Source organism: Peromyscus leucopus, chromosome 19 (genome assembly GCF_004664715.2).
Source record: "Peromyscus leucopus breed LL Stock chromosome 19, UCI_PerLeu_2.1, whole genome shotgun sequence".
In the NCBI taxonomy this organism is placed as follows: Eukaryota; Metazoa; Chordata; class Mammalia; order Rodentia; family Cricetidae; genus Peromyscus; species Peromyscus leucopus.
In genome coordinates this window covers 21,094,402-21,336,539 of record NC_051079.1, presented here as the reverse complement: position 1 = coordinate 21,336,539, position 242,138 = coordinate 21,094,402, and the positions used below count along the sequence as shown (strand labels likewise).

The following is a 242,138-nucleotide window of genomic DNA, read 5'->3' as shown; positions in this document are numbered from 1 at the left end:
GAGGAGGAGGAGGAGGAGGAGGAGGAAGAAGAAGAAGAAGAAGAAGAAGAAGAAGAAGAAGAAGAAGAAGAAGAAGAAGAAGAAGAAAAGAAATACAAATTATACAAATTCTCCCCCAACAACTGTATGGTACTGTTCCTTGGTGTGCACACATACACAAAAAAGATATTATAATTAATAACAAGGGATGCAGATTTTGCTCAGTTGGTCAAGTGTTTACCTAGGATGTAGGAGGCCCAGGGTTCTTTCTGTAGCACAGGTTTTGATGGCCTGTGAAGTGGAGGCAGGAGGGTCAGAAGTTCAAAGGCATCCTTGAATACACAAATTCAAGGTGTTAGAAAAGACTAATCTTTGTATCCACAAAAAGAAACACAGAAACAATGGGAAAATAACTTTGCAAGGTAATTTCTTTTTATAAAAAAGGTGTGCCACGCCAGGCGGTGGTGGCACAGGCCTTTAATCCTAGCACTCCGGAGTCAGAGCCAGGAGGATCTCTGTGAGTTCGAGGCCAGCCTGGGCTACAGAGCGAGATCCAGGAAAGGAGCAAAGCTACACAGAGAAACCCTGTCTCGAAAAACAAAACAAACAAACAAAAAAAGGGTGTGCCACACCCCTAACCTTTGCTAGCAGGAGCAGCTTACATGGCTTAGATGGCCTGGGTCTTTTATCCCTAAAGCAAGAACCAAATTGTGAGCAAAGCCCTTAACCTTAAGTTACTTTGTACATTTAATGAAAGCATGGAAGGGCTGGAGTGATGGCTCAGGGGTTTAGAGTGTATGTTTTTGTAGAGGACTTGAATCTCCCTTCATAACCCTGACCAGCTTGGAATTCAGTATGTAGAACAAGTTGGCCTCAAACTCAGAGAACCACCTACCTCTGCCTCCCAAGTGTTGGGATTAAAGACATGCTCTACCATACCCATCCTTAAATGGTTTTGTGTGTGAAGAAAATATATGAGGCAGAAAAAAATTGAGGAACACACCTTTTACCTTTATCCTACACACACACACACAGGAACACAGAAGACAGGACAGAAAGGGTAAGCTCCCCAAAGCCTAACATACTACAGAAAGTTTGCAGCTGTCCAAGTTATTTTCACGTGACTAATGGAATTGCTTCCTGTTTTCCCACACTTGTCCTTTTCAGTCTTGTACCGGAGAGAATACATGTCAAGTTAGAATCATTTAAGAATATCAATTGAGGGGGTTGGAGAGATGACTCAGAGGTTAAGAGATCTGGCTGCTCTTCCAGAGGTCCTGAGTTCAATTCCCAGCACCCACATGGTGGCTCATGACCATCTATAATAAGATCTGATGCCCTCTTCTGGTGTGCAGGTATACAAGCAGAGCACTCATATATAAAATATAAATAAATAAAAATTAAAAAAAAAAAAGAATATCAATTGAGAAAATGCCCCTACCAGATGGGCCTATAGGCAGCTTGTGGTGCGTTTTTGCATTTTCTTTCTTTTTTTTTTTTTTTTTTTTGGTTTTTTGAGACAGGGTTTCTCTGTGTAGCTTTGGAGCTTGTCCTGGAACTCACTCTATAGCCCAGGCTGGCCTCGAACTCACAGAGATCCACCTGCCTCTGCCTCCCGAGTGCTGGGATTAAAGACGTGCGCCACCACCGCCCTTGTGGTGCATTTTCTTGACTAATGATTGATGTGGGAGGGCCCAGCTCATTGTGGGCAGTGTCAGTCCGGGCTCATGGTCCTGGGTGCTATAAGAAAAAGGCTACAGAGAGCACGCCAGTAAGTAGAACTCCTCTGGGGCTTCTGCATTAATTCCTTTCTCCAGGTTCCTGTCTTGCATTCCTGCTCTGCCTTCTCTCAGGACATGAGGGACTGTTATCTGGAAATGTAAGCAAAATAAACCCTTTCCTACTCAAATGCTTTTGGACATGGTATTTTACCACAGCAATAGAAACCCTAAGGAAGACACCATGGGTCTCAGGCATTGGCTCCCCTGACATAGCTGTGCTTGTCAACAAACACACATTCACTCATGACTTCATCTGCTACCCACACCACATAAATCACTCATGGTGGGACATGCCTCCAATACCAGCACCTGGGATGTGGAGAGGCAGGAGGAGGGGAGTTCAAGGCAATCCTTGGCTACCTAGGCTGTTGGAGGCTATTGTCGGGTATATGAGGTTTGGTGCTCCCTGGGATTCTGAATCTAGGTCCAAAGATAGCCTGAGACATCCCTCAGTTGACAGATGTAAAAAAAGAAGGAGAATTAGAAGCCAATAGGCTTTAGTATATGGACAGCCATGGAGGAGTGATGCTGGTGAAGGAAGGCTACAAAAGAACCTGTGCACAGCTCTTGAATGCCTGGTTTCAGCTGTTTCTGCACCCTGGTTAGCCCCAAGGTGTGGAAGTTCATGCTTTTCTAAGTGAATTTGGTACTGTGGTCACCTTATGACAAAATACTTGAGAAGTATATTTAATTTTTAAATTCTTAAAGACTGTTTTGAATTATGAGTGTCTGTATGGGTGTGTGTGTGTGTGTGTGTGCATATATGTGTGTGTGTATAGGTATATATATATATATATATATATATATATATATATATGCAGGTGTATATATTGTGCAGGTGTGCTTAGAAGCCAAAAGTGTCAGATCCCCTGGAGCTGGTGTTACTGGAAGGTATGAGCCACTCCACATGGGTCCTGGGAACTAAACTAGAGTCCTCCACAAGAGCAGGATGCACTCTTAGCTACTGAGCCATCTCTCTAGCCCTTTATTTAAAATTATATATTTTTTATTTGTGTGTGTGTGTACATGTATGTAACATGTATGTCATGGCACTCAGATGGATCAGAGGGACCAAGACTATGTCTGAAACTAGCAGCTGAACGTGGTAATATGTAAGCATCTCCCACATGGTATTGGTTTTGAAGGCTTGAAGGGCTTATGGAGAGCATCAGAGACTTAGCGTCATATAACAAGGCTGGAGTCCCTACAGAAGGCAGAAGGCCATTGGTGAGGGTGCAGCCTCAGTTACAATGGAGACTTGCGTATTGAAGGTCTCAGAGGAAGAAGCTGAGGCTTTGTGCATGTGGCGGGGTCAGTCCCTGAAGAAGCCAAGAGAGTCAATTGGTGAAGATGCAACCTCAAACGCAATGAAGATGCCAGCATACTAGTGATGCCAGTACCCTGGGATGATAGACAAGGACAGCAGCAGGTGTGGGATGGAGCTGGCTTGATGCTACAAGACAAGCGGTGTGGATTGTGGATGGCAGATTAGTAGAGTTGAAGCTTCACGACGCCTTTGCAGTCCAGACTGGGATTGAATGCCAGGTAGAGATCACTGAGCTACAGGGTTTGATTTACACTGCTGGATGTTGATTCTACTTTGATTTGATTGTAACTGTGTCCTGGTTCTTACCTCTTGATGTAAGTTTTTATGTGTGTGACTGTGTTTGCCTGCATGAATGTCTGTGCACCATTGGCATGCCTGCTGCCCAAAGAGGGCAGAAGAGGGCACTGGGTTTCCTGGAACTGAAGTTTCAGGCACTCTGAGCTGCTGTGTGCGTGCTGGGAATTTAATCCAGGTCCTCTGCAAGAGCAGCAAGTGCTCTTATTTTGTCTCCCTCCCCCTACCCCAAGCTGAGGACCGAACCCAGGACCTACTGAGCTAAATCCCCAACCCTACAGCAGCAAGTGCTCTTAACCACTGGGCCATCTCTCCAAACCCCTCCCATTTTGTCCTTTGCAAAAACAAAAAGTGCTATTGGCCGAGTCCTCTCTACAGCCCCAACTGAAGGACTTTTATTTATTTGCCTACTTGGTTTGGTTTCTTTGGGCTTTGGGGACAGGTGTGTTTGAGACAAGGTCTCATTGTAGCCCTAACTGTTCTAGAGCTCCCTTTGTAGAACAGGCAGGCATTGAACTCACAGAGATCCGCCTGCCTCTGCCTCCCGAGTGCTGGGACTAAAGGCCTGTGTCACCAAACTGTATTTATATTGTGATCTTGTTATTAACATGATAGTGACAGTTGTGATAAACAAGGAAGGGTTTTGTCTTTGTTTTTTGTTTTTTCTTAGACAGGGTCTGTGGATTTCTGACTGTCCTGGAACTCACTGTAGAACACCCTGTCCTCAAACTTACAGAAATCTGTCTACCTCTGCATCTTAAATTCTGGGATTAAAGGCTTTAAAGATTTTTGTTTTATGTGTGGGTGTTTTGCCTGCTGTCTGTGTGCCACGTGCATGCAGTGCCCATAGAGACCAGGAGGGGTGTCTGATCCTTGAAACTGGAGTTATGAGTGGTTGTTAGCCAGCATGTGGGTGCTGGGAATCAAACCCAGATCCCCTGGAAGCAGCAGCTAGTGTTCTTAACTGTTCTTAACAACTCAGGTTGTTAGTTCATGTGTCTAGTTGACAAGGGGTAATTTGTGCTATTTAGTTGTTGGTTTTGTTTGTTTGTTTGTTTTTTGTCAACTTTGCAAATTAGTCATTTAGGAAGAAGGAACCACAATTGGGAAAAATGCCTCCATTAGATTGGCTGGTAGGCAAGTCTGTGGAGGCCTTTTCATGACTAATGATTGATGTGGAAGAGCCCAGTCCACTCTGGGCAGTGCCACTCCTGGGCAGGTAGTCCTTGCTTATATATATATCAAGCTGAGTGTAAAGCAAGTCAGTAAGCAGTATTCTTCCTTGGCCTCTGCTTCAGTTCCTGCCTCCTGATTCCTGACCTGGCTTCTCTCAGTGATAGTCTGGGACCTGGGATGTATAAACCAAATAAACCCTTTCCTACCACAAGTTATATTGGTTAATACTTTTTTTCAAAGTCACTGAAAACCAAATTAAGACATCTAGCATTCAGGAAGCCCTGAATTGGGTTTGAAGCCCAATAACATATAAACAAGGTCTGGTGATAGAAGCCTATAATCCCAGCACTTGGTAGGTAGAGGCTGGGGGGTCAGTTCAGTCAACCTTGGCTCTATGAACATAGCATTCTGAGGCCAGCCTGGGCTACAGGAGACCCTGACTAAAAGAAAAAAAAATGAATAAAGGAAGATTGATTTAACACACAGTTCCAGAGGTTACAATCCACGGTTGGCTGGTTCTGTGGCTTTATGACTGTGTTGGGTGGAACATCATGGTCACAGAAGCAGGTGCCAGACAAAGCTGCTCAATTCATGATGGCTAGGAAGCGAAGAGAAAGACGACAGGAGGAAGGAACCAAGGATAACCTCCAGTGACCAATTCCCTTCACTTAGGTCCTGCCTCTCCTAAGTGTTCATCACACTTGATAGCATATCAAATCATCATGATATAGTCACTTTCCCAAAGCCTCAACTTTGAGTTGGGAACCGAGCCTTACATATGATATGATCTTTGCAGAGCTCATATTTCAGATCCAAATCATTAACCTCCCCTTCGTACTGTTTTTAGTGGAGAGGTACTTTTTAAGGCAGAGTCTCATTTTGTAGCTCTGGCTCATCTGGAACTCACAGAAATCCACCTGCCTTTGCTTTCCAAGTGCTACCTTTGTGCCTTTATTGCACATCTCACACTTAAAGATTCAGATTAAGTAGCCCTATAGCTTTCCAGGCTATCTGACCATATTTCCCTTTCATTTATCCTGGGGGAGAGGGCTTTTCCTTTGAGACAGCGTCTCATGTAGCCCAGACTTGCTTTTTTTTTTTTTTTTTTTTTTTTTTTTTTTTTTTTTTTTTGGTTTTTCGAGACAGGGTTTCTCTGTGTAGCTTTGTGCCTTTCCTGGAACTCACTTGGTAGCCCAGGCTGGCCAGACTTGCTTTTAATTTGCTATGTAGCCAAGGATGCCTGAGCTCCTGATCCTTTTACACCTACTTCCCAAGTGCTGAGATTACAAATGACTATTTCATGGCTGGGCTGTATGTAGCTCAGTTGGCAGAACATTTACCTAGCATGCAAGAGACCCTGGGTTCAATCTCCAGTACTGCAGAAAACCAGGAATGGGGGCACAAACCTGTAATCTCAGCAGTCTAGAGTTGGAGGAAGAAGGGTTAGAAGTTAGAGGCCCACCTGACCATGTCTCAAAAAGGGAAAAGACTATTTCTTTTTTTTTTAAACAGATCTTTTTTTTCTTAATATTTATTTATTATGTATACAGTGTTCTGCTTGCACGCATCCCTGCAGGCCAGAGAGGACACCAGATCTCATTACAGATGGTTGTGAGCCACCATGTGGTTGCTGGGAATTGAACTCGGGACCTCTGGAAGAGCAGCCAGTGCTTTGAACCTGTGAGCCACCTCTCCAGTCCCGGAAAAAGACTATTTCATACTCTCTTCCATCACATCACTTTCTGGTAATGATCTTGTTATCATAACAGCGCTGTAAGATTATGAATGTTTGGCCAAGTAAGTGATTTTATAATCCCAACACTCAGGAAGTAGGCAGATTGATAATAATTCCAGACCAGCCTGGGTAGAGTGAGACCTTGTCTCAAACAAATAACCCAAAAAGGTATGTTCTATGCTCAAACTTAAAGATACAGATATCTGGGCCAGCAAGATGGCTCAGCAGGTAAGGGTGCTTGCCACCAAACCTAACAACCCAGGACCCATGTGGTGCAAAAAGAACCTATTTCCACTAGTTGTCCTCTGACCAAGACATGTTCATCCCCACCCACACATATTTAAGATGAGAATTTTAATATGCAAAAAGACACAAATGTTTTATTTCTGAATACAAAGTATTCTTTGGTGGACAGTCAAGTAGGTGTCCAGGACATGTAAATAAACCTTATGATATTTGTCTAAAAAAAGGGCTGTGTAAGGGGGGTGGGCTAGGGGGAAGAGGAGGGGGTGGGAAGGGGGAGAACAGGGGAACCCGTGGCTGATATGTAGAACTGAATGGTATTGTAAAATAAAATAAAAGGGAAAAAAATTGAAAAAACAAAAAAAGGGCTGTGTATAAAAAGAACTCAGTCTGTCTACTGTCTACATGCATGCACCCTCTCCACCTCCCTTGCATTCTTTCCTGTTCCTGCCAACCTTCCCAGCTGCCCACTAGACCCCATCTCTTCTTAACACTCCCGAAAGTGAATTTCTCCCATGGTCTGCACCATTTTTCTAGCACAGACAAGCACTCTACAGCTCTGCGCCATGGCTGCTCCCACAGGGCATCTTCCAGCTCCTCTCTATATAGCTCCATGCTGACCCTAGACTCAATCTTCTGATGTAGCCACTGCAGCCTTGGGATTTTTGCATCCTGTGCTTTTTTTTTTTCTGCACCTTTTGTAAGCAGCTTCCTTGACTCCACAGGTCTCGTCACTCCTCCACAAAGCAGCCTAACCGACCTGAGCTCATCACCAATGGAAAACACTTAGCTTGTTTCCTTCAAGCTGCCTATGAGTACCACCATCTTAAATCAGAGCAGCCTGTGACCACTTATAGGACTTGATGAGATCTGGCCTGTTAACAGCCCCTTATGAAAGAAACAGGGAGGCTCGCAGGGCTCATGAGCTCTCTACTTCCAAGGTTTTTCTTTTTTCATTTTTCCCCCTCACTTTATTCCCCCCAGACAGGGTCTCTTTATGTAGGCTGTCCTGGAACTTGCTACCAATAACATCAGGCTAACTTCAAACTCAAGAGATCTGCCTGCCTCTGCTTCCTCCAGAGTACTAGGATTTAAGACATGAGGACACCAGGTGTGGTGGTTTGAATGTAACTGACCCCTAGAATCTCACAGGGAGTGGCCCTATTAGATGTGGCTTTGTTGAAGTGGGTATGGCTTTGTTATAGGAAGTGTGTCACTGTGAGGGCGGGCTTTGAGGTTTCCTATGCCCAGGATACCATCCAGTGTCTTAGTCGACCTCCTGTTGCCTGGAAGATGAAAGACTCTCAGCTACTCCTCCAGCACGATGTCTCTTTACACACAGCCATGCTCCTAACCATGATTATAATGGACTGATCCTCTGACACTGTAAGCCACCACCCTCATTAAATGTTTTTCTTTATAAGAGTTGCGGTAGGCTGGAGAGATGGCTCAGAGGTTAAGAGCACTGACTGCTCTTCCAGAGGTCCTGAGTTCAATTCCCAGCAACCACATGGATGGTGGCTCACAACCATCTGTAATGAGATCTGGTGCATGCAGTCATATATGCTGTATACATATAAATAAATAAATAAATAAATAAATAAATAAATAAATAAATAAATAATCTTGGAAAAAAAAAACCTGAAACAGACATCTAGGGCTGGGGATTTAGCAAGGCCCTGGGTTCAATCCTCAGCTCAAAAAAAAAACCCTTGAAAAAAAAGAGTTGCTGTAGCCAGTCAGCAGTGGCGCATGCCTCTAGTCCCAGCACTCAGGAGTCAGAGCCAGATGGATCTCTGTGAATTCCAGCCCAGCCTGGTCTACAGAGTGAGATCCAGGACAGGCACCAAAACTACATGGAGAAACCCCATCTTGAAAAAAAACAAAAACAAAAACAAACAAAAAAGAGTTGCTGTGTTCATGGTGTCTCTTCACAGCAATGGAAACCCTAAGACAACAGGCATAGTGGTCCTGATCTCCAGCACAGAAAAAGGAACACAATCATTCCTTCCACATCACCTCTATGACAGAATAAAAGTACTAAGTATCTAACCAGGTTTGGATTAGACATCTCATGAGAAGACTTTAGTGTTCAGTCTTCAAATACATCCTATGAAGGAAAGATCTTCATTTGAGAGTGACAATATACATCCTTCAAGGCTACTCCAAATACACATTCTTCAAGAAATCCCCTTACCCCCAAGATGAAGTACATCTACCACAGGCTAAGGAACCTAGGGGTAATTGCTTCCCACAGTGTGCTTCCTTCCAGTCTCCAGGTTAGGCACAGCGATGCCAAAGTTCTTTCAATGAACTGTGCTCCCATTCTTTTAACACTTCAGGGTGGCTCAGTGAATACGAGCACTTGCTGTGCAAGCATGAAGATCTGAGTGTGCATCATTAGCACTAAAATTAGTGAAAAGACTGGTGTGGTGAGATTCTATTTGTGCTGAAATGTGATTTTATTTGTATGTTAATAAAGTTGCCTAGGGGTCAGAACTAGTAGCAAGCCATTTAGCAGAAGTCTGGCAGTGGTAGCACACGCCCTTATTCTGATCATTTGGCAGGCAGAGTCTGTGTGTTCAAGGACATAGCCAGCTTGGTGACATATGCCTTTAATCCAAGTACTAACCATAGAAGACCTGGAGGTCTGTATAGACAGGCAGTGACGAAGAAGTCATGTGGTTGTTTAGAACCAATGAGAAGGCAGAACAGAAAGTCAATAAAAATACACACAGGAAGTAGGTCTCTTGCTCAGGGGAAGGATGACAGCAACAAGGGGTTAGAAGGTGGTCTTAGCTCTTGGCTGCTGCTCGATCTCTGGGCTTTTAACTCTGCATTTGGCTCTGTTTCTCATTTAGTAAGACCATTCAGAATTACATCTACAGACTGGCGTGTTGCACCTGTACATGCCTCTAACCCTAATGCTGAAGGTCATCAAGGGAGTGGAAACAGTTGTTGAGGCTTTTTGGCTACCCAGCTGAGTTCCTAGTTCGGTGAGAGAGACCCCATCTCAAAGGACAGAAATATAGGTGTGGTGGTCTGAATGTAACTGGCCCTATAATCTCATGAGGAGTAGCATTATTAGGAGGTGTAGCTTTGATGGAGTGTGTCACTGTGGGGGCAAGCTTTGAGGTCTTTTGCTTAAGCTTTGCTCAGTGTCAGTCAGTTGATTTCCTGTTGCCTGTAAGATGTAGCAGTCTCAGCTCCAGCACCGTGTCTGTCTGCACACCACAATGCTCCCCGCCATGATGAACTTTTGAAACTGTGAGTGAGCCACCCCAATTAAAGGTTTCCCTTATAAGCATGGCCATGATCATGGTGCCTCTTCAGAGCAATAAAAACCCTAAGACAATAGTTATACACCCAAATGTGCTCTGCTAGTCTCCTTACATGGGCACACACACTTGCACATGCATGGAGACAACACATAAACAGAAACAAAGGAAATTTCAGTGATAGAATGTTCCTCAAGGTACAGCACTTGTCTAGCATGTACAAGGCTTTGGGTGTGATCTTTAAAGTTGCAAAAAACGAATAAGTAAATAAAATAAAAATAATTCAGGGACCAACAAGATGGTCCAGTGAGTAACAGCACTTATCACCAAGCCTGATGGCTTAAGTTAAATCCTGAAAAAAACACAGTGGACAGAACTGATTTCTGCAAGTTGTTCTCTGACCTCCACACATGTGCCATGGATCATGTACCCCCTCCCCATAAATAAATAAGTAACATTCTTAAAAAAAAAAAGTCAAACAGTGACAGTGTTTTGGTTTATCTCTCCCTTTGCAACTAGGTAAGAACATTCTTCCCCAGTCAAGTTTTTTATATAATAGTTTAATTTGAAAAACTACAAACAATATTTATATTAAAAATTGAAATGTCAAGAACAAATAACACAGGGTCCAAAAAATCAAGATAAGAGGTAGTGAACATATCACTCTACCTCACCAGTCCAGATTTGCAGCACACTTGACCATAATAGTCCTTATAAGGCTGTAACAGGAAGACACAATAATTATGGTCTAATAGTCACTGTGGAGACAGCAACCTAGACCATCACCAAGCCAGCCTCTCCCCTCCAAAAGCCAAGCCTTGAGCATTGGCTCACACTTGTAATCCCAGCACTTGGGAGGCTGAGGCAGGAGGTCTGTCATGAGTTTGAGGACTACAGAGTGACTCTGTATCTCAAAAGCAGTCCGAATGTCCGTCACTCCTGTGTGATGTCCATCACTCCTGTGTGATGCTGATGGAGATGTGGTGCTGTTCTGGAGCTGTCTCAGGACCAGGGGTCTGGACATTAGTACTGGAAGCTGCGCTTGGTCTGGATATCATCGAGAATCTGCTGCAGTTCCTCATCTTCAAAACGCCCTTCCAGGCTGCAAGAAGACCAATAAACTTAAGTGATCTAGCACCTGCCAGTTTTCTCACGCTGTCTTTTAAAGAGAGGTCATCTCTGAGTGCAGCTCACTTAGCTCTACCACTTTCAAGCTTAAGCTAAATTTCTTTTCAACATTCCCTTATAGAAACACTAAAAAGTACAAATATATAAAAGATTTTTAAAAGCCTTAACAGTCACACATGATTTAAATTTTTGCTTTGTTTATTTTAGTTTGGCTTGTTTTTGAGATAGGGTCTCTTTATACAACCCCAGCTGGCCTGGAACTCACAGAGAAGGGCCTGCCTTTGCTAGGATTAAAAGCACAAACTACCAAGCCCTGCAATGATTCCCTTTTTAGTCGTTCACTTGTTGACTGACTTAATGATTGTGTCTAATATCTGTTAGCCCCAATACCACAGAAGTGAATACTGGACATAGACAATTGGTCTACTACTACCTGCAGTGTAGGAGAATTCTGGTTGTTTCCTGTGCTCCTTTGTGAGGTTTGGGGAGAGAAACTCAGAGACCCTCACACACACATGATAAGCAAGAGCTCTACCACCCTGTTCCATATCCTTCCTGTCAGTGTGGTATCAAACCATCGTTCTCAGGCTGGCAAGATGGATCAGCTGATAAAGGTGGCTTGCCACCAAATCTAACACCCTGAGCTTGATCCTGGGAGCTTACATGGTAAAAGGAGAGAATTAACTACCCTAAATTGTCCACTGACCTTCACATGCTTAATATGACAAACATGTGTACACCCATGTGTACACATACATAAATAAAAAAAAACTCAAACTATTGCTCACATCTGTAATCCCAGCTTTTGACAAGTGGAAGCAGGACAATCAAGAGCTCAAGGAAAGCCTTGCCCACAAAACCAACCCCCAAATCATCTCTCCCAACACAATAAATTGCATTCTTATTCAGTGCTGGCATGTCATCAACCCAAAAGTTAAATGCACACAATGTTTAGATCTAGCAATCTGACTAAAAGAAATCTGTATAATGCAGACAAAACTTGTCCCATCCAGTACTAACCTTGGAATCAGAGCTTTGGACTCCTCAGCAGTCTCTGGACAAAGATTGGCTAAACAGGCCAACTCAAATTTATGTAGCTTTTTCTGGAGAAGCAAGCTGATTGTAGGGAAAATAAAAATACAGAAAGACAAACAATACAGTGTGAGTGAAACAAGAGCAGTAATGGGGAGAAATGAATATGATCAAAATAAATTCTACACCTGTATAAAAATGTCAGTGTCACCCCCCACCCCCACCCCCCAGACAAGGTTTCTCTGTGTAGCCCTGGCTGTCTAGGAACTCAATAGATAAGGCTGGGCACAAATTCAGAGTGCTTGCCTCTGCCTCCTGAGTGTTGGGATTAAAAAGCTTCCCACCACCACCTGGCTAGGAACCACTTTTTACCCACTGAGGCATTTCACAGGCTCCATTTTTGTTTGTGTTTTTGTTTTGTTTTGTTTTGTTTTTTGAGACAGATTTCATGGTTAGCTTTGCAGCCTGTCCTAGAATTAGCTCTGTAGACGAGGCTGGCCTCAAACTCAGGGATCTTCCTGCCTCTGCCTCCCAAGTGTTGGGATTAAAGGTGTGCATCACCTTTGTTTGTGTTTTTAAGACAGGGTCTCAAGGACTCAAAGTTTTGAACCCACTATGCAGCTAAGGATGACCTTGAACTCCCTGATCCTACTGCCTCTACCTCTCATAAGAATCTATAATAATAAAACTTTAGGTAGGGCTGGAGAGATGTCTCAGCAGTTAAGAGCACTGGCTGCTCTTCCAGAGGACCTGAGTTCTGAGTCCCAGCACCTACACGGTGGCTCACAAACTGCCTGTAATTCCAGTCCTGGGATCTGATAACCACTTCTGGCCTCTGTGGGCAGTGCATGGTGCAAGACATACAAGTCATAGTACTGAGCTGGGTGTTATGTGATAGCCCACCTTTGATCCCATTACTTGGGAGGCAGAGGCAGGCAGATCTCTGAGTTGAAGGCCAGTCTGTTAGACAAAGGATAGCCACGGTTGTTACAAAGAGAAACTTTGTCTCAAAAAACAAAACAAACAACAAAAACCCACCCCATAACACATACATACATGATTAAATTTTGTCTTTTAACTTATTTAGTACTCACCTACGAACACTGGCAATGGTCTCTCTGTTTTTGAAACGACTGAAACGGGCTGTATAGTTTAGAGTTTTCATGAAAACCTCTGAAAGTTCCTGCTCATCTTCTGCACTCTCATTCTGTTGCTTTCGATGCTCCAGAAGCATGTGAACTTCAGAGTTTAGGAGTGTCTCAGCTGTTTCAAACTCTGCAAGAAGAGCAAGTATAAACTCTTAGAAAGTGTGAATTCTTAAAAAGCATGCCTTTGCCAATTCCAGCACTTGGGAGGCAGAGGCAGGTTGATCTCTGAGTTTGAGGCCAGCCTGGTCTACATTAGTGAGCTGCAGGAAAAAATACACAGAGACTCAAAAACAAACAGCTGTAAACAGGTGTAGCTTTTTGTCCCGTCTGCCTGGTCCCAAATACCTGGTAGCTGCTGCCCAAATTTTCCCAAATTACCACACAGAGGCATATATTACTAATTACTTCTTATATTTAAATTAATCCGTTTCCATTAATCTATTTGCTGTCACATGATCTGTGGCTTACTGGTTCTCTGGCATCTTGCTCCCAGTCAAGGGTGCTTACTAGACAAGTAGGACGAGGTGTTTGTCTCTCTCTCTCTCTCCCTCTCTCCCCCCCCCTCTCTCTCTCACACACACACAAATACACTAAAGTTATCATGAAACAAAAAAAGGAAAATAAAAAGATTAGGGACTGGCGGTGGTGGGGCATGGCTTTAATCCCAGCACTCAGGAGGCAGAGGCAGGCAGATCTCTGTGAGTTCGAGGCCAGCCTGGGCTACCAAGTGAGTTCCAGGAAAGGCACAAAGCTACACAGAGAAACCCTGTCTTGAAAAACCAAAACCAAAACAAAATGTATTGCTCTTTGTTCCTAAAGAAGGAAAAACTCATTGTTTAATACCCCATCTGGTCATTTTTCTGTAGATACTTGGTTACAGATAACAGTAAGATTTTATAACAACAGTGGCTTGTTCTGGGACTGAGGATATAGCTCAGTTGATAGAGTGTTTGTCTAACATGCACAAAACCTAGGTTGAATTCCTAGCACTGTGGAAGCAGAGGCAGGAGGATGGGAAGTTCAAGGTCATTCTTGCCTACTTATCTAGTTTCAGGCCAGTCTGGGATACGTTGAGACCCTGTCTCAAAACAAAACTCACAAAAAGCACTGATTGAATCTTGGGGTCTTACTATAATGCCCAGGATAGCCTTGAACTCTTGGGCTTATACTATTCACCTACCACAGGCTCCAAGTAGCAGGAGAAGGGTACTATGCCCACCTGCTGGCACACATTTATCCACCCAACAGCAGGCACAACACCATCCCAGACTGGAATCCATCTTGCTCCCAACTGTTCTTTCTAACTCGAAAATATAAAAGGCGGGCCCAGAAACCACTGACAACAGCATCTCTGCTCAGAGACAGTGGTAAGAATATGCACGCTCCTGCCCTACAGACTTTGAACCGCTTTTGACTAGCACTATCACGGGGCCATAGCTCAGCTTCTGTCAGCTGCCAATTTAGAAATAAGACCTCTGCTCCAGATCTGTCTTTTGCATGCCAGAAAAGGGACATAAACACCCCTAATGCCAAGAGTGATGGCACAGGAATGTGACAAGTTGGAGGCCAGCCTAAGATACATAAAGAAAACACTCAAAAAACAAAACCGCCGGTGTGGTGACGCTCGCCTTGGATTTGAGGTCACAAGGCAGAGGCTGGCTGATCTCAGTGAGTTCAGGGCCAGCCTGGTATACAATATAAATTGTAGGCCAGCCAGGGCTACACGTGAGACACTGTTTCAAACAATAAACAACAACCAAACGATAACCAGTGGCACTACAAGCGTAGGGTATATGGATGTCCACGATTCCAAACACCCGAGCGTGGAATCTATGCAGAAGGCCCTTCCTCCAAGGAATTAACTAAACCCGCGCAAGGGTTCATTTGTGCCATGCTGACCAATCAATCCCCTGCGCGTGTCAGGGCCAGGGTTAACCAGGGAGCGAATAACGACTCTAACTCAAGGACCATGCCACCTCCGAGGCGAGCTGTCCCGGGTCTCACCTTTGGGAAAGATGAGCTGAGAGGCGTCTTCTTCCACGTCGCCAGCCCGCGGATCGCTGCCGCCCGCCGCCATTGCTCTGCGAAGGACTGCCACAGACGCCGCCGGATAAAGGAAGCCGAGAGGGCGGGCCAGGAAAGGAACCAATCAGGTTCGGGGGCGGGGCCGGGTGGAAGGGGCGGGGCCTGAGGGAGCTGCGTAGACCCGGAGGGGAAACACAGGGAGGGACCCACGAGACTGTCTTCGCCGCGCGAGGAGGTCTCAGGTCGCAGTCCTGCTGGCTCCCCGGTCGTTAGCGGGGGTTCTCACCTGCCCGGCTTGGAGATAAACTTATTTTCTGCATTACGCTCTTGCCGTGGGACCTGGGACTTTCCATAAGCCTTTTCGGGAGAAAAGGATTAAGTGAAGTTCAGGAATGAACTAAGTGAGTGTCTGACCCAAGGAATGGCCTAGGGTGGGAAGCTGGGGAGGTGACTACAGAAACATACTGGAATGTCTTTCAATGATTTGATTATGTAAAGAGAAAATTTATTAACCCCGATGTATTAGTCATGTCGTAAACTACTGGGCAAGAGGATAAGGAGTTGGAGAGCTGTGTGTAGCGGCAGATGCCTTTAATTCCAGCAGTTAGGAGGCACAGGCAAGAGGATCTTTGAGTTCAAGGACAGCCTCATTTACATAGTGATAGTTCCAGAACAGCCAGGGCTACAGAGTGAGATCCTGTCTCAAACAAAACAAAACAAGCAAACAAAGTTCAAGAAGAGCCTTAGTTATAGAGCAAACTCCATGATTCCATGCCAACTTAGGTTACATACCGCCCTGTTGCAAAACTGGGTGGGGTTAGGGTTAAATTGTTTCTAGTGGCGGCAGTGGGGCACGCCTTTAATCCCAGCACTCGGGAGGCAGAGCCAGGCCGATCTCTGTGAGTTCGAGGCCAGCCTGGTCTACAGAGTGAGTTCAAGGAAAGGCGCAAAGCTACACAGAGAAACCCTGTCTCGAGAAAAAAAAAAAAAAAAAAAACAAGAAAAAAAAAACCCTCCCTTAAAAAAAAAAAAAAAAAAAAAAAAACCACCAAAACAACAACAACAAATATGGATTGAAGTTTTACCGGTCAAATATACATTTATTAGTCAGGGCCATACATACCAAGGCACACAGGAGGTTAGAGGATAATTGTGTGGAGCTGGTTCAGTTCTTCCACCTTTACATGGGTTCTGGGGGTTGAACTTGGGTCATCAGGATTGAACATCAAGTGCCTTTATCTGCTGCATCATCTCGTTGGCCCAAGAATAGGTTGACTTTTGATTTGTAAGTAAAGTCAGTTTTACAAAATTGCTATGTATCTATATTTGTAGAAGGAATGCATTGGTTAGAATAGATGGTTATATAGTATTGACAGAGCTTTTTAACCATTTCACAGTGCTTTCCTGAACAGTATATAAGAACTTCACAACAGAGGCTGGAGAAATGGCTGTGGTTAAGAGCATTGGATATGGTTTAAATGTATTCCCTAAAGGTTCATGTATTGTTAGTTTGATCCCCTACACTTGGAAGTCAGAGCTGGTGGGAACCTTTAAGAGGTGGGAACTGGGGGCTGGAGAAATGGCTCAGAGGTTAAGAGCACTGGTTGCTCTTCCAGACATCCTGAGTTCAATTCCCAGCAACCACATGGTGGCTCACAACCATCTGTAATGAAATTTTGTGCCACCTTCTGGTGTGCAGGCATGCAGGCAGAGCACTAAATACATAAATAAATACATCTTGCCGGGCGGTAGTGGTGCATGCCTTTAATCCGAGCACTCGGGAGGCAGAGCAAGATCCAGGATAGGCTCCAAAACTACACAGAGAAACCCTGTCTTGAAAAAAGCAAGCAAGCAAACAAACAAACAAATAAATAAATCTTTTCAAAAAAAAAAAAAAGTGGGAACTGGAATTGGGCAGATGGTTAGTCACTGAAGTGTTTGCCTTGCAAGCATGATGACCCAAATTCCATCTGAAAGAGTTTAGTAGCCGGCGGTGGTGGCACACACCTTTAATCCCAGCGCTGGGGAGGCAGAGCCAGGTGAATCTCTGTGAGTTTGAGGGCTACAGAGTGAGTTCCAGGAAAGGCGCCAAAGCTATGCAGATAAACCCTGGTTTTGTTTTGTTTTGTTTTTTTTCTCTCTCGTTTGTTTTTTTTGAGACAGGGTTTCTCTGTGTAGCTTTGGGCCTTTCCTGGAACTCACTTGGTAGTCCATCCAGGCTGGCCTCGAACTCACAGAGATCTGCCTGACTCTGCCTCCCGAGTGCTGGGATTAAAAGTGTGGGCCACCATCGCCCGGTGAAACCCTGTCTTGAAAAACAAAACAAAACAAAATTCCCAGGATCTGGTGTCATCTGTATTTTAGGTCTTCTGAGCCTGTGTATCCTCTGACTCATCAACAGTAGATGGCAGCTCTCTGATAAGGTTTGCATAAATTCTGCTGTAGACTTACAGCCACATAAAATAGGATCTTGATGCTGAGGATATAGCTCAGTAGGGTGCTTGCCTGTCATGCATGAATCCCTGAGTTCTGACCTGAGCACCCCATAAAAGTGGGATGGTGTGTGCACACCTGTAATCCCAGCAGATTTTAGCTATACAGTGATTTCAAGGTCGGTTTAGGATACATGAGAACTTGCCACCCCTCAAAAGCACGGGGGTGGGGGTGGGGCAAAGAACTTTAAGGGTAGTGTTGGCACTTTTCAGTGGTATAACTGTTTATGAGTTGGCCATACTCCAGTCAGTAACCCTAGTAATATTACTTGGCCAAGCTAGACTTATTTGCTCTGTCTGCAACTTCAGGAAGCTTACCTTGACTTGAAACACAAGCCTCCCTCTACATGTCCAGGTTCAAAAACAGTGGTTCTCCACCTATGTATGGGTCACACCCCTTCGACAAACATCTGTCTCCAAAAGTTTTTACATTGTGATTCATGATTCATAACAGTAACAAAATTATAGTTATGAATAGCAACAAAAATACTTTTATGGTTGGTAGGTGTCCCTACAACAAGGAACTATATTAAAGGGTTGAAGAGCCGGGCGGTGGTGGCGCATGCCTTTAATCCCAGCACTCGGAGGCAGAGGCAGGAGGATCTCCAAGAGTTCGAGGCCAGCCTGGTCTCCAAAGCAACTTCCAGGAAAGGCACAAAGCTACACAGAGAAACCCTGTCTTGAAAAACTAAAAATAAATAAATAAAAAGGGTCACAGCATTGGGAAGGTTGAGAACCACTGTTCTAAAGGGTTTGACACTTGCCCATAATCCCATCTTTTATAAAGCTCTGATGACAATTCAGATGGTTAGAGAGCCATCCAGCAATAGCACTGTGTACTGGAACTTCCAACAGGCTAGGGCTCAAGAGACGGTTAAGAACCCTTGCTACACAATAAGCCTAGAGTTTGAATCCCACTTAACAAGCCAGGAGACAGGGTCTTATGGCATAGCCCTGGCTGACTCTCCAGCTAGGCTGGCCTTGAACTCAAAAAGATCTGCCTGTCTCTGCCCTTCTGAGTGTCAGGATTACAAGCATGGGACACCATGCCCCTCAAATCCTGGGTGTTTTGCCTGCATGTACATGTCTGTGTGTTATGTGTGCACACAGTATCTAAGGAAGCTAGGAGAGTGGGTCACATCCCTTGGAACTGGAGTTACAGATAGTTGTTAGCGGTCATGTGGGTGTTGTAAACCAAATCCAGATCCTCTGAAAACATGTGCTCTTATCCATTGAGCCATTTCTCTAGCCCAGACTTTTGTTGTTTTGCTTTACTCTGTAGCCTAGGCTTGCCTGGAACTCACCATGTTGTCTTGACTAGCTCTAAATTCACAGCGATCATTCTGCCTCCTGAGATTATAGAGGCATATGTCACTATATCAAAGTTGTGTGTGTGTGTGTGTGTGTGTGTGTGTGTGTGTGTGTGTGTGTGTGTGTGTAACAGAGGCTGTCCTGGAACTCTTTGTAGACCAGGCTGGCCTCGAACTCACAAGAGATCTGCCTGCCTCTGCTTCCAAATGATGGGATTAAAGATGTGTGCCACCAACCTAGATTGTTCTTTTTTCAGATTTATTATGTATGCAGTGTTCTGACTGCATGTTTACTTGCAGGTCAGAAGAGGGCACCAGATCTCATCCCGGATGGTTGTGAGCCACCATGTGGTTACTAGGAATTGAACTCATGACCTCTGGAAGGGCAGTCAGTGTTCTTAACCTCTGAGCCACCTCTCCAGCCCCTGTTCTTGAGCTAAGATTTCATTCTGTAGTCTACCCTTGCTTTCAACTCTTGGCTATCTTCCTATACTCTCCCAAATGCTGGGATTACAGGCATGAGCTACCTACCATGCCTAGTTTTGGAAAGAGCTTTAAAGTATCTTATCACCCCTATTCTCAGCAAGAATTAGCACCATTGACCTCACCAAGAGAATGATGGCCAGCTTTATATCACACATTTAAGCACCTCTAATCCCAAATAATAGAAATCTTTAGATCACTTACTTTTATGTGCATGTATGTGCACCAGGCACATGTGTAAAGGCAGAGGACAGTTTGCTACAGCTCTCTCCTTCAACTGCATTATATCCCAGGGGTAGAACTCAGGTCACGTTTGGTGGCAAGCACCTTCATCTGCTGACGCATCCACCTCATCTATGGGTTTTTTTTTTTCCCCTTAAAGAGGCAGGGCCTTTCAGTGTGTAGTCCCCTAGAGTGTTGGGATTGAAGGATGGCTCTGCCACACCCAGCTCATAGGGACCTTTTTACTAGGTAATAATCTCACTCAGTATGGTAGTGCACTTTTAACTCCAGCTCTTGGGAGGCGGGCAGATCTCTTATGAGGACCACCAACAAAGAAACAAGGTAACTGCTACTCAATTTCAAATTTCAAGTCACCTGGTTACAAAGAGGCAGAAGACAAATTGTATCCATTATGATTTATTCTCTACAATACTTCATTCAAGACTTTGATGACTTGTACTCAGAAGTTATATAGCCAAGAGGCAACCAAGTGTAATACAAATAATTGGTCTGAAGTCTTTGCAGTGAAGGCCATACAGTCTCTTGCTTTGAGGAAACAAAATAAAAATAAAACATAAAGAACACAGTTTTCTAGGCTTCAGAAATCTCAATAGAAAGTAACACCAAGTTAGTGAAACTGTAGATGTTAACATAGCGTGGAAAACAGATCTTGTGCAAAATATTAAAATTAACACCCAAGACTTCTTCTGTATAGATGATTTTTATTATAAACAGTAAAATATATGTAACGTCTCAACTACAAACCTTTCCTGTAGAAAGGGTTTCTAACATGAGTTATTTTAACATTATGAAGCAAAAACGTTTTAAGAACCTCACAGTGGAAACAACCCAACACTGACAAACTCTAGTGATCAAAGACATTCGCTTTTAGCTCAGGAAAACAAGGACAATTCATAATTACAGAGTGTGTCCTAGCTGTGGGTATGATGAGACAAGCCAACTTCCCAGACCAAAAGGCACTCACAGCTAGGGATGAAACAAATTCCAAACCAAGCCAGCAGAGTTGGGCTGGTTCTTCGGTAACAGTGGGGACCTCTGTTAGTTTGAGCAGCTGAAGTCAAAGGAGACACTGGGCAGGAAATGGTCCCTTTCCTCAGTCATCACTACGGGCCCCATACTGGCCACCCTCACCACTGCTTTGGTCAACATGTAGAAGGCAGCTCAGTTCGAGTTCCGAGCTCTACCTCCCAATGCAAAGCCCCCATGTGGCCGATCCACACTTGCTATTGTTCCCTCAGTCGTCTGCCACACACTCCTATGAAGTGACCATGACTGCACTTCCCAGACTTCTTCCTGAATAGGCTCTGGTCAGGACAGAAACCAATAGAGCCCATTTCTTCTGAGCCAAATAGTTTCCTTGCCTGCCTCCCTAGTCCTCTTGACAAGGCGAGAGGAACCTGAACATTTCCACTGTTGGCCTTGTGTGGGAACATGAGGGGATGTGCAGGGAGTAAGGCTTCTTCACTCTGAGAGCACTGAGCCCACAGCATGGTGAGGCTGGGCTTGGGCCAGCCCCTTTCATGTTCATTATCCCCCACCCCCACCTTCTTGGATCTTAAAATTTTCTGTTCATTTTCTTAAATGGCAGGTATTCTACCCCACCCTCGATAAAATAAAATACATACTATACACTGGGGAAGACAGATAGGGCAACATTTCTACAAGAAAAACAGGCTTGAGGAGCATGGCACTGTAGATGCTTACATGACCAGTCTCACTGTGAGTGCTCAGGGGTGAAGTTTAGCACCATTTTTTTTTTTTTTTTTTTTGCATTTTGCTTTAAATCTTTAGAAATTAAACACAACTCTGAACATAGAACGCCTGAACAGTAATGAGTGTAGCCCTATGTATCAATACTGTAGTACAGATTGGAGGAGGGTGGCTCAGTCCAGAACTGGCCACCCTGGCATCACTATCAATCCATGGCACCTGAGAGCACCTGCTGTCACACTTGTCTATGGCATCACCTTCATTACCCTCAGCAGCAAGAAACCATGAGACCCCTGCATCTTTATGTCTGTGAAGGAACCAAACCTAGCAGTAAGGGGCATATATCCTGGGCATTCCAGTGTAATCAGCACCTCCCTCATTCTTTCCTTGATCATTCCTGGCACAACCGCCCTGCCCTGTTTTTTTAAAAAAAAAAAAAAAAAAAAAAAAAAAAATCCCAGGAACTTGAGGGTGATGCCTAGAATCACACAAGTACTCCTACTTCCCTTCCTCCAGTCCTGGCAGAAGAAACTCTTTTGACTTGAATATTTGCCCATTTTGGAAAGCCACACCATCACATCAATTCTGAAAAAGAAATCAAAACATGTATTCACTGACTCGAGGCCTGATCTGCCTCATGAATTGAGTTGCTGAAAGACATCCCGCCATCCTCAGGAGCCTTGCTTCCAGCTGGCCGTCTCTTCCTTCAAGTTGCCTGAGCAATGCCTTTGAGACAGCTTTCAGAGCGCCTCCCTAGTCTCCTAGTACTATACATTGCCACCAGTGAGTGAAAATTTGCTGACTGCTATTTTGGAATGAGTAAAGATGGACAAAGGAATGTGAAGGGTTTCAATGAGCAACACGAGCAATTGACATTTACACTGGTGAGGTGAAGAGTCCCAGTGTGGTAGGCAAGTTAAAGGTTCACATGTTTTATTACACAGCTTTGTTCTAGAGTCCTACTGAGGACTGATATATCAAGTCTTCCCACTTCTGCAGGCAAATCAGAAAAAAAGAACCCCCCTACTTAAAGGTTCCTCAGGATGATTGCCTGTGAAGAAAACCAGCTCAGAGACCCTGGAAACTCTCCTGTAACAGTATGTCCCAAAGCCCGCCCAACCACCTGTTCGCATGTCTGTGCTTCTGAGAACCTAGATGCAGCTACATAGGCACTGCTACCAGAAGAGGCTGAGGTAGCCGGTGGTGAGGAAGAGATCGCTCCTTTCACACCTGCTTATGACGATGACATCAGGACCTCTATGGGCATCTCCATTCCACTCCTCAGCAGGCTATGCCACAGAGCTCTGTTCAACACCAGGAGATTCAATGCAGGAAGAGTACCAGAAAGTCCAGCTGAGAGCCAGGTGAGCATGAAAACCTCCACAGCTTACTGCACAATGCAAAGCCATCCAACAGGACTTCTGATCTTGGTGCAGTTCTCCTGTCCAGGACTCAAAGGGGCTCATGGCACCCACATTCAACCCTAACATGGTGTTCATTTATGAAGCATGGAGGTTGTGATCAACTCTTGGTACACAATAAACTGGAAGTTTAAAAAAAGGAATTTAAAACAACCTATAAGTGGTTCATGTTGGTCTCCGTTGCCCAGACTGCCAGAGGAGTACACCTAATTGGTCTGGTGGGCTGTGGGGGATTGCGGAGGAAGCCTCCAAGGATCATCAATTCCAGTTTTCAGTGTGCAGCCACCACACATGTGGGAAATCACCAGACAACGGTCTTCTGAACCCACACAGCCATTCTCACTGGTTATTAGGGAGCCCTGATCCAACAGAACCCCAGATTGAGGAAAGGCTGATATAAGGCTTGGGCCCCTCGTGTTCTGTTGCATTCAGTGTAACCCCACACCCTCCAGTCAGCAGGAGGCAGACTTGGCAACGGAAGCTAGCATCATAAAATGGTGCAGTAATAGAAGTAACTGGACCAGGAAGAGGAGGCATCTGCTCCAATGATGTCATAGCCATTGGTGGCCACAGGGGGGTGGGACTGGTCATGTAGCCGTGTGTCAGGAGTAATGATTGTAGAGGGGCGGGGCATGAAGAGTGCCATTCTGGAAACAGTGTTGTCGAGAAGCAATATACTCTGCATAACTGATTGTCACCTTCTCACTTCGATACCTGTATGAGGAAACAGGCAAAGGTATTAGGAACCCCAAATATCTCAGTGTGAAGAGTCACTAGTAGAGAAAACCAAAAGCTTATCCCACAGTTTCAAAGAATACAATGGAAGACCAGGAGCGATCTTACTTACAGAAAATGAAAAGACGGCACAAGAAAATGATGCTGTTATTACAAATGAACAAGATGAAAAAGCACAATCACAGTTCACCCCTGAGAATGTATCTCAGCACATCCCACCTCAAAACGCTACATATGCTTATCAACAGGCTGCTGGTAAGCAATCTGCTACCAGGATCTGGATGAGGAATTTCCAAGTCAAATTACACGGGTGGCAGATTGGAAGATGGCTGCACCAAAACCCAGTGTAAACTGCGTTATCTACGTTCAGGATAAAATGAGATAAATTTGACAGAAATGCAACCTCAATTGGTAGAAGAGCAACAAACAAGTTATAACTAAAAGGGGCATAGATACCTAATTCTGGGTCAAATTCTGATGAAGCAGGTTAATGGATCCTTGGCTATAGGAAGGTCTCAATCCCCAGATGAATATGCCATATCACAGGGTCATCAGAACAGAATTCATAGCACTTTGGCTTTGCTCTGGAAAGAGCCATGAGTCAGGATGCAAAGCATGGGTGTTACAAACCTATGGAGCCTACTACAGAGCACAGGAGCTGGGTGACAATCCTTACCCAGAGCCATCTCTTTCCCACTGTAATCACTCCTCCACTGCAAGGTGGGTATTCCTGAATTTTGACAGGGAAATGGCTGTTCAAATAAATTGTAATAGTAATAATGCTTTGTATTTGCAGTGTTTTTATTTTTAACTATTATTTTATTTATTATTTATTTTTAAAATTTTTGGTGCTAGAGATGGAACCTAGGGCCTTAAGCATGCTATGTATTAAGCTCTACTACTGAGCTGCAGTCCTAGCCCCTTGATTTTTTGAACTGAGTGCATTAAAAAAACACTGGGTTCTCTTCCAAACAGACCTGTGAGGCTAGCATACGATGACTCAGCATTTTGTAGATGAGGGTCCTAGCAAAGGCCCACCAAAGCTAACTTTCCTTTGTTCCCAGCATCAGCAGGAAGGGGTAGAACACTGACATTCACTGAACATCTCCAGTGTGTTGCCCTGGCTCTTGCCTGGAAACTCTACATCTTACCTTACCACATCTTAAAGCCTGAAGGAATTACGACTCACACCTTAGAGACAGGAAACAGTTCTGGGAGATGGACTAACTGGCCCAGGTATATAGCTCATAAATAATTGAGCCTGAGATACAGACCCACGTCACTTTGTGTTCCGTACAACTAGCCAGCTTCCTGCAGAAGTACCCAAATAGGATCCTTAGTTCCTTGTAGATGTCTTGGATATCCTTTATTCCCTGCCATCTGACTGTGGTGACCAGGAGGAAGCAGCTCAAATGACCCTGGATTTACATTCCTGGAACCCTTACCTCTCAACCCCAACCTCCTCCCCCTTAACCTTAAGTCCACATGGGGCTGACAGGCCGAATCTTGCTTCAACCCTGTTACACTGACTGGAGAGACAAAGAACAGCTGGGGAATCTCCACTTCTGCAGCCATTGCTTCCTCAGAGCTCATATCTCCCACAAACTTCTTTGGCTTAGGGGTATAAACAATTTTCTTCCCCTTTCCCACCAGATACCCTGTATTCAACCCCATTAAAGAAAAGCTAACAAGAAGAGCAGGACAGCTGCTTACCTGGTGAGTTTGATTGATTTTCTGAATTCACTGGTAATTGGAGCCTTAAAGCCACCTTTCCTGAGCAAGGAGTCTATTGTCTGGATCTGATCCCAGTCTGAGGAGAACAGAAGCCACGATGAGGTCAGCACACAGTCAAAGCAGGGCAGCATGCTCCAGTATGATCAGTGTAGAAGACAAATGGGATTCAAGAGACAGCAGAGTGTGCCGGGGCAAAGGAAGCCCTGGGCCATGGTCCCACATACTGGAAGCCAATCAGCCTCCCCAACAGTCCAGCAAAGACCCTGAGACGTGACATTATAACTCAGTGTGCCATGATGCTGTCCCCAACTTTCCTGCTCTTTCATAAAAGAGCAGGAAAAATCCTACAAGGTATTTCCAAGTATATTTCTGAAGCTCAGGCTGCTCTATAGGAAGACAGGGTAGAAAGACAGGGTCTCACTATATTGCCTAGGTTGGTTTTTTGGTTTTTGTTTTTAAAGGTATTGTTTTACTTTGTATTTGTGTTAGGTGTATGTTGGGGGCAGTACGCACATATGAGGCCAGAAGATGGTGCTGAAGCCCCTGAAACTGAGTTACAGGTAGTTGTGATGGGTGCTCCCATGGGTGATGGGAACCAAACCTAGGTCTTCTGCAAGAGCAATAAGAAGCACTCTTTGTTTGGAGATGGGGTCTCTTTGTGTAACAGCCCTGGTTATCCCAGAGCTCACTATGAACCCAGAGACAGATCTGCTCTGCCTCCCAGGTGTTGGGATTAAAGGTGTATATCACCATTGCCTGGATTTTTTTTTTGTTGTTATTTAATTTATTATTTTTTAATGTGCATTAGTGTTTTGCCTGCATATATGTCTGTGTGAGGGTGCCAGATCCCCTGGAACTGAAGTTACAGGAAGTTGTGAGCTGCCATATGGGTGCTGGAAATTGAACCCAGATTCTCTGAAAGAGCAGCTAAAGCTCTTAACCACTGAGCCATCTCTCCAGGCCCAGTAAGGAATTTTCTTAACTTTGAGTCATCTCTCTAACCCCAGCCTAGGCTGACCTTGAACTAAGAGCCTCAAGTAATTTCTCAGCCTCCTATGGAGATGGGACTATAGGCATGTGTCACTATAAAAAGAGGGGAATTTCCTTTACACTTTTTAAATTTGTTTGTGTGTGTGTGTGTGTGTGTGTGTGTGTGTGTGTGTGTGTGTGTGTGTCTATATGCACCTGAATGAAGATGCCCCAGAGGCCAGAAGCAAAGGATCCCTTGAAGCTGAAGTTGTAGGCAGACATCAGTATTTCTTCCAGATTGGTATGACAGAGAACTGATAACAGTAAGGAAATCATCTCCTTAGTAAAGACATAAAAGTTCTTCACCTCTGTACTGTTGATTCTCTTGTCGGTACTTTTTTCTTTTTTGATACATGGTCTTATTATGTATATATATATACATATGTCCCAGCTTAGGCTCAAAATCAAGAGGCAATCCTTTTACTTCAGCCTCATGAGTGTCAGGATTGGAGTGCCCCACGTGGCCCACCTCACACAAATACAGGTGCCCCTGGAGCCAGAGTTAATGGCAACTGTGAGCTACCCAAGGTGATTGCTAGGAACCAAACTTTGGTCCTCTGCAAGAGCAGTACACATTCGTAACAACCAGCGACTGTACATCAAGTTGTACCCCCTCCTTCCAATTACCATAAGAGAAGCTCCCCAAGTTTCAAGTTTCTCAACTTTAAAACAGGAGAAACATGGGGCTGGAGAGATGGCTCAGTGCTTAAGAGCACTGGCTGCTCTGCCAGGGGTCCTGAGTTCAATTCCCAGCAACCACGTGGTGGCTCACAACCATGTATAATGGGATCTGATGCCCTCTTCTGGCCTGCAGGCATACATGCAAAATAGAGCACTCATATGCATAAATAAATAAATCTTTAAAATGGGAGAAACAGTTTGATTATTTAACCAACTATAATAATTCACATCCAACTACTAAAAACTATGCTTGGTGTTCTTTAAACAGGAGCATGTTAGATTTATGGCCTGACCAAAACGATCTTAAGAAATTTACACTCGCTGGGCGGCAGTGGCGCACGCCTTTAATCCCAGCACTCAGGAGGCAGAGCCAGGCGGATCTCTGAGTTTAAGGACAGCCTGGTCTACATAGCGAAATCTAGGACAGGCACCAAAACTACACAGAGAAACCCTGTCTCGAAAAAAAAAAAAAAAAAAAAAAAAAAAACGGGAAAAAAAGAAAATTTATCCTTTTTATGCTACATACACATTGCTTTTTGGACAAGTTTAAAACACAACCACAATGAAAACCAACAAGGTGATCGCTTTCCACATAAGTAGTTCATTAATATACTTAACTGGATATTTTTCTCTATTCCAGGTTCACACCCAACAATTACTGTGTTTCACTTATTATTTTCAAAACCAGACTAATTCCAAGAAAGAAAGAAAATGGGGTTACATATCACAGAAAGAACAAGAAACAGTTAAAGGAATTCTAGGTACTCTTTCAAAGAGAAAACATGCCCAACCCACTTCCTACCTTCACTGTCCCCATTATAAGAACTCATTCACTACTGAGCTCTTTTTTTGTTTGTTGGAGTCTCTCTATGTAGCCCTGGATGGCCTGACAGTCCTACATAGACCAACCTGGCCTTGAATTCACAGAAATCCACCTGTCTCTCTCTGCCTTCCAGGTGCTAGGATTAAAGGCATGTGCCATCATATCTGACAACTACTGAGCTCTTTAAAAAGCAGTAGGGGAAGATGTTTGTCCTTTACCAAATAGAACACCATGTACAGATTTCACAGTTAAAGTATAAGACGTTCCTTAATAACCAAAGAGAAAACATGCTCAAGCTAGTTGCTGTGATAATCCCTGAATCTTAAGGGGGCAAAGAAATAGAACAGTTATTCATTGGAAGAAAACATCTGAAACCACAAGCAAGTAAGAAAGTTATCCCTTAGTCCCCAGCCCCCAGTTTCTAATGTCTATGTCAGTTTGCCTTTACTCTACAGGAGTCTGACAGGAGTAGAGGAAGAGGCATTTTGCACTTGGTGTACGTGGGGGCAGTCGAGCTGACACTCCTCTCCTGCCCTTTAACCGGCATGGCTGTGAGTAGTACAGTTCTGAGTGCCCATCCGTCTAACTCACCTTGTTCCTTAGCAACCTCAGGTAAATATGTGGCTGTTCGTTTGATGCCCTTTTCATTGATGAATTCAATTCGAATCCCGTGGACCCCTACCTACAAAAAAATACAACCAAGTACATGGCATTTTCTGATTCTAACAATACTTTAATCACCCACATATAAATCAACATTGTCTCCTGAGCTACTTGACCCGGGTCTGGGAAAAGAAGAATTTTGTTTTGTTTTGTTTCTGAGACAAGATTTCTCTGTCCATCCCTCCTGGCTACCCTGGCTATCACTCTGTAGACCAGGCTGGCCTCGAAGAACTCAGAGATCCCCCTGTCTCCGCCTCCCAAATGCTGGGATTAAAGGCCTGCACCACCACCACCACCACCACCCGGATAAAAGAATTTATGTGAATTTATTTCTAAAGTACAGAAATCAAAGAAAGTTGTTTTAGAAAAAGGTCAAACATATGTGTAGTTGCACCTCTGAGACTATGAAGCTTGTAGAAAGAAGTTCTTGACATAGGATACCCAATAGTTTAAATATTTTACTTCTAGCCTAATTCTACTACATGAACATGTCAAACTGTTCCTGTAAGTACATGGTTCTTCAAATTGGTTCCCTTTGGTTTTTTTCTCTTTGTTTGTTTGTTTGTTTTTAATTATCTTACTATACAGCCCAAACTGGTCTGGAACTTGCAATCCCCCTCCTTCTACCTCCTGATTGCTGGTATTATAGGCATGTGCCACCATGCACAGATTCACACCTGATTTCTAAAAAAAAACTTTTCTCCAAGGGTTTGTCAAGAGGCATCTGGGGTGTTCTGTTATCTTTTTTTGGGAGACAGGGTTTCTCTGTGTAGCTTTGCGCCTTTCCTGGAACTCACTTTGTAGCCTAGGCTGGCCTCAAACTCAAGAGATCCACCTGCCTCTGTCTCCCGAGTGCTGGGATGAAAGGCGTGCGCCACCACTGCCCTGGCGGTTATCTCATTATTTGATTAGACATGGAAAAAGGATCTTACTGAATCTAGAATAGAATGGGCTAGGAAGAAATTGGACAGGTTTTTTTCTGGGGCTGAGGGCAGACAGTGACTCATTATGTAGTCCTGGCTGACTTGACCAGGCTGGTAAACTCACAGAGATCTACTTGAGTGCTGGGATTAAAGGCATGTATCACCACACCTGGCCCATAGTTCAGAGTACTGATTTTCCATTTCTTTTCTATTCCTAGTAGAGAAGTACCTTTTTTTCTGTCACTCTCACATTCTTAGACCCTCTCTCAATGAAGGAGATACATTACCATGTACTAACCCGAACCCAAATGCAACGAGAGATGCAGAGATCCAAATGCAGCTGTTCTCACCTCCCAGTCCAGGTAATCACTGGCATCTTCAAAGTTAGTAAGGAGGGAGACAGAACAGAAAAGTTTGGGCAGCTCCTCTCGGGTCAGGGGGGGGAATCGGCTGTCCTTAAGTGCACTAGAGGGGACAGAAAATAAATGTGAGGCTGCCTCCAGTTAGGAGACAACATTGCATTCATAGAGCCCACACAGCTGAGTCCCGAGGTCCTCTGACAGCATCTGCTAGTATCTAACACTAATGTCAGTATTAACTGTCTTTGCAGGAACAGATGGGTAACTCACCAGGATATAGTTCTTACATTTCTTGACTACAAAAAGAACTGCTCAAACTCTACCAAACATTTGGAAGAAATGAGGCTAGAAAGCTATTTCCAGTTCTAGTTAATTCATATCTATTTTCTAACGTCTGTGTCATTACCTGGTTAACGTGTATTCCCTGAGTCCTGAATGAAGATTCATGGCTGAGAAGGTCCCAATGCAGCCACGAAGCCGCTTGTCTCGCCCTGTCTTCCAGGTCACAAAGAGAGGACTAAAAAAAGCAAAACATAAAATGTTCTCCAGCCCTAAATTAATTATGCATTTATTTCTACTCATTTCTGTTATTGCCCAAAGGGTTTTCTGAATTGCCAGCTACCCGAAGAACTCTGCCTTTCTAGAGGTTGCTCAGCCCTGGCTAAAAACCCAGAAAGTATGAGACAACAGGAGACGCTCTGTGTGAGTGTAGCCTTTCCTATGCTCTGTCCTCACAACTTCCCTTCACTTAGATGTCACATGTCTAAGCTCTCTTCCTCTTCCTCGCCTTGAATTCAGCATTTCCTTTACTTCTCTTTTTCTTTTTTCTTTTTTCGTTTGTTTTTTGAACAGGGTTTCTCTGTGTAGTTTTGCGCCTTTCTTAGAACTCACTCTGTGGACCAGGCTGGCCTTGAACTCACAGAGATCCTCCCCCCAGTGCTGGGATTAAAGGCGTGGGCCACCACCACCCGGCCCCTTTACTTTTCTAAGATTGTACCACTCGAAGTCACCCAGGTAGCCTGACTGACTGAGTTGTCCTTGCTTCCACTCTCAAAGTGCTCGACAACACTTTGATTCCTCAACACCCATTCATCTCCCTCTTTCCAACTTTCCATACCCTCCCCTCCTTTACTGTTTCGGTGAGTTCCCACGTGGCTTGTTCCATCATTCATGGTGACAAACCTTGCCCACACTCCCCTCCCCTTAGCTGACAGGCAATCCCTGCAGGACTTCATTATTCTCACAATTGTAGCTACTGGCAAACTACAAACAGTGCCTGCTCACTGACTTTCAGAAGAGAGAAACAACTTCTTGGGAAAGCTTTATATTAACAACAGAAATTGCCATTTCTGCCCTTAGCCAAAGTCACATTTCCCTGGCCGGACCAGATGGAAAACAGTTACAGAGCTGCCCCTCCTTGTGGAGATCCCTCCACATTCCCAATGCCCTTACCTTTGAGATTCCAGAGTCCTCACTTCTCAAAGGCAAAGTAAATAGTTAACCTAGACCCCTCCACTCCCATCTCCAAGACAGCTCTCACTAAAGTCCTCAAACACAAAGATTCTCCTGCCTCTGCTGGGACTGAAGGTATGTGTCACCATATCTGGCTTTTTTTTTTTTTTTAATTTATTCTTATTTTATGTGCATTGGTGTTTTGTCTACATGTATGTCTGTGTGAGAGTGTCAGGTCCCCTAGAGCTGGATCAGAGAGTTGTAAACTGTTACGTAGGTGCTGGGAATTGAACCCAGGTCCTCTGGAAGAACAGTCAGTGCTCAACTGCTGAGCCAACTCTCTAGCCCCTCACACCTGGCTGCTTATAGTATGCTTAAAGGAAAAAAACATCTTGTGTGCCTGCATGTAATGCAGGGTGCACATATGCCAAGGCATGCATGTGGAGGTCAAAGGACAACCACTGTTTCAAACAGGAATAGTCTCTTGTTCTTTGCTGCATGCTCCAGACCTCATGTTCCACAAGTACCTGTGGATTCTTGTCTTCACATCCCATCTCACTGTAGTACTGGGAATACAGATATGCAACACCATGTCTGATTGTATGTGGGTTCTGAGGATTTGAACTCAGACCCTCACACTGTATGGCAGGCACTGAGCTGTCTTCCCAGCCCTTACTTTATTGATTTTTCACCATCCCAGCAGATGGATCTCCTGTCCACTCTCATTTCCTTCCAATAACATATTTGTTCCATACAAGTGAAAGCCACTGTGCCAAACCTACTCAAAAACTCAAGATCTACCACCCACTTAAAAATACAAGGCCCTGAATACAATGATCTTTAATATGTAACTTATCCAGGCTTGAATCTCACCTGCTCAGTTATGAGTTTCTGATCACAGCACCCCACATCAAGAATTCCCTGAAAACCAGGTGTGGTGGTGCATGCCTTTAATCCTAGCACTGGGAGGCAGAGGCAGGCAGCTGTAACTTTAAGGCCAGCCTGGTCTACAGAGTGAGTTTCTCAGACAGCCAGGGCTACATGGTGAGACCCTGTCTCAAAATAAAATAAAACAATTCCCTAAAAAGTGAACATATTTTTCTCTGCCTTTCCTCCCAACACACACTCAGGGTAGCTTTCTTTACACTAGAATTAATTCTGTGGGGGCTGGAGAGATGGCTCGGTGGTTGGGAGCAATGGCTGCTCTTCCAGAGGATCCAGGTTCAATTCCCAGCACTCACATGGCAGCTCACAACTGTCTATAACTCCAGTTCCAAAAGATCTAACACTTTCACACCAATGCACATAAAATAAAGTTCAATAAATTACAGTTTAAAAAAAAAAGAATTAATTCGGTGTATGTGTGTGGTTGCCAACTCAAATGAGTCTCCCAAAGCAAGGACCTTTGCTTTCTACTCCTCAACTTTGCTCAGTGTTCTGCAAAGCACCAACAGCTGGGGAATAACCTTAGATTAATGAAGCCACAGAAGCATCCCCTGAAAACAAACATCCGAAAACAGAAGTGCTTTTTTCTTTTGGTTTTTCCAGACAGGGTTTCTCTGTGTGTCCCTGGCTATCCTGGAAGGAACTCAAGAGGTCCGCCTGCCTGTCTCCCTGTGCTGGGATTAAAGGTGTGTGCCACCACCCGCCAGAAGCAGAAGTGCCTTTTAAAGCTGGTACAGAGCTGCCTCCAATTTTGAGGAAGAAAACACTGGCATTGTCTTTCTTCATTTTTTCTTATACTGCTTAAACACGCTAGAGAGATGGCTCAGTGGTTAAAAGAGTTTTGCTGTACAAGTGTGAGGACTAGAAACCAGATTCTCAGAACCCATATAAATGCCAGTGGGTTTGGTAGCCCTAGATCCCTGGCCAAGCTGGCTAGTTGAGACTAGCCATAACCCACCAGTTCTGGGTTAGACTAAGATCAACCCTGATACAATGAAACAAAGCAGAAGAACATTGATGATTCCCAAACATCAACCTTGAGCCTCCACTGAACAAACACATGCCTGACCCCCACTCCATACATGTACATACACCTACACACATGCATGAAAATGGATCTTTAGATATCTTAGGACAACAAACAGAATCTTTGTTAAAAGCATCAGCTCCCAATGAATGTGAGCACCTAAGTCTCTAGCTTGGCCCTCAGACACTTCCAATTCACATTCACTTGGATGTCAACACTACTGAGGTCTCCAGTGGTATGATAGTGTGACTTCTCTACCTACCCTAAGCCATGTGAACCACCACCAACAAAAATGTCTGTTTCCATAACTCTGTAGTCAGACCCTGTTAAGAGAGTAACCTCAAAAAGATGTTACCACGCCCTCCACGTTGTCCCATGTCTAGTACTCACTAGGGGTCATTGGTGAATCTAGGGAGCCGTGGCTGTGGGAAGCCATAGAGGTGACAGTAGAGTACATCAAAGCAGTAGCAGCACATTTCTGCAGTCACCACAAGATTCTTAGTGGTATTGGCAGTTCCATTGGGCCGAGGGAGAGGGCTCAGGGCTCCAGATGCAGGATTCATTCGTGTGATAGGTGAGTTTCCAGGTCCCAGAGTTAAGTCCGATACATTTTCCCGACCACTGCTGCTGTCCACATGCTGGTGGTTTTGAAGAGGTCCTGAACTAGAGCCAGGAACAGTTGTGGACTGGTTCCCGTGACTGTGTGTTCCACTTCCAGATAGTTTGGGCTTCTTGACCCCACAACAGCCTGCTGCCAACTTGGGCTCAAGGGGAGGAACACAACGTCTTTTTCCCATCCTGATTTGGTGTTCGTGATCTGGAATGCTGCAGAACCCTAATCCAAAAGAGAGAAGGTAAGTACCATTGGAATGATTCAACAAAGAACAAAAACCAAACGTGTTTGCACGGATCAGTTACAAGCCGTCAGAGACTGTCAAGGAGGACGGTGAGATGGCTCAGTGGGTAAAGGCTTTTGCTGTCTGTCAATCCTGATGACGCACATGGTGGAAGGACAGAACTGACTGCAGCAAGTCATCTTCTGACCTTGACACACACAATAGCCCCTGACCTCCCCCCACATGAATAAACCGCAATTAAAAGACTTTAATTCTTTCCTACCAAAACCTCCAGGTGACACGGTCAAGAAGAAAAAAGTCAGAAACCCCAAGTTCTAGACCAGAAAGCGCTAATCTTTTCCTAATAGGTTTCTATAAAGTCTATAGCCACCATGGAGAGAGGCAAGCAATAAGAAAATCTTCTATCCCAAGACACCATCAAGGCCAAAGGGGACAGGATGCAACTAGTTAGACATTTCAGTACCCTCTTTACAAGTTAGGCATGGTGGTGTATGCCTTTAATTCCAGTACCTGGGAGGCAGAGGCAGGCGGATCTCTGACTTTGAGACCAGCCTGGTCTACATAATGAGTTATAGGACAGCCAGAGCTACATAGTGAGACCCTTGTCTCAATAACCAAAATAAATGAGCCTTTATTGTAAAGAATTTGCAAATAAAAAACATTACTCAGCAAGATTAGCCAGGCCCGTAGTATATACATTTCAACAGACCTCTATATGCTCAGAATAGCCATCCCAAACTGTGGAGCTTCACATTGATTTTTTCACTTTTTTGTTTGCTTGTTTTTTGAGATAGGGTCTCTATATAATCCTGGCTGTCCCGGAACTTTTTACGCAGATTTGATGGCCTCTGTCTCCAGAGTGCTGCGAGTTAGAGACGTGTGAAATCCACACTTGGCTCATCATTGAGTCATGGTTTCTCTATGTAGCCCTGGCTGTCCTGAAACTCATTCTGTAGACCAGGCTGGCTTCAAACTCAGTTGTCTGCCTCTCCCTCCCAAGTGCTGCAATAAAAGGTGTGTGTCACCACCACCTGGCTTCATTAATTTAATTTTTTTTTTTGTTGTTGTTGTTGTTTTGTTTTTTCAAGACAGGGTTTCTCTGTGTAGCTTTGGAGCCTGTCCTGGATCTCGCTCTGTAGACCAGGCTGGCCTCGAACTCACAGAGATCAGCCTGCCTCTGCCTCCGGAGTGCTGGGATTAAAGGGGTGTGCCGCCACCACCCAGTTCATAAATATTTTTAAGAACTTACCTACCACAAAAGGGGGGGGGGCGTGTGGAGGGGGGTAAGGGGGGAATCCATGACAGAATCAAAACTAGAAAAACAATTAGCTTTACATCCTTTTTTCCTAACTCAGGTGTCAACCACCTTCCATTCCATCCTTCATCATTACCTAATATTTACCCTTTGTCTGTCTCCTTTCTACAAGTTATACTAGACTCACATAAACATTTGTCTACATACACACAAAGTAAGTCTGCAGCTATTCTTTCTGAACTGTGTAACCTTGCTTAATTAATATTAACTAATTCTACATTCATCCATTTTTCTGAAATTTTGTGATTTTATTTTTTCTTTAGAGCTAAATATCCTATTTTATAATATGCACTGGATACCCATTATCCATTCATTTGCTGATGGACAACTAAGTTGGTCCCATTTCCTTGCTAGAGTGAATAAAGCAGTAGTAAACACAAAAGTGCAAATATCTCTATGAAAAGGTATGAGAGTTCTCTAGGTAAAAGCCCAGGAGTTATATTTTTAATTTTTTGAGGAATCTCCAAACTGACTTCTATAATGGTTATATTAAACTACACCCGAGCAACAGTAAATTTAAATGTGTACGCACGTGTATGCACACATGAGGAGAACAGAGGACAACCTCTGGTGTCATTCTCAGTCTTCCACTGGCCTAGAGCTCACAAGTTAGGCTAGACTGCTGGCCAGTCTGCCCCAGGAATCCCTGTTTCTGCCTCCCTAATGCTCAGATTATAACTGTATGACCATGCCTGTTTCACTTAGGGACTGAATTTAGACCTTTGTTTGCAAGGCACACGTTACCAATAGAAACTATCCTTTTTGTTTTTATTTTGTTTTTTCCAGACAGGGTTTCTCTGTAATAACAGCCCTGGCTGTCCTACAACTTGCTCTGTAGACCAGGCTGGTGCTCACAGATATCCAGATATCCTCACAGATATCCAGATATCCTCACAGATATGCAGATATCCTCACAGATATCCAGATATCCGCCTGCCTCTGCTTCTCCAGTGCTGAGATTAAAGGCGTACGCCACCACACCCGGTGAGACCATCCTATTTTTAAGGTGCTCCAGGGGAGCTTTCAGACTTCTCCATTAACCACACCCTTCCAGCACTCCCCTCAGCACCAAGGTAAGTCTCCCTGTGTAACTTTGGCTGTTTCAGGAGAGAAGCAGTCTAAAGATGGGTGTATCCTCTAACATGAGGCTCCTGCCTGTCTTCTCTAACCCTTTCCTCCTTTTCTCTGGTTTTCCTCTGAACTCCATTAAAGCCCAAGATACAGGACTGGAGTGACAGCTTCGTGGTTAAGAGCACTGAAGCTCACAACTGTCTGTAATTCTAGTTCCAGGAGATCTAATACCCTCTTTTGGCTTCCATGGCACCAGGAATGTATGTGATACACACACAAAAATCACCCATATGCATTAAATTAAAATTAACATACACAGCAAGTTCCAAGCCAGCCAGGGCTATATAGTGAGACCTTGCCTCAAAACCAGGGCTGGGATGTGATTCCATCAGCAGAATGCTTGCCTTGCACATGGTTTTGGGTTTCATTTCCAGCACTGCATAAACTAGCACCCCCAGCACTCTGGAAGCAGAGGCAGGAGGACCATGAGTTCAAAGTCACCCCTGGTGATATATAAAGCAAGTTCCAGGCCAAGCTGAGCTATGTCAGTCAGACTCTGTCAGACACATAAAAACTACCTAAAAGTGGTAGCTCATTCCTGTGATCACAGCATTCATGAGGCAGAGGCAGGTAGATCTATCTGAGTTTGATACCCGCCTGTTCTACACAGGGAGTTGGCCAATTTAGCTACCAAGCAAGATCCTATCTCAAACCAAACCAAACCAAGAGGACTACTGAGTTCAAATTCTGGTTTGTCCAAGACCAATCTCTGTTCGATTGAGTTTCCTCCAAACTAGAGCAACAACAGTAGTTGCTCTCTGGAGTTACTGGGAGAGTTAAATGAATCCAATAGTCACAAGGGCCTTAAATAAAACACTACATTTAGCTGCTCTTCCTCCCATTTGGGCTCTTAATCCACTGCTTCCTTCTAGAGGGCAACCTAAGGATGGCCTAGACATGTTCTCTGAATTCAGGATGCTTCACATTCAGGACTTTACTCAATTCACCACCCTTTGGCAAGGCAGACAGTCAGCAGCATTTCAAAGAGAATGGACCTCAGAATTAATTAGCATGGGAATCCTCCAAAGCCACACTTAAGCTGCAGAGCCAGGACCTGGACCATAATCTCCCTGTCAGGCTCCAAGAGCTGGACCTTCTCACCAAGCCACGTGGCAGAGCAAAATCTGCCAATAATACCCACTGGATTTAGTTCCTTCTCTAAGAACATAAGAAAACACATTGCAACCTAGGACACAATAAAAACAGTTTAAATAAGTTTGTCAACAAAAGGGGAATAGAAAATTAAGACCTCAGGCTCAAAGCCAACACACCTGAACCATAACCCAGGCAATTTTAGGCTCTCTCTTCTCACCACCATGCTTGTCCTAATCCACAATGGATGCTGCTATGCCGAGTTCTCCCTGTATTCTACTTAGCAAAAGATATGTGGCAGATGAAACATTATCTCTAGATAATCATAACCATCCAAAATCCCATTTCAGAGAAGTCAATGCCATCTTCTGGCCTTCATGGGCACTGCATGCATGTGGTACACATATATGCAGGCAAAACACCCATACATGTAAAATAAAAACAGATAAATAAAAATTTCCAAGCAGAGTGACTGAGCCAGGCATGAGCTTCTAAAACCTCAAAGTCCATCTCCAACAAGGCCAGACCTCCCCGTCCTTCTAATTCTTTCCAACAGCTCTACTCCCTAGTGAATAAACAATCAAAATGAGTCTATGGGGCCATTCTTACCAGCGCTTGGGAATCAGTTAAGGGTTCTGATAAATAAATAGAAAGACCAGTATACTGAAACCAATTCCTAACTTTAACAGTTTTATATTGTTTTGGTTCTGTTGTTCTTTCCCCCCAAAGATTTATTTTATTTTTAACTGTGTTATTAGGGGAAAGCAGTACAGCTGAGTTCAGGTGTTTAGAGGTCAGAAGAGGGCATCAGATGCCCTATGTGGTAATTTGAGTGAAAATGGCCCCATAGGCTCTTAGGGTCTGGCACTATTGGAGGTGTGGCCTTGTTGAAGTAGGTGTGGCTTAGTTGTAGTAGGTGTGTCACTAGGGTGCAGGCTTTGAGGTCTCAGATGCTCAAACAAGGCACAGTGTGGCATTCTCTTTCTGCTGCCTGCCCATCCTGATGTAGAGCTCTCAGCTCCTTCTCCAGCACCATGTCTACCTACATGCCACCATGCTTCCTGCCATGATACGGACTAAACCTCTGAAACTGTAAGCCAGCCCCAATTAAATGTTTTCCTTTATAAGAGTTGCCATGGAAGTGCACCATGACCACCCAGCTTGTTCTGTCTTGTTTAATACAAGGTTTTAGTTTGCCCAATCTGGCCTTGAACTCCTGGTCCTCTTGCCTCAAACTCCCATGCTGGAATTATAGACATGTACCCCCATAAAATCAGTTTGTTTCACTTAAGCTTAAAATGTATTGCTTACTCCTCTCTTACTGAACAATTCTGAAGGAGTCTAATACTTATCTCCCAAAATAAAAAAAAAACCATTAAACTAAAAGTTAAAAATGTAAAATGAACCATGGTATACTGATAGAAAATGTCAGCCATCAACTGTTATCAACATCAATACAAACAACATTAATAATTACCCTGCCAATTGTATCAAAACTTTCTGTTTAGGGACTGTAGGGATAGCTCAGTAGCTAATAGAACTAGTTGGTCTTTCATAGAACTCAAGTTTGAGTTCTAGCACTCACACCAGGTGGCTTAAATTCAACTCCAGTAGATCTAACTCCTCTTCTGCTTTTGAAGGTGCCGCGCACACATAGAGCACACAACACACTGTGATGGTTTAAATGAGAGCCCATAGGCTCGTATTTGAATGCTTGGTCCACAGTTAGTGGAACTGTTTGGGAGGGATTAGGATTAGAAGGTGTGGCCTTGTTGGAGGAGGTATGTCACTGCAGGGGTGTGTGTGGGAAGGGTGGGCTTTGAGGTTTCAAAAGCCCTTGCTGGGCTCAGTGTCCTTCTCTTTCTGCCTCCTGTCTATGGATCAGGATGTAAAACTCTCAGCTACTATTATTCCTGTGCCATGCCTGTCTTCCTGCACTGCGATCATCATGGATTAACCCTCTAAAACTGTAAGCAAGCCCCCAATCAAATAACTTTCTTTTAGAAGAGTTGTCTTTGGCCAGGCATGATGGTTCATACCTTTCATCCCAGCACTCGGAAGGCACAGAGGCAGGTGGATCTCTGAATTTAAGGCCAGCCTGGTCTCTACAAAGAGAGTTCCAGGGCAGCCAGTGCTGTTACACAAAGAAACTCTGCCTCGAGATCCTCCTTCCCCACAAAAAAAAAAAGCTTCCTTGGTCATGATGTCTCCACACAATAATAGAACAGCAACTAAGACACACACCTTCAAAAGCAATAAATAGCAACCCCCTCCCCTTCTGTTTAGAATGTAATTCTAAGCATACTCTACACCAAAGCAGGCACCTCAGAGTCCACAATGATCAAGAGACATCAGTACTCTTGAAGCTTAGTTAGGGATCCTAAGTACAGCTTAAGACCCTTCAGAGTACTAGAGGGACCCGGGAGGGGACCTAAGTCCACTGCAGTGTGCCTGCCTGTCATGTCCAAGACTCTGGAGTTCACAGAACCACAAAAACAAGAGAACCCCCCAAACAAATCCTTTATTAAATGACATGTTCTGCTACCTCTTCTAAAACTGTGAATCTGTTCTTCCCAAACCTCAGAACTATCAATGTTGTGCCCTCGGTATGTGGTCTTGGGCACAGAAACGTTCCTTTGACCAAAGCATGTAACCCTGACCCAGAGACCTTGGCTGGTGCCTTGCAAAAGTTCCTGGGCAAAGTTCTAGAGTCAGCAGCAGTAATCATACACACCCTTCACGATCAACATGAACACAGTAGTTAACACTGAAATCCACTAGATGGAGACACTGCCCACGCTTCAACATGAAGCTAAGGGAAGCAGTAGTAGTAGGCAATTTATGATTTCAGGAATTAATATAAATTTCTCATAGATCTCATCTCAAGATCACTTAGCCTTGCAAATGTCAAATAGTTAGGCCTGCTCTCAGTGTTCAATGACCAAGCCCCTTCCCCCGCGGGCCGCTGAGGCCTCAGTTCCCTGTCTAATGGGCACACTCTCCTCTTTACCAGATGTGTGACAAATGTGCACATATATAAATAAACAAGTTTAAAAACACTAATTTACACTCAACTAGAGAACTGAGTCAACTAGAGTCCTCAGGAATATACACGCTTACAGCTTGAGTTTCTCCCCAGACCCTAAACAGTTTTCTAAAGCAAAAAACAAAACAAACAAACAATAAGTAACACACACACACACTCACATGCACGCACACGTTTAAGGCAGAGTCAGGGAGATCCCTGCAAGTTCCGTCCAGTGTGGGGTGGGGCCATGTCTGGAAACACCCCAGGACTGGATAGACGATGTTTCGGTAGGCTGGCTGCTGCACAAGTACAGCAGACCTAGCAGCACAATCTTGAGTGCTCATGTCAGAACACGAACGAACGAACACGAACGAACACACACACACACACACACACACACACACACACAAAGTGGTGGGGTGCCTGTAACCCCAGTATGGGTGGGCAGGTGGAGACTCCCAGAACTTGCTAGCCTGCCAGCATAGCTTCAAGGTGAATGAGTGATCTTGTTTAAAAAAGATCGAGTCTCCTGACACTGCACATGCTCAAACCTGCAATGCTTACACAGACAAAACAAGAGTGAAAACAAAAAAGAGCACCATTTGGACACTTTAACAATTAGGTTAATTATCATGGAAATTCTCATCTGGACCCAATTTATCCTGGAAACTCACTATATAGTAGTGACCACTCAACTCAGTCCTGGACTTGGCCACAGGTACCATTTAACATGAGATGACGCAAAGGCTTACTCTGTGTAGAAGAAACAACTTGACTTTAAAAAAGAAAAAGCCGGCTGGGCAGTGGTGGTGCACGCCTTTAATCCCAGCACTTGGGAGGCAGAGCCAGGCGGATCTCTGTGAGTTCAAGGCCAGCCTGGTCTACAGAGACCCAGGACAGGTACCAAAACTACACAGAGAAACTCGGTCTCAAAACAAACAAACAAACAAACAAAGCTTTAGCTTTCTCTTTTAGCCTTTACTCCAGTGGTCTTGACTCAAAAACCCCCTAAACAGCCTGGAGAAATGGCCCAACAATTAAGAACACAGGTCCAGACTGGTGGTGATGATGCACGCCTTTAGTCCAGCACTCATCCCAGTTATCTGAAGATGTTTTCAGTGGTAAGGTCCCTTGGCGCTTGTTTATCTTACGTTAAAATAAACCTGATGTAAAGCCGGGTGTGGTAGTGCACACCTTTAATCCCTGCACTCTAAGAAGCAAAGGCAGGTGGCTTTACAAAGGCCAGCCGGGTTTACAGATGAGTTCCAGGATAGCCAGAGCAACATAGAGAAATCTGCCTCAAATACAAACACAACAACAGAAAGAAAAACAAAAAAGAAATACAATGTTTTAAATGATGGTGGGACTTTTAGTGATCCATTACAGTGTTTACTTGCCTGGGTGGCAATTTATCATTCCAGGAATTAATATAATTTCTCATAGATTGCTAACATTCATTATTTAGTGTCTAGGCCAGTATTAGCACAAGAACATAAAAGGCTGCCCTAACTGACACAGCTGAGAAGCAAAACAGCTTCCCTTCTCCCTGTGTGTCTCTCTGAAAAGTCCATCTCACAACAGCCAGAGAAGCCCCCACTTTCTGACAACAGAACTTTGGCTTTGAGGTAACAATCTAGCTGCCAACTCTGGCTCAGATCCCAACCATGAGGTCCAAAGTCTGACTGCAAACTCAATAGCACAAGCTATAACATCTTCGTGAACCTGCCATCACACAGGGCTATTTGTTTATTTTTTTGTGTTTGTTTTGACAGGGTCTCTCTACATAGCCCTAACTGTCCTGGAACTCAGTATGTAGAGTATTCTCAATGGCTGGCATGGTGGCACACACTTTTAATCCCAGCACCCAGGATGAAGAGACAGGCGGATCTGAGTTTGAGGCCAGCCATACATACATATAATTCATTAGAGTAGCTTATAGGCTTTAGTCTGGGTAGTCAACAATGGCTTGACAGAAAGACCAAGAATCTGGTCATCATTCAATCTATGAGACTGCATGCCTCAGCAGTCTCAATCTGCTATAGGGTACTGGGAATTCCTAGAGAGCTGCTGGTGTTCAGTCTACAGTCGAGTACAGTACAGTATTGCCAGGAAGGAATGCCTCAGCAACGGGACGGGAAACTAGCTGGTGAGAATGAGGGCAAGCAGACAAAAGGCAAAAAGCTTCCTTCTTCCATGTCCTTTTATGTAGGATGCCATCAAAAGATTTGGCCTTGAACTCAAGAGATCTTCCTTCCTCTGCCTCCCAAGTGCTGGGATTAAAGGTATGTATCACCACAGCAGCCACATAGGACTATCTGATAGAAAGACACGAAAGGAACCTGGCAGTCCTCAGGCACATAACTACTATTAATATGATTCTATATCAGCTACCTTGTAGTCTAAAAGACCTTGATACTTTTCTTCTTTTGAAAGTAATGGCCTCTAATAAATCATTCATGTTTTCTTTTCATTCTGTGATGGCAGAAACCATAAAGAACACTGGAGGCCTCCCAGCACCGAGGAGGAAGAGGCAGAAGGACCTTGAAGTCAGTTACAAAGGGAGACCCTGTCTTAAGAAACAACGAAGCCAGGTGTGAGTGAATATTGCACACCTTTACTCCTAGCACTCAGGAGGCAGAGGCAGGAAGAGCTGAGTCCAGGGCTGGCCTGGTCTCCACAAAGAGCTACACAGCAGCCAGGGCTCCATAGATCCCCTGCTCCCTCCCCCCAAAAAAGAAAGAATGGAGATTATTCTACTCATGTAACTTTGTAGAAATACACCAAAAAAGCACCCAGAACGTTTAAAAAAAATTTACTTGTTAAATATGCTATTATCAGAAACATCCTGATACAAGAGAGTCTGTCAAAGGGTTCCATTTCAAATGGTAATCACAGTGAAATGTCTACAAGTATAAAAAAGTTCTATTTATTTCTGAAGACAAACCTTACAATAACTTCTCAGAGGACATGACCTTATAAAGATTTGGGAGGTGGGGGAAAGCTGATGCTATTTAGTGTCCATATGTGTCCTCAAATGAAGCCTTCCTCAGATGGGCAGGCTAGGGTTTCTCTTGTGACACTGAAGAGGTGAAGTGAAATTCAATGTAATAATTATATCATGAGTACTGGTGTGGTGCCCGAGCTGTAACCCTGGCCCATTTATGGATTGTTCCAGGAAAGAGTCAGATGAGAGATGCTACATTCTGGTAACCATTCCAATTATTTCTGTTTTTAAAACGATCAAGTTTGAAAGTGGTGGTACATGCCTATTATCCCAAAACTCAGGAGACAGGATCAGGAGCTCATGGACACTCTCAACTAGGCCAGTATGGGCTCCATGAGACTGTCTCAGCTCCCCTGCCAAAAGAAGGCAGCTGCCATATACATACAGAGAGCACTTGATACATATACAATTTCCTCACAAAATACAAAACAACAAATAAGTAACAAAATGCTCAGAGTCCCAGGTAGGCATGTGGCTCACTGTAATCTCAGCACCAGAGGGGATGGGGTATGGTATATAAAGTAGGATTGCTATGAGCTGGCCAGCCTGGGCTATACAGAGAGACCTTGTCTCAAAAACAAGAAAACAAAACCCACAGGGCTTGATGGCACACACCTTTACCCTCAGCATTCTCCTGGAAGAGGCAGGTGATTTCTGAATTCCAGACCAGCCTGGTTTACATGGCAAGTTCTAGGGCAGCCAGGGCTACATAGTGAAACCCTGTCTTAATAAAAGCCAAACAACAATAAAAAAACAAACAAAACCAAAAGTCTACATTCTTGTATCAGTTTAAAGAAAATAATGAGTTTTGAGACTGGGTTTCTATGTAACAGCAGTCAGATCTGTCTCATTCTCCTGAGTGCTGGGATTAAAGGTGTGTGCCAACACTCCCAGATGATATTTTTGGGTTTTGCTCCTGACCACCCCACCCCAACTTCCCTTTCTATGTGACCTATAGCATGAGGTTGTATCTTTCTGGGCCTCAGTTTTGTTTTGTCTTCCTTTTCTTTTTTTCTTTTTGTTGTTTAACAAGGTTTCTCTGTGTAGCCCTGACTGCCCTGGAACTCTATAGACCAGGCTGGCCTCAAACTCAGAGATGCACCCACCTCTGCCTCCCCAGTGCTGGGATTAAAAGTGTGAGCCACCACCTCCCAGCTAGTTTTTGCATTTATGAAATGAAGACATTTCCTCTCCCGTCTCCCTCACAAAAGGATGGGCGGCTCGAACAAGCTCACAGCGAAGTAGGACGGTTTTGGTGTTGTGCAATGGAGATCCAGCACAAGTCCCTGAGCAGCCGACACTTGGCTATAGCTTTAACCCAAGCACGCTACCCCTAATAAACTCAAAGAAGCACTAACTTTTACCCAAGAACTATATTCAAGGCTTACATACAGAATTATAATTATTTTTAAATCTGTGATACGATTTAATAAAATATCACCACAATAGATTTAGGTCAAAATGATCCAAAAGTAGCTGAAGATCAAAACCATATGAATTAGAACTGTTCAGGAAAGATATTAACTTCTGAATTAGTTAATTTTTCTGCTCAGGCTCATTATGTAGCCCAAGATGACCTTAAATTTCCTATCTTCCAGATTCTGTTTCCCAAGTGATGAGATTACACTCATGTACTACCTCAGGTTTTAGGTGGAGCTGGGGATAGAACCCAGGTCCTCACACATGCATACAAGGCTGAACACTCTACCAACTGAGCTACATTCCTAACTCCATTTATCAATTAACCTAAGACCAAGGGGGTGGAGGGGTTATTGCACGAATCCTAATTGGTCTTGTAATAAAAACCCAGAGCCAGATACTGGGGTAAATGCTGAAAGATCAGAGAAAACAAGCCACAGCCACTTCTCACCTTGCCAAATCCTCTGCAGAAAAAGGAAGATCCTGTCTCCACGAATCATCAGACTGAATGCTCTGGAGTCCTCAGTCGAAGAGGCTGACTGAGTTCCTGTCTCCTCCTGCCTTATATTCCTTCTCTGCCTAGCCACATCACTTCCTGCCTCAACCTTCCTAGTTCAGAGATTAAAGGCGTGTGACTCCCAGGTACTGGGATTAAAGGTGTGTGCCACCACTGCCTTGCCTCTATGTTTAATCTAGTGGCTGGCTTTGTTCTCTGATCTTCAGGCAAATTTTATTTGTTGGGTACAAACAAAATATCACCACAGGGGGACTTATTTGGTTGTCTTTAAATAGTGAATAATTGCAGGCTGGGAGCAGTGGCGCATGCCTTTAATCCTGGCACTTTGAGAGGCAGACGCAGGTGGATCTCTAGTTCCAGGCCAGCCTGGTTTACTGAATGAGTTCCAAGACAGCCAGGGCTACACAGAGAAATCCCTTGGAAAATAATAATAAATAAATAAAACACACATACACAGTAAGAAGACGCACAGGGCCAGCAGGATGGCTCAGTAGATAAAGGCACTTGCCACCAAGCCTGAAGACCTGAGTTTGCTCGCCACCCAGGACCCACATGGAGAGAACTGACTCTCTCTGACTTCAGCACACACATGGTGGTGGTATCCACATACATGTGCACATACACACTACGTCGTAAAAGTAATTTTAAAACATATAAAAGCTTCAACAACATTCGGACCGCCCCACTGAATCTGAGAGAAACATGAATGAGGTACACTTACAAACCTTAAATCCAGACACAAGCCAAAAACCAAAAAATGCAACAAAAATCCCACTTCAAGTATGCCCAAGGCAATACTCACTGAAAGCAGAAAGTTTATACTCCCAGAGGAAACAACTACAACAGGAAGGGGAAGCTATTCTGTCTCTGGAGTGAATCTTCTTTCTTCCAATTCCATTCCTTCTTCCAGTACCTAAGACAGAAATGCAAGTGCAGTGAACAGAGTCTGGGGAGTGGACAGGTTTTTGGAGAACTTACAAAATTTGTGTTTGGTTTTTTTCAGACAGGGTTTCTCTGTGTAGCCCTGTCTGTCTTGGAACTCACTCTGTAGACCAGGCTGGCCTCAAACTCTGAAATCCTCTTGCCTCTGCCTCTTGAGTGCTGGGATTAAAGGTATGCACCACCACACCCGGCTTTACATCAGGTCTAACTTAAGACAAACAAGCACCAAGAGACCTTACCACTGAAAACATCTTCAAATCTCTGGGATGAGTGCCGAGATTAAAGGCGTGCACCACCACTGCCAAGCTCAAAAGTTACAATTTAACAGCAATTTCTGACACAAACAAAACCAGCTGGAGAATAAGCTCTCCTTACTTCAAAACATGTCTAATGCTAAAATGAGACAAGGAACGGAAGTCCCATGGAGGATCAAAGGCTATATTCTACTTGAATGAGAACATGCACTGTTAACCCCCAACCCCCCCCCCCCCATTGAGGTGAAAACTTGCTCTCCAACCAGGACCTATCACTTTGAGCTCTCCACAGGTTACAGTATACAAACACACTCCCGAGTCTTGAAAATTACCTGCCAACATGCTAGGCCCCTGAGAACAAGGCATCGTGTGCCAGGAAGAGGTGGTAAGTGTTGGTGGAGCCATTCATCTTTACTCAGTCTTGCATAAATCTCTTCACAATTTCTTCCACCTTCCCCACTTCCCCAGTACTAGAGAATTTATGCAAAGCAGACTCCAGGCCCCACCCACTCAATCCAAAGAGAGGGCCAAGAAAGCAGATAGGCCCAGAGGAATAAGTGAGCAAAGAGGAGTCAGATCAGGGCAAGGAACGAAGGACAAAACACACAGCTCCGAGAGGAAGGGCATAAACCCCCTAAAGATGGAGGGATGGTAGTAGGCAAGGGAGTCTACAAGTAGATGTGGAAGATGGAGCGGGAGGAAAAAAGAAGAGGAGAAAGTGGGAGAGTGAAGAGTTAAGCAAGAAAAGGATGAGACAAGAGGGAAAGAAGAGGCCGGAGCCGGGAGGGGTAGAACAGGCAGACGGAAAAGGTGAAAGGGAGGATGTGGGACAGGAGAGTACAGGGCGCTGGGGGAGTTGGGGAAACGACAGGGCGACGGGTAGAGCAACTGGGTCCGGGCCGCGGGGGTGGAATCCAGACGCCGAGCGGGGGAGGGGACGCCGGGTGGGGGGCCACCAGGCGGCGCAGGAGACCACCAAACTTTCCACCGACTGTTTTCCTGGAGGGAGTTCAGGCACCGGGGCTACAGCTGCCGCCTCGCCTCCTTGGCCGGGGGACGACCGCGGCCACCCAGACCCCGGGCACACGGCCTCCCGGTCCCGTGGGTCCTCGGCGGGGACGCGCAGCCCGAGGAGGCCTGGCCCACCCGCGGTGGCCGCCTCGGCGAGCCCCTCCCCCATGGCGCCCCGGGACCCCCTCGCCTTTGCACCTCGGGACCCCCAATCTCCAGGATACTGTCCGCTCGGAGCTCGAGCAGGGCCTCGAGCAGGCCCGGCAGGAGAAAGCACGGCAGAGCCTCCGGCTCCCCCCCCCCTCCCCCTAGAATTTCCCACCTTTTCTCCTGACCCAGACGCGGCCGGGGCGGACGGGACCTCTCGCGCTCTACCTTCTTCTCTTCCTCCTGCTTCATGGAGCCATGCGCCTGGGTGGTGGCTCCCGAGAAAAAGCAGAGTCCCGAGGCGGGTGAGGACGCCCGAAGGAGGCCGGCGGGAGGGCAGAGGAGGAAGCGGCGGGGCGGCGGCGGCGGCGGCCGGGGAGAACTAGAGGTATTCCCGGGGCGGGTGGAGGACTGAGTCGAGTCGGGACCCGAGTCCGCCTCTATCCCAGCAGCCACCGGAGGCAGTGAGGTAATGGAGGAAGAATGTAGGGAGTCCTCCAGTGGACCAAACGTCCTCTAGCGAGTCGGTGAGAACCATAGAGATCCCGAAGCTCTGGGAGTACCGCCCCGCTAGTCACGTGGCCTTAGTCCGCACATTTTTGTGATTGGCGCTGCTTAGCGTATGGGCAGCCGCCTTTCGTTTGCGGGGGCCGAGTCTCAGGCAGGTGGCAGTGAGAGAGAGAGACTCTTCGGGAAGACCTGGAACCTACTTGGTTCCCCTCATGGGCGTCGAGCCCACCCAGTGCGGCTCACCGATGTCAGGCCAGCCGGCGCAGTGTTTGCCAGGCCATCCCGGCCAGGCCGCGGCGCAGGGCACGCCGGGAGTTGTAGTTCTGGTCGCGCGACAGCATTGTCCGGGAGGCTGCAGGTGGCACTTCGACCTGCAGGCAGCCTAGGGAGCTCCGGGCCTTACCCGAGCAGTCGCCCACGTTAGCGACGCAATTCAGAGCTGTCAACGGCTTTTCTCCCCCCCCCCCATGCGCCCACGCCTGGAAGTGGGCAGCTTAGATCAAGCCAAAGATTGCCAGAACCAGGCCCACCGGGAGTGTGTGCCAGGCTGAATGTCAGACTTGGCACCTGGCCTCCTTAGCTTCCAGTTGCGTTGGAGAAGGGTACACTGACTCAGCTTTAGGGGCGGCCCAGGCAGCATCTACTCACGTCTGCAGTTCATCATCACCAGAAGCCCCAGATGACATCAGCAAAATATCCATGTACAGGATTAGGCTAGGACGACTGAGCAACTCCAGAGGCTGAAGAGGCTGAGCAGGATGGGTTCCCAGCACCCACAGGACAGCTTACAACTGCCTGTACCTCCAGTTCCAAGAGATCACACACTCTCTTCTGCCCTCCCAGGCATTGCACACATGGGTTGCACATAAACACAAGCAGACACATGCATACACATAAATGTCTGTTTTCAAAAAGAAGTGGCCCAGGCACGTTTTGCTTTTCTGTTCATGTATGAAGGCATGCTTAATATGTTTGTCTTCAAAGGACCAAAGAAAAGTTTTTTAAAAAAGTAAATCTTATCTAATAGTGCAGCTTTCCAGCAAAACCCTTCTGCTCTAGAATGCATGGTATATGAAAGCATACAGTGCCTACTAATACATAATTACATGTAGGAAACAAAACCTAAGGAAACTGAACGTTCAATGCTTTTTGGACCGAAGCTTTTTAGGGAAAATCCAGCAAAAGATGTCAGGAAAGAAGAAAGACACCCCTATGCTTTATGGAAAGGGAGGTAACTGTTTTTTAAAAATGTGGTCTCTACAGCAGTCTATAATTCCTGTCACAGACTTGAAGTGCTTATTGCTGTTGAGGCCAAGTTTGGCTGTATCTGACTTTCCCTGTCTGCCTGAAAAACTGAAAACTGTGATCATGTGACTTAGATCCAGAAATTCAGGAAGCAGGAAACCAGAGGGTTTTTGTTGTTGTTGTTTGTTTTTGAGACAGGGTTTCTCTGTGTAGCCCTGGCTGTCCTAGAACTCACTCTGTAGACCAGGCTGGCCTCGAACTCACAGAGATTCACCTGCATCTGCCTCCCGAGTGCTGGGATCAAAGGCATGCACCAGTGTGCCACCACTGCTCAGCCCCAGAGATCAGTTTTTTGTGCTTTTCTTTTTTTCCCCTTCTTAATAAGAAGGCAAAGTCCAACTGTAATCAAAATAAATTTCACACAGTGAAGGTCTTTTCTAGCTGACTGTTTTAAAACATGACATCTGGGAAAAGGCCTCCGTCTATTGCTCCCAGGGTGGTACTCTACAGTCATTAAACAGCCCAGAGCTAGGGGACATATTGCTCCCTGGTTATCAAGCTGCCAGGAGGTAAATATTAGAACTAAGCTGGACTTGAAATGCTCTCAAATTAAAACACAGACCGTTGTCGCTTTGAGCTGGTCAAAGGCATTTCATTGAGAAGTAGGGCCCAGATGCTGCCTCTGTCTTTAACTGGTGCTGAAAGGCAGAGGAACAGAATTTAGAAAAAAAAAAAAAATCAATGTCATGTCATCTGCAAGCAAGGGTCAGAACTGAGGAAAACAGAAACAAAACGGGGTGGGGCTGTGCTCTGTAGCTCTGTGCAGTTCAGCACTTGCCTGGCATGCGTGTGGTACAAAGTTCAGACTCCACTGGTGCCATGGGAAAAAGAAAAACAGGATGGAACTATGACCAGGGGGAAGAAACTGGAGACAATGGATGTCTTCAGCGTGGCAAGGGTTATGGCGTTTCTTGTTTTCTGTGTGTAATACAGAAACCCCACCTCCCCCACACAGGGTTTCTCCTGCAACTCTGTAGACCAGGCTGGCCTTCCACTCCGATCTGCCTGCCTCTTCTTCCCAAGTGCTGGCATTAAAGGTGTATACCAACACTTCCGGTAATGTCATACAGAAATCCAATCTAATCTAAATCCAATCTAATGGACAAGGGGAAGTGCCCAAAAGCTAAGCCATACCAATGTTCTGCCTGATCCTGACATGGTGCCCTCATCTGCTGTGACATGGCTGTACTACTTACCAGAAAAACCATCCCCTGTGGTACATACCACACAGATGTCTGGCTTTCCATCATTTCGTACCTTGAATGTTAAGACAGTGCTGTCATGGTTAAGCGAGTTCACTCTGGAATCAGACGTCATGAACTGAACTTCCAGCCCTGACTCTGAATTGTCTGTGAACATGCTCTTAGGTTATTGAGTCAGGCTTACATTTGTAAAACAGACCGTAGCAGTACCTACCTCAAGGGATTATTATGAGATGCCCGTTTGGTTTTTCTTGTGGTTTTACAACCTGTCATAGAGCCCAGGTTGGCCTCACACTACATACGTAGTCAAGAATGACTTTGAACTCCTGATTGCCTGGCCTCCACCTCTTCCGTGCGGGGGTTACAGCTGTGCAACACATGTGCAGTCTTTCATGGGGTGCTGAGGACTGTCCCCAGGGCTCTGAGCGTGCTCAGCTAGCACTCCGACAGCTGAGCTACATCCCCATCCCTCGTGTTTTCTTATTGGTTTACTTTAGTTTTTATTACTTATTTGGCTTTTAAAAACATTTTTACAGTTTTGTTTTTTTTTCAGAGCTGAGGACCGAACCCAGCCAGGGCCTTGCGCTTGCTAGGCAAGCGCTCTACCACTGAGCTAAATCCCCAACCCCTTACATTATTTTCATTTCGTGTGTATGAGTGTTTTATCTGCATGTGTATCTATGCACCATGTGCATGCGGTGCCCACAGCGGCCAGAAGAGAACATCAGATCCCCTTAGAACTGGAGCTAGAGACAGCAATTAGCTGCCGTGTGGGTTCTGGGAATCAAACCTGGCTCCTCTGGAAGGGCAGTCATTGCTCTTAACTGCTAAGCTATCTCTCCAGCCACTCGTATTTGTTTTTTATTTTATTTTTTGCAATAAGGTCTTACTTTGTATTCTTAGCTGGCTTGGAACTTACCGTGTATATTAGGCTAGCCTGAAACTCATAGAGGTCTTCTTGCCTCTTTCTACAGAATACTGGGGTTAAAGACAAACACCACCAGGCCTAGGTTGTTTGTTTCTTGAGACAGGGCTACAGTGTCTCAAACTAAAGCTCAGGCTGACCTGCAATTTACTGTTCCAAACTGAAGGAGGCAGACCTCCTACCTCAGCTTTCTGAGTGCTGGGATTATATAAATTAGTACCTTAGGCCCACTTGTTATGAAAACTTAAAACCTCTATATAAAGATATTATGGAGGATTAGTATGTGTGGTGGTTTGAATGAAAATGGCCCTGATAGGCTTACATATTTGGATATTTGGTCCCTAGTTCATGGAACTGTTTGGGAAGGATTAGGAGGTGTGACCTTGTCAGAGCAGGTGTCACTGGAGGCAGGCTTTGAGATTTCAAAAGCCCCCATCATTCCCAGTTAGATCTCTCTCTTTCTCTGCCTCCTACTTGCAGATCAGTATGTAAGCTCTCAGCTACTGCTCCAGCACCATGCCTACCTGATGCCATGCACCCGGCCATGATGGTCAGGTACCGATCCTCTAAAACTGTAAGCCTGCCATAAACTTTCTCCTGTGAGTTGTCTTTGTTGTGGTGTTTTGTCATGGCAGTAGAATAGAGTGATAGAGAAAGACATCAGAAGTTGACCTCTGGTCTCCACACAAATGTACACATACATGTACACCTTTCCACAGGTGAACACACACACACCACATATGTGTACCTGCACACACACCCAGAAAAAAAGTTTGAGGCCAGTCAGAGCTGCCTACAAATACCCTGCCTCAACCTCTACCCCATTCCTAAGTAAATAAATAAAACAAAAGCAACAGATAAATAAATGAAAATCAAGAAAGCAATGAACAACCATTGAATCTCTAGATTTGGAAAAGGGAATAAGGCTGCTATAAAGGAATGCTGGATAGCCAAATGCAATGGCAGAGGCCAGTGACTAGCTATTTGGAAGGTTGAGGTAGGAGGATGGAACTTGAGGTAAGCCTAGGCAACATAGTGAGGCCCTATTTATGAAAGGGGGACAGATTAGAGGTGGGGGGAGTGAGGGAATTTGAGCCCACACAAGTTAGCAAAGCAAGGCTGAATAAACATTTTGCCATGTTCATTTCATATGTATAAAATAATAATCAGTTAATTGTATGCTGATTGGTATAGTACCCTATGTAGCAAACACAAAGGATAACCTATACCTTCAGACAACCAAATGGGTGAGTCATTTATTTTTATTATGATTATGATTATTATTGTTGTTGTTGTGTTTTTCTTTGAGACAGGTTGGCCTCAAGTTTGAGATCCTTTTGTCTCCAGCTCCTAAGTGTTAGCATTATAAGCACACAACACCATGCCCAGCCAAAGGAATGAGTTTATTAGACACTGTTGAACAGTAACAACCACGCCAGGAGGTGGTGGCACACGCCTTTAATCCCAGCAGATTAAAGGCAGAGGCAGGAGAATCTCTGTGAGTTCGAAGCCAGCCTGGTCTACAGAGCGAGATCCAGGAAAAGCGCAAAGCTACACAGAGAAACCCTGTCTCAAAAAAACAAAAAAAAAGAAAGAAAGAAAAAGAAAATCAGATGTAGCTTGCCTTGGGTGGGGGTGGGGTGGGCTGAGACTGGCAGATTGGGAGTTCAAGGTCAGCCTGTGCAACAAAATAAACTAGAGAGGCTGAGAGTGAGCTCAGTGCTAGAGGGTCTCTTTAGTGTGGAGGCCCTGGGTTTGATCACTAGCACTCCAAAACAAAGCATAAGGAAACCAAAACACCAAATGCCAAAATGTGTTCTGGGTGTGTGTGTGTAGGGAGGGGGGTGTCTCAGTATTGGAGCTCCTACTTAACAAGTATGAGACCTTTTGTTTAATTCCCAGGATAGGATATGGGTTGGTGGTGATCGGATAGGTTTTAAAAGATGGAATGAACCCTAATTCTGGTATCAACTTAGGGTATCTTAGAAAAGAACATTCTTGGTGTTGCACAAAGAAACACTTGAACAAACCTCATGAGACTTTAAAAAAAAAAAAAAAAGCACTACGGCCGGGCGGCGGCGGCGGCGGCGGCGGCGGCGGCGGCGGCGGCGGCAGCAGCAGCAGCAGCAGCAGCAGCAGCAGCAGCAGCAGCAGCGGCGCACGCCTTTAATCCCAGCACTCGGGAGGCAGAGGCAGGTGGATCTTTGTGAGTTCAAGGCCAGCCTGGGCTACAGAGCAAGATCCAGGAAAGGCGCAAAGCTACACAGAGAAACCCTGTCTCGAAAAACAAAAAAGAAAAAAAAAAAAAAGAAAGAAAAAAAGCACTACAGGTACCAAGCTGGCTAGTACAAATACATGACCAAAATAACCTCTGTCTTCTATCCCTAACGCAGCGGGTAGCTAGGCTGCCCCTAATTGGCTCAAGTTAAACCTCACGGTGTCCTTTTTATGGGCTAATTCAGAAAGGGGCACTAAGGAAGTGAAGGGGAAGGGAAAGAGGTCAGCTACTCTGCAACGGGGCCTTTTCTTAAACAGAAGTTTTGGTGGTTGGGAGAGTTTAAAATGTTTTTAAGGCTCGGTGGTGGTGGTCCATGCCTATAGTCCCAACACTTGAGAGGCAGATACAAGCAGGTCTCTGTGAGTTCGAGACTAGCCTGGTCCATACAGCAAGTTCTAGAACAGCCAGGGGTGTTACACGGAGAGACCCTGTCTCAAAAAACAAACAACCAAATGTTTGCATAAAAGTTTTTCAAGATGGGGGAGTCCTAGGGGCTAGACACCATGACAGGAAAAGTTCCCCACAAAGTAATGGCAAAATAAACTACTTTCGAGTAAAAAGGAATTTTAGTTCCAGGAATTGGTCACAGAGATGCGAAGAATCTGAAAGAGTTGACTGGAAAGATGGTTCGGTAATTAAGAACCTTGTTGCTCTTGCAGAGGATCCAGGATCAGTTTCTAGCACCCGCATGGTGGCTCCAGGGGACCTGAGGTCTGATTGCCTCTGGCACCAGGCACACAGGTGATATACATATATACGTGCATATATATGTATGTGCACATACACATGCAGGCAAACTCCTGTGCACATAAAATAATCTTTTGAAAAAAGTATTTAAGGGGCTGGAGAGATGGCTCAGTGGGTAAGAACACTGAGTGCTCTTCCAGAGGACCCAGGTTCAATTCCCAGCACCCACATGGCAACTAACTGTCTCTAACTCCAAGATCTGACACCCTCACACAGACATACATGCAGTAAAATACTAATGCAAATTAAAAAAAAAAGTATTCGAAAGAACAAAGTCGGGGAAGTGACGATGTAGCCCAGCTGGTGGAGTGCTTGTCTACTATAGATGAGGCCCCAGGTTCTAACCCCAGGACTGAATAAACCAGAAGTGGTGATACACTCCTTTAACCTGAGCAATCAGGAGCTGAAAGGAGGAAGATCAGAAGTTCAAGGTCATTCTTGGCCACATATTGAGTTTGAGACTGTCCTGGAACGCATGAGACCCTGTCTCAAAAATCCTATCAGGCCAGCTGTGGTGGCACATGCCTTTAATTCCAGCACTTGGGAGGCAGAGGCAGGCAGATCTCTGTGAGTTCGAGGCCAGCCTAGTCTACAGAGCGAGTTTCAGGATAGGCTCCAAAAGCTGCACAGAGAAACCCTGTCTCAGAAAACAAACAAACAAACAAACAAACAAACAAAAAACAACCAAACCAAACAAAACAAAAACCATCAGATGGGCTGGAGAGATGGCTCAGCCGTTAAGAGTACTTGCTGCTCTTGCAGAGGACCTGGGTTCGGTTCCTAGCACCTACATGGCAGCTCTCAACTGTCTGTAACTCCAGTTCTAGCGAATCCAACACCCTTATACAGACATACATACAGGGAAAACACAAATGCACATAAAAAATTAAAATAAAATTTAAAAAAACCATCAGGGGAATGTAAAAGCATAAAGTAGATGTGGAGGTAACTTGTGGGGTATCCACCAGCAAAGTCTGCTCTGACAGGGGTTTAAGCCATTAAGAAGTCTTGCCGGGCGGTGGTGGCTCACGCCTTTAATCCCAGCTCTCAGGAGGCAGAGGCAGGCGGATCTCTGTGAGTTCGAGGCCAGCCTGGTCTACCAAGTGAGTTCCAGGAAAGGAACAAAGCTACACAAACAAACCCTGTCTTGAAAAAACAAACAAACAAACAAACAAACAAACAAAAACAAAAAAAAGAAGAAGAAGTCTTTATTAGCTGGCCAGCAAGTATACTGGGTGTTCAGGACCTCAGAGCAGCCCCAAGCCTTCCTCAGGGTGAGCTTTTAAGCCTAAAAACCATATCCTGGGGTGACACACTTAGATTAACAAGAAAAGTTAGCCAAAAGTATAATTATAGAAGCCAAAAAAGCCAAGTTAGAATATTTAGAGACTTTCCCAGAACTCTGGACTTTGATGGAAGAGGTCTTTGTTTTCATTTTTGGCAAGTGGTGCTGTCTAAATGCTGAGTTTTATGGCCTGAATGGTACTTCCGTCATGGAGTCAGTTGTGCTAAGGTCTGGGGGCCTATTACAGTAACCTTTTCAAATGAGCAACTGGAGTAAACAACCATGGGTCAGGTGCCGAGACCCCTTGGGGAGTGCCTGGTCCTCATGATGTGTGTGTGTGTGTGTGTGTGTGTGTGTGTGTGTGTGTGTGTGTGTTCCAGAAGAGAGGCTGTCCCTGCTGGTTGTCACGGCACCATCACCACAGAAAACAGGAAGAGATGCCCTGTTTCTCTCTTCCCACCCTCTACTCTTTCCTTAGCATTAGCAGACCCCGAAAGGCAATGGGATGATGGGAGGGACATCTTGGGATGTGCAGCTGTGGGTTCTTTCCCAGTCATCCAGTGCCAAGTGGAGAAAGCTGGACTTGGCCTGCGTGGACAGGTAAATAAGGGCATAGCCATAACTGAATGGTCTAAGGTGAGCTTGCCTCTGCTCTGCTGGAGCAGGCTAGGCACAGTTCCTTCTGGACCTGGGAGAAACCTTAGAAGTTCTGGGCTTTCTCCCAAGAATACTGAAAGCTGTCGTCATTCCTGAACTGCCTGGCAGCTTGGTGCTTACCGAGCTTCTGGCTTTCTGGTTCCTAGTGCTGTAGCCATCCAGTCATGCCAGGGGAAGAAAAGATCTGGGGTCAGCTAATTTTTTCCTTGGCCTCTCTGAGATTGGCGGGCTACAGGCCAAGAGTTAATGCTTCACAGCTGTTGCAAGGACACTCAGGACAGCGAGGTTACATTTCTCAGAGAGGACAGCCCAAGGGAACAAACTAGTAGTGTGTGTGTCCCCCCTCCAATCCCCCCGCCACTGTTCTTCTAGATGTTGGCTGGCAAAGAAGATGGATCAGCTGTGAAGCTAAGCGAACAACTGACCTCTACCCACATGCCGTCTCCACAAGTGGCGTGTTTCCCTACACCTAGCAACAACCTAGTTTTGCCTAATTCCATTCAAGGCAAACTCTTTCCTTCAAGTGAATTTTTAGGGAGAATTCCCTATTTAGCATCTTATGTCTACATATTTGGGTATGCGTATGATTTAAATCAGATGCATTTTTGAGAAGGGACATGCACAATAAGAAAAATAAATACACAATCTAATTTATCGATCAAAATAAAGAACCACCTCCATTATGCCCCTTAGTAATAAGGAACCCCATAAAAGGAGGCCTCGAACAATAATGAGGGCCCCCTGAGTACTCTTACTTAGGTTGCCCATTGTCAGTCTTGATAGTGTTTCCTCTTTAGTTAGTAGGATCACCTGGCTCCAAATAAAGTTATCTTGCTGCTTTTGAAAATCTGTGTGAATGCTCCTTTCCAGTTCTTTCGATAAGAGGCCAAGAAACCTGGAAAGAGTTGGTGCAGATCCCAGCCAGGGTAACAGGGTTGGCTTCCCACAGCCAGAAGGAAGCAGCTTGAATGGCTATCACCAAACAGATGCTAAGCAACAGGAGTGATCAGACCTGAGGTGACATCAAGGCAAAGAAAAGAGTTTGCCGGACAGCAGCAGGACTCCCTGCAAAACAGCTTCACAGCCTCACCTTACCACCCCTCCCCACCCCCCCACCCCCCCGGAACAATGCAGCTAACGTGTAGAACAGGCCAGTGGGAAAGCTATAGCTCTGGCCATACAGAACTTTCACCCAAAGAGAAAATGGTGTGAGCACATAGCACGGTACCCCGGTGGGTACTATAGTTTCACTTACTCAGGAGGCTGAGTGGGAGGGTCATTTGAGACCTGTTCAAGACCAACATGGTAACATTAGAGACCCTATCTGAAAAAAAAAAAAAAAAAAAACCAGATGGGATAGGTGTCAGGTCCAAAGGATTCTACTTCTGTTGTCTTATTGGCGTGTGTGTGTGTGTGTGTGTGTGTGTGTGTGTGTGTGTGTGTGTGTGTTGGGTTGTTTTGCCTGCATGCCATGTCTACATATCATTTGTGTGCCTGGTCTCCTGTGGCATCAGATCCCCTGGAACTGGAGTTACAGCAGTTTTGAGATGTCCTGTGGGTGCTGGGGATTGAACCCTGGTCCTTTGGAATTGCAGCCTGTGCTCAGGTAACATTGCAGAGGAGGGGAGTGGAAAGGATGTAAGAGCTGGAGGATGAGGAAGAGAGCCGTGAAATGCTGCGCGGGGTGATCCTCACATTCATGCACTCGGAAGCCATAGTGCCCTACACAAGATCGAGTGGACAAGATCAGAAAGAGTCACAATAGACAGCCCTAACTGGACTCGGGGTTGTAAACAGAAGACGACATGAAGTGCGAAGAAGATGTACTGGGGAATGTAGAGTGGGCACTAGGTTCTTATGTTCACAGCTAAGCACTAGGGAAACCAGGAATGTGAACAGCCAGTCTTGTCTCCTCAGTGAAGGGGATGTTTACTTGTTTCTGCCTGGAAAGCTTTGACTGGATGTAGTAACAACCTGGTGATCTGTGCTATCTGTAGGGCCAGGCCACATCTGAATCCCCCAGACCGTTATCTCAGACTCTTATTCCCTAGACCTTTATCCTGAGCATCGTTTCTCAGTCAATCTCCATTCTTATGGGAGAGGTCACATTTACTTTGCAAAAGAGTTTGATATAGTCATGTCTTCATCATCAGAAAACTTTTCCCCCCCAAAGTTGTACTGTATTTAAATATGTCAAAAATGAACTCCCTGGCACTGACTCTAGACATTTGAACCAACACCAGCTAACTAACTTCCCGTTGATCTGGATTTACTTCCTGCCTCACACAAATCATTGCTCTGCCAACTGTGGCATTTGCAGAGACCCCCCCAGAGGGAGGTGTATGGAAAAGTGTACTGAAAAGGGAGTTGGCTGTGGCTATGATCAATGTATACATGAATGAAATTATCAAAGAATATTTTTAAAAGGAGGCTGAATAAATGGCTCAGTGTTTTAAGATTGTATATTGCTCTTCCAGTGCTTAAAATTGTTACTGCTCTTGTAGAGAACCCAAGTTCAATTCCCAGCATCACATTGGGCAACTCAAAACACTGTAACTCCATCTCTAGGACAGTCCTTCATGTCTAGCTTCTTAGGGCATCTACATTCACATACCAGAACACAGACTATTGCTAAAATTCCTTCCTAGGAGCCAGGCAAGGTGGCACATGCCTTTAATCCCAGCACTGGGAAGCAGAAGCAGGTGGATCTCTGTGAGTTCGAGGCCAGCCTGGGCTCCAAGGTAAATTCCAGAACAGCCAGGAGGGCTGCTCTTACAAACCCTCAAACCAAAAAAAAAAAAAAAAAAAAAAAAAAAAAAAAAAAAAAAAAGAAAGAAAGAAAAAAGAAAAAGAAAGAAAATCCTTCCTAGGAGCAGACATAAGCCATACTTAACTATTCTAAGGACCCAATAACAAACCAAGGTATAATTCCATTGAAGTTCACTCTGGAGAACCAATAAGTTTATTGGCTTCCTTACAGAACATAGTTGAGGGATTTCTAGGGGTGCTGACCTTCCCCCAACTTGCCACACCTGAAAAGCCTTAATCAGCAGGTTTGAAGGTTGCCCAATAGCCACATATATGGCACTCCCCTCTAGTCTTCCCTGACATATATATACACACATATATATGTATATATACATATATATTATATATTTATAGTATATACTATATTGTGTATAGTATATACACACACACACTTAATACATATGTATTCTAGCCCCTTCCCCAGGCCATGTACAGAGTTGCCAATTGGTAGGGAGAGGTTGGATTTGGGGAGGCTGTGGGGAGTGTAAACTGTCAAACCCAGCTTGGATGATCATTTGCAGGTGGGGAGGGAGAAGGTGAATGAGTCAAGATGGCAGTTTCATGGTTCAGAGGACAGTCATAACAACACAGATGTGCAAACATTCACATAATCGATGGGCATGGTGGCATATGCCTTTATCCTAGCACTCAGGAGTCAGAGATAATCAGCTCTTAGTGAGTTCTAGGCTAGCCAGAGCTACATAGTAAGACTCTGTCTCAAAATAAGCAAGCAGAGCCGGGCAGTGGCAGTGGCGGCGGCGGTGGCGGGGCATGCCTTTAATCCCAGCACTTGGGAGGCAGATCTCTGTGAATTTGAGGCCAGCCTAGGCTACAAAGTGAGTTCCAGGAAAAGGCGCAAAGCTACACAGAGAAACCCTGTCTCAAACAACAACAACAACAACAACAAAAATCAAGGAGGCAGGCAACAGCCAAAGGTCCAACTAACTAATAAACCAAATAAAAATACCCAGGCACACATAATTAAAAACAAAATTAAAATAAAATGGAAATGTGCTTTAGAGCTGGATGCCGTGGTGCCCACTACAAAATGGTTCTTAGTCACCTGGAAGGATGAGGCAGAAGGATGTCTGGAGTTTGAGAACAGCCTGAGCAATATATCAAAAGCCAAACATTTAAAAAAAAATAGAGGAGGAGGAGATGGTGAACCAGTGAGATGTACTTGGTGTAAGGAAAGAACAGACATAACACAAAATTGTCCTCTGACCTCTATCACCTATAAATGCTGTCCATGTCATGTGGATATCGCCCTCACTGAAGGGTTAATGACCTACAAACCTCAGGTGGACTAAGAACTGGACAGGAAAGTTGACTTGGCAAATAACACCTGTGGAAGCATCTGATTAGGAGACCCACACACGACACACCAAACACACTGGCATCTACCACCTCCAGACTGCAGGGGAGTTGGGGTCTGCAAATAGACTCTTCACAAAGTCACCCCCTGTGCCCTCCTGTAAAACCCCAAGATCACACACTGTGTGTGTAGTCTCCACTTCTTTGGAAAGACTGTGGCCCTTCAGTAGCTCTGATTAAAGAACAATTATGTTTCTGAAGATACCTGTATGTTTTATTTCCATATACTCCTTCATCTTATATAAACACTCAATCTGTTTAAAATATGTAAAATGAATAAAAAAATTTCTTAAATGAAATCATGAAATTTGCAGGCAAACGGATAAAACTATAAAAAACAAATCCCAAGTGAGGTAACTCACTCAGAAAGACAAATATGCTGTGTGTTCCCTTTTATGTGGATGTTAGCTCTCATGTAAGACGAAAGTTGGTAAAGTGGTAAGCAAGCTACAATCCCCAGAACCACAGAGGTTAGGTAGAGGGTAAGGGACTAGGGGGAAGAGATGGATCTTCCCAGAAAGGGGAAAAAGAATAGATGCTTATGGATGGATGCGGTCAGGTGGGGACTAGCAAACAGGGAGCTGGAGGGAAGAGGGTACAGAGAGGGACAGCTAAAGCTAAGGATCATTTGAAGGATCATATGGGAACCTAATGTCGCAGAAGCTTCCTATCATATATATATGTGTGTGTGTATATATATGTGTGTGTGTGTGTGTGTGTGTGTGTGTGTGTGTGTGTGTGTGTGTATTTAAGGTGATCTAAATGAAATAGCCAAATAAAAGGAGAGACAGAGCCCCTACTGCACATCTCTCATCACTAACTGAAGCCTCCAGGACTGGGGATGGCTTGTATAAAATCGAGACGTTGGTGGACACCCCCAACAACCCTGTTATTGCTAAGGCTACTTACTCTTCTCCACAGGCTGACGGTGAGGCCCTGTCACTGAAGACAACACCTACACAGCTCACCGTACACGGCAAAGTGGAGCTGGTGCCTCCCCAGAGCCTTCGCCTCTGTGGACCAGTATTCGTGGTACTGTAAGGTAGTCTGCATGCTACCAAAGGTAAACACCAACCCAGCTACAAATACTTCAATCTACAAAAGTGGCCCGCCTGCAAAATATGCTGGTTCAATAATGGCAGGAAGCCTGTGGGGGTAACTGAAGGGACTCTAGCCAGCCCGAGCATGGCGAACATGGCTCTGGCAGGCCTTGCCCTTCTCCCCCATTCCCTCTGCCTTGCTAAAAACAGATTACATTCTTAAAGCTAGCCACCAATGTCTATTCCCTTATTTGGCCACTACCTCCTCCTCAGGCTGTCTACCAAAGTCCAGCTATCAAAGTATTAAAGTCCAGCAATCCAAAGTCCCTTTTTGGCTACCTAATTATATGCTCAATTTAAATTAAACACCTCATCCTAACATGGGGTTTCCCTTTTTGCATTTATAAACTGTCCTTTGTCTATTGGCCATGTCTGTCTCCTCTGTATCCACAGGCAGTCCTTTGTCCCCCCAGGACAAACACCCCTGCCCCAACTCCCTTGTTCCTTCCCCTTCTCCCTCACCCTCTATTTCCTGTCTTTGTCTCTTATTCCCAGCATTTTGTCCCTCTGGGGCAAATAAGTCACCTTTGTGCTGAGAACTTGGTCTTGGACTGTTCTGAGCTGATATCAGTTCCTACAGTAACCAATCAATGTCTGATGTGAGTTAAGACCCATTCCATGAGATGGAACCTGTACCTGACACCACTTGAGTGGCCAAGAACCTGAGACTAGATAGTTCAGGGACTAGGGAAAAAATAAGTACTACTGTTCTGCTAAAGGACCATAGCAATAAAATGACTCCTAACAACTTCCTGCTACACTCAGAGATGCCTTCCTCAGCCCTCATCAGAGAAGCTTCCTTCTGCAGTAAATGGGAACAAATACAGAGACCCACAACTTGACAACGTGCAGAGAGTGAGAGACCTTGGAACACTCAGTCCTAAATGGGAAGTCTCCATCAAAACCCTCCCCTCAGGGCTCGGGGAAGTCTGGAAGAGGAAGCAGAAAGAGTTAAGAGCCAGAGGAGATGGAGGACACCAAGGAATCAAGGCCTTCTAGACATAGCAGGACTGGTGTACATATGAACTCACAGAGAGCGAGGCAGCATGCACAGAGCCTGCACCAGATGGGGTCCTACAGCTGAGAGAAGTGGACACACACATCCCTAATCCAGGAGCTACCTCCAATTGATAGCCACTTGCAAATGAAAAAGGAGTTTTCTTCCAGGGAGGAAACAAACCACAGTAGACGGCCAACAGATAATGAGCTCGAGGGTGTCTTTGGAGGTTCTTTGTCTTATAATGTTAAATCAGGGCATTAAAAAAAACTTTATAGGTATTTTGCATATACATTATGGCTTCTGGTTTGGGGTTTTCATTAAATTCCTGTGTGTGTGTATGTGTGTGTGTGTGTGTGTGTGTGTGTGTGTGTGTGTGTGTGTGAACACCTATGTCTCTGTGTTTATAAGCATTTCTTGTGCTTTTTTTTCCCCCTTTTTTCTTGTTTGGTTTTTTTTCACACTCTGATTTGTTTGATTTTGATTTCTCTTATTTTATTATTATTTCTCAGATGCCTGTTTGTTTTCTAAGTAGAAACAGAAAGGGTGTGGATCCAAACGGGAGGGGAAGAGGGAGGAAGTGGGAGGAGTAGGGAGAGGGGAATCCATGATCAGAACATATTGTATGGAAAAAAACTATTGTCTTTTTTAAACTTTTATTTATTTATTTTTTTCTATTATCAGTTTGATACAGTACAAATTCTTTTTTTTTTTTAGATTTATTTATTAATTTATTACGTATACAGTGTTCTGTCTGCATGTGTCCCTGCAGGCCAGAAGAGGGCACCAGATCTCATTACAAGTGGTTGTGAGCCACCATGTGGTTGCTGGGAATTGGAACTCAGGACCTCTGGAAGAGCAGTCAGTGCTCTTAACCACTGAGCCATCTCTCCAGCCCACAAATTCTTATCCTAATAGTGAAATGTTTCATTGAGGCTTGCCCAGTAATTGAGTAAAACCAAAACTTATTATAAGCCACAGTCATCCTAGGGTCTCCCCTGCTTTATAGCTTCCCCGGTTCTGTGGGTTGCAGTCTGATTGTTCTTTGCTTTATATCTAGTATCCAATTATGAGTGAGTACATACCATGTTTGTCTTTCTGAATCTGGGTTACCTCACTCAGGATGATATTTTCTAGTTCCATCCATTTGCCTGCAAATTTCATGCTGTCATTGTTTTTCTCTGCTGAGTAGTAGTACTCCATTGTGTATATGTACCATATTTTCTTAATCCATTTTCAGTTGACGGCCACTTTGGTCCAAACCTGCCAAGACCACCCATGCACCACCATTTCACAACATTAACACAAGGCCCCTTCTCTCTATGTAGTCCTGGAACTCTCTTTGTAGAGTAGTCTGGCTGAATTCACAGAGATGCCTCTGCCTCCCAAGTGTTGAGATTAAAGGTGTATGCCACCATGCCTGGCCAAGGCATTCCTTTCTTAAGGTCCATGGATGGAAGAATGGGTCAGGACACACTCTAGGGGAATCTTTCTCTTGTCTCCCCATCTGTAAAACAAAAGGAGATATATTGGAACTTCTTTCTCTCCAGCACGTCCTCTGGAGATACTTTGATGTGGAGGGGGCATGTGAGGACAGAGAGGGGGCATGTGAGGACAGGGAGGGGGCATGTGAGGACAGAGAGAGGGCATGTGAGGACAGGGAGGGGGCGTGTGAGGACAGGGAGGTGTCATCTCCCAGAAAGTCCAGCTGATGAAGACCCTGACTCTTCCTACCACCCCGTGCCTTCCCCTCAGAGTTCACATGACAGCATTCTACTTCTTCTTCTTCTTTTTTTTTTTTTTTTTTTTTTTTTTTTTTTTTTTGAGACAGGGTTTCTTTGTGTAGCTTTGCTCCTTTCCTGGAACTCACTTGGTAGACCAGGCTGACCTCGAACTCACAGAGATCCGCCTGCCTCTGCCTCCCGAGTGCTAGGATTAAAGGCGTTCGCCACCACCGCCCAGCCATTTTGCTTTTTTTTTTTTTTTTTTTTTTTTGGTTTTTTGTTTTTGTTTTTGAAGACAGGGTTTCTCTGTGTAACAGCCTTGGCTGTCCTGGAACTCATTCTGTAGACCAGGCTGGCCTTGAACTCAGAGCTCCTCCTGCCTCTGCCTCCTGAGTGAAGGGAATAAATGCATGCACCACCACAGGAGGTGAGAGCATTCTGCTTCTATTCTTGAGAGCTCTAAGGAAGAGCAAGAACAAGCTTCCAGGAGACAGGTGGGTTTTGGAGAAACAGCTACTGGCCCTCAGGGGTGCCAGCAGCCAACGAAGCTTTCCTATACAGACACAGAACTTTCCTTCCTAGCTCAGTCATAGTGGCCTCCGTTTGAATCTGAGACACTTCCCACCTTGAACTCAAGGCAAGTGTGGTATCTGTAGTAGAATATTATTTTAAAGTCTGTTACTTTTGTTTATGTTGCATTTGTTTAACTCTGTGAAGCTGTGTTACCATGCCTGTCTAAAACACCTGACTGGTCTAATAAAGAACTGAATGGCCAATAGTGAAGCAGGAAAAAGGATAGGTAGAGCTGGCAGGCAGAGAGAATATAGAAGGAGAAATCTGGGAGGAGAAAAGAAGTAGCCAGAGAAGGAGGAGGACTCCAGGGGCCAGCCACCCAGCTACACAGCAAGCCATGGAGTAAAAGTAAGATTTACAGAAGTGAGAGAATGGGAAAAGCCCAGAGGCAAAAGGTAGATGGAATTATTTAAAGTTAAGGAAAGCTGGCTAGAAATAATAAGCCTCCATGTATGAATTTATTTGGGAGCTGGGTGGCGGGCCCTCCAAAAGAGCAAATACATACAACAACAGGTATCTCTTCCTTTTCTCCAAATTGGAAAACTTAAGACTGCTTCGGGTTTGGCCTATGTGCTTGACTAGCTCAAGAAACAAAGTTGAGCAAATCTTCCCTTCACCGTGTCAACCTACACTCAGGTGCCTACACTTTCGCTATTCATGGGTCAAGACCATGAGGATGGGAAGTAATTGAGCAGATGACCCCCTGTCCCCAGACAACCTGTCCTCCCTCACCCTTCCGCCCTGAGGAGACTATTGGTTCCGCCCTGGGATCCAGTTGGCTGTGTTTCTTGGCTTAGGAGTGGCAGGCTTGGTTCTCACAGGTGGAATCTCTGTCCAGCCATCTAGCTGGCTGAGATCGAAGTGTGCTGCTCTGCAGAAGCCAAATGCTCTATTCTGCTTACTCCCGTGGAAGCTGGGTTTGACTGGGGATCCAGACTGGGCTAGACATTGTTGGGGTGTTCCCTCATTTGGATGGGGCCCTTGGAATGCAGGACTGTCAAGGCCACTTCGATGTCCTCAGGAATTTTCAGTACGGTATATGTAGGGGTCTTCTCAAGTTCCAGATGAGAACAACCTCCCAAGAAACATAACAGGGTACTGGTGGTCATCTAACCAATTGCCTAGCTGGTTCCCTTGGCTAGACAAAGAATTGAATGTGACAGGGAGGATCAAGCTGGGCCGGTTGGCAGATTGCCTTGAAGACTTTCCAGACCCCAGAGCATTAATTCCCTACTACTTCCAATGTTGTTCTGGAACGTCAGCTCTCCAAGAAAAGTCTTTACGTTGACTTCAAGGAAACGCCTCACAGTTCCAACAGCTATGAACTTACATTAAACCTATTGCTCGTCATGACTGTGCCAAGACAGTCGTGCCAAATACAGTCTTCTCAAATGACCTTAAAAAAATTAAGCTAATGGCAACTTGACGTCTCACGGAAGCCATTCCCGTCTCTGACCTGCCAGCAGGAGTTGATCCTGGCTGCGTGGGCCTCCATCTCATCCAGGAAACTTGGCAGGGACGCATGTCTGTGCAGATTCTGTTGCCTCCTGCCCATCCTGTTCGTTCAGCAGGCACAGTTGTGCAACCAAGTTCCCAAGGAAGCGGGCTTCAAGTGCATATCCATGTGTGTAGTGATGCCAGACGCCGGCCCCGTGGGTCACTTATTGTTGAAGGTGCTTGCTGAGCAAGCTTGAGGGCCCGAGTTCAGATCTCCCGTCTCCACATTAAAAGGTGAAATGCAGTGGCATGTCCCTGTAACCACCGTGTCTGGGAGAGAAGAGACAAGAGGATCTCAGGAGTTCATTGGCCAGGTGACCTAGCCAGTGAATGATCTCTAGGCTCTCAGAAATAAGATGGAGAGCCACTGAGAAAGGCAACTTTAGTCCTCCAGTACACGAGTGCATGTGTAAAAGTACGTGTGTGCACACGTATGACACACAAACTGTCAGTACTTAGCAGGCCTGGTTTTTTGTTTTTGTTTTTTTTTTCTTTCTTGGAGCTGAGGACTGAACCCAGGGCCTTGCACTTGCTAGGCAAGTGCTCTACCACTGAGCTAAATCCCCAGCCCCTTAGCTGGCCTTTCTATACAACAGATGTTGTTGGTTGTTTTTTACTCTTTGGCTTTTTGAGGGCCCACTATCCAGCTCCCAAAAAAATCACACAGGGAGGCTTATTTCTTATAAATGCCCAGCCATACCTTGGCTTATTTCTAGCCAGCTTTTCTTAAATTATCCCATCTACCTTTTGTTTTTAGGCTTTTTCCTTTTTTTACTTCTGTAATCTTACTTCCACTCTTACTCCATGAATGTCTGTGTGGCTGGATGGCTGGCCCCTTTTCTTGTTCCTTAATCTCTCATGCTTCCTGATCCCTCTTTTTCTCCTTCTATTTATTCTCTCTGCCTGCCAGCCCCTTCTATCCTTCCTCATACCTCGCTATTGGCCGTTCAGCTCTTTAGTAGACCCATCAGGTGTTTCAGAGAGGCACAGTAACAGCTTCACAGAGTTAAACAAATGCAACATAAAAGAATGCAAGACATCTTTGCATCATTAAAACAAATGTTCCTGACAGAGACCTATTGGGCCTTAATGAAAAACTCTCCCCTTCTGATGCCAATGGGGATTGAAAGCCCAATATGGCCAGCTTTGGCAAGCATTAACGTAAGCCTAGGAACTGTAGCCATGCTTTTGGATTCTCCAGAAGGTAATGTATGGTAACTGCTTTTTCAAGTATGTTTGAGAAAGTGTCACCCAGACACCTTGGAGATTAAGGATAACCCTGAAGGTCACTGACCTCCATTTGTTAACAGTAGCATGCCAGCTAAGCCTTTTCATTTTTACAATCCTCTTCAAGCTGGTGTAGTTCCTACTTTTTAGGAGTGGCTCTGTGCAACATTTATTGGCCTCCTGAAATTCATTTAGCCCCCCTTTGAAGATACTTTAAAATTTATGAGCCTGAATGTAGCCATTATAAGACCATTAGTCATGCTCCTTATGAGCTGCCTGTTTTTTCTTTATGGTTCTTAGTTGTTCTTTTGCAGAGCTGCCAGCCTAAGTTGTACTGGCATCAAGAAAAATGGGCCTTGGCGGTTCGTGTTCCTGGAGTTGTATCCATGCCAGTGGATGTCCATACTCTCCAGAAGAAAATTTGACATTGCTGCTGCCGTTGTTGCTGTTATAGCAGTGGCAGCCACCGCTGCTACTGTTTCTGGGATTACCATCTCATAATTGGTTACTACAGCTAGCACAGTGGAGACCCTGGCTGCAAAAGTAGCTACCACAGTTAGTTAATCTTTCATTCTTTTTTTTTTTTTTTTTTTTTTGGTTTTTTTTTTTTTTTGGTTTTTCGAGACAGGGTTTCTCTGTGTAGCTTTGCGCCTTTCCTGGAGCTCACTTGGTAGCCCAGGCTGGCCTCGAACTCACAGAGATCCGCCTGCCTCTGCCTCCCGAGTGCTGGGATTAAAGGCGTGCGCCACCACCGCCCGGCCTTTTTTTTTGGTTTTTTGAGACAGGGTTTCTCTTGTGTAGCTTTGCACCTTTCCTGGACCTCACTTGGTAGCCCAGGCTGGCCTCGAACTCACAGAGATCCGCCTGGCTCTGCCTCCCGAGTGCTGGGATTAAAGGCGTGCGCCACCACCGCCCGGCTAATCTTTCATTCTATTGGGCATGATAAATTTAATTCAATAGTTATATACATTTCGATTGACTTTGAAAATTACAAATTTATAAACTCGAGTTCCATTTGATTTTGGGATACCATCTTACAAGGACTCCAATTTGGCAGTAAGGCTCGATAAGGAAGGGAATGGCTCAGTTGCCTTTATCCTACTGGCTATGGGTGAGATAGGACCTCTGTTGGTCTTTACTGTGTCGAACACACAGATTGCAAGCCCAGTGCCACTTTGAGATCTTTGGCAGCAGTTAACTCTGCAGCTCACACACGATTGAGCCTGTATGATAATGAGTATTCAGAGACGGTAATGCCTGGGGAGGGGGGGCCGCTCACCAACTTAAGACAGAATGCCTGTGTGGCCTGGGCAGGCATCTCCATGATGGGTAAGGTGACCTGCTGATGTCCCACACAGCCTAAGTCAGAAGCTCATTTTTTTAGTAAAAGGGGGACCTGTAGGGCCCTGGCCCCTGTTTTGGGTAACTGTTGCCTTGCTTGCTGACCTTGACCTTGATATCCTCCCTATGCTAATTTCCTGCCGGGTTCTACCCTCCTGAATGCTTAAGGGAAGTTCCTTGTCTGTGTATCCTGCATAATGGGCCTTAACAGCTTAGATGCAAGATTGTAAAACATGGGTAGCGAACTTCTGCCCTCCGGGGATCTCCCATTGTGCAGTAAGCCTGTATTTAAGACTTCTTCCCTCCTTCAATAAACAGTATTTGGCATTAAAAAAAATGTTCCACAGCATAAACAAATGTAACACATCTTAAATTAATATCTACAGCAACAGACATGACAGCAGGTACTTTCCATTTGTTATTTCAACTGTTTCTAGAATCTGGGATTAGTGACACACAGCCCTTAGGCAGCAGAGGCAGGTGGATTTCTGTGGGTTCAAGGCCAGCCTGATCTACATAACAAGTTCTAGGCCAACCAAGTCTACATTGTGTAAGTCTCTGTTTCAAGAAACAAAAAGTCAACAGTTTCTACTACCTAGCTGCCAGAGGAGAATCATCCTGCCCATCTCATGTCACTGTTTCTGCCAGGTCAAAGAGGACACAGACCATATTTTAAAAAACTGTCATATGGCTAAGTGGTGATGGTGCACACCTTTAACCCCAACACTCAGGAGGCAGAGGCAGGTGGATCTCTGTGAGTTCAAGGCCGAGCTGGTCTACAGAGTGATTTCCAGGACAGCCAGGACTGTTATATAGAGAAACCTTGTCTTGGAAAACCAAAAAACAAACAAAAATTAAAAAATCTGTTATATGTGTATGCTCATGTATACACACATTTGAATTTATGTATGTATTTGTGTGTACATGTGAGTGTTTGGAGGGCTCTTCTGCCATGGTACATGTGTAGAGATCAAAGGAAAACTTTGTAGAGTCAGTTCTCTACTTCCATCTTGGGTTTCTTAGAATCAAACTCTGGTAGTTAGGTTTGTAGGGCAAACACTGAGTCATCTCATCAGCCTACTAAATATGTATGTATGTATGTGTGTATGTATGTGTGTGTGTATGTATGTATGTATGTGTGTGTGTGTGTATGTATGTATGTATATGTGTGTATGTATGTATGTATGTATGTATGTCATGAGCATTCATGGAGGCCAGTAGAAGGCATCTGGTGTCTGCCTCTGTCACTCTCTTCCTAGTCATTTTAGGCAGAGTCTACTTTTGAATCTGGCACTCCCATTTCCCCAGTTAGGCTGACAGTCAGCAAGTCCCAGCAATCCTCCTGTTTCTGCCCCCTTAGAATTGGGGTCATGAACATTCAAGGGATTCCTGGCTTGTCATGTATGTGATGAGATCCGAACTCTGGTCCTAACCCTGAGTTCAAAAAGCACTACTGACTGACAGTCCATTTCTCTAGCCCTGTTTTAGCAGGAACTGCAGGAAGCAACATTTCAGTGTGTTGCAGATCCAGTATTTGCACCCAGCCCATGCCCGTGTGGTCTTTTCCAGAAAGGAGGGCTTTTGGGGAAGTCACTGGAAGAATCTGTTTCCTGAACATGAAGAGGAAAGCAGGTGTTCAGATAAGACACTCCATTGGGTAATAGCTAGGTTAAAAAATTTCCACTTATGTTAGGCTGGGGTTGTTGGTAGAGTAGTTAGTTGCCTGGGATACATGGAACTCTGGGTTCAGTCCCTGCATAGTGGTGCCAACCTGTAATCTCAGCATGGCAAAGGAGGATCAGGAGCTGAAGGTCATCTTCTGCTATATAATAAAGTTCAGTCCTAGCCTGGGATTCATGAGATCCTGCCATAAAAGAAAACAGAGAAATTCCGTGAATTTACTTGGGGGGCACATCCTTTTGTTAACTTCAAACTCATACTACACTTACATGAATATTCCACATGCTTACATTAGAGAACTTGGTGTCAAAAAATGAAGAAAAAGCCAGGTGTTGTGTTTGCTTATAATCCCAGTACTTGGGAGATGGAGACAGGAGGTTCTGAGTTCATTGCCAGCTTGTGCTACATAGTGAATTTGAGGTTATTCTGGAGCACATGAAATTCTGACTAAAACAAAAACAAACAACACACACAAAAATAAAAACTCGGAGTTTTGTTTTTTTTTTTAAAGATTTGTGTGTGTGTGTGTGTGTATGTGTGTGTATGTGTGTGTATGTGTGTGTATGTGTGTGTATGTGTGTATGCCATGTGTGTTCAGGTGCCCTCTCAGAGGCCAGAAGAAGGTGTCAGATCTCCTGGAGCAGGAATTAGTGGTTGCAAGCCACCTGACTTGGGTGCTGGGACCACAGTTGAATAACCGTGGAGTCATCTCCACTTCCCTGCTCTCTGTTCTTTGGTGAAGTGAGCTAGACACGGCAAAGCATTAGTCATCATGAGGGGGAATGAGAAGGATGTGGTAAAAGTGCTAGAGGGTAAAATCTTCACATTTCACCCCAGCCCAACCCCTCCCCAGTGCTGGGACTGAACTCGGGGCTTCTGGAATGCTAGGAAGTGCTGGATCTCCAAGCTACACGCCTGAGACTGTTGCCTTCTCCTCCTCCCTCTTCTCCATTCTGCTTTTCATACAGCCCAGGCTGGTCTCAAACTTGCTGTGTAGATGACATTGGCCTTGACCTCCTGCCTCCACCTGGAAGTGCCAGAATTTGAGTTGTGTGTCACACACTCAGCCTTCTCGTGTTTGTTTATTTTTGAATCCCTCTAGCCCAGGTTAGACTTGAACTCACATGTAGCTCAGGATGACCTCAAATTTGTCTCACTCTTCCTGCTCCCATTTTCTAAGTGCTGTGATTGCATGGGTATGCTGCTGGCTGCACTGAACTTGGTTTTCATTTTGTAGCCAGGCATGCCTCAAACTCTTTTTTTCTTTTTTAGACAGGGTTTCTCCGTGTAGTTTTGGTGCTTATCTTGGATCTCACTCTGTAGACCAGGCTGGCCTCAAACTCATAGAAATCTGCTTGACTCTGCCTTCCAAGTGCTGGATCAAAGGCATGCACCACTACCAACCTCCAGGTCTTGAATTGCTGATCCTTGTGCCTCCATCTCCTAAATGCTTGGGTTACAGGTCTCATCACAATTTGGTTGTAGTAGTTTTAAAAAAGAACTAACAGTTCTCAGAAATGTAATTTTCCCCCGTTACATTTTAGTTTTCTGGCATTGTCTGTTGAAATGTAAGGAAAATGGAATTTAATATGCTTATATGCAAATAGCTCAGGGGTGGTAGCTCATGACTATCGTCTCAGAATTTGGGAGACTGTGGGTAGCCAGTTTGAAGCCAGCATGGCTTTGTAGTGAGTTGAGGCTAATTTGCTTAGAGTGTGAGACTGTGTCTTGGAAACCCTCGTGGGAACTGGGAGCTGGCTTCGTGGTTAAGAGCACATGCTGAGCTTACAGAGGTCTCAGTTTTGGTTCCTGGTCCCCATACAGTGGTTCATTCCTGTAATTCCTGTTACTAGGGATCACACACCCTCTTGTGACTTCTATAGCCATTGCATGTATGTGGTAAGCTTTCACATATGCAGGCAGCATATACATGTACATAAAATAAAAATAAAGCTTTGAATAAGAACATCAAACCCAGAAGGATGGTGAACTTAGCTGAACCTGCCTAGCAAGTTCAGGGTTGTAGGTTTGGTCTCCAATGTAGAAAATAAAAGAGCTCATCTAATACAATTGATTTTTTAAATTTATTTATTTGTTTGTTTGTTTGTTTTTTGAGACAGGGTTTTTCTGTGTAGTTTTGGTGCCTGTCCTGGAACTCCCTCTGTAGACCAGGCTGGCCTCGAACTCACAGAGATCCGCCTGGCTCTGCCTCCTGAGTGCTGGGATTAAAGGCGTCTGCCACCACCGCCCAATTTTTAAAATTTTTATTTATTATTATTATTATTGTTGTTGTTGTTGTGGGGGGATGCATGTGTGTCGGTGTGCACATGTAGAGGTATGGGGACAACTTTTTGGAGTGAGTTCTCTACCTTCATCTTTATGTGTGTTTCAGGGATTGAACTTGTGATGTTAGGCAACATGTCAGCAAGTACTTTGTGTGCTGAACAATCTCAGTAGCCTAATATGATTTGTTTTGGGTCTCCCTGCCTCTGTGCATGTGTGCGTGTGTGTGTGTGTGGGGGGGGCAGCATGTGCATATTTATGTAACAGTGCCTACGTGGAGATCAGAGGCCAATTTTGGGAAGCCAGTTCTCTCCTTCCATCATGGGTTCCTAGGATTGCAGTATCTGGCTTTCTTTTATGAGACATGATCCTACTGTGCAGCCCATCCTGGCCTGAGTGGGTCTTAAGTGCTGGGATGACTGATGTGTTCCTCCAAGCTTGGCTCTGCTCTGTAAATTGATGACAGGGAAATCAAACCTATAGTTTATCATCAATATGTCCTTCCTTGTGTGAGCTTTATTGGTTCTTTATTCCTAGTCCCTTAGGCTATTGATTTGACATACATTTTCTTTTATCAACACTGATATCTTACAGCTGTAAATTTCCCTTTGAGCATTGCTCTCTATTATTCTATGTTTCTCTATATTGTCTTGATGTACTTTCTAAATTCCATTGGGATTATTTCATGTTAATTAGGAATTAAATTTCCATGAACTTGTAAATTTTCTAGCTTCACTTGCATTTCTGTTTTCTAGATTCATTCCATTGTGATTGGTAAAATCTCATTTATGATTTCTGTCTTTTTATATCTCTTGAGGGCTAGTGATGTAGCGCTGCGGTAGAGTGCCTGCCTAATGTGGCAGTTTATCTTGCTTGTCAACTTGAAAGGATCTGTGAGGTGGTCTGAATGAGAATGGCCGCCATAGGCTCATAAGTTGTTGTTGTTTTTCTCTTTTGGGAGGCCCGCCACCTAGCTCCCAAATAAATCTTTCAGAGACGAATTCTTACTTATGAATGCCTGGCCTTAGCTTGGCTTAGTTTCTAGCCAGCTTTCCTTAACTTAAAATCAACCCATCTGTCTTTTGCCTCTGGGCCTTTTCCATTCTCTTCTGTAAATCTTACTCTTACTCCATGGCTTGTTGTGTAGCTGGGTGGCTGGCCCCTGGAGTCCTCCTCCTTCTTTGGCTCCTTCTTTTCAATTCTCTCTTCCCAGATTTCCCCTTCTATTTATATTCTCTTTGCCTGCCAGCCCCACCTATCCTTTCTCCCACCTCGCTATTGGCCATTCAGCTTTTTGTTAGACCATCAGGTGTGTTAGACAGGCACAGTAACACAGCTTCACAGTTAAACAAATGCAACGTAAACAAAAGCAACACATCTTAAAATAATACTTCACTACATTCACATATTTGATTGCTCAGTCACCAGTGAAATTGAAAGGATGACAAGGATTAGGAGGTGTGGCCTTGTTGGAGGAAATGTGTCACTGGGGGTGGACTTTGAGGTTTCAAAAGCCCTTGGGGTTGAGGATTTAGCTCAGTGGTAGAGCAATTGCCTGGCAAGCGCAAGGCCCTGGGTTCGGCCCTCAGCTCTGAGAAACACAAAAAACAAAAACCCCACACCAGGCCCAGGCTCTCTCTTTGTGTCTCTGTCTTTCTCTCCCTCTCCCTCTCCCCCTTGGCTTGCAGATCAGGATTAGTTCTCAGTGAGTGCTCCAGTGTGTGCTGCCACGATGACTATGGATAAACCTCTCAACTGTAAGCAAGACCCCAATGAAATGCTTTCTTTTTCTTTTTCTTTTTAACTTTTAAACAGTTTTATTGAGGTAGAATGACATAAAAAATGAGAATATCTTTAAAACAAATAACTTGGCAAATTTTGATACATAGATACATTTGTAAGACATCATCTTAGCCAATAGAGTAGACATTGTTGTCACTCGCCAAAGTAACCTTGTGTCCTTCTCCAGTCCTTTCTTACCCCGCTCCATCTTCTGCTGACCCCCACACTCCACTATTGAATTTTGAGGGACTTCTGGATAGGTCTTTTTTTTTTTTTTTTTTTTTTTTTTTTTAATGCCAAATGCTGTTTATTGAAGGAGGGAAGAGGTCTTAAATACAGGCTTACAGCACAATGGGAGGACCCCAGAGGGCAGAAGTTCACTACTGATGTTTTACAATCTTGCATCTAAGCTGTTAACGCCCATTATGGAAGATACACAGACAAGGAACTTCCCTTAAGCATTCAGGAGGGTGGAACCTGGCAGGGAATTAGCATAGGGAGGATATCAAGGTCAAGGTCAGCAAGCAAGGCAACAGTTACCCAAAACAGGGGCCAGGACCCTACAGGTCCCCCTTTACTAAAAAATGAGCTTCTGACTTGGGTTGTGTGGGACATCAGCAGGTCACCTTACCCATCATGGAGACGCCTGCCCAGGCCACACAGGTGCTCTGTCTTAGGTTGGTGAGCGCCCCGCAGGGAAATGCTTTCTTTATAAGAGTTGCCTTGGTCACGGTGTCTCTTTGCAGCAGTAGAATGGTGACGAGGACAGGCTGGAATCACCTAGGAGACACACCTCTGGGTATGCCTGTGAGGCTGTTTCCAGAGAGGATGAACTGACGGGGAAGACCTGCACTAAGAGCAAGTGGCACCACCGTGCAGATGGGAAAGAGCTGAGGAAAGAGCAGGGTCCCCTGTCTGCTTGCCTTTGCTTCTTGCTTGTGGGTATGTTTATCCTGCCATCCTCCACTGATGTCAGAGTCCAGTGGCTTTGGGGTTTCAATGTGGACTGAAGACCAGTCACTGGAGCTTCCAGGCTTTCGGCACCGGCTTTGTGACTGCTGAGGTACCAGTTCAGAATGCGCAGCTGCTAACATCCCCAACAGCCACCATTGGACTACCCAGTCTCTATCATAAAAGCCAATCTAATAAATTCCCTTTTACACTAAATGCAATGCATATTCTATTGGTTCTGTTCCTCTAGAGAATCCTGTTTAATATACCTTGGATTCATGAGGCATTCAATCACACACACACACACACACACACAAAACAAACAAACAAACAAACAAAAACTATTGAGACTTATTCTGTGACTAACCAATGCCCTCTCCTGGATAATGTTTCATCCATACATAAGGATAATATATAGTCTGCTCTTGCTGAGTCTGTTATATATGTCAGTTAGATCAGGTTGGCTTATTGTTCAAGTTCTCTATTTCCTTACTGATCTTTAAAAGTGTACTATTAGTTGGGTGTGGTGGTACACACCTTTAGTGCCAGAACTCAGGAGGCAGAGGTAGGCAGATCTCTGTGAGTTCTAGGCCAGCCAGGCTAGCCAGAGCTATATGGTGAGACCCTGTCTCAAAAAACCAAAAATATTTTATTATTATTGTGGTGTGTGTGTGTGTGTGTGTGTGTGTGTGTGTGTGTGTGAAAGAGAGACACAGAGGAGAGACAGAGAGGGAGAGCGAGGGAGAGACAGAGACAGAGATAGAAAGAGATGAGAACCTGGGTCTAGTGTGGGCTTTTGAAACCTTAAAACCCACCTGCAGTGACACTTTCTCCAACAAGGCCACACCTCCTAATCCTTGTCATCCTTTCAAACAGTTCCACTGGTGACTGAGCAATTAAATATATGATCCCGTGGGGGGCATTCTCATTCAGACCACCTCACAGATCCTTTCAGGTTGACAAGCAGGATGAACTATCACTGCAGGCAGGCAGGCACCCTGTACGACACAGTACATGTGATTTCAGAGAACCACTTTCAGGAGTTCGGGTCTCTTCTTCCACCTTTCTTGGGTTCCGGAGATTAAACACAGGTTGTCAAGCTGGCTCAGTAAGTGCTTTTGTCTGTTGATCCAACCCGTATTGCTCTTTGCCCAGTTACCTTGTTCACTACCAGTGGAGAAGAATACTGCAGTGTCTGTTAATGCCGAACCTTAAGTTTCCTCTTCAATTCTGTCAGTTTTGCTTTGTACATTTTGGAGCTATATGATATGCTACAAATATGTTTATGTATGTTGTATGTTCTTGCAGGATTAAACATTTTATGTGTATGTGTGTATATCTGTGTGAGTAGGTGTCATATGTATGTGGGTGCCCTCAAAGGCCAGAAGAAGTTGGATATCTTGGAGCTAGAGTTACAGGTGGGTGTGAACTTCCCAACATGGGTTCTGGGAGTTGAACTCAGGTCTTCTGGAAGAATATCAAGTCCTTTAGCCATTAAGCCATCATTCTAGCCTGGACTGAATGTTTTATGAACACAAAATGTCTTTTGTTTTCTGGAAACATTTTCATGTCAAGTTTATTTTACCTAACAGTAACATACCTGCACTCATTATCTTTTGGTTATTATTACATTAAACATATTTTGCATTTTTTTGTGGGGGGATGTTCTGTATGGCCTGCAAAATGATCCATGATTTTGAATGAGTTAAAGATATAGCAAGCCAAAGTAAAACAACACATAGCAAAGGATAGCATAATATGGGTAGCATTAATTTAAGTGCTCAAAACATCCAATAGAAGCTGATTAAAGAAGACCTTTGAGGATGTCAGCTGGAGTTTCAGAAAGAGTGTCTTGGGCAGAGCCAAATGTCTCCTCCAGAGAGGCTTCCAAATAAAGAAACAGCAACTAACAGAGATAAAGTAATCCAATCAGGTATTCACAATTTCTAGCAGAAACCCACTGGGGAAGTTGAGGCAGTCAGCTGGAGTTCTTTTTGTTTGTTCGGAGACAAGGTTTCTCTGTGTAACAGCCCTGGTTGTCCTGGAACTCGGACCATGCTGGCCTCAACTTCACAGAGACCTGCTTGCCTCTGCCTCCTAAGTTTTGGGATCAAAGGTGTGCACCACCACACCTGGTGAGGAGTTCTTGACTCAGCTTTTTGTCCAAGGCTGAACTTCTGGCTTCTCTTTCTCATGGCCAGCTTTTTGTTTGTTTTTTATTACACTTTAAAAATTATTGTTGTTGTTTGAGACAAGGTTTCACTATGTATCTCTAAGTGGCCTGGAACTATCTAAAACCAGGCTGGTTTCAAACTCAGAGAGATCTGCCTGACTTTGCCTCCCAAGAGCTGGGATTAAAGGTGTGTATTACCATATCTGACCCAAAGATTTATTTAATTTTTATTGTTTATACATGTGTGCCACTCTGAGTGAACATGTGTGTGTATGTGTGTGTGTACATCTAACTCCTTGTTTCTTTATATCCAATGTGAGTTTCATGTAGAGAACATGATTTTTTTTTTTAAATTTTTGGAGACAGGGTTTCTCAGTTTTGGTGCCTGTTCTGGATCTCACTCTATAGACTAGGCTGGCCTCAAACTCACAGAGATCTACCTGCCTCTGCCTCCCTAGTGCTGGGATTAAAGTCATGTACCACTGCCACTCGGCTTATTACTATTACTTGAGACAGGGTGTCTGTACATAGCTCTGGCTGTCCTGAAACTTATGTAGACTGGTTTGGCCTCAAACCCAGGGAGTTCTGTCTGTTTCTGAGTGCTGGAATTAAGTTATGTGCATCCGTGCCCGGCTTGTCATACCCAGCTTACTATTATTTTTGTCTATGTGTGTTTTGCCTGCATATATGTGTGTGTATACCATGTGTGTGCCTGGTGCCTGTAAAGGCAGGAAGGCGGCACTGGATCCCCTGGAATTGGAGTTACAGATGGCTGTGAACTGTCAGGCGGGTGCTGGGAATCAAACCTGTGTCCTATGCAAGGGCAACAACTGAACATCTGCTGAACTACTTCTCCAGCCTTCCTACATATATACTTTTCAGACAGGGTCAAGGCTGGCCTCAGGCTCACTGTGAAGCCAAAAATGACCTTAAACTTATCTTAGCTATGTTTTATCTGTGTGTGTGCACGAGTCTGTGCATCTGTGCAATATTGCCAGCAGCTTTGGCTGAGCAAAACCACTTTCTGCATCTAAGAGCACCCTGACCCTTAGCACACTAAGGACAGAAGAAAATGATCCATGCAACAGCCATTTCCAGCTCAAGGAGCTGTAATCTGTTTTTTCCTTTTTAGTTGTAAAAGCTTGTGATTATGCTCCCATATATTTCTGATTCCTACTTCCTTGTCTGTGTTCTCCCTGGTTAACCATCAAGCAGAACTTTCTAGTTCTTGTAAATGTAGTTTAATGATGGTGTAGAATCTGTGCATACAACTGCTAATAAAAACACAGCCCAGGAGACATTCCGGGTCCTTGAAGCCTCCCATGTTATCCTGGATCCCCAACCTCCCTGCTGAAAATCATGGTCCAGACATCGAGTCTTGTATCATGAACTGAGCTCTGCATTCTTGCCTTCTGCAGTGCAACTCAACACTTTGTGCACACTAGGCAAGCACTACCAACTGAGCTATGAACTGAGCTATGTGCAGCCCTCTTCAGCTCGTGAGAGCGCCTCCTGCAGACCAAGCTGGCTTTGAACTTGCTATGTCACCAAGGATGGTGATTAGGGACAATAAGATGAGATGGTTCAGTGGTACGTACCAACCAAATCTGATGACCCCCCTTTCTCTCTCTCTCTCTCTCTCTCTCTCTCTCTCTCTCTCTCTCTCTCTCACACACACACACACACACACAGAGAGAGAGAGAGAGAGAGAGAGACAGACAGACAGACAGACAGACAGACAGCCAGCCATCAGGGCTGAAAGACTAAGAGCACTGTTGCTCTTGCTGGGGATCAAGATTTAGTCCCTAGCATCATGTTGGGTGGCTCACAGTCACTTGTAACTCCAGTTTCAGGAGCTCCAAAACAATTTTCTGATTTCAACAGTCACCTGCACACACATGATATACATATATACACTCAGGCACACACATGTGCACATAAATAGAAATAAATTTTTTAAAAAGTAACTCCATCTAGGACAGTCACGGCTACAGAGAAATGCTGTCTTGAAAAATCAAAATAAGTGACTAATAAAAAGTGATTGCATATCTTTAAAATATTTAATAAATATACAAATACTGTAATTAAATCAATAGGGAAAACTAGTAAGATATTGTTTTGGGAAGTGACAAAAATGGACAAATTTTTAAGTTCCATTTTTTTCTTCTCTCTGGAGCTGAGGACCAATAAATCCAGAGCATCATGGTTGCTAGCCAAGCGGTCAAAACTGAACCAAACACCAACTCTGATGAATCTTAAGAGAGACATCTACCTACCTACCTACCTACCTACCTACCTACCTACCTACCTACCTACCTATCTATCTATCTATCTATCTATCTATCTATCTATCTATCTATCTATCTATCTATTGAGACGAAGGAGGGGGGTTGTTACCCAGTGTGATAATCTGACTTTTGATTCTCAGAACTCACAATGGGGACAGAAGGGAACTGGAGGTGAGAAATGGGTAACAGATATCAAATTTTGTCATATACACATATGAAATCCTCTAGAAAAGAAAATGCATAAAAACTTGAACCTGGTACAGGGGATAGCCTCAAGTCTTTTTTTTTTTTTTCAGCAAAGAAACTGAAGATACCATCTATATTATAGGGGAGTGACTGCTCTCTGCCCAGGAGACTGCTGGGTAGAGAGCACCTTTGCTGGGTATAAGAGATTTTGTAGCCCAGCGAGGGGCACATACCTTTAATTCCAGCACTTGAGAGGCAGAGGCAGGTGGCCCTTTGTGAATTCAAGGCCAGTCTGGTGGATATTGTGGAGGCCAGAGGTTAGGATATCCTCCTCACTCTCTTCTCCATCTTGCTTCTGAGATAGTCTTTCTCTGGACCTACAGCTCAGTTTAGACCAGCTGGCCAGCAAGCCCTAGGAAGCCTCTTTGTCTTTCCATTCAAATGCTGGGACTACGGAGGTGACCCATCCTTGACTTTGTATGGGCACTGGAAATCTAAACTCAGGTCCCCATGCATCACAACCGTCACTTTACTCTCTGAGCCACCTCTCCATCTCCCTTTTTTTTCTTTTTTTTTTTTTTTTTCTTTTTTCTTTTTTTTTTTGGTTTTTCGAGACAGGGTTTCTCTTGTGTAGCTTTGTGCCTTTCCTGGAACTCACTTGGTAGCCCAGGCTGGCCTGGAACTCACAGAGATCCGCCTGGCTCTGCCTCCCGAGTGCTGGGATTAAAGGCGTGCGCCACCACCGCCCGGCTCCTTTTTTTCTTTTTTGAGATGCTTTTACTCTGAGGCCTAGGCTGACTTGACTCCCCTGCCATTCTCCTGCCTCAGCCTCCTGAGTTTTGGGATTACAGATGTGCCTCGCTGTGCCTGAATTTTTACATTTTCTTTTCTTTCTTTCTTTCTCTTTTTTTTTTTTTTGGCAGGGCCTCACATAGTCCAGGCTGGCTTTGCTTCAAACTTATTATATAGCCAAGGATGACCTTGAACTTCTGAACCTTTCAATGCTACCTCATTATTGGTGGTGTTACAGTTGTGCACCAACACAGCAGATTTTATTCAGTTCCAGGGATCACATGTGGGCCCTCCTGTGTGCTAGGCAAGAACTCCACCACCTGAGTTACATTCCATCCCTACACCTGGTCTACTTTGGATACAGGGTCTTATTATGGAGCCAGGTTGGCTTTGAACTCATGATTCTCCTGCCTCTGCCTCCCAGTGTTGAGATTACAATACTGTGCCCCTATGCCCAGGCATGACAATGATTTTTGTCTCATGATCTGAAAAAAAGCAAAGGAGGCTCCACAAAACATCTTTCAAGTAACTTGAAATAAAAAAAAATGTTTTTAATTTTCTCTGAATGTTTTGCCTTCATGTATGTCTATGTACCACATGTGTGCCTGGTGCTCATGGAGGCCAGAGGAGTGTGTCAGATGCCCTGGAACTGGAGTTACAGATGGTTCTGTGCCCCATGTAGATGCTGGGAACTGAACCTGGGTCCTCTGAAGGAGCAGTAAGTGCCCTTAACCACCAAGGCAGTCCCAGTGACTTGAAATTTTGACTATTCTATTTCTGCGATGACTAGCTTCAAACTTGTATCAATCTTGTAAGACAGCACATACTTGGACTGCGGCATCATCAGAGCCCACACGTCTATTTTACAAGAGGCTGCCTACTTCTAAATGCTCACCTGTCTATGGGCAAAAGCTGCAGGGTCCAACTAGAAAGATACATGGTGCTGAATGAAGATGGCTGGTGACGTATAGCCATTACTCTGACACACCCAAAAAGACATGTGAGTTAGCCAACGCCCGTGGAAACCTTCAGGAAAGAGAAAGTGAAATGTGGTAGCTCACTTGTGCTTGTAGTCCCAGCACTTGGTAGGCTGAAGCAAGAGGATTGGCTGTGAGTTCAAGGCCAACCTGGACTTGAGAGACCCTGTCTCAGAAAATCAATGAACAAACTGTTAAGTAGTCCTTGAAAAACAACTATCTAGCCTGTTGTGGTGGGCCGCATATATAATACCAGCACTTGAGTGGTCTCTGAGGCAAGAGGATCAGGAGTTCAAGGCCTTAGCTGCATAATGAGTCTGAGGTCAGCCTGGGCTACATGAGACCCTGTCTACTATCAACCCTCCACCATTAAAATAAACAAAGACCTCTAAACAGAAATACAGGTCTACAGTTAACACAGTCATCAATGGCAAAGACTGGAAGCTTTTCCATCTTGGTCAGGTTCGAGGTAACAATGCCCACTTCTGTGGTTTCTATTCAAGTAAGAGTTCTAACAAAAAACAAAGAAAAACAAATGGGAGAAGAAAAGTTTGTATGCTGATGACATGACCTTGAACGCAGATAAACTGAATTCCACACAACTATTAGAATAAACACAAATCAAATCTTCAGATGAAAATATGCAAAGATAAGCTATATAATACTTTTTTAGTCAGTCTCACTAGGTAGACCACTAGGTAGGCTGGCCTTGAACTCACAGAAATCCACCTGCCTGAATCTGTCTCCTAAGTGCTTGGATTAAAAGCATGTGCCACTATGCCTGGCAAAATGGTATACTCTTTTCATTATTAATATTAATTTCTTAATTTTTTAAAAAATTTGAGATTGTAGTTTAATCACATACCCCTGCCTGCTCTCCTTCAAATTCATGGCATCTTTTCTGTTACTTGTTATTACATGCATATACATATACATACACACACACACACACACACACACACACACACACATATATATGGTTTTTGTTTCTCAAGACAGTGTTCTTCTGAGTAATGAAAGAACATAAAATTTTACATTTTCACTGGGCAGTGGTGGCACATGCCTTTAATCCCAGCACTTGGGAGGCAGAGGTAGGCAGATCTCTGTGAGTTCAAGGCCAGCCTGGTCTACCTAGTGAGTTCTAGGACAGGCTCCAAAGGTTTACACAGAAACCCTGTCTCAAAAAATACAAAACACAACAAAACAAAACAAAACAAAAAATTCCATTTTCACTATTGTCTGGCTGATTTTATGTCAACCTGATACAAGTTATAAGAGGAACCTTTTAGAATGGACCTCAGCTGAGAAAATGCCCCCAGCAGATTGGCATGATTGATGTGGAAGGTCCCAGCTCACTGAGGGTAGCACTACTTCTAGGTAGGTGCCCTGTTGTTTTTAATCTAAATTTATATCTTATGATTTTACCAACAAAGTCTCAGGAGTCAGAGGCTGGGGTGAAAACCTGCTAGCTCAGAGGCTGAGGAGCAACCAGCTGACTGTCCTCCTTAGCTGGTGTGGTAGTTTGAAAGTAACTGCCCCCATAATCTCATAGGGAGTGGCACTATTAGGAGGTGAGACTTCATTGACGTGGGTATGGCCTTGTTGGGGGAAGTGTGTCACCGTGAGGGTGGGCTTTGAGGTTTCCTAATCTCAAGATACCAAGTGAGTCAGTTGACTTCCTGTTGCCTGCAAGTTGTAGTATTCTCAGCTATTTCTCCAGCACCACATCTGCCTGCAGGCTGCCATGCTCCCCACCATGATGGACTGAACCTCTGAAACTGTAAGCAAGCCACCTCAGTCAAATGTTTTCTTTATAAGAGTTGCTGTGGTCATGGTGTCTTTTCACAGCAATAGAAACCCTAAGACAGCCGGTGTCTCATAAAGAGATTTCCCATTGTCCCAGTCCAAAAGGAACCACCACTCTCTCCATCTCTCCCTTCTATTTCCGTCTTCCAGATCCCCTCTAAGGCTACTTCCTGTCAACTGGCCACTGGCTCTGCCTCCTGACCTCAGGTTTTTATTTAATTAGCACAATCTTGGGGCTCACAGCGTGATCAAACATCCCACAATGGTGGTCCTTGGTGCTATAAGACAGGCTGAGCAAACCACGGGGAGCAAGCCAGTAAGCAGCACTCCTCCATGGCCACTGCAACAAATCCTGCCTCCAGGCTCCTGCCCTAACTTACCTTAGTGATGAACTGTTACCGGCAAGCGTAGGCACATTAAACCATTTCCTTCCCAGTTTGCCTTTGGTCATGGTGTTCATCACCATAATAGAAACCCTAAGGCACTATTTTACTTTTCTAATTCCCCGTGTTATACAACTCAACCTATTTCCATATTTTCCACTCTTTCGTCTTTTCTTCTTGGCTTTGTTTGTTTTGTTTTGAGATAAGGTTTCTCTGTGCAACAGTTCTGGCCGTCCTGGAACTTGATTGTAGTCCAGGCTAGCCTCGAACCCACAAAGATCTACCTGCCTCTGTGCTGGGATTAAAGGCGTGCACCACCACCGCCTGGCTTTTCCATCCTTTCCAACTCTTTGTCTCTCTTTTATAATGGTCCTTAGTACACTTTCATGTTCTTTTGGTCTCTATGCAGCTGTCTCTTTGAGAGAATGCTTTTGAGTAGAATTGCACAGTATTTGCTATTTTGTCTGTTTCACTTAGCATAATGTGAATGCCCTGGGAGGTCAGAGGCATTTATATCCCCCTGGACCTGGAATTGCAGGCAGCTGCGAGCCAACCAACGTGGGCTCTAGGAATCGAGCTTGGGTACTCTGCAAGAACACTCCACCCTCCACCCCCCAACATATTTTATTAATCATTTGGAAATTATGTACAGTGCACCCCATCACACTCACTTCCCATTCCTCCCCGGTCCACCCTTCCACCCTGGCACCTGACTCTCCCCCCCAAAAAAACCCCCAAGTCCAATTGTGTTGCCCACGTATTAACTGCAGCATGGTCGAACTCCCAGGGGCTAGCCCTGAAAACCGAGCCCCCCCCCCCCCCCCGGAAGCCATCAGTGATGAAGGGCTACACTGCAGCATCTTCATCAGTTTTATTTCTAAGGTTCTCTTCGGTAGCTTCCGGTCTGGACTGTTTCTTCTTACGTGTGTGTGTGGGGTGGGGTGGAGGTTGTCACAGAATCCTTCAGTGTCTCTCAGTCTCAGTTATGAGTCTGCAGTCAATGAGACCACTGCAAAAGAAGCTTCTTGCTGTAGCAGGCAGCAGCAGCAGACCATGGATTTTCCAGTGAAGGCCTTTCTAAAAGGCCCAGCATGGCAAACAGGGCAACAACAGATTTTGTCATTTTCCAACTTGCACTCTCTTGCTAAAAACCCTTAGATTCCATTCTGACAGCTAGCCCCCAAGGTCCACTCCTTTATTTGGCTACTGACTCCTTCCTAAGACAAAACACCAAGGTCCAACAATCAGAATTCATTATTTGGCTAACATGTCTAATCAGGATTTAGCACCTCACCCTAACAGAGACTCCCCCTTTTTCTTCTTAGAAACTCACTCCTGCAAAACACTGCTACTGCTTGCTGTCTGCCTCCGCCTGATCTAGAGGCAACGCCCCCCCCCCACCCCCAGGATAACAAATCTCCTTTGTGTGGAGAATTTGCCTGGGTCTGTCCTGCACCATCTTGTGTGTGTGGGGGCCATCCTCTCTTACACTCATGGTTTCAGGCGGCTGCATGGATTGTGGATGGACTTCAATACAGTTTCCCGTGTCCGCTCAGGTCACATACATCAACCTGGTCCCAGTGGTGGCATGGACCTCGGACATCGATCGACATGGCTTCTGGTGGCAGCAGAGAATATGGGAATCAACACTGTCTATGGCAGCAGCATGGACCACGGAAGTCTCTCGAGGAGACACTCCAGAAAATGAACCAGTCCTCACTCCGGATGCCTCATTGTTCAGAGCTGGCATGCTGGGAAGCATGTCTGGGGGAGGGCTGACAGAGCTGTAGGCTGCTGTACACAAGAGGCCGCCACACCCAGCAGAACCATCAGTTATTAGACTTATTCATTTTATCTTTAGTGTTTTGCCTCAAACTTTCTGTGTTGTGGAGGGTGACCTAAAAATCCTAACCCTTCCGCCTTCGTTTCCCAAAGGCTGGAATCGCAGGTATGAGCCACCACAACTGGCACTAAGTTGCTTTCTGATTATCTGTCTCTAAGAGTATGCAACTTTGACCAATAGGTGTGAATGGAACGTGAATGACGCCAACGAACATGCCAGCCTGCACGGCGAAAAGCCCACGAGGCCTCAACCCTACACAAAGAACTGCAGGCAAATGATTAAAGCTAAGAGTGGGGGTGGGGTTCTTCCCAGAGCACACCAACTGGTTGTCCAGTGCCAAACAATCCTCTATGAAAACAAACATACGCCGGGCGGTGGTGGCGCACGCCTTTAATCCCAGCACTCGGGAGGCAGAGCCAGGCGGATCTCTGTGAGTTCGAGGCCAGCCTGGGCAACCAAGTGAGTCCCAGGAAAGGCGCAAAGCTACACAGAGAAACCCTGTCTCGAAAAATTAAAAAAAAAAAAAAAAAAAAAAAAAAAAAAAAAAAAAAAAGAAAACAAACATACAACAAGTAACATACGGACTTGACAGCTTATATTTAGGAATATATATATGTATATACAAACAAGTACATGTATGTGGCCAGGCACAGTGGCGCACACCTTTAATCCCAGCACTCAGAGGCAAAGGCAGGCAGATCCCTGAATTGAGGCCATTCTGGTCTACAGAGCAAGTTCTAGGACAATCAGAACTACACAGAGAAATCCTGTCTTGAAAAAACGAAATAAAATAAAGCGGAGAATGAAACAGGAAGATACCTGATGTGACACTGATCTCTGATTTACACCTGTACATACATGGGAAGTGTATGAACACACACACAAAATCCTGCATGTCACCCTCCCTAAATACATACACACACACAATGAAGAACTCAAGACTAGTTATTATACCACACAGATTACTTCAGTATGCGCCCACAATCCTGTGAAGAAAATATACTCACTTGGGGGCTCCATTGCCAGCATCACAACCATAATAGTCCTTGTTTTGACCAAGTTACATTAGGTTTATTATTATTATTTTTGTGTTTTGAGACAGGATTTTCTGTGTAGTGCTGGTTGTCCAGGAATTTATTCTGTAGACCAGGCTAGACTCAAATAGAGATCCACCTGTCTTTGCCTCCCAAGTGCTGGGATTAAAGGTGTGCAACACTACTGCGTGGCTTTATATCAGGCTTATTTTAATTTAAGACAAGAGTCAAAGACTTGACCATTGAAAACATCATCAGATTGCTGGGATAAGTAGAACTCAACGAGGAACCGAACACTGTGAGTGCAGCAAGATGAACACCTTGGAGATGCACATGAGAAAGAGGCCAACTGCTCATCTACAAAAACCTCTTCTAGTCTTTATTAACATTTGGAGATGCGTGGTACATATGATTAACAGCATCACACCAGGAGGGAAGTACAGATAACCGAAAATGTTCTCCAGAACAGGATCCCAGAGTAGTTCAGTATTGCCTGCTCTCGACCTCCACAAGAATCCAGCTCTGATACAGGCAGCTCAGACAATGTAATAACATCTCTTGGAAATGGTTCTTTTGAAAAGAAATGATAACTGGTCGCTGGAACCCTTCTGTGTGAGATGCGGCAGCTCTCCGGTGCTGTGGCACCACCGTAGAAGGCCATTTTGGGCACTGGACGGTCAAAAAGAACTGACTGGAGTGAGAAGAGGTTTTATGTTTAGTCTAGAGATAACAGATTGTCCAAGTGGATACCTTCAGTCCAGGCTCAGTTCAGGCCCTGCAGGAATCCACCGATAAATACAGTCTATGGACTGGGAGGCTGAAAACTCAGCTGGCCGCCTGTCACCGAGTATCAGGAGTTGCTGAAGACAGAGGTGCAACAGGCATGTACCTGGAGGAAGGAGGACTCCCAATGTCAGTCCAGCTCTGATCCTTCTGTGCACCAGCTCTGCTCTCAGCTGAATGAGGAAAACTCCTGTTTTCAATGCTCCATTGTGAAAGCAGCCAAGCCCTCTTCCCCTCCCCCCAATCACCATTCTTCATAAATTGTTTCCAAGTCCTGATTCTTCTGGATCTACACCTTTTCCTTTCGCTTCAATTTTGACACTTTCTTGACAGTCCCGTTCTTGTTGAGGAGCTTCAGGACCCGATCTTTGTGATCCAAAACCTTAAGCATAGAGTCTCTGGCCTCACTGATTTGGTCCATCACTAGTTTACACCTCTGCATGTTTCCCTGGAACAGAAGGCACACCATTACCTGGATGTCATGGGTGAGACGGCTTTTAGGGCCGAGGCATTCCACAGAGAACAAGGCTGACTATATTGTCCCTTTCTTGGCCAGGGAGGCCCAAGGCCCCCACTAGAACTAATTTGTAAGACCTTGTTGCTAAAGATGCTGTATGACTTGTTAAGAGGATAAAGGGAAAGCAGGCTGGCAGTGGATGTTCTTCCTGCTGGCTAGCCCTCCCTTCTGGGAGAACTGCTATCGATAGTGAAGTCCTTAAGCCTTACTCATCTGGTGGACCCTGTGTGCGACACTACCAACTGGCCAGGCAAAGGGAACTTTCTGGTGCAATAGTGGCCAGTCTGTTCTAGGGGTAAAGAACTGCTTCTGATTGGATCTGTGGTGGTTCCACAGGAGGGAATCCATGTCTGATACCAAGTAGAAGCCTGTGGCTCACTGGTATGGGGCACAGACATATTTTTGTAAATACCACCCATGCACCTTTTAAAAAACACTAATTAAATTAAACTCAAGGGGTCACTGGAAAAAAAAAAAGACATTAATGTAGAAAGAAGACTAAATAGGAAGAAGAAGGGATCAGTGGGAGGGAGACAAAAGAAGATAACATGAGTTCGAGGCCAGCCTGGTCTACAAAGTGAGATCCAGGACAGGCACCAAAACTACACAGAGAAATCCTGTCTCGAAAAAACCAACCAACCAACCAACCAACCAACCAACCAACCAACCAACCAACCAACCTCCCCACCCCCCAAAAAAAGAGAAACATGGTGGGAGAGATTGCTCAGCAGCTACCAGTGCTTGCTGTTCGTTAAGAGGAACTGAATTTGGTTCCCAGTCACGTTGGTGCTCACAACTGTTTGTAATTTCAGTTCCAGGGCATCCAACACCCTCTTCTGGTCTTTGCAGATACCTGCATGCATGTGGCATAAATATATAATATATGTATGTATGTGTATATGTGTGTGCGCATATATATATATCTATATATATATCTATATATATATATCTATATATATATGTAGAAAAATTAAAGTAAATAAAAAAATGGCTGAGCACCTCCTGGTAATGCACACTGAAGCAAACAAGTTTGTACAAAAAAACACTCTTGTAGTGAGCAAAGGTATATGGGAGGGTTTGGAAAGAGAAAAAGGAAGACAGAAATGTTGCCATTAAAATATAATCTAACTAAACAAACAAACAAATGAAGGGGAAAGGAAGAAGCAGCAGCAGCTTTGGTGGCCAAGTGGGCACCCAGAAGGTTGAGGACTCAGCAAACCTGTATTAGTTCATTTATTCGATGTAGATCATCATCAGTTGCTGCTTTTTTCTTTGGGATAATCCCTTCCTGTAGGTTGGTAAGTCTTTCATAAACATCATGTTCTAGATTTGTCTGCAACATAGAAGAGGAGCACACTGTGACTACAGAGACATCTTCTGTGTCACTCTCAAGCAGAGGAAGTTCATTCTGTGAACTGTTCTAAGTGCTTGGATGATAAAGGCCTTGCTTGGACAGACCAAGGTTCTAACATTAACAAACAGTAAAGGAATGAACTAATAAATACTTTACAATATGTTACAATTTGCCATAGTTCAGAGTCCATCTTCAAAGATAACTTTGAAATACTACACCACATCCATAATTCCCCTGAAAAATAACTATCATTTTTACAGAAATATTTTATATTAACTTAACCCTAGCAACAGTACAATTTTTTTTTTTTGAGTTTCATGTATTTCAGGCTGACCTCAAACCTACCATGTAGCCAAGTATGCCTCTGAACTTTTGATCATACTAAATTACAAACACGTGCCATTACATCCAGTTTATATAGTACTGGGGATCAAACTCAAGCCTCTGTATATGCTGGTAAGCTCTCTCCTTACCCCTTTTTAAAGATAAGGCCTTTCTAGTTAGCTCAGGCTGGCCTCTATCACAAAATCCCTTCTACCTCAGCAACACAAATGCTACCACACCTAACACTACTGTGTTTTGATACTCAGTAGAAGATGGTCTTGAGAGCACTGTTACTCCAAAGATGGGAATACTTTGTGAGGATACTCTGGCTGCTTTGCCTTAACTTGGATGGTAAGAGATTTTTGTCCTAGGTTTTTAGGAATGGTGGCTCACGTAAGCTCTAGCACTGGACAGATGACAGAGATTGCAGTTCATATTCGTGAGTCAGGAGAAGAGGGCACAGCGCACATGGGGCCAACACGAGCTCCTCTCAGAACAGAATGACTGTGCAGGCACTGTGGGAGGCAGGCGTTGTAGAGAAGACCCTTGCCTGTTCTCTAAAGCAAGATGGCACAGGCCTGGATCCTACCAGGAGCTGGGAGGTCACTGAAGCTTGTTACCTGCTGAGAAGCAAACCATGTGGTGGCCCATGGCGAAGGAGTTGCTTGGCTCTAGAACCTTCCTAAGGAAGCAGAGTGGTCGGTGGAAAAGGCTCATGGGAAGACCACTCGGCTTCCCTCTTTTCATATGTCCTGACAGGACATAATGTTAACTTTAACTCCAGGTCTTACACTACAGCACCTTCATGTAGTTTGGATCCAGGTAATTAAAACTAAAATTCAGGCCTGGATAGATGGCTCAGTGAGTAAAGACACTTCTCCCAAGCATCATGATCTCAGTTTGATCCTCTAGGACTCACATGATAGAAGAGACTCTACTTCTAAAAGCTGTCCTCTGACTCACCTCCATCAAATAAATAAATAATCATAATCTCCATGCAACAGATGTACTTGCTTTAACTGTGGGACCACAGGCCTGTGTGCCTTTATCACCCCACTTCAGGTAGCTCTGGGGATCAAACCCAGGGCCTACGGTACATCAGACTGGCTACCTACTGGGCTACCTCTTTGGCACGAGACAACAACGGACAGATGGAACTGCACCTACCAGTTGCAGTAACTGGGCAGCACAGAGGTGGACTTTCCAGCCTTGGGCACGGCAGGACACTCCCTTCTGATTGGCTATTTCTTGTAGCATAGCTTTCTTCTCCTCTGGAACCACACAGAGATAAAATGAAGCATCATTCCCTTTGTTATAAAAGCAAAACCACTGGGTTCAAGCAGCTTAAGTGTCAATATTTTAACAAAATTTCTTTCCCGAAACATCTTTACAAACAAATCATCTGCATTTACATCAGGGGTAATAGAGGTCAACAATATGAACAAACTTTCTGTGATTTCTTTTCTGTGATAGGATTTCCCTACGTGGCTGTCTGGCCTGGAACTTGCTGTGTAGAACAGGCTGACCTCACACTCACAGATTTCCACAGGCTTCTTCTTCATGAGTGCTGGAATTAAAGGAGGCACCTGTTGTACATTATTTTGTTTGTGTTCTGACAAATAAAGCTTGCTTGGAGATCAGAGGGCAGAGCTAGCCACTAATTAACCATAGAAGTTGGGCAGTGGTGGCTGACACCTTTAACCCTAGCACTTGGGAGGCTCATGCCTTTAACTGTAGCACCTGGGAGGTGGAGACAGGATCTCGGCCCTTTTGGTCTGAGGATTCAGAAAGGTAAGAAGTCACTGGTGGTGGCTCCTCTGATCTTTCAGGTTATTACCCCGATATTTGACTCCTGTTTTTTATTGATAAGACTAATTAGGTTCATGCTTCAGCACCACTATACCAGCTTCTTTTCTGTATTTTCATCAGTTCCACAAGAAAGCTTTTAAGATGTTCTCTAGTAGGGTGAGCTGGCAGGACAGCTAGTTCCTATGGTAATCTCCAAGAGGAGAAATGGTCTTTTGGGAAACTGAGCCTTGTTCTATGTGTGCGCCTTATGTGCAGCTGGAGAGCTGGACCAGAAGTTCTGGAAGCTTTGTGGAGTTACCTATATTTTAAGAGAATTCCTAAGTATGAACTGTACTTATTTCTTTTTCCTTTTTTGGTTTTTCAAGACAGGGTTTCTTTGTGTAGCCCCAGCAGTTCTGGAACTCACTCTGTAGACCAGGCTGGCCTCAAACTCGAGAGATCTATCTGCCTGCCTCTGCCTCCCAAGTGCTGGGAGGCGTGTGCCACCACTGCCTGGCTGTATATTCAGTTTTGAGGTGAACCCACTTTGTTCTATAAGTAATGAAAACAAATTACTTAATTGCTAAATATTAAAACACCAATGTCCCTCAGCAGGCCTTGAAACGCCGTGTAGTTAAGGCTGATTGTGAACTTTTGATCATCTTGCCTCTACTTCCTGAGTCCTGGGGTTGCAGATGTGTGCTACTCTGTCTGCTTTTATGTAGTGCTAGGAACTGAACCTAGGGATTCTTGCAGGCTAGGCAAGTATTCTACCAACTGAGCTACCGGTCTAGAACTTACTAGAAGCCCAGGCTCACTTCCAATTCACAATCTTTCTCAGCTTCCTGAGCACTGGATTAGGTATGTGCTACCATGCGTTGTCTTTTCACCTGCAGTGGTGTGTACAACCCACTACTACAACCCCAATACTAGAAAGGCTGAGGCAGAAGGATCACAAGTTCAAGGCTAGTCTGGAATAGACAGCAAGGTAGTGTTTCAAACATAAGGTTTTGTTATCAGCCAGGGCCTTGCACATGCTATACAACTGACCATTAATCTGCATCCACCACACTCGGTACTGAGTATTTCTCAGCAGGTGTCTGCACTGTCAAGCTACCTTCCTCCTTTCTGGATCATACTTTGAAGGTCTCTATGCGTTCAATGGCTACACAATTTGTACCATTTCATTCTTGCTTTGTGTCTTCCCTTTATTCTTTCCAGTTTTGCTAAGAACTTCTCCAAAGAACGATTTTGTGTGTGCGTGTCATTGGTTTTAGGTTTTATTCACAACCATAGACTTAAGTCTGCAATCCAGCTAGACTTGGAGGGAATGAAGAAACTCTGGAACCCAAAGAACTGCAGCGAGAGCAGAGATTATGAGGTATTGTGAGCAAATGGGGTGGGGCGTTCTCCCGAGCCACAGGAGGAACGGCCTGGTGGGTACGGTACACTCCAGTGGAAAGCATTAGAGCTGACCAGATGGCAATGTGATCTTGATGGTTTCACTGTTCTTGGACCCAAACTGCTCCAAGGCTTCCAGAATGCTCACGCCTTCTTTGATTTTTCCAAAGACTGGTTTTGCCACCCAGTCACTCGGTTTTGGTGTGCAGATGAAAAACTGGGAACCATTTGGACACAGTGCAGTATTTGCCACGGACAATGTGCCAGGACCTGTGTTCTCAGGATTAAGCCCCCATTCTCTGATCCCTTCAGTACATCAATCCTGCAAAACTTCTCCAGTGCTCAGAGTGTTCCACTGTCTTTGGCCCCAAGCGCTGGCCATATCAAGGAACAAGAAGAACCCAGTGGCCTGACCACGGTTGCGGGCAAGCGGCCACAGGGGACAGGGTCTGCAAAGCCTTGTTTCAGGGATTTTTCTTTAGTTTTCAACTTTACTGTCTTCTGCTCTTATCTTTACTATTTTTCCTTTGTACTTTATTTGAATTTATTTTCTTTTATTTTTAAAAATCAAATTATGAGATAGAATCTAGGTTACTTTGTCTATTCTTTAATTTTTTTTTTTGTTTTAAAAGCCAGGTGTGGTAGTACACAACTTCAATCACAACAAAAGCAGGTGGGTCTCTGTGTGTTCAAGGTCAGCTTGGACTAAAAACTGAGTTCTAGGCCATCCAGAGATCCTGTCTAAACAAACAAAAAACCAACACAAAGCTTCCCATTTAGTGCTGTATTTGCACAGTGCTGGCAACCGGACACCAGGCCTTGTGTAGGCCAGGCAGTACTCTACCAGATGAGTTACATCTTCAATCCTTAGACTTCCTTGTCATGTGGTTATTTCCTGTGTTCTTCCTGACTCCATCCACTTCACTTTGCTATGGGTGCACAGCTCTGGTATTCTGTCTTCATTTGTTTATATATGAATTGGATCTGAAAGCTGTGGCCAAGTAGTTCAAAGTTTAGCAGGAAAGAGGTGTGGTGACTGCATGTTTATACCCAAACAGAGATACTCGGGAGCTTAAGTCATCTGCCAAAGTACTTCCCATGGGACAGCTTTTAAAAAGGAAGGCTGGGGCTGGAGAGATGGCTCAGAGGTTAAGAGCACTGCTTGCTCTTCCAAAGGTCCTGAGTTCAATTCCCAGCAACCACATGGTGGCTCACAACCTTCTGTAATGAGATCTGGTGCCCTCTTCTGGCCTGCAGGGATACGTGCAGATGGAACACCGTATACATAATAAATAAATTAAAAAATAAATAAATAAAAAATAAAAATAAAAAGGAAGGCTCAACCAGCAGTAAGTCTCTACTTAGTATGGGTTAAAATGTTGCCAGGCTCATCTCTAAACATTTACAGCCACACAATTCTTGTGGTGTGAGCAGATGCTCTTTTCCACTGAAGATCAACACGCTTCTCTGAGAATTTCACAGTATAATTGGCCCTCTGAATGTGGGTTCCACATTCGCATATCAATATTTAAAAAGAAAAACCCTGTGTCTGTATTAAGCATGTACAGATTTATTTTTTGTCATTAGTCCCTAAATAATTTAGTTTATCAACTACTTATACATTTTTCTTATGGTTTCAATGTGAACTACTCCCTATAGACTCACGTTTGTTTGTTTTTGAGACAGGGTCTCATGTATCTCAGGCTAGGCTCCAACATACAAATCCATTTGTCTCAGCCTCTTTACACACTGGCATTACAGGCATGAGTCACGTAGCACACTGGGCTTTCTGCAGTGCTGGAGACTGAATGCATGCTACATTCCAGGGTCCAATGCATGCTGCACAAGCACCCAACCAGTCCTTGATCCCCAGCTAGTGTGGCACTGCTCTGGGAGGTTGTGGAACCTTCCGGATGTGTCCAGACCATGGCATGTGGGCTACATTAGCTATGAATGTGACCTGATACAAAAACCACAAACTTAATTCAACACTAGACTTTTTTTTTTGAGAACCCCTGATCTTTGACATAAGTTAGTAACTTATTCAAATAAGACTCACTGTGAGGCCAAGAAAACTATTATAGAAGTTTCCAAGTTGAGTTTATGAAAACAACAATGCGGCCAATTTTTGGTAATATACAATTCTCCATATATTCATTATATTAGAGATGAAATGAAATTTAAAGGACCATCGAGTAGCGATATTTTCAAAGTTATCAACCATTTTCATTGAATGTGGGCTTATTCACATTTCATACTGGAGTGCTGGTTCAGTGGTTGGAAGGACTGGCTGCTCTTCCAGAGGACAAAGGTCCAGTTCCCACATGGCAGCTCGCAACTGCCTGAATTCAGTCCCAGGGGATCTGACACACGTAGGCACACACACACACAAAAACAAACCACAACCAATGCACATAAAATAATTAAGTCATTAAAAAAATCACATTAAAGGAGGCAGAGGCAGGCGGATCTCTGTGAGTTGAAGGACAGCCTGGTCTACAAAGCAAGTTACAGGGCAGCCAGAGCTACACAAGGGAAACCCTGTCTCGAAAAATCAAATCAAATCAAAACAAAAACAAAACAATCATATTAAAGTTCAACAACAAAATACCAAGGGTTTACCCTGGAGCCTTTTTTTTTTTTTATTTAATTTTTACTTTCTTTATTTATCACATTTGTTCCTGGTGGATCCCCTGGAACTGGAGTCATCTAACTATCTAGTTGTGAGCCACTGTGTAGGTGCTAAGAACTAACTGGGGTCTTCTACAAAAGCAACCAGTGCTCTGACCACTGAGTCATCTCTCCAGTCTGTCCCCTACATCATGAACTGTTTCACGTATGTGTTGAATGAAGATCTTTTGGAAAACAATACCTATAGTGTATGTAATCATTTTAGAATCCTAGAAACTATTAGTGCACTTCTGACTATGTTAAACTGCAGATACAATTACAGGCTCTCCTACGAGTACTTGCAGAACCAAGGAGGTTAATGCATCAGTACTTGGGGATCTGTTATCTCACAAAATTTATTATAACCAAGGCTTCTCCTTGTTTATTTCACTGGGATCCCAATAAACACACAGCTTTCTGGGAGCAAAGAGTAATTTCCACTGTTATACTCAACTGGGTATAGCGTATTTTGGCTGGAAATTAGAACCAAATTTTGTGACTACAATATAGCTTACATGTTATGCCATTTCATGATTAATACTAGACGCTTCTGAGGAAACTAACCTTTGACCCGGACGTCACTGTACCTCTGAAAGTGGTGGTAAGCAGCTTTCCAGGGGTTCCGATAGTGACGAAGCAAAGTGATGGGAGGTCTTGGTCGCACTGGGACATATCTCACACCTTCTTCATCTAGTCAAATGAGAAAACAAGAGGACATTAAATGGCATGTTATATAAATGATTTTAATCATCCTCAAAGCTCAGTTCTAGGAGGTAAGGATGCAAGTGAGACTGACGCTCTGAGACGGACCTGGTTTAGGTGGTGAGAGCAGGAGACAGTCAGCCGAAGTGGTCTTACCAATATACTCTTTGGGAGGAGACTTTCGTTTCTCAGCCTTCACCAACAGACTTTTGGCAGTGGACTTCTCATCATCAGTGCTGTTTGTCTCCATCATATCCCCTTCTTCTGTTGAGATCACGTGCTGCTGCTTCCGAGGCTTTTTCCTTGGGGAGGCACCAGGTGGTAGGTCACTTGTGGGCATGGACAGGTTGCTTGCCAGCAGAGCAAGAGATGGAGACACAGTATTGGTAGCCAGAGGAGGGACCGCTGTCGGGGGTGGAGCACACACATCAATCAGCACCAAACCCTGGAGGCTTCACTCAGTTTCCAGAGTAACAACTGTGAAGACAGCTGGCTGGCTAACAAGTACAGAGGTTTCTCATGGGCCTGACTGTATGTAGAATACTCTGGAGGCAGGAGCTGTGAACTGCTTCCTACACCCCTCCAGACACTGTATGCAGATAAAATGTCTTTAGAGTAAGAAAGTTAACATTAGTCTCAACTAGTGTGGATCATATAGCTAGGGCTTACCAACCACACAGGTTCACCTGAATTTTCAATTTCATTCTGTCAGCCATAAACATGTTTCCTGTAGCCAACCTGGTACTCACTTCTAACAGCCATATCCTATACCACTATCACTAAAAACAGCAAACTGCCTCACATTTAACACTAAATCTCCAGGAATTTCCATTGAGTAGTAGCTTCCAGTAAGTCTTGGATCTCATGAGAACTACTGCCCACTTGTCCTCCCATGAGTGTTTTTTTTTTTTTTTTGAGACAAAGTTTCTCTGTATAACAGCTCTGGCTGTCCTAGAACTCGCTTTGTAGACCAGGCTGGCCTCAAACTCAGAGATCCACCTGCCCTCTGCCTCCCGAGTGCTGGGATTAAAGGCCTGCGCCACCACTGCCCAGTTAAAGATCCCAACATTTTATTTCCCTATGACCATACATTTTCTCTTATTCTTCTAACAAAGGCTGATTGCTTCAGTCATTTCTGATGCACTGTTGGATGGAGAGGCCCTCTCTGCCCAGACCAAAAGACCTTAAGAAGTGATTTCCTAGAATAAAACCCTTAGATTTTCCACAGCCTCAAGTAGATCGTCAGAATAAAGTCATTTATACCTGCAAACTATTAAAAGACAAATATTTCATTTTTATTTTCTTTCTTTTTTTTTTGTTTGACTTTTCAAGACAGGGTTTCTCTGTGTAGCTTTGGTGCCCTTCCTGGAACTCACTCTGTAGACCAGGCTGGCCTAGAACTCACAGAGTTCAGCCTGCCTCTGCCTCCCAAGTGCTGGGATTAAAGGCGTGTGCCACCACTGCCTGGCCTGGATTCCTTCTTAAAACTGTTCTTTGGTGTTTTTCCACAATCCATTCATTCATTCATTCTCTCTCTCTTCATATAACACACACATATATAATATATAAAAATAAAACTGTATACACACACATATATACAGGACAACTATATATAACTACACATGCATATATATGTTTATAGATAAAATTAAAAAACAAACACCAGGGTCTTATGCTGGGCAGTGATGGCACCTGCCTTTAATCCCGGCACTTGGGAGGCAGAGGCAGGCAGATCCCTGAACTGGAGGCCAGTCTGGTCTACAAAGCTGGTTCCAGGACAGCCAAGGCTACACAAACCCTATCTCAAAAAACCAAACCAAACCAAATAAAAAACAAAACAAACAAACAAACAAACAAACAAACAGCACCAAAGTCTTACCATGTAGCACTGGCTGGCTAGTTAAGTTACTATATAGACCAGGCTAGCTCAAATTCAGAGGCCTTTGCTTCCTGAGTGCTGGGATTAAGGGTGTCTCCACTGTCTTAAGCTTTAGTGATTTAGATAATTATTAACATCACTGTTCTCAAGACTCTCAAGACTCATGATTGAAGAGCTTTGTTCTATCTTATCCCGGTTAATGGTAGGATTAGCCACAGCAATCTGCCATACTGTTGATGTGGTTAGATGTTCACATTAGTACTGAAAGGCCCTCCATTCTCCAAGTTGAAGACCTTCTCATCTATCTCTTAGATCAGACAGGTTGAGATTTTCCTCTGGATAGGTTTGGTCTGTGTCCCTCCCTGTTCATCAGCAAAGACATTATAGAGAATGGCCTTTTGCAGAGAGTGGTGTCAAGCCTGAGTTCAAGGGTAGCCTCAGTTACACAGTGAGTTCCAGGACAGCCAGAGCTACACAGTAAGATCTTCTCTCTAAAAAACAAGCCGGGGTGGTGGTGCACGCCTTTAATCCCAGCACTCAGGAGGCAGAGGCAGGTAGATCTGTGAGTTCCAGGCCAGCCTGGGCTACAGAGTGAGATCCAGGACAGGCTCCAAAGCTACACAGAGAAACCCTGTCTCGAAGGAAAACAAAAACAAAACAAAACAAAACAAAACACCCCCCCCCATCAAATCAAACTAAGTTTAACTTTCCAGATCAAGGGTTTTTACCTATTAGCTGTATCCCCCATCTAAGGCACACCAGGAACTAACTATGACCATTCAGGTTCCTTAGCAACCTTCTGACATAACTTTGGCTTTGAAGTCATACATATAAAATTATGGTAAAGTCACTCAAGCATGACACTCTCTTCAGAATCGCACACCCAAATCATGGTGCATACAACACTTTTTTTCCTCTATTAATCTGATATTTAAGACTATGTTAAAATCTTTTAATAAACTCCAATACTGTTTCATACAAAAATAAGTTTTGTTACAAATCTGAAGGCAAAAAAAAAAAAAAAAAAGCCTAAGGACTACAGAAAAATGTGTCAGCATCTCAGGAATCGCCCAGCCCCACCCACGGCAGGCTCCAAAATATAAACTCATTGAAAAGGCTTTGCTTCTAGACTCACCCCCAGGCACCCAGGCATTTTGAGGCTCCCATAACCATAGCCCAACTAGTCACTGCGGTAACTATTCTATTAAAGAATGTATTTTGTCTCCCAACCCTGCCCTGCCTCTCTGCTTCATGGCCAAGGAATTCAACCATTTCCTCCACTACATCTTCCTGTCATAATTTACTGCCCCATCAAAAGCACAAAGAAATGAGTCCAAGTAACCTCATATATCACTTCATCAAAAACACACAACTGGCCAGGCGGTGGTGGCGCACACCTTCCAGCACTCGGAGGCAGAGCCAGGAGGATCTCTGTGAGTTCAAGGCCAGCCTGGTCTACAGAGTGAGATCCAGGAAAGGCTCAAAGCTACACAGAGAAACCCTGTCTCGAAAATCCAAAAACCAAACCAAAACAAAAAAAAAAACCCACACAACTTAGGCTGAAGGAATGGCTCACTGGGCGAGCGCTTGCCTATCACATACATGCCTGGCCCTGAAGCTAACTTTTAGCCCCACAAACCCCCAACCTTCCTCCTTGACATCACTCCTTTACTTACTGAAGTGCCCAAAGTAACTCCATTTTGTCCTAGTTTAGCTAACTCCATCCCATGTTCCACTCAACTGTCCCCAAGGCCCTGCGAAGCACACCTTTCCGAGCAGCACACTCGTTCAGCTGAACCTGCAGCTTCTGGAGCTCCAGTTTTACAAGAAACAAACTCTTTTAATCAACTGAACAGACACTTTTGAAACTTCTGTTTCAAACCCTTGCCTGCTCCTGGTGTGGTATAATTGCTGTTTCTGGCTTTATAAACCCTACCCTGCCTTTCCTAGAGTCCTTCTTGGCATTAGCCTGCTCTCTACTCGGAGCAAATAAAGCTCCTAATTTGGCCGGGCGGTGTTGGCGCACGCCTTTAATCCCAGCACTTGGGAGGCAGAGCCAGGTGGATCTCTGTGAGTTCGAGGCCAGCCTGGTCTCCAAAGCGAGTTTCAGGAAAGGCGCAAAGCTACACAGAGAAACCCTGTCTCGAAAAACCAAAAAAAAAAAAAGCTCCTAATCTGACCTTCACTGAGTGGCATTCTCTGTCTCCAGCAGGAACAATACTTGGAGGTTCCAGCGAGATTTCTACCCCTCAGGGGCTCAGGCTTGCTCTGGGTCTCTCCAGATCGGTGGGTTGTTGCATTTGAGGTGCTTCCTGAGACATTCTGGGCCCCCACGACTCTCACAGGCGGGGTCATAGTCCTGGAAAGACTGCTGTGTTTCCCGATACCAAATCTGACTGAGTCCTTATTTTCCTCCCAGGAGCGAGGTTTTAATATTCTTGTCTGGCCACCATAGGAGCTGCAGTGTAGACAGGAGGGGATCAGTCCTTCCCCTCCTTTACCCAAGCTGAGACCCCAGGTGCCCCACCAGCCTTACCAACGGGTGAGTTCAGGTCCCCACCTCAGAGTGGCCAAGGGGTGTGCTGGAGTGTCCTTCACCTGCACTGCTTGGGTGGGAGACTGCTGACAGGAGCCATGCTGGTTCTTTCTACTAAACTCCAAGCCTGCCTCCTCTAACTGAGACAGGTCATTCTTTCTGTTCTTGGGGTCACGTGCCCTGTGCCTGTGGTTTGCCTTTGCCTCTGTCCCACCAAGCCTAAATACTCTTGCCTTTGTTTACAAAGTAAATAAATAACCACACTTCAGACCTAAGCACGAAGGTCTCAAAGTTTCCTGCAAAGCCCATCCTAGGTCAGGCAGGCCCCTGTCTGTGAGAGGGAGAACAGAAGAGCCCAGGAAGAAGGCACTGTGCACCTGAGAACAATTAAGAGGCAAACTATTTCCAGTAGTGGCTACTCTTAGTTATCTTATGGTATAAAGGTATTTATAATTAAAATAACTAATGAGATGCTCATACATGAAAAGGATGTAAGGGCCCATCTGTCTGAAACTTCTCAATAATAACTCCATCATCACAGCCTGCTAAATTCTGTTCGATGCTGTAAACATCAATTTAGTGCTAATTACAATAAATAACTCTACACACTACAGATGTCATAAATACTGTCTTATGCTTCCTGTAAGTTTTACCCTGTGCCTGTGGTTTACAAGATCTAATGGTTGAACAGTATGTACACAGCTAATAATAAGCAGAACCAACTGCCATCTTTGTGACTCCAGCTATGCCTGCTTGAAATGCTCACAATTGGGTCTGCTAAATGCTAATATTCTTTCAGGAAAGCAGGCAAGGACAGGCAAGCTCACTGGGCGGTAACTTGAGTATCCAGGTACCCCTCCCAGGTATGCAGTTAACTGTATGAGGTCTCAAGACTTTCTGTAGAAATTAGTGTATACAGGCTAGAAAAATTAAGACCTGGGATAAGGGGCCAGGGGTGTGTGTTCACCTATACAGCTATGGGAAAGCCATCAACATAGCAATGAAAGGACTCCTAATGACATTTTGCTATATTCATAGATCAGTGTCTTGCTCAACCATCAAAGAAACTTCCTCCGGAAGCAGATGGGAACAAATATAGAGACCCACAGCTACACAGTAGCCTGAGAGTGAGAGACCTCAAAACAGTCCTAAATGGGAAGTCTCCACCAGGTCTCTCGAGTCAGGGCTCAGGGAACTCTGGGGAAGAGGAAGTGGAAAGAGTGTAAGAGCCAATGGGGATGGAGGACATCAAGGAATCAGTGCCCTCCAGACACAACAGAACTGACACCCATATGAACTCAATACAAGGACTGCAACTGAGGCGGCATGCACATGCTGAAGCCAGATGGGGTCCCAGCACTGAGGGCAAGTGGACACAAACCCTCCTTCCTAACCCAGAAGCTACTGCCACTTGCAAAGAAAAATGTTTTCTCCAATGAGTCTCACGGGGATACAAACCATTCTTAAGGACAAGGCCCTATGCCCAGCATGGATGGCCAGCACAAAACTAACTCAGTGGTAATACTGGAGGGTTTTTTTGTCTTGTATTTTAATCCCCATAGGTCTTTTGCTTATACACTGTGGTTTCAGATTTTTGTCTTTATGGGATTTCTGTGTTTGCTAATGTGTGTTTCCGCATCTATGTATGTTTTTTATGCTTCTTCGGCTCCTTTTTTCCCCCGTTTATTTTTAATTGTCCGCATTTAATCTTTTCCCATTGTTTTTTAATCTTATTTTATTATTATTTTCTTTTTTAGCTGCCCATTCGTTTTTAAGACAGAATAAGAAAGGGTGTGGATTTGGGTGGAAGGGGAGGTGGGGAGAGCTAAGAGGAGTTTGGGAGTGGGGAAACCATAAGCAGAATATATTGTACAAATCTATTTTCAATTAAAAGAGAGGGATGGCCAGGTGGTGGTGGTGCACACCTTTAATCCCAGCACTCGGGAGGCAGAGGCAGGCAGATCTCTGTGAGTTCAAGGCCAGCCTGGTCTACAGAGTGAGTTCTAGGACAGTCAAGACTACACAAAGAAACCCTGTCATGAAAACAAAAAACAATCTGTCAAACTGATTTCGATTTTGTATAAGTACACTATATAAGGATCAGGAGAGAGAGGTTCCCAAATTTTTAATGGACTGTATTTATATTTTAAAATTTAGTTTGGAGAAATGGCCACTGGCAGTTCTTCCAGAGGACCTGGGTTTAATTCCCAGCACCCACATGGCAGCTCACAATTGTCTGTGTAACTCCAGCTCCAGGGAATCCAATACTCTTATACAGAGAAACATGCAGGCAAAACACCAATGCACATAAAATAAAATAAAAAAAAATCATTAAAAAAAAAAGTTTACTTTGGTACTAAAAGTTTCAATTCAGTAACTGTAATTTTTAAGGCTCAAAATATTCACAGGGATAAATTATCCTAGTTTATAAAATCCTAATCTTGTGAGATTTACTAGTTTATTGTAAATTGTTGAAAAAAAAGGGCAATCAAGGCATCTTTTATATATAGTCAAAGTTTAGCCTAAAGCAGGCAACTCAAAATAAGTTTAAAAGTAAACTTATTTACTATAATATTCAAAATCGGGTATATTAAAAAATGGTTATGGTAATTCAATGCTTGAGGAAAATGGGTTAAATTTACAATATACTTGCATGGCAGGGCATCCCTAGGCTCAAGTGGTACCACTTCCCTTGGATGGGACACTGATTCCAGCAGAATAAGCTATATTATAGCCCCTACAGAATGAAGACACATGGGGAAACAAGACTTGCAAGAGTATGCTTGTGAGGTTCCTATCTCTGGCCGTGTAGGCCAGACCAGGAAAAGCTCCTTATCTTTAGGGAAGATGAATTACCACTCCTGTCTCACATGGCAGAGTGATGGATTCTCTTGCCCAGTGGAGAATCTCGATAGTCTGCACCCACATCCTTAATGGATCAAGCAAAAAACAGGGAGGTAGTGATTACTCTGCACTAACTGTCTCTGCAACTGACATACAAGGATGTTGTGAAGAGGGGACCTTGTACATAAGCCTGCCACCGGACTGGTATGGGACTTGCATGCCAGACCCTTCACCCATGCTTCCAACTCTCCTCTTAGCAAAACTAATCGCAGGGCCAAAGAGTCAATAACCAATTGTGTAAGGAGTTCCCAAAAGAGTTTTAATCTAAGACAGAGGCTCTGCCAACCACAGGGCCAGTCAGCAGTATAGATATCATTTAAACACTAAGTTCTAGGTTCAAAGTCGTCCTTAAGCAACGTTGAGTCACATTGAGACCATCTCAAAAATAAAAATATAAAAGCCACATAATGCTAGATATTGTGGAATATGATTCGAACCTCAGGAATAGGAATCTGAGGCAGAAGTGGTGAATTTGAGGCTCGACAGGGCAGCTAAGCTGGATATGGTGATGTACATATGTAACTGCAGCATCTGAGAACTGAAGGCAGGAAGGTCAGGCTGCAGAGCCAGTACTGGCCAGAGTTCAAGATCCATCACTCACTATACACTTGGCTCCAACTCATGTCTCTTTCCTAAATTCAAGCATGTATCTGGCACACCCTGTCACAGGCTTTTACACTTACTGCCCTCTATGTCTGGAGTGTTCTTTTGCCAGAAATCATCAGGACCAGCACTTAGCTCTTTCATGTGAGTCAAGGGTCACTTCCAGAATGAGGCTCTTCTTTTTTTCTTTCCAATTTAAACTTACTTTTTTTTTTTTTGTTTTTCAAGACAGGGTTTCTTTGTGCAGCTTTGGTGCTGTCCTGGATCTCGCTCTGTAGACCAGGCTGGCCTTGAACTCACAGAGATCCACCTGCCTCTGCCTCCCGAGTGCTGGGATTGAAGGTGTGTGCCACCACCACCCGGCTACATTTATTTATTTGTGTGTACAGACATGTGCCAGGGCGTAGGTGGAGATCAGAGGAACACTTCTGGGAGTCAGTTTTCTCCTTCTACCACATGGGTCTGGGGGAAGTGAATTCAGGTCATCAGGACAGACAGCAGCTGTCCCAGCTGGGTCTCTCACCAGCTCTACAGTGAGCTCTTAACACCTTTTCAAAGCTTCCCTGTCACACTTTCACTGCGATGACAAAACAGTCGGGGGGGGGGGGTGTACTTTAGTGTTGTTGTGACTTATTATTGGCGGTGTGCTAAGAACCTAGGCCTTGTGCACACTAGGCAAAATGCTCTACCTTTAAGCCATGCTTTCACCCCACAAATCTTATGCTGACCCATAATTTAGCCTATAGCTGGCTCCACTGCTTCTAGGCTAGAGCCCAGCAGTATGGTGATACAGACTTGCTCACCTCCTAGAAACCAGGAAGCAGAGAGGGGTGACGAAGAGGTTAAGATTCCCCGAGATATAAATGGCACTATCCCACCAGCTGGCGGGCCAGGACAGGAAAAGAAAAAAAGAGGGGAAGGAAAACACTCATTAGGGCAGCATTCTGTTTCCTGCTGCCAGGACATAAGCTGTGCCACACCTCCCTACTATTATGGATGAACCCACTGAAGCCACCTGTCCAAGTACAAGCATGGAATAATAAGATCCAGGAAAGGCGCAAAGCTACACAGAGAAACCCTGTCTCGAAAAACAAAAAAGAAGCTGAAGTAAAGACATAGCAAATGTTTTTATTTTTTGAGATGAGTAGCTCAGGGTAGCCTGGAACACTGTTACTCTAGGCTAGCCCTGAACTCATAGCCATCCTCCTGCTTTGCCTGCAAGTCCTGAGATTCTAGGTGTTAAGTTACCTGGATAAACAGCGAGTTTGAAAAGCTATTATAGATGGCCAACGATAGGCTTTACTCAATCAATACGTACAGTATGGCAAACAGAGGCCTTTTTTTCACACACACAGGCAGGTAGCATAGAGTGAGCACAAAATGACTTCCACATCAGATTTTCTATTTAATAAACATTACACAGTGATTAAGTTACTTTAAGTAGTCAGAAAACACACGATCCCATCCTAAATTACTTCACACACACACCCCTAAAAAAACAACAACAAAAAACCTTTAAAGTGACTTAAGTTTTAGGGCTGGGAATTTACTCAGAGGTTAAGCACTGGCCACTCCTCCAGAGGACCTGGGATTCAATTCCCAGTACCCACATGGCAACTCATAACATTTCCAAAGGATCTGATGCCCTCTCTTGGCCTCTGAGGGCACCAGGTAAGCACATGGTATGCAAACAGACATGCATACAAAACATGCATCCACATAAAATAAACATGGAGGAAATGAAAAAGTGACCAGACTTTCACAGACTGGAAAGTGAGTTGAGAGGAAGAGGAAAAGGATAACAATTTTCAGATTTTACTAATCATGTTTTTATGAAGAGAGTATTTTTAAAACCACAAATCTTACTTTGTTACATAATAACACAACCAAGCCTGATACGGAGTATATTATAAATTAATAGTACTCAGCTAGGATCACTTTAAAATCCTTTAAAATAATATTTTCTTAATCAGTACAAGGAAGTTATATTGAAAGATATGCATAGGGAGATTTATTTTTTTAATTATAGCTCAGAAATAAAATTGCAAAAGAGCAGCCAGGCAGTGGTGGTGCGCACCTTCAATCTCAGCACTCAGGAGGCAGAAGCAGGAGGACCTCTGTGAGTTCAAGGTCAGCCTGATCTACAGAGAGTTCCAGGACAGCCAGGACTGTTACACAGGGAAACCCTGTCTTGGAACACCAAAAAATTTTTACAAAAAAGCAGCGTTTTACAAAAATGCCTCTATTTTTCAAGGGGTCTGCAATGAGTCAATAGGTAAAGTCAAGCCTGAGGACCTGAGTTTGATCCCTGGGTCCACATGGTGAAGAGAACTGACTGTTGTTCTGACATTCCTACGAGTGTCGTGGGACGTGTGTGCCCACACACACAAATGTAAAAATGAGTCATAGGAAAAGTCGTTTTTCAGTAGTCTTTCATTTCTTAGAAATGAAGACAAGACAGACTGGCAGCACACACTGGGATGTTCCCGAGTGGCCCTGGCCTGAGATGGGTTTCCTGGCTGATAGTTACAGGGGAGAACTGGGAGACAGACTAATAGTGATCTGTGGAGGAACTTACTGGAAACAGGCCTCGTGATGTCCATTGGTTCTACTTCTTCTTTGACTTTGATCTCAGGAACAGGAGGTCCCAGAACGGTGGAGAGACTGCCACCCACAGGGGCCGACGGTGTTGGTGCAGCAGCAACGGTAGTGATGGGTGGCGTGACGGGGACTGCTCCAGGAATGGTTGAGAGAGCAATGGCTGGCTGGGATGGAGGACTGGCTGCTGCAATCATGCTTGGAATGGCGGGTGGAGGCTGCTGGGCAGTTGGTGGGACCGCAATGGTAGGCTGTTCGGCATTCTGATTGGATATGGTCTCCAAGGACATTGTGACTGGAGTGGCTAGAGACATGTGCACTTCGGGCTTAGGTTTGGCACTGAAACACAAAAAGAGAACATTATGTAGCAACCGAGACAAAACTATCTTATCTGTTTAATTCTTTTTGTAGAACACACACAACTGAAACTCTACTCTTTGATTGTAGATGCTCACCTTTAAGTTAATTTAGAAGAAAATAACTATTTACCTATGGTATCAGGGATTGAATCTAGGGCCTTAAGTATGCTAAGTATATATTCCAGCACTCAGCTATACTCAAGCTCAGTGGTTTTTTTCTTTTTTTTACTAGATGGGGTTTCTCTGTGTAGCTTTGAGTAGCAAGTTTTATATGCAGTAATTCAATTCAATTAGAAAACAGTGAACATTCAAAAAGAAATCACTTGGCGTCACATCACTGAACAAGGACTCTAATGTACATATGTATATTGTTGCAGTTTTCTTCTTCGAGACAGGATCTCGCTACGTACTTCTGCCTGGCCTTGAAGTTAAGAGATGCTCCGGCTTCTGCTTCCTAAGTACTGGAATTAAAGGTGTGTGCTATCAAAAAAGGAGCTTTTTCCTTTTAAAACTATAATTATATTCACATTTCTTGCATACCAGATTTTAAAAAAGATTTATTTAGGTACATGTGTGTGTCTATATGTTTGTGCACATGTGTGCAAGTACTTGCAGAGGCCAGAAGAGGGCACTGGATCCCTTGGAGCTGTTATTCAGGCAGTGTGAGTCACCTAACCTGGGTTATGGGAAGGGAACTTGGGTTGTTTGCAAGGGCAGCAAGTACTTTTGACCACCGGGCTATCTCTCAAGCCCTCGTATGAATTTTCTTACATGCCTATTTTTCATAAAGAGGGAATTTTGCAAGTGGCAAAGTTGCAAAAGATAGAAAAGATGGAGTGCTGGAGGCCCTAGGGTCAATTATTAGTTGCAGATAAACAAACTCCAAAGTGTATATCCTGCTGGCCACTGTTGCACTGATGTGTAATGAAAGCACTAGTGAGGCTGAGGCAGGAAACTCGGAGTTCAAGGTTGGCTTGGGCTACACAGTGAGACCCTGTTTTACAATGAGAGGGGGGAAAAAGGAGCAGGGGAGATGCGCAGATACAGAGCACTGGCTTTTCAGGTTTGAGAGTCTGACTTCAGATCCCCAGAATCTGTATAAAGCTGGATGCAGTTAACAGCCACCCGTCACCTCAGCGCCCCTACAATGAGATGAGAAGTAGGGACAGCAGAGTTCCCGGAACCTCAGCAGTCACCTAACAAGGCACACGTTAGGACAAGGAAGAAACGCTGCTTCAAATGCAGTGGAAGGCAAAGACAGAGAGACACCAAGGCTGTCCCTCTGACACTCATGCCCGTGCCTGCCCTCACACACATAAACAAACAAACAAATGTGTGTGTGTGTGTATCCTAATCTTCAATTTTATAACAATATTGCAATTTTTGGACAGTTTATTTTTTTTAACTTTATTTTATGTGTATGAGTGTTCTGTCTGCATGTCTGTCTGTGTCCACTTGTGTGCCTGGTGCTTTCGGTGGCCAGAAGAGGTTGCAGGATCTTCTGGAACTGGGGGTTTGTATGGTTATGAGCTACTATATGTAGATGCTGGGATGTCTGAGGGTATTGGTTCAGTTCGTAATCCAGCCACAAAACAAAGGGAAAAACAACAACAACAAAACAAACAAAAACCACCCATGAAAACCCAACAACAAAAAACTAATATCCATATTACTTTGAAAAAAAATATATTTTATGCCGTGGGATGGTCTGTATGTCAAATTGCTCTGATTGGTCAATAAATAAAACACTGATTGGCCAGTGGCCAGGCAGGAAGTAGGTGGGACAAGGAGAGAGAAGAATTCTGGGAAGCGGAAGGCTGAGGCAGAGAGACACTGCCAGCCGCTGCCATGACAAGCAGCATGTGAAGACTCCGGTAAGCCAGGAGCCACGTGGCAAGGTATAGATTTATAAAAATGGATTAATTTAAGATATAAGAACAGTTAGCAAGAAGCCTGCCACGGCCATACAGTTTGTAAGCAATATAAGTCTCTGTGTTTACTTGGTTGGGTCTGAGCAGCTGTGGGACTGGCGGGTGACAAAGATTTGTCCTGACTGTGGGCAAAAGAGGAAAACTCTAGCTACAATTTTAGACAATGAAAAAATGTGTTTAAAAAAAAAAAAAGAGAAAGGGTCTGGAGAGATGGCTCAGTAGTTGAAGAGTGCTTGCTGTTCTTAAAGAGGATCTGGGTTCTGTTCCCAACAACCACAAGATAGCATACAGCTGTCTAGAATTCTAGTTCTAGGCCCTCTTCTGGCCTCCAAATGTGCCAGGCATATCTATGGTGTACATGCATACACGAAGACAAACACTACACATAAATCATAACAAAATGAATATGTTTCTTGTAAAACTGTAATATCTGGTTTGGTATAGAGTTCACAGCAGAGCAACTGTCTATCACTCAAAAGGTCGTGTGTCCAGTTTCTAACACAGGAAAAAACAAATAAAAACCTACCGCCACCGAAAAGACGTTTTTTTTGGTATTGTTTGGGGACAAAGTCTTACTTAGCACTGTTAACTCTGGCTGGTCTAGAACTTGCCATACAGACCAGGCTGGCCTCAAACTCACAAGAGATCCACCTATCCTACCTCAGTGCTAGGGTTAAAGACGTGTGGCACCAAGCCTGCTCTTAAGCCTTTCTTTACCTTCCGGATCCTCTCAAGCCACTAAAAGAGTGTCAGTCTATCACCCCTTCTCTGGTGGGCCCACTTTCACGCCTGCTCTCTTACGGCTAAAGTACAGGGCCAGAACGCCTGCTTTACTCATTTATTATGCTCGTGTGTCAGTGCTGGGGGCTAAACCTAGGATCTCACACATGCCAGTCTAGTGTCAACCACTAAACTATACTCCCAGAGTTAGTGCAATCTTTAAAAAAACAGGTAGTTTTCCTGGTTTTTATGAGGCTTTTGGTATAATCCCTAACACAATTCACAAAATAAAATAACAAAGTCAGTCGGGTGGTGTGGCGCACGCCTTTAATCCCAGCACTTGGGAGGCAGAGGCAGGCAGATCTCTGTGAGTTCGAGGCCAGCCTGGGCTACAGAGGGAGATCCAGGAAAGGTGCAAAGCTACACAGAGAAACCCTGTCTCAAAAAACCAAAAAAAAGTCAAATCATGCAGCCCCTATACTTTAATGTGCTAATGGATTTCTATTTCACCTAGGAAAAAACCAAAGGCTTTGAAATGGAGTGTTGGCTCATAGTAGCTGGCACCTAGGAATCCTCCTGTCTCTGCCTCCTGAGTGGCATGTACCACTACTCTTTGCTTTTATGTGGACATTGGACATTGAACTCAGGTATTCACGCTTGTGTGACAAGCATTACAATGACTGATGAATCTCCCAAACATTTATAGATGCCTTGTGTCAAATATTTTAGGATCTGGAGACATTGTCTACTAACAAAAACAGGTATGTTTACATTCTCTCAGCCTTATTTCTTTTGCATGTGGAAGACATGGGGAACCTTTCCCCTGCCCCCTCCCCCAAAATCACCAGTGTAAAAATGGAGACAAAAGTGGCAGAATGAACAGGTAGTGATTTACAGGAAGATTAATTCTAGAGCAGAGATTTTAAATAAGTAAAAAAGCATACACAGACACACAGACACAGACAGACAGACAGACAGACAGACAGACAGACAGACAGACACACACACACACACACACACACACACACACACACACACGTACGTACGTACGTCAGAAAGAAGAAAAAGCAAGGACCAAGACTGGTGGAGGGATGTTAACAGTTGTCACTGTGGACCTTTATGCAGGATTATAAAAATGTCTACCATGCAAGGTGAAACTGTACAAAGTGATTTTCAGCAACTTAAAATAGTGTTTAGGGTCAGGTAGTGATACACACCTTTAATCTCAGCACTCGGGATGGGGAACAGCAGGATTCTGACTTTATACTTTAAATATGTGCACACATACATTACCTCCAACTTTTCATTTTTAAATTTTAATTAATTTAGTTTTATTTTATTTAATTAATTTTATTTTTTAAAAGATCCATCTATTTTCCGTTTGTGTGTCAGAAGGTGTCAGTTTCCCTGGAACTGGAGTTAGAGGTGTTTGTAAGCAGTCGATGTGGGTGTTGGGAAGCAAACTCGGATTACTAGAAGAGTAGCAAGGACTCTTAACTGCTGAGTCAATGCTCCAGAACCTATGTATTTTTAAATTTTTCATTGATTATTATGGGGGGGCACACACGAGTGTCACGGTGCAGGAATCAATTCTCCCTCTACTATGTGGATCATCAGGCTTGACAGGTCATCTTTATGCACGGAGCCTCCTCGCTGACCCTGCCTTTTTATCTTTAAAGTTTTATTAACAGACAGACAAGAACCACCATGTAGGTGCTGGGAACTGAACTTGGACCCTCTGCAAGAGTAGCAGGTGCTTTTAACTGCTGAGACATCCAGCCATACTATCTCCCCTTTTCTGTTTTTGTTTTTTTTGTTTTTTTTTGAGACAGGGTCTCACTGTGTAGTCTTGGCTGGCCTGGTCTGGAACTTGTTATATAGACCAACTGGTTTTGAACTCACAAGAGATCCACCTACCTCTGCCTCCTAAATTCTGAGATTAAAGGGGTGCACCACCACAAAACTCAGCTATATTCTGTTTGTAATTTTAATTATGCAGGAAGTTGAGGTAGTTGTTAGCCACCTTATGTGGGTCATGAGAGTCAAACTTGGGTCCTTTGCAAGAGCAGTGTGAGTTCTGAGCAATCTCTCTAGCCCTACCCCCTCCCCCTTTTTTGTTTTTTTGAGACAGGGTTTCTCTGTGTAGCTAGCCTGGCCTCGAACTCACAGAGATCCACCTGGCTCTGCCTTGCAAGTGCTGGGATTAAAGGCGTGCGCCACCACCGCCCGGCTCCCTTTGTTTTTTTGACAGGATTTTTCACTGAACCTGAAGCTCATTGTTGGCTAGACTGGCTGGCTGGGAAGCTTTGGGGATCCAGCTGCCTCTGTTACTTAGCACCTAGTGCCTGGCTTTTACGTGGCTGCTGCTGATCAGAACTCAGGTGTTCATATTGGTGAAGCAGGCAGTTTACTGACAGTCATCTCTCCCATCCCATGATGCCATAGAAAAGTAACAAGTGGGTGTTTATTATGAGGCAGGCTGTGTGTTCTGTGCTTTGAACATTTGCTTTAAATACACTAGAATGCTATAAGGTAGTTGCTAGCTATTAGGAGTGTGCTCACTCTATAAATATTACAAATGGTAAGTGGCCCAGGTCATGAACCTGGAAAAGCCATCATATGGAAAGAGGTGCCGCCACCCTTCGACCCTCCCCCCGAAATCATGTGAAGTTGGTCATATTAAACTTTGCTACACGATGATACGTAACTTAAAGTAAGAATGATGATAATGTATGAGCTCACCCTGCAGGTCTAGGTGACCCGGATGCACTCCGCATAGAGCTTTCTACTCGAGGACTAGTCACTTCAGGAGGCTGAGGAGGGAGGAGAGTTTTCCGAACTGCCATTCTGAAAGAAATGAGATAAACCCAGAAAATAGCAGTGCAAGATACATTTGCCAGGCACATCTGCTGAAAATAAACTATTACAACGACAAGGCTTTTTAGTCGTTTCTTTGTTTAGATTTGAGACAAGGTCTCTGTATGCAACCCTGGCTGGTCTGGGGAAGCCTCAACTTTGCTTTGATACCCCTTCTGTCTTTCTGAATGACGGGATATATCAGCATACTCATCAAGTATTACTTTTTTTCTCTTCTCTTGATAGTCTTGTTATTTCTTAATCTTCTGAGGAGTGGGGTCACAGATGTGTTACTGCACCAGCTTTAAATGGCTTTTAACAAAATGCAGCAAGTTCTTTCCCCATCCCTAATCACTTTCTGCTATAAACTCCAAGGGGCAACCACATCATGACTATGAGCTGCTTCTAGCATGTGACACCTTCTATCTCTTGTTATTACTAAAATCCATTTTAAGGTGTTCACAATCATTATTATGTAATTATATACTGAGAGAGATAAGAGCAAACTTTTGGAAATCCAGTGAAAAGAACGACCACAGGAAAAAATCAGAGAGCAACTGTGTTTGTTGTGTGACAGAAGTCACATAAGTTCTGGTTGAGAATGTATCCCTGGCTTTAGTGGGACAGATGCCAGAAGTGACTTCAGTATATTTAGTTTAAAAACAGTGGTTGGACCAAGTGCCAGATGAGAATGGGCTTGAGAAAGAATGGCTAGAATTAGAGTCTATCGTTTCCAGTGCCCATTTACTGAGCTACTAACATCTCAAGAGGGTAACCACCAGCCATCCTGTCTTCCAATGAGAGACTAATTATCTCCTTATGAAGCACTCATCCTGGAAGAAGCAATAAATACATACAAAAATTGAATCTAATCAAACTTTTATTTACTATTATGGTTTATGGTTAAAAAAATTACATTGTGTGTGCATACGTGTATGTACCATGTGTATGTGTAATGTCATAGGATGCGCCTTTAACTGATGAGTCATCTTTCTGACCCTTATTAATCTTACAGACACACACAACAACTTCCATGAATGCACAGGCTAGAACAAATGAAACACAATTAGGTGTGTTCTGCTGAACTAATGAACACTATGTATACATAGGGCTTAATCTTTGTACATGTAAATTTAACTTTACTTGAGAATAATGTCCTTGTTATTTTTTTGTGCATGGTTGTTTTGCTTGCATGTATGTCTGAGTACAACACACAGGCCTGATGCCCTCAGAGGCCATAAGAATGCATTGGATCCCCATTACAGATGGCTGTGAGAGCAAGTCGGTGCTAGGAACTGAACCTGGGTCCTTTGGAAGAGCAGTCAGTGCCCTTAGCCACTGAGCCATCTCTCCAGCTCAGGGTAAGCAGGTCTTTGAAAGTGCAATTAACTAAACATCTTAAGTAAGATCATTGTAAGTCCAGGGTCTTTCCTAAATGTAATCACCAGTACCTTAGAAAAGAAAGGAGAATGGGAATTGAGACAGACACAAAGATTAGGGCATTCAATACGGAGAGAGACTACCCAAGAAATGCAAACAAGTACCACCAGGAGCCAGGGCAGAGGGACGACATACACTCCAGAAGGAACCAACACTGCCAATGTCCTGCGGAGAGACTAGAACTGATTGATAATACACATCTGTTGTGTTAAGCCAACAAATTTATGGCCATTACGAAATAGTATGGGCTCTGAGAAAAATTCACAGTGAGGATCAAAAGACCAAATTCCTCTAATAAGCCAACCTCAAAAAAATCTGGGTGCGGTAGAATATAACCATGACTCGAGTGCTTGGGAGACTGAGGCAGGATAGTCATGAGTTCAAGGACAGCCTGGAGCTATGACGACTATTTCTAAAAAACAACAACAAAAAAACCCAAACCACTATACAAAACAACAAACATCACAAATAACAACGAAATAATAAACAAAAGCTGACAGTGATTTAAATAATACAAAATAAAACAAAATTTGCGATACACCCAAACCACTAGAAATTTGAACAATGACTGGATAGTTGATGTCATTAAGTTGTCTCCCCCCATTTTTTTTTAGACAGGGTTTCTCTGTGTAGCTTTGCGCCTTTCCTGGAACTCACTTGGTAGCCCAGGCTGGCCTTGAACTCACAGAGATCCGCCTGGCTCTGCCTCCCGAGTGCTGGGATTAAAGGCTTGCGCCACCACCGCCCGGCGTCTCCCCCCATTTTTAAGTATGTATACCCCAACAGACACATGTGAAATATACACAAATAAAATAACATGATCAAAATTTGCTTCAAAGTAATATGGCAGAAGATAGTCGGTAGAAGCTGGGGATAGCTTAATGGTATAGCCTTTGTCTAGTATACACAAGGCTCTAGATTTAATACTCAGACCACAATAATCAATGTAATCAATCAACTAAACAAGCAAAAAACCCAAATAGCTGGGCATGGTGGTGACACAGACCTGTCTGTGACCCTAGCACATGGTAAGTGAAAGCAGGCCTTGGGATTCAAGGCTGTCCTTGGCTAAACAGGGACTCTTGAGGTTAGCCTGGCTAGCTTCACACAAGGAACTGGGGAACTAGACAGCTTGGTCTCTAGCAATCATTCCAGCACTCCAGCCATGGAAGCAGGAGGATCAGAAGTGCAAGGACAGTTTGAAGCTAGCCTTGAATACTCAAGACTATATATTAAAACATGCTTTATAAGACCATGCTGGCCTCAAGTTTACAGAGATCCACCTGCCTCTGAAACCTGAATGCTGGAATGAAAGACATGCACCACCACACCCGGCCCTACAGTCAATGCTTATACCATTATAAACTTTTCCAAAAGCAAAAGTATCTAAACAAAACAAGCTAAACCATCTACCAAACATCGGCAAGTAAACATCAAAATCAAACCAACCAAACAAAAACTCATGAGATATAACCCTGAAATAATCTAACTTGTAGCAACAAGAGTTGGCAAGGCCAAAAAACAAACAAAACAAAACAAAAACAAAAAAAACCCCACAAAAACAAACAAACAAAAAGGTCTTTTCTGCTGCTTAAGAGTATAAACAGCCAGTCTGGCCACTTGGAAAAGTCATGGGCAGATGTACACACAGGAGGTGAGTGTAGACGATAACCATGACCTAGCAATCCTGCTTCAGTACTTAGCAAGGTGTATTCATGTATTAGTCAGAGCTCACATGCAAAAAATGTCAGATAATATATGGGCCAGCGGGTCTTCTGAGCATGTGGGAAGGGCTTATCTACAGTGAGTTTCACTGTAGCTCCTGTCCTGAGAACTTTCTCTCAGGCTGGAGGCAGTGTGCTCCACAGGACTCTTGGCTTTGCCTGTGCTCCAAATTTTAGCCTACTCTCCTTAAAAGAACTGACTCCATTTTAACCCCTATTTCTTCTCATCCTCTCCCAAACCATGCAGCTTCAATAAGAATGCCTCTCAACCTTCTGCAAATATCTGGTCTCCTCACAACCAAGGTTGCGACCATGGATCACTGCTTTTCATCTTCAACATTTGTTGCTGCTGAGACCTCTCCTGTTTTCACCATCCTGTGTACCTGCAATCTTTAAAAACTGTATTTTTAGATTTACTCATTTTCTTCTGTGTGTCTGACTGCCCTGCCTGCAGGTGTGTGCACCATATGAATGCCTAATATCCAAGGAGATCAGAAGGCATCAGATTCTCTGAACTATGGTTACAAGCAGGCTGTTAGTTCCCATGTTAGCACTGAGAACTGAACCTGACCTCTGCAAGAGCAGCAAGTGCTCTGCACTGCTGAGCCACCTCTCCAGCCACGGTAGTCTTTTCCTTTCTAAACACAAGATACTAAGTTCTACACGATTTTTAAGAGAAACTGACGCGTGCATGATCACTCTATCTTACAGACTCTGTCACCTTCTTTTTAAATAATGTGTACATCTGTGTCTGGGGGGGGGCATGTGTGTGTGTGACTCTAGATCCCTATGGATCCCCTGGAATGACAGGCAGCCGTGGACTGTTCTGCATGGGTGCTGGAAACCAAACTCTGAAGAGCAGCGAGTGTGTGCTTTTTTTTTTCCCCTTTGGTGTTTCCAGACAGAGTTTCTCTACATAGCCCTGGCTGTCCTGGAACTCACTCTGTAGACAAGGCTGGCCTCGAACTCAGAGATCCCCCTGCCTCTGCCTCCCAAGTGCTGGGATTAAAAGTGTGCACCACCACTGCCCGATGAGTGTGTGCTGAACCATCTCCCTAGCTCTGTTTTCTGTTTTATTAGGGTTATTTTACCATGGGCTCAATGGAGCTTTAAAAAAAAAATCTTTTTTACAGAGTATTCATAATGAGCAAAGACAATAACTCTGTCTAGGAAGAGAACTACACATTGGAAAGCCCCGCACTGGCCCAATGTCCACTGCTGTGTACCTGAAGACTGCACTGACCCACTTCAGCCTTTTGACCCCAGTTTGCTTTTTCAGTGCTGACGCCATCATCTTGGCTCAGCCGGACACTTGCTCTCAAACACGAGTGCTCACACCCCACTATATTTCAACAGCACGAGGCTTCCCCTATGCCGGAAGGCATCTAGAGCACACAAAAATACTGTCCTAAATACTGTCACCGAAGAGCCTTAATATGACTGAAAAACTGCTAGTCCTGAGCAACATTTCATGTTTGATGAAAAAAAAAATTTTTTTAAAATATATATTGTATGCATATATGGTCCATATTAAGAAAACCCCAAGACATATCCAAAGACTTAATTATAAGGCTAAGTAACAGTTCTAGGATTAGATTGTGTGTGTTTTCCCCCTTTTGTCAACTTGGCAAAAGTTGGAGTCATTTAAGAAGATGGAACCTCAACTGAGAAAACATTGCCATGACACTGACCTGTAGGTAAATCTGCATTTTCTTGATTAATGATTGTTATGGAAGGGCCCAGTTCACCGTGGGTGGTGGCACCCCCAGGTAGGTGATCCTGGGTATAAGAGTAAGTGTAGCAAGCCACAGAGCAAGCCAGAAAGCATATTTCTCTATGGCCTCTGCTTCAGTTCCTGCTTCCAGGCTCCTGCTTTGTGTTCCTCCCTGACTTCTTTCATGATGGTCTGTGATGTGTAAGCCAAAGAAACCCTTTCCTTCCCAGGTTGCTTTTGTTGGTCTTTACCACAGCAACAGAGGCAAACTAAGACTTCCAAAGCTAGAGAGAACTCCTAAGGCATACAGTATACAACATGCAACTGAAGCTGTCATCCCCTGACTGGAAGAGTCCTAATGTCGTAGTCTGAGCAGGGTGTAGCTTACCGAGCGATCCTGTGTTTTGGAGGAATTTTTATTTAATTTATTAAAACATGTATGTGTATGAGTGCTCTGCCTGCCTGTGTACCACGTGCATGCCTGGTGTCTAGAAGAGGGCATCAGATCTCTGGAACTGTGGTTATAGATGGCTGTCTGTGAATGCTATGTGAGTTCTAGGAACCAACCCCAGGTCCTCTGCAAGGGTAGTAAGTGCTGAGACTGCTGAGTCTTCTCTCTAGACCCTGGAGAAAATCTGAAGTGTAACAGAGATAGAATTAAGTTGTTTTCTGCATTGGATGTAGTAATCTAATCTTTATGCCTATGCCCTTCTGAATCTACTCACCCATCTGTGGCAGGTTTCTTCCGTAGTATGCTTGGCCGGGGAGACGAGCCCTGGGCTGGTGTGTTGGTGCTAGCACTCTGACTGTGAGTCTGGACCACAGTTGTTGCTGTTGGAGCAGCACTGAATGGATTGCTGATAGGGTTGGCTACAATTGTAGCTCCATCTGCCAACACCACTGCTGAAACAGAATAGAGGACAAGAGAAACAGGACAGCTTTATGAAATGCCATCTAAGACAGAAAAAACGTTTAGACCCTGGCATTAGGTAGTCATGATATAAACGCCCCACTTCAGAGGATAACAGGAGCTAGAGATGTGGCTCACTTGTCTGGCATGTGCCTAGCATATATGAAGTCTTGGGTTTGACTCCAGAAAACTCCTGTCCTCAAAAGATAAGAAACAGAAGAAATAGCACAAGGCTCATTGTGCCTGTAGGCACATTGAGAAAAGTCACCAATACAGATTATAATACCGTTTATCTTTCTAAAAAAATATATTTAGTTATTTTTACTTTATGTGTACAGATATTTCGCTGGCAAGTATGAATGCTTCAATATTCCAAGTACTGGTATTATGGGTATGTAGTACTTCTCTCTTATCATTTTGAAAATTCATTAGAAAAACAGCTCATCAATTATTTTAAGCACAATGAATCATTACATTATATATAATGATTACTCTACTAGTATTTTTGTTGTCAACATTAGCAATATTAGGGTAGCATTAAGATTTTACTACTTTACAATACAACTCTGAAGAAATGGAATCTGAATGACAACACTGTAAGGTAATTTTGTTCTTTTTTTTTTTTTTTTGAGCTGAGGACCAAACCCAGGGCCTTATGCTTGCTAGGCAAGCACTCTACCACTGAGCTAAGTCCCCAACCCCCAATTTTGCTCTTTTAACTTTAAGCTTTTTCTAGAACTCTTCAGCCTAACTGCAAACGCAGATTAGGATAGTCGCACATGCTATTTCTAAGATTTATTTCTATTTTCATTTTATGTGTATAGGTGTTTTGCCTGCATGTATGTCTGTGTACTGTGTGTGTGCATTGCCTGAGGAGACCAAGAGATGGGGGTGGGATCCCCTGGAACTGTAGTTACAGAGCGTTGTTAGTTGCTATATAGGTGCTGGGTGTCAAACCTGGGTCCTCTGGACACACAAGCAGTGCTCATAATTTCTGAGCCATCTCTCGAGCTCCACACATGCTATTTATTTGCATAGTGAGACAGGGTCTCACTATGTAGCCCTGGTTGTCTTGGAACTCACTCTGTAGACCAGGCTGACCTTGAAGTCAAAGAGATCCACCTGCCTCTGCCTCCTGAGTGCTGGGATTAAGGGTGTGTGCCACCTCTCTGGGCTCAGACATCCTATTTTTAATGTGAAGTTATGGGTAAATTCTAAGCAGCTTATCTTACAATGTTGAAACTTAACAAAGGAGAAATTACCTGAGGCCACAGAGCCTGAAAGTGGCAGGGCCAAGATTAAAACTCAGGTGTACTTCTTTTCTTCCATGCCGAGAGATAAGTTTATTTGTATGTATAATGTACTTGTGTTACAACTCACTTCTTCCTCTTGTGTGTGCATATACAAAGACAACTTGGACTGGGTTCTCTCTTTCCACTATGTGGGTATTGAGGCTTTGTGATTAGTTCCTGTATCTGCTGAGCATCTGTTCTCCACTTTCTCTAAAGAGTTAAATTTACCTGAGGTTTTTCCTTCAGGCTGCGGCTGCTGATTACCCATTGTTGCTGGCTGGAGCCCCTGAGTGTTGATTGGGGCTGCTGAGTGGATTCCTTGTGTGCCAATTGGTGCAGGCTGGATCCCTGATGTCCCAATGGGGGCTGGCTGGATTCCTTGTGTACTGATGGGTGCTGGCTGGATCCCCTGGATATGTCGAGCATGGGAAGCATCTACTGTCATCAGCTGCATGGGGTTCAAGTGTACTGTAGATGCTACACCAACGCCAGTCTGAGCTGTGATGGTGGAGTTTGGGGCCTGGGCTGAAACTGGAAATAATGCAGAAGGTCAGCTCTAGTTAAGACAGTCTACACACAAAGATAACATTAAAGTGTAAGGGCTAAATCCTTGTTTCAAGAAACAAAGCACAGGGCTAAGGCATGGATCTGAGCAGTAGAACATTTTTACCTAGCATGTATAAGGCTCAGGGTTCAATCCTTAGCTGCTACTGTACTTGCTACTTAAAACTATGTACTAAGAATTGTTTTTCTTTTCATTAAGTACCCATCTCACAGTCTTACTGCAAATTATCAGGAATACAATAAAATCAAGTTTATAATCCTGTAACACCTATAATCCTAGTTCTTAGGAGGATGAGGCAGGAAGATTGCTGTGAATTCTAGGCCATCCTTGGATACAGTTTAAGAATCTGTTTTAAGCTGGGCAGTGGTGATGAACACCTTTAATCCCAGCACTCAGGAGGCAGAGCCAGGCAGATCTCTGTGAGTTTGAGGCCAGCCTGGTCTACAGAGCGAGATCCAGGACAGGCACCAAAACTACACAGAGAAACTCTGTCTCGAAAAATAACAAAAACCAAAAACAACAAAAAAACAAACAAAAAAAGGGATTCTGTTTTAAAAAAGAAATTAATCTATTAAATTACATATCAGCTAGACAATAGTGCTAAAAAAATAAACTTCTGAAGTAATCCATGGGTACCAGGTGAAGAATCTTCATTTTTAACTGATAGAACCACTATCCAAGGCACTTCAAAAATAGATAGCTGATACTAATTTCCAACAGCTTGTACCTACTGGAGATAGAAAATAGCAGGACCCTTTTCCTTACAATGCAAATGTAATTTACTAATTTTATTAAAACCCCAAATAAAAGTAAATTCCTTATTTGTTGAGGAAAAAATAAATACAAAAGATTATTCTTGGGTTTAAGGATGTATTTCAATAATAGAGCACCTGTCTAGCACATTTAAGGCTGTGTGTTAGACTCTTAGCAACACACACATATGAACACAGGCATAATTTGAAATAAAAAGAAGTTAAGAAATTATTTTTAATTATGTGTTTCTTTGTGTGGGTATGTGCACACATGTGTGGGTATTCTTGGAGGCCAGAAGCATTGGATTCCATGGAGCTGGAGTTATAGGCAGATGTAGCTGCCTGTTTGACATGGCTCTGGGAATCAAATTTGGGTCCTCTGTAAGAGCAGTCCACTCTTAACCATTTAACCATTAAGCCATTGCTCCAGCCCCACAAGGCAATTCTTTTTTTTTTTTTTTTTTTGGTTTTTCGAGACAGGGTTTCTCTGTGTAGCTTTGCGCCTTTCCTGGGACTCACTTGGTAGCCCAGGCTGGCCTCGAACTCACAGAGATTCGCCTGGCTCTGCCTCCCGAGTGCTGGGATTGAAGGCGTGCGCCACCACCGCCCGGTTCCCACAAGGCAATTCTTATCAGTTATCAGAATAACCAAGAAAGGGTTCCAAGGCTATTAAATATTTTAAGGTGCTTGAAATTTTATACCAGCACTGTTCAAATAGGAATACAAAATCACATACACCTTTCAGTTTTCCAGCAACCACACTGAAAAAGTACAAAGTGGGGCTGGAGAGATGGCTCAGCGGTTGAGAGCACACACGGCTCTTGAAGAGGACCTGAGCTGGGTTCCCAGCATCCATGAGATTTGGCACACAATGACCTGCAAGACAGCTCCAGGGGATCTGACTCTGCCCTGCTCTGGACTCCTTGAGTGCCAGCACTCACACATGCACATGCCACCCCCAACATCACACACCATTAAAAACAAAAATAAAAAATAAGTAAACAGAGGGCTGGAGAGATGGCAGTTTGGTCTCAGCACCATGTTTGGTGACTCAAAACCATCTGTAACTGCAGCTTTAGAAGGGATGGAGCCAGCTTCTGGCCTCCATGGGCACCTGTGCTCACATATACATAATGTCCACACATGGACACACACAATTAAAGAAACATTAAAAAATACCATCTCAGAATGACAAAATAGACAGATCAGAAACCATGCCTGCAACCTCAACAACCAGGAGGCAGAGGGGGAAGGATCAGAACTTCAAGGTCATCTCTTCTACACTGCATGTCAGCCCAAAATACAGAGGATCTTGTTTCAAAAACAGGGGCCATGAGATGGCTCAGCAGTTAAGGGCACCCATGGTCCCGCTTGATTACAGAGTTCCACCCCCAGAACCCACGGGGTAGAAGGGAAGCAGCAACTCCCACAGTTACTCTCTGACCCCAGCCCCTACTCTGGGGCCCACGCATACACTTGCACGAGTGTCTTGTGGTGGTTAGAGGACAACTTGTGGGGGTTCTCTCCCACCCTATGCAGATCCTGGGGGTTAAACTCAGGTCATGAAACTTGGCACAGGTACCCTTAACCACTGAGCCAACTCACCTGCCCAAGGTTTTTTTTTTTTTTGAGACAAGGTTTCGCTCTCTGTAGCTTTGCACCTTTCCTGGAACTCACTCTGTAGCCCAGACTGGCCTCAAACTCAGAGAGATCCACCTGGCTCTGCCTCCCAAGTGCTCTTCTTCCCGAGTGCTGGGATTAAAGGCATGTGCCACCACCGCCCAGCCTGGTTTTGGCTTTTAAAGGTAGCTTCTTACATATCCCAGGCTGGCCTCCAACTTGCTATGTAGTGGAAGATGACCTTGAACTTTGATTCCCCATGCCCCTCTTCAGTGTTGGGAATGTTGGCATGGATCATCAAGCTCTGTTTATGCTGCTGTGGGCCAAACCCAGAGCCTTCTGCATGCTAGGTAAATGCTCCACCAACTGAGCCACATCCTCAGCCCTAAACTTACTTTTTGGACCGGGTCATGCAAAGTAACCCAGGTAGGCTTGGAAGTTGCTGTGTAAGCCAGGCTAATCTTGAATTTGTGACCCTCCTCCCTCAGTTTCCTGAGTGCTAGAGTTCTATCATATATAATATAACCCCACACCTGGCTCAGTCTGCACAGGCTTTGGGGGGGGGGAGTTACACAAACGCACAGCTAAACATTCTTTAAGGGCTGGAGAGATGGCTTAGCAGTTAAGAGTGCTTCCTGCTTTATCAGACTCATGGTGGGCAGCTTCCAAATGCTGGCAACTCCAGCTCGAAGGCTCTGACACACCCCTGACTTCTTGGAATTGCACACAGGCTTATATATAAATAAAACAAACCTTACCAAAAAGACTTAATTTTTCTGGACTAGCCGAAAAAAAAAAAATCAGTATTTACAAATCAGGCTGTCAAGTTAAACATACCAAGACTAAAATAAAAAAATACAAAGGAGACAAAGCAAATCCCTGTATAATACAATGGTATTTGTAGAAATTATGATACCATTTTAAGGCATAGCAAAATTTATTAGCATGATTATTTTCAGGGTAGAATAAAACCATTCAAATATTACAAATATGTAACCACCCTTTCACAGATCATAAAAATGGTGATTAAAGTGCTTAATGTTTTACATGTTAGTCTTATCTGAATCTAGAAATTAGCTGGAATCATTTCTCTCTTACTGAAATACTCTGATCAACTTCCTTCTCATCTCTGACAAAAATGACAGTCTTCTTCAAAACGGTGCTCATACCTGGGTACTGTCGGATAGTGGACACAGAACTGGTGATGGGGGTGTAGGTGTGAGCAGCCAGAGGGTATGCAGAGGGCGGGTAAGTCGGCAAAAAGTACTGGAACTGAACAGGAACCGAAGGCCTAGAAATACAGCACAGATTAAACAAAACAAAAGTTATTTTCCTCCACTCAAAGGATCCTATCTCCCAGACTCTCTTGACACTTCACACCACCATACAGCATCTCCCAAACTGTCCCAACCTTACATCAAAGGACACAACCAGGAAACTGTCAACAAGCAAATGACTACTGTTAGTACCCATGTCAATGTGAAGAAAAAGTATGTAATGGATGACTTTTAAAAAAAATGTAGTGATATTTTCTGAGAAAGATAACTACCAAAACAAATGACAAAACCCCAGGAGATGGGGAGATGGGAAGTTTGACATGAACCCGGGTAACACAGCATCTCTAACCAATCAATCAACTAACTTACTCAGTATCCAAAAGTCTTTCCTGATTAATCCCACTTGAAATACACAGTATATTGGAAAATTTAATCAAACATGCATAAAACAAATAAACCTAATTTATAGATACTAATTCAGAGACAAGAAAATATGAAATGATGTTTACTTTGTCTTTTGAACTTAATATTGTCTTAATACCAAAAATGGACAGGAAAAGTGTGAGAAAAGATGACAAACAAGGGCTGGAGAGATGGCTCAGAGGTTAAGAGCACTGGCTGTTCTTCCAGAGGTCCTGAGTTCAATTCCCAGCAACCACGTGGTGGCTCACAACCATCTGTAATGAGGTCTAGTGCCCTCTTCTGGCCTGAAGGGACACATGCAAGCAGAACACTGTATACATAAATAAATAAATAAATCTTTAAAAAAAAAAAAGATGACAAACAAACCTTATTCTCTAAAATTAGACAAAAAAAAAAAAAAAAAAAAAAAAAAACCTACATAAAACCAAAGTAAGTACAGTGTCAAGTCCACCACAATCAAAGTTACCATAGAAAGAAAAGAATGACTCAGGGACAATTTCTACTCACTTTTTATATCTTTAAAAAGCCAAGGAAAGCAACCATTTGAAGTGATTTAAAACGTGTTTTAAAACATGTAAAAACCAAACCAAACCAAACCCTACTGGCACACCCTTCCTAAATTAAGGCTTAAAATAGGAATAGAAATTTTGTTCATCACATTGAAGATAGTACAGAATGAAATCTATCAGAAAAATCCCATTTAAGGCAGAAATGAGAGGACGCTCACCATCTCCACCAACACTGTATCTGAATTTTATCATTATTTACTTCATGTGTGTGGTTATTTTGTCTGCATGTGTACATGTGCACCATGTGCGCCTAGTTCCCCAGAACTGGAGTTACAGACGGTTGTGAGCTGCCATGAGTGCTGGGAGCTGAACCCAGATCCTCTGCAAGAGCAGCAGACACTGTCTGCTGAGCCATCCACTAACATTATACTGAAAGCTCTAGCTATCCCCTAAAGCAAACAGATCTCTATTGCCTCTATACAACAAGCAAACAAGCAATTACAGATGGAATATAAATGTTTATATCGGAAATCCAAAAGAATCCATAAACTTTCAGAGCTAATAAGAGCATTTAGCTAGGTAGATAGACATAAAAGTAATATATGGAATGGAAATGAACTGGGGTATCAGCATGTTTTCAAATACTTCCGTTTGTATGGCACTCACTTCTGACTGTTGCTTACTGCAAAGGCAGGAAAGAACAACAATCTACAGCAAAGCCATGCTGATGCTGAAATGTAGGCTTCCAAAGGATCCAAAGGCCCTTGGCAAACACTGCTTCCTGGCTCAATGGATATACAATGTGGTAGAAGATAAAGGAAGGGCTAGCACACGAGCGAGATGTGAAACCCATAGATATGTTCTTAAGAGGAGGCCATTTGAACTCCAAACAAAGGACAGTAATGAACACAACCAAATCCCTATCCTGCTAATTACTAAATCTAAATTCACAGGCTCAGGCTGACTAAAACTCAAACTAACAGAACTCAAGTAAATAATTGTTGTATGTAGGAAAGCTTCTTCACTTCAGAAGCCAACTGCAAAGTACAGAGGAGCAACAGAAAAGTTATTACTTTGCAAATATAAGTAATTCAGCCACGAATTATCAAAAATACTACAGTGAGGGGCTGGAGAGATGGCTCAGAGGTTCAGAGCACTGGCTGCTTTCCCAAAGGTCCTGAGTTCAATTCCCAGCAACCACATGGTGGCTACAACCATCTGTAATGAGATCTGGTGCCCTCTTCTGGCATACAGGGACACATGCAGGCAGAACACTGTATACATAATAAATAAATAAATAAATCTTTAAAAAATACTACAATGAATGAAAATTATTCATAGTTTCAAAGTATTAGTTTCACTATGTATCCCTGGCTGTCCTGGAACTCACTCTGTAGACCAGGCTGGCCTCAAACTCACCGAGATCCTCCTGCCTTGCCTCCCAAATTCTCCCACCACACCTGCCGGCCTCAGTATTTCATACAGGCTCTAAAGCATCTTGCCTGAGTTCACTGTTTTCCTGCAGTGTACTGACTTTACATACCACCCAATTCCGAATAAAGTTCTTTGCTATTAAAACAAAACAACAAAGTACTTCCTCATATCATTCACAAAAGAAAAAAGTTTCTTTACAGAATATGAGTGATGAACAACGGCACCTTCATTAACTAATTAATGTTAACCTAACCAACCACAGGACTGATAGCCAGCATGTACTCTCTGATGGTGAGATCACACAACTCCAAAAATGTATAACCTCACTCTAATTGTGAAGAAACAATACAACAAAATCAAACTGCTATTCGTTCTCCAAAATAACTGGCCTATCAGTGCCCCGAAACCTAGAAAGGAGGATGGAAAGCCATACTATGGTTTCAGTTATCCGTAACTGTTTACAAGAATGCATTGTTTTTAGGATGAACAAATATAAGTACTTATGGATAAAGGTTATGATCTTGTAATGCACACTCTTAAAAAATGGTTAAAAAACAAAACAAAATAAAAACAACACAACACAACCAAACCCAGAAACAAAACAGAACTCAACAAAACAAAGAAATGGATATTAGGAGAACATTCACCACAAGGATAAAAGCTTAATAAAAATAGGACATTTTCATAACACTGAAAAAGAAATTATCCTCAGAGGGGAAAATCTGAAAAAGCAAATAGTGACATGAGAGGAGAGTAACTGAGACACCGCCTCCTACCTGTTGTCATTTCGGGTTTCCATGGCCACAGGATTGGGAGAGGCCCGATGGCCCGAGATGGGAATCAGGCTGCTCCTCTCTGAGGGGTAGTCAGGCTGGATCCGAGGGGAAGTGTGTGTGATCTGCTGGGGCACCACCTTAGCTGCAGACAGTAAAACATCAATTCTATCACTACTCACCGGCAAGCTAAACATGGCTAGCAGTGCCCTTAAAATGCCAACCGTTTATTATTATCATTGTGTGTACAAGGGAGGGGAGAGGGAGGAAGGGGGAAAGAGCTCACACATCATTTGTATGTGTGGGCGTGTGTACCATGGCACCCATGTGGAGGTCAGAGGACAATTTTGTGAAGTTGGTTCTTTCTTTCCATCTTTACATAGGTTCCAGGGATAAAATTCCTGTCATCAGGTTTGTGTGGCAAGTGCCTTTACAGTTGAGTCATCTTGCCAACCTCAAATGCCAACAGTTTTAAGCCAAGAGTTGGCAGCGGCACACTGTATAACTTGGCACTAGGGAGGCAGAGGCCAGAGGATTTTGAGTTCAAAGCCAGTCAGGTTTACAAAGACCCTATCTCAAAAAACAAAACAAAACTCTTAAACCCAAACAACAAAAGAAAAAGAAAGAGCAAGTGAATAATTTCAATGCACTCACTGTTATTTGTCAATGTGGAGTTAAAACAAAAATCTAGTGAGCAGGCCTTTTTCTTTCAGCCTGGCCTTTTGTGGATCCCAATACTAACCTAATAAGGCAAACATCAGAGGTTCAGGAGATTCACTGATGTGCAAGCAAGAGGATCTCTAGAGCTGGCATTAAAAAAATGAGCATGATGGTGTGAGCTTGGAGATGGAAACAGACCTCAGGAGGAAAGAAATGGGAGGATGCCTGGACTCACTGGCCAGCCAGCCCAGCCTACTGGGCAAGCTCCAGGCCAGTAAGAGACTAGGCCTACCCAGATATGACAGCTATGAACCTCAACTATGACTAGCATGGCCCGACAGCCCTAAGGGTGCAATAATGGCGCACATACCTTGGTGACAGCCAAAAGTACTGTCAGTGGATTTAAAGCCCGCTCAACAGGAGGGAAATCATGCCTAGTACTATAAATCTAGCCTATTATCTGGGTTAGTGAACTCACGGATCTCGGAGGAAAACCTACAACCACCACTTAACTAAACCAGTGGTAATCCCCAACTAAATATTTATCCTTATATCCAGGTAAGTATAGTTTTCACCCCTCATCAAAGAAACTTCTCTTTACAACAGACCATCACAGAAAACCACAATCCAGAGCCAATCCAAACACAGAGAACAAGAGACGGCGTGGAGCTCAGTCCTAACAGAACACTGGACAACACCACGCCTGCACTGAGGCTCATGGACCATTGTGGAAAAGGCGGCAGAAAGACTGTGAGAGCCAGAGGAGCTGTGAGCTCGCTGTACGATTCTATCTCCTAAAACTGAGGCCACACCCATGAAGTCTTATCAACTTGACTAACCAATGACCACACCAGTGGACATGCTCACGTGGAGGAGAAAACTTGTGTGGCAGCAACCCTAGACCGAAAAACTACTGGAAACTGGCAAACACCAAGAGAGGAGAAATGGCCTTCCCCAGGGAAGAGCTCCTGCCCACCACTGTTATCAGTAACCAAGTGGTCAGTCGGGCCTGAGACTGTGGACACATAGGTAACATTGTATGGATAGAGCAGACTGTCTGTGCGCGCACGCACACACACACACACACATACACACACACACACACACACACACACACACACACGCACGCACGCACGCACGCACGCACACACTTAACAATTATTTAAAAAAAAAAAAAAGAGGCCATGAATTTCAAAGAGAGTAAGCAGGGGTGCATGGGAGGGACTGGAAGGAGGAAATGGAAGGAGAAAATGATGTAATTTTAATTTCTTTCTTTCTTTTTTTTTTTTTTGGTTTTTTCGAGACAGGGTTTCTCTGCGTAGCATTGCGCCTTTCCTGGAGCTCACTTGGTAGCCCAGGCTAGCCTCGAACTCACAGAGATCCGCCTGGCTCTGCCTCCCGAGTGCTGGGATTAAAGGCTTGCGCCACCACCGCCCGGCGTAATTTTAATTTCAAAACAAAAAAATTATTAAAAGACAATAGATAGGGGCTGGAGAGATGGCTCAGCTCTTCCAGAGGAGCTGGGTTTGATTCCCAGCACCCAGATGGCAGCTCACAACTGTCTGTAACTCCAGTCCCTGGGACTCTGATGACAATGCACATAAAATAAAGTTAAATAAATAATGTACTATTAAAAAAGATGATAGATGATGCAGAAGCAAACTAAACTGGTTATGATACTATAGAAAAGAAGGACTAATCTGTCATCAGTGATTTCAGTAACGTCAATTAGAATAAAAAAATAATAAAAATCAAAATCGACTTTTGGAGGGGAGATGGCTCAGATGGTAAAGGACTTGCCGTGATGCGCGGGGACTAAGTTTAAATCTCCAGAAACCGGGTAAAAAGGTGAGTGCAGCACTGTGTGCCTGTAATTCCAGCCCCGGAAAGACAAGGGACAGACAAATTCCGGGGCTCACTGGCCAGTTAGCCGAGCCAAGTTAGAGAGCTCCAGGTTCTGTGGTAGACACTGTCTCAAAAAAATGAGGTGGTACGCACGTATACTGAACACACACACACACACACACACACACACACACACACACACACCCTAAGAAAACAAATGAAAGTCAAATTCAGAGCTGCTCTGAAAATCAACAATATGAAAACACTCCCGCCACCTTTGACATGAAGGCCTGGTCACATGGGCTGAAAACTCCTCATAGACTTTTGTGTGAAAACGAGCAACACTTACCCACTGGGATGTTTGAGGTGGTCACAGCAGTGGCATGGGATGAATGGGAAGGCATTGTCATGGTAACAATTGTACTCGTGGGAGCTTGTGTGTGCGACACAGATCCTGAAAAGAGGGTAGAAAGGAGGAAATCTCTAACAACAGTCTCTGTACACAGCACAGACTTTTCAAACGCTGGGAAAGCTCTCGGGGAAGCTGAGAGTTTTCCCTGAAGGTGAAAAGTGAGAAGTGAACTCACCACTCCTCTTCCTCTCTGTCTGGTTCACAGAGCAACATCACTGACTTACCGGCTGTGGTTGCTGAAGGAAGGGTGTTGGTTGCCAAAATAGGTGCTACTGTAGCTGCAGCCACTGGGGTGCCAGTGCTAAAGATGGTTTTCTGTGGGAGGACCCCAGAACACAGTTACACACAAGAACAATTCCCCCACTCTCCTGTCTAAGAATGACTGATTTCACATGCCAGGCTTTTTAACAAGTCGGCATGAGTCTAGTCTGTCCCAAAGAATCCCCCGGTGGCTCTTCACCCTTTTTACCTGGGCCATTGTATGGAGCTGCTGTTTCGGTGTCCCTAACGCAGGGTGAGAAGGTAGTGTGATTCTCGTCGTCACATCGCGAGACTGTGCAGGACGCTGGATACTAATGGCTGCCGATGGCGGATGCTGGATAGATAAAGTGGGCCGACTGTGGGGAGAGAAGGTAGTACGTGACTTACAAGTTCTCCAGACACAAGGAAGGTAGTCAAGGTATCCTGTCCTTATGATCATATAAATTTTACTTTTTCCATAGTTCTGTGGAGTTTTCAGTTAAAACAATGTCCAGTCTTCAATTCTACCAATTAAATAAATGGCCCCCGGGGTGTTCTCTCTTGTGGTTGCCATCTTGCTTCAAAAAGTAGTAATACATACCAAACAATTTATAAATTAGTTCTTAGTCCATGATACAGTTTACACATTTGACCAATTTTCACACATGTATTTATTTGCATATGTAGGCACACACATGCTACAGACCATGTGTGGAGGTCAGAAGGCACCATGAAGTTGTTTTTTCCCTTCTGTTAGGTGGGTTCTGGGACTGAGCTAAAGTTATCAGGCTCAGAGGAGAGCAACTTCTCCTGAGCCACCTTTCTAGCCCACTATCCCCCCCCCCCCAGTGCTGAAAGGAACCGAACCGAGGGGCTCTTGAATATGCTGGGAAGGCTCTACCAATACCTAGGTCTGAGGTCCTTGCTCTTTTGAGACAGGTTTACTTTGTAACCCAGACTGGCCTTGAACTTGAGATCTTTGCCTTCTAAGTTCCAGGACTTTGGATGTACTCTATACTACTTTGTGATATTTGAGTGAATAGGGTTATAACAATCACACTTCACTGTGGAAAAATTCAAAGATAGACAGTGAAGTTCTCATATTATGAATGTTTGACAAGTATTTATTCATTCATTCATTTACTTATTTATTATGTATACAGTGTTCTGCCTGCGTGTGTCCTTGCAAGCCAGAAGAGGGCACCAGATCTCATTGCAGGTGGTTATGAGCCAACATGTGGTTGCTGGGAATTGAACTCAGGACCTCTGGAAGAGCAGCCAGTGCTCTTAAGCACTGAGCCATCTCCCCAGCCCGACTGACAAGTTTCTTAAGGGAAGATTTCAGATAACCATGCCTGGTCTGTGCAGAGACTTGAAGTACTGACCTTTCCCCTAGTTATATAACATCTGTATAGGTGGAAAAATCTTACTAAAATACCAACTTAGTTACAACTGACTAAGAAATGAAAGAGATACAGACAGACTGTATGCCAGATTCACTGGTAGCAATCAACTAAAACTGCAACAAGGCAGAAGACTAAGGCTGACTTCTCCAAGAAAAGGTATGCCTCAAGAATCATAAGGATCATTTGTGCTCAGGCGTTCCAGACCAGCCCGAGAAGCATATTAAGATCCCCTTGGCAAACAAAGGAACAAACAAGCACATCAGGAGACTATATAGCTATTGGAAAAGAAAAAATTAGACCATTACTTCATAGTCTAACAGGATAAATGCTAAAAGAATCCAAGACTTTTGGCATCTAAAAATACACATGAAGAAAAGATGGGAGAATTCTTTTATGAGGTTGCAATGGAGGGACCCACATGGTTGAAGTGGAAAACCAACTCCTTCAAGCTGTCCTCTGGTCTCTATACATGCACGGTGGCACACATGCCCACATATGCACACAGATAATAGATAATTATAAAAAATACCTATTCTCCTTCTCTCACTGACATCATTCTGAGATGATGTCTCACTATGCAGCCATGTGAGACTCAAATTCCTAGGCTCCTACCTCAGCTTCCCCAGTGCTGAGATCCCAGACGCATACCACCAGCTTCAACACACTTGGCTTCTAAACAAGTGAAGCAGGATATGATAGCAGGCATCTGCAACTCTGGCACTTAGAAGGTAGAGGCATGAAGGTCAGGATTTCAAGCCATTTTAGGAATGTGGTCATTTGAGTTAAACACACAAACAAAACAAAAGACATGACTAAAGTTAGGAATATTTACAACCCCAGTAACTTAGGAGCCAAGAGCAGGAGGACAGTGTTTGAAGTTAGCCTTGTACTGAAACAAAATGTAACAAAGTTGAAAGTGATGACTCATGGTTATAATCCTTGCACTTGGGAGGCTGAGAGAAGAGGAACATAGCATCCCAGGCCAGCTGCAGCTACAGAGTGGGAGATTCTATCTCAAGCAACAGAAATATTATTGTTCATTTTTAAAAATATGAGGGAGTGTAAACTAGTTTAAGGCAGGTCATTAGAGGTTAGCTATGGAAAATTCTAATTACCCAGTTCCCTGATCAATTTTTGCAATTTGTTACAGATGGTTTTTTTTTTTTTTTTAAAGATTTATTTATTTATTATGTATACAATATTCTGCCTGCATGTATCCCTACAGGCCAGAAGAGGGTGCCAGATCTCATTACAGATGGTTGTGAGCCACCATGTGGTTGCTGGGAATTGAACTCAGGACCTTTGGAAGAGCAAGCAGTGCTCTTAACCTCTGAGCCATCTCTCCAGCCCCAACAGATGGTTTTACACATATGAAAAACACAGTTTAAAATGTGCATACATAGGTGGGTGGCGGTGGTGCATGTCTTTAACCTCAGCACTCGGGAGGCAAAGCCAGGTGGATCTCTGTGAGTTCGAGGCCAGCCTGGTCTACAGAGCGAGATCCCGGACAGGCACCAAAACTACATGGAGAAACCCTGTCTTAAAAAAAAAAAATGTGCATATATAGTCAGACGGTGGTGGTGCATGCTTTTATCTTAGCACTTGGGAGGGAGAGGCAGGCGGATCTCTCTGAGTTTGAGGCCAGTCTGGTCTACCAAGTGAGTTTCAGTATAATCAGGGCTACACTGAGAAACCCTGTCTCGAAAAACCAAAAATAAAGTAAAATAAAATATGCATACACATCTACTATGACATTAGCTATAATAGTATGGGACTAGACACACTTTGAATCTATTTATAAAGGATTGCTATGGTTCTACTAAATATGACAGAATTTTATTTTTTGGAACAGAAAGCTTTCAATGTGTTATATAAAAAAATCACAAAGCACAGCAGGATAAAGAATTAAACATTCTTTAGGGGTAAAGAGGATAAAATAAGAACTTGAATTTGAATGTGTCTGCATACACAAACGCTGGAATGGTATTTTAAAAGCTGTGACAGGTTGCCTTAGGAAGACAGTGTCATTGGGGACTCAGCTTAGTTGAAGTGCTTGCCTAGCATGTCCAAAGCCCTGGGTTCAATAACAAGCACTGTAAAAACCAGGCACAGTGGTGCATGTCTGTAGTGCCAACACTTGGAAGGTGGAGACAGGAGAATCTCAAGTCCAAGGTCATCCTTGGCTATATGTGTAGGCCAACTTTGGCTGTGAGTCCCCATCTTCAAAAAAACAAAACAAACCCCCAAAAGGTGGGGCTAGAAAGATGGCTCAGTGGTTAAGAGTACTTGCTGCTCTTGCAGAGGACTCTGGTTTGGTTTCTAGCACCTACATGGCAGCTCATAATGGTCTCTACTTGCAGTTCCAGGGGATCCAACACCCTTCTCTAGTCTCCACCTTGTGGAGCACATATTTATGAATACATGCAGGCAAAACACTCATACACATGCTTACAGACTTACAGCTTTGACTTACTACTCAGAAGCTTTGGTATATCATATGATGAAGAGCTCATGTTAACGGTTTAAGGAAGCAACATTTTCAGTGTAAGGAAAATAAATATAAATATGAAATCTAAGAAAGCAAGCCAGGAAATGGCCCAGTTGATAAAGTGTTTGTCTTCCAAGCATGAGGACTTGCGTTCAGGTCCCCAGGGCCCAAGTGGCGCTTGGAGGCAGAGACACGTAGATCCCTGAAAGCATAAAAGGCCTCGAACTCACAGAGATCCGCCTGGCTCTGCCTGCCGAGTGCTGGGATTAAAGGCGTGTGCCACAACCGCCTGGCGAGAGAGCCTATTTCAAACAAAAGATGTGTGGTGCCTGAGGACTGACGGACAGCCAAGGCCATCTTCTATTGTCTTCTACTCTTATAGGTGGGCACCTACACTCATAGGCACACACATATTTTTTTTTCCACCTAAGAAAGGAAAAATTTGTAATATTATTCACTTGAAAATCTTAGTTCACAGAAAAAGCCTCAAAGGAATGCTACCCTAGAAGCAATGAGCCCCCTTAGAATCTAGACCTTAGACCCTAAATACTATTTTCACTAGACCACAGCATGTTTGGAGAAATCGCTATTTTCAAAACCACAGAACAGGGAAAGTGAGTGAGCTTGTGATATCACATATCAAAAAGAAGCCCTCAAAGACTAATGGTCATCCAAAGAACAGTGGGAAAACAAGACAGAAAAACAAGGCAGCTCAGAGGAGATTCACTAGTCAACTTCTGGGACAAATCAAGGAAAAAAGAATGTGTTGGGGATTTTAAGACAGTAAATAAATATAACATTTAATCCTTGGTGAAAACTCCTCTACCAAAAGCATTCAGAGTCATCAAGTGAGGCCATCAAGTAGAAATTGCTGTAGAACTTGCCAAGTTGTCTAATATTTTATTATTAAATAATAAGGTGGTCAACTTCCTCCCACCAAGTGGCATAGGAAAGTAAAATTTCCTTTGTTTGTTTTGAGACTAGGTCTAACTATGCAGCTCAGCGGGCTTCCAACATGTTATATAACCTACGCTAGCTTTGAAGTTACTATCCTCCTGCCTCAGCCTCCTGACTGCTTTGCGCTGGTGAAATCAAGTGGCAGTGAAGCAGCATCTGGACTAGTTCAAGGGTTGGAAGCAAAGGGTCTCAGGCTCGACCAGGAATCGTACCACAGGTCAGTGGAGCACCACAGGGAACATGTGACGACCCAGGGAAGAGAGATGCTTTCTCATTGGAGTGGTCCGTCTTCAACGGGAAAACTGAAGCAGTGGCCAAGAAAAATAATACAGGACACTGGGTCTTTTAGAAGTTTACTCTTAGCTCAGTGTACTGCCTTGGCTATGAGAAGAACAAACCACAAATGGTTCATTTAGAATAAGCAAAATTAAATCAAACAAAGCGAGACATGGGGGCTCACACCATGACCACGGCTCTTCCAGAGGATTATTAATAGGCATGTCACACCTGCTGTAACTCCATCTCCAGTGGTATTGATACCTCTGTAGGCACCCCCACTCACATGCACACACCTACACAGAATCACATAATTAACAATAGTAAAACTAAATCTAAAGTAACTCAAATTCACTAACAAAGAGCCTCTACAATCATTCCTCATTAACCAGACAATGTCTAAGGCTCTGTAGTTTTTCTTAAAAACAGGTTCCTATGTCACCCAGGCTAGTCTCAAACTCCTAGACTCAAGTGATTCCCTCCCTTAACTTTCTGAGTATCTAAGACAACAGGAGTACACCACAGCACCTGGCTCCTGTCAATCTCTCCATTCTATTAGCATCCCTTTTCAAACACCCAATCATCCCACTGTACCTATGTAATTTGTAATTTGTCTGCAGCAAGAGATACACCTTGTATCTTCAACCCTTTTTGGAATTTATATTCCCTTCAGCCTAGATGAATTCTCCCCTGAGAACACTCCTCTTCAGTCCTCTGAACACACAACACCTGCACTTTGTACTACTATGTGCTAATGCCAGGCAACAACAATGATCAAGGCCCGAAATAGCTTGTGTCATGGTCAAGAAAGTATGTTGAGATCTTCACTGTTTTACTGTACATACAGTTTTCTGCTCTTACAAAAACATACTGGTTTATTTAGGGAAAAATGAAGATTTTAAGTACTTTCTTATCACTCCTTAGTATATAATATCAAATTAGGATGTCTCTATATTGTGTTAGATTGCTTGACTTGGAAATTTTAGTTTGATAACCTCAAGTCTTGGTAAATGGAATTACATAATATTAAAAAGCTTCTATACAGCACAGAAAACATTTGCCGTACTGGGAGTGGGGGGAGGCGGTTGCCAGCTATACTTTAGACATGGTGTTAATATATAGAATATATAAGGAACTACAAATAGCAAACAGCAACTAAAATAAACTTCCAATATATAAATGGGTTAATGGTTTGAACAGACAGTTCTCAAAAGAAGAAACAAATGACTATCAGGGAAATACAAATTAAAACTTGGGAGATTCTGTTTCACGCCAGTCAAAATCACTATCATCAAGAAAACAAATGGGCCAGCAAGATAGCTCAGGGTAAATGTGCTTGCTGCCAAGTCTCATGACCTGAGTGCCATTTCTGGGACCTACATGGAGCTGTCTTCTGACCTCATTATGTGCACCTTGGCATGCACACAGCTACACAAATAAGTAAATGAAATGTTTTATATATATAGAAGAGAAACAAGTAACAAATGCTGATGGAGATGTGGGGGAAGGGGAGCCTTACTGCTGATGGATGGATAAACTGGAAGAATAGAGGGTAGAGGGTTCTCAAAAACTAAAGAATACAACCACCATGAGACCCAGCTAAACCCTCCTGGGCATGTTCCCAAGACCCCTATTCTACCACAGAGATACTTGTATAACCATATTTATTACTGCTCTATTCACAATTGTGAGGAATTAGGGTCAGCTTAGTTGCCCATTAACAGATAAACGGATAACAAAAAGGTAGTACACAATACACATGGAGTTTTGTTTGGTAATAAAGAATGAAATTTGCAAGACAATGAATGCATCTAGAAATTATTAAGTGAGGCAACCCAGATTCAAACGACAGGTACATTCTCAATTATAGATCCTTGCTTTTAATTTTGATGTATGTGTACGTGTGGGTGTGTGAGCACGAGTCTCGAAGCTAGAGTGAGAAAGAACAGCAGCACACATGTGACTGAATGTGGAAAGGAAACTATAGGGACGGAAGAGTACAAGATGTGGTGGGGAGGGGAGGACAGGGAGAAGAATGAGGAAGATCATCAAAACCAAAGCCAGGGGCCAGGGAGAGAAGTCTGTGGAAAAAGCACATGCTGTGCAAGCATAAGAAGCTGAGTTTGAATCTCCACAATTCACAAAAAGTCAGATGTAGGTTGACCGTCTCTAACTCAGTGCTCCTACGGAAGAGATGGGAGACAGAGGCAGGAGAATTGCTGGAAGACCATGGACCAGCTAGTCTGGTATATGCTGAGAAAGAAGTAAGAGACCTAGTTCCAAACAAGGTAGAAAGTCAGAACAGACACTGAGGTTGTCCTCTATCTCCACATATGCTGTGGTGCAAGCTAACCCGCTCATTCACAATGTGCATGTGCCATTCACAAATGCTCATGTGCGCATATACACATGCATCGAGTGTGGACAAAGCTGTAAGGAAAGCTATTACCTTGTACATTAAGAAACAAATAAGAGCCGGGCGGTGGTGGCGCACGCCTTTAATCCCAGCACTCCAGAGGCAGAGCCAGGCGGATCTCTGTGAGTTCGAGGCCAGCCTGGTCTCCAAAGCGAGCTCCAGGAAAGGCGCAAAGCTACACAGAGAAACCCTGTCTCAAAAAACAAAACAAAACAAACAAACAAACAAACAAACAAAAAAAAGGGGGGGCTGGCAAGATGGCTCAGCCATTGAGAACATTGCCTGCTCTTGCAAAAGACCAAGGTTCAGTTCCCAGCAACCACATGGTGGCTCACAACTGTCCGGTTCCAGGGGACCCAATGCCCTCTTCTGACCACCACATGCACCAGGCATGCATGTGGTACACATACATACATGTCGGCAAAACATTCATACTCATGAAACAAAAAACCAAAAACAAAATGAATTATGGCTATAATTTATGGGATTAGAATAGAATTGCCAACAATCCTGCAAATGGCCCTAAATATACTTGTCATTCTGGATATCTATATTATATAAAGTGGTTCTCTCAGCATTGACAATTATAAAATCAAAATATCAACCAACTGTAAGATTTTGAAGATGCTCTGACAGCTGAAGAAGTACTGAGCCAAGATTTAATTCCTTATGTAAAAATAAATAAGCACATCCACTTCCTTAGTATCGAAGCTTACATTCATCATTAAAAAATGGTGAAATTATGTATATACTAAAGAAATGTTTCAAAATACATTTCACTTTTTTAAGATTTATTTTTATTGCCAGGTGGTAGGGGCGCACACCTTTAATCCCAGCACTCAGGGAGGGAGAGGCAGGCAGATCTCTGAGTTCAAGGATAGCTTGGTCTAGAGTGAGTTCTAAGACTGCCAGAGAAACCCTGTCTTAAAAAACCAAAAGAGAAAAGAAAAGATTTACTTTTAGTATGTGTGCCCTTGAAAGCCAGAAGAAGGCATTAAGCTCTGAAGAGATGGAGTTACAGGTAGGTGGTTGTGAACTGTCCAACATGGGTCCTGGGAACTAAACAGGTCTTCTAAGAGCAGCAATCATTCATTAATTTGCAACAAGTACTCTTAACTGCTGAACTACCTCTCCAGCACCTTCAAATACATTTTGTTAAGATTTATTACCAGTAAATGTTTGGTTTCTGTACTTACTTTATATACCTATATATCCAGGGTCATGTGAAAATTTCTTGGGTAGAAAACATTTAAGAAGCCCTGATCTAGAGTACACGTTAGAAAAAAGCGTTTTAATTAGGGAGTTAAATGAGGGAAGTGACTGGACGGCCCTGACCTTAGTGCTGAGTCAGCAGCGTGTGCTGCTGTCGTAGTGATGACTGGAGACTGAGCTCTGGTGGCTGAGACCGTGGCTACCACAGCAGGAGGGATCGTACTGGAGGTGGTCACAGGTGGACGAGACTAGAGAGGAGAAAAAAAAAAGCATTTCACTTAGAGCAAATAACAAAATAAAAATAGCAAACCAAACACTGAAACTCAGTTTTGCAACTGACTCCAGATGAGTATGTCTGTGCCCAGCTGGAATTAAGTCCTCACCACCATAACATCTGTTCTCGGTGTGTTATTCCAAGACAAGGGTCAGAATTACAAAAACACACTTGCAGAAACTCTGGTGCCTGCCTGTAATCCTAGCAGGCTGAGACAGGAGGATGTGAGTTTGAGCTAAGCCTGGGCTACCTAAACTATCTCAAAAAACCCCAAGAAACAAAGGGGTGGGGGAAAGAACAGCAAAAGGCAGAACAGGACACATGCAGCGGAGTGGAAGACTAGCAAATACAAAGTTCTGGGTTCAATTCCCAGCACTGCTAACAAGGCAGGGAAATTTCCTATTTTATACTGGGTGCGCTTGTACAAGTCACTATTCTTAGCACTGTAAAAGCAGAGGCAGGTGGATCTCTGTGAGTCTGAGGCCAGCCTGGTCTACATTGAGAATTTTAGGCCAGCCAGGAGTACACAGTGAGACTGTTTCAATACAAACAAACACTCCTATCTTGTTTGTAGCCCATGACTTTTTAATAAAACTATAGTAAAAGTATAAACTGGGATTTAACTGTTTGGCACGGCATTCCTGTAGCTTACTATGATGCTAAGTGGACATTTAAAATGTCACACACCCAAGTGCTTTCCACAGAGGGTCCATGAGGCCACTGGCTGGAGTTGTTGGCTCTCAGGCCAAATTAGGACGCAAAGGGCTAACCGGATGACAGGCTATGCGGGCAAAAGTCAAGGTGCTCCAAGATGGGAACCTCAGGTGTTCCCACGCTTTCCACATTTTCACACAAACATCTGGTCCTCACCCTTATTACTCTATCTGGTGTGAAGTCTGAAAAGGGAGCCCCATAATAGCATCGATCATTTGTCCGCTGTCCTGATTCTTATCACCCAAGTCCTGATTCACCCCTTTTCCTGACTTTCATAGATGCAATTAAATCACCAAATCCTGACCACCCTTTAAAAAAGTATTTTGTACACTTTCTAATTATTTTGTGTGTGTGTGCATATATTTACATCTCATGCACGTGCTACTGCACACCTGGGTGTGGTGTGAGAGGGTAACTTATGCTCTTTCAGCATGTAGGTCCAAAGTGAACTCAGGTCGCCAGGTTGGCAGCAAATGCTTTTACTGGCTGAGCCCGCTCCCTGCCCATTTTCACCCTGACTTTACCGCCTGCCTTATCTGTGGCTCCTACTGTGGACAGCTACCCTCCTCATGCTAGAGCTACTGCTGCTTCTCTCGCCTCCACGAGTGAGCTCTGTGACTTGGGCGTCCACCTTACAGCCCATGTATTGAGATCACAGACATGGCCTACCACATCTGCTTTTGGTTTTCTCCTTTAAGACGGGGTCTCTCACTTGGCTTAGTCTGGGAGGAAGGGACTGGACCTCCCTGGACTGAGTCTACCAAGTTGATCACAGTCCTCGGGGAAGGACTTGTCCTGGAGGAGGTGGGAATGGAGGGTGGGCTGGGGGTAAGGGGAGGGCGTGGGAGGGGGGAGAATAGGGGAACCCATGGCTGATATGTAGAATTGAATGGTATTGTAAAATAAAAAATATATATCACAAAAAAAAAAAAAAAAAAAAAAGACGGGGTCTCTCTATGTGGGTCTGGCTAGCCTGGATCTCACAGATCTGTCTGCCTTTGTTTCCCAAGAGCTGAAATTAAAGGCATGCACCACTACACAAGGTCACACCTGCTTTTTAAAGACCATCTAATTCACAAATATTACTTTTTTTGATCGCTGAAAGAATTTCCACCTTCTCTATGTAACTAAGCTAGATGCATCTCAAGATTACTTGATCACATTTTGCAGTATCTACTATCTACAAAATCAAGTTCATACTCTGCATCTGAGAGTCCTTAATTCAGAAACACCACTAAATCTTCTCCTTCTCTTTTTCTTACATTTCCTTTGAGATTTTTTTTTCTTTTCTTTTTTCTTTTTTTTTTTTTGACAGGGTTTCTCTGTGTAACAGCTGCCTGTCCTGGGTCTCGCTCTGTAGACCAGGCTGGCCTCGAACTCACAGAGATCCGCCTGCCTCTGCCTCCTGAGAGCTGGGATTAAAGGCATGAGCCAACACCGCCCTGCTCCTTTGAGATTTGAAAACAATTTTTATCTTATGTGTATGGGTGTCTTGCCTACATGAATGTCTGTGCACTACATGCACACAGGGCATGCAGAGGTCAGAAGAGGGCATTGGATCCCCTGGAACTGGAGTCACAGATGGGTGTTAGCCACTATGTGGGTGCTGGGAATGGACGAGGGTCCTCTGGGAGAGCAGCTCGTGCTCCTAACTGCTGATCTGTCTTTTCTGCACCTCATCTCTTTCTGATACAGAGTAATCCTATTAGTACCGACACTGCAGAATTCCTTGAATAAAAGTGGGAATTAAAGAAGTTCAAGTGTAGCTTAGCTACTAGTGCGCTTGCCTGGCATGTAAGAGGCCTTGGGTTTGATTCTCAATATGAAAAGCGGGGAGGGGGTGTATGACCAGAGATGCATTTAGTAGTTGAACTGGCTGAAAAGGCAAGTATTTATTTATAAGCTTAAAAGGAACATCCGAATTTTAGGTGTTCACAGAGCTCTTTGCAAACGACAGTCCTCCTCCATTTGAGCTAGCCCTCAGTAAACACTATCTGCAGCCGCCACTGTCGTCTTTGCTCCCTGCACGTCTCTCTTCCCTTTTCTAGCACCAGCTGTCTCGCTTCTACTTCCAACCAATTCTTATCATCCCTGCCCTATGCTTGCACTGCTCAAGGGCATCCTCCAAACTCTTCCAGCCTCGAGAACTCAACTGAGAGCAGTAACTCGGCTATGAGGCTATGGACTCCCTCAGCGTCTGGCAGAGCGCTCAGCTATGGTAAGGCACTGTGGCCATGCTGGTCAAGTACCCCTGACCCTAACATGCCTGGATTGGCTGGTGTATGAGGTGCTGTACCGCTGGCTGGGCCGTAGCAGTATTTGGCAACTGTGAAGTTGGCCTCAAGACTGTGGTTACTTTAGAGCTGGACATCACAGCAGCAGCAGCTGCACCTGAAAAGAAAAAAAAAAATTATCAGTACAGCCTACAGACATTACTTAATAAAGCCAATTATATTCTATAGGAAGGCATAATTGCTAAAACCTGTACAGCATATGGATTTTCAGCTCCAGTATACTACGTACACTTCTTCCTCTTCTTCTTCTTCTTTTTTTTTTTTTAAGACAAGGTTTCTCTGTGTAGCTTTGGAACCTGTCCTGGAACTCCCTCTGTAGATCAGGCTGGCCTGGAACTCACAGAGATCCGCCTGCCTCTGCCATCCGAATGCTGGGGTTAAAGGCATGTGCCACCACTGCCTAGTCTATGTACACTTCTTATTTGATCACAAGAAAAATATATATTCAAAAGTTGAGCTTTTTTTTTTTTTAAATGAATCTTTTTTTTTTTTAAATATTTATTTATTTATTTATTTTTATTTATCATGTACACAGAAGAGGGTGCCAGATCTTATTACAGATGGCTGTGAGCCACCATGTGGGTGCTGGGAATTGAACTCAGGACCTCTGGAAGAGCAGTCGGTGCTCTTAACCTCTGAACCATCTCTCCAGCCCAAAAAGTTGAGCTTTTTTAAAAAAAGAATTGTTTAAAAAAAAAAAAGAAAAACTTTATTTGTATTTAAATTGCAATTAGGAAGGACACAATTAACAATCTCGTTTGGTGCCGTACCGTATGGTGGCACTGCCTAGATTTTGATTAATCTTCAACACTTTAGTCACTAGTAATACATACATCACCTCCTCAGGCTGCCTTTGTTCCCTTAGTGCAGGCATCAACACTGTCAAAAGGCATTTCCATTAAGGTAGCTTTGATACCACAGACCTCAGAGTCAGAGAATGACATGCTGGAAATTGCTGGGTTATGCTAGGACCGAGGAAACCTGGCTTTGTTAGCTTGGTTTTCCTCAACAATCTCCAACTGTTTTACTTTCTAGTAGAAGGTTAAAATACCTTAAATTTATTACAACCTACTCTAATGTACTTGAAGGAATAAATTAATCTTGTTGCAACGAATATTAAAAAGTTTAATATTTTCAGTAAACTTAAAAAAACATTAGAAGCCAGGTGTGGGTTCAAACCTGCAATCACAGTAATTGGAGGGTAGAGGTAGGGCGATTACTGTGAGTTCGAGGCCAGCGTGCTATCCAAGTTCCGAGCCCAACAGGGCTACACAGCAAGACCCTGTCACAAACACAACACAAAACTAACAGCCAGGAGTGGTGGTGTGTACCTGTAACCAGCATTTAGGAGGAAGCCTTAGAAGGACCACAAGTCTGAGACCAACCAGGGTTACTTAGGAAGACTGTCTCAAAATGACAACAAAATTTCTTTTCCTTTAGATTTCCACACACAGACTCGTTCTAAGAAACACACAACAGACCATGTTAAGATCTGTACTGTTTTAGGCTTCTCTTTACTGCTCTGTAACTTTAGGTTGACTGTGTACACACTCTGTCACTTGTCTTTTATCAAAGGTGCATCTGCTACAATATTTATGGAATTTGAACAAAATGTGTGTTTGTTACCTCGAGGTAAGTGGGAAGCTCCAATGTGAAGAGGGGGCCCAGGAGCATTGCTTCGGATAATGGACATCTGAACATTTGTAGTCATAATGTGATGCAGGTTACTGGGATGCCCCTGGAAGAAACAGGGTAGAATGCAATTTTCACAAGAGTGGTCTTAGCCATTACCTACAGAAATCAGTTTCCTTCAAATTGGGTCAGGGTTTCTCTAAACCCCTCCCCCTTTGCTGTTTTGGGGATTTCCAGGGCAAAAGCATATATGATTCAAGGGCTGTATGCTGATCTAACTCTTGAAGCAGGTCATTCCTTTTGGACAGTGAGTATCATCTACAGCTATTCCATACTGAGCAGACCCAATCTCAACTGTCAGAAGTAAGTACCCCATGGGAAATGGGCTCTGAGATCACTTAGTTACTACCTTTTCATCTACTGCATTATAATAATTACCCTGCCAACAAGCATGTTAGCAGTGAGTATTCTTCAGCAGTCCCAACTAGTTACTAGATCCCAGGATCAGATCAGCCATCTGATTGTCTACTTGGAGTTACTCATCTCTGCAACATCACTCCTTCACACTTGTTTTCTTTTTCCTGGTAACAAGCTGATTCATCTCCTACTCTTATTTTATTTTTTTTTTGGGGGGGGGGGCGGTTGTCCTCACTAGTAGTTCTGGCTGTCCTGGAACTCGCTCTGCAGACCAAGCTGGCCTTGAACTCACAGAGATCCATCTGCCTCTGTCTCCCAAGTGCTGGGATTAAAGGCGTGCACCACTATGCCCATCTTCCTATTTTTATTATTTATATAGATCTTTACATCCATTATTTACGTTATTGAAGATTTCTAAATATATGTCAGTTAGTACCCAAGAGATACTGCCTTTCCGTTCCCAGCTCACCCCTTGAGTCCTCCAGCACACGGAGATGAGTACAACTCAGGTGCCGTTCCTAGATTTCTGAGATTACTTAGTAAGATGTTAAACCGAAAACAACAAAGGGCACCTTTTGTAATATCAATCTTCTTGAGAACACAAAGAATTTTGAGATTTAGTTTCTTCACAGATAAGCGTTATAATTCAATTTAGTACGTCAACTATACATAATAGAATGCAATTAAAATTTCAAGTTAAAACAAGAGTCTTCAACATAAATGTTCACAATGAGAAGGCTACCTGATGGAACCTGCCAGCCCCAGATGCACATCTACTATCCTCCAAGAAAACCTCAGACACTCTCAACAACACTGCTGGGAGGTGTTCTCACTGTTCAGTACTGTTCCCTTCTAATCAAGCACATGGGGACCATACCTCCTCTAGGGCACGGACTGCTCGAGACTTACTTGTGATTTACAAGGAAGGTAGTGCCCAGCACAGTATACGCTCAGCAGACAGAGCCTACCTACTAAGCAGCCTGGGTTTCTCCGTGGGTATCAGAAACCATTTAATTATTTAGGACAGTGCCTAATGTATTCTTGGAGTTACACACATCATGATCAACAGCTTGGAACTGCAGTTAGAAAATAACAAATCAGGAAGAGAAATACCTGTTGTCCACTGATTGTTGCCACAGGAATGGCTGAAGCTTGAGGGATGCTGTTTTCCATAGTGACAGTAACCTGTCCTGGAACTTTCGGCGGAAGGGACATGGTAGAAGGGGGAGCAGGCGCAATGGGGCGGCTAGGCATGGTGGGCTTCGGGGGAGGCTGCAAAGAGAAAACCACGAAACATGTCAACAGCTTTGCTCTTGTGATACATTTTACTTTAAAAGCACACTGATCCAATCTGGACAGCGGCACACGAGAAGAGACCTGTCAGCATCATAGCTTTTCTGCAGAACTAATGGCATTTTCACAGTACAGAGGAAGAAATGCACAAACAAGACTAAACATCTTATTCAGAGCCACACATAAAGTACAAAGCAGAACTGGGACTAAAGCCCAGATCTGTACTGCTCACACTCTATGCCTTGTCTTCTATATAATCCTGCCTCTCACTCTCAGAACTAAAACATTAACTTAAGTAACACACAGAGCCACATGCTCAGATACCTCCAACTACTAAAGCAAATCATGGAAAAGAGCACCAAGAGAAAACTCAGCATGTCTGCCCGGTGAAAAATTATCAACATCAATTTATGTAACAGTTAAAATACGGTGGAAGAAACCTACAATCCCAGCAACTGGGAGGCAGAATCAAGACGACTGTCAGAAGTTTTAGGCTAGCTTGGTCTACAAGGGGAGTTAGCCTCGACTATAGTATAATACTGTGTTTTAAAACAATCAACCCCATAAAACAACATCAACAACCACGGGTAAGAAAAGGTCCTGTGATTCAACTGCTCAGCACAGTCTAATCAGTGCAGCAGAGCAAATTACAGGACCAAATGACAGGGAAGATGAGTGACAGCCAAAAGAGAAAGGTTGGAGGGCACCCTAGGGCACAACCGCCGATTCTGTTAGCTTTACTACAGTGCCCGCCGCCACCGCCTTCAGCTGTGGTGCAGTGGGTCCTGAGACCATTACCTTCATGAGTCCTTCTGAGGAAAAGAGTGGTACTGCTGGTGTCAGGTGTGCTGGCGGGGCTGTCACTGCAACGGGAGTGGCTGAAGCGACGGCATGGTGTGCAGGTAGCATCTGTACCTGCGGATAAGGCCTTACCACGACTGGCTCCTGCTTCTCTTCCCGGGGTGGCAGGGAGCTGCTAGCACCCACGTGCTCCCTGGCACCAACATCAGCCTCTCGGCCAGATTCATCGTTCACTAGTGAAGATGTTAAGATGGAAAAAGTATTATTATTACAATTTTCTAAGGATAATCAACATAACACAGAGTAGCCCTTGCTGTTGAGGACTGAGTGACCAATTCCTTGTGATGCTTGTTTTCTTTATGGAGAAGAGGCCTTACTATTGCAGTCCAACAGGCCTCTAATTTGTGATTCTCTTGTCTTAGCCTATAGAGTGCTGGGGTTATATATATATATATATATATAAAAAACCATTACCAATTCTCTTGTAAGGATTTCTACCTTTTGGGCTTTGTAGAGAGCTTTGCTACATGGTCCTGGCTGACCTGGAACTCATTATGTACAGTCAGCTAACCCCATACTTGCAGCAATCCTTCTGCCTCTGCCTTCCCACTGCTGGGATTATGAGTGTGCCCCACGTCTAAGACATGTAAGGCTTGCTCTCTTCCTTCCTTCCTCTCTTTAGTAAGTGTTTGTCTACATGTACACATGTGCCTGGTGCTTGTGGAGGCCAGAAGAGGACATCAGATATTATGGAACCGGAGTTAAAGATGGCTGTGAGTCATCCCATGGCGCTGGGAATCGAATCAAACCCAGGAACTTGCAGAAGCAGCAAGTACACTCAACGGGTGAGCCATCTCTCCAGCCCCTTGTAAGCCTGTTTTGAGGGACAGTGGTGCCAAGAGTCAGAACTCTGGGATGTAAGATTTCCTCTGAATATGAACACAGGGTCCTGACAGTCATTGAAAATAAGCTCTAATAGTAGCTGGAGAGAGAGCTCAGTGAGAAAACAAACCTCCTGCCAAGCATGACCTAAGTTTGATCTCTAGAACCTACAGAGTGGAAGGAGAGAGGCAATACCTGACTTGCACACATGCATGCACACAGACACACAAACAAAATTAAAACAAAAAAACCTTCAAATATTTGAAAGTATACTATAGGGTATAGTACAACTTCATTTAAAATGACTTGCTTGTTTTGAGAAGATGTCTAATTTTGCAGCCCAAATGGGCCTCTACCTTGTGATCCTCCTGTCTCAGCCTAAGTATTGAGATTACAAGCATGTACCACCATGTCTAGCAAAAATCTTAAAAACTCGGCATTAAAAGGATATGTTTAATCTTCAGTCTACAAGAGTGCCCTGCCTTCAAGATATGCTGGGGCAGCAGTGGCACAAAGCTCGGGGGAGTAACCAACCACTATCTGATTTGAGTTAAAGCCCATTTCATGAGATGGAATCCATGTCCAACACTGCTTGGGTGGCCAAGAACCTGAGACTAGATAGGCCATGGTCCCAGAGGAAAACCAAATACTACTGTTCTGCTAAAGGAATACAGCAATAAAATGACTCCTAATGACATTCTGCTATACTCATAAATCAGTGCCTTCTCAGGCATCATCAGAGAAGCTTCCTCCTGCAGTAGATAGGAACAAATATAGAGAACCACAGCCAAACAATGTGCAGAGTGAGAGACCATGGAGCACTCTGTCCTAAATGGGATGAATCCATTAAATCCCTCCCCTCAAGGCTCAGGGAACCCTGCAGAAGAGGCAGAAAGAGTTAAGAGCCAGAAGGGATGGAGGACACCAAGGAATCAAGGTCTTCTAGATATAACAGGGCTGGTGCACATATGATCTCACAGAGTGTGGCACCATGCATGGGGCCTGCATGGGTCTGCACCAGATGAGGTCCTGTAGCTGAAAGAAGTAGACACACGCCCACCTCCCTACCGTAGAAACTATTTCCAATTGATTGCCACTTGCAGATAAAAACGTAATTTTCTCCAAGGGAGTCTCACTGGGGAAACAAACCATGGCCAGCAGTAGATGGCCAATACAAAATGAACTCAATGGCCTCTTTGGAGGCTCTTTGTCTTATAAAATTAAGCCAGGGCTCCCCTCCCCCCACTACTTCACAGGTCCTTTGTGCATGTACACATTAGGTCTTCAGGTTGATTTTTACGGGATCCCTGGGTGTGAGCACTGGTGTCTCTGCATCTCTGTGCATTTCTCGTGCTTTGGCTTTGGCTCTCTCCCTGTCTGGTTGTTCTGTCATCTCCCCATTTGGTGCTGATTGATCTTATTATTATTCCTCAGATATCTCTTTGTTTTCTAGGGAGAGACAGAAGGGGTGTGGACCTGGATGGGAGGGGAGGTGGGGAGGAACTGGGAGGAGTAGGGGAAGAAACTGTAATCACAATAGTGTATGAAAAATATATATTTTCAATAAAAGGGAAAAAACTGAACTCTGAAGAATACTGGCATTGACAAACATGAATATTTTTTTTTACAAAAGCCTGTTAAATCTGTTTTTAAAACATGCTCTATTAAATATAAATTTATTCTGTTAACAAGATTGATAAATTCAATATTATACATCAAAGATAAATTTGATTTGTTAAAAAAAAAATGCTTAAGTCAGGATTGTGAAGTAATTTCCTCCAAACAAACCTTTCCATCTTCAAAAGGAGCTCTTAAGACACAGGATGTTCTAAGGGGAGGTGAAATATTCCATGGGCATCTAATCACACTCAGGAAGTACACAACTCAAATGCTTCAGAAGTCCCTCAAACTGACGCGATCTACCCTGCCCCTTCTCCTCAAGCACACATGAGCTGTAAGGACTGCTGAGAGGCACTCAGGAGCTAAGCAGCCTGAAACAGGCAGAGCGGCCAGGCTGCCTGTAAAGGACACTCTCCAGCCTGTAGAACTGCTGGCAGGTTTGTGCAGGATGTTCTACTCTCCAGCTTCTGTGAGCTGTCATCCATGCTGGGGTGGGCTTTTGTGATACAGCTGTCTCTGAGTCATTTCTGCTCCTCTAAGTATCTTCTCACCTATATTTTTCTATAACTAACCCCAATAAAACTCATTGGTTCGCTGGGCAATGGTGGTGCACACTTTTAATCGGAGCACTCAGGGAGGCAGGGGCAGGAGGATCTGTGAGTTCAAAGCCAGCCTAGAGAGTTCCAGGACAGCCAAGGCTACACAGAAAAACCCTGCCTCGAAAAACCAAAACCAACCAAACAACAAAAAAACCCCACAAAAACAAAAAAGCCAACCAACTAATCAACCAACCAACCAAAAACCAAAACTAAAACAATAAAAACTAAATAAAACCTCATTGGTACAAGGTGGACCTTGGTGGTATTCTTACTTTGGCCTTCCAAAGATTCCCTAGGTGTGGTGAGTAGATGTTTATCCATGTCTCCTCAAGAACAATGTCACAAACTGAACTCACCCAACATACCAACACCCAGTAAAACCCAAAACACCACTGGCTCCAGACAACCTCCATTCAGCTTTACGGAAGTCATCATCCTACCCAAGATATCCATCACTCTACTTTCTAACTTGAGGTTAGTGCCAAACTGAGCGATAGCTCAGCGGAAAAAATACACCTGCCAAACCTACTTTCCTGCTTCTTTCTCTTACAGATATGACCGATGCATATTACTGCACATAGCCAGATACTTTTCATTCTCAGTGTGCCACAGTGTGCCAGCCACTATGCGATTAAGCTACAAGATATCTATCTTACTGCTAAGACATTTAGGATAGTTTTCAAGCTTTGCTATTATAATATTCTACTGGCTATAAACCTACTACTGCCAATGTAATGAATAATTAGAACGTATGGCAACTTTTGGGGGGCACATGGTATATGCACTCATCTGTTTCACACCCTCTGGAGGCCAAAGGTTGACAGTGGGTGTCTTCTACTTCCCTCCTCCTCATGTTTTGGCTACAGCCCCTGGGATCTGCCTGTCTCTGTGCCCCCCGCCCCCAAAATGGAGTTAAAGAAATGTGTGTCCACCTACCCATCGTTTGACATGAGTGCGGGGAGTCTAAACTCAGGTCATGCTTGCACCCCAAATACTTTACACCAAGTCATCTCCTTAGCCCCAACTTACTACATCATTTGTAAAATGTCAGGTGAGATTCTACTGCAGGTTTTACAACTACTGTATTACTTATGATTATTTTAGAGTTTTCCAAAAGTCCTAATGAATTCTTCAGGAAATTGGTTCTGAAAGTATAAGAGCTAGATGAAGTGATTTTTATTTTCTTTTTGAAGGTTTTAAAAATTATTTTAAAATTATATGTGTGTGTGTGTGTGTGTGTGTGTGTGTGTGTGTGTGTGTGTGTGTATGTGCATGTTGAGTGTATGTGCCCTCAGAGTCCTGAAGAAGGTATCAGATTCCCTGGAGCTGGAGTTAGTTACAGGTAATTGTGAGACACCTGATGTAGGTGCTGAGAACTCAACTAGATCCTCTACAAAAGTAGAAGTATCCTTAACAGGCGCGTCATCTCCCCAGTTGTAATTTCTATTTTACACATAACTGACTTGATTCTCCAGGGCACTCAGAAATCTTACATTTGGGATTTATATAATCACTTGACTGAGTGATATACACAATAGTGCACTGGTTTTCACACGTGGGTCGAGACCCCTTTGGAAAACAGACATATACATTAGGATTCGTAACAGCAGCAAAATTACAGTTAGGAAATAGCAACAAAATAACTTTATGGTTGGGGTCACCACAACATGAGGAGCTGTATTAAAGGGTCGCAGCATTAGGAAGGCTGAGAACCACTGCAATAGTGTCTACTTGAAGATAACTCAATGACTTTTTATAGAAATTTCATCAGCACTCTTGCGAGCAGAATGGCGATGCAAAATGTTAACGTTTTACTTTCTAAAGGACTGTCAAGGCTGTTTCTAAAGCAGCTGTACCATTCTATGTTTCTGCCTGCAGCTCTGTGGGTTCCAGGCACTCTCCATCCTCACAAATCCTTGATATACTTACAGCCATTCTGGTGGAGAGTATACATCTCATTAGGGCTTGAACTGGGATTGCCACAATGACCAGCAATGCTGAACAGTTTTGTTTTGTAATGACCATTTGTCTTCTTTAGTGAAGTATATGTGCATCTCTTAATTAGTCAGCTTTACTGAGATATAATCTACAGATAAAATCCACTAATAATATATATATGAAAATAAAAAAATCCACCAATTCTCTGTGTAAAACTTTCACCAAAGTCTGTAAAGCTGTAACCATCCCTCAATCACTACACAGAAGCCTGACCATCACTGTTAACTAGTTCACTCCTGCTCCTCTGCTATCAGCTCTCTCTCCCTAGACATTACTGACTTGCTCTGTCATTACAGCTGTCACGTCCAGGATTCCACACACAGAATCATACAATGTGTGGTTCCGGCAGTCTGACTGCTTTTCCTTAACACACTACACTGCAGGGAAATTCACGCACGCTCTTGTGTGCACATGCACTGATGCCGGGCTTTGGTAGTGTGAGAGCAGTCCAGCAAGCAGACATAGCACAACTTGCTTATCTAGTCACCATTTGATAAACCTTTGAATTTTCCGTTTTTGGCCATGAGGAATAAAAATTCCATAAACTCCTGAGTATAAATCTTTGAATGAGCATACACTTTCACTTAACTTGGTTAAATACTGAAAGAATAGGATGGGTCAGTTGTGAGTTAGTATATGTTTAATTTTTTTAAGATTCTGCCTGACCATTTTGTATCCTCACTCCCCCCCCCCCCCCCCCCCCGGCCCATGCCAACACTCAGAGTTCTACTGCCTCAGTCATTACCAGTCCACGGCATTCAGTCACTTTAGTTATTCAAGCGGATCTATGCTAGCTTACTGTGGTTTTCATTTTTACTCTTCCGAGGATGAGAAATGATATGCATCTTTCCATGTACTTCTTTGGCACTCATCACTATTGTTGGCTATCTATTAAGTAGACAATAATTTTTTTTTCTTACACTTAAAAAAGTTAAGCTTTTTATCTTTTTATTATTCAGTTATAGGAATTCTTTCTACATTCAGGATATGAGTCATTATAGACACATTATTAAAAAATACCCTTATACCATTTGTTTGGGGGCATCCCACTTGATATTGTTAGTGATGTCTTTTGAAATGAAGTTATTTTTAATTTATATCAACTGTTTGTTACACTTTGTATTATTTTGTGACCTAAGAAATTTTTGCTTACTGAAAAGTTGCAAACTGTTTCTCCTATGTTTTCTTTTAGAAATTAAAAAGTTTACATTTAGATCAATGGTCTTGACCATTACTTTCCTCTTACATAAAAGTAAATTAACTTTTATGTAAGAGGAAAGTAATGGTCAAGGTCTATTCTCCCCTATATTCTGGTATTTTGGGGCTAGTGAGATTAACTCCGAGGGTAAAAGTACTTGCCTTGCCATGTAAGTCTGATGCCCTGAGTTTGATCTCCAGGTTCCAGGGTAGAAAAAGAAAACACACCCTACAAAGTTGTTTTCTCCCTCCACACTGGTATGTTTATTCAAGTTCATTTCCCTATTTAATCACACACTTTTGTTAAAGAACAAAACAAAACTGGCTATACATACATCTGTTTGTTTGTCTATCTACCTACCTATGAATGACTTTCTACCTACCTATGAATGACTTTCTACCTACCTATGAATGACTTTCTATCTACCTATGAATGACTTTCTATCTACCTATGAATGACTTTCTGGATAGTGTACTTTATAAACTTATGTTATGCCAATACTACACCATCTTGATTAATGAGGTTTTGTAGTAAGTTGTAAAGTAAGGTAATGATGATTTTCCTTTATCTGGGGTCATAATTGCTTTAGAAATCCTTAAACCCTTTGGATTTCCACACAAATTTTAGAGCCAGGTTGTCAAGATTCTACAAAAAAAAGTACACAAGGAGCTGGGCAGCGGGGGTGCATGCCTTTAATTCCAGCACTCGGGAGGTAGAGTCAGGTGGATCGCTGTGAGTTCGAGGCCAGCCTGGTCTACAGAGCAAGATCCAGGACAGGCACTAAAACTACACAGAGAAACCCTGTCTCAAAAAACCCCAAAAAAAAAATGTACACAAGGGTGCTATTATGATATCTTTATATCATATATATGCACTTAGGGAAGAAACAATGGTGTCCAAAATGTTAAGTACTTCAATTTGTGACCATCAAGTTTTTCATTTATCTAGTTCTTCAATATTGCTCAGCAATGTCTCATGTCACTGTCTCAATGTGTTTGACTTCAGGTCTTAAATGTATTTATGTTGAGACAGGGTCTCACCATGTAGTCATGGCTGGCCTGGAATTTGCTATGTAGATTAGGCTGGCCTCAAACTCACTGAGGTCTGCCTGTCCCGGCCTCCTGAGTACTAGGATCAAAGGTGTGTGTTACCTTACCCAGGCCTTACATGTATTTTCTTAAATTTATCTTCTACTGTTATTTTTTGTAGCTATTGTAAATGGACATTAACAACAAAAACCCACCTCTCGTCTACGCTGGGGAGATGGGTCAGTCACTATGTATGTGCTATGCCTGAGTGTGGAGGCCCAGTGCCCACAGAAGAGCTGAGCATGGTGGCACACACCTGTCACCCAGCACTTGGTGGGGTTGGGGGCTGCAGAGGTAGATCCCTGAAGGTCAGTGCCTGGCCAACCTAGCTAAATCCATGCGTCGTTCCATGTTCAGTAAGGGACCCTGCCTCAAACACTAAAGATGGAGAGCGACCAAAGACACTTGACATGATTTTTGGCACACACATCCACACAAACACATTAACTACAGACACATGAAAAAATTGTCTATTGCCAGTATTCAGACATGTAATGAACTTTCACACATTGATCTTGTAGCTTATTATTTTACTAATGCCACTTATTCTGACAGTTTTAAAAAAAGATTAAGATTTTCTATATATATGACCATATTGTTTATGATTGTTTACTTTCCTGGTTATCCAAACCAATTTGTTTCCTAGTTAAAAAAAAAAAAATTAAGAAAATGGACCATTTCCTAAACTTTCCCAAAGCCTATTTGGTCCAGGCAGACTGATTTTTAACAACTTTATTAAATTAGAATGTATTGATCATTTCCCACTAGGCTCTTTGGGAATTCATTTATCTGGTTCCTCCACACTTTTGGACTTATTTATTTTGGGGGAGGGGGTGGGGTTGCTGAGGATCAAACCTAGAGATCTGAAACATTCAAGATAAGTCCTGTGCCACTGAGTTATATCCCCAACCATGTTTCTATTCATCTTCAACAGAATCTTGAAGTATTAGCTATTTCTACTTCTTTTTTTTTTTTGGTTTTTCGAGACAGGGTTTCTCTGTGTAGCTTTGCGATTTTCCTGGATCTCTCTCTGTAGACCAGGGTGGCCTTGAACTCACAAAGATCAGCCTGTCTCTGCCTCCCGAGTGCTGGGATTAAAGGTGTGCGCCACCACCGCCCGGCACTATTTCTACTTCTTAACTTTAAACTTATACTTTAATTCCTGGCACACTTAGGACCCCATTTCATCTCTCATGCAACAGAGAAATATGTAACTACTTAGGTGAAAACCTCCTCTCTTCCTCCATCTTCCTCTTCTGTTGTGACTAGGGTCTCATGTAGTCCAGGATAGCCTCAGATACGCTATGCAGCCAGGGTTGGTCTTGAACTCCTGATCCTCTTTCCTCTACCTTCTAACAGGTGGGACTATAAGCATGGACCACTATATCCCATTTATGTGGTGCTAGGGATGGAGCCCAGAGCTTCCATCTGCTAGACAAGCACTCTGTCAAGAGCGCTACACTGACAGCTTCTGACAAAGAAAGAAACTGCGTGATGATCATGAAGCTACCAGATCATGCTGGACTGGTTAATCCCAGACTTAACATTTTTTGGAAAATAAATTTGATTTACTTAAAATAAAAGGAAAAATAAGACAAAAAAAAAAACTGATTTGGAAAATGAAAAGTTACATACAGGTAGACTGTTCATGAAAAATTTCAGAAGACTATTAAGTTTTGAGCTGGGTCTTGAAATGTGTGGAGAGTACAGGAGCGTGAGGGTGAACCATGAAAAACAGTCTAGGAAAGAAGTATTAGGCTTGATTAGCATCAAGCATCACACTGCAAAGCTCCAAAGACAATCTGCCTTTCTTCTTTCCATAAGTACAGCTCTCATTTCTTTCCCTTCAAAAACCAATGTTCTTATCTTCAGCTCTTTAAATCACTGTACTGAACTTATGCCAAAGGCAACAACATGTTGTCAGAACTGTTTCGGGGCAGGGGTTGTCTCACGGAGCCCATGGTCTTGGACCTGCTTTGCAGCCAAACTTCAGCTACATTGCTTTAAACTGATAAGCTTTCTCCAACTACTCAAATGCTTAGACTACAGATGTGCATCACTATGCCTAACAAGAAAGAAAGCACTTTAGATGGCTCTACAAGAAGTTGCTGACTACAACTTGTGCTGTCCATTATAGCAAGTATGTGGATACAAAGGTTCACGAAACACACAGCATCTGAAATGTAGTAGAAAATAAAGTCAGCAAAGACATCCAGAAAATGGTGTCTAAGATGAATCCCCAAGGAGGACCAATCAGCCAATACCGAACCTGGAGAGGAAGAAAGCCCTGCGCCATGGAACCTGGACATGTTATATGCAGAAAAATGAGTACACACTGTCTAATGGCAGGCAGAGAGCAGCTTAAAGTAACAATAACAACAACAAAAAATCTGCAATTAAAAACAAAGTCCGCAGGAAGTAGTCAAAGCAAGAGAAACAAGCTCAAAATAGTAGGGCCCCAGCTCACTGGCAGATAAAATCAGCCAGGCCTGGTGAAACAAACTTGTGATCCCAGGACTCTCCTGAAGTAGGAGAGTCAAGAGTTTGAGGCCAGCCTGGGCTACATTATGAGTCAATGCTAGGGTTGGGAGAGGAAGAGGAAAGAGTAGCCAGAACACAATCAATCACAACCAAAGATGCCTCAGCCTTTGGCTTGAGCGATGAATGAACAACAGTAGCGTTTGCCATAAAGAGTACAAGAACTGGATGGTGACCAAACAGACCAGGAAAAGGATTTTATTTCAGCTTATAGTATTTGCTCGATACAGAGTGAAAACAACATCTGAAGATTGCTCACTAGCTTTGATAATTGTTACAAGGCAGAAGCGGTTTGTCTGGTGCATTTAAGGATGTTCGGTACCTCTCAGCTGTGACAACCACAAATGTCTCTACACACAGCCAAATATTGTTATAGGCAATATTGTTCAACAATGAATAGCAACTAATCTACAGCACTGAAAGGATATATTACAAATAAAAACCCAAGTGCAAACATGTGAATATATACTTTTCAACCATCTTTTCCAGGTTGGGGAAACAGCTCAGTCAATGAAGTACTTGTCAGCCTAGCCTGCTCAGAGCCCCAGACTCAGCGAGGGACCCTGTATCAAAAAACAAGGTGAACAGTTCCTGGGGAAGCATATGTGAGGTTGACCTCTGGCCTTCAAACACACATGCATGAAGACAGACCCAGACACATGCTATCTACTTCTCTTTTCCTAGACCTTAAGGTCCTAAGAAGTAAGGCTTCTGTCCCACTCATTGTTGGGTTCTCTAGTGGCACTATCACCATACCTATACCCTGAGAGTTAATAAAATGGTAACATACTAATACATTTAAAAATGATTCGTATAAGCATGATTTACTAAAGTTGTACACTTACCCCAGAATATATAAACGACCAAAAAAAAAAAAAAAAGAGGGAATATGTCTTATTTTAAAAGTGTATCAATACATCCTTTCCTCAAAGTCAGTAGACTAGTAGTTATGAGAAGGAATTTGCTAATTTGAAGTCAGTAACATTCTTAAAACTAAGCAATAAGAAAGAAATGTAACACATCTCACCTGTGGCAACTTGGTTTATCAAGCCTGTGGAACCACTGTTTGCGATCTGTGAAGGTGCCTGGCTGAGCCCAGGGGAAGGGGTTCCCAACCGAGGAAACTGCTGAGAACTCATTTCCACCTGCAAAACAAGTCATTCCATTACTACCAGATTCCGAAATTAGAACCAACATTGAGAGATCAAAGCATCTTCAGTAATCACAACATCTCTCAGAAACACAAATACAGCTTCATTTTTCTAACAGTGAGTTATGATTAATAGTGCAGACATCTAATTGAGGACTCTTTATGTACTAAGGCTAAATTAATAATGACAGTCTTTATACAAGTGTTGGAGGATACTATAACCTTCCAAAAACACTTATGGATCGCTGTAGTAAAAAAAATAGATACTGAATGTTATATAGCCGCCAAATGCTAGTTATTACCATAACCATAGGCTATCTATGTAAAATTTTATGGGAAATAGCATGGCTCTTTTAAAGACTCAAGCCTCACACCAAGACAAACAGAACCGTAATTAGTATGTCATAATGCCCAGCCCCAAGAACGGATCGGAAATCTTACATTAAGACCCGATGTTTGCGGAATCCTCAAACGCTTTTCCGTAAAGGCCTCCATTTAAGGATTTCCTTTCTTCCTCATCACGGACAACCCCCCCAAAGCGAGACACGGGTAGGATTAGAGACCTTTTCCACAGTCTCTAAAATCGTCTTCCACTTTTTCCTTCGGAGTCAGGCTTCGCCGATCTCCCCTCTACCCCAGTTAACCCCATTCCTCCTCCGAGATCCTAGCACACGCTTCCAGACACTCTGAGTGTCGAGGCTCTGTCTCCCCGGGAAAATGTCCTACGGAGCCCTCTCGTCAAGATAAGCAGTGTGCCTTTTTATCTGTGGCCTCCACGAAGGGCTCGAGGGGCTCCGCAGACACAGAAGGAACGCGATTCGGAACGCGTCCCTGGCCCGCCTCAGTTCAGCCCGCCCGCCACACTCACCCCCACGGCCAGCCGCCGCTCGGCTCCCAGTCCTCTTACCACCCAACCTACCCCTGCCTCCCCCGCCCGCCCATTGGCCGGACGCGGGGCGCGTCACTGGACCCGGCACCAATCCGCAGCTGCCTGCGCGTTTTGGGCCCGCCCCACCCTCCCGCCGGCCGCCAGCCAATGAGGCGCCGGTCTCGCTGGGGGCGGGGAGCAGCCTGAACCCCTCGGCTGGGCCAATAGAAGGGAAAGCGAGGCGATCCCCGGCAAGAAGGGCGGGGATCCGGGAGGCCCCGCCCCGGCAGGGGTCTGAAAGCGGCGGGCGCAGGGCCCGGATGTGGAGAGTCACTTTAAACTGCTCCAGCAGCCAAACTCCCTAGGCCGTCCTCCCTCCCGCGGACTTCCCGACCGAGGCCCGCGTCCGCCACGCCCCCGTGCCCGGGGCTGCCCACCCCTCGGGGTTTCTCGCCCTTCCTCGCACCGAGCAGCCGGGGCCCTGCCGCCGACTCCACAGCTCTGCCCCCAGCTCGCTAGAGCGCTGGAAGCAGGGCTGCAAGAGCTGTGTACGGCTCTGTCCTTCCCCGGGGACGAGCACCGGGACTGGCCATGCAGTCCCGCCCCCTCGACTCCTCCCCGCCCTCCCGGCTCGCGTTCCGCCATTACCTGGGCGCGGCCACGCCGCCTCTAGCTTGCTCCTGTGCGCTCTCCGTCTGTGAGTCTACTGTCCTCGGGCTTCGGACCCGCAGCCACCGCCGGGCCGATAGCACTCTGTCCCCCACCCCTCACTCCAGCGCCGCTGCTTCCGCCGCCGTAACGAGACCTTCGCTCACTGGCTGCGACAAACCCCGCCCCTCTCCCTGACAGCCACTCCTGGCCTGAAGAGAGCAGGAAGGCCGTCGGGCACGCCTCTCGGGCCCGCGGAGGCCCCTGGGAAATGTAGTCCCCTGTCCTAGGAGGGCGGGGCCTGAGGGGACCCGACGCGGGCTTCCCACTCCATTGCAGTCCAGTCTGAAGACTGTTATGTCATTTCTTTTGGCGACTGAGAAGATAAAGGTATTCCATGCTTTCGCCTCAGCGGGAAAGCACTGGGTTGCATTTTACCCCGGAGGTGGAGGCGGTGCAACGCGCAAAAAGTAAAGGAGGATTGTGGCTGACCCAGGAGCCCGCGGTATCCACCTTCTGCCCTCCTCCCCTCGCCGCGTGTAGGGATCCTGGGATCACTGGAGGGACTAAGCCCCACAGGAGCCGAGCACCCTCCTAGTTTGGGTTTAGTGCACACAGTTGGAGAAGGCAGCTCCGCTTTTGATTAAGTCTTCCGGATTGCAAAGAGAGGGGTGGGGTGTTGTTTTGCTTGTGGTGGAAGTTTATAGAGTTTATGCCCTTGCCAGAGATGCTGCTATAAAATTTTTGTCTGCTAGGAGATTACGAATTCCTCTTCCCAGAAGGTCATTTAGAACTAGAGTTTTGTGATTTGTTAGACAATAAATGGAGATCATAATCGATTATTTCTGTCACTCAGGGCTATGAGCCAACCTCCTGGCTACCAGAGTCTCAAAAGTGCCTCTCCATACTATTTTACTTTTTCATGTCATTATTTAACTCTCTGGCTTCTAAGAGCAACTGGCATTCTTCAGCCTGCTCTCTATTTAGGTGGTCTCTGACCGCATACCTTTTGTTAATATTTTTGGCATAGGTGTTCACTAAATTGGCCAGACTGGCCCTGAACTTCATCTGTAGTCCTTCAGGCCTTGAACTTGATTTCTCCTGCCTCGGTCTCCAGAGTAACTGGAACTCCAGGCTTGTACGTGTCTACATCTTGTTGAGTTCTGCCACAGTCTCAAACTGCTGCTTTGAGGTTATTAATACCTACTCAAGGAGCGGATGAAGTGGTTTAGCAAGGTGCTTGTACACAAAATGAATAAATATGTAATAAAAGTAAAACGCCATTCAAAGGCTGAGAGATGGTTTGGTGGTTAAGAATGTGTGTTCTTGCAGAGGCCTCAGGTTCAGTTCCTAGCACCCAAATTAGGCTCTTAGAATCACACAAGTTTGTACAGGTGCATGCCCACACCACCAAGGAATGCTGCTGGGATATAGTATGCATATGAATAGGCATTCCTGTGCCACCACCTGAAATACTGGAACATGGCATACATATGAAGAGGCATGCCCATACTGTGACATGATGATGCAGGACATGGAATGTGTATGAACAGATGTGCCAGCATGATAGCACTGAGACATGGCTTTTGTGTGTACACGCATACCCATGCCACTACAGGATAGCACTGAGCAACCCCATGTATGTGAACAGGAATGCCCATGTGGACATGAGATGGTACTGGGATATGTCATGTGTGTGCACAGGCATGCCTATACTTCCATGGCAGTGGTGCTGGGACACAGCATACATGTGAATAGGCATGCTCACACCATGATGTAACAATGCCAGGACACAGAACATGTGTGAACAGACGTGTCTGATGATGTTACAGGGACATGGCAATTGTGTGAACAGGTCTGTATAGCCACACTGCCATGTGATGGCACTTGGTCACAGCTTGTGTGTGAACACTTATGCCCATGCTATCACAGGGTGGCACTGGGAAACCACATGCATGTGAACAGGCATGCACACATCACCACAGGATTGTGCTGGGGCTTCATGTCATGTGTGTAAACAGTTGTGCCTACAATGCCAAGGGATGGTGCTGAGAAACAACATGTGTGTGAGCAGGCATGCCAACACCACCACATGACAGCACTGTAACATGGCTGGTGCTCCTGGGTTCTATAAGAAAGCAGGCTGAGCAAGCCATGGGGAGCAAGTCAGTAAGCAGCACCCCCCCCATGACCTCTGCATCAGCTCCTGCCTTCAGGTTCCTGCCCTGCTTGAGTTCCTGCCCTGACTTCTTTAATAATGAACAGCAGTGTTGAAGTGTAAGACAAATAAATCCTTTTCTCCCCAACGTGCTTCTTTTGGTCATGGTATTCAGTTGCAGCAATAGAAACCTGAACTAATACACTGATGTCCTGTAATAGAAGTGGTCAGAAAAGACCATACTAGAAAAGAGCATGAACGAGAATGTTATAGTATTTGCACATCAGGATATTGTGGCCACTCATGCAGAAGTAGAGCAGTGCACACAGATGTGCTAGTATTGGTGTGTCCATATATTTACTAGTACATCAGAACACATGGACATTCATTGACATCAGTCTACACTGGCTTACCAGTAGAACAGCACACATGAAATACAAGTGAAGGTGCATTCATAGATTCAGTATTATAGGAGTGGTCATGCATGTTGTCTGTAATAAAGCAGCAAACATGTATGTCTTAGTATAGCCTTACATGTATGTAGTATTATTGAAGTGTAAATGAATGTAATAATACAGCAGGACTCATGGATATATGATACCAGCACTCATGGAAACATTAGAAAGGAGCACACAAAAATATACTAGTACATGACTACATTTGAATGTACTAGTAAGCAGCTCGCAGGTATCTATTACAAAAGCACCACACAATGGTACCTTTGCAAATTCTGATGTACTTCAATTGCAGCATAAATGATGTGCATTTACACCAAAGCATATAAATGTACAACTTTCCACATGTCTAAACCAGAGCAGCAAAGCACACCGTTGGAGGAGTAAAGCTGTGCGCTGACGTGGACAAGTGCACAGGGCAATGGAAGTAAAGGTACAGCAGCAAGAATGCTTGTGTGCGGGGCGGTGGTGGCGCACGCCTTTAATCCCAGCACTTGGGAGCCAGAGGCAGGTGGATCTCTGTGAGTTCGAGGCCAGCCTGGTCTACAAAGCGAGTTCCAGGAAAGGCACAAAGCTACACAGAGAAACCCTGTTTTGAAAAACCAAAAACAAACAAACAAACATTCATTATTTATTTGGGTGGTGGTGGCTCACGCCTTTAATCCTAGCACTCTTGAGGCAGAGACAGGTGGATCTCTGTGAGTTCGAGGCCAGCCTGGTCCACAGAGTGAGCTGTGGGAAAACCCTGTCTCGGAAAAAAAAAAAAAATCATATTGGGGTTGGGGATTTAGCTCAGTGGTAGAGCACTTGCCTAGCAAGTGCAAGGCTCTGGGTTTGGTCCTCAGCTCTGGGGGGGGGGGGGATGGTTGTGCTACTAGTGTAACATGCAAAGATGTGCTGGAACAGCAGTCATCACAGATTGACTAGAAGTTGGCACACATGATAATATTATTATAGCTATTATTATAGCAGTGCACCTAGATATTGAAGTACTAGTGCAAAAGAGGCACAAGGTATACTGTGTGCACACACTTAGTGTTTGTATATATTTACTAGTATATCACAACACATGGATGATCATGAACAGTAGTTTACACAAGTGTACTAGTGTTGGAACACACATGGAAATACTAGTTAGAGACTTTCACCTGGACTCAATATTACAGGAGTGATGAGGAGGAGGAGGAGCAGGAGGAGGGGGAAGAGAAGGAGAGAGAGAGATAGGGAGAAAGGGGGGAGAGGGAGAGAGAGGGGGGGAGAGGAAGAAGAAGATAACAATGACAAGGAAGAGGGGGAGAGAGATAGGGAGAGAGTGGAGAGAAAGAAAGAGTGGGGAGAGGGGGAGGAGGAGGAAGAATAAAAGAGTGTGGGGAGCCAGAGATGAGAAAGATGGACGAGAGACAGAGAGAGAAGAGGAAGAGAGAGGAGAAAGAGGGTAAATGGAGAGGAATGAGAGTGTGGTATAAGATACAGAGAGGAGAGTTAGGGGGAGAGAAAGAGACGAGAGAAAGAATGAGATAGGAGAGAGGGTGGAGACAGAGAGAGAGACAGAGACAGAGAGAGAGAGAGAAGATTTAGAGTAGAGAGTGAGAGAGAAAGTAGAGAGGTAGAGGAGAGGAGACAGAGAGACCATGACAAGAGATTGATGATAGACATAAGAACAAGAAGAGAAAAGAGTGAGAGGAGAGATAGATGAGAGAACACACAGAGAAGTGAGAGTTAGATGGAGGAGAGAGGGAATGGAGTGGAGAGAGGGGAGAAAGAGTTAGAAGAGAGAGGGGAGAGAGTGGGGAGAGATGGGAGAAAAGACAGCAAGAAAATAGAGAGAGCAGGGTGAGAGAAGAGAGGAGAGAGGGAGAGACAGACAGACAGGAGAGTGAGGACAGGGAGAAGATAACAGGGAAGAAAGAGAAGAAAGAGGGAAAAGACAGTAGAAAGAGGTACTAAGAGAGATAGATGAGAAAAAGACAGGAGATAGGGACAGGTAAGAGAGAGGAGAGATAGGAGAGAGGGGAATGAGAGCGAGAGAAAAGAGAGAGGAGAAAAGGGGGAGTGTGAGACAGAAAAGAATGAGAGAGACAAGAGAGAAAGGGAGGGGAAATAGAGAAAGAAAGCAGAGAGACAGAAAACAGAGGAGAGTGAGGAGAAAGGAGAGAGAGGAGAGAGAGAACAGCCAGGCGGTGGTGGCACACGCCTTTAATCCCAGCACTCGGGAGGCAGAGCCAGGATCTCTGTGAGTTTGAGGCCAGCCTGGTCTACAGAGCGAGATCCAGGACAGGCACCCAAACTACAAAGAGAAACCCTGTCTCAAAAAAAAAAAATGAAAGAAAAGAAGAGAGAGAACAGCAAGAGGAGAAACACAATGGAGAGAATGAAAATGATAGAGAACATAAAGAGAGAATGAGGAGGGAGGGAGGGAGGGAGGGAGAGAGAGAGAGAGAGAGAGAGAGAGAGAGAGAGAGAGAGAGAGAGAGAAATGAAGTTGTCTCTGCAACCACCATGGTCAGCAGAATAATGACCTGCAGAGGCAAGTAGGCAATTCGATTCAACTCAAATAAGTAGCCAGTGTTGGTTCAAACTTCAAGAGTCTAACCCAGAGTGGTTTATTTTAGGCATACTTAAGTACAACACAATTTGGTAAAAATGTTTCTGGTGATAATTAACTCAATCCTGCATGCACAACAAAGCATAAATTAATCTCCTTGAGGAACAAAGTAAGCTAAACAAATCAAAGACTGCTCAAAACTGTAAAGTCCATGGATTGGTTCTATAGATTAACTGAGAAAAATGCTTATGATAAGGGTCTGGGAGAGGATCCAGTGTGGTCTCCAGCCCCATAGATAACACAAATGACTAGGCTATTAACCATGTCTGCTCCCTGCCTTCTGGGTCTATAACTGGTTATGCATTCTTTCCTTTGAAGGAACAACTCCTGTGTGTTTAATATTCCAGGTTCCCTTAGTGTTTATCTGTGATCATGAAGACCTCTGTGCCTCCTACAGAGAAAGAGGAGAGAAAGGAGACAGAAAGGAGGGGAGGAGGAGAGAAGAGAGTGAGAGAGGGGAGAAAGTTGAGAGAGAAAGGAGACAGAGAGGGGAGAGACAAGAAAGGGAGGAGACAGAAAAGAGAAAAAGGAGAGGGGAGAGAAAAGAAGGAGCAGAGAGGGGAGATGAAGAAGAGAGGAAAGGGAGGGAGAGGCAGGAATGAGACAGAGAAGAGAGAATTGAGAGGGAGATGCAGGGAATAGAGAGAAAGAAGATAGAAAGTGATGAGAGAGAAAGAGAGAGATAGGACAGAAAGAGAAGATTGAGAAAGCGAGAGGAAAGAGAGATTGGAGAGAGAGACAGATGACTGAGAGTTGAAGATGGGAAGAAATATGGAGAGAGGTGAGAGAGGAGTGAGATAGGATTGAGATAGAATACAGAGGAAAGAGAAGAAGAAGAAGTGATACAGGCAAAGGAGAGAGACAGAGGGTAGTGAGGAGAGAAGAGAGTCGAGAGGGGAGATACAGGGGGAGAGACAGTGAGAGTAGGAGAGACAGAGGAGAGAAAGTGGAGAGACAGAAAGATGAGAGATAGAGATAGTTGAAAGATACAAAGGATAGAGCAGGAGTAATGAGAGACAGTAGAGAGAGATAATGTAGAGAGTGTGGAGAGATAGAGATGATGATGATGATAGATAGATAGATAGATAGATAGATAGATAGATAGATAGATAGATAGAAAAATAGAGACGGACACACAGTCACACAGACACAGACACAGACACACAGACACAGAGAGGAGCTAGGCACATGTGACATTTTAGGCATTATTGTAAGAGTACAGACACTGGATTTTGATTTGGAGTAGGAAAGGCAAGATGGTGCATGGGTGAGATGCATATTCTGAACCCTCAACCAGGCAAAGGGAGGGAGAGAGTAAGAGGAGAGACTAGACAGAGTTGAGAGAGAGACACAGCGGAGAGAGAGGAAAGAGAAAGGGATATATCTATCTATCTATATCTGTATCTATCTATCTATCTATCTATCTATCTATCTATCTATCTATCTCAGAGGGGGAGAGGTGGGGGTGGGGTGGGGGGTGGGAGGGGTGGGGAGAGATAAGAGGGTGATGAGAAAGGTAAAACCAACTAAACTAGAACCCCTTCCACCTACAAGAGTGCCCTGCAGGACACACCGCACAATAGTGGCACAAAGTTTGTGAGAACAGCCAACCAACATCTAAGTTAAGGCCCTCTCCATGAGGTGGAACCCATGCCCAACTCGGCGTGGGTGGCCAAGAACCTGAGACTAGATAGGCCAGAGACAATGGGGGAGCCAAATACCACTGCTCTCTAAAGGAACCCAGCAATCCAATGACTCCTAATGACATCTGCTGTCCTCATAGATCAGTGCCTTGCTCAGCCATCATCAGAGAGGCTTCCTCCTGCAGGAGGTGAGACAAAGAGAGAGACCCACAGCCAGACAACATGCAGAGAGTGAGAGACCTTGGAATATTCAGCCCTAAAAGGGATGAACCCACCAAATCCCTCCCCTCAGGGCTCAGGGAACTCTGTGGAAGAGGAGACAGAAAGAGTGGAAGAGCCAGAGGGGATGGAGGACACCGAGGCATCAAGGCCTTCTAGACACAACACACGAACTCACAGAGACTGTCGGCATGCACAGGGCCTGCTCGGGTCTGCACCAGATGGGCCCTGAGCTGAGAGGAGAAGTGGACATGCGCCCTTCCTCTCCCCCTCTCTCTTGGTTCTCTGTCTTCTCTTTTCTCTGTACCTTGCCCCTCTCTCCATCTCTCTCCTTCCTCTACTATTTCCTTCCTCTCTCACCTCCTCAATCCCTGTCTCATTGACTCCTCCCCCATTCTCTCTTCTCTCACACTCTCCTGCCTTTCTCCTCTCTTCTCCCTAAACCCTCTTGCTTCTATCTTGCTATCTCTCCCCAATTTATCGCTTTTCTGCCCCTGCTGACTTTCTCTCATCGTGTTGTGACTTTTTGTCTCGCCTCTCTCCACCCACTCCCTCATCTCCTCCTACTGCCTCTCCTGTGCCCCTTTTTCCCTTCTCCCCATATATACCCTTCTCTCTGCTACTCCCCATCTCTCCATTATCTCTCTCTTTTCTCTCGCTCACCTCTTTCTCACCCCTCTCTCCTACTCTCTTCCTTCTCCCCTCAATCTCTCATTTTCTGTGTTCTCTCTTCTCTCTCCCCCTCTCTCCTCCTTTTTCTCATTCCGCTCTGTCTCCCCCTCTTCTCTGACTCTTCTGTTCCCCGTTTGTCTTCTTCCTCTCCCAACCTTTTCTCTGTACCTCCTCTCTACCTCTCACTTTTCCCGTCTCTCTCACTGCTCTCTCTCCATTCTCTCATCTCCCTCCCTTCTTCCTCCCTCAGTTGACTCTTCCCCATCTCTCCTCTCTTCTCTAAACTTTCTCTCCTCTCTCTATCACCCTCTGTCCTCTCTCTCTCTCCTCTTTCCATTCTCTCCATTTTATCGTGGTCTCTCGCTCTCCTCTTTCTCTTTCCCCTCTCTGTCTCTCTTCCTGTCTCCTCTCCCTCTGGCATCTGTCTCCTTCACCACTCTCCTCTCCTCAGCTTTGTCTCTCTTCTGCATTCCTGGCTCCTCTCCCCTATCTTTAGATATCCCCCTGCCCCCTTCCGCTCACTGTTACTTCACCTCATTGTCTTTCTCTTCTTGGTCTCACATCCTCTCTCCTCTCTGTCCTGTCTTTCTTCCTCTGTCTCTTTTCTCACTCCAGGCTCGGCTTCTGCTCTCTCCTCTCACCTTCTCTTTTCTCACAGCTTTGTGACTTTCTCCCTTGCTCTCTCCCCCCCTCTTTTTTCTCTCTCATGTCCCCTCCCCTCATTCTCTCTTCTCCCCCTCTTCCTCTTTCTCCTTCCCCTCTCTCTCTCCCATTTGCTCCTCTGTTCCATCTATCTACTCTCTCTTCCTCTTTCTCTTTCCCCTCTGTCTCCATTCTTTCTTCCCTCTCTCAGCTCTTCTAGCATTCTCTCCTCTCTGTGCTCTTCCTCTTCAGTGTTCTCATCGCTCTGCAACTTCTGCCTCTCTCTCCTCTTTCTCTACCCCTCTCTCCTCTCCTCTCTCTCCATTATCTGTCACTCTTTCCTCTCACTCACCCCCTCCACTCTCGTCTCTCTCCTCAATCTCTCACTTTCTGTTCTCTCTCCTCTTTCCTCACTCACTCTCCCTTCTTTATCCTCTCCTTTCTCTCTCCTCTTCATTCTCATCTCCCTTTTCTCTCTCCCTTTCTTCCTTCTCCTCTTCTGTTTGTCTCCCTTGTCTCTCTCTCTCTCTCATCTCTCCCAACTCTCTCTCCTCACAGTACCTCTCACTCTTTCCCACATTCCATTTCTCTCTCCATTCTTTCCCACCCTCCTCTTTCCTCCAGTTGCCCCCTGCCATCTCCCCCTCTCTCATCCTGTCTTCTCTGTTCAGCCTCTCCCCTTCCTCATCATCTCTCCTCTCTCAGAGCCCTCTCTTCATGTTCTTCCCTTTGCCCTTCCCTCCTCCCTCTCTTCTGTCCTCTTTCTCCTCTGTCCTGTTTCTCCTTTAACTCTTCCCTCTCCTTTCTCTTTCTCATTCTCTCCTCTCTCAGTCATTCGCTTTTTGCTCATCTCCCCCTTTCTTCCCTCACTCATTTCTCCTTTCTCTCCCTTCTTTTTTCTCTCTCTCCACAATATCTTTCTGCTTTTTCTCCTCGATCACTCTCTCATTTCTTCCCACTCTTTCTCTGTTCTCACTGTCCCCTCCCCCTTCTCTCTTCTTTCCTCCTCACATCTCACTTTCTTTCCTCTCTCCTTCCTTTCTGTCACACTCTCTCCTCTCCATCTCTTCTCTTGCTGCTCTTCATATAAATATACAAGGAGGGATGAGGAGACAGGGAGGAGAAAGAGAGAAAAGAGACAGGATAGGAATAAGATAGATAGATAGAGAGAGAGAGAGGAGAAAACGGGATGGGATAGGGAAGGTGAGAGAAGAGAGATGGAGAGAGGCTACACAGGATGAGGAACGGAGGGAGATGAGGAGAGACAGAGGATAGAGACAAAAGAGAAGCGGAGGTAAGATCGTAAGATCGATGCCAAAGAGAGTCCAGAGAGAAGAGGGGAGAGAACAGAGAAACAGGAACGGGGGAGGGAAAAAGAGAGAGGGGAGGAAATATGAGATAGAGGAGGAGAGGGGGAAAGGGAGAGGAGCAAGATGGGAGAGAGAGGAGGGGGAGAGAGTTGGGGGAGGAGACTGGGCAGTGAGAAAGGAGAGAGAGGAGAAAGAGGGGGAGGGTGGGTGAGGAAGAGGAGGGGGAGGGTGGGTGAGGAAGAGGAGGGGAAGAGAGTAAGAGAATAGACAGGAGAGAAAGGAGAGATACGGATAAACAGGAGAGATTGTGAGTCAATGGAGCCAGTTCTCCAGGGAGATAGTTTAGATGTTACAGCTCCACTTGATTTCAGAAAGAGGGGGATATCAAGGCTGGGGGCAGTGGCTGGGGCATCACCTAATTTGCACTAAACAGCACGCTCCTACCATAAAGCTCCTAGTACAAGTCCTAGTTACCATATGGGCAGCAGGAGAAGAGTTCTAGCAGGGAACTATGCCCAGGGTCACACTAGAAATAAACCAGGCATCCAGGCTTAGGGACAGCTTTCAGATAAGGTCAGGCCTCTGGGCCTAGAGACCTTCTCCAAATAAGGGCAGGTAGATAGTCTCACTGTGGAAGGAGTGCCCCATGTTATGGAGTTTGGAGAAAGGTACCAGGCCATGGTAGACTGCAACCTCTGATCAGCAAGCCTCCCAACACTTACCGGGGCCTATTACATTTAAACTAACACACTCACAAAGTGATCTCTTCATCTCTGTCTGCCAGGCTAAATATGCTTCAGATGGGCACTAACATAAGGGGACCTAGTACCAAAGTGCCAGACTTAGAAAATATGAGTCAGGAGGCTGAGAGGCAGGAGGCATTATGAGATCAGCTGAAGGAATCTCTGAGACACAGACCCTTCTAGGCTCAACAATTCTCTGGAGTAGTAAAATTAAAGAAAATTGGAAATCAGATTGGGAAAACACAAAGAAAAGCTGAGCTACCCAGAGCCAGAAGTTTTCCTAACCAACAGAGCTGAGAATGTTTCTTTTAAGCATGACCAATGAAAATATGACTTCCCTAACACAAAGCAAAACCTTTTCTCAGGGTAAGGGGCTCTCAGAGGTTGTCCCTAGCTTCTGAAGCCTCAGGTTCCATGGAGACATACTGGTTCCAAACGAGAGATGCAGATGACTTACAGACATGTTCACCAAACATGAAGCAGGCAGACGGCAGCAGGAACACGTGTCTGAAGGCTTTCTATGGCTATACTCCAGGAAACATGTCTCTGCCACAGAGGAGTCAGGAGGACCTCCGGCTACTCAGGTGATTCTCAAGGGGACTGGCATAGAAGAGGACTTAGTTCACTCACATCTCAATTTTGTAACTGCTTCCTGTTATACAGATAACACACCACAGAAGTTATAGACTCTACAAGTCATCTGCCTATCACTTGAGCAATTTGACACCCACATCCTACAATCACACAAAGTTTGAAGGAACACCCACCTACCTAAGATAAAGACATCTTTCAATCTATCTGAATAAAGAAGAGTCCAAACTCAACACGGAAGCGAACTCTTTGGCTTTAAAAAGCTCAGAATGGGGCTGGAGAGATGGCTCAGAGGTTAAGAGCACCGACTGCTCTTCCAGAGGTCCTGAGTTCAATTCCCAGCAACCACATGGTGCCTCACAACCATCTGTAATGAGATCTGGCGCCCTCTTCTGTATACATAATAAATAAATAAATCTTAAAAAAAAAAAAAAAAGAGCTCAGAATGAGCAGGGTTAATATCCTGATAGACCAATAACAATTCCCATAGACAGTCCAATACATGTCAACTCATTGTGCTTGAATGTTTTCCACAAAACATCTGGTCACATATATTTCACATACAAATGCATGTACACACACACACACACACACACACACACACACACACACCTCTTAGTAAATATTAAGATATCCTACAGGGAAGAGAGGTGAGGTTTGATTTTTACATCATATAAAATGCCATCAGGACCAATGTCAACCTACCAATCTGATGCAACTGAACACAGGACTGGGAAGAGATGAGCATCATCTACTACCAAAAGCCAGCTCCTGCATACCTACATCCTTCCACGTGACTATGGTACACAATCCATCTGCTCCTCATGTGTGGTGGTTTGACTTGGGTCCCCTTCAAGTCATTTCTAATGAATGGGTCTGGAGAGATGGCTCAGTATTTAAGAGCAGATACTGTTCTTCCACAGAACCCACATTCGATTTCCAGCACCCACATTAGGTAGCTCACAACCCCCTGTAACTCCAACTCCAGGGTGATCCAACTCCTCTGTCTTCTGCAGTTACCAGCACTCATGTGCATATACCTACACAGACACACAATTAAAATATTTTATAAGACAATAATAAATGGGGAAATATCAGAGTACTAGCAAGCAGAATAAAACATGTCCAGTGGGAATCACCAGAGGAGAATAGAAAGTAGCAGAGAGGATATGTTATGTGAAGAAGTGCCTGAAAACTTGGAATTGTTAACAATATCTTTTATTATTAGTATAGCTAATGAAGAAACTCAAGGAATTTCAACGTAAACTCAGACCTATCCTGATGCCCCTTAAAACCAAAGTTTGAAAGCAGACAATAATGAAGAATCCCTTGTTGCTCTTCTAAGACAGGGATTTGCCATTTAGCTCAGGCTAGACAGAAACTTGCAGCGATCCTGGCTTAGGTTCCCCAGTGCTTGAGAACAGGCTTGTGTCATCACAGCTGGGTCAAAAGTGACTCTTGAGTACAGCAGTGTAAGAGACAGCAACACAGGCAAAGACCAGAACTAAGGTGAGGGCATCTGCCACCAGGGCTTTCAGAGACCAGAAGATAGCGAGCTAATGGAGCCAAAGTGGTCAGCAGTTCGGGTGATTCCTGCCAACCGTTTTTACAGTCATGCATATGTCCAAAAGGGAACTGTGCTATTTGGTTGCATTCTGTGTATGTGGTTTCTGAAAAATGTGTGCTTTATATGGTTAGAGGAAATCACTTAAGCATGGGTTTAACTCATGTTCCCTGCAGGTACCATTTCATTGGCATTATTTCAAAATGGGCATTTATTTGACCTCTCTTAAGACACTTCCTGGGGCTTCCAGGCATTTCACCTTGATTGAAAAAAGAAAAAGGAAAAAAGAAAAAAAATAAAGTAAATCCAAGTATACTGATCTTGGTAAACTGAACATTACACTCAACAGTAATTTAAAGAATGCCCCAAAAGAAAATCACTGTCACTAGATTCAGGGGAAATGGGACTAATGTTGCTAAAGACTTCCTGAGCACCAGCCTTTAAAAGCTGGCTTTGACCTGTGAACCTCAGGCAATGTATGTAGCACTCTGTTTATTAATAGCCAACTCCAATCTGTCAACTGCTTAACCCATTACAGAGGCAGCTACTTAGCCTCACATCTACATAAATAAAAGATAAAACAACACACTGCTACTATAAATCACACAAAATACAGAACATTGGATCACACAGACATTGACACATATGTGAACTTTAAATCCTGGATAGAGAGCACTAGGCAAATTCTTAATTCTGAAATCACATTCTCAACCTTTTTTTTTTTTTTTTTTTACTAGTAATTTCTGGTTTTATTGAAAAATCCAATAGGTTCCTCACTCATATCACAAAGCAAACAATGTGAATGTCAACACGTAGCCAAAGCATCACTCCTGCACCATGTATTTTGTGTATCACGAAGCACACACAGAAGAAGCTTAAAAACTCTTCAAACAGCTGGGCGGTGGTGGCACACAGCTTTAATCTCAGCACTCGGAAGGCAGAGCCAGGCGGATCTCTGTGAGTTTAGGCCAGCCTCTCGAGATCCAGGACAGGCACCAAAGCTACACAGAGAAACCTTGTCTTGAAAAACCAAACCAAACCAAACCAACCAACCAACCAACTAACCAACAAAAAACAAAAAAGAAAAAAAATGCTTCAAACAGTTTAGTTCTGGAAACGGAAGGCACCAGTTACCCTAACTGTCTCCCATATGCAGCTTCAGTAGTCCGCGTCCACCCAGCCTGGGCCTCTGTTGTACACCAGTCACTGGGATGCATGTGCATGTGGCTGCAATGTTGGTTGAGTATAAAAGCAGGCACACCAAAAAGGGGGACATGAAGTTTGGGAAAGCCTGTTTGGGGTAATTTGGGGGAAAGTAGGTGGAAGATATGGGTGTAGATATGGTCACACTTTGTTGTGTATATGTATGAAATTCAAGACTAAAGACACTATTATTAAAACACAGATACATTGGGGGCTGGAGAGATGGCTCAGAGGTTAAGAGCACTGACTGTTCTTCAGAGGTCCTGAGTTCAATTCCCAGCAACCACATGGTGGCTCACAGCCATTTGTAATGAGATCTGGTGCCCCCTTCTGGCTAGCAATCATACATGCTGTATACATAATAAATAAATAAATCTTTAAAAAGAAGAAGAAGAAGGAGGAGGAGGAGGAGGAGGAGGAGGAGGAGGAGGAGGAGGAGGAGGAGGAGAAGAAGAAGAAGAAGAAGAAGAAGAAGAAGAAGAAGAAGAAGAAGAAGAAGAAGAAGAAGGAGAAGAAGAAGAAGAAAAACCAGATACATCGGGCTGGAGAGATGGCTTGTTCTTCCAAAGGTCCTGAGTTCAATACCTAGCAACCATATGGTGACTCACAACCATCTGTAATGAGATCTGGTGCCCTCTTCTGGCCTGCAGGGATATGTGTAGACAAAAACACTGTATTCATAATAAATAAATAAATCTTGGGGAAAAAAGGTCTTAAAAAAACAAACAAAACAAAAACAGATACATCATAGTGGGAGAAGCCTGAAATTCCAGGTCTCAGGAGGTTGAGACAGTAGAATCTTACGTTCCTATCCATCTGGGGCTACACACTGAGACTCTATTTTAAAGATGAAAAGCCAAAAGCAATCTGCCCAAGCCCAAATACATCTATTACTTTGCTTCTCTGTTGTTGTGAGAAAACACTGACCAAAAGTAATGTAGGGGATGAGAGGGTTGCTTCATCTCACAGGTTAGAGCCCCTCATCAACGGAAGCAAAGCCCATGGGGAACACTGCTGACTGCCTTGCTCTCCGTATTATCGCAGCCTACTTTCTTAGATATCCCAGGACCACCCACATCGGACTGGGCCCTCCCATATCAATCAGCAAGCAAGAAAATGCCCCAGTGATATGCCCATAGGCCAACCTGACAAAGGTAATTCCTCTCCTGAGCTTCCCTCTTCCCAGGTGACTCTAGTTTGGCAAGTTGTGACAAACTGGCAAGAACTACCAATGGGGCATATTGAAAGTCTTTGCCTATATTTTCATACTGTCCCTTATGCTGTTTAAAACCAACCAACCAAACAAACAAAATGTGGGGCCAGGAAATGGGCTCACCATGTACAGGTGCCTGCTGCCCAGCATAATCTGGGTTCAATCCCCTGGACCCACATGATGGAAGAAGAGAACTGACTTCCTTAAGTTATCTTCTGACCTCTACAGGCAAACAGTAGCACACACACTCCCAAACATATATACATACATGTAAAAACACACATATACATACAGATACACATGTCTAATTTTAATAATAAAAATGTCAAGGTGATTGGCACCTGAAGAATGACACCCAAAAATGTCCTCTTACTTTCACAAGTACACACATGCACACAGACCTTCTCAAACATACTCTGCCCCATGAGAGCCACTGCCTTGTGGTAGCATACATGGGTAGACATAAATGCAGAATGGTCATGAACCCCAATCCTCAAGAATATGCAGCGGGCACTCCGCTCTTAACCATCCCATCAGTCTCTAGCTCAGTGCTTAATTTATTTTGTTGTTGTTTGTTTGGTTTTGATCTTATTACTTGCTTTGTTTGTGGATGTTTTCCCTGCATGTCTGTCTGTTTGTACATGCCTGGTGCATGTAGGACCCTTGGAATTGGAGTTATAGATGGTTGTTGGCTGCCCTGTGGGTACTAGAACTTGAATTCATATCTCCAGGAAGGGAAGCTGAGCCACCTCTCCAGATCTCCTATTTTCTAAATAATTTTTAATCTTTTTGAAATTATAACTATAATTTCCATCTAATTACATCAATATAATATACTTACATCTTTTCTCTCCCTTCCTTTCCCTCCCACTAACCCCTCCCAGGTACCTTCCCCTTGCTCTCTCTCAATTCCTTGTTTGTTTGTTTTTGAGACAGAGTCACTCTGTAGCCCAGGCAGACCTCCAACTTTCAGGCTGCCTCAACCACCTGGGAGCCCAGGTGTGAGCCATCACATGTAGCTGAAAGTTGGGCTTTTGCTATTGTTCCTGTCATTGTTTGAGACATTATTCTTTTGAGAGAGGGTCTCCTTTGGCTGCACAAGCTAGCCTGTAATTCACAGTAACCCTCTTGCTTCAGTTTCCACATTACAGTTGTGTGCCCCTATGTAGGATATGACTGGAAGTTTTTTTTTTTTTTTTGGTTTTTCGAGACAGGGTTTCTCTGTGTAGCTTTGCGCCTTTCCTGGGACTCACTTGGTAGTCCAGGCTGGCCTCGAACTCACAGAGATCCACCTGGCTCTGCCTCCCGAGTGCTGGGATTAAAGGCGTGCGCCACCATCGCCCGGCTAATGACTGGAAGTTTTTAACGGGACAGTAAAGGCTGAAAAGATGGCTTTGAGGTTAAGATTGAGTTCTGAGTATCAGGTACAGAGGACATAGTGCTGTTTCCTGTACCCAGGTCAAAACTACCGGTAATGCTCATTCTAAGGAACCTGCACTCACGAATACATATCCACACACATACACATACCCACAATTAAAAAAATAACAAATATGTATTTAACAAATATTGCTGGTCCTGGTGTCACAAGCCTTTAATCCCAGCACTTGGGAAGCAGACACAGGTGGATCTTTATGAGTTTGAGGCCAGCCTGATCTATATAGAGTTCTAGGACAGCCAGGGCTACACAGAGAAACCCTGTCTCAAAACAAAACAAAAAGGCAAAACAAACAAACAACAACAAAAACATTAAAAAGTAAAATAACTATAATAGACAAACACTTTTCAACAAGTTTACTATTAATAGTTTCAACCCCCAATCAAAAGACACTGGTTAGTTGAATGGCTTGAGAAACAAAATCCATCCTTCTGTTGTTTTATCTTTAAGGACTGGCACCACCTAAAGGTGGAAGGATGGTAAAAAGTACTCCAAGCAGATGAGATGGGGAAGTGAGCAGGCTTGCCATCTTAATACTGACAAAATTGATTTCAAAATGAAACTGATCAGAAGAGATAAAGTGAATACTTTATTCTAAATAGGGAAACAATAACCCAAGAAGACAATACAATCATATATATGATTGTATTTTATATATGTATATTTGTATTGTATTATACATATGATTATATTATATATAATTGTATTATATATGATTGTAATATATATATATATACACTCTGGTGGATCCAATTTCATAAAATGTACACTACTAAAATTAAAAACAAGTTGGGTGGTGGTGGCACACACCTTTAATCCCAGCACTTGGGAGGCAGAGGCAGGCGGATCTCTGTGAGTTCGAGGCCAGCCTGGTCTACAAAGCGAGTTCCAGGAAAGGCGCAAAACTACACAGAAAACTCTGTCTTGAAAAACCAAAAAAAAAAAAAAAAAAAAAAAGACAAAATGACAACCTACAGAATGGGAAAAGATCTTCACCAACCCCACATTTGACAAAGGGCTGATATCCAGAATATATCAGAATATATAAAGAACTCAAGAAACTAGACATCAAAATACTGAACAATCCAATTAAAAAATGGGCTAAAGAGCTAAACAGAGAATTCACAAAACAAGAACTACAAATGGCTGAAAGACATTTAAAGAAATGCTCAACATCCTTAATCATCAGAGAAATGCAAATCAAAACGACTCTGAGATACCACCTTACACCTGTCAGAATGGCTATGATCAAAACCACCAATGACAGCCAATGTTGGAGAGGATGTGGAGCAAAGGGAACACTCCTCCACTGTTGGTGGGAATGTAAACTTGTACAACCACTGTGGAAAGCAGTATGGTGGTTTCTCAGAAAATTAGGAATCGAACTACCTCAAGACCCAGCCATACCACTCTTGGGCATATACCCAAGGAATGCTCAATCACACCACAAAGATACATGCTCAGCTATGTTCATAGCAGCACTATTTGTAATAGCAGAACCTGTAAACAACCTAGATGCCCATCAACTGAAGAATGGATTAAGAAAATGTGGTACATATACACAATGGAGTACTACTCAGCAGAGAAAAACAATGACACCATGAAATTTGTAGGCAAATGGATGGAACTAGAAAAAATCATCCTGAGTGAGGTAACCCAAACCCAGAAGGACAAACATGGTATGTACTCACTCATAAGTGGATTCTAGATATAAAGCAAAGAACAATCAGACTGCAACCCACAGAACCGGGGGAGCTATATAGCAGGGGAGACCCTAGGATGACTGTGGCTTATAATAAGTTTTGGTTTTACTCAATTACTGGGCAAGCCTCAATCAAACATGTCACTATTAGGATAAGAATTTATACTGTATCAAGCTGATAATAGAAAAATAAATAAATACCTTCCTGTCGCGGCCGTCATCAGAAAGCAGCAGCCATGGCCCTGCTCTACCCCATGGCCGTGGGCCTCAACAAGGGCTACAATGTGACGAAGAATGTCAGCAGCAAGCCGAGACACAGCTGGTGCCGTGGACACCTCACCAAGCACACCAAGTTCGTGAGGGACATGATCCAGGAGGTGTGCGGCTTCGCGCCCTACGAGCGGCGCGCCATGGAGCTTCTCAAGCTGTCCAAGGACAAGCACGCGCTCAAGTTCATCAAGAAGAGGGTGGGCATGCATATCCGCTCCAAGAGGAAGCAGGAGGAGCTGAGCAAGGTGCTGGCCGCCATGAGGAAGGCCGGGCCAAGAAAGACTGATTCCTCCACCCCCAATAAACGTTGCTACCACGCAAAAATAAAAATAAAAATAAAAATAAATAAATAAATAAAAATGGGAAAAAAAGAATATAATCACATCATTTGCAGAAATGAATGTAACTGGAGATCATTATGTTAAGTGAAATAACCCTCCCCCCCCAAAAAATAAAAATTAACATTGAAGAGGCCTAACTTAGTGCAGCCATAACAGGTGGCAGACTAACAATACTGGGACTAGGCCTCACTCTTACAACAACCAGGAAAAACCACAAACTGTACCCTGTGGGGGACCAATCAGAATTGAGACAAACAAGTATTAGATGCTCCAGAACATTAAGGATAGCTTACATAACTTGTATATAGATTGCCAATTTCCTTGAAGCAACACCAGTACCAATCCCTGTTTGACAAGACTTCTGTGTCCTACTTCTGCCCAATCAGGAGTTCAACCCGCATCTGAATCCAGAATTCCCTTACCCCCTCATCCTTTACTCCTTAAAAACTCTGCCATAACTGAGTTCAGGACTCTCCTTGATCCAACTGCTGTGTCGGAAGGCACAGGGAGCCCAAGCTCAAGCTTGCAATAAAGGTTCTTTGCTTTTGCACATGAACTCAAGACTCCTGGTGGTCTCTGGTGGCAGGGGGGAGGGTCATGACATGGGCATAACAACATTAACACATTAATAATGAGTGATTCCAATACCTCACATGCTCCAATAGACAGGCCATCTGTACAAAAAATTAGAGAAACATCAGACATAAATAACATCATGCATCAAATGGAACTAACAGATATCTACAGAATATTCAAATGGTAAAGAATATACAATCTACACAGTCACCCATTGAAGTTTCTCTAAAACTATAATCTGGGACACGCAAATCTTAAAAGAAAATTTAAATAACTTCAGAAAAATTTAAATAACTCTGTGTATCCCATCTGACCATAATGGAATAAAAGTTAAAATCAATAGCAAACCCAACTGTAGTGAGTACACAAACTCATGAAGATTAAATAACTCATTATTAAATGCTGACTGTGTCAAACAAGAAATCAAGAAAGAGATTTAAAAATTCCTGGAACTAAATGAAAATGAAAGCATAACACAACAAAACCTCTGGGACATGTTAAAAGCAGTCCTAGGAGAAAAATTTATAGGCTTAAGTGTTCACATTACAAAATAAGAAAAAGCACAAAAAATACTTAATAATGTGACTTTAAGAATTTATAGACACAATAACAAACCAAACTAACACTAAGAAGACAGCAAGAGATAGTAAAAATCAGAACAGAAATTAATGAAATAAAAACATATTGATGTTAAATCCCAACACAATTCTTCACAGACTTGGAAAGAAAAATACTCAACTTCATATGGAAAAACAAAAGACCCAGGATAGCTAAAAGAATCCTATATGATAAAGCAACCTTTGGAAGCATCACCATCCCTGACCTCAAACTCTACTATAGAGCTATAGTAATAAAAACAGCTTGGTACTGGTATAAAAACCGACATACGGACCAATGAAATCGAATTGAAGACCCTGACATTAATCCATGCACATATGAACACCTGGTTCTTGACAAAGGAGCCAAAACTATACATTGGAAAAAAGAAAGTATCTTCAACAAATGGTGCTGGCATAACTGGATGTCAATATGTAAAAGATTACAAATAGATCCATATCTGTCACCATGCACAAAACTCAAGTCCAAGTGGATCAAAGACCTGAACATAAATTCAGTTACACTAAACTTAATAGAAAAGAAAGTAGGAAGCACTCTTGAACGCATTGGCACAGGAGACCATTTCCTAAATAAAACACCAACAGCACAGACCCTGAGCACAACAATTAATAAATGGGACCTCTCAAAACTGAGAAGCTTTTGCGGGGCAAAAGACATAGTCAATAAGACAAAAAGGCAGCCAACAGAATGGGAAAAGATCTTCACCAACCCCACATCTGACAGAGGATTGATCTCCACAGTATATAAAGAACTCAAGAAACTAGACATCAAAATACTGAACAGTCCAATTAAAAAATGGGCTAAAGAGCTAAACAGAGAATTCACAAAACAAGAACTACAAATGGCTGAAAAACATTTAAAGAAATGCTCAATATCCTTAATCATCAGAGAAATGCAAATCAAAACGACTCTGAGATACCACCTTACACCTGTCAGAATGGCTACGATCAAAACCACCAATGACAGCCAATGTTGGAGAGGATGTGGAGCAAAGGGAACACTCCTCCACTGTTGGTGGGAATGTAAACTTGCACAACCACTGTGGAAAGCAGTATGGTGGTTTCTCAGAAAATTAGGAATTGAACTACCTCAAGACCCAGCCATACTACTCTTGGGCATATACCCAAGGAATGCTGATTCATACCATAAAGATACATGCTCAGCTATGTTCATAGCAGCACTATTTGTAATAGCCAGAACCTGTAAACAACCTAGATGCTCATCAACGGAAGAATGGATGGAAAAAATGTGGTACATATACACAATGGAGTACTACTCAGCAGAGAAAAACAATGACACCATGAAATTTGTAGGCAAATGGATGGAACTAGAAAAAATCATCCTGAGTGAGGTAACCCAAACCCAGAAAGACAGTCATGGTATGTACTCACTCATAAGTGGATTCTAGATATAAAATAAAGAACAATCAGACCACAGCCCATAGAACCATAGAGGCTATATATATAGTATGGAGGTCCCTAGGATGACTGTGGCTTATAATAAATTTCAGTTTTACTTAATTACTGAAAAAAAATAGCCAAATGAATGGAAACACATGAACTATGAACCAAAGGCTGAGGGACCCCCAGCTGGATCAGGCCCTCTGAATAGGTGAGACAGTTGATTGGCTTGATCAGTTTGGGAGGCAACTAGGCAGTGGGACCAAGTCCTGTGCTCATTGCATGAGTTGGCTGTTTGAAACCTGGAGCTTATGCAGGGACACTTGGCTCAGTCTGGGAGGAAGGGACTGGACCTCCCTGGACTGAGTCTACCAGGTTGATCGCAGTCCTCGGGGGAGGATTTGCCCTGGAGGAGGTGGGAATGGGGGGTAGGCTGGGGGTAAGGGGAGGGTGTGGGAGGAGGGAGAATAGGGGAACCCGTGGCTGATATGTAGAACTGAATGGTATTGTAAAATCAATATATATATATATATATATATATATATTTAAAAAAAAACATATTGATGTTATATCTTCTTTGAAGGTCTGAATTTATCTAGCCCTGGGCTCTAGCTCCCACTTCATCTTTTTTTTTTCTGAGACAGGGTTTCTCTGTGTAGCTTTGGAGCCTTTCCTGGAACTCACTCTGTAGACTAGGCTGGCCTTGAACTCACAGAGGTCTGCCCGGCTCTGCCTCCTGAGTGTTGGGATTAAAGGTGTGCACCACCACCGCCCAGCTCAGGCTTGTTTCTAACGCCGGTTAATACCCATTTTAATATAATCTTTAAGCATCCTGAGTCTAATCTTTTCTTAAATTGCCTTCACAACTGGAGATATATTCCCAGCAGCTTGGACTGGCTTACTAAACTCAGGAAGCACTCACTCCTGCCCCATACAAACACTAGGTCCACCTTTCTAAAATAAGGCCACACCATTCCTCCACTCTCAAGAAAACCTCAGTGTAATCTAGCCAGAGACATGGCTCTACTCCCTTCAACTCTTGTTTGTTTTATTTCCCAATTAATCTTTTACTTTTTATTGTATCCGTCAATACTTGAAAGAAATAAGGAAATAAAGTGCCAACATACAATTACACATCTTCTGATTATTTATAGAGCCAACTCTCATTTTTTTTATCACTTTTAGCCTGCTCAGCTTGCTACCTAGCTTGTTGCCTGAACCTCATTCTTATTTGGCCTGGAAATTTTTCTCCCAGGGAATTAAATGTGGTTCCCTCCTTTGCCTCATCCGATCCCCACTTCAAAGGCCAGTTCTTCAGAGAGAGCTATCTTCCAGAACAACTAATCTATAAAGGCTACATTACCACTCAGTTTTTTCAAAGTATCATTTGACATTACCTTATGTTTGCTCCATTATTGACAGGGTGTGTGGGCATGTGTACATCTGCTGTTTGTCTCCCTTAACTGTCTGTCTGGCTTATTTAACATTGTATCCCTATTATTTAAAACAGTATGGGGGGTTTGCAAGTGACTCTTGGATAAAGCACTTGCTGGGTAAGTGTGAAGACAGGAGTTCAGATTGCCAGCAACCAAATAAAGGCCAGGTAGGTGTGGCGGCTGCTTGCAATCTCAGTACTCAGTAGGTAGAGGCAGGCAAGATGGCTAGCTAGATTATCTGTAATTGGCAAGCTCCTGTTTAGTAATACTTCAATAAATAAAGTGGAGATCAATTGATTAAGACAGCTAATGTCTTAATCCACTTTGGACCTCTACATGCATGTGCACTTATGTCCACACACATGAACATGCAAACCACATACATATGCAAAAAAAAATCACACACAAAAAACCAAACAGTATCTATCCCAAGACAAATGATCTATATTTTAATTAATGATCTGTATTGATATTTCACTTAATGATTAGTATGTTAGTGATTATTTAAGTTATTAACGATTAATAATTAATGATTAGTAAGTTAATAATGATTTGTTATTTAGTGCTCTGTAGTTTTTCTTGTTGTTGGCAACTATGTCATAAGCACATGCATACTATATAAGCTCTAAGCATGTGTAGGGCACAGATGTTATATTTACTTCCTAAAATTTAAGAGTTTAAAAGACAACAAATACCAAACTACTCTCCTTAAAAAAATTGTTATTTTTTTTTTTATAATCACTTCTTATGTGAGATATACTTCTTTTCCCCTGGAACAACAATGTGCATTATTTTGTATAAAGACTGACATTTATTGTTTTGTTTTGGTCTGAGATTGGGTTTCGACCTGTAATTGAGGCTGGCTGGGAACTCCTGGCATTCCTCCTGTTCAGCCTCCTGAGTGCCTGGCCAAGACTGCCATTTTAACTGATGAAAGGTGACTGTTCATGTAAAATGATTCATTGCTGGAAGACATAATTTATGTGATTACTCACCTGTTTCATTTTAAAATAGCCTCTTCATGTCCTTTGCTTATATTTATACTGATTCACTGTCATTCATTGGCAAAAGCTCTTTGTAGTGTCTAAGCCATTCTAAAATGTCATTTCCCAGTTTGTCATTTATCTTTTAATGTTAACTACAACTGTTTTTAATTTACCAAATTTAAAATTTACAGTAAAATTTATAATATTTCCCAATTCCGTAAATGGCTTTTAGGTTTGCTGTTGGATTAGAAAGTCTTCCAATTTACTTCATAAAAATATCCACATACTTTCTTCCAGATTTTTTAAACAAGGAAGATTATAGTGCGATACAGCTGTTATTTGTGAGTAATGACTTTTATGGTTTGTTTCCCCTCAGCTGGCTCCTGAGGTATAATTCATTCTCTCTCTACTTTCAAGGATGTGAAATTGTGATGTGCTACATTTCTGTGTTAAAACTCACTCTCCTACTCCTTAAAACACACTATCAAACATACAGAAATCTCTAGGGCCTGAGAGCCAAGTTCTTCCCTTCGGCAAGTTGAGGAAAAGAGATTCTTTTATTGTCATGTCCAATAGTGAGTTGATATTAGCACTCAAGGAATACTAGCTCAAGAGACTCACCACATTTTGCTAAGTCACAAGATAACCTAATTCAAGAAATGCCAAGTTGCCCCAAAAGTTGATTATCCCTTTAAACGAAGGTTCATGGCTTTTGAGGGCGATACGTCAGGGTTCTCTTCTGAACGCCCTCAGATTATTCTAGCGTTCAGTTGGGAAGAAGGCTCAGGAAGAAGCCATGCAAAACGCAATCAGATTTATTGAGAGCCACCCAGCCTCAAGACCCCAAGAGGCTAATGAAAACAGGTAGTGGGGGGAATCAACAGAAGTCTTAGTGGCGGGGCGGGGTGGGGTGGGGTGGGGTAGTGTTCAGTGACAACGCTGTGATCTCAGTTCCCTAAGTTATTTAGATACATCAGAAAAAAGAACTGTTTACAGCTGCCTTGTGGCCTTAGAAAAGTTAAACACTTGATTCTTGTGCCGTAGAGGGCAGTATGTATTCTTTCTTGACTTGTACTTTGCTAATGCCTGGTGGCCCATACAGCGGAAGACAAAGGGAGACTTAATGATACTCTTGCCCTCATGCGGGGTTCCCATGGGAAGGGTGAGGCACCTGGGTGAGGGGAGGCGGCTTGCTGCAACAGGCCGAGGTCATCCGGGGCTGCCGCATCGTGCGAAGCATCCCTGAAAGCAGGGGACACACATCGCATCTTCTGGGACCAGGCCCAGCATCCTTCTCCTTCCAGCCTAAGACCGCTGCCGCGTCTCCTTAGCAACCAAGTCGGGAAGCGGAGCGTAGAGGCGGGGGTCACGTGCTCCCCGGACTTCCGGGTTCCAGTCGTGACTTCCGGTTGTCACTCTCCCCCGACGCGCGGCGACTGCGGCGGGGACGCGGTGGAGGCCTGGGCTCGGTGGGCCGGGCCCTCTCGCCCTCGTCCGCCCGTCCGAGATGCATCCGCGGCGCCCTGAAGGCTTCGATGGCCTGGGCTACCGGGGAGGCGTGCGGGACGATCCGGCTTTCGGCGGCCCCTTCCACGCGCGCGCCTTCGGCTCCGGGACCGACCTGGGCCACTGGGTGACGACTCCCCCGGACATCCCGGGCAGCCGCAATCTGCACTGGGGCGAAAAGAGCCCTTCGTACGGCGTGCCCTCCGCGCCCACGACGCTCGAGGGCCCCGCGGAGGAGCCCTTTCCCGGCAGCGGTGACGGCCCGCGGCCCGGCCCGAGCAGCGGTGAGGGGTGCGGGGGCCCCCGCCGGGCGGGTGGGCCGGCGGACTCCGGAAGCGCGCGCAGGGCCCGCCTAGGTCCTTGCACACGCAACCACACCCTCTGCCCTCCTTTCGTCCTCTGCCCTGAAGCGAGCCTCTTGTGCACGTGATTCGTGCGCTGGGATCACCACACTAGGTGACATCAACATAGCCTAGGATGCATGGGTAGGAGTGTTTAGGAGCCCAGGAACGTTACCACCGGTGGCCTGAAGTAGGAAAGAAATAGACTGTTGTCTGATTCACTCTGGCAGGTGGATTTTCTTGATTTGGTTGATGGACTCATATCTTTGTGTTTTGGAAAAGACGCCTTTTAGCCCAGGCAGATTTGGATTTGGAGCCTGGCACTACCACTCATAAGTTTGACCATTTTTCTTCTGATCCCTCGTTAAGACTTGTCGAATGACGTAATTTTTACGAGTGCTAATTAAAGTGAATAACAGTATAATATTGTAAACATATGCATAGTAGGATAATTATTTTTCTTCACACCCTTTCCACGGGGGAGTATGGTTTTAGATCGCAAATCCATACCTCCCCCGCAGCTTGTCTTCTGACCTAAAACCTCCACTTAGAGTTTAGCAACACTGCTATAACTTGGCTTTGTAAGCAGTTACTCTTTATGCCAGAGAACTTCAATTGCAACAACTGCATGGACAACATTCGTTTCAAATCTGTTTTATTTTGATACGTCAATAGCTGACTCCATTCTCTGGGAATGACAAATTGTATCGTCATGTATTAAACATGCTATACATAATCGTGATACTCATTCCTTAGTTTTTACTTGGAGTGCAGAAGTGCTTGATTGAACCGGAAGATCCCGATTATTAGTAAGCACCTGAGGAGGTGAAGGAGGATGAATGAGTCACTCCTCCCGTGTCATACAATTAAGCGCTGGGCTGTTGTCTCATTTCTTTCATTGTGTTGTACTGGTCCCAGAATAGTGCTGCAAAACCCTTTTTGAATGAAGCTCTAAATGAAGTGTTTCAAACCACAAGTATCACTGCTGTAAAGTTACTGTCTTAGGCAGGGAAGTTTTTAAATCTTAAATTACATCTTGCTAGTTCCAATGAGGGGAAACTTGCTACCACAACGAATTGATTTTGAAGCTGTTACCAATTGACTGATCAAAACTTTGCAACAAGGAGAACCTCACATAATTAACAGCATTAAGCCTTCCTAAAACCTTTCATACATGTCATTTTTTTCTTTAGTATTTGAGAATGTAAATAACCACATGAAAGAAGGTACTTCAGTATGACCAAAGAAGCTTTCTAGCTTGTACATCTTTCAAGGTGAAGCAGGTAGTTTTCCCCAAGAACATGCATGCTTACATGGCCTATTTTAAGAGAGTATTCTCATCATAAAGGGTCATTGCTTTATATGAAATGACAGGGGGAAGAGAGAATGGTCTGTTATGAATGCTAGCATTTAATGTCTTCTCCCCTGGCTAGATCACTCCTAGGATTTGGGATTCTTTATTCAGGAGAAAGACTTCTGTTTTGACATGTGCATAGGAGTTTTCAGCTGTTAGCTTTTCGGCAGTACTATAGACAGGAGCACATATGTACCTAGGTCCTACCACATAGACTGGATTAAACAGCTATTCAAAAACTATTTGCAACTTAAGATCATAGGGAGTAGCTGTACTTAGCCTATACTGATAACATTAAGTACTCTCAAATGAACACTTTTGAGGTATTTTACATACAACTATTGTCCCTCAGTAGTAGTAGATGACTAGTTGTACAGCACAAACAGTCAGTTTCTTAGTGTGTCAGTCATGGCCAACCATAGAAAATTTTACAGTGATTGTCATCAGAAATTAAAATTGATGCTTAAGTTCCATCTGTATACTAATTTGATGTAGTCCTTACAGGCTTTTAGAGAGTTGAATTTGATAATATTTAAACTTTTGAAGATTTTTTTTTCTTTTAAAACAGTCACAACTTAGAAATGTCCCAGCTTACAAGTCCTCGTGGTAATAGTCCATTGGAGTGAAAGACAGTTGCTCCGTCAAGACGTCCATTCGGTGGAACTTGCCACAGGCTTCCCCAGGGTCACTTCCTATTTGAATTGCCTCCCTACCCCACGTTAGAAGTTGAGGTTTAAATGAACAGCATGTTCCTCTGAATCTTGGTTGTCACAGTAAATAGAAATGTTGGTTATAAGTAATCTTATCCTTTTTATTTTAGAACAGTTGAATAGATTTGCTGGATTTGGTATTGGACTTGCAAGGTAATGTTCATTCTAAATATTTTTTATTTAGAGTTTTTTCTTTAATTATAATATTAAATGATTAATATTTCTTCCTTTGGGTTTTATTAACAGGTAATATACTTATTTTAGGATTTCATTATTTAGAATCCATAACTTACTGGGTGGTGGTGGCAATATACCTCTGATCCCAGCACTCAGGAGGCAGTGGCAGATCTCTGAGCTCCAAGCTAGCCTGCTCTACAGAGTGAGTTCCATGACAGCCAGGGCTACACAGAGAAACCCTGTCTCAAAAAAACCAAAAACCAAAACCAAAAAAAACCCCAAAAAATAAAAAAAAAATCCACCACCACAACAAAACCAAAACAAGACCCACCCCCCAAAAAAAAAATCTGTAACTTGATTTTTTTTCTAGTAGAGGTCGGAACCAGTCATTCCATTGCATGAACAAAGTAATTTTATAATGAATATGGTTTTAACTTTCATGAGACTATCAGAATAGAATAGAATAGAATAGAATGTAATCTTCCTACTCAAAGTGATGTGATGAGCCTTCTCCCTGAACATGGCTGTGGTACCCATGTAGTTTTGCAGCATAGAAACTGGATTTTTGTTTTCAGTTACCATTTGGTGGTCAACCTCCTTTTTTGGTTTTGTTACTGCTTATAATGGTCATTATAGCTAAGAACATTCATCAGTCTTATTTATGGTATTATGAAGATTCATAAGTATTGGACTTGTGCATTGCTTATCCTTCATACCAGAATGGCCTTCATCAATTTAAATAACCAATCAAATGACCTTATTTGCACATTAAAAATTAAGGGATATTCGTTTCAGCATAGATAAAATCTGTATTTTCCATTCTGCTAATTTTTTTAGCCTAATTCTTTATGCTTAAAGTTTAATGCCATTTTATATAATGTTTATATATATATGTGTGTATATGTATGAATGCATATGTCACTGTTAGAGCTTAAACACAGCTGTAAGTATTTTGTGGGGAATATATTCAAAAGAAATATTTGATAAATAAAATAGTGTCTAACATGGTCATTAAAAATCCTGTAACTTAAGTACTAAGTACATCAAAATAAAAACTTCTTGAATGAGGATCTTGAAAAGCAAATGGCTTTTCTTTTTCTTTTTTTGCAAATGGCTTTTCATATGAGAATTTTGTTCATAGGATATTTTCTGAAAGAAAAGTTAAATGATGTGTCATTTTTCATGTCAAACATACAGATATCTATTTTCATCTTTGTACCTTTGTACCATTGATAATACATATTTATAAGTTTGTGATCTAGATTTTATTTATATTGAATTTACTGTTGGTATCATTTGTAGATGTATAGGAATTAAATTCTCTTAATTGTGAAAATATAAGAATAACTTTAGGTATATGTATGTTATATGTATAAAATTTTGTGTAAAGATATTTTATCTATACACACATATTAATTATTTCTGTATAGTCTGTTTACAGAGAATGTACTGGCCCATCCTTGCATTGTTTTACGTCGCCAATGTCAGGTAAATGTAATTTCTTGGACTTCTGAGACAAGCCTAATCCTAATTAGAAGCACAGAATTCTGATGAAATGACATGAAATCGTATACCCACTATTCTATGTGAAATGTTCCAAAATCTATAATATTTCAGTTCTCCAACATTTTAGTCTTAAAACTCTTCAGAAGTCTTAAAAGTTATCAGGACTTTGAAGATGTTTTGCTTATTCAGGTCATATCTGTCAGGATTCACCATTTCAGAAATTAAAACTGATGTAGTATTGATCTAACTCATTAAAGTAATAATGCATTCATCAGATATTAACAAATAATCTTTATAAAAATTTACATTTTTTTTCAAATGTCTGTTGTAAATAGGAATGAACTGCTCACATCTGCTCCTCCAGTCATCTGTCACAGAGTATTGTTTTGAAAGAAACAAGAATAATCAGCCTCCTACACATGATGTCCTTGAAAATAGGAGTGTTTTTATTCTTTTCTGATAATGTTCCTTCTGAAGTTACACTGAACTCACTAAGTGGTGGTGTCTTATGTACAGTGTGAAATCTGAAGCAACCTAATTTTTTAAAAAAAACTCCGTTACATTAAAAAATTCCCATTGAGCCGGGTACACCTTTAATCCCAGAACTTGGGAGGAAAAGGCAGGTGGATCTCTGAGTTTGAGGCCAGCCTGTTATACAGTGCAAATTCTAGGTCAGCCAAGGTTACACAGAGAAACCCTGGCTTGAAAAGAAAACAACAAAAATTCCCATTGATTTGTAATACATCCAAGTACATTATAATTTATATCACACATGATTTTCTATCACCCTGTATTGGTTATTTGAAAGATGTTGATTCAGTGAGTTATATGTCCAGATTCTAAAATATTGAATAACATACCAAAATTCATCTTCATTGAAAGAACCAGTTATCTCACAAGAAATATTTAACCAGTGTATATATTCTTAATGAGATATATGTTCCCCTAAGTTTTTTTATATCCTATAAAAATGTATTAATTACAGAAAATAATTATACAAAATTATGACATTTTCAGATTTATTCATGTCCTTTGATTTTTCTTGTCCCCATTACCTTCCCTTGTCCTTCCTCCCAGCTTCTACTGGTCACTTTGTTATTTCCAAAAAGTGCACTTCCTGCTTTCATGTCTTTTATTTTGTTATCATTTCTTTAATTTACAGAACATCCTACATTCTACAAATGAGAAAGTGTATGTTGTTTGTCTGAGTCTGGCTTACTTTACTTAGTCAGATCTCCAGTTCCTTCCAATGTATTTTTCTTCATGGCTACATAATAATAATTTGTGTGTGTGTGTGTGTGTGTGTGTGTGTGTGTGTGTGTGTGTGTGTGTGTGTATAGACTGATTCCATGGGTTGGTTTCTCTGACTAGTGAAACAAGAAAAAGGCTTCTGAGGTGTCTGCTGCGTACAATCCCTCTGCTCTATCCCAGTGTATAAGTGAACAGTCAGTAGCTGTGGTTTAGTTTTCTCTCTGGAGAGTTCCACAGTGGCTGCACTGAATGAGAGTTCTTTTTCCTCACACAGTCATCTGAGTTTGTTTTTGTGTTTTCTTGGTGATAGCAGTTCTAATAGGGTTGATATGGAATCTCAGTATGGTTTTGATTTCTATTTCTTGGCTATATAATGGTTTTGAATCTTTTTCTTGAATATTTTTGGCTATTAGTAGTATTTCCTTTGCCTACTTACTGCTTGGATTACTGGAGGTTTTCGCGTTTAATCTTTTTAGTTGTGTATATATTTTCGATAGTTAGTTCCCTGTCAGATGGTTCATGCTCTGGAGGCTCTTTGTTTACTTTGCTGAACAGGAGATTTTTAATTCATGCTGTCCCATTTGCCAATTCTTATTACTGTTCCTGAGTTATTAGGGTCCTTTTCAGAAAGCCCTTGCCTACACCAGGATTTTAAAGTGTAGTTCCTATGTGTTCCTTGGCCAGAATAACATTTTAAATTTTATTAAGGTGTTTCTGATTTGTACTTGGAAAAAAGTTGAAAACAAACACTCTGAGGATATTCTTCTTTTTTAAAAACAACAACAAAACAAAAACACCACCACCACCACCACCACCACCACCACCACCACCACCACCATCACCACCACCAACAGCAACAAAACTCAAGCTCACTTTGTTAATTTACAAGTATACATTTGGTCTGAGAATATAGTTGAATGGCTGAGCATATAATTGGCCCTAGCTTCAAGTATCAGTACTGTAAGAGAAAGATGTATGTCCCAAGTGTGAAAGTAATAATTTGTATGAAAGTAATAGTTTGACAGGGTATTTTAAAAAAGGAAAGAAAAATGATGCTCTGTGATAAAAAAGAAAAGTCCTAAGGTAGGTTGCAAATCCATCATGTAAGAATTTTCCTTCATGACAGCTGTCTTCATAATGTAACACACAAAATTTTATTTAGAAAGGTGGTATGCACTCATAGATCAGGGTTTCATATAACTATCCTTTCTACTTCTTCACCAAGGATACTATTAAATTAAGATTGTTTTTCCTTCCTGTGAGTATCTATGGTGAAGAATATAATAGAAAAATACAATTGATGCTACTGCCTCATTTCATGGTTAAGAATCAGCAGTTTTGTTCACCCTTGTTTTTATACTCACAGCATGTTAACAATACATGAAAAAGGCAAATGGTGCCTGAGTAAAACTAAGAAACTGTTTTCAACTTGTCAGGCCTCTGGTAAGGTAATGGAGCCCCCAACAGTTAGTGGCCTGCATCGTAGTAGGTCCTATCATGTAATTTCAATTCTTCTCAAAATAATTTTCCCACATAACATTCAGACAATATGAATCAGTACAAATTAATCTGTTTATACATGTCACTGAAAAGTAAGAATGCATAGAGGAAAAACTACCTGAATAACATTGGAAATTGTAGAACAGTAAAATTGATTTGTATATATTTAAATTGTGATGATACTACATCATGATCCAGATTCTATCATTTTGACACGTTTGGCTGATTTATGATTTGTCCATTGATTGCAAGCTATAGTTTAAAAAATGCTTGCCCAAAAGGAGTATGAGATTTAATCACAGGGCTTAAAAACCTCACCTGTCAAACAGCAAGAGACTATAGTCTTCATCACTAGGTTTGTTAGGTACTAGCCTACATACTGCATTTATATCACCATATGCATGACGTGAATGGTTTATTTGAGGTGCTTATTATTTGACTTTAGAACCTAACTGTTGTTTATGCTGAACTTTAGATTTTCATGGCCTTATTATTTCATGACAAAACAGAAACGATATTATATATTTTTATAGGTTAATTATCATGCTCGGCATTACCATCTTACTCCATTTACAGTCATCAACATTATGTACAGCTTCAACAAAACTCAGGTGAGAATCTGTTCTACTAAAGCTGTATATTTAAACTTGTGAAGCATTGAAGTAAGAATTCTCCCTTTGAACTGGGCGGTGGTGGTGCACGCCTTTAATCCCAGCACTTGGGAGGCAGAAGCAGGTGGATCTCTGAGTTCAAGGCCAGCCTGATCTCTAGAGCAAGTTCCAGGATATCCAGGGCTACTCAGAGAAACCCTGTCTTGGGGAGGGGGGAAGAATTTTCCTTTGAGTTTTCCAGAATTTTAACTTAATTCAACAAAATTGCAAAGAACTGTGCTAAGTTCCAAGAATTAGCAGCAGGTAAGGTAATGTCTATACATACAATCGAGAGTTACAGTATAGTCATAGAGACAGAAATGTCAGCAGAAGATTGTAGTATAGTATGAGAATGATAAAGTACTAATTATTCTATAGATGAGAGATGCATCATCAAAACTGATGTACTCCTGCATTTTCTCATTGCTGTATCAAAATGCCTGACAGAAACATCTAAGGAAGGAGGGGTTATTTTGATCAAAATTTAAAACAGTGTCATCTGTCATGACAGTGATGACATGGAGGCCTGAGCTCAAGGTAGCTGACCACATTCAGTCCATAGTCTGGAAGCAGAGAAGCATAAATGCTGACCCTTAGCTTTTGGGCCATTCTTTAGCTCTTGATGGTAATGAAATGATGCTGCCAATCTTACGGGTGGGTCTTCCTCCTCGGCTAAACATTTCTTTTTCTTTCTTTTTTTTTTTTTTTCTGGATTTTGGAGACAGGGTTTCTCTGGGTAGCTTTTGGAGCCTATCCTGGAACTTACTCTGTAAAGCAGGCTGGCCTTGAACTCACAGAGATCCTTCTGCCTCTGCCTGCTTTCCGAGTGCTGGGATTAAAGGCATGCGCCACCACCGCCCGGCTGAGTTAAACATTTCTAATCTGTTTACAGTGAAGATTGACTACCACGACTGGGACTGATCACAGGGTATGGCGTGAGAAAGCTGTTGAGAAAGAGACACTGACTTGCATATCTGTATATTGACTTGTCAGGAAGTCTGCTTCTTAATGCTGAGGGTAAAGGTTTCATGTGTTGGTGTTCAAAGGCAAAAGGAAAGGAGAGGTTATCACTTTGGGAACTAGGTTTTATGCAGTTAATAGTACCTTGTAGCAGAGGTTGAGGGTAAGAGGAAGAAGACAAAAGAGCCAGAGAAGTGAGCAGCATCATAAAGGGCCTTCTATGGTTTATATACTTTATCCTAAAAACTATGAGAACCGTGGAAGATGTTTTAGAGTAACAAGGGCATTGTGAACCAATGGATTATTTGCATCAAAATTTAAAATTTGTGTATTTGACTTCTAAGAACTTTTCTATATAAATCTTTATGTAAATGTGTAAAAACGTGTATCAAGGATATCATATTGTGGTATTGCACATAATAATGAGCCAAGAAATTATAATATCTAGCAAGAGGATACCACTAAAACAACAACAATCCATTTATGTGGTAAAACACCAGGTGGCCTTTATAAATATGATGCTACCTCTGTGTGTACTGATTTGGAATGATCTCTGGGTTGTTTTTTATGGTTCAAGATACATCTGTTAAAAATGAACAAACCAGCTGGGCGGTGGTGGTGCACGCCTTTAATCCCAGCACTCGGGAGGCAGAGCCAGGCGGATCTCTGTGAGTTCGAGGCCAGCCTGGTTTCCAAAGCGAGTTCCAGGAAAGGCGCAAAGCTACACACAGAAACACTGTCTCGAAAAACCAAAAAAAAAAGAACAAACCAAAAAATTGTACATCTTTGCATGCACACAGATACTCTGTTACGTGCTGAGCTGTATCTGGAGAATGGAAGATAAAGGCCTCTGCTAAGGGACTAGGAAGAAAAAGAAATACCTTCTTATGCTATATTGCTGCTTCTAATTTTACAGTATTGATATTTTATTTTCTCATTCACTAATAACAGATAAATGATAGTAGTAACACTGCTGCTGTTATTGTAGAAACAGTGAATGAACTCTTGTGGCGTTAGATGTATATAAGTAATATGTAAGGATGGAGAAAACATAGATTTATCAGAGGCTGAGATAACTTACACAATTTTGGTTGATTACATAGGAAGAATGAGAAATACATGACTTGGACACAAGTATTATGAAGCAGTTATTAAGAGAAGTAAGAACCACAACAAAGAAGGAAAAGAAATGGTGCTAATGGGTATGATTGAGTGAAGTTGTGGAAATATAGAATTTGAGATACCTGTAGGTCATAGACTAGTAGGGAATTGAATATAGAGATACCTGAGGTTTTTTTTGTTTTGTTTTGTTTTTTTTTTGTTTTTTCGAGACAGGGTTTCTCTGTGTAGCTTTGCGCCTTTTCCTGGAACTCACTTGGTAGTCCAAGCTGGCCTCGAACTCACAGAGATCCGCCTGGCTCTGCCTCCCGAGTGCTGGGATTAAAGGCGTGCACCACCACCGCCCGGTAATACCTGAGTTTTTTAATAAGTCATTTTGGAGTACTTAATTGAATGGAGTATTCCTCTTGGTCTAAACTTGAATACCATGAGACATTAACAATTAACTACCATAGTGGCACAGGCCTATCTATGATCCTGGGGCTTTGGAGGTTGAGGAAGGAGGATCAAGAGTTCAAGGCAAGCCTCAGGTACTATATAAGAATTTGAGCTGGGCGGTGGTGGCGCTCGCCTTTAATCCCATCACTCGGGAGGTAGAGCTGGGTGGATCTCTGTGAATTCGAGGCCAGCCTGGTCTACAGAGCGAGATCCAGATCCAGGACAGGAACCAAAACTACACGGAGAAACCCTGTCTCGAAAAACCAAAAAAAGGATTTGAGGCTAACCTGGGTTATGTATGTGAGAGTGTGCCTCAATGGAACAAGAAGATTTGTATTAGTTAATACCTTATTAGGAAATATCAGCAAACTTTTAATGGCAAGTTTAATTAAGTATAATGTTTTATATTTAGACATTAACAGAACTATTTTTATTGTTTTTGTTTTGATTTTAGGGACCAAGAGCCCTATGGAAAGGAATGGGAAGTACATTTATTGTTCAGGGAGTCACACTTGGAGCAGAAGGCATAATTAGTGAATTCACACCTTTACCCAGGTACATGTGTGGCCTTTTCCCCATATTAGTGTTATATTATTATCAAGTATGGAAGCCAATGTCTTGAATCTGAGGATTTGTCAGAAATGGCACCGAGGAGGACAGTAGAGCCCCTCCATTAGTTACACCTTGCTGCGTGAGTGTATGACAGGGACTTCCACGTCCTAGTGCCTGTTGAAGTGTGCCTTGCATTCCTACTGCTGAGTGCCAGCAGCTGCCAGCTAAGTGACAAGCAGGAGATGCGAACAACCTCTTTAAGTAGCTCATTTGATTCTCATGCGTTGTGTGATTTGTGCTGTCATTGAACAAACCACTTCCAGATATCAGGGATACCCACGTGGAGTTACTGGCACATATTTAAAAAAATAACTGAGAGTTGAGATAGAGTCTGAATTATGAGTAAGAATTGACCGGGTAGGAAAGGAGCTCCTTCCAAGAAAAGATGACAGCCTACCCGGTCTCACAGAATTAGACAGTCAGTGACAAAAAGAAGCAGCTGTGCTTGGGAATGACAAGAAGCCAAGATGCTAAAGTATGGGCATGTCTTTTTACACATGTTTTTATTTATTCTTTGATAATTTTGTATATGTATACAAGTATCTCGGTCATATCCAACTCAGATCCTCTCCCTCCCTCCATGATTGTGTCTTTTTGTAATGGCTTTTTCTCTGTGGGCCTGCAACCAAACGTTTTATCTGTTTCCTGACGTGTTTGATCAAGGGTATTCCTAAGAGGTAGTGTGAAAGTATTGCTTCAGACTGGCTTGTAGAGAGCTAATGGATTAGTCTTCACCACACTGGGGCCATTCTGAGTTCTGGGGCAGAACAGAAAGTGCTGAGTTAGGAAGACATGCTAGGTGTGATCGATGGCAGCTGCTGTTAGGTTGAAGTGGGAGTATCAGGAAGTGAGTTGCCAGCAGTAGCTGAGATTTTGTTTTTAAATAGAAATGCTAACCAAAGTGGAGAATTCAGTAAGAAGAAGTTAGAAAGGAAATAAGGAATTTAACTTTCTTCTTTTTTTTTTTAGGATTTATTTGTTACATATACATATGTAATGTATATATATGTCTACGTAATATGCATATATACATACATATATATGTATGTGTGTGTGTGTGTGTGTGTATGTATGTATGTATGTATGCTTTCAAGCCAGAAGAGGGTACCAGATCTCATTATAGATAGATGGTTGTGAGCCAACATGTATTTGCTGGGAATTGAACTCAGGACCTCTGGAAGAGCAGCCAGTGCTCTCAACCTCTGGGCCATCTCTCTAGCCCCAGGAATTTAGCTTTCAATAAATGGAGTTTGAAATTTTTGTCAGACCTGTAGGAGTTGTTTTAGTTACTTTTATATTACTGTGAGGAGACAACACGACCAAGGCAACTTAGAAAGCATTTAGTTTGGGACTCAGCTCCAGAGGGTAGTAGAGTCTATGGCCATCATGGCAAGAACATTGCCGGAGTCAGGCAGACACAGAGCTGTAGCTATAGCTGAGAGAGAGAGGAGGAGAGGGAGGGAAGGAGGGAAGGAGGGAGGGAAGGAGAGGGAGGGAGGGAGAGAGAAAGAGAGAGAGAGAGAGAGAGAGAGAGAGAGAGAGAGAGAGAGAGAGGACGAGCACAGTAGAGAGCGTGAGAGATAGATCAAGCTAACTGGAAATGTTAAGTGCTTTTGAAACCTCAAAACCCACACCCAGTGACACACCTTCCAAAAGTCCACACTTCCTGACCCTCAAATATTTCAGCCTGTGGAGGCCATTCTCGTTCAGTCTCATTAGCGGGACATGACTAAAAAGTGGTTGGAACTGTGGATCAGGACTACAGAAATTATTTAAGCATATACATAGCTTTGAGTATTGTGGCATAAAACATTATTCAGAATATGAGACTCAGTGAAATTCAGCTAATGGAGAGTTGTAGCCCACAAGTTTTGAAATCTGACAAGGAAAGAGTCCTGGACAACTTGCATGTCTACATATCTATGCCCTATGTGGGATTGTGGGGTGGTGAGAGCAGGAGTTGCAGGGTGTAGTTTGTGATACCCTCAAAACAAAACTGGTGGTAAGCTTCATGACATAGTTTCTAGAAGCCAAAGGTTGTAAACTTCAATTACAGATACACTGGGAGAGAGAAGGTAGATACGTTTAGGGAAGTAGGCTGAGTTTCTTCTCTGTGGGTCGAATTCAGCCATTACTTTTGCAGGAAAGATAGCCCTGGACTTGTAGAAAACTCTGAGAGACCGATTCTGTAAATGCCCTACAGTACGGCAGTTGGCAACAAGGCACATCTGCAGCAAAGATATGATAGTCAGCAGGGAGAGGTTGTCATCTGTCGGCTACTCTTTGCATGGTCGACTTTCTGTTTTCAGTACTATATTCTTGTGCATGAACTCACGGATAGTGATAAAACCTATGAAAAGTTCTTGTTTATTTATCTAAAGTTAGCCCGTAGGGCACGCTATTTTTCACTGTAAAGAACGGGAGTCGGCGGAAGGTCTAACCACTAGTATTGCACATGACCTCAGTGCTGGGATGTGTTTATAAGAGAAGGAAACAAAGAAGGCAAGAAGCTAAGAGCAACCTGTTTCCAATGTATTTGCTTTCAAGGAACTGTGTATTCTCAGAACTCCTTCAATACAGCTTTGCTAAAGGGTTCTTGACTCATACTTTAAAAACTGAGTTTCAGTGCTTGGCCGACTTTCTATCTGTTAACTGCTCTTATGTCACAGGGTGCGTTTGGAAGTACAGATAGGCCAGACCTTTTGTTTTTGAGGCTTCCCCCCAAACACAGGGATCTATAAAAAGTTAACAAAGTGCAGGACATTCAGTTTAGTAGTGTGGTAAAAATTCAGTACCTGCAATGATAATATTTGTAGTTTGGTTTCTGAAACTCAAGTTTCAGAGCCGTCGGCAAACAACTGAAAGTGTAGAAAGTTGGCTACGAGGAGAGAGATGAAGAGGGGAAGTTGGAATAGACAGGCCTGTTCCTTAGGCCCCGGGCCACATGATCAGTTATCAAAGCAATGGCCCCACTTTTCAGAGAGAAATGGCTATCTATCTGAAGCACACCTGATCCTAAGCATTTCTGATAAAGAACGCTCCCCTGTGCTTTAGCAGAGGTATGCATGCATGCTGGTGCTCAGCTAGCTTCCTCTTTGTCATTCAGTCCAGGATCCTAGCCCATGGATCCACCCAGGCTTGAAACTTGTCACAGACATGCCTGCAGGTGTCTCCTGGGTCTTCTCCTCTGTCACACAGTGGTGGCCATCATGCAGTCTGTCACAGCTTTCCCCTGCAGCCCCCTCTGCCGGCAGGCACACAATCAGAAGTATGTCTACAAGGAAAATCCTTTCTTCAGATTAAAACAAAAACAGAAATTTATTACTGTTTAAAAACAAATTCGAAAATACTTAAAATAACACAGTTTTTGTTTTATTTACATTTATTTTTACATTTTAGGGAGGTTTCACACAAATGGAATCCTAAACTAATAGGTGAACACCTTCTCCTGAAATGGTAAGTTTTACAATGATGTTGTTACCAGAAAGTTCTATTAGTTTTTTTTTTTTTTAGAACTGAAGAACAAATCTTATGCATAATGTAGTAAAAGAAGCTAGGGCAATAGAATTGACTGTCACGGAACAAGTAACGAGGCTTAGGGCCTGAAATACACACAGCATTTAAAGTGATTCTTAGGCATTTGAAAGGCAAACATCATGGTTTAACTTTTTTCTTTTGTTTATGTTACTTTTTCTTTCATTCATTTTTGAGGGTGTGATGGGGTAGGTATGTGTGCGTGTTTGTGTGTTTGGGTCACTTGTGTGAACATGGAGGCCAGTCTCCTCAGGAGCCATCAACCTTGTTTTTGTTTTCGTTGAAGATGCTTCTTTCTTTTGAGATTATAATGTAATTATATCATTCCCCCTTCCTTTTTCTCCAGCTTTTCCCATGTAACCCTCACCTTGCTCTCATTCAAATTCATGGCCTTTTTTCTTTTAATTGTTGTTGTTTGGTTTATGTGTGTATTTCTGAATACACAAATACAGCCTTCTCAATCCACATAATGTTACTTATATGTATATGTTTTTAGGGATTTGGTATTGGATAATCAGTTAGAGTGCAGTCTGGGGTTACTTATTAGGCTGGGCAGCAAGCAAGCCTCAGGGATATACCTGTTTCTGCTTACCTAGTTCTGATGCTGCAAGTGCATGCCACTGTGCCACTTTATACATGGATGCTTGGGATCAAACTTGGGTCCTCAGGCTTGCATGGCAAGCACTTTACCAGCTGAGATCTCCCCAGTCCCTTGACCCAGCTTAAAGATAGATAGATAGATAGATAGATAGATAGATAGATAGATAGATAGATAGACAGACAAATAAAATTACTACTATGTGTTGAACATCCCAAAGCCAAACATCTGAAATCCAAAATACACCAGAATTTGAAGAATTTGAACACCAACACGACATGTCAAATATTTTGAATATCTCTAACCTGATCCTGTGTAATTAGGGATGGGGTGTCGGGATATAGCCACATAGAAAATACTATGTGAAAACTGTCAGCTTTGTGGGTAAAATGAGTATAAGACATAAGTTAAGTTTGTATCTAGACTTGGGTCCCATCCCCAAGATATCTAGTTAGTTATATGCAAATATCCCCAAATCTGAAATATACCAGATCTAAGCATTTCTGGTAGGAGGGATGCAAAACATTTGTCTTGTTCTTAGTCAGAGATAGGAATGTATGTATTTGGTGAAGAGAAAGCTCAAAACGAGTCACATTACAGTCTAGTCTAAAGGCACCTAGTGATTTACATCAGTAACTAGTTTTACAGATCGGAAACTTATTTATTTATTTTTAAGATTGTGAATTGGAAATTCCTCTAGCTTGCTGGCTCCCCCTGTGGGACGGTCTAGTACATAGTTACTGATGTTCCATTCACCGTGGAGGCCAGTACTTACGAGGACCTGGCCCCTAAGGGTGTTGGTGAGGTTAGCCCCACCCTTTTTTTTTAAGTAACTATACTTTGCAGGCTTGCAAAGTTGTAATGTTACTGTATGGATGAGGAAACAACTTGGAAAGCTGTACAATATTAGTTTTTCATAATAAAAGGGAACTTTGCTCACAGTTGAAGCTGGCCTAGTTCTGCTGATGGGAAATGTAGAAGTAGACCGTGAGAATAGGATAATAGCAAAAATCATTCTTTTTTTTTTTTGGTTTTTTCAAGACAGGGTTTCTCTGTGTTGCTTTGCGCCTTTCCTGGAACTCGCTTTGGAGACCAGGCTGGCCTTGAACTCATAGAGATCCGCCTGCCTCTGCCTCCGGAGTGCTGGGATTAAAGGCGTGCACCACCACCGCCCGGCCTGCAAAAATATCCTACAGATATTACTAAAACACCAGACTGTGGAACAGTTGTTCATCCAAAAGGTTCAGAAAAAGATTTCAGGCAGCATTAGTTATGTGTAAGTAGATGTCCACACAGTTAATCATAAATGAGCCTACATTCTGCTAAAGGTATAATCTAGTTTTTCTTTTTTGGCAAATTGTCTTTATATTATTATTACTTTTTAATTTCCTCTTTGTTCAATAAAGTACTCCGTGTTTCAACATTCTGAGTTAATATCACTAGTTTCAAAGTACAGTTGAAAAATTTAAAAAGATCATTTTGGGTTTGAGTGTAAATTAGGCAAATACATTAAAACAGATCTTAAGATTTCATTATAATCATGTGATTTTGTTGTACTGATGAAGTTGGCTTTATTTCTGCAGCCTAACATATATGGTGGCCATGCCTTTTTATTCAGCAAGTCTGATTGAAACAGTACAGGTGAGCTGTTCTTTTCTTGTAACTTTTTTGTTAAGTATTTTTAGAATATTCAGTGTACTGCGTATGTCTGATTTTAAATGTTTACTTCACAGATACATGTATTTATCATACATTACCACTGGTGTAATATTTTCATTGCAAATTTGGGCCACACTTACAGTTTTAATTATTTTTCTTCCTTCCATACAAACTATACTCTTCATTCAGGTATCCTAGAACCAAAACTATGACTTGTTTTGAATATATAGCTCTCTTTCAATGTGCAAGAACAATTTAAAATGCTCATGGCTTATTATAGCAAGTTGGTTAATAATTATCTGCGCATAAGAAATAATCATTTTAACAGTCAGTAGGTAGTACCCATAGGTGATTTACTAGCAGCATTTTTTTTTTTTTTACAATTTTTTTTTCTATTATCAGCTTGATACAGTACAAATTCTTATCCTAATAGTGAAATGTTTCACCGAAGCCTGCCCAGTGATTGAGTAAACCCAAAACTTATTATAAGCCACAGTCATCTTAGGATCCCCCCTGCTATGTAGCCTCCCTGTTTCTGTGGGTTGCAGTCTGATTGTTCTTAGCAGCATTATTTTTAAACATCCCTCTGATGGAACGTTGTTGGCATAAACACAAAGCTTAAGCCGTTTCCTGTTAGCATTTACATTCTGCTTGCTTGTTTTACTATTTCTAACCACACGGTGGCACTTCAAGCCCACCGAATTAAATTTTGTAGCCGCACCATCTTTTACAGGTAAAGCTGTAGCTGAAAGTGCTTGCTTATACAGCTTGTGTTCTGTTGCCGGCCCCCCAACAACAAGGATCCTTTTCCTGCCTGGGTCAGTGCCTGCTCTATAAATTGCTTGCTGGGCCAGCCTTGCCTTTCTGGTTTTTGTTTTGTTTTCTCTTAATTTGCTGTCCCCACTACATCATTAATCTCTGATTTTGCTGTTGCTGTTAGAACTAACTTTGGTTAACTGAAATTAACATCTTATGACCCAAACCTGCTTGCATTTGGGTGGTACTGTGTAGTCTACAGGGTTAGAAGTCTATGTGGTAGTCTCATTTTTAAAGATAAGAAAAACTATCAGAAAGATAATAATTTAGGGCAAAATAACTAAGCAACATGCTGTATCAGGAAAGAGGTTTTAGCATGGGACCGACTTGCCACAGCCACATTTGTCTACTTAAATTAGAACTGTGACTTTAGACAGTTTTTTTAAAATCATTTTAAATTGTAAAATTTTATTTCCATAGAACAGAACTAGTATTTTAGTAACGCAATTTGTGTGTTTATGTAAGTATCCGGATTGCAGCAGGTTTTCCTGTGTCCTTTTTTCTTGTCTGTTTTAACACTGTACTTGTGTGTGTCCTCTGTGTCTCACTTGTTAGGGCCCTGCTCCCCTTTCCATTCCCTTTGTCTGTATTGGCAGCCTCTCTTTCTTTTCTCAGGTTTCTGCCCTACTAAACATCGTTCTGCTGGTGGCCTCATTTCTTCCGTCGCTTCTTGTCTTATATCTGTCTCAGGCCTGGGCCCTCTCTGTTTTTCATCTGTGCTCAGCTCTCTACTCCTGTGGATCTTGTCTGTTCTAGCCTTCCTCTCAGACTCAGCTTCTTCAGGCAGCCTTCTCACCCTGACAGGGAGCCCCCGCTTTCTGTCAGTACTAACTTGCTATCATCATGGGCAGCAAACTGGATCTTGATGTAGACTCTAGTTTTAGGGACTTTGGTTTTTGGCTTTGATTCTGCGTAACTAATAGGCCATCATGCTTTTGGAGCATCAATAAGCATCTAAGACTGTGCCTTCTCCTAACCAGAAGACCTCCCTCTTCTTTTGCTCATTACCATATCTTCTGTGGTACTGTGCCCTTGTAGGGAGCCCTTGACCTCTTAGAGAACATTTTTTTTCCCTTGAAGATATGTGGATCATCAGAAGAACCACTGTTAGACATCCTTGAGTAGGAGCTACTTCCCAGTGATCAATCCATTATCCAGTGTCCTTGCGTTCTGTCTATATGCACTTGAAAGTTTAGTGTTTAAGTTACAGTCGTTCTGTCCCTTTACTAAAATTAGGGTCCATATTGAATCCCAAGATCAATTTCAGGCTTCTCAGAATACTGTTGTATCAAAGTTTTTATTGACTTGCCTTTTCATCTTCTTTAAATTTATTTTTTTAATTCATCCAACATTTATCGAGAAATGACCTGTATCAGAGAGGGTTGTAGACTTGTATAATACATTAACAAACAATACTGACAAAAATCCTCTACTTCTGTAGCATGTAGAAACTTGTGGGGAGGATAGACATCAGTAAGACATGTCTGAAATCTGTGAGAAAAGTTGTCAGTGTTAAAGAGAGCAAAGCAAGGATGATGTGTTGTGGGTAGGAGGGACAATTAATGTTTTTGAAAGACGATCAGGTGCGGCCTCCATGAGAAGGTGATATGTGAGCAAAAGTCTAAGGCTGAGAAAGACATGATTACGTGAAGACCATTCTGAGTAGAGGGAAAGTAAACGCAAAGACCCTTAAGTGGGATTGTATCGCCTGGTTTTGATGAGTTGCAAGGACGCCGGGGGAAACTAGTTGATGACGTTAGAGGAGTAAGAGGGGCCCCAGTATGATGCACTTTGTAGTGCATTGTAAGCTTTTAGCCTTCCATCGACGAGATGTGGATTTGAGCAGAGCAGTGATGTAATCTGGTTCTTATCTTTATTAGAATCACTTTGGCTATTGACATTGAAAAGAAATTCCGGTAGGAAGGGGTCATAGTCAGGGGCAGCAAACTGGGCTAATGAGTCAGGTGAACTTCATTCAGCCTCAAGGTTTCAAATAATAGCTGCTTCATGAGGACTACTAGTTTGTGTCTAGCTTGGATCTTTTTCTTGTAATCTGGTTTAGCATCTTACTGATGCCAAGATTCATGAGCCTTTGGTCTTTTCTCTGAGACTAATTCCTGCAATGTCCCTCAACTCAGTAAAGTGGCGCCTTTTCCTTACCTTTCTAGTCCTCTCAGCAACAGCCTTGCCGAGCCTTTTTTTGAGACAGGTTTTTGTGTATTCCAGGCTGGCCTAAAACTTGCTAGATAGTCAACCTTGAACTTCTGGACCTCCAGTTTCCATCTCCTAAATGCTGAGATTACAGGGATATGCTACCACACCTGGGTTTACGTAGGACTGGAGATCTAACTGGGGGACTTATGTGTGCTAGAAAGCACTTTACCAGCCGAGCTATGTCTCCAGCCCCTTGGCCATTTGACTGTCTCTTTGATGACACATAATGTAGTCCAGCAGTAATCCCCGTAACTCTGCTCTTAAAAGCACACTGAGTTGTTGACCTCTACTGCTGCCCCCAGGCCAGACCACATTGTCTCTTCACTGGAGACCTAAAGTAACTTATTAACTTCACTCTTAACTTCTGATTTTGTCATTCTTGGCACAGTAGATGGTATTACCTTAATACCTCTTAAGGCCTCTTTTATTTATTCTGACAAAACTTTTCCTGGAGAGCTGTAACATACATCTACTTACCCAACCTAGGAAGCCCATGCAGACCAAACTGCAGATACCACCAAAGTCTGCCTTGGTGAAACCAGTGAGTTTTTTTTTTCTTTGTTATGAATGCCCAGCCTTAGGTTGGCTTGTTTCTAGCCAGATTTTCTTAAATTATCCTATCTACCTTTTGCCTGTGGGCTTTAGCTGTATATCTTTTTTTACTTCTTACTCCATGGCTGGCTGTGTTGCTGGGTAACTGGTTCCTGTCATTCTCCTCTCCTTTTTTCATTCCTTGGTCTCTCCTCCCAGATTTCTCTATCTATTCTCTCTGCCTGCCGGCCCCAACTATCCTTTCTCCTGCCTTGCTATTGGCTGTTCAGCTGTTTATTAGATCAATCAGGTATTTTAGACAGACAAAGTAACACAGCTTCCCAGAGTTAAACAAATGCAACATAAAAGAATGCAACACATCTTTATATCATTAAACAAATGCTCCACAGCATAAATATAACACATTTTAAATTAGTATTCCACAACACAGGAATCCAGACTCTCATGGCTTATTATGCCCCTCTATGGGAGGGGGCAGCATCAACAAGTTCATCTGGGATGATCTTTCTCAAGGCACAGAAACCAGTGAGTTTTATTGGAGTTAATATAGGTCGGGGGTCAGTCACAGGATCAGAAATGACACACAGACAGCCGCATCACCAAAGTCTGCAGCAGCATGGGTGACAGCTCACAAAGCTGGGAACCTGGAGCACAGCACACAGCCTACAGGCAGCTCAACAGGTTGGAGAGTGTCCCTTCCAAGCGACTCAGTAGGTCTAAACCTCTTCCAGGCAGCTGGCTGGTTTCTGTTTCTTCCAGGCAGCAGGTCTGGGTTCAGAGCCTTCTTTGCAGCTTGTATTATCTAGGAATCTTCCTAGCAGCTTAGCTTGTCAGAGAGTCTTCTGTGCAGGTAAACGCTACTCCTCTGAGAATGATTCTCAGCTTTTATTGCTTACTCTGGCAGGAAGGGGGTCTAATGAGTCTGGCCAGTTTCAGGGACTTCCTGAAGCTATTTTGATTTGTTTAACTTCCTGTTTTTAGGATCTTTCACAGGATGGAATGTTTGAATCTTGGAGGAAGCTATTACAGAACAGCTGTATAAATGATGGATTATACTACCTTTCATTTTTCTAGAATGCCGAACTGATGCTTAGGAGAAGTTAAGTATAGTATGGTTATTACCCAGTCACTAAGGAGATAGCATTTCAATTCATGCATCAGGATCCTTCAACAGCCTCCACTGCCTCCTCACATAGTGTTGCTTCTGAGTGTTCTAAGGAGTTTGCTTGAAACAGCTGAGTCAGGCTTTCTACTCCCCCATCATATCTCAGTTCCCCACTAAGACTGCTCTCCACTTCATTGCTCTCTTTTCTTTCTCTGTTATTTTTGAGAATATAATATAATATAATCACATCATTTTCCTCTTCCCTTTCCTCCCTCCAAACTCTCCCATATCCATCCCTCTTTGCTCCTTTTCAAAGTTATGACCTCCTTTATTTGCTCAGTCTATATAATGATACTCATGTGTGTTTTCAGGGCTGACCATTTGGTATTAGATAACCAATTGGTGTGCTTTTCCCTGGGGAAGACTTTCTCCCACTCTCAGCGTTTCTTAGTTGCCTGTAGTTTTTTGTGTTGGGTTGAGGCCTCAGGAGCTCTCCCCCATCCACTTTGGCATTTCCGTTGGCGTTGTCCTTGTTCAGCTCAGGTTTGGTCATGTTGGTTTGACTTTATGGGTGTAGCTTCTGACATTACTAGGAGTCACAATTTTACAGCAAAGTCATTGGTTCTCTGGCTTTTACAATCTTTCACCCCTTCTTTGCAATTTTTGCTGAACCTTAGGTGTAGGAGTGGTTTGTAAATGTATCCATCCTCTGGGACTGCGATCTATAATTCTTGCATTTTGATTTGTTATGATTTTCTGTAATGGTTTCCACCTGATGCAAAAAGTAGTTTCTTTGTTAAGGATTGACTTATCTGTGGGTAAGGACAATTGTTTAGATTGTTTTTAGATTGTGCTGGTTTTGTAAAGTGGTGGTTGTAGGTTTTTCTCCACGATTCATGACTTCCTAACACTAAGTAGTTGGCTAGGTTTCTGGCACCAGGCATGGTTTCCCTCTTGTTAGCAGGTCTTAAGGCCAATTAGAGAGCTGTTGGTTACCACCAAGATGTGTGTGCCACCACTGCCCCCTTAAGGTAATCTTGCCATGCTTGTTGTTGTGGTTCCTAGGCATCATAGCTGAGTTGGACTGCTGGTTGCTTCCCTCCTTTGGCAGTTTGTATGGCAACTTCTAGTACCATGAAAGCTACTCTTCCAGGAGGAGGCATTCAGGCCAATTCCAGATCAGGGGTCTTTGGGCCTCAGTTTACATGAGGTCTTCAGCAATAGGGACTACCTTCCCCCTTTGGGAGGGAACAAAGGGCAATAGCAATAGGCTGTATATTCTGGGAGTCTCTTCGACAGTCATGGCCAACAAGTCAAAAGAGAACTTCTCATGTCTGGTATTGGGGTTTCCGCTAGATGTTCTTTGGCTATTGGGGGTAGCATTGTCAGGAAAGATGAGAAAAGTTTATTTAAACTATGTATGTATATTATACACAGAATTCTGTGTATTATGGGGTTTTTGTTTTTAATTATTTATTTTTATTTTATGTGCATTGGTGTTTTGCCTACATGTATGTCTGTGTGAGGGCATTGGATCCCTGGAGCTGGAGCTATAGTCAGTTGTGAACTGCCATGTGGGTACTCCTCGGGAAGAGCAGCCAACTCTCCAACCTCTGAGCCATCTCTCCAGCCCCAGATTTAGAAAAAAGATAATTAAATTAATAATATGATTCCTTTTACCCTCCTCCCTCCTTTCTCTGTATGTACTTCCCTCCCCGCTCCCTAAATAGCACCCCTTTCCTATTTCTATGATCAGACTATTTGTACCCAGCTATTCCTCTTTCCCTTCCTCCCTTCTTCTAAATTCACCTCCCCCCTTTCCCTGTAGAGCCCCCTCCCCCATTTCTCTGATTAGATCACTTGTGCTCTGCTTTCCTCCCTCTGTCGCTCCCCAGCCCCCTTACCTGGCAGTGGTCCCCTTTTCCTTTCCTGCTTTCTGCATTTACTACAGGATGTGTACTTACATCTGAAGATTTGGAGCTAGGACCTCCAGTGGGAGAGACATGTGATTTTTGTCTTTCTAGGCCTGAGTTTCCTCACTCAATAAGGTCTTTTTTAGTTTTAATGATTTATCTACAAAGTTCATGACTTCATTTTCCTTTCTTTTTAAAAAATTTTTAAAATTTATTTAATGTGTTACATCATATATCTTGATCCCATTCATTCCCCGTCCCTTCACATCTGCCCTCCGCCCCTGTACCCCACCCCCCAGTAAAACAAAATTCAGGAGAAAAAAAGGAGAAAAAATAAAAACAGGGATGGAATTAAAAATCTCGCCATGGAAGCTGCGTGTGACCCAGCAAGTCACACCATATCCCCTTGTCCACACATCTCTGCTTGCAAGTGTTCATTGCAGTCATTGGTTGGTTGGAGGCCCCTGGTCTCCACTACACATTGATGCTGGTCCCCACTGTGAGGACTCTTCCTGGGCATCCCGCTGCCGCCCTGTGTTGTGGAGATCTTGCAGCTTTGAGTCTGCGGGTCCGGTCCCTTCACATGCTCCAGCAGATCATAAATGTGGTGGATGTTGGAGCAGGCCAGGTCGTAACCCTGGGTCTGGGCGGCTGTAGGGTTGGTCCACCAGATGGGAAATGAGGACAGTTCTCCCATGCTCACAGTTTTGGGGCCGGCTCCCCTACATCTGCGCTAATAGTGTTGACTCTACTGTGCTGCCCTGGTGAGGTGCAGGGCCTGCTCTCTGAGTGTTGCAGTTGGTGGGACTACTCCATTGTGTGTGTACCACATTTCATTATCTGTTCATCAGTTGTAGGACATATAGGTTGTTTAGTTTCCTAGCTATTGTGAATAGAGCAGCAGTGAACTTGGCTAGGCAAGTATCTGTGGAGTGTGATGTTGAATCCTTTGGGTGTAGGCCAAGGAGTGGTACGTCTCGGTCATATGGTAGGTTTATTTTTAGCTTTTTGAGAACTGACTGTTTAGGTCCTAGGCTCATTTTTCAGAATGGGTTATGTTTTTGTTTTTTGAGTTTCTTTTTAACTCTTTATGTTTGAGTTCTTTATGAAGATTAATCTTCTGTCAGATGTGTAGCTGGCAAAGAGTCTCCCGTATTCTGTGTGCTTCCTCTTTACCCAATTGTTTCTTAGGTTGTTCAGAACATTATTGGTTTTATCATGTTCCAGTTGTCATTTGTGGGGCTTAATTCGGGGGCAAGTGGAGTCCTATTCAGGAGGCCTTTCCTACACCTATATCCTGTAGGATACTGTCTGTGTTTTCTTCTAGAAGTTTCAGTGTTTCAGGTTTTGTGTTTAGGTCTTTGATCCATTTGGAGTTAGTTTTTGTACAAGGTGGTAGTCTAGTACAGGTCTAATTTAATTTTTCCATGTGTGGACATTGAGTTCTCTTAGTACCATTTGTTGAAGATACTTGTTTTCTTTTCTTTTCTAGCTTATGTTTTTGGCATCTTTGTCAAATATCAGGTGCCTAAAGTTATATGTATTCATGTTTGGATCTTCAATTTTTTTCCCATTTGTTTATATGTCTGTTTTTGTGCCAGTATCATACTCTTTCTGTTACTATGGCTCTGTAATCTATCTTAAGATCTTATATAACAATGCCATTTTTCCATTGGTTTCTGCTCAGAGTTGTTTTGGCTATCTGGACTCTTTTGTGGTTCCATATGAATTTTTGTTCTATTTCTGTGAAGAATGAGATGGGGATTTTGATTGGGATTACATAAACAGCTTTTGGTAAGATGGTAATTTTCACAATATTTCACCAATCCATGAACATGATATCTTTTGTTTTCTAGTGTCTTTTTCTATCTCTTTCTTCAGAGGTTTAAAGTTTTCATTGTAGAGGTCCTTCACTTCCTTGGTTAGGTTATTCCTAGATATTTTATTTTCTTTGAGGTTGTTGTGAATGGGAGTGCGTGTGTCCATAATCTCCTTCTCTGTTGTTTGGTATGTTGAAAAACAATTGATTTGTGCAAGTTGAGTCTGTATCCTGCAGCATTGCTGAATCTTTTGAGACCTCTAATGTATAGTATCATGTTGTCTGGAAATAGGAAGAGCTTGTCTTCTTTCCCCATTTGTATTCCTTTGATTTCCTTACCTTGCCTTACTGCTCCAGCTAGTACTTGAAGCACAGTGTTGAAAAGGAGTGGGTCAGTGGATATCCTTTCTAGTTCTTGAACTCAGTGGGATTGCTCAGGTGTTTCTCACTTTAGGAAGATATTCACTGTGCATTTCTTGTAAATAACTTTTGTTATGTTGAGGTATGTTCTTTCTAGGCCACATTCTCTAGGACTTTTATAATGAAGGCATGTTGGATATTTTTCAAAGTCTTTTTCTGGATCTTTGGAGATGATCATGTGATTTTTGTTCGCAAGCCCATTTATGTGGTTTATTACATTATTTACTTGCTTATGTTGAACCATCTCTGTGTTTGAGGGATAAAGCCAACTTGGTCATAGTGTAATCTTTTGGATGTGTGTCTGTTCTGTTAGGAAGTATTTTATTGAGTATTTTTGAGTCTGTGCTCATCAGGGAGATTGACTTGCAGTTTTCTTTCTGTTGTGTCTTTACCTGGTTTTGGTGTTAGAGGATGGTGACTTTGTAGGAGTAGTTTGGGAGTGCTCTTCTTGTTGTTGTTGTTGTTGTTTGTTTAATGGTTTAAGAAGGACTGGCTGCAGATTTTCTTTGCATGTCTGTATAATTCTGCTTAAGTCCATCTGGTCTTGGACTATTTTTAGCTGGAAGGCTTTTTATTATAATTTCAGTCTCATTTGTTAGGGTCTGTTGAGGTTGTTGACTTCCTAGTTTAATTTTGGTGGTTTGACTAAATCTAGAAAGTCATCCATTTCTTTTTGGTCCTCCAGCTTAATGGGGTACAGATTTTTAAAACATTCCTTTATAATCTTCTGGATTTTTTTTTTTTGTGTGTATGTTTTAATGTCTCCCTGTTCATTACTGATTCTGTTAATCTGGGTCCTCTCATTCTTTTGGTTAGTTGCATCAAGGATCTGTCAATTTTGTTTATTTTCTCAAAGAGCCAGCTCTTAGGTTCCTTGAGTTTTTTTTTTCTTTTCTTTTTCTGTTTCTATTTCACTAATTTTTGTTCTGATTTTTATTATTTCTTGCTATCAACTGGATTTGGATTTGATTCGCTTATGTTTTTCCAACTTTTTTTTTTTAAGATTTCTCTTTTTTTTCTTTTTCCTTTTTCTTTTCTTTTCTTATCTTTTTTTTTTTTTTTTTTTTTTTTTTTTTTTTTTTTAAGATTTCTTTATTATGTATAGTGTTCTGTCTGCATGTATGCCTACAGGCCAGAAAATGGCATCAGATCTCATTACAGATGGTTGCTGGGAACTGAACTCAGAACCTCTGGAAGAACAGTCAGTGCTCTTAACCGCTGAGCCATCTCTCCAGCCCCCTGTTTTTCCAACTTTTTGAATTGCATCTTTAAGCCACTTACTTGTGCTCTTTCTGATTTTTTTTTTTTTTTTTTTAGACAGGGTTTCTCTGTGTAGTCTTGGCTATCCTGGAACTTGCTTTGTAGACCAGGCTGGCCTCGAACTCACAGAGATCCACCTGCCTCTGCCTCCCAAGTACTGGGATTAAAGGTGTGCGCCACCACCGCCTGGCTCCTTCTGATTTTTTAATCATGCACTTAGAACTATACATTTACTCATAGAACTGTTTTCAATGCGTCCCACAAGTTTTGTTGTGTTGTGTTTTCATTTAGTTCCTGGAAATTTTGTATTTCTTTCTTGATTTTGTCTTTGACCCATTCATCAATCACAAATAGTTGTTTAATCTCCATGAGTGTATATTTACTGTAAATTTATTTGATGTCAATTTTTAAGTTTTGTTGCATTGTGGACTAATTGAATGCAAGGAGTGATTTCAGTCTTTTTGAATTTGTAAAGATTTGTTTTGTGTGTCCCAGGATGTGGTCTGTTTTAGAAAAGCTTCCCTATGCTGCTGAGTATAATGTATATTGTTTGGAGTTTGAGTTGACTAAGACATCAGTTAAGCCATTTGATGTATGATATCAATTGATGCTGATATTTCTCTGTTAGTTTTTTTATCCAGATGATCTGTCTTGGAGAAAGTGAGGTATTGAAATCGCCTGTTATTAGTGGATTGATGTTAATCTGTTTTTAAATACAGTTGTATATTTTTTGTGCAATTGGGTTCCCCAGTTTGGTGCATTAGGATAGTATCGCAGTCTTTGTTAACTGTTCCCTTGATTAGAATGAAGTTTCCCTCTTTTTCTCTTCAGGTTAGTTTTAATTTGAAGTCTACTTTGCTAGATATTAGGATAGCAACTCTTGCTTGTTTCCTGGTTTCATTTGGTTGGATTGTTTTTGTCTATCATTTATTCTAAAGTGGTGCTTATCTTTGAAGCTGAGTTTCCTGTAGACAAGAGATAATGGAGTTTGTTTCTTGCTCTATTCAGTCATTCTTTCTTTTTATTGGAGAATTGAGGCCATGATATTTAAAATTAATATTAACCTGGTGTGTTAATTGTGGTCGCTGTGTTGTTGATTTTTGGTGGTATTGTTTATGTTCTCAGTATTATGTATTTTAATAATTAGGGCTTTGTATTTCTTTCTACATCTGCTATGCTCATTTTTCTCTTCAGCCTGAAATATTGTGTCTCAGTTACTGTTCTATTGCTGTGAGGAGATACTATGACCAAGGCAACTTATAGGAGAAAGCATTTAATTGAGGCTGACTTACAGTTTTAGAGGACTAGTCCATGATCAGCATGGCAGGAGGCAAACAGGTATGTTGCTGGAGCAGTAGCTGAGAGCTTTGTGTTCTGATTTGTAGGCTGTAGGCAGAGAGGAAGACACTGGACCTGGCCTGGGCTTTTGAAACCTCAAGACCTACACCCAGTGACATACCTATTCTAACAAGGCCATACATCCTAATTCTTCCTCAAAGTTCCACCAACTGGGGACCAAGCATTCAAAATAGGAGCCATTCTCATTCAAATCAAAGATACTGCTTTCTGTATTTTTTTAGGTTTGGTTTGTTGGATATTCATTTTTAGGATATTTTTATCGTGGAAAGTTTTTCTTTCTTCAATTATGGCAGGTAGTTTTGCTGGGTATATTAGTGTAGGTTGGCTATCATAGTCTTTGAAGACTGAGAATGCATTGCTCCAGCGTCTTCCGGCTTTCAGAATTTTCACTGAGCTGTTATTCTGATGGGTTTTCTTTTATATGTGATTTGCATTTGTTTCTCTTGCAGCTTTCAATACATTTTTTTTTTTTTAATCTATCATCTCTTTTAACTAACTTTCTTTTCTCCTCCTGTCTATTTGGTATTCTGTGCGGTTCTTGTATCTGTATGTGAGTTTGGGGAAGTTTTCTTCTGTGATTTTGTTGAAAATTAGATCCTATGCCTTTGACTTGGGATTCCTCACTCATCTATGCCTATAAATCGTTGGTTTGTTTTGTTCCGTGGTGTTCCACATTTCTGGTATGATCATTCCCTGTATTTTAATTTTATGCTTTTCATGTTCTTTGCTTACTTGGCCTAATCCCGTACATTATCTTCAAGTCCTGATATGCTATGTTCTATTTGATTTGTTCTACTCATAAGGCTTTCCTCTGAGTTTTCTAGCTGGGAAGTTGGGTTTTTCAGTTCCATCTTCTTTTCAGCTTGCGTCCTTTTTGAATTCCATCATTAAGTCCTGGATTGTCCTCATTATTTCTGTCAGCCTTGTTTGTGTTCTTTGGGTATAACTCGGGCGTTTTATTCTTTTGAAGCTCTTTCTCCTTAATTTCATTGAGCTGTTTCTTTGTGTCTTCTTTAAACTCTGAAGTCTTTGATGAATTTTATGATTGTTCTTTTAAATTTTGTATCCTTGGGTTTATCTAGGTAATTCACATTGTCAAACATTTCTGCAGGACTGGTGGGCTTTGGAGGGAAGAGACTAGCTTGATCTGTCTTATTATTGGAATTTTTTGAATGAGATCTGGTCATGTGGACTTCTTTTGTTAGTGCTAAGTCTGATACAAATGAGTAGGTTGGGGTAAAAGAGAGGATATAGGGGCAGGTTTGGACTAGAGGTTGGAAATAGCTGGGGTGGAATGGAGTCAGGTGAACAGAGGGACTGGGCTGGTGTGCAGAATGTGCTTCCTGGTCCAAGCCTGGAGTGTGGAGGTTGAAAAGGTTGCATATGGCATTGAAAGGTCCTGTGGGTGGGTGGAGGGAATAGGTAAAGAGGGTCCTGGCCAAAGCCCAGAGATATTTTGTTGTGTAGGCACTGGATGTGCCACCCAGGCTAGATCTGGCCAGCTTGGGAGAAGGTGTGGATGGGGAGGTCAGGGAGACTCCAAGGGCTAGACTCTGGAGAAAGTCTTGCTGAGTGGGGAAGGTTGGCATGACACAGAAGGGGCCTGTAGGTGGTTGCAGGTAAGGCAGGTATTGGCGGAAGCCTAGTGGTTGCATTTCAGGCAGGGGTGGCCAGCCTAGGCCAGGGTACTGGTTTTGGGAACCAGGCTAAATATGGCAAGTTGTGGAGAAGGCCTCACTGGGGAGATGAGGGAGACTCACTGGGCCAGACATTGGGAAAGGAAGTGGAAGTGGCTGGGTTGGGTGGTTCAACGAGCAGCTGAAGGGCCTTGTAGGTGATTGCAGGTAGAGCATGTCCTGCTCATTTCTGTCTCTTTATGATATTTCCTTTGAAAAATGAATCCAATGCTAATCTAATCTCATAGCTGAAGTCGGCAAATCATGGATGTTTTCTTCTTTTGTCAATACATTTATCTCAAAGGGACCTAATAACTACTTTTGATGGCAATTTTAAAAAAATGTTAAGTTGATGGGCCTGGAGAGAGAGCTTAGTGGTAAAGAGCATTGACTGCTGCTCTTCCGGAGAATCAGGGTTCGATTCTCAGCACTCCAGTTCCCAGATCTGATGACCTCTTCTGGATTCTGCAGGCAGTGCATGCACATGATACACGTGCAGGCAAAACCACCACACACATTTTTTTAAAAAAATAAAATTGTCCCTTTTTCACCACTTCTGTTTCAGAGTGAGATAATCCGAGATAATACTGGCATCCTGGAATGTATTAGAGAAGGGATTGGCAGAGTGATAGGCCTGGGCGTGCCTCACAGCAAACGCCTCCTTCCACTGTTCTCCTTGATCTTCCCGACAGTGCTGCATGGAGTTCTTCATTACATCATCAGCTCCATCATCCAGAAGATTGTCCTCCTAATTCTGAAGAGAAAGACCTATAATAGCCACCTAGCTGAGAGTACTAGCCCCGTGCAGAGTATGTTGGATGCTTATTTTCCAGAACTTATTGCTAACTTTGCTGCCAGCCTTTGCTCTGACGTTATACTTTACCCATTGGAAACCGTTCTGCATCGCCTTCATATTCAAGGAACACGCACAATAATCGACAATACAGACCTTGGCTATGAAGTCCTTCCAATTAATACGCAGTATGAGGGGATGAGAGACTGTATAAATACCATTAAGCAGGAGGAAGGAATGTTTGGATTTTATAAAGGCTTTGGTGCTGTTATAATACAGTATACACTGCATGCAGCCATCTTACAGATTACCAAAATTATTTACTCCACACTTCTTCAGAATAGCATTTGAGATTTAGGTTCTATCATTGGCTGATCCGGAAGATGTGGTCTACATAATTTGCTCTGAAATTGCAAGTAATAAAAAGTAAAATGCTGGGTGGAGAGAAATAGGCTGGGAATTGAGACTGGTGGAAAAGCTCATGCTGATTGTACCGACATCTCATTTTTCTTAAGGTATAAATATATAGATATATAACCATATAAATAATACTGGATCAAAACCTTTCCAAAATTGAAAACTCAATAAAAGTAATACTTTAAATTTAAAATGTAAAATGCAAAATTACATTTTGGTATAGTACTCAGGCTGAAGTAAAATTGATCCTGGGTAGAAGCAAAAATATATCAAGTATAAAATGAAATTGCAATGACTTGAATCTATTTTATTGACCTTAACATTTGTTATATGTTTGTCTAACCTGGATTCAGGTCAGTGTGTTAATTCTTAATGCAATGTATAGTATCAGGAGTTTTTACCTTTAAGCAAATAGATTACATCATCATTGAAAAAAACTAATTAGATTTGGCAGCCTGTAAGCAGGGGTTGAAGGGTTTTTAATTGTATGTAGCCCTTTTATTTGCTGTATATATTTATTATGTGGATCCATTTGTGTGTGTACATGTAACTTGGGATTTTCTTCATCCCTGCAAGTTCTCATAGACCAGCTTATTGCACCAAGTGAAGGTAGACACCTTCTGCTTGAACATCAAGAGTAAGACATCAAAATGCCAGGAAATAGTTTTCCTGTCTGCATCACACCCAGCACTGCAGTGCCAGAAACCTGCAATTTTCCATATGCTTGTGACGCTTGGATCATCAGATGATTTTAGAGCCACTTTTAAAGATACCTTATAATCATGGCAGCCATTGCCATCCCCACATTTGCCTGAAGGAGCCTCACTTGTGTTTCATTTGTAAAAGAACTTATGTTAGAAGGGACAAAATTAAAGTTCACCTGGGAATTTGTGCTTCTTGCTCACCATAAATAATGACTGCAATGTTTCTTCCTCTGTGTGTGTGTGTGTGTGTGTGTGTGTGTAAAGTTTTATTCTACAAAGGAGCTGCCCTGAAGATAAAAATGAGACATCCTTGTTACTTTTTATTTAAAGTTGCTTGGATAAGTACTGAAGAAAAATACAAACTTCATAGGAAATTTGCCCTTATGTTTTATGGAGAGGGAGAGTCAATATATTCCAACAGATGAAACTTGTTAATCAGTTTAATTAAACAAAGTTGATGTGTTCTATGATGGATTAGACTTTGTAATAAAGTGATATATAGTTCACTGATCATTCATGCAACATTTAACGTTTCATTTCTTCCTGAGTATGATCAAGTTTACAAACACACTGAAGTGCAGTACCTGCAGATGTTGCCCAACCTAGAATGCATGCAAGCTAAAACTGGTGTTTCATGTTAAATGTCACCGAGAGTGTTATTGCAACTGATAAGAGCTTAATGTGGACAAGGAAAAGCATGAATTAATGTGTAAGTAAGTAGCTGTCCCTACCCTGTGTAACTGAAGTAATATTGTCCATTGTTCAATTCCTCAAAAGGGAAAATAAATGCTGTTGATCACATTTTGCATTTTATGGTTAATCTCTTAAAATGTGTTTCTTTCTCTAAAAATGGGGCTAACGTTCTTATTGACTTTAAGCAGCTAAGTTTGTAGATGTTTATAGCCCCTTCCTCAGAATCTCCATTTTATATACAAGTCAAGGTTGTTTCAGAGAAGAAACCAGAAGATTATGGTTTCAGAAAATGCCTACAACAGTCTAAATGGAATCAAGTATTTACCAGGTTAAATCTGTGGAATTTTCCATGTATCTAAAAGTAGATGTTTAAGGATTATTTATTTGCAGTTGCCATAAATTTGGTAGTATAAATTTATTGCATCTGGAGTCAAAATACTTGTAGCTGAACTAAATACAAGATGGGTCTCACTTACTTTTTTTTTTGTAGAACTCCCCACAAATTACCTTAAAAACTAAAGTTGGAGAAAGTTAAATAAAGCCCTAATTTTTTTTTAACTGCTTTTCCAAATTGGTTAAAATGCAACCTTTGAAAGTAAAATACATTTTAGCTAGCCAGATGTTTCTCAGTGAATTGAGAAAATAATAGCCATAAGATTCACTCTTTCCTTTTCAAAAATTTCTGTTATTTTATAGAAATTTCTGTTATCTAGCATCCATATGGTACATTTTATTTTATTTTTTAAAGATTTTTATTTATTTATTATGTATACAAGTGTTTTGTGTGTATGTTTGCATACCAGAAGAGGGCACCAGATCTCATTATGGATGGTTGTGAGCCACCATATGGTTGCTGGGAATTGAACTCAGGACCTCTGGAAGAGCAGCCAGTGCTCTTAACCTCTGAGCCATCTCTCCAGCCCCATATTGTACATTTTAAAAGACAATAATAGTAAATCAATACCTTTTACATTTAGTATGACAAATAGCCTCATAGATATGATTCTATTAATTAGTTCAAAGGCTCAGATTTTGGCCAAGAAACTTGGAAAGTTTTTTAAAATATGTTTTAGGCTTTCTTTTTTTTTTTTTTCCCCGAGACAGGGTTTCTCTGTGTAGCTTTGCACCTTTCCTGGAACTCGCTTTGGAGACCAGGCTGGCCTCGAACTCACAGAGATCCTCCTGCCTCTGCCTCCCAAGTGCTGGTATTAAAGGCATGCGCCACCACTGCCCGGCGTTTTAGGCTTTCTTAATTTAGGTAAGTCATTGAGTTAAAACAAGGTAAAATTAACCTATTATTTAAATTTATTAGTTTATTTATTAAACTATATGTAGACTTCCCTGAGATAACCTCAAATTTATTATGGGCCCCTTAAATAAATAAAGTTACTCAATCCTCTAGATTCACAGCACTAGATGTTATCAAATGCTAAAAGCAAGCCTAGTTTGTGGCTCCAAGGCTGGCATGTTTGGTACCTCAGCCGGTATTCTTAACTGGTCATTGGACAGGTGGGACATAGTGCTCTCTCTGCAGAGGTGGCTGACTCTTCACAGCTGGTTTTGTTTCTGTGTTTTCTTCAAGTAGTTGGCATGGTACATTTCTCTCCCCCCTCCCCCCCTTCTCAAATAGGTCACATCTTACTTTTGAGCCATTTTCATTAATATAGTAATAGTTTGAATAGCAGAGTAACGAAAACCTGTGACTTGGTGGTGACTCCTCTATCTTATGACCTCAGCCAGGCAGTTTATTTTCTTTATTTTTTAGATTTTGCCTCACTACCATTTTAAATGTTTTAGATAATAAATTGTAATATGAAAGGTTTGATAAAATGTTGAAATCAAGCCAATATTTCTGTTACTACTCAGGGTGGGGATAAAAGGTATTTTTTTTTTCTAGATAGAAATGTAGATCAACAATAACAACAACAAAACCTAACAAAACCAAACCAAAACAACAACAAAAATCTGAAATGCAGAGCAAAACAAAACAAAAATGAAATGAAGATCAAGAGAAATATACATATATGTGTGTATATGTAAAGTTGAACATTAGCCACCACTTATTTAAAAAAATTCCCTTGCATCATAAAACTAGGATAGCCGATGTGGCACACACAGCAGTGTATTTACTAAGGTAAATTTCTGCATTGTTATCTTGTTAAAAAGTTTTAACATTTTTTACCTTCACAACAGCCCTGTAGCATTTTTGGAGTAGTCCTGTTTGGGTGCTATTCAAGGAAATAATTCTAGAAAACCTGTGACTTGCCTCATATTGAGTAACCATGGGTCTGACAAAATTGTCTTAGGGTTTCTGTTGCGATGAAGAGACACCATGGCCATGGTAGCTCTTATAAAGACAAACATTTAATTGGGGCTGGCTTACACTTTACAGGTTTAGTCCATTATCATCATGGCAGGAAGCATGGCAGAGTGTGGGTAGACATGGTGCTGGAGAGGTAACTGAGAGTTTTACATCTTGATCAACAGGCAACAGGAAGTGAAGTGTATACCACACTGGGCGTAGCTTGAGCATATAAGACCTCAAAGCTGGCCTCCACAGTAGCACACTTCCTCTAACAAAGTCACACCTAATAGTGCCACTCCCTATGGGCCAAGCATTTAGACACATAGTCCATAGGGGGGCCATATCTGTTCAAATCACCCACAGCACCAAGATGTCGGGCTCCTTATAGAACTCCAGGGTGAAGAGCAGAGTGAGTTCAGTGCTACCAGAAGGCAGGAAGAAATTAGAATGTTCACAGTGAATAAGAAAATAAAACCAAGAAGTGAGTCAAACAATAATAAAACCAAGCCCATAGCTAAATTTACTAAATGAGATTCAAATTATTAAATCAGAAATGAAGGAAGGGGGCATTGCTACTGAGTTTACGGGGAAAAAAAGCATGAGTTCTAAGAGATTGCTATTAAAGACCACATGCCAGGTTGGATAAGCTACATGAAATGGGCAAATCCCTACAATCAAACTGTAGCAACAGGCACAAGAAGAAATAGAAAATCTTAGTAGATTATGCCAAGTGTGAACCAATTAAAAACTCAACAGCAAAATCTATGATGAGTTTCACTGGTAAAGTCTACTAAACAAAGAACTTGAACCAGTGTTCACTGACTTTCCAATACCCTGCGAAGCCAGAATTAAACCAATACAGGAATAAGTCCTAGACAACAGTTGCTGACTGATGTCTCTTATGAGTAGTATATATGCAAAAATTACCCCCCAAAACCTAGCAAACTGGAGGCTGTAGAGATGGCTCACCAGGTAAGAGCACTTTCAGAGGACATAGGTTCAGTTCCTAACACCCACATGGCAGCACATAACATCCCATAATTCCAGTTCCAAAGACTCTTAACACTTTCTTCTAACCTCTGTGGGCACCATACTCACACGTGGTACACATACATGCAGGTAAAGCTCTCATACACATAAATAGTAAAAATTTATTAATTACATTTTAATTATAATTACAACACTTCCCCTTCTCTTTCCTCCTTCTAGCCCTTCCCATGTTCCTTCCCTCTAATCTCAAATTGATAGCCTCTTTTTAATATATATTAGTGAATATAGATCTATAACTCTATATATATCAGAAAGCAGGCTGAGCAAGCCATGAGGAGCAAGATAGTAAGCAATACCCTTCCATGGCCTCTGCATTAGCTCTTGCTTCCTGGTCACTGCCCTGTTTGAGTTCCCATCCTGACTTCCTTCAATAATGAACAGCGACTTGAAAGTGTAAGCCAAATAAACTCTTTCCTTTCCAATTTGCTGTTGGTCATGGTGTTTTATCACAGCACTAGTAATCCTAACTAAGGATTATGTATGGACATAAATATTCTGAAATTTACCTATGCAGTCGTAATGATACCTGTATGTATGTTATCACGGCTGGCTGTTTGGTACTGGACAACCCAGAGGCCATGAATTTGAAGGAAACAGGGCATGGGTCTGTGGGAGGGATTGGAAGGGAAAGGAGAAATGTAATCAAATTATTATTTCAAAAAATAATTTGAAAACTGGAGTAAAATGAAAATTTCCAACAAACATAATGTTCTTGAGTGTGTGGCTGCACTAGTAAGTGTGTGTGCACTGCTTTCTTAGTATTCCAACATGCACCGCTGTATGATTACAAGCCTGTGTGCTGTGGCGCTAGTAGACCCTCACGTTCTTCTCGTCTAGTCGATCCAGTTACGCTGCTATAGCAGTACTTCCATTCTCCCAGTGCTAACACACGTGTGTGCTGCTGCATTAGTACTTGCTCGTGCAAGGCTGTGTCTGTACATCCATATTCAGTGTGGTACTGCTATCTCCATGTACACTGGTGCTCTAGTACACTCAGGTCTGCTGCTGTTGTAATGTATCTGTGTTGGAGGATGTACTTCTACATCTGTGTGCATGGCTCTGCTAGTGAATCCTACACTGGTGCCCACTGCTATACTTTTACATCCATGTGCATGCTACACTAGTGTATCCACCTGCACTGCTGTACCGATACATCTGTGTGCCCTGCTGTTTTGGTATGTCCACGTGTGCTGTGAAAGTAGACCATCCATGTGTGCTGCTGTTCCAGTGAATCCAGGTGTACTGCTGTAGTAGCATATCCCTATTTACTCCTACACTCGTATGGTGATGTCATGCTGTCTGTGCCACTTTCCTAATACACCGAGGCTGGCTGCTGCAGTTAGATCCAGCTCCACATCTGTACCTCTGCAGATAGCGTTTTACTAACGCACCCATATTCCACGTGTACTAGTAGGTCTGTGTGCACTGCTGCCCTGGTACATCTGTGTGCCCTGCTGTACAAGTACATCAGTGTGTCCTGCTGTACATCGGTGTGTACCACTGTAGTGGTTCATGGGTGTGTGCTGCTGTGGTTGTACAACCCTGTAAGACCTGGGAGGAGTCCATGGGAAGTCTTGGTCGGTGGGGTGGTTAGAAGAATAACAGAAGGGACCTGTGAGTAGTTGTAGGCAGGCATGTATGGTGGAAGCCTAGAGATTCATGGAGGCACAGACTTGCATAGTCAGACTAGGCTGGGACACTGGATAAAGGACCTGGGTTAAATATGGTGGTTGGGGAAAAGTGCAAAATGGGGATGCAGGGAGACACACCAGGGAGGAAGGTGTGGGGAGTTTGGGTGTGGTTATTTATTTATTTATTTATTTATTTACTTATTTTGGTTTTTTCGAGATAGGTGTTCTCTGTGTAGCTTTGTGCCTTTCCTGGAACTCGCTTTGGAGACCAGGCTTGGCCTTGAACTCACAGAGATCCATCTGGCTCTGCCTCCCAAGTGCTGGGATTAAAGGTGTGCGCCACCACCGCCTGGCTGGGTGTGGTTATTTTTAATATTATAGAAATGAAGTTCAAAATGAAATCAGGACAGCCTTTAAGTGTAGTCTCTAGGAGGCAAAGTAAGCACAGATTTAAGAGTGCAAGGACTCTAACTAGGGGTTTCTGGAACATGAATCTGATTGTCAGTGGCACATAGATCAGAGAATACTTTGGATATGACAAATATAGAAAAAGAAAATTGCAAGAAGATAGAGGAGACTGGATAAATATGTAAAATGAAAATGGACCTAATTAGGCAGAAGAGATATGTCTTCCCTTTGATTTCTTGTTGTAGTGTGCTAGATTTGGACAATATGAAAAAGCATAATATTCCCTTTTCTAATTATTGCACAGTGATCCATCTTTATTTTTTTCCTGAAAGGCTATCCAGACAAAAGTTGTTTTTATGTTTACTTTTAATATTCCCTTTTCTAATTATTGCACAGTGATCCATCTTTATTTTTTTCCTGAAAGGCTATCCAGACAAAAGTTGTTTTTATGTTTACTTTTCTAAATAAGTAAATGTCTGTAATTGACTATGACTTCTTAACTAACTTTATAATAATATTTCCAGACTATCTCAAGAGAAATAAGATTTCCATCACATATTTCTCACTATGAAAATCAATTAGAATGCTAATTAGTATATGAATGGTTCTTAAAAAATCTTATTTATAAGAAAAAATAATTTGCTATTTCAATTAAATTTTCTGTGCTGCATAATATGTATGTATGTATGATGTATAATAATACAATTTGCTTAGTCTGTATAGCGTTACTTGCAGTATGATTTCAGGGCTGAGCATTTGGTGTTGGATAACCAATTACTGTGCTTCCCCAGGGAAGACTATTTCTTCTTCTCAGCCTTCCTTAGTTGCCTATAGTTCTTTGTGTAGAGTTAAGGCCTCAAGGGGATTTCCCCCATCCATGTTAGAATGTCTACTGTTGACCTTGCTCAGCTCACGTTTAGGCTTTTTAATCTACATTCTGCTATGTGGCTCCATTACCTCTTCTTAATACAGCATATCTTACTTGCTCTGAGTCTGCTGGCTAAATCCACGTACTTAGATTCCTCCTCCTCTTTCTCTCCTCAGAAATCCTGTCTATCCTCTCCTGCCTAGCCGTTGGCCATTCAGCTCTTTTATTAAACTAATCAGAAGGTACCCTGGCAAAGACACATCTTTACACTGTAAACAAATGTTCTGTAACATCTACACTAGCAAGATGTGGTGGTTTGAATGAGAATCGCCTTCATAGGCTTATCTGTTTCAGTACTTAGTCCCTAGTTGGTAGAACTGTTTTGGAATTAGGAATTGTGGCCTTTTTGGAGGAAGTGTGTCCCTGGGGTTCAAAAGCACATGCCAAGTGAGGTCATGCTTTCTCACTTCCTCTAATCTGGGGATCAGATGTAAGCTCTCAGCTACTTCTTTAGCACCATGCCTGTTTGCCTGCTGCCATGCTTCCTGCCATGATGGTTAGAGACTAGAATTTTCTCTGAAACTGTGAACAAGCCCCCAATTAAACACCTTCTTTTATACGTTGCCTTGGTTGTGGTTGGTGCCTCTTCACAGTAACAGAACAGTAACTAAGACACTAGGAAATATGTGTTTGCTCAGTTTGTTGTGTTGCTTTTGAGATAGACTTTCTCAACTGTTCTCCTTTATGCTCTAATGATTAAAAAAAAAAAACCTGACTTTTTAGTGACTCCATTCAATAACCAAGTACCTATGTCTCTTAAGAAAGGTAAATGGAGGTGGGGTGGTGATGGTGCACACCTTTAATCCCAGCACTTAGGAGGCAGAGCCAGCTGGATCTCTATGAGTTCAAGGCCAGCTTGGTCTATGGAGTGAGATCCAGGACAGGCACCAAAGCTACACAGAGAAACCCTGTCTCGAAAGAAAAAAAAAACAAAAACAAACAAATAAACAAAACAAAACAAAACAAAAAATTACACCAGTTGTGTCTCAATAAGGTATTTAAGATATATATGAAAAAATTACACCAGTTGTGTCTCAGTAAGGTATTTAAGTTATATATATAAAGATGATACTTGTAGACAAATTTCTAAATAGTCTTATTAAATAAGAAACACAGAACCAAATACAGAGGTACAAGCCGTAGAGACCAGAGCAATAGCTGCCATAGCTTCTCAAGATAGCTTCTTCCTATCTAACCTACACTTTTATTGCCTTCCTGTTCTGCCTTCTCATTGGCTCTAAATCCAGCCATATCACTTCCTGGTCACTGCCTGTCTATACAGACCTCCAGGTCTCTATGGTTGGTACTGGGATTAAAAGTGTGTCACCACAATAGGCTGTGTCCTTGAACACATGGAGACTCTGCCTGCCATGTGATCAGATTAAGGGCATGTGCCACCACCGCCTGACTTCTGTTTATGGCTCACTATGACCTCTGATCTCCAGACAAACATTATTTATTAACATACAAATCAAATATCACATTTCAGCACAAATATCACATATCACCACAGATACTGAAACTTCAAATCTGAAACATTGATGTTAAACCTCCAGTTAAATCAATGGAGTTCTTAGAAGTTACTAGTCTACTCTTGGTAGCAAGTATTGGCTCCTAAAGCTTTATAAAAATTAAAGTTATCATAGATACAGGCTAATAATGAAATGCTCTCTAGTCATTTAAGCTTTTTCATGTTTGGTCCACTAGGAGTTCTTGGTTAAATCGGTGCTGTTGGGCTCTGTTTCTTCGGGAGCAGCTTAATCTAATCAGTGTTAGTGGGTTCTGTCTCAGGGAGCAGTTGTTCCCACTTGGTGCAGGGTGTGCTTATGGTTTCAGTGGTTGTTAGGTTTGTAGGGGTTGGCTGTTTTTTTTTTTCGTAGGGGAGCAGGGAAAGGTAGCTGTCTGGTCCTTGGGACTCCGATGAGTAGGGCCTAGGGGTTAGAGACCTGATCTGCCGGTCCAGAGATGGAGGCTTACCTGTTCCGGTCGGTGTAGTGTAGGCTTATGATTCTGGTGATCTGGTTTGGTGGCTGGGCGGGCAGCGCCTTCTTTTGTGTTCTCAGGTCGAGTTTTGCTGATTTGTCAACTCCTCAGATGATCTTGTTTCCTCAGACTGCAGATTGTAGGATTGAATCCTCTCCCTAATGGATCTCAGCTGAGCAGGTTATTTAGTAGGGTGATCTCACCAACACCTCCAAGTTGTTGGGTTTCATAGGATTGGCAGCTGGGCCCTGGGTTGGCCTCAGACCAAGTGTTCGGATCCATTCTGATAGCGTCCCAATGGCTCCTTCCCCGTGTGCTGGGATTAAAGGCCTCCCTGTTCCAAGCTCTTAATCTCCTTGTTTTCACTAACTCCTCAGCGTGTAATAGCTCAGTTTCTGGTCTTTATTACAACCGCGTGTCTGCCGCCGCTCTGTTTCTGCTGCCGCCACTGCTCTGCTTCTGCCGCCGCTCGCTTTTTTCATGTTTGTATTGATAACTTTCCTTTTTTTTTCTTCTGTTGATCATACACATGAGCCTGCTCAAACTGCTTATAGATACTTCCTTTGTTATGAGGATCTCATCAAAAGTCAAAACAGACAGTGGTCCTGCTTATGTATCTAAAACATTCCAAACTTTTTGCAAAGTTTGGAAAATCCATGTCTCTCACAATGTTCTCCATAGTTCAAGGATAATTCGTAATTAAATGATTTCATTTTTTTTGCACAAATATCAAATACATAGAGGGAAGATATCAAATACAAGAGAGAAAAGATTAACTGCTTAAGAACAACTTGCCAAAGCAATCTACACTTCAAATTTTAAAAATGTTTTCTCTTAATTTTTCCACCTAATTCCTACAAAAAAAAATCACAAAAGACAATTTTATCTAAACTTGTGGTTTCATAGACACCCCTTCGAGGATCTAACTGATGTCTGGGTCCTGTTCACTCCATAATCTGGAGCCTTGGCACTACATCGTTGCCTTCTCCAGAAGGCTTGGTAAAGCCATACAATGAACTGGCACCAGGAAACACCAACCTGCTACCTAAAGAGGGTTACGTTCTTGACTTTCAACCACATGTAACCTGCATGTTACTTGTAATTATTAACCCCATCACCAAACTTCTTTTTGTTACACTGTCATTCTGTACTCTTTTTCATGTACTTCTTGTCACATTATTAAATATATTAATAATATCTTCAACTCTACACTTAAGCTATCAAACAATCCTCTTTTATATTGGTTTCTGTAAAAACTAAAAGAAGAATGTTCTTTAGGAAATTTAAATGCTCTATTGTGGAAATTATTGATAGTACTAAAAACTAGGAGTAAAAGGTTTTAGGATTGTTAATTGCAGGCATCCTAACACTTACCAGAACCATAACTATGGTGAGAGTATTAGCTCTCAAACACAAAGTATAAGCAGCTTAATTTACTAATGAGGTTGTTAAAAGTGTTTCAGAGAGGGGCTGGAGAGATGGCTCAGCAGTTAAGAGCACTGGCTGCTCTTTTAGAGGACCAAGGTTTAATTCACAGCACCCACATTGTAGCTAAAACTCCAGTTCCAGAGCTTCTGACACCCTCACACAGATAGACATGCAGGCAAAACACAATGAATATAAACTAAAAAATAAATTATATATATATGTATATATATATATGTTTCAAAGACAGAAAGTATGCAAGGAAAAATAGACATAGACATTTTGAAAAAACTGGGTACTCTCATTGATAGAATTTATTGGATGGGGCAACAAATGCAAGCTATTAAATATTGTTTGATCATTAACTGCCACATGACCATACTTGTATTTGTATTTCTGATTTACCTTTATATATAAACACCAGTGGGAATTGGTTAAAAACCATTTAGACCCTTTAACCAGGATCGCCTAAGAGCATCAGAAAACACAGATATTTACATTGTAATTCATAACAGTAGCAAAATTACAGTTATGAAGTGGCAACAAAAATAATTTTATGGTTGGGGGGCCAGGGTCACCACAACATGAAGAACTGTATTAGAGGGTCACGGCGTAAGAAGGTTGAGAACCACTCATCTAGACGGAGTATAGATTCAACCCAGTATTATTGACCTTAGCCAAGAAATACACTCTTTAGAATTTCTTATTTGTCAATAGTTTCTGGCCAATAGTTTATAGATGAACTGCAAAGTACCTTACTACACTATAATTCCGGTGGTTTGGCTTAGTCTAAAATTTCTTCCATTTCTTTTAGGCTTTCCACCTTAACAGAATACTAGTCTGTAAAATATTCCCTTATATTCTGAATTTCCGTCTGTTGTAATGTTCACATGTTCATTTCTGATTATGTTAATTTGGGGTTTCTTTTTCTTTTGTTTTGTTTGGTCAAAGGTCATCATTCTCATTTATCTTCTTTCAAAATGTCAGCCCCTAGATTCGTTGGTTCTTTGCCTTGTTTTCTTTGCTTCTATTTCATTAATTTTTGCTTTGATTTTCCTTATATGTGACTTTTTTTTTCTCTTGAAGCTTTTTTTTTTTTTTTTTTTTTTTTTGGTTTTTTGAGACAGGGTTTCTCTGTGTAGCTTTGCGCCTTTCCTGGGACTCACTTGGTAGCCCAGGCTGGCCTCGAACTCACAGAGATCTGCCTGCCTCTGCCTCCCGAGTGCTGGGATTAAAGGCGTGCGTCACCACCGCCCGGCTCTCTTGAAGCTTTTAATACAACTTGTTTATTCTGTATGCTTAGTCTTCTATCTATGATATGCAGTCAGGATTTTCTTTTCTGCTCTTGTCTATTTGGTGTTCTGTGTGCTTCTTGTGTGTGTTTGGGTATGACTTCCCTCACTTTGGAGAAGCTCCTTCTATATCATGTTGAAGATCTGGTCTACGTCATCGACTTGGGAGTCTTCTCTCTCATCTATGTCTATAAAGTTAGAAAGTTTGATCTTTTTATGGTGTCCCACATTTCTTGTATGTTTCTTTCCTGTGTTTTATTTTTTCATGTTCCTTGCTTATTTGATCTAGTGCCTCTATTTTATCTTCAAGTCCTGATAGTCTATGTTATACTTGATTGATTCTTCTTGTAAGTGAGTTTTCTAGTTGTACAATTGTATTACTGTGAGTCTTCTAGTTGTATTACTGTGAGTCTTCTAGTTGTATTACTGTGAGTCTTCTAGTTGTATTACTGTGAGTCTTCTAGTTGTATTACTGTGAGTCTTCTAGTTGTATTACTGTGAATTTTCTGGTTGTATTACTGGGTTTTTTGATTCCATCTTCATTTCATCTTGAGTGTTTTCTGTTTCTATCTCTTTATTGAATTCTGTTCTAAAGACTTGGATTATCTTCATCATGTCTATCTGCCTTATGTTTTTGTTTTCTTGGGCATCATTTAGGTTTTTATTTTCCTTAATGTTCTTTCTCCTTAATTTTATTGAGCTGTTTCTTTCTGTCTTCTTTATGCTCCTTAAATTCTTTAACATAATTTATTATTTTTAAAAAAATTATGTCCTGATATTTACCTAAATGATTCTAATTCTCAAACATTTTATTAGGACTGATAGGTTTCTAGGGGAGATGCTGGCTTGAGCTTTCATACTATTTGCATTTTTTGCAATGGTATCTAGCCAGTGTAGACTTCTTTTGTTTGTGTCTGGTTTGAACAGAGCAGGTTGGGGCAGAAAGGAGATGTGTGGGTGCTTGGACCTATAGGTTGGAAATGGCCTGGATAGAGTGGAGTCAGAAGACAGGGAGACTGGGTTGGCGAGCAGATGTGCATTCTGTCCTAAGCCTGTTGGGTGGGTAGATCTGGGGGCTAGAGATGGTGTGTGGAGGAGAGAATCAGACAGTTGTGAGTCTGGACCCTTGAGAAGGATGTACAGATGTGGCTGGATGGAAAGATTTGATATGATGTACGAGCAGTCTATGGGTCAAAGGGCAGGCAGGGCAGGTGCTGGAAAAAGCAAAATGTTAGCTATATGATGTAGTCAAGTGTGGGCAGACTAGGCTAGGGCTCTGATGTGGGATCTAGAGCAGATCTGGTGGGTTATGGAGAGTGACTAAAGGAAAAGTTCAGGCAGAATCATTGGGCTAGCCCCTGGAGTAGGATGTGAATATCTGGCTGGATGGAGAGACTGGGTATGGTTTAGGAGGAGCATGTGGGTCAGGGGCAGGCAGGGCAGGTTCTGGCAGAGTCCTAGTGATTGCTTATTGTGCAAAGTGTATCTTCTTAAGTGATAATGGTATGCGGTTACCAAACTCAAAGATTTGGGGACATTATTTGGTAAATTATTCAGGATGCAATGGTGTCCTTGAAGCATCAATGGACAATTCTATAAAAGGAAAGGAACCAGTGGGATTCTATGTCTATTCTACATTGACCATTAGGTGCTGACTTTAACTGATTTCTCTCACAAAGCTCGTAGGCATTTGTCCACTATACAGGAATCTGATGTAGCAAACAGGTCATTACAGTTCTCTTACCCATTTATAGAATCCTGATACAAAAAAATTCACCAGTCTTGCTAACACGTGTGACAAAACCTGTCTAGGGTTCTTCAGATAGTTTTCTTGGCAGTCTTCTTCCTCTAATGAGAACAATGCTGCCTCAACAATTTTTTTTTTATTCTCCCAATGAGAATAATAATAGTACTAACAACTTCACTTTTTGTACATTACAGAGGCTACCTAGCTTGCATAGTATGCTCCAAAGATGCACATTCTTATCACATGGCCATCTCATGTTCTGGATCTCGGACATCTGCTGAGTTTGTCATAGCCCTTTAGATCGATCCTCTTCTGAGGATCTCTAACTACTTCCTTTTCTGCACACCCCTTTTATCAGCTAGGAAGCAGAGTGGTCTGTGCCCCTAAATCCCTAAAAGCAGCTAGGGTGACTTTTGAGAGGAAGAAATAATGGACTAGTAGTTAGAAAGATTCCCTGGCCTTGTACAACTTGCTCCTCCAATATCTCAAGGGACCTTATCAGTCAAGAATAATGTAATAATATAATAGGCCAAGGGCCCTATATATGTTCATAGACTCCCATTTCCCTATTCCGTTGGTTCCATTAAGCCTTACTAATGCAACATCATCATCACCACCTTTGCTCCGCAAGACTAGATAGTACCCTTCTGGAATTTTCCATTTCAATATCCTTCCCACTTTCAACGTTCCTGACTTGTTTTCTGATTTTCAATATTTCCGGGGAACTAACTTCCTTGCTCTAGGCAAAGACTCAACCATTTCTCCTAATTCAAACCTAACTCTGCTGCTGTTAGTTCCAACTTCCCCTCCACATCTTACCAATTTGTCTTTGACGCCAGTGCCATTTACCTAGCTAATGAGCTATCCAACTCAGTCTGCTTCTTGCCACTCTGGGTGTTCTTTCAGGACACAGGAAGGACTGAAACAGCTGGACTGAGGGTTCTTTGCATTGATTTACCTCTCTCTTTCCACTTCTCAGAAACCCTTAACGAAATTTCAGATAAGCTTGACGCCCTTCAGGATGAATTGGAATCTTTGGTCACTGTGATACTCTAAAATCAAAGAGACCTTACGACAGCTGCCACAGGAAAGATTGCAGCCTCCTCCCAGAACAGTGATGCATCCGTAATCACAAACGCAAACTGTTTTGATGTGGAAACCAAAGATTCAGAGACCGGACACAGAGAATTTGGCCCCAAGCCTCCTCCTGTGGATGGGCTCTTGATTCTCTCCCATCCTGGCTTCTTTCTCTACTCATCCCTTTCCTCCATGTTATCCTCATTTTCACCCTGTCTTTTAAACTTTTACAGAAGCTACTTCTAGACTGAATCATCACCAACACTTGGTGATTATTATCACATAGGATGAAGTAAAAGCAATGCTAGATTTACTCCAGACCCACAAACTTTTAAACAACCCCTCCCCCTGTTAGTAGGAAGCAGCATGACAGTAAAGGATGCCTCCTATTATGTTTATATATAAAGAGTTTGGAATAAAGGAAATCCCCTTACTCCCAAACCAGGACTGTAAACCAGAGCTAAGGCTACAAAGAACCCTACTATTTGTGGAATTCCAGAAAATAGCCAACTTTCCAACATCCCCTGGAGCCTGGAGGCTACAGAGAAAAGCAATCTGGCATCACCACCCTGCACTACCTATTCTTGATAGAATCTCATTCCTCAGACTCCCCCTATCACGTTCTCCCGTCTGCTCAGATATCGAGTCGTAGTGTTTGTGGGTGCCAAGCTCAGACCAGTCAAAGTCTGCTCTCACCGCTTTGAAGTCAGATTGAGCCTATTCTTCTTCTTCTTCCTCCAATGACTTATTTCTTATATTTATTTATTTATTTATTTATTTATTTATTTATTTATTTATTTATTATGTATACAGAAGAGGGCGCCAGATCTCATTAGAGATGGTTGTGAGCCACCATGTGGGTTCTGGGAATTGAACTCAGGTCCTCTGGAAGAGCAGTCGGTGCTTTTAACCTCTGAGCCATCTCTCCAGCCTTATATTTGTTTTTTTAAAAAGTGGAATTGAGACACAATATAAAAAAGAACCCTGATGGATCTGTTTTTCTAAAAAACTCAGATGCCTGAAATAGATAAGTGGGCAGGAAGGCAGGTTAAGCACATGCAAGCACAATATTTCACTCTAGGCATCTCAGGCCTCAAAGGAATTGCACATGGGAAAAAAATCACTACAGGGTCAGAGATTAACATAACGATGGGAGGGGAAACTCTCAAGATGCAAAAGGATAAGAAGGATCATTTTTTAAATGCTTTCATTAGACATATGAATAAACAGGAAGCATGATAAAGAACTCTGTCAGGCAAGTTGCTCTTCTCCACTTGCAGATTTATGATCAGTGGGTGGGTCAAATTCTCTCTGGCAGTACCTCACTTGTGGAGAGTGGATGAAGGTGTGCCTGGAACTACAGAGAGAAAGCAGAATTACAGGATAAAAGTAAAGAGACAGAGAGGAGTAACAGGAGAAAGAAAAAGCAAGAAGAAAGATGAAAAAAGAAAACCAACCACAACAGGTGGACCTTTCAAAACTGCCTAGCAGTCTTGCCTTATCTGTATTTGGATAAAGAGTTAGCTGTGTGTGCTGAATGCAAGGAGGACCTTGGCATTGTCAGCCACCATTTGGGAAATTCTGGAGATGCTCGCTTTATTTTTCACTTCCAGTAATGAAGTACAAAAGCCGCCAAGATCTGGAAATAAATATCTCTGTTCTTCCCCAGGAAACACTTCAATTAGCAAATAACTGTAACTGCATTATTACCATTTAATTTTCCGGGCAGTTCCAATGGCACCTGGAAGATAATAAAAAGATGTTGATATTATTCATATCTTTAATTGCTCCTATTAGCATTTTTTTTTTGAGATCCTGTGGGCAAAATTTTTAACACTTGGCTGGGCATACAGTAGAAAAAGTGGTCATAATAATCCAGACTGAAATACTCTTCTAAGTACCCATTACATCGGATAGCTATAAGCAACAATATACCTTTGTAATAAAACCTATTTACTGGTAAAAATTAAAATTGCTTTAATGGCTTTATAGCAGTCACACAGTTAAAATAATTATCCCACATTGCAGCTGTTCTGATGAGTCTGTCTACAAAAATAAAGAAACAGAGAAAGGAAAACAAAGAAAGCCTGCATTCCCAAAGCTAATACAAGAACCCTGTAGCAGGTACTCCAGAGACCAGAACTGCCCTCTCCTCTCCAAAGCTATTTCTTGGTCCTCTGAGTACAGAGCTGTCCTTCTGTATAAGGGCACGAAGAAAGAATCATCACCCCACACTATTTTTTTTTTTTTTCGAGACAGGGTTTCTCTGAGTAGCTTTGGAGCCTGTCCTGGATCTCACTTTGTAGCCCAGGCTGGCCACGAACTCACAGATATCCGCCTGCCTCTGCCTCCCCAGTGCTGGGATTAAAGGCATGTACCACCACCGCCCGGCTTACCCCACACTATTGATAAGGCTTTCTAGAGCATTTTTTATGTGTTATGTCTTCTTATAGAATCCCTTGGCAATAATCTCTTTGTCTTGACTTAGCATGCTTTGTCAACAAGCTAGACATTTCCTGGCCATGATCAAAAATCACTTAATATGAAACCCAGAAAACTGAGATTCTCACAATCCCCATAGATTTTATTTGATTGTAGACTTTTGAATTAGTTTCAGATAAATAATTTTGTTTTCCAAGAATTTATTATGAACTTGTCAATGGCATTTATGGACTCAGAATTTTGTGACAACCTCTGGGAGAAAAACAGACAGTATGCATATCTATATATTGGGCCACTTAGATCAAGTGAATTCTTATTCCACTTTAATTCACACACATAATTGAATACATGAGTTGGAAAGGAGATAAGATAAACACAAAATCAAGTGTGATTTCCAAACTGGTACTAGCTAGGTGATCCTCGAGTGTAAGACCATTTATTTCTTTTTTTTTTTTTTTTTTTTTTTTTTTGGTTTTTTCGAGACAGGGTTTCTCTGCGTAGTTTTGCGCCTTTCCTGGAGCTCACTTGGTAGCCCAGGCTGGCCTCGAACTCACAGCGATCCGCCTGGCTCTGCCTCCCGAGTGCTGGGATTAAAGGCGTGCGCCACCACCGCCCGGCTCCATTTATTTCTTTATCACACACATTCCAAGCACCTCTAATAAGCTGAAAATCTGATACATGTAAAATGAAAAGTGAACAAGGCATAATTCTCAGCATTGAGAAACCAATTGTGCATTCTTGGAAAAACTGGAACATGAGGGAGTTATTCTGTTTGAACTCCCTTAAGGTACAGTGTGTTCATTTCTGATGCTCTATTCATAATAGCTAGGAAATGGAAACAATCTAAATGGATAATGAAAATGTGATACACAAACACTATGGAATACTATTTAGCTGTAAAGAAAAGTGAAATTATGAATTTTTCAGGTAAATGGATAGAACTAGAAAAGATCATGTTGAGTGAGGTAACCCAGACCCCAAATGATGAACATCACATGTTTCTCACATCGGAGGCGCCTAGCTCCAAATCTTCAGAGCAACTGCAGAAACCAGGAAAACAAGATGGGACCATTTTCATGGTAGGTAGGGGTTTGGGAACAATAGAAAGGCAACAACAGGGGACAAGTGATCTGACCTGGGAAATGGGAGGACTGGTATTCAGAGAGGGCAAAACAGGTCATTACAGAGCAAGCGGGGAGGAGGGTAAAGAGGAACAGGATACATGTGATCTGATCTGGGGGACTGGGAGAAATTCAGGGCTCTGCATCGGAGAAGGAGGGAAGAGGGCAAAATAAGGATGTCTAAAGAAGTCATGAACTCATACTATTGGCTCTTTGTCTAAACTGTCACAACACATGTAATTCTGTGTATCACTGTACATCTATGTTTAAGTGTACTTTTCTCTTCCGGCCCGACAAAGCTCCGTCCAAGAGCTTTGCATTTGTCCTTTCAAGTTCTGGGAAGAGTTTAGTTTTTCATTTTTAAAGGGTATTGCAATTGAATATGTAGATTGTGTTTGGTAAGATGGTCATTTTATTCTATTAATTCTACTGATCCATGATTATGGGAGACCTTCCCATCTTTAATTTCTTTCTTTTAGTGTCTTAAAGTTTTTATTATACAAGTCTTTTACTTGCTCGGCTAGAGATATGCCATTTTTTTTTTTTTTTTCTCAAGACAGGGTTTCTCTGTGTAGTTTTGGTTCCTGTCCTGGAACTTGCTCTGTAGACCAGGCTGGCCTCGAACTCACAGGAATCTGCCTGGCTCTGCCCACCCAGTGCTGGGATTAAAGGCGTGCACCACCACCACTGGCAATTTTTTTAAGGCTATTGTGAAAGATGTTATTTCCCTGATTTCTTTCTTAGTCTGTCATTTGTGTGCAGGAATATTACTGACTTTTGGGGTGTTAATTTTATGTCCTGCTACTTTGCTGAAAGTGTTTATCTGCTGTACATGTTTCTTAGTGGAATATTTTGGGTCTTTTATGCATAAAATCATATCATCTTCAATTTAGATATTTTGACTTCTTCCCTTTCTACTTGTATCCCTTTAATCTCATTTAGCTGTCTTACTGCTCTAGCTAAGACTTCAAGTACTATATTGATGTGTATGGAGATGATGGGCATACTGTTTTTGTTCCTAATTTTAGTGGAAATGTTTTGAATTTCTCTCCATTTATGTTGATTGTTGTGTGTGGAATTGCTGTATATTATCTTTATTATATTGAGACATGTCCCTTGTATCCCTAGTCTTTTCAGGACTTTTATTATGTTGGGACCTTAGATGTTGTCAAAGGCCTTTTCTGCATCTAGCGATATGATCATATGTTTTTGTCTTTCAATCTGTTTATGTGGTGGATTACATTTTTTTTTTTTGATTTACATTTGTTGAGACATCCTGAACTTCTGGGCTGAAGCCAACTTTAGTGTGGTGGATAATCTTTATGATGTGTTCTTGGATTCTGTTTGCAAGTACTTTATTGGGAAATTTTTTTTATCTGTGGTTGTTAGGTCTGTAATTTGCTTTCTTTATTGGGTCTTTTTTATTATTAAGGTATCATAGTAATTGTGATAAGAATTAGGCAATGTTCCTTCAGGTTCTATCTTGAGGAATACTTTTAAGAGTGCTTAACTCTTCTTTGAAGGTCTTGTAGACCTGATCTGAAACCATCTGACCCTGGACTTTTGTTGGTTAGGATACTTTTAATTTGTTGCTCTTGTTGCTCTCTCTGGAACTTAGGTAAGGGTGGTGGCTGTGGGTTGCCTGGTAAATAGTGTTTCTATATGTTAGTGGGTGGCAGAGAGGAACAGAGCTGGGTTATGAGAAAAAGCTGAAAAGGACTTGAGGAAAGCAAAGGAGATCCTGTCCACATCAGGAGGCAGGGCCCCCTGGGAGTTGGAGGTGTGGTGGAAGGAAAGGCTCCTGTAAGTATGTTGCAGAGAGATAAAGAACAATCTGGAGAGACAGGCATGAGAGGGCCATGGGAACCCTGAGCCTAAAGCAGAGGATGGAGTTGAGGTGGAGGAGGGCACTTGAAAGCAAGCTGTTATTAACTGATGGCGAAAAAGAAGGGATCACAGTGGGAAACAGGAAGGATGCTGGGAGTTACCTGCTTGAGTCTCTGTTATGTGTTATGTCTCTCTGAGGTAGGCTCCAGGTAGCCGTTGTTTCTAGGATTCTGTGGCTGATGCCAAGGAATGGGAAGGGGAGGTCGAGAGGATCCGCAGGAAGGGGGAAAGCTGTGTCCTAAAAGATTCTGGGGAGTCTCCAGGGAGTTGGAATAATGTGGCAATATTTTAGAGATGATTGGCTCTTATGAAGACTTCAGGTGTAATTAATAGTAGGGCTGAGGCTTTGTATATGAAATATTGATGTCTTTAGCCATCAGAGAGAAAGTAACTACTGCGGTGGTTTGATGGTTTTGAATAGCAATTCCCCCCTGCACTGCCTTCCCCCCCCCCATATAGGTTCACAGTTTTGAACACTTGGTCCCCAACTGGTGATGCTGTTTGATGAGGTTATGAGGAGGTGCTCCCTTGCTGGAGGAAGTATGTTTTTGGGAGTTGACTTTAAGAGTTTCTAGCCTTCTGCAATTTCTTGTTTGCTGTCTTCAATTTATGTCTGTGCTTGAAGAATGTTGTCTCTGTATCTTGCTTTGGCTGACTGCCTCCCTGACCATTGTGGGCTCTTTCCCTAGAACTTTAAGACCCAAATAAATTCTTCAAGTTGTATTTGGCCATGGTATTTTTTCAGAGCAACACCAAAGTAACTAATGCAACTATTGACAATACAAAATAGGAATAAAATACTTGATGCAATAAATGTAAACGCACATGTGTGGAAAAGGAGTAAAACGTAATAAACAAATATGTTATGGTAACCTTAAGAGTAGTGCATCTATTTCATGGTTTATACTCTCAAAAAATGTGGTTGGGGGTAAGAACATACGAAGATGAAATGGTGAAGTAAGCAAATAAGACAAATGTTAGCAATAGATGACACTGGATAAAAGGAGATGGATGGTCCTCTTCTTACTCCCCCCCCATTATGTAAGTTAAGAAACCAGTACTTTAAAACAGTTCAGAATTTAATGGCATAACGAACCCATGATGGATAGTGTGGCACAATAAAATATATACTTGTTCATCACTTCCCCTGGGGAATTCCTGGTGCAGAAGTTCTAAAACCTGAAGTTCTCTGGGTGGGAAGAACACACTTTGTGCTAATAACATGACAAAGGAGGCCCCTAATAGCTTCAGGCTGACAGCTGGTCACCAGAAAGACATACTATGTGATTAAAAGTTTGGAAATTTAGTACTGTTGATAGAGAAGAAAGTGGATCCAGTTGAAGACAACGAAAACTCCCTGAATCTGAGCTGCATAGTCTAAAAACAAACAAACAGACAAACAGACACCCCCACAGATTTAAACAATCTTGAAAATGTGTTGTAAGGTTTTTACAAAATGGCAGTTACTAGAAAGAGTTCACAGTTGCATCATTTACTGTGAATTATGATGGAGGCTGCGAGCGTTAAATGGTTCTCTAGTCAAGTATTAGGTGCTGTCTCAATATCTAGGTTGTTTGTGGGAAATGGAGTTCTGCATAGTAAAAGTTGGCAAAAGTTAATGATGTCTAAGGTCACTTTGCATTTATCAGTCTAGGCAGAGGTTTAGCTACACATCTGCCTGAGACCCGATTCCCAATAGCTCCCAATTCCATTTTACGTGTCCTAATCCACTACTATATCATCTTAATTTATTCTTTTACTTCCTTGACAGGGCAGTCAGATTCCCAGAGTGAAGATGTGATGGCTGAAGATGGATGAAGTCCAGTAAGAATCATGACATTCATGTTTGGTGGTACCTTACAGTTATTTGGTAAATACACTAATGTACTGGAAATTCAATGTATGTTGGCTCTTCAGAACAAAAATAAAATCTGTGTTTTGAAATTTTCTAGATCTTGCCCTATACTTAAGAGTTCTATAAGTTATTCTACAAAATTGTCAAGCCTGAGAAGGTAACGGAGCTCTCAAATGCTTGGTCAGAAGTGCAGGTCACTATGGAGACACGTGACACATATCTGAAGTGAGATCAGCAATGTACCTATCATCAGAACAGAATTAAGTTGTAGCTCACCCAGTTAATATCAGCAAATTATTGACATAGCGTTTCCAGAACTGTGGTATGAAATAAGTAATGGCTGTCCCAAACACTCTTATTCAGTAGCTCTAGATTTTGGCATCTCCTCTGTCTGCATCTGTGGCTCGTAATTCAAGAAGTCACCATGGAATTCTGAAATCCTGAATCCCACACGCTACGTGTTCTTACTGATGCACTATGACTCATCTCCTTATAGGGACATCTTTGTCTTCTTTGCAACATGAGACCTCTTAGGAACTAAACCTTTGAACATTCCTTTTGAACATTTTGTCTACCTTTAGAAAGGCTAACAACTTTATGTCATAAATCTATTCATAAGAATCTCAGCAACCAAGAAAGATTTATTTCTCTTATAGGAGACCAGAGGGTGGTATTATACTTGGATAGACATTGTGACAGGTTGTCCATTCTTCTCCTGAGAGCCAATAATCTTTCTTTTTTTCTTTTTTTCTTTCCATCACAGGCAATTTATTTTGTTCTATTCATTCACAGTTAATACAGAAAATACTTGGAAACATTTCCACATAATGTTTGACACAGAAATCATCAAATAGAAGTATACAATGTTGACAGGAGACAGTACATTTATAATTTATAACCCCAAATGTATTTATAAATTAGAAATGGTAAGATCTACAAATGAAATTATGAAGGTTCACCAAAGTCATTTAATCTGTCAGTTTCTCATTCATTTTTATGTCTTAATAATATTCTATTATATGAATAAGCCACATTTTATTTCTCTCCAGTATTTGATAGCTATTTGAGTTGTTTTAACTTTTTTACTATTAGCAACACACTGCTGTAAACCTTCATGTACATGTTTCATAGGTGCACGTTTTCAGTAGTTTGAGGATATATTCCTAAGGGTAGAATTGTTGAGTAACAGAGTAACAATGTTTTGCATTTTGACCAACCACCAAACTGTTTTGCCAAAGTGGCACACCATTTTACAATCTCACCAAATCCTTGTTTTTAAGGCTCTGATTTTTGTACAAAAGCATTCAATCATTCTGTCAGACCAAACCAGGAAAAGTAAGCTATAGTTCAGAGCTGTTCTATTCCATTTACTATGCAAAGCCATTCTTGGTGTTTGCAACTCTCAGCCCTTTTGAGTATTCTTGCAGTGTTCACTTTTTCCTCCACCACTTTTTTTTTCTTCTTTTTTTCTGGTTTATTTCTATCTATTACAAATGTATAAAAAAATCCTCCATCAATGCTGCTGATAGCAGCAGAACCTTGAGAAATATACCTTTGGTTTGCCTCAGAAAAGGAACACTTATTGCACTGTAAAGTTTATAAAATTGGCACAAAACATTGTGATAATGTTTCAATACCAGTTTTAAGAGTTCAGTGAATAATGGGGAGCCGATGGGATACATGCAGAACTGTGAAAGCGATCTCACTTAGCCAGCTGTACGAGTAGACTGTAAATCTACATTCAGATCATTTCTGAACTAAGACTATCAGCTCAGTTTATCTGTTGAGGTCAACCAGGAAACCCTAGAATATACCTTGATTTTTGCAAAAAACAAAATAGGGGGAGGGGTTTCTTCAGCATTTCAGTCCATGAGTAACAGTATCCTAACAGGCAAAGTGTTCTCTCACTGTCAACATAGAATGAACTGCTGCTGGAGGTCAACTTGGGCTTTAATTTGCATTAGCACTTACATGCATAGTAGTCCAAGTTGTTGACCTCATGACTTTAAAAAGTAACTCTAAAAAAGTAAAATGGCCCTTCTTGGAAGACTAAAGAAAGACATCCAGCCACAGTTGTAAAAAGTCTCATCATAACAATATACCCTTTTATAAATTGCGCCTCAATTAAAAAAAAAAGTAGCCCCAAATAAGAAGCAGCTCTGAAAAAGAAAATATAACTTAAGATATTTGAAAAAAACAAGGTGAATACAGGTTCAAAAATAATTAAGATACATTTTCCTAAGGCTACCTAGAATTAGGCTTTAAAGAATTCTACCATTTCAAGTTTACCACTAGTTACTAGATACCTATTTACAAACAAGGTGTTCACTTTTTTTGTTCCTTTATCAAGAGAAAAATCTACCTTCAAACTATGAGGGTGGTGATGGGGAGGGACTAGAAAACAAGATTCAAACAATCCCATGCAAATATCACATTTTTCAAATGGAAGAACTCCAAACTGCACTAGAAGTTCCAATCACTAAGACACTTTCCATTGAAATGATTTAAGTACAACTACATGGCACCAAGGTTTAGGCCTAATATAGGCCTGATAACCAAGTCCTTGTTTTCTGGAAGAAAGGCCTCAAAAGTCCTACTCAATTCCACATAACAATACTTCAAAGATCAATTAGGTTTTCCTTTCCTTAATATTTTTGTTTTTGACTTCTAATCTTAAAGACTAGATTAAAACTTAGCTCATTTCCCAGAAGGCATTGCTTCCCTTTGCTCTATGAAAGAGTCCACCAAGACCTCTTCCTCAAAACCATCTAGCCCCCAGCCTCCAGCCTGTGCTTGTGATGCATCTTTCTCAACATCCTGAAAAGGTAATGTAGGTAAAATATGCTCGTAAACATTAAAACTAGTTGTTAGAAAGATGTAACTAGCTTTATAATTTAAGTTTTAAAACATAAATACTTGCAGCTTGATCTGCACTGACAATGATTGTCGGAGCCTAGAATTCAACATTTACAAATTCTCATTCACACACATAAAACACACTATTATCACACAACTTGTGTCTTGAGAGAATCTTCTGCTTTTTAAATCTTTGGCCTCCCATTCAATCCCAAGTTCAACCAACTTTAACTAAAACTTCACTCAGAATTTCACCAAGCTTTTCACCCACACATTAATGCTTGTCGTATCTTTCATCAACTGTCAAAATCTGAAGCCTGCTCAGAGATCACCAGGTAAAAGAAAATAAATGAAATACACAGAGGTTATTTCAAAACAGAACATGACCATCATCAAAAAAAAAAAAAAAAAAAAAAAAAAAAAAAAAGTCACGATTCCCGATTGGGATCATCCTTTGTTTACTACTAGTAAGAAAAATCCCACGTTGGACTATTTCACACTCCGGCATTGGCCAAAGGACACGAGAGCTGGTTCTGGAGCATGCAGTTTCTCACACAGGTGTCCCCAGAGGAACACCAGGGACAAAGTCACGTGAGGCCTCTCCTATACAGAGGCTGTCTCACAGGGGCAGCGAGGACATCCACTAGTTTGTGGAGATCCCTGAGAAAGTATGATTCTTAAAATCTGGACTGTACATAATTCACATCAGCCCTGTTCAGGTACTCACTGGAAGAAAGATGCAGCTGTTTGCCAGAACTCAGCACTCCACTCTAGATCAGCCATGT

At 42.9% G+C, this 242,138-nt stretch overlaps 5 protein-coding genes and 1 long non-coding RNA gene across 20 annotated transcripts; 3 read left to right on the top strand and 3 right to left on the bottom strand.

Moving 5' to 3' along the window:
- Nucleotides 1–10,357: 10,357 nt before the first annotated feature.
- Polr2d (RNA polymerase II subunit D) lies at nucleotides 10,358–15,239 on the bottom strand. Its single transcript, XM_028867081.2, has 4 exons — nucleotides 15,126–15,239; nucleotides 13,068–13,248; nucleotides 11,962–12,057; nucleotides 10,358–10,915 (listed from the first exon to the last, which is right to left on the bottom strand). The coding sequence occupies exons 1-4, from the start codon at nucleotides 15,196–15,198 to the stop codon at nucleotides 10,837–10,839; spliced, it is 429 nt and encodes a 142-aa protein (XP_028722914.1). The 5' UTR covers nucleotides 15,199–15,239; the 3' UTR covers nucleotides 10,358–10,836.
- A 4,815-nt stretch (nucleotides 15,240–20,054) lies between these two features.
- Ammecr1l (AMMECR1 like) lies at nucleotides 20,055–48,445 on the bottom strand. Of its 6 annotated transcripts, none has more exons than XM_037197027.1 (9): nucleotides 47,068–47,360; nucleotides 46,342–46,452; nucleotides 33,567–34,011; nucleotides 30,159–30,269; nucleotides 29,744–29,858; nucleotides 28,399–28,489; nucleotides 25,254–25,350; nucleotides 23,997–24,124; nucleotides 23,433–23,519 (listed from the first exon to the last, which is right to left on the bottom strand). In XM_037197027.1, exons 1-8 carry the CDS (start codon nucleotides 47,138–47,140, stop codon nucleotides 24,043–24,045), a joined length of 1,125 nt encoding a protein of 374 aa, XP_037052922.1. In that variant the 5' UTR covers nucleotides 47,141–47,360; the 3' UTR covers nucleotides 23,433–23,519; nucleotides 23,997–24,042. The 6 variants fall into 6 exon arrangements, 5 of the variants coding, with proteins under 5 accessions (XP_028722915.1, XP_028722917.1, XP_028722916.1 ...); XM_037197028.1 differs by lacking the exon at nucleotides 23,997–24,124 and adding an exon at nucleotides 24,217–24,270 and having other exon boundaries at nucleotides 23,440–23,519; XM_028867082.2 differs by lacking the exons at nucleotides 23,997–24,124; nucleotides 47,068–47,360 and adding an exon at nucleotides 48,069–48,445 and having other exon boundaries at nucleotides 20,055–23,519.
- A 39,529-nt stretch (nucleotides 48,446–87,974) lies between these two features.
- Sap130 (Sin3A associated protein 130) lies at nucleotides 87,975–184,937 on the bottom strand. Of its 9 annotated transcripts, none has more exons than XM_028867085.2 (21): nucleotides 184,862–184,937; nucleotides 158,267–158,384; nucleotides 147,314–147,549; nucleotides 146,336–146,494; nucleotides 144,800–144,911; nucleotides 143,146–143,270; nucleotides 140,015–140,139; nucleotides 131,366–131,513; nucleotides 131,121–131,211; nucleotides 130,834–130,938; nucleotides 127,983–128,124; nucleotides 124,733–124,854; nucleotides 120,855–121,157; nucleotides 119,150–119,327; nucleotides 113,433–113,537; nucleotides 107,661–108,019; nucleotides 97,317–97,565; nucleotides 97,023–97,148; nucleotides 91,767–91,870; nucleotides 90,141–90,254; nucleotides 87,975–88,852 (listed from the first exon to the last, which is right to left on the bottom strand). In XM_028867085.2, the coding sequence occupies exons 1-21, from the start codon at nucleotides 184,928–184,930 to the stop codon at nucleotides 88,694–88,696; spliced, it is 3,249 nt and encodes a 1,082-aa protein (XP_028722918.1). In that variant the 5' UTR covers nucleotides 184,931–184,937; the 3' UTR covers nucleotides 87,975–88,693. The 9 variants fall into 9 exon arrangements, with proteins under 9 accessions (XP_028722918.1, XP_028722919.1, XP_028722923.1 ...); XM_028867086.2 differs by having other exon boundaries at nucleotides 119,150–119,324; XM_028867090.2 differs by lacking the exon at nucleotides 184,862–184,937 and adding an exon at nucleotides 159,906–160,062.
- Nucleotides 178,300–179,132, top strand: LOC114691678 (60S ribosomal protein L36-like). Its single transcript, XM_037197261.1, has 2 exons — nucleotides 178,300–178,650; nucleotides 179,061–179,132. The coding sequence occupies exons 1-2, from the start codon at nucleotides 178,300–178,302 to the stop codon at nucleotides 179,130–179,132; spliced, it is 423 nt and encodes a 140-aa protein (XP_037053156.1).
- Nucleotides 184,513–217,454, top strand: Slc25a46 (solute carrier family 25 member 46). 2 transcript variants are annotated; one of them, XM_028867096.2, is made up of 8 exons: nucleotides 184,513–184,554; nucleotides 187,712–187,754; nucleotides 189,209–189,266; nucleotides 192,569–192,646; nucleotides 195,657–195,757; nucleotides 199,214–199,270; nucleotides 201,530–201,587; nucleotides 215,305–217,454. In XM_028867096.2, exons 1-8 carry the CDS (start codon nucleotides 184,545–184,547, stop codon nucleotides 215,881–215,883), a joined length of 984 nt encoding a protein of 327 aa, XP_028722929.1. In that variant the 5' UTR covers nucleotides 184,513–184,544; the 3' UTR covers nucleotides 215,884–217,454. The 2 variants fall into 2 exon arrangements, with proteins under 2 accessions (XP_028722929.1, XP_028722928.1); XM_028867095.2 differs by lacking the exon at nucleotides 184,513–184,554 and adding an exon at nucleotides 185,187–185,480.
- Nucleotides 217,455–234,548: 17,094 nt separating this feature from the next.
- On the top strand, nucleotides 234,549–238,590 carry LOC119086249. Its single transcript, XR_005089484.1, has 2 exons — nucleotides 234,549–234,713; nucleotides 238,414–238,590. It is a non-coding gene; the product is annotated as an uncharacterized LOC119086249 (long non-coding RNA).
- Nucleotides 238,591–242,138: the final 3,548 nt, after the last annotated feature.

What these genes read in the sequence shown, in the direction of transcription:
- Polr2d (XM_028867081.2), bottom strand. Translation starts at nt 15,198, where the DNA reads ATGGCGGCGGGCGGCAGCGATCCGCGGGCTGGCGACGTGGAAGAAGAC. An exon ending in TCAGCTCATCTTTCCCAAAG is followed by an intron (nt 13,249 to 15,125) that starts GTGAGACCCGGG and finishes CTCTTCTTGCAG; the next exon opens with AGTTTGAAACAGCTGAGACA. An exon ending in ACCATTGCCAGTGTTCGTAG is followed by an intron (nt 12,058 to 13,067) that starts GTGAGTACTAAA and finishes CCCTACAATCAG; the next exon opens with CTTGCTTCTCCAGAAAAAGC.
- Ammecr1l (XM_028867084.2), bottom strand. Translation starts at nt 47,140, where the DNA reads ATGGCTCCACCAACACTTACCACCTCTTCCTGGCACACGATGCCTTGT. An exon ending in GGGGCCTAGCATGTTGGCAG is followed by an intron (nt 46,453 to 47,067) that starts GTAATTTTCAAG and finishes TTTCTGTCTTAG; the next exon opens with GTACTGGAAGAAGGAATGGA. An exon ending in AGGGAATACACGTTAACCAG is followed by an intron (nt 29,859 to 30,158) that starts GTAATGACACAG and finishes TGTCCCCTCTAG; the next exon opens with TGCACTTAAGGACAGCCGAT.
- Slc25a46 (XM_028867095.2), top strand. Translation starts at nt 185,198, where the DNA reads ATGCATCCGCGGCGCCCTGAAGGCTTCGATGGCCTGGGCTACCGGGGA. An exon ending in GCGGCCCGGCCCGAGCAGCG is followed by an intron (nt 185,481 to 187,711) that starts GTGAGGGGTGCG and finishes TTTTTATTTTAG; the next exon opens with AACAGTTGAATAGATTTGCT. An exon ending in ACAGCTTCAACAAAACTCAG is followed by an intron (nt 192,647 to 195,656) that starts GTGAGAATCTGT and finishes TTTTGATTTTAG; the next exon opens with GGACCAAGAGCCCTATGGAA.
- LOC114691678 (XM_037197261.1), top strand. Translation starts at nt 178,300, where the DNA reads ATGGCCCTGCTCTACCCCATGGCCGTGGGCCTCAACAAGGGCTACAAT. An exon ending in CCAATAAACGTTGCTACCAC is followed by an intron (nt 178,651 to 179,060) that starts GCAAAAATAAAA and finishes CTGCCCAATCAG; the next exon opens with GAGTTCAACCCGCATCTGAA.
- Sap130 (XM_028867085.2), bottom strand. Translation starts at nt 184,930, where the DNA reads ATGCTTCGCACGATGCGGCAGCCCCGGATGACCTCGGCCTGTTGCAGC. An exon ending in TCATACACCAGCCAATCCAG is followed by an intron (nt 140,140 to 143,145) that starts GCATGTTAGGGT and finishes TCTCCTCTCTAG; the next exon opens with TCTCGTCCACCTGTGACCAC. An exon ending in AAGAAACCTGCCACAGATGG is followed by an intron (nt 113,538 to 119,149) that starts GTGAGTAGATTC and finishes CATTTCTTTCAG; the next exon opens with AATGGCAGTTCGGAAAACTC.